At 43.4% G+C, this 231,510-nt stretch overlaps 1 protein-coding gene across 4 annotated transcripts; it reads right to left on the bottom strand.

Moving 5' to 3' along the window:
* Positions 1-62,290: 62,290 nt before the first annotated feature.
* Positions 62,291-200,355, bottom strand: SYT6 (synaptotagmin 6). 4 transcript variants are annotated; one of them, XM_083444442.1, is made up of 8 exons: positions 199,725-200,355; positions 140,189-140,525; positions 127,225-127,783; positions 82,528-82,648; positions 78,048-78,219; positions 77,359-77,509; positions 71,597-71,701; positions 62,291-65,772 (listed from the first exon to the last, which is right to left on the bottom strand). In XM_083444442.1, exons 1-8 carry the CDS (start codon positions 199,867-199,869, stop codon positions 65,701-65,703), a joined length of 1,662 nt encoding a protein of 553 aa, XP_083300568.1. In that variant the 5' UTR covers positions 199,870-200,355; the 3' UTR covers positions 62,291-65,700. The 4 variants fall into 4 exon arrangements, with proteins under 4 accessions (XP_083300568.1, XP_083300570.1, XP_083300571.1 ...); XM_083444444.1 differs by lacking the exon at positions 199,725-200,355 and adding an exon at positions 181,172-181,403; XM_083444445.1 differs by lacking the exon at positions 199,725-200,355 and adding an exon at positions 181,172-181,403 and having other exon boundaries at positions 140,189-140,442.
* Between the last annotated feature and the right edge of the window lie 31,155 nt (positions 200,356-231,510).

Here is a 231,510-nt window from a genome sequence, read left to right as displayed (position 1 = left end):
AACTACCTGTTCCGGAATTGGAATTATACTGCTGGGTAGACGTGGTAATGCTCATTTACATAAGCATTATGCAGGTGATCTACTCAAAAGACATTTGAAATAAATGACAAGTTGAACTTCAAAATAATAAACAAATGAGAATATAAGAGCCCTGCTGGATCAGACCATAGGTTCATTGAGTCCACCATCCTGCTTTGCAGAGTGGCCAAGCAAATACCTCAGGGAAATCCATATGCAGGGCAAGGAGGTATTTCCCCTCTCCTACTGTTGTTCTCCAGGGGCTGGTATACAGTGGCCTACTATCTCTAAACCTGGAGATTTATGCAATAAAGTTGTGTAAACTTCCAGAGTATCCAAGCCACAACCATCTCACTGACTGGGTGAAAGAGGACAAGAGGCCAACCTCAGCCCATAGCGATCTTCAGCTCCTTTTATGCCAATTGCTATCTGTTATGCTCACAAACAGTGTTGAGCATCCCACCTAGAACGGAACCAGCAGGTAGCAGTAACCAGGACATATTGATGTAGCCTGCAGCCTGGCTAGGCTGGTCTGTTTCATCATTAGCAAGGCTAGGGACTTCCCCACTGCTTCCCCCAGATTTTCATTGAAAGATCCTCAGTGACAATGGCCCTTGGAGTTATGTCTTCTCCTATTTACAGCAGGATCCTAGGAAGCAGGACTTCGGGGTGCTATTGTCGGCTTGGATAAGAATGACCAGGGCTTGAACAGTTAATGCTAGTAAATTTGGGAAAGCTCAGCAAAACCCTTCTGCTTGAGGGCTGAAAACCAGTCTCTCTCTATTAAGGGCAACAGACGTTTCCCTATGGAAATGGATTATTCTGCATCTGTCTAGTGTAGGGTCCAAGTACTGTTCTCTGAAGCCTCATAATGCTCCCTGCTGCCTCTGTGTGAGGCAGGACAGCAGGTTAAGTGGGTCAACTAGGGTGTGTTTGCATGCAGAATGCCAAGGAGCCATTGTTGGCTCGAGTTTGAAGGAGGTCCCTGGTGGTTTACTTGGCAGGAATGGATTATGATTATTATTATACCTACGCACACCTGAAGATCAGAGGCAGTTTACAGTATAAAAATACAAAAAAACCATACCAAAATAACAAAAAAAAACTCCAACCCAACCCCACCCACAGTTTAAAAGGCCATGGTTTAATTAGCCAAAGACATGGGAGAAGAGGAATATATTTTGTACATTTATAAGAAAATACAGGAAATGTATGCATTTTGGATAACATGTGAACATCAATTAAAAACTGGTAAGTGCAACGTACGCAGGGGTGCCAGCACAGCCTGCATTATCTGCTTTTTATCTGTGCCTTGGGTAGGCTGGAAAAGAACCCAGACTATACAGTGATTGAACTAGCTGCAGTAATTTGTTTTATTCTAGCACAAAGTGTCTCAGTTTGACAGAAAACTAGAAGGGTTGGGAGATCATAGATCAACTCACTGAATTATCGTCTTGGAGAGAACAACACAAATGTAAGCCAAGTTTCCTAAGAAGCAAAACCAAGAGCAGGTGATTATTCCATTGACATGTTCCTCTCCAATACAGGCTACAGACACAGGCTAGTTTTTAGTATTAGCATTCACTTCCCTAACAGGCCTCTCAATAACTCTAATATTTCCTTTGATATACCTTCACATCTTCTGGTTTTTCATCAACAGAAATACAATGCCTTCCTGTCACTCTTAGTAAACTCTCCACAGAAAAACAGACCTCCCATCTTTCTGACATTTAACCACCACAACGGTGCAAGCCTATACATGCCTACTCAGAAGTAAGTCATGCTGAGTTCAATAAGGTTTAATCCCATGTATTTCCATTGAGATCAGTGGGGTTTACTTCTGTGTAAACATGCACAGGATTGTGCTGTCAATCTGTTCATCTTTAAAGTACCACAGGCATCGTTGTGGTTTTTTTTTTCTATTATAGATTAACACGGCTACCTGTCTGGAATTTTAAAACCTCACATTATCTCTCCCTCTTTGTTCCCCATGCTTTCAATATTTATAAGGGTCACAGAGAGGAAAAATAAAAAAATGAACTGAGTCTTAGAATTAATTAAACTTGGTACATTTCTCACTCTGGAGAAGAAAATGGAGAGCTGGAAACAATAATTGAAATGTACCAAATCCATCAGAATGTAGGAACAATTGATTTGCATCAGAAATTCAGTTGCTTCAGCTGACAGTTCTGTATAAACAGATAGCTTCCTTCCCATCTTCAAATTGTATTGCTATGCATGTACATGCACCCTGCTTTTCCAAGCTGAAAGAAGTTCTAGGGCACACTACTTAGCCAGGTTTAATTTCATTTGGAAGGCCAGGAGTAGGCTGTTTGCCTGAGCCCCCTTCTAATTCCTGGATCCAGCACAGATTCAAATCCTGGAATAGCCACGCCAGCTTCCTGGTGAAGTAATGGCCCTCTAAGTATGGGCCATTAAGGTAACACAGGAAGTGGTTTTGTGCCAGGGGGCAAAAAATGGGTGGGCCCCCCTCCTTCAACTCACTGGCGGTTAGAAACGCAAGGGCCAGAGTTGAGGTGTGTGAGCTAGAAGTTAATGTTAATGCTGTGAATCACTCCATCATAGTCTCAGGTTGTATACATGTGCAAATAAACCAGTTATCACAAAGACACCACAGTGTCTGCTGTACCTAATTTTGAAGGAAACCAAACCCTGGGTGAGTGCCTGGAACCCCTAGAATCTTGAGGTGGCATGCAACAATATGCTGTTATGTAATATTTGTGTTTAGTGACAAATACTCAGTTTGTACATAGAGAAACAGCTTAAACAACAGACAGCCAAATCCACTGCTTCATAGAGACAAGTTGGGACATATTCTGGTGGGTAGGAAGTGATGTGAGAGTTTTGCAAGGAGTCAAGAGAGAGTGCCTGGGAATCAATGTCAAAAACTGATTTGAACTGACCAAGACAAATCTTTGAATACAGACCTTCTAGATTGTTTTGGACCACTGGTCTGTTGCAAAAGAAGCAACACAACCTTCTTGTTCTATTCAGGTTCCATTTGGATGTCACACGTAGAAAGGCTTCTACAGGGATTATTATTACTCTGTTCTGAGGGATACAAACCAAGGGCTCAGTGAGGGCCTCAATCTATCTCATGGGCATATAAAGTCATTAGCTTCCTGGGCACTGGAAAAAGAACTGGATTTGCAAAGCACCGCACTTGGATGCGATATCATCACTTACAGTAATGAAAGGTTAGCGGAAAATATGTTCTGTGGCAGCCCTGTTGGATCACTTCTTTCCTTGTGGGGTTGTAGCTGCTACTAGTTTAATTGCCAAATATTTTATTGCTTTAATAGAAGTTAGCTAAGTAATAACATTCCCTCCCATTCCCGGTTCTCTGTAAAACGCTTCCCTTTTGGAAAGCAAACTCAAATCGGGAGGTTTTATATTGTTGTAAATTTGGCTGCCTTGATTACTGTGATCAAGCAACTCATGGGTGGTCAGAGACGTAACAAAAGGGAACATTTAATGCTCCTTCATGACTGGAAATCTCTCTCGCTCTCCTTTGGAAGGTAACACTTTTCAGCTAGTGGGAGGGACAGAAGAACTAGCTTGTAGCTGTTTGAGTTTGGACACAGATGGAGAGAATACTGTAATATGTTTAGCTGGACTGGAAGCAGCCTGAGGGACTGAGCCACACTGTTGGTTTGGGACTCTGATTCAAGATCAAAATTGCTGCTTTATTATCTATTTGGAGCTGGGGATCTGTTTATGGGCTGTCCGTTCTGGAGCAAAATGTGGCACATCAGGGCCTTCTTACCCTTAGGCACTAGGGGTGTGGGGCACCTGGGCGCTGGGCTCTCAGGGGCACCAGGCTGAGAGTCTGGGGCCTGAGAGTTGAATCCGGAGAAGAGCTTGCCCGTCGGTCAGAGTGTCACGGTGGGCTCTTCTGCTGCGGACAGCTCTGCGCTGCAAGTTCGGGGGTGACTGAGCCATGAAGACGCCTAGGCGGCCAACAGGCTCCGCCCTCCTGTGTGCCTGGGACTGGGCAACCTGCATGGGGGGGGCGCCGGGTGGATCTTTGCACCCCGGTGCTGCATATGCTTAAGATAGCCCTGCTCCCCATTAATGTAGGGGCATCCACAGAATGTCCTCTCTATCCTCGTATTGTCCCAGACCTTTCCCCACTTCAAATATGATCCTGGCTGGTAATTTCAGACTTTCCAAGGATTAGAAAACCTGACTTTAACAGGGGAAGGGTCCAGAACAACACTGTGAAGAGGAGAACATCACGTGAAGGTCCCTTCATTAATAGGTGCAAATCGACATTTTGCTCCAGTATAGGGAAGCCCTGAGATAAGTAAAGCAGAAAATTGCAGGCAACTTTTCAGTGAAAGATTCAAAAAGTAGTTTACAACAGTGAATACTAACAAATAAAGCAGGAAGACTTTGTCAGCATTTCACTCCTCCGTTGCTGGATGTGTGATTGCTCTATCATATATCTGTGTTTACTTTCCAGGCTTGGAAAGTGTGAGAATGGAAGCCAGCCTTCTCTCTCTTCTGCTTGTACTGTACTTTTGTACTTTCTCTCTCTCTCTCTCTCTCTCTTGGAGAAGAAGTGAGAAGACGCCATGATTGCTTTGTCCTGTATACCAGTATATTGCTTAATATATCACTTAGAATGCTACACTCATGGTCCACAATTGTTTCTGCTATACAGTGGTACCTTGGGTTACAGACGCTTCAGGTTACAGACTCTGCTAACCCAGAAATAGTATCTCAACTTAAGAACTTTGCTTCAGGATGAGAACAGAAATCGTGTGGCGGCGCAGTAGCAGTAGCGGGAGGCCCCATTAGCTAAAGTGGTACATCAGGTTAAGAACAGTTTCATGTTAAGAACGGACCTCCAGAACGAATTAAGTTCTTAACACTGTACTCTGCTGATTGAGCGTGCACATGTTTTTTGATATGTGTTGCTGGTGCGCACCGGGACTGATTTGTGAATGTCCCGGGCTGCGCTTCATCAGGAAGACACCCGGAGAGGTCTGTCTCATTCCGGGGACTGCGTGTGCCTCCCCAGGCTTGTTCCGGCAACCTGACCATTACAAAAGCCAGGATATACCCACAAGTTACCCACTAAATCAACAGCTTAATAAGTAGGTCTTTGAGACCTTTTTAAAGGTGTCAGGTTTACAACTTTCTGTAAACTTTACCTCTGGATCTGTCAAAGTAGGTTTCTCCTGCTCTCTCTCATCCAAAAGAAACTAATTCCTGGAGCTTTGCCTGTGGAATTCTCACCAATTGGGAAAGAGTTAGCAATATGCATATGCATTTCAGAAGCAGGAAAAATGAGGACATGCTCTTCTTTGTTTGCTCAGGTCTTGTTTTGTTTTCTTGCCTTTGCCTGCTTGGCTTTTCTCCTGACAGCTCTGAAGGTCTTCTTGATGGAGCAAACTGGTCTTGTGCGTTGTGTTAGGAGCAAGAGAAGCAAAATTAAATCCAGGCAATTTAAACAAGCGTATTACAAAGCTGCTATTGTAATGGAACAAGAATGGGGGATAATTTCTTCGTTTAATTCTTTCTTAATGGCTGGTTGGCAAGTATAATCACAGGCTTTTAAGCTTCAGATAGGTATTTCTGCCCACATAACATCTGGATGAGCTCTTAACTCATCTCCCTTGAATTACAAAGCAACAACAGAGCCTCTCAGGGGATTTGTACAACAGGGGTAGGAGGGACGCTTCAGTTCTAGAGGGGGGGGGGGGTAGGTGTCAGAAAGAAAGCATGCGTCAATGGGGTGTGCGCGCGTGAGAGAGCATGAATTTCTTGTGTCCTTTCTGGATATCACCATAGTTTATCACAGGAATCCAATTCTCTAGGAAAATATTGCTGTTGTAGAACTTTATTTACTCAAAGCCTCTCTCCCCACAGTCCATGACTGTAAAACACTGTCTGCAACACATATGAGCACATGATGTTTTGTGACCATGTATTGTCAAAGGATGGGATTGTGTGTGTGACATCCCTGGAACCTGTGACATTATTAGTGGTCACTTTTTACGCCATGGGAAAAGAGTTTTGTGCATTTTTTTCTAATCTTTAGAGCTTTGAGAGGCCTCCGCTGTACTGCAGCACCAGACTATAATTCCCATCATCACTGACTATTGTCCAGGTACGCTAGGGTTTATGGAAGCCCAGCCCTTTTTGGGGGGTCTAACTCTGAAGGACAGCTCTGGGACACTGCCCTGACTCCTCTTGTACAACCAGAAGCTTCTTAATTCACTTTGCAGCTGTGTCAAAGCTTGCTAAACCACTGCTTAGCATTACTTCGGAACCTGCTCTCTGTCTTCTACCTTTCTGAGTCTTTCCACTCTGCCTTATTCTCCCTTATTCCTCTTTCTTCTGTTCATTCTTATCCTTTATTGTTACCTTTCCCCTAATGTGTTTATGGAGCAATATGATGTGTTTTTGCAACTTTAACAAAACTGTAATTTATTTTTACAATTCACTTGAGAATCTGGTGTGGTGTTCCAAGAACATGCCCTATTTTGCTTTGCAAAAGTTCAACCATAAATAAGAAAAGAAACCAATGTTGGTGGTTCAGGCAACAGAGAATTAATCATTCTCACTGTGAAGAATTTCCCCTTTATGCTAGTTTTAAATCTTGCAGATACTACACACACCTCAGAGTTTGTTCTTCAAGGAGACTAACACCTTGGGCCAATTAGTAAAAGTTTCACTTGGAAATCACTCCATTTCACTGGATTCTTGCTTAAATCCTCAGGTGGTTTTTTTTGTTTTTTTATAAAGGCCCATTGTATACTGGTTCTACAAAGAACAAGTTTTTGTCATGGCTTTCCGTTAGTGGAGCAGCAGCAACCAAGACCGAAAACGTTTTTAAAATTCTGTTCAGATTTGCTGACAGAAAAGACAGTTAGAGGCTAAACCAGGAGTGGGGAACTTTTTTCAAACCTGAGAGTGGCATTCTCTTCTGTACAACTTTAGGGGGGAGGGAATCAAAAGTGAATTTTGCTTTTATACACACACACACCACCCATCTGTAGCAAAGCAAGATGTACAATCAGAGTTACAGGAAACCTACTAGCCAGGCAAAAGTGCTCAAGGAGGTGTGATTCAGAACCATTAGGGGTGTACAGCTGGGAATGGGGTGTCGTTTGGGAAGAGTCCTCCTGAGGGCCAGATAGAGAGGTTTGGAGAGCCACATTTGGCCCCTGGGGTCCAACCTCTGTGCAAAACCCTCTCAAACATAGCCCATTATCCAACTTCATTGCTTATTGTCCCTAGTTCTTTTTCTGGAGCTGGACTTACAAATCCCTCTGTGGTCTGTGGTCCCAGGTTCAGTTTGGGCACCTCCAAAGCACCCTGCTTGAAATCTAGGGGAGCTGTTGCCCATTAACTTAGATCAGAAGTGGTTAACTTGGAGCCTGCATATGCCATCCTGATGTTTTTTTGCAGCCCTCCAAACCCAAAATTTTCATTTTAAAAAACATTTCGTACTTCTTCCATAGATGCCACGATGGCAAAAGCTTTCTTGTGCCCCCACAATTCCCCTCTTTTTAAACCCACAACTGCTTCTGTGTTTTGATTCCACTGTGATGCCAAGACACCACCCCTGAGAAGCCACCCCAGTTTTACCACTGAAAAAGGATTCTTTAAATTATTTTAAAAATTATGGGAAAATTTCCATGTGCTTCCATGAGCTCATTCTGGGAATCCTAGTGTGATAAAGTCTAGGCATCTTCAAGCAGCATGGGAAAGAGAGAGCTGTCAGTAGAGCAGACTGCTGCAGAATCTTTGCCAGACCATTGACTTCACTTTCTGGTTATTTCACAGAATCACAGAGCTGGAAGGGTCTTAAAGTCTCATTAACCCCCTGCCTTGAAGCAGGGCCTCCTTAAAGTACTCCTGTCAATGCCTACCCAACCATGCTTGAAAACTTTGAAGAGGAGGAATTCCCACAGCCTTCCTAGGCTGCTTGCTCTTAATAATGAAACAAATGATTGGCGATGAGCTAAACTGCAAAAACTGGTTTTCAAGCTGGGTCCATCCCACTCTAGCACTGTTTCTTGGTGTTTTAACTGCCTCTCTCAGCATCCCTGTGTGTTACAGATAGAGAACCTATGGCTTGCAAGAAGTTGTTGAATTACAATTCCCATCATTCCTGGCTTTTGGGCATGCTGGGAGGAGCTGCGGCTGATGGGAATTGGAGTCTGACAACATCTGGAGGGCCTAAGGCAAGGATGATACCTAAGGCAAGGATGGAGAACCTTTGGCCCTCCAGATGTTGTTGACTTACAACTCCCATCATTCCTGCTAATATCCATGATGGCTGGGGATGATGGAGTCTGGAGTCTGACAACATCTGGAGGTTTCCCATCTCTGTGTTACTTACAGGTCATTTTTTAAGCACTCAGGCCTATGGGATTCTGTGATTATTTCACTGAAACCATGAATTATTATTATTAATCATAATTTCATAAAATTTTACTGCTGCTTTATATATTATTTAACTCAAGGCTATCAGTTTGATTGAGATCCCCTCCAGAAGGAGTGCTTTTTTCCTTTTTTCTTGCAGGTGTATTCTGCAACATGTTCTTGACACAATTGACACAATTATAGTGCATTGGTGGTAGATTTATACTGGACTGTCCATACATCATTCTGCTTTATTAGTTGTTCTGAGATGCTTTGTCAATTTCACCATATCATTACTGTCTGGATGAGCTATAGTGAAACAATTGTGGAACACCCAGCCAATCACTAGAAGAACATCTGTGTTATTGGGGTGGTCATACGGCTTCATTTCCAATCAGAGCATAGCCTGTCCTTTCCTGCTGAAATCCTTTACCTTTTGAGGGGCTCTTAAACAAACAACAGATATTGTATTGGTGCAAAATACTTGACTAGAAGATCTTCCAATAACTCCACAATCCTGTGATTATTTAAATGACCTTTCCATAGCAAAGACCTACTACTACTGCCAGTCCACTCCAGTATCATTTCTGCAAGGTCTCACAGCTCCAGTTTATCTCCACATCCAGCCCACAAAAGCTACCTTTGACCAAGCCATGTCCTGACCTGGCAGATTCCTGGGATGAACTCAATCATGTTGGACAACTGTAGTCTTAAGGGATGCATCCTAAGCATGACACAGCTTGTATCAGCAGTGGCTTCCCTGCTGGGGAGAAGGGACCTCGCTTTGGCATAGCAGACCTTTCATGGAGTAAACACTGCATTTGTTCATTGCATCATGAGTTCTCATTAAAAATATTTTGGAATGAGTGTTTCAGTGAGAATAAACAAGAGAGGGCCATTTCTTGCCCAGCTGAAAAATGTGTCCATATTTGGGGGTATTTTCTATAGTTTGCTATAAAATTCAGATGTCTGTATGACCTCTCCTTCACCTTGGGCATAAGGAGCTAAGCTGAATCTTTAAAGACTGTAATCCTATACTAACTTACATGAAAGTAAGCTTCATTGAATTCAAGGGAACTTAATTCTGTATAGGATTGCAAAATCAAGCTGTCCCTCTGGTTTGTTCAGAAAGTGGAAAAACATGATGAAATAACAGAAACTGAAGGTAGCACAAAGAAGATAAGAGGTTCTCTACCACCTAGTATAAGCCACCCTGATTTACTAGGCTACTAACTTATTTCCTTGTTGGCCAGTCTCTTGTCTCAACCTGGGTGAGATAATGCCAATTGCAACCTATCTCTTGTAACACAAGGCATTCATGGTTCCTGCTCTAAAGAGCTTGTAATGTTACCTCTAAAAATAGACCTTCCATCAGAGGTCTTTCCCAGTCCTGCTACTTGAAATCTTTCATGGGGGACTGGTCTTTTAACTGCAATAGCTAAATGGAACCTCCTTAAGAAGAGGAAGTGTTCCAAGGATTTCCGGGTATTGGAGACGGACAACAAGGAAGGGCTATCCACATGCTTGGCATTTGGGCTTCTCAGTGGCACCAACTGGCCAGAGTTGGAAACAGAAAGCTAGACTAGTTGGACCCTTCAGCAAGGCAATTCTATCCATTTGCATTTCCTGTCCAGGATTATGCAGAGCAGCTGCTACAAAACTGACGAGTTAGAAATGTGCTTTTATAACTGAATGGCAGTTTAGATTGAGCAGAAAAGAATATTTTCCCCAAGGAACATTGTGTCAACAGTCTGCTGCAAATGACAGGGCTTTGACTTACCCACTGGTGTGCTAGGTCTTCATATATATATATATATATATATATATATATATATATATATATATACAGAGAGAGAGAGAGCATACAAGAATTCCAAAACCACAATCTTTACATCCTGACCATATAACCTATTAAAACAAAAAACAACCAAACTTGGTAGTGCACTGAATGAAACAATGTTTCATCACTTTTCCGGACAGTTTCAATTACTGACTTGGAATCTGCAATTATTTCCATGCTTTGATCAAGATGGATGGTGTTGTTGCATGAACTCATTTCAATTTGCAATAACATAATTGCATCTTGAGCCAGCAAGGATCTCATGGATACTTGGCCGCATACATGCTACTGGCTTAAAACTCAGCAAGGTCGTTGTTCTTCTTCTCAGTTTGGATAGAAACTGGTCTGGGAGGGAACGTTATCAGGATGCAGTATTTCAAAAGAAACAGCATGGTAGATACAGGGCAGTTCTAGACTCCAGCTAATGTCATCTGTACACTGCTTTCCAAACCAGCGGTGAGAGTGCACAGGCCACAGAGGAAATGGTAGTGTGTACACAGCCAAAGAGAATTTTTTTGTCACACAGATTGAATTTGATGCTGGGGGCTATGTGAGTTTCATGCAGTTAGCTTCTACTCCTCAGGATAGGACAGAGCTTTACAATGCAGCTAAAAAAGAGGTTTTTGCAGACACAAATATTAAGCTTATTCTGAGCAGTTTCTTTCTTTTTTAAAAATTATCCTTCCTACCAGAGGCATTGCTGTCTCTCAGGGCCCATGGCGCAAATTTGATTCTGGGCAAATTACAATGGTATGTGATTGGGACTTTGCCCACACTGTGATTTGTTACCCTGAAAACCAGGGTTGAAAAACTTTCCCAGCCTGAGGGCTGCATGGGGGGGGGGGTCACCTCCCAGTGGTGGGGAGGGCAGGAGGCAAACATGGTTGAGCAACGAAGTTAAATGTTACCTTTGCAGACTGTGCCAGATTTACATATAAGTTAAACAAGCTATAGCTTAGGGTCCCACTCTCTACATACAGCAACAGTGTTTTGTGTTGTGTAGGCTCCTATGATGTACATATTTTGTTGTTATGTGCAAATGGCTTTAGATACCTATTAGGTCCATAAATTACCATATATTCAACTCCAAAAACTGTGACCATTTGTTGTTGACAAAGGACAGCTGGACATATAAAGGGCCCTATTACCTTCAGTAGCTCAAACCTAAATCTGGCCCTGTTTGCAGAGTAGGCTGGTTTCTACACACGCTTTTAATCATCTGCATGGACAAACAAGAGGCACTGTCAGAGTTCAAAGACAAAGGCAAATAAACCTGGGATGCAAATAGAAAAGTCTTGTCAATTTCAATTCTCTGATTTTGAAGAAGTCATAACTTCATCGCAAACCATCCTTCCCTCCCATCTATTGCCTGCAATGTGTACTGGAAGGAGAATAAAAGAATGTACATAAGAGGCTGCTGTATGCTTTGGTGAATCATGTGGATAAGTCCAGCTTCTTATCGTGCTCGTAGAGATGCCATATAAATTCTACAGAGGTATTGGGCTCCCTCCAATATCTTTTACTCACAGAACAACGCAACAACATCCAATGAGGAAGCCTCCTTTTTGTCCAGGTCATATGTTGAAAAATTGTGAGAGCATTCTCCTTCACAGTGGCAGTTTCAGAAGAATTTCTTGCAGGATGGATCACCAAGACCATGCAGATTTGCATGCTGAAGAAGGCTGATGTGCACATAGCTGGTAATAATGCATAATGTGAAGAGATGCTGATGATGCTGATAATAATAATGCATAATTTGATACAGATATGAATTTGCATTCCCACCCAGCACAATTCCTAGTGGTACACAATTTAACATTGCAACTCCAAACATGCCTACTCAGAAATAAATCTTGCTAAGTTTAAAAGGACTTAACCCCAGGTAAAGTGTGCATTTAGGATTGCTTGCAATGGAGCAAATGAATCCTATGCATATTTTCACTCCCTGGGAAGTGTTATTAGAACTGCAGCCCAAAAAAACCTAAGCATGTTGCAGAATGTAAAAAAGCTATGCTTGCAGACTTGCACTGTAAAATGCAGAAAGCAGAAAAAGGAATGACATGCAGTAGGGCAGGGAAGAGACAATGGAGGAGTGATGTTCAGGGGTCAAATGTCTGATAAACAAAAGGGCTCTTTAACCATTGCTTGATTATAATAATGGTCAGGGCAATGAAAGTACAGCAGGTTTATCTTGGGAGAATGAAAGGGATTTTAGATGTAATCAGAGATATAAAAATTATTAATTTGATTTTAGATGGCACTTAATTATCAGATTATTGGTTTGATTAGTGAAGGGCAAAACTTGGAACTGGCAGAACTATATCTAGGTGGCATGGCTTCCTTCCATTTGTATAATCCCACGAGTGCAGAAATTGGGTGCATTCAAGTAAATCTGCTCTTATCTCCATGACAGGTACCTAGTGACCTGGAATTAGATGCTATAACCATGGCAACAAATAGGTGATGGAAGAAAATTACTGCTATTAACTCAAAGATAGGGGTCAAAATAAATAGAAATTACCAATTATTATCTTTTCTGATGAAACAGAGAAGCCTATTATTAACTCCCTTAATTGGTCACTTAAACAGATTACATGCTTAATAGCCAGTTAAGTTTTCACAATGCAAATGAGCCGCTTTTGAGTCACAATCTCCCCTGAATAGCTCAATTGAAGACGAAGAAATGTGAGGCTGACTGAATACCTAACAGAATGGACAAATCCATTAAACAATCTATGAACTAGGGTAGGAAGCAGGGAAGGGAGATTAGAGTTCCTTACTTGCATGCAGCAAAGCCAATTACTCACATTTCGCTTTTAGCATAACCTAGGTAATACTGGCTAGGTAAATGTATGCTTAGGTCATTGACACAGAGACAAAATTTCTAGCGATTGTGCAATAATTCCTAGTGACTGTCACTTATGGCAACTGTGCCTTAGGACAGTTTGCCATGGCAAAATATTAGACTTTCCAATCTGAAAACTTTCACATCCGTTAGTCACTTCTGAATAATCTGAATTCCTCAAAGTTCAGTCTTGGGAGAGCTTCTGGACAAAGTCTTGATCCTGGATGCTGAGGTGGCTGCTGTGGCCAGCAGAGTGTTTGCCCAGCTTTGTTTGGGGTGCAAGTTGCTCCCCTTCCAGGATAAGGCGGGTCTAGCTACTCTCATGCATACTCTGGTCACATCAATCACAAATCAATTTACGTGGTACTGCCACTGAGATATGCTTGGAAGCTTCGGGTGGTACAAAAGCTGGCAAGATTCCCGGAGCCTGACCAAGATTCACTGACCATATGCTGGTTTTGTTTAGTTCCCAGTTCAGTTCAGCTCAGTTCAAAGTGCTGGGTGCTACTGAGTGGTAAGATGTTTGGGAGAGGATATTTGAAGCACTGCCTGCCTATTGCGTTCAGCATCAGAGTATCCCTCTGCTTTCAGAAGCATGACTATTTGGGATGTGAGACAAACCTTTTCTACTATGGCTCTTAGGTTGTGGAATTCTCTTCCAAGAGAGGTTTGACTGATTTCCTCCTCCTTCTCCTTTTTTTATTATACACTTTTGGGAACTCTCAAAGCTTTCTTTTCACGTAGCTTTTGGGTTTGGGTTAAAGTTATTTCTCTCCTGTTTTTATGGCTGAATTGTTTTTATATTGCTGTTGGTTTTGCTGCATGGAATTGATTTTAGTTGATGTAGGTTGGATTCTCTTAAAAATATTTTATGTGCTTTATATAGAAAAAGAATATAACCACTTTCCAGCTTATTTTATAAGAAAAAGTAGCACACACATTTCCAAACACACACACACACACACACACACACACGTGTCTTGCTGGACTTCTCCCCTCTCTCCTAATTATATTCGTGAGTTAATTTTACACCAGCAATGATTTAATAATAATAATAATAATAATTATTATTATTATTTATTATTTGTACCCCGCCCATCTGGCTGGGTTTCCCCAGCCACTCTGGGCGGCTTCCAACAAAGATGAAAAATACACTAAAATGTCACATATTAAAAACTTTCCTGAACAGGGCTGCCTTCAGATGTTTTCTGAATGTCAGGTAGTTGTTTTCTCCAATTAAAAAAAATTGGATTTAATTGGATTTTCTCCAATTAAAAAAAAAAAAAGAATATGCAATTTAAAACATTTCTTTGAAACTTGTTTTACTTTAAAGTTAGTTAATATAATTCTGTGTTCCCACTCCATAGATTAGTTGAAGAGTTTGCAAAATCATATATGCAATTCTATATATAAACACGGCATGTTCCTATTCTCAGAGCTTTTCTTCCCATTGGACCCTTAAATTACATCTCCTTTCTCCTGCTGTGTAATTCTACAATTCTTTCTCTCTATCTGTGGCCTGGGAGTTTGCTGTGTTTAGCACACGCCATGCAGGTCTGATTGCTATTATCCAACTAGAAACAGAAGGAGCAAATATATATTTATTGCTAACTGAAAACAAGCAGCTTACGAAACCTTTGACATTCCCTTTTGCATTCGCTGAGGACAATGAAGGAGACACAGTTCACAAACATGCTGCATTGAGCAATACTGCAGGGAGTAATTTTAACTTTGGTTATGTGTTTAAAGATGTCATAACAAAAGGCTCCCTTGTATTATGGGGGAGAGGGGAAAAATGCCCTAAATACAGCAATCCCATTCAACGGAAGCTTTCTCTGTATTTAGCGGAAAAGCTCTTTGGAATAAACAGGACAGCCCACATCAGAACCAGCATGTATGCTGCTGTCTCCATGCAGTGATCCCACATTGCCTCTGTAATTATGGTCATATGGTTGTTTATCATTAGCATAGTCCACTGGTGAGAACTCTAGCCGTTTGAAAGTTCATGTGCGCTGCAGCCTTGGAGGGGAGGGAAAAGGGGGTGGGGTACTCAGCAAAACTTAACTGTCATTAGAGCTTGGTGCTTGGTAGAAATTTAGGCTGTCTAAGCAGAGCTCTGGCCCTAGTGCATTCCCACCTCTAGCATTTGAAGCCATGCATGGATGATGTTAGCCACAACCCACAGGCATCCTGTAGTTTCTTGATAAATATTGCTGTTTGGTGCACTTTCTCTCAAACCACCCAATTTGAGAAAGTAAGCCACATTCCCTTTGCAGTTAAGATGCGGTGTGTCCACTTGAGACAGCCATTGTGGGTGCTCAGATGACAGCTTCGTGAACAGGAGTTCAGGGTGTTGGGAAACAAAACAGGGAATGAGCATTGGGTGAAGATATCCACACACCCCTCTCTGTGGTGTGGACAGCACATGTGACTTGAAATCTAGTGTGGGGGTGTTTGTGTGTTGTTAAACTGCATTTGTACGCAATTGTTTTAGCCTTTGCATCTTTCTCCAGGTGAGTTCAGCAACACGTTTCTCACAATGACTTGTTTTGCTGAAAAGAATATGGCAAATGATCGCTCGACGTCTCTCTTGTAACTTGCTGTTGACCACTGGCCTCCTCAACTGGAACAGCTGATGTCAGGGCCTGGACTGAGGAATGGTGGGTACTGCCTCCCCTTCTCCTGAACCTTCCTGAGAACAGGAGGACAGTATAGATTTAGAACAGTGGTTTGCAGAAGGGCCTAGTTCAGAGGCTGCAGAGGGCAGAAGCTGGGAACTATTGGAAGAGGAACAGCAGGAAGAAGAAGAAGCACCAGGGGAGAGACAGCTGACAGACTCAGTGTCCTTGGAAAGCATTCCTGACCACCACCCCTCTCCTAGGACTGGGAGGGCATTGAGGATATTAGAACAGATTGCTCAGAGGCAGAAAGCTCAGATTAACTGACGCAGAAGTGACGTTGAATAGGGGAGACATAGTGGGGTGGGACTTCGCTTGGAGCGACACCATTATTAGGGAAGGCTGCATTCCTTCATCATGAATTAGTAAATAAATTGCTTAGTAAGAACTTTTATCATTTTACTGATTATGGACTGCCACCGTTGAAGGGATCTGATTCCCCAAAGCCTGACAGCTGCTGTCTGAACATGTGCATAGCTATTTTTGGCGGGCATGGATGTTCCAGTACTGCCCAATGAAATGTGACTCATCTGCTTTGTCAGTGGACCTATCACTGGTGCAGGCTATGTGGTAATAAGATAAGGAGTGAGGCCGCTCTTGGTACCTTTAGGACAGAATGTCTCCTGATACAATGCGGCAACTCTTTGGTGCAAGATTAGCTGCAGGTCTCTAATTGCCACATTCCCCCCTTTTCAAGAAGCTTAGGAGCTGGTTTACCTGTTCCTCTAGCTTAAACACCTGTTCGTTGAACTGGAGACCTGCCAACACTATATCTGGGTCCTTTGAGTAACCCTGGAATAAAAGACATGTCCGCTACCTGACGTTGGTGTACATAATAGAAAGAAACTTTGGTTCCGTGTGCACCAATCATTTGTTTTGTATGTTCTACGAAGACATTTCCATACACCTGGAGGGAAAGATTCAAAAACATGCATGATTATAATAAGCATCATTCTTGGAGTCTATGGACACCTAGGAGTTGATTCAATCCTATTGGACGATCAGGGGCCCTTAGCTTAGTAAATATGCAATCTGTCAGTTGCTTGCTGAGTGGGGTGACTAAATGACAGTAACAGGCACATTGGTATAATACACATGCACAATAAGCATTGCTCACTAAGCTTTGATTCTCTCTGTGTTCAGTTACATTGTTTTAGCATGCATGTTGGGAACCTGTGTTACGTGTCGCCATTTGCACCATGTATCTTTGCAATTTACGTATTAGCTGTCCTTCTGTCCCAGTGAGGGACGGCGTCTTGCAAAATAATCAGTTTCTTAAAGCAACAGGTTACCGTAATTTCTCTATTAGAAGCATATTCAAGGGTTTATTTACAGATTGTCACCTGAAGTTGGTACAGGGTTGATACCATTCCATTTAGCCAATAAGACCAGAGCCATTCCCCCTACCAACATCCAAAAATCTACATAATTGCCATTGCCCTATTTGGATGGGGTCGCTGTTAATAGGGGAGTCTTTTTAGATTTGGATGTTAGGGTCGAGGAATCCTCAAGATTCCCCATCTGCGTAGAGCAAACCAGCTGCCAGAGTGTGGTTGCAGCAGAGGGCCATTGTCTCGTTGCCTGTGGCCAGGTTCTGTTTCCACGTAGAGCCTGACGCAGGGGTCCTGTGTTCCTTTGTTCTTCTCATGCAACAGCGTGGTATTTTCCTTTCAGCATTTGCAACAGCTACAGTGACATGGTGTTGTCCATGGAAGGAGTTAGTGCAGTATCAGGATGTCGATTTTATATGGTTGAGGCTGCATATTTGTACATAGCTGGCATTTGTACATAGCTTTAGTGGCACACATTCCAGCGAAGCTGCAGCAGGGAGTTTGCTTAAGGGATAGTGCTATCCCTTGGGGGGGGGGGAATTCAAAGGTTTTATGCCACTTCAGTGAGTTGACTGGAGAAGCCCATTATCTCTGTGGGTCTGGATTCTAGATTTTTTCTGTACCATATTTTGTCTCTAGCCTCGGAGCAAGAGGATTTTGCTCTGATCTGAAAATACATCATTCAAAAGCTTGAGAGCACATCAGTATGTGTGGCGATGCAGAAAGGAAGTTAGCAAGTCACTCCACAAAAATATTGGATCATTTTAGCGTGTGGCTAAAATCACCAGAGCCCCAGGAGTATAACTACTCATTCTGGAAGCAAGAGATGAGACCAACTCCTAATGCAAGAATTAATGTTGCCTTTCGGTGTACTTTTACAATGAGAAAAATTTCATCTAATCAAGTATAATTTGGCAGGTGTTTGGACCATGTCATTGCCTAACTCAGTAGAGCATAGTAAAGGGTTGGAGATTCTCTAAGCTGCCACACATACACACAACACAATTATGTATTTCAAGAAAGACTGAGGGTGGCTTAGAGTCAAAATAAAAATAAATGGTAGGAAGACATTGAGGGAAACATCACATTCTAGAGCAGTGATGACACAACCTCATGGGTACAAGTACAGTAAGTTACAGAAATTGACTTACACAAAATCTTTTTCCAAAACTGTCCTGCACAGTCATTTCTGAGCAGTATGGCGGTGGTGAAATTCCCTTTAATGTAGTTTAGTTGGGAACATTTAGGCAAAAAATAAAGGCATTATACAGTGGTCAATAGGTCAGAAATACATCACCCAGATCAGGTATTCAAGAGTTCATGAAGTCAACCCTCAGACAGTCCTAAGAAAGAAAGAAAAGTCCCATCTCAGAACCTGACATTTCCAAGGGTGAACCTAAATGAGATGATAGGAGATTCATGAGTGGGCCTCCCACAGTATTAAAAAAAAAAAAGTTTAAAAGCAGGTGTGGAGGATCCAGACATCCCACTCTGTGGCCACTAGTCATTGTGTATATTCTACCTCCAGGATCAGAGCAATGTGCCTCTGAATCCCAGTACTAGGCAACAACAGTGGGAGAGAGGTTTTGCCATCATGTCTTGATTGTGGGCTTCCCCTAGGCATCTGGTTGGCCACTGTGGGAGACAGGAAGTTGGACTATAAGCCTTTGGTGTGATCCAACAGGAGTTTTTTTCTGTACTTAAGCGGGGAGGTTAACCCCATGCTGCTTTCTAAATCAAGAATCCCCTTCCTCCATACTCTGGTTTCTCTTCAGATCATATAAATCTTTCACCTTTTACTAAAGAATCCCTTTCCTCCAAAGCAGATATTTGTCCTGTAGCTGAACATGCATTATATCTGTGTATTTTCTCCTGTGAGGCAGGGAAAATTTGAGGGGACCTGGAGAAAATTTCAACATCCCATCCCTCCCCACACCTCACAGCACTGTGGCCCTGACTCAGATCTGGGATGAATCACAGACTTTTTAAAACAAACAATGGTGGGAGATCTGGTCATTGATCTGACATCTTGTCTAGTTTTACATGTCTGGATAGCAGCTTGTGCAGCCAGAAATTGGTTGAAGACCCAACTTTCCCCTTGAAATACATCACCAAAGGGACCATGCCAAATACATTTTAAAAAGTAAAAGACAAAGTAAAATAACAAAGTATCCATTAATGGAGTGAAATATTTTGTCATTGTCTGCTACTGAAAATGATGGTCAATGCTAAGTTTTCTCCATGGAAAAAAGCATCTTTGTCCTTGCAGCCTGATCTGCCTTTCCAGTCACAAAGCTCACCCACTCATGCATGATTCCTCTTGGATTGGCATTAAGACAAATGTCACTGCTTTTCTTTATTTGTTTCCTTCTAGGAATTGTTGGCATTTGTAGCAGTGAATGCCATTCTTCTCACTAATCACAAGGAAATGGAGAGGTGGGCTGATTTATTGATCTGAGCATCAACATTCAGATGGACAAAGTGGATCTAAGATGCACAAGTCCCTTGCAATTGAGCTGCCTCGCAGGCCAAATTGAATTCACAAACATGATTAAACAAAGCTGTTGCGACCTGAAAACCTTGTTGCCAATTTTCTCCATGACAAACAGGGAAGGTTGCAGAGAGATGCTTCCTGGGTATCGCTGGGAATAGAAAATGGCTCATTCATTCTACACAGAGAAGCTGAACTGGAAGGCAAAAGACCCTGAATATTAGCTCTGCTACACAATGGAAAGAGGAAAGCATGGTTGGGAGATTGTGTCAACCATGAAGCTGATGATCTTCTATGGTTGCCCTTGGGTGTTTTTGGTTGATGCCTAAGCAATATTTGTACAAAGATGAGAACCTTTCTGCCGGTCCTTTCCACACTGGCGTTATTTACCGTAATTAAAAAGCAACAATACCCAACTTTTAGCAGTTTTGGAAGCAGTCAGCCGCAAAGAGTAAAATATCAATTAATACAAAAACAGTACAATAACAGTAAAAGAGAAGCAAACAAAGAACATGATAAAAATCAAGAACAGCACACGCAAGCATATAAATGAAATGGGAATAGCCACTCTGGGGAAGTTTCTGAAGGGCAGGGAGTAACTCATTAAAACAAAAGAGGAGCAAGATGTCGATAAAAGCACAAAAACCAGAGCAAGCAATAAAAATAATTAGTCAGAAACCAGAGAGAAAAGTAACAAAAGGTAAATGTTAATCCTTACAATAACAGTGCCAGTAAAGCATAGGAACCAGCTGCTATGGGATGAGGTCCATTCACCCCCCCGAAAAATATTTGAGGCTACCCCCCCCCCAGTTGATGAGCATTGCCATTTAAATGGTGTGCGTGTGATCAATTATGTGGGGTAGGGCTTACCTGCTCCCCCCAATATTTCCTTCAAGTTGGCACCCCTGCAGTAAAGTGAGAAGGGTGTTCTGCCCTCTGGGGTCTCACTGTGAAAGTGGATCTACCACTGGTCACCATCCACCTCACTTCAGATGGGTGGAGCACCTGGAACAGAGCTGCCAACAAAGATCTCACTGCTCAGGAATCTTCATGAGGCAATATCCTCTAGCAGTCAAAAGGAATCACCGTATTGGCCCTGCTCTGAAGTGTTGAGACAGAGAGTTAACACTGGAGTTTTACTGATCAGCCCAGATCCTTCTCCCAATGCAATTTTATCGAGGCTCAGATAGCCCGAGCACATTTTAATAAAGAATTGGTAGGAACGTTTGTTCACAATTTCCTTTCCTCCTTCATTCCTTTATATATAGGATTTATAATCTGCCTTTTGAGAACCATGCCTCACAAAGCAGTTCACAACATATATAACATCTAATCCAAGTCCAAATCCGAGGCAATATAAAAAGCATTTTAAATATCCATTTCATAACTCTAAAAGCCTAACAACAAGCAGACACCATTGGAAAGTGGGGAAAATGCTAACTATGCTTTTTCTTGCAATTTTACCTGCAAAAAATAGTAATAAATAAAGAAATCATTTTTTAAAATGCCTCCCCCTCCTAGTGGCTACAGGCCTAAGTTAACTCCTTAGGAATCAATCCCTTGTGTGCATGCTGACCTGGGAGAAAGCTCAGTTGAACATAAATGGGATTTATGGAATAATCATAAAAAGAAAGAAAGAAAGAAAGAAAGAAAGAAAGAAAGAAAGAAAGAGAGGTGGAAAGGTGGAAATGTGGAGAACTGAATTTAAGATTGGAAAAATGAGGAAAACCGAGAAAAACCAAATTATCCAGATTCATCCATCCCTACTGCCTACAGGATTCACCCAGCAGCTGTGGAAATGGTTTGGATTAGCACAGGGGTCAGCAACCTTTTTCAGCAGGGGGCCAGTCCACTGTCCCTCAGACCATGTGGTGGGCCGGACTATATTCTGGAAAAAAAAACACACGAAATAAATCCTATGCCCCACAAATAATTCAGAGATGCATTTTAAATAAAAGCACACATTCTACACAAGCACACAAAAACATGCCGATTCCTGGACTGTCCATGGGCCGGATTTAGAAGGCAATTGGGCTGCATCCAGCCCATGGGCCTTACATTGCCTATCCCTGGATTAGCATGATAGCAACAACATCTTCCTCCAGCTGTTGCTCACATGCACTGGCGGAGCAGGGGGGGTGCAGTGGGTGCGGCTCGCCCTGGGTGTCATCCTGTGTGTGTGTGTGTGACATTGCTGCCCCGCCCCAGGATGCTCATCGTGGGTGATGCCCCCTAGGACTCTTGTCCCACCCCCACGGGTGGCTAGCCCCACTCCTAGGTACACAGCATGTGCACCACTCTGGGTGCCAGAGCACCTAGCTCCGCCTCTGCTCACATGCTCCCACTCAGGATCATGTGAGAGGGGGAAATCCCAAGATGCTGTTTGTCCTCCAGCATTAGTGACCCCCCCCCCCATGCCCCCAAGTCAAAGCACCCTCAGCCCCACTGTAGATATCTCACATTACTAGTCCCTGAGCGTTCTGGTCCACCATTTGAAAATCTATGACTTATTTCATCAGTATGCTCAATGAATAGAGAAGTGAAAAGTGTTAAGTTGTGATAGACTCTTAACTGTTCAGGCTTCCCGCGCACAGCATTCTCTTCGCCTTCATGTAGGCAGCAGTCAAATGATTACTATTCATTACATGATTACAGATGTGCCTAAACAGCACTTGGTCTGAATTCATGTTTCTGTCTGAAAAAAGAGCTCCATGGAACACGGCAGGTTACAATTCACAATTCATTAAAACCCAGGCTGGATAACTTTGTACTCTTGAAATATCATCATCCTCATCCTCATCCTCATCATCTTCCTGAAATATTATTGACAGAACCAGAGAGGTCAACCCAGGCCTGATGATCACTAAATGGCCAAAGCTGCTCACTATACCATAGGGACAGGTAGTTGAAATAGGATTTTAATTGCTAGTACTGCAGTTATGGTGAAATTACTTCTTCTTAAAAAAATATTTCTCAGGAATATGCCCTTGGGTCCTGTTGGTCCTGCTGATAAGTTTTCTTGAACAGACAAGATACATTACTTCACCCTCTGGCTCCAGAAGTATATATAACTATGTGTTTGGGATTCTGTTTGTGAATATTTTTCTTTGTTTTAGTACCAGGAAAGTTTCAAATTAAATTGTGAGCAGAGAAACCCCTTGGCGCAGGGAGTTAAAGGCTGGGAAGAGTTTTCTAAGAATAACAGTAATATTACACCTATATTATGCATATATGACAAACAGTAACACCACCAGAAAACTCCCTGAGGAACGTTCCTTCTCTTAGCAAAGAGCAATAGAGATCACCCTTACACAGAACATTACTGGAGAATTGTGAAAGTACACAACATGATGAAAGGGTGGCTGTCTAAACTAGTTTCATTAAGATGGCATGCACAAGGCATAAAGACTTCAGCGTATTTTAAGGGCCTTTTATACATGATGGAGGTGTATAACATTGTGCATGGCGCTTAGAAAATGGCTAGGCCTCTCTCATAATACTAGAACGGGGCAATCCCATGAGGCTCAATGTTGGAAGGTTCAGGACAAAAGAAAGTACTTCTTCACACAACACAAAGTTAAACTTTGGAACCTGCTCCTACAAGATGATGTGATGGCCGCTGGGTTGGATGGTTTGAAAAGAAGATTAGACAATTTCAGCAAAGATAAGGCCAAAGAGGTGCTGGAACTCACCATGAACACTGCTCTCATTCTCTTAGAATGGCAATGGTGGCCAATGGCTCCTGAGAGGGGAAGTTAAAATGCATTAAACTGCTCTTGCATAGGAACCCCACTCCCACCAATCAGATTTTTTTGTGGAAAGGAAAAAAATGTTTAAAAAAGGGTAAAGGATGATTAAGTGCAGTCAAAGGCGACTATGGGGTTGCGGCGCTCATCTTGTTTTCAGGCCGAGGGAGCTGGTGTTTGTCCACAGACAACTTTCTGGGTCATGTGGCCAGCATAACTAAACTGCTTCTGGTGCAACGGAACACCGTGACAGAAATCAGAGTGCACGGAAACACCATTTACCTTCCCGCTGCAGCAGTACTTATTTATCTACTTGCACTGACGTGCTTTCGAACTGCTAGGTTGGCAGGAGCTGGGACAGAACAACGGGAGCTCACCCTGTCACAGGGATTCGAACCGCCAACCTTTCTGATCAGCAAGCCCAAGAGGCTCAGTGGTTTAGACCACAGCACCACCCACACTGTATAAAGTATGGACTATTGGGAAGTGATGCATCTTCCACACAAATCAGAACTGAAGACTCAATAAACAGCAGATGTCACATAACTTCCATGCAAACAAATCAGAGTGAATACTCAATAAACTGCAGACATTACCACAACACAAGCTTTGTGCAAACATCAGTGGAAGCTTTGTGCAAACAACTCAGGATGAATGCTCAAAAACCAGTTCGTCTGGCGGTATCCCAGGGTATCTACATAAAATCAGCATGGAATAATAATCACCCTACATTTTCAATGTGTTTCTTCCATCCTTTATCACACTACAGAAAATCTGGCTTTTTGTTAAAACTGGAAGAGCAGTGCAATCACCATAGGTTATTTGTGGGTAGCCTTTCACATTGCTCTTCAGTCTTCTTTAAGTGGCCTGCTTCAGCTATGTACTGTGGTGTGTCAGAGTATGGGCCATATGGCCACACCTGTTTAGGGAAGCCAAGATGGGAAGAAAGGACTGCTTAGATTCCTGTATTGCTGGGGGGTTGGACTAGGTGACTCTTGGGCCCCTTCCAAGTCTATGATTAACTAAAGCAGTGGCTTCCAAATTAAACTCACCATGAATGGTGGTGGAAAAGAGAGGGGACAAACTCTGCCCACATGGCTAGCCCCCTGCTTTAGTTAATTCTTCAAAAGGATGCAAACATCAATCAATCAATCAATCAATCAATCAATCATGGTACATCCCCTGAATTATTGGATTTCTACTTGTACTTAATTGCAGAAGAACCATGATTGGCTAACAGCAGGAGTTGTCTATCTGGAAGCACCTTTGAAAGAGGGTGAAAAATCAGAGCCCATAGACCAATATCCAAAGAGCTATTTGTGGACTTGGGCACTTTTGTGACAATTTTGAATGAAGGTCCTCATGCCGTATCACAAAAAAAAAGAAAAAAAGATTGACTGTGCAGCACAGAGAAGTAAAACATTTAATAAACACAATGTGTCCTGTTCTCACAATCCATACACCTGGCCGAGGGTAGTTTATTAAATACTTCAAGGCACATCATTATGCTACAGACCATAAAATTCATGTCTCTAAGAAACTGTGTTTGGACAAAGAATATTTGGAGTTAAGGTGAGGGCAATGGTATATCTGTATTTCCAGTAATAACAGTAAGAATTCCAGCGTAACTCGACAGCACCCCACATTAAGCCACTACAGGTCCTCTTCACTGGTGTCTCTTAAGCCAGGAGCACACATGCTCCATGTTGTTGTTGTTTAGTCGTTCAGTCGTGTCCGACTCTTCGTGACCCCCTGGACCAGAGCACGCCAGGCACTCCTGTCTTCCACTGCCTCCCGCAGTTTGGTCAGACTCATGCTGGTAGCTTCGAGAACACTTTCCAACAATCTTGTCTGTTGTCCCCTTCTGCCCTCCATCTTTCCCAACATCAGGGTCTTTTCCAGGGAGTCTTGTCTTCTCATGAGGTGGCATTTCCCATCTGGATCTAATATCACTTTGAGCTGCAGAGTTTGGAAGCAACTGTCTTTAAAGGCAAAGAAGCCACATCAAGGGCTGAGATCTCTGGGAAGTTACAGAAAGATGGGGGAATCTCAGTACACAAAACATAAAAGATTACAAAATCATTGTGCATTACAAAAGTGGGTGTGTGGAAAGAGATGAGTTTGAAAGCTTTTGGCCTTGTACATTTGGATAATTCAGATTCAACATTTGTAAGTGAAGTGCTGCTATACTCAAAGGATCTCATCTTACAGCTGCAAAACACTCCCCCCCCCAAGTGTGTGTAGGAGGTTCTGTAGCTCTCCTCTCCTCATAATCCAGCCCGCTACACTTCTGGTCCGACAAACCTTTCTCACAGTTTGTTTTCTGGGAACAAATTGTCCTCAGCACAAACTTAGCTATCATCTTACACATATCTGCCATGCACATGAGAAGCTACACAAAACTCCCCACAGACCACTGTAAAAACGTTCTTAGGTTTGGAGGAAAAGAGATGTTGGTGATGATTAATTGCATCTACACCCACCTTCTTCTCCAAAGGGGTTCAAGGTGGCATACATGGTTATTTTACACACACACACACACACACACACACACACACACACACACTTTAAAATATATTATTCCTTTCTACAACAAACTGTTGCTCATCACAAGTAAATGTGCTTAGCATCTGGGCAGCAGAAGCAAACTCCATTTTATTCTTGTAGGTCATGATGATGCTATGATTTAAGTAAGCTTAAAATCTCAAACTGCACATACTCAAGAGTATTTTTCTTCCATTTCAAAACTTGGCAGACTGTTCTTGCTGGTTTTTTGTTTAGCTCTAGTATAACAGGAATGTAGAAACAGCTGTAAAGCAGCTGGGGTGATGGTGGGGAAAAGAAGAGATATTTCAATTGTGTCCTTCACAACACAAGTGATGCATACAACCATCTAAAGGCTCCATAAAATCATTAAGTCCAGGGTCTAAAATGGCCTAACTGCAGCATTAGGGACAAGGGAAACATGGGGTTTAAGTATCTTCCTTAATACTGTTTACTGGAACGTGCTAATCATTAAAATATACCAATCTGGTGGCAGCAGATCCAGCAGATATAAAACTAAGATTGCCAGCCTTACAGCTGACCTCTGTGATTGTGCTTTTACCAGCAACTGGATGTGCAGATACTACAAGGCAGCAGTGGGCTGGGTGGGGTTCTATGCCTGCCTTCCAAACACCAAGTGTTGCTTCCACTTACTAAGAGATTTAATAAGGATTTGGTTAATCAAAGCAGCCAAAGTTCTTGTGCCTGAACTGACTAGCAAGTCATATTTTTTAAAGCGATATTACAGCATAACTCTCAGAACAAGGACACTGGAAACAAAACAGGGAAACAGCGTTAGAGAGAAGGTCGCTGGACATGCTCTGCTCTCATCCCTCAGCCCCGTGGGGATAAAGCACTTTCACACTGCCTTGTAAAATTCCTGCAAGAACTCTGGCACCTGGCTGCAGCACAGGCCATTTCCCCTCCGTAACGACCCAGCGTTCTCTTGCATTGCAAGAGAAGATTAGAAGTTATCATTCTTGGAAGCTTAACAAATTTAAATAGAACAAGAATTCATTTTCAAATCTAAGCCTGGGAACACTTACAGATAATTAATGAGCTATAGCAAACATAAGGAAAATATTAATTATATCTGTCTACTGTGTTCCATGAAGGAGGTGATTTAATTTGGAGACATTCTCGGCTTTCATTTCAAGTCTTACATATTTCTAGACCCAATTGCTACACCAGGAAAGCACCTTGTTTTATTCCCTGTGGCCTTATATCCAGGTGCGACTAAACCAAGCACTTCCCTAAGTGATTTCCATGGGGAATCAGCACCATTTGTTTAAAGAGCTTCATTCTAAGAGGCATCCATCTATAGCTATAGCTATATGAAAAGTATTCACGGAGGACTCAGAAAGCTTTTTATGCACAATTAGGCCCTCCCCCAAGGAAGGGTTAAAGGATTGTGCCTAGGACACACCTGTGGCCCTCCAGATATTGTTGGAATCCAACTCCCATCAGCTCCAGAAAGCATGGCCAAGGGTGAGGGATGACGGGAGTTGGAGCCCAGCAACATCTGAAGGGTTATGGGTTGCCAATATTCCATTGCCCCTGCCCCATTTATAGCAGCCGGGTGCACAGGGTCTTTCCCAGGGAGTCTTCTCTTCTCATGAGGTGGCCGAAGTATTGGAGCCTCAGCTTCACGATCTGTCCTTCCAGGGAGCACTCAGGGCTGATTTCCTTAAGAATGGATAGGTTTGATCTTCTTGCAGTCCATGGGACTCTCAAGAGTCTCCTCCAGACCATATTTCAAAAGCACCAGTTCTTCGCCAATCAGCCTTCTTTATGGTCTTGCTCTCACTTCCATACATCACTACTGGGAAAACCATAGCTTTAACTATACGGACCTTTGTTGGCAAGGTGATGTCTCTGCTTTTTAAGATGCTGTCTAGGTTTGTCATTGCTTTTCTCCCAGCTCAGATTAGAAGTTATTTTATTTCTTGTAAGGTGCTGAGCCTGTGCCGGATATGCACAAGATATTGTATGGAATTATTAGGACGTATCTTTGATGTGTTTGTTCTGTCTTGAAGAAAGTTCTGCAAGTAAAGCTTGGATTATATCTAATGGGTCTGGGCAATGTTTTATTAAAAAGGAGTCCCCTTCTTATGCATCCAGTTGCTTCAATATTAATATTTGCAATAAGTCTACCTGGAGATGTTATCAGGGATTGAACCTGGGACCTTCTGCATGCAAAGCAGATGTTCTCCCACTGAGCTTCCCCATCACATTGCTCAGCGTGCAAGCTTGAGCAATTCTGGAAATGCCATAATGCACCACTGAATTCCACATGTACATAGGGGCCAAGCAGGGATATTTTTTACCATGCCTTAGAAGAAGAAGGAACAGTCTGTCCACAAAGGGTTTTGTCTGTGCTGATATAACTGCTGATTTGCAACATCTACACTAGAAACCTCTTACAACTGACATAGATGGCAATCAAAATTGAGCTTGCCTCTGCTGGCATTCTGAAGTACTGGCAAAACATGATGAAGTTTTGGAAAAAAACAACATTTAACTCACATTCACCCCTAAATTTACAGTTCAGCTCCAGTGTAAGTTTGAGAAGAGGGGAAAAACATTTTCAAGTTGCACATTTTGACCAGCAGAATATTCCTGCCAAAACATGACAAGGTGTAAAAATGTGTTGAAATAGAAATGGTGAGTTAATGCTATACTTGACTGCCAGGGCCAGCTCCAGGTTTGAGTGGACTCTTCATAGTGTCATCCTGTGAAGAGCGATTGACTGTTACGTAGGGTTGCCATATTTTTAAAAGTGAAAATCTGGACAGAAAAGTTGTTTGGCAAAATTGCAAAAAAAATTTTTTTATGGAAAATCAGCAAAAATGACACTGTCAACATGGGTTGCCATGTGTCCAGATTTCCCTGGACAATTTACCAATTTCTGCCCAGACACTGCTTCTGACCACAGTATTCCAGATATATCTGGGAAATTCCAGACATATGACAACACACTTTGATAATCGCAGCTCTGTGAGGGGAATACAGGTCTCCTAATACAGTCAAACCTCGGTTGTCGAACGTAATCCATTCCGGAAGACCGTTCAAAATGTTTAACATTCCGAAATGTTAAACAACTGAGCATCAAAGGGTGGTCGGCAAAGTCAATGAAGAAAAAACAAACACCCCCTGGAAGCTGTTTGGCTTCTGAAAAACCAAAAACCGAAGCATTTACTTCCAGGGTTTCAGCGTTCGGGAGCTGAAACATTCCAAAACGGAGGCGTTCGGGAACCGGGGTTTGACTGTAACTCTCAGTACCCTTAACAAACTACAAATCCCGGAATTCTTTGGGGAAGCCATGACTGTTTAAAGTGGTATACAAATGTCTTTTGACAGCCTGGCCACTATTTGGCATCCTCCACAATGCCTTAGATTTACCATCGTTCCAGGGTGCCACCAAGAGAGAGACAGAGACAGACAAACAGAGGGAATATTTAGATAAAATTCTGCAAAGTGGACTTTTTCCATGAGACTGAAAAAGAGAGAGAAACATTCTTAGAAAAATGTGCTCAGAGAAACTTCAGCTCGTCTCTAATGGAAACCTCATCAAGGCTTAAATCCTCCACAGCATACAAGGCATAGCTACTCTTACATTTCTTGCTGCCGATTTGATAGCTGACTGAGACCTAATCACCAACAAGAAAAACAGTTTGTTCCCTCTTGGGAAAACCAGAGATGCAGCCAGTTAATTTTTCAGCTGGGGACACAATAATGCCTGTTATTTGCAGCCGGTATGGACCGCTTTGCCTCCATCTCTTCCCTGTGTTTGCGACGGCATTCTTGACATGGTCTTGAATGAAATTGCTTAGCTGTAATGTTTTATTTAAATTATCTCATGGAAGATTTCCTTATTTCCCCCTTGAGAGGACCAGAAGCAATTGAGCTTTGGCTGTATGATTTAAAATGGATTTCTGTAGCAAGGCACCTAGAGAGAGAGAGAGGTTTGAGTTTAGGAGGATGGCAAAAAGAGCCCTGGGAATGGGAGCTTCTGGTTCACTGTAATGATTTGTTAGATTTTGACGAATTAACCCAGCTTTCAAATGACAGCATTCACATTACAATGCTCTGCGAAACAATACTGTGCCTATAGGGAGGATGGATTATGGGCACTTGGCTGCCCAATGAATGATTAAAAAAAAACCAAACATGCAGGAGAAAGGAAACTTGCATTTCGTTAGGTTGGTTGGGTTATTGAAATGAAAGGTTGTTGTCTTGTAATATGAGAAGTTTTTCTTCTCATAATTCTAACTATGCTGGAGAAACTATGGAGCATGCTCCTGAAATGGGGGTGAATCAGGGAGAAGCTGTTCCACATTCATCTGGGAGGAATTTGCTGTGGCATGCAAGCAAGCCAACTGGTATTGAATCCAGAGATTCCAGACAAATCTAAAGCCATTATGTGGGGACTAATTTAATAAATAGTCCATCTCTGTGAGAATGTCAGGTTTGGAAGAGGTCAGGGCTCCTGCACCTTTAGTAGCGATGTAGAAGAGAGAATTTGAGCAGGTGTAGTAAGTTACACAGCTGCTAAAGATACAGGAGACCCACCTTCTTTTTAGTTTATTTTTTTTCATTTTTTTATTGATTTGCCAAAATTTTTAAACAAACATACATCTTGACTGTACTTAATCCAATCTTAGTTACATTGTTAAGTGACTTCCTCAAATCCCCCTGGCTGAGTTTTAGTGTATATCATTGTAACAGTTTTCCAAAACCAAATTTCTCATAAAATTAACTTAACATCTTTCTTCCATTTCATTTTAACTTTAAACATATTATTCTCTAACATCACATATTTAAATCCTAAGCCTATCTGGTATTTGCAAGTTTTTCCAATTAAGTTATCTTAGCATATTTAACTAAATAGTCTTTAAATTTCATCCAATCCTTCTGGTACTCCTCCTCCTTCTGGTCGCAGACTCTTCCAGTCAGGTCGGCTGGCTCCAAAAAGTCCATCATCTTCATCTGCCATTCCTCCACTATTGGGACTTCTTGTGTTTTCCAATTCTTAGCTAACAAAATTCTAGCCACAGTTGTGGCATACAAAAACAATCTAACATCTTTCTTGGGCAATTCCAGACCTATTATTCCAAGAGGAAAGTCCTCTGGTTTCTTAATAACCCCACCTTCTTTTTAATTTGGCAACTTTATTTCCATGTCAATCTCTGCCATTTCCAAATATGTTGTTGCTTAGCATTGCAATTCTATGCATGCGTACTCTAAAATAAGTCCCACTGAGTTCCGTGGGAATTCTTAATGTAAGTGTGCATAAGATAGCATCCTAAATCTATTTTTGTTTCTTAGAGGCAAGAAACATGCATGCATCGTGGTATGTCTCTGAATACCAGTTGCTGGGGGGAAAGTGAGAGAGGGCTATCGATCTCATGCCCTGTTGAAATCTCAGAAAAGTTCACATAGTATATAGGGATGATCTGCTGCAATCTGTTTGCTTTGCTGATGCTCTGGGTATGTTGCTCAAAAACCGTGGTCAAAAACAGTTTTCTTAGCGTTCAGATGTGTTCCTACTTTGGAACAACTTAAGTATGACAGCTAAGTGTGTGTTTTGTTTGACGAATTTACTCAAATTTGTATAATCTGTGTAATCTACTCAAAGGCCTTAGTAATGGCTTTGATGTCTCTTTTCCCTGGACAATGAATACACTCTTTCTGTGTGCCTTTAATAAGATATTGCTTGAAGCATCTCATTATCTGGTCTTTGAATCTCACAATTACACTGGAGTCAGTTGTGATTTGCTGTTGTTCCAAATATTACAATTGGCAGCTGGAGCAAAGACATACTGAGTACTGTGTTTATCCCTCTAAAATGAACAGCTTTTCTCATGGCGCTAGAAAATGTCATGGCCAAGGCTGCCAAAGGCTATAGAGAGAAACGGCTATTCTGCTATATAGTGCTTGGTTATGGACTAATCTTTCCTTCTTTGTCACTCTGCTGTGAGATTTACTTCTGAACATGCACAGGACTGGGATGTTTGAGTTATTTTTCAACATTTAGAATTTTCGAAGGGGAAGAATGCCCACATTTTGGAAAACCGGAGGTCTTCTTACATATTTGTTTCCAGCGATTTTGAAACCTTTCCGGGATGAGTGAAAACCAATTCTAGGGATTCGATACTGTAACATTTCCAGGAGCCCAACTTTTCTCCATAGTGTCTGGATCTCAGATATTTGATGCCTGTGTCTGAGGATGGTTTAAGTATCCAATGTTTATTTGCAAGGGAGGAGGATGGGGGGAGGAAACCGGACTGAGATGACTCCACCTCCTGTGACCTCCTGACTCCTCGGACTCAGCTAGACCTGCTACAGGAAAAGCGATTTATATGTGTTGTATATGCGATATAACATTGTGCCACCAGAGGGCGATGTGGAGTCCCATTTTTGTCTACCTGTTTTCCCTGTTTAAATTTACAACACTTTAAATTGAAACGCTTCTTTGATGTGTCTAGATTCAGCCCTCCTCTCATTAACTGCCTTGCCCATTGCCCCAACAGCTCTGCTGGGCTGTGTACACACTTTACCAGGCATCCCCAAACTTGGCCCTCCAGATGTTTTGGGACTACAACTCCCATGAACCCTAGCTAGCAGGACCAGTGGTCAAGGATGATGGGAATTTTAGTCCCAAAACTTCTGGAGGACCGAGTTTGGGGATGCCTGCACTATACCTTTAAAGCACAAAGCACATTCTTTCCCTCAAGGAATTCTGGGCACTGTAATTTACCCCTCACAGAGTTCTAATTCCTATCAACCCTTAACAAACTACAGTGCCCATAATTCTTTGAGCAGGGTGTTTGCAATGTACTTTAAAGGTACAGTGCGGACACTGCCCAGTGGGGAAACAGCCACCCCTGTTTCTGAGATTGTAAAACAATAAGGTATCATTATGGTTATTTCCATGGGTGTAGCCAAGCGGGGGCGGGGGGCAGTTGTCCTCACCAAATCAATGAAAATCTGAGGTCCTGCCCTCCCCAACAAAAATCCTGGCTACGCCCATGGTTATTTCTTCATTAATGATTGCCCAGTGAGATGGTACATACTGAAATCAGCATGCAGCCTGCCCCATGAAACAACAACCATATATATATAAAGGTAAAGGTACCCCTGCCCGTACGGGCCAGTCTTGACAGACTCTGGGGTTGTGCGCTCATCTCACTCTAGAGGCCGGGAGCCAGCGCTGTCCGCAGACACTTCCGGGTCACGTGGCCAGCGTGACGAAGCTGCTCTGGTGAGCCAGCGCAGCACACGGAAACACCGTTTACCTTCCCGTTAGTAAGCGGTCCCTATTTATCTACTTGCACCTGGGAGTGCTTTCGAACTGCTAGGTTGGCAGGCGCTGGGACCGAGCAGCGGGAGCACACCCCGCCGCAGGGATTTGAACCGCTGACCATGCGATCGGCAAGTCCTAGGCGCTGAGGTTTAACCCACAGCGCCACCTGCGTCCCCTATATATATATATATATATGCTTTCGTAGATTTTCACGGGTACAGGAATGCAGGTTTTGGTGTCCTCGGGTGTCTTCCCGTGTAAAAGTTGGGGTGTCTAGGCGACGTTTCGACGAGGTCTCACTCGTCATCTTCAGGCTGGTGCTTTCGGCTTCTTGTTACTGGAACAGAGCAGGATCTCAGTGTTTGAGTTCCTATAAATACTGTTGAGGAGGTGTGGTGTATAGCCTCCAATGTTCTGGGCAGAGAGGAGGTTCCCAGGCTAGTGTGCCTTTTCTTCTTTTGTTCCTTAATTACTTGAGGGATATCTTGAGTGATTTCTTGAGTGATTTCCTGAATCCCACTTAGGTGGGTCATTAGGTGTGGATTAGTTGCTAAAGCCTTCGTGTCTTGAACTCTTGAACTTTGTGAAGAGTTTTTCTGAGAAGATGGCTGTACTGCACTTGGTTGTGCTCTGGCTTGGCTTCGTGTATAGGGGCGAGCTGTGGTTTTGTGGCCTGTGCCAGCCAGATCTGTGTAGGGATTGCAGGGGGGTGCAGCATCCGGAGGTGCCACCCTGGTTTGGCTACTGGATGGTGTCTGTAATTTATCTGTGGAGAGGGTCTGGGTTTGGGTCTGGTGTGGTTGATTGGTGATGGCGTTCTGTGTGCCTCTGGATCTGGTGTCAGATTTTGTGGGGAGGGCTAATTTCCAGATGTCTGGCAAGCGGGATGTGTCGTCACGCTTGTTCATGTTGTGAGGGTGTTTCTCTATCTCGATGGCTTCCATGATTATTCTCTTGTGGTGATGTTCCATGTTAAAGAGCAATTTGGAATCTGCAAAATTAATTTCGTGTCCTGTTTCTTTCATGTGTTGGAAAAGAGAGGAAGTTTTTTCTTCTTTTTTGACGGCATTCTTGTGTTCTGCGATCCGTGCATTTATTCGTCTGTTTGTTTGTCCAATGTACGTGGCTGGGCAGACTTTGCAGGGTATTTCATAGACCCCTTGGTTTTCCAACTGAATTTTATCCTTGGGGTTTCTGAGGATATTGGCTATTTTTTGGTTGGTGCAAAAGGCTGTTTTGATATTGTGTTTATGGAGGATTTTGCTAATTTTATCTGTAGTGCCCTTGATATAAGGAAGGAGGGCTATGCCATTGTTTTCTTCTGTGTCTTGGTTTTTGGGGGGTGTTTCTTTTTGGATTAGCTTCGTAACCCTGTTTTGCTGGTATCCATTGGCAATTAACACATTTGAGAGATTCTGTAACTCAGTTGTCAAGTGGTCTTCGTCAGCCAGGCGTTTGGTTCTGGAGATGAGAGTCTTGGCTACGGAGTTTATTTGTGCAGGGTGGTGGTGTGATTGTGCATGTAAGTAGCGGTTGGTGTGTGTTTTTTTCCGGTAGATAGTGTGTCCTAGGGAGCCATCAGGTTTTTTGTAGATTAGGACGTCAAGGAAGGGAAGTTGGTTGTTGGCTTCTATTTCCATAGTGAATTGTATTTTGGGGTGTAGGCTGTTGAGATGTGTGAGGAAGCTATCCAGTTTTTCCTTCCCGTGTGGCCAAATTACAAAGGTGTCGTCAACATATCTGAGCCAAAGTTTGGGTTTGTGTTCTGACTTGTCTAAAGCATTGGTTTCAAAGTGTTCCATGTACAGGTTAGCGATGACCGGTGAGAGGGGTGATCCCATAGGTGCTCCTTCTATCTGTTTGTATCTTTGTCCATTGTGGATGAAGTACGTGTTGGTTAGGCAGTGGTTGGTCAGGTCCAAGATGTATTCGGGGGGATTGTATTTGTTTTGAATGGCTGTCAAGGCTTCATTAATGGGCACTTGTGTGAAGAGAGATACAACATCGAAGCTCACAAGTAGGTCATTGGGTTGTAGGTTTTGCTTCTTTATTGTTTCTATGAACTGGAAGGAGTTTGGAACGTGTGAAGAGATGGATTCTGCATAGGGCTGAAGTTGCTTGGCGAGAAATTTAGCGAGATTTTGTAGAGGTGAGCCTATGGAGCTGACTATTGGTCTGAGTGGTGTTCCTTCTTTGTGTATCTTGGGGAGGCCGTAGAGTTTGGGGCATCTGGATGATTTTTCTCTGGGGATGATTCTTAGCTGGATTTCTTCACTGATAGGAGAGGCTTTTATTTTGGATTTGGTGGTTTTTTCCAGATAGGTGGTGGGATCTGTTTTTATAGGTTGGTAGGTAGGGTCTTGGAGTAGATTTGATAGTTTTGCTTGGTAGTCCGATGTGTTCATCACAACAGTGGCATTACCTTTGTCTGCTGGGAGAATGATTATGTTGTTGTCTTTCCTCAGGTTGGTGAGTGCTTTCTGTTCTTCTTTGTGTAAATTGCTTCTGGGTGGTTTGCTGGAGCAGAGGATGTTGGTGACTTCAAGTCTGATTTTATTGGCTTCATCTGGATTGATTTTGGTTAGGCTAGCTTCGACTCCGCATATGATGTTTTCCGTGGGGATGCGTCTCGGGGCGACTGCAAAGTTGAAACCTTTGGAGAGTACTTTGGTTTCAGTTGAGGTGAGGATCCTGTCTGATATGTTATGTACTGTTTGTTTCATGGGTTGTTGTGGAGGGTGGCTGGGCTTCTGGCGTTTCTCTAGTTTGTGGAGTTTGTTGGTGTGTGTGTCTGTCTTGTGTGAGGTCTCCGTTTCAGCTCTCCAGACGGCTAGTTGTTTGCATTTGTCCCAGAGTGCAGGGTGGATTTTGTTACAGAGTTTGAGGTGAAGAGTGAGTAGATCTTTGTTGGTTTGGTTTAGTAGGTATCTTTTCTTGTGTAGTTCGTTTCTGATTAGAGATAGTTCAGTTCGTTTCAGGATCCTTTCGGTAGCTGGGGTTTTAGAGTGGAATTTAAGTTGGAAGCATGTGGGAATTAAGTTGTTGTCTCGGCAGTTGCGTAGGAACAAGAGATCACATAAGATGGTGGCTCTTCGGATTTCTAGTTTCTCGTAGGTTCTTGTCAGCTGGAAGGTTTCCTCCCCGTAGAGGTGAGATATTTGCTTTCGTAGATTTTCACGGGTACAGGAATGCAGGTTTTGGTGTCCTCGGGTGTCTTCCCGTGTAAAAGTTGGGGTGTCTAGGCGACGTTTCGACGAGGTCTCACTCGTCATCTTCAGGCTGGTGCTTTCGGCTTCTTGTTACTGGAACAGAGCAGGATCTCAGTGTTTGAGTTCCTATAAATACTGTTGAGGAGGTGTGGTGTATAGCCTCCAATGTTCTGGGCAGAGAGGAGGTTCCCAGGCTAGTGTGCCTTTTCTTCTTTTGTTCCTTAATTACTTGAGGGATATCTTGAGTGATTTCTTGAGTGATTTCCTGAATCCCACTTAGGTGGGTCATTAGGTGTGGATTAGTTGCTAAAGCCTTCGTGTCTTGAACTCTTGAACTTTGTGAAGAGTTTTTCTGAGAAGATGGCTGTACTGCACTTGGTTGTGCTCTGGCTTGGCTTCGTGTATAGGGGCGAGCTGTGGTTTTGTGGCCTGTGCCAGCCAGATCTGTGTAGGGATTGCAGGGGGGTGCAGCATCCGGAGGTGCCACCCTGGTTTGGCTACTGGATGGTGTCTGTAATTTATCTGTGGAGAGGGTCTGGGTTTGGGTCTGGTGTGGTTGATTGGTGATGGCGTTCTGTGTGCCTCTGGATCTGGTGTCAGATTTTGTGGGGAGGGCTAATTTCCAGATGTCTGGCAAGCGGGATGTGTCGTCACGCTTGTTCATGTTGTGAGGGTGTTTCTCTATCTCGATGGCTTCCATGATTATTCTCTTGTGGTGATGTTCCATGTTAAAGAGCAATTTGGAATCTGCAAAATTAATTTCGTGTCCTGTTTCTTTCATGTGTTGGAAAAGAGAGGAAGTTTTTTCTTCTTTTTTGACGGCATTCTTGTGTTCTGCGATCCGTGCATTTATTCGTCTGTTTGTTTGTCCAATGTACGTGGCTGGGCAGACTTTGCAGGGTATTTCATAGACCCCTTGGTTTTCCAACTGAATTTTATCCTTGGGGTTTCTGAGGATATTGGCTATTTTTTGGTTGGTGCAAAAGGCTGTTTTGATATTGTGTTTATGGAGGATTTTGCTAATTTTATCTGTAGTGCCCTTGATATAAGGAAGGAGGGCTATGCCATTGTTTTCTTCTGTGTCTTGGTTTTTGGGGGGTGTTTCTTTTTGGATTAGCTTCGTAACCCTGTTTTGCTGGTATCCATTGGCAATTAACACATTTGAGAGATTCTGTAACTCAGTTGTCAAGTGGTCTTCGTCAGCCAGGCGTTTGGTTCTGGAGATGAGAGTCTTGGCTACGGAGTTTATTTGTGCAGGGTGGTGGTGTGATTGTGCATGTAAGTAGCGGTTGGTGTGTGTTTTTTTCCGGTAGATAGTGTGTCCTAGGGAGCCATCAGGTTTTTTGTAGATTAGGACGTCAAGGAAGGGAAGTTGGTTGTTGGCTTCTATTTCCATAGTGAATTGTATTTTGGGGTGTAGGCTGTTGAGATGTGTGAGGAAGCTATCCAGTTTTTCCTTCCCGTGTGGCCAAATTACAAAGGTGTCGTCAACATATCTGAGCCAAAGTTTGGGTTTGTGTTCTGACTTGTCTAAAGCATTGGTTTCAAAGTGTTCCATGTACAGGTTAGCGATGACCGGTGAGAGGGGTGATCCCATAGGTGCTCCTTCTATCTGTTTGTATCTTTGTCCATTGTGGATGAAGTACGTGTTGGTTAGGCAGTGGTTGGTCAGGTCCAAGATGTATTCGGGGGGATTGTATTTGTTTTGAATGGCTGTCAAGGCTTCATTAATGGGCACTTGTGTGAAGAGAGATACAACATCGAAGCTCACAAGTAGGTCATTGGGTTGTAGGTTTTGCTTCTTTATTGTTTCTATGAACTGGAAGGAGTTTGGAACGTGTGAAGAGATGGATTCTGCATAGGGCTGAAGTTGCTTGGCGAGAAATTTAGCGAGATTTTGTAGAGGTGAGCCTATGGAGCTGACTATTGGTCTGAGTGGTGTTCCTTCTTTGTGTATCTTGGGGAGGCCGTAGAGTTTGGGGCATCTGGATGATTTTTCTCTGGGGATGATTCTTAGCTGGATTTCTTCACTGATAGGAGAGGCTTTTATTTTGGATTTGGTGGTTTTTTCCAGATAGGTGGTGGGATCTGTTTTTATAGGTTGGTAGGTAGGGTCTTGGAGTAGATTTGATAGTTTTGCTTGGTAGTCCGATGTGTTCATCACAACAGTGGCATTACCTTTGTCTGCTGGGAGAATGATTATGTTGTTGTCTTTCCTCAGGTTGGTGAGTGCTTTCTGTTCTTCTTTGTGTAAATTGCTTCTGGGTGGTTTGCTGGAGCAGAGGATGTTGGTGACTTCAAGTCTGATTTTATTGGCTTCATCTGGATTGATTTTGGTTAGGCTAGCTTCGACTCCGCATATGATGTTTTCCGTGGGGATGCGTCTCGGGGCGACTGCAAAGTTGAAACCTTTGGAGAGTACTTTGGTTTCAGTTGAGGTGAGGATCCTGTCTGATATGTTATGTACTGTTTGTTTCATGGGTTGTTGTGGAGGGTGGCTGGGCTTCTGGCGTTTCTCTAGTTTGTGGAGTTTGTTGGTGTGTGTGTCTGTCTTGTGTGAGGTCTCCGTTTCAGCTCTCCAGACGGCTAGTTGTTTGCATTTGTCCCAGAGTGCAGGGTGGATTTTGTTACAGAGTTTGAGGTGAAGAGTGAGTAGATCTTTGTTGGTTTGGTTTAGTAGGTATCTTTTCTTGTGTAGTTCGTTTCTGATTAGAGATAGTTCAGTTCGTTTCAGGATCCTTTCGGTAGCTGGGGTTTTAGAGTGGAATTTAAGTTGGAAGCATGTGGGAATTAAGTTGTTGTCTCGGCAGTTGCGTAGGAACAAGAGATCACATAAGATGGTGGCTCTTCGGATTTCTAGTTTCTCGTAGGTTCTTGTCAGCTGGAAGGTTTCCTCCCCGTAGAGGTGAGATATTTGCTTTCGTAGATTTTCACGGGTACAGGAATGCAGGTTGGCTATACACCACACCTCCTCAACAGTATTTATAGGAACTCAAACACTGAGATCCTGCTCTGTTCCAGTAACAAGAAGCCGAAAGCACCAGCCTGAAGATGACGAGTGAGACCTCGTCGAAACGTCGCCTAGACACCCCAACTTTTACACGGGAAGACACCCGAGGACACCAAAACCTGCATTCCTGTACCCGTGAAAATCTACGAAAGCAAATATCTCACCTCTACGGGGAGGAAACCTTCCAGCTGACAAGAACCTACGAGAAACTAGAAATCCGAAGAGCCACCATCTTATGTGATCTCTTGTTCCTACGCAACTGCCGAGACAACAACTTAATTCCCACATGCTTCCAACTTAAATTCCACTCTAAAACCCCAGCTACCGAAAGGATCCTGAAACGAACTGAACTATCTCTAATCAGAAACGAACTACACAAGAAAAGATACCTACTAAACCAAACCAACAAAGATCTACTCACTCTTCACCTCAAACTCTGTAACAAAATCCACCCTGCACTCTGGGACAAATGCAAACAACTAGCCGTCTGGAGAGCTGAAACGGAGACCTCACACAAGACAGACACACACACCAACAAACTCCACAAACTAGAGAAACGCCAGAAGCCCAGCCACCCTCCACAACAACCCATGAAACAAACAGTACATAACATATCAGACAGGATCCTCACCTCAACTGAAACCAAAGTACTCTCCAAAGGTTTCAACTTTGCAGTCGCCCCGAGACGCATCCCCACGGAAAACATCATATGCGGAGTCGAAGCTAGCCTAACCAAAATCAATCCAGATGAAGCCAATAAAATCAGACTTGAAGTCACCAACATCCTCTGCTCCAGCAAACCACCCAGAAGCAATTTACACAAAGAAGAACAGAAAGCACTCACCAACCTGAGGAAAGACAACAACATAATCATTCTCCCAGCAGACAAAGGTAATGCCACTGTTGTGATGAACACATCGGACTACCAAGCAAAACTATCAAATCTACTCCAAGACCCTACCTACCAACCTATAAAAACAGATCCCACCACCTATCTGGAAAAAACCACCAAATCCAAAATAAAAGCCTCTCCTATCAGTGAAGAAATCCAGCTAAGAATCATCCCCAGAGAAAAATCATCCAGATGCCCCAAACTCTACGGCCTCCCCAAGATACACAAAGAAGGAACACCACTCAGACCAATAGTCAGCTCCATAGGCTCACCTCTACAAAATCTCGCTAAATTTCTCGCCAAGCAACTTCAGCCCTATGCAGAATCCATCTCTTCACACGTTCCAAACTCCTTCCAGTTCATAGAAACAATAAAGAAGCAAAACCTACAACCCAATGACCTACTTGTGAGCTTCGATGTTGTATCTCTCTTCACACAAGTGCCCATTAATGAAGCCTTGACAGCCATTCAAAACAAATACAATCCCCCCGAATACATCTTGGACCTGACCAACCACTGCCTAACCAACACGTACTTCATCCACAATGGACAAAGATACAAACAGATAGAAGGAGCACCTATGGGATCACCCCTCTCACCGGTCATCGCTAACCTGTACATGGAACACTTTGAAACCAATGCTTTAGACAAGTCAGAACACAAACCCAAACTTTGGCTCAGATATGTTGACGACACCTTTGTAATTTGGCCACACGGGAAGGAAAAACTGGATAGCTTCCTCACACATCTCAACAGCCTACACCCCAAAATACAATTCACTATGGAAATAGAAGCCAACAACCAACTTCCCTTCCTTGACGTCCTAATCTACAAAAAACCTGATGGCTCCCTAGGACACACTATCTACCGGAAAAAAACACACACCAACCGCTACTTACATGCACAATCACACCACCACCCTGCACAAATAAACTCCGTAGCCAAGACTCTCATCTCCAGAACCAAACGCCTGGCTGACGAAGACCACTTGACAACTGAGTTACAGAATCTCTCAAATGTGTTAATTGCCAATGGATACCAGCAAAACAGGGTTACGAAGCTAATCCAAAAAGAAACACCCCCCAAAAACCAAGACACAGAAGAAAACAATGGCATAGCCCTCCTTCCTTATATCAAGGGCACTACAGATAAAATTAGCAAAATCCTCCATAAACACAATATCAAAACAGCCTTTTGCACCAACCAAAAAATAGCCAATATCCTCAGAAACCCCAAGGATAAAATTCAGTTGGAAAACCAAGGGGTCTATGAAATACCCTGCAAAGTCTGCCCAGCCACGTACATTGGACAAACAAACAGACGAATAAATGCACGGATCGCAGAACACAAGAATGCCGTCAAAAAAGAAGAAAAAACTTCCTCTCTTTTCCAACACATGAAAGAAACAGGACACGAAATTAATTTTGCAGATTCCAAATTGCTCTTTAACATGGAACATCACCACAAGAGAATAATCATGGAAGCCATCGAGATAGAGAAACACCCTCACAACATGAACAAGCGTGACGACACATCCCGCTTGCCAGACATCTGGAAATTAGCCCTCCCCACAAAATCTGACACCAGATCCAGAGGCACACAGAACGCCATCACCAATCAACCACACCAGACCCAAACCCAGACCCTCTCCACAGATAAATTACAGACACCATCCAGTAGCCAAACCAGGGTGGCACCTCCGGATGCTGCACCCCCCTGCAATCCCTACACAGATCTGGCTGGCACAGGCCACAAAACCACAGCTCGCCCCTATACACGAAGCCAAGCCAGAGCACAACCAAGTGCAGTACAGCCATCTTCTCAGAAAAACTCTTCACAAAGTTCAAGAGTTCAAGACACGAAGGCTTTAGCAACTAATCCACACCTAATGACCCACCTAAGTGGGATTCAGGAAATCACTCAAGAAATCACTCAAGATATCCCTCAAGTAATTAAGGAACAAAAGAAGAAAAGGCACACTAGCCTGGGAACCTCCTCTCTGCCCAGAACATTGGAGGCTATACACCACACCTCCTCAACAGTATTTATAGGAACTCAAACACTGAGATCCTGCTCTGTTCCAGTAACAAGAAGCCGAAAGCACCAGCCTGAAGATGACGAGTGAGACCTCGTCGAAACGTCGCCTAGACACCCCAACTTTTACACGGGAAGACACCCGAGGACACCAAAACCTGCATATATATATATATATATATATATATATAGTATTTCTTTGAAGATACTCTAATGATTATGTTAGCTTTCAGCAAACTCCAGGAAGCTCTTATGAGCCCTTTTATGGCTGCGGATGCCATTAAAATGTTCTCATTCCATTGATTTAGAGCCTGTCTTTTAATGAAAAATGCCATCTTTAACTGTCTTCTCTCTCTATATATATACATCCACGTACATATATATCATTATCATTGAAAAGAAAACTATGGACATATTAATGACTTATTTCCATCCTACACTGCCATCTGAAGATTAACTCTGTGAGAAACTATCATTTGTAACCATGTGCCAATGCCTGATTTAATCTTTCATGATGTCTTTTCACCTCCGCCAGGCACCTGTCGGGTCCTTATGACTGCTGGGGATGATGATTCAATAGCTCTGGATGAAGCAAGGAGCGATAACAAAGCGACTGGATATTCTGGCACTGAGGTTTGGGGATCCTATTGCAGATCATAAAACTAAGATGTGAGTAATTAAAAAATTGGGAAGGAGTGGGGAACAAGATGCGAATATTTAAAAGATTTGGGGGGGGGGATGGAAGCTGAATTTTCAGGAGACCTATGAGATAACCCCATATAAAATCAGTTTCACGTTGTTGTTGTTTAGACGTTTAGTCGTGTCCGACTCTTCGTGACCCCATGGACCAGAGCACGCCAGGCACTTCTGTCTTCCACTGCCTCCTGCAGTTTAATCAAACACATGCTGGTAGCTTCTGGTAGAACACTATCCAACACTATCCCCTTCATGGATCACTGCCTTGCCATGGCGAAGGGGCTTGAATAACTCAGAGAAGCTATGAACTATGCCGAGCAGGGCATCCAAGATGGACAAGTCATAGTGGAGAGTTTTGACCAAACGTGATCTACCTGGAGGAGGAACCGGCAAGCCACTCCAGTATCCCTGCCAAGAAAACTCCATGGACAAAGACAACAGGCACATCAGTTTCACACCCTGCTACTAATAGTGCCATTTCTGACACTGACTTCTAGTGCTTTCGTTTCAGCATTCAGCTAGAGCTATATTCCCCTCCACCTCACTCCACATGTCTGTGACATTTTTGCATGTCCTTTTGACATCTGATTCACAGGATATGCTGGAATACTTTTCTCACTCTTGAGAATTATCTGCATGATCCACTGTTAATCTGGAACTAAGTACCACTGTACTCCATTGGGCTTACTCCTAGGTGAGTGTGCATAGGATTGCAGCGTACATGGAATACTGTGTACAGTTCTGGTCATCTCAACTCCAAAAGGCATCTGTTTGACCACTGTCAGAAGAAGATGCTGGATTAGATGGGCATTCGCCTCACCTAGCAAGCGCTTCTAATGTGCTTGTAACTTATATTGGCCACAGCAACTTCCATGATCTCCAGTGTTTCAATCTCTGCTGCACTGAGAGAAATACTGCAGCAACTCATCTATGACACCAAGAATGCCCCAGACAGTTTCACTGGCTATTTGTTTGAGTCCATGCCAAGCAGCTGACCTTTAAAGCCAAGAGAATACATCTCTCCATATAGTTCCACCTGCCCTTTAAAATCTATGTAAAATCCATGAGAATGAGCATGAAGGCCTTTTCAGTGATGGCTCTGACATGTAAAGTGCCACGTGAAGAAAATCTAGTCTGAGGCCAAGCCTAGAAACCATCACTGCAAACATTTGCATTGTGTTCAGTGGGATTGTCGGATTTTGTTGTAGGCATGACCTGGCTCTGATAAATTCATTTGACTGTTCTTGGTTTCTATGAACTTCATTGTTTGCATTTTGCTTTTGTGCAACGTGAGCTTGATTATGTAACTGATTAGCATGTAAATGTACTAAACGAAATAACATCTTGAACTGTGAACATTGCATTGCTTTCGGAGTTACATTTGCAATAGCCGCTGAAAAGAAATCCACATAAAGATTCATGGCACATAAGTGTAAAAATATGCATTTGTAGACATTAAGAAAATGCACATCTTTCCCCCCAGTCCTTCACTGGGAGACACTAACTCCCATAAAAGAGTACTGCTCTAGTCATGGTTGTTTTCTAGCCCAAATAAACAGGCTGGCTATTATATTTATATAATATAAGTCCTGGGTTCCTATTTTCACTTTTGATTAATGTTGAAGGATATGCTTGGTTTCCACATATCCTTGCAAAACAAAGCATTATCTTACTGAGATGGAAAATTATAGGGCTCTCATTGGCCTCCTTTACCAGGTCCAGGAATGGACATAATTACTTTGCCACCTACAGCCAGTCAGCAGGAACGCAATTATCCCAACTCCAGATGCAGAGCAGTTCCAGAAACCCTGCTGAGAAAAGGCAAAGAGCCTAGTAATTAAAGTCATCATTAGATAAAGCAGAGATTACACAGCAGCTATCAAAAACTCCCAGCTCCCACAACTATCTCAGTCCCATTCAGGCGCTGGTTTCACTCCAAACTCTGCTGGATTTCACCACCTTGATGGCTGCTACCCCCAGGAGCCCTCTCTGTCTGCTTATAGTTGGATTCAGCTTTGGCACTAAATTACATTGATCCTGATCAGGCACAGGCCATGCTTCCACAGATGTACAATAAAAGTTAAAAAGTTATAGGTGGAATGGGTTTTTTGTTTTTTTGTTTTTTAAAAAGAAGGGCTAGCCATCAATAAGGTGAGGACAGAAGAACAGGTATGAAGAACAGCAGCAGAGATGCTGTGGTACTAATGGAGCCTGGGACTACCTGAACTTGATGCTGATTTTTTATTATTATTATTATTATTATTATTATTATTATTATTATTATTATCATCATTAATTTATTATTTATACCCTGCCCATCTGGCTGGGTTTCCCCAGCCGCTCTGGGCGGCTTCCAACAGGATATTTAAAAAAAATGAAACTTCAAACATTAAAGACTTCCCTAAACAGTGTTGCCTTCAGATGTCTTCTAAAAGTCAAATAGTTATTTCCTTGACATCTGATGGGAGGACGTTCCACAGGGCAGGTGCCACTACCAAGAAGGCCCTCTGCCTGGAAAGGAAGTTTCAAATTTTGTAGAGGGCAGAATATATTCAGGTATTTGACCAAGGAATACAGTCTGCCCAGCATATATCCCTCTTGCAGCACAGTGGCAAGGCCTTTCCACAACACAACCTCTGGCTCCTCTTGCTTCAGATGCCTCCATCATCTGCAGCATGCAAGTAAGTACTGTAATCACACCAAATCAATCAATAAATGTGAAAGGGTAGACACTTGTGTTTGTAGTCCCATTTGTAACATTTTTTAAAAATAAAAAACCCGAATTTCAATTTGCTAAAATTGCCCGAATAAACTGTACTTTTAAAATACCAGACATTATAAGTCTACAGCAAACCAAGTTATACATGATGCATTTTATGTCCCTAAAGTGATTTTTGATATGTAGAGTGCTAAAAATTGCATTTTTTTTTTCAATTTTTCTGGAAAATTAATTTTTTTCTGGTAAATCTCTGCAGTCCCATGACAACTAGCAGTTAGAGCAGAGTACTCTTCATAACACAGTTGGGTGGAGTGGAGCAAATTCCCTATACTTCCATCTCTGGCTGATGGAACCATGATTGGGGCTCCTAATATTTGTACAATGGAACATAGGAAGGTACCCTATACCGTGTCAGACCATTAGTCCATCTAGTTCGGTATTGTCTACACTGACTGGCAGCAGGGCTGTCTTAAGCATATGTGGCACCGGGGTGCAAAGATCTGCCCAGTGCTCCCCCCCCCCAGTTGCCCAGTCCCAGGCATGTAGGAGGGCGGAGCCGCCTGCTGCCTCAGTGCCTCATTGGCTCAGTTGCGCCCGAACTCGCAGCACAGAGCCGCCCGCAGCAGAAGAGCCCGTTGCAGTGCTCCGACTGACGGACAAGCTCTTCCCTGGACTCAACTCTCAGGCCCCGGACTCTCGGCCTGGTGCTTCTGAGAGCCCGGCGCCTGAGTGCCCCACACCCCTAGCACCTATGGGTAAGACGGCCCTGACTGGCAGCAGCTCTCCAAGATTTCAGGCAGGAGTATCTCCCAACCCTACCTGGAGATACTAGGAATTTAACTCAGGACATTCTGCTTGCAAGGCAGACACTCAACCACCGACCTATCAGTAAACAATGATGTGAAAATAACTGGAAAATACAGAATGAGCCTGTCATACAGATTACATTCCAGGGCGCAGCTCTCTTAAGCAGCATAAAAATGATGCTCTAGTTAGTTAAAGCGATCAGTAGTAGAATAAATTGATTTAGCTCATTTATGAAAAGGAGATGCCTTGTATCTGAGCAAAACCTTCCCTGCTCCACAACCACTGATTTAATTAAAAAATCAAGAGTCATTTGGGATCTCCTCCTCTCTCTTATTCCTTTCCCATCCCTGATGGCAGTAGAATTTATTTATTTTAATGGAAAAACGTGAGAGCACTAATAGAACATTTAAAAAATATTTTTCACCTCAGTAGCAATTAACAATCTAGAAAGTGTTTACACCTGTGAACTTGATTTGTAAGCTGTTCCCTTTGCAGAGGTTTCCTGCAGCAAGTATCTTGAACCTTTTCATGCCCAGGACCCACCTTTAACCCAAACATAAATTTGGGGACCTAGTTCTCAAACAGTTATGGTATATTTGCATGGCGGTAGTGCTCCTTTAGCAACCATCCCCACTAGTGGGTCCCAACCCACCTGTTGAAGACCAGTACCCTATAGTATATGTTTGTGTGTGCTTGTGTGCATACATACTCACATCATATCATGTGATCTACCATTCGTTCCCATCAACCACTAGGTAATACTATACAATCCAGCTTTACTTAGCACCCCATCGAAGATTAATCCCTGGTTTTGCAAAGCTGAAAGACTGCAATGTTCCATAACAACAACAACAACTTTTTTGTACCCTGCCCATTTGATTGGGTTGCCCCCGCCACTCTGGGTGGCTTCCAGCTTATGTAACAACATAGTAAAACATTAGACCTTAAAAAGCTTCCCTATACAGTGGAACCTCGGTTTTTGAACATCGCAGAAGCCGAACAATTCAAAATCCAAATGCCAAAAACCCGGAAGTAATTGCTTCCATTTTTGAATGCGCCTCAGAAGTCAAACGGTTTCTGAGGCACGTTTCTCCATTTTTTCAATGGATTTTGTCAACTGCCCATTGATCCTTGGTTTTCAAATGTTTCAGAAGTTTAACAGCCTTCCGGAACATATTACACATTCGAAAACCAAGGTTCCACTGTACAGGGCTGCCTTCAGATGTTTCCTAAATTTTATATAATTACACATCTCCTTAACGTCTGATGGGAGGGCATTCCACAGGGTGGGTGCCACTACTAAGAAGGCCCTCTGCTTCATTCCCTGTAGTTTCACTTCTCTCCGTGTGGGAACCACCAGAAGGCCCTCAGTGCTGGATCTCAGTGTTTGGGCTGAATGATAGGGTGGAGATGCTCCTTCAGGTTTACAGGTAAAGGTAAAAAAGGTATACAGGTATACAGAGTCAAGATCATTTCAGGCTTTGAAGGTCAGCACCAGCATTTCAAATTGTGCTCAGAAACGTACTGGGAGCCAATGTGGCTCCTAGTCACCAGTCTAGCTGGTGCATTCTGGATTAATTGTAGTTTCTGAGCTCTCTGCCTACCCCTGGAATCTGTGTCTTTTGTTTAAGGAATGGGATAGATCTGGGTTACAAAGCCACAGAAGCTTACATTTCTTCTTTAATTCAGAAACTCAGATATGTTGCATGCTATCTGTAGTACAGACTGCAATTTCCAACATGGAACTGTGGCTACTTCCAGATTGTCACTATTCTGGGATCACAAACTAGCAAATTCAGGTTGCAATGTTAAAGTTGGCTTAAGCTCTTGCACGACAAACCTGCTTGCCTCCCAAACTGGACTAGTGGGACTCGGGAGTAGGCAGGTGGAGTGGTAGTATTGCAAATCACATAGTGCTCTGGAGCATTTAAAACAGTGTTGGGGAAACACATCAGATGTTGTTTGATTGCACCTTCCATCATTCCTGGAGCTCTGGCTGTGCTAGCTCAGCCTGGTGAGAGTTGCTGAAAGGAATCCCCTAATTTAATAGCACTGGCACCAAAGACCTGAAAAGTCTGCCCTGAGAAGTAATGTGTATTTTTGGTGTGCTGTTGCTATAATCATAGGGGCCATAGGCTGGTCATAGTAGGTTCAATATTAGAGGCAGTATGCCTTTGAATAGAGTTGCTGGAAATCATGAGTGGGAGAGGCTATTGCACCCATGCCCTGCTTTGAGCTTTCCATGGGCATCTGGTTGACTACGGTGGGAGACAGGATGCTGGGCTAAATGGCCGGATCCTGCAGGGTTCTTAATCTCAATCCAGTTCAGCATGCTGGCACCCTAATTGGTTTGGGACCAGGATTACATCCGCGTTCATAATCTTGTCCATCCAAATGATCCAAGGGGAGGTTCTCGTTCCTGTTTCACCACCACCAGTGAAGCGGAATGCATTTGGTAGCACTTTCTCTGCCATGATGCCCAGGCTACCTGGAACTCCTTGACAGAAGATGTCCAGAGAGTCTGTTTTGTCGCCAGTCATGAAAACACAATACTATTTAGCTGAAGTTGGAAAACTAAATAATTCAATTGCTTGTTACTATACTGTTATGTCCTGCTGTGCTACTTGATGCTGTTTTGAAAATGTAGATATTTTTATTATGCTGTATGTGTGTTTTTAATTAAAAATGGATTTTTTAAAGAAAAATAAGAATTGTTGTCAGCCACCTTGTAATTTCTTTGGAGCTGAAAGTGCAGAATCGAAAAGTTCTAAGTAGACTACTTATGCTAGGTATGCTTCCAAGGTGGAAGATGAAAAGCCAGCTGTAAAGGTTACTAGTGTAGCAGTCCTTGAAAAATGGCACCTGGCAACAGAATACTACTCAGGGGGTGGGAAGAACTGGAGTCAGATGACTAAGAGCAGCTACCACTGATTGGAAGGCTTTTGACACAACAATTTCTGAGTCAACTGAAGAGCAAGAAGCACCAGGAGCAGCCTATCAGGCAAGAAAAATGGATAGTTACAGCCGGGTGTGCCAACTTGAATAAAATATTTGGGAGGCCCAGGTAAGCCCAGTCACATGACACAGTGCACACACGCCATTTGAATTGCAATGCCCATCAACTGGGGGGGGGAAACAACCCCCTCAAATATTTTGTTGGGGGATAAAGCTCCCTCAGCCCCCAGGAGCTGGCTCCTATGATTATAGCTGCTCCCCAGAGCCATCCTCCAACTGACCAAAAGCCATCTACTTATCTGGATTATGTCTCTGTGAAAAGTTCAAAAAACAGGCAGAGAAAAGGCAAGTATTTCCATATCCATTCACAACAAATGCTATTAGGATTTGGATGGCTCCCCCTTCCCCTCCCACCACCACCACAGGTTTGACAGGCAAGGTAGTTCTAAAGTTCATGTATACTATAGCCATAATTTTATAATTATGTAAGAAAACTGTTACATAAGCCGAATCACTTATTGACATAGCTTCTAAAGAGGGAATAAATTACTTTAACCTTCACAGTTACTCTTACAAATTTGAATCTAGCACTTCAGCAGATGAGCAGATGGAAGGAACTGATGTTTTGGGCATGAATTCCCATAAACTGAGTTAGAATTGCTTCCACTGCTCACATTTCTTTAACACATAGCAACTAGCTTAGGTGGCGTTTAATAAAGGACCCAACAAATTCACAGGACGTAAAGCTATCCATTGCTATTAGACATGAACCTCCATAGTTAGCAGAGGAAGATGACGGAGCCAAAACATGGTGGAGGGCTGTTGCCTTCATGTCCACTCCTCGTTGTGGGCCTCCTGGGACTGATCTGGCTGGCCACTGTGGAAAACATCAAGTTGCTCCTGTAGACGGATCCTTGACCTCAAACGAAAGCTTATCACACCGTCAGACATTGCACAAAAGCAGAGGAAATGCTTTTCCTGCTTCCCAAGAGCTCATGTTCCCCATGCAACGTGCTATCATAAAGCAAGCAGATGCCATTGCAATTTCAGACTCTTCACATGTGGCAACATAGGACATGTGTGTGTGTATAAAGTTTTTCTTCTCTACATGCATATTATGAAAATGCTGTGATGTGTGAAGTGGACCTGAACAATCTTCTGTAGTTGCATGACTTTGTGCCTTTTCATATTGCAACCACAACAGAGCGGTGGATATCGTTTCAACCTCAAGCACTTATTCCGGTAAATAACTCTGTTCCTTTTAGCACTATTTCATGCATTTGTTCAGCACGCAACTCAAAGGTCGATGTAGATCTGCTACAGTGGATCTTCCCACTAAAGGGAAGTGTCCTCTTGGTGACAGATCTCACCCAGCAGAGCCAGGGGGTGGCTTTGTTTTGCCTCAGTTAGTCAGATTTTAAAATAGATTTCTCTGCAGAAGTAGATAGGAAAGGGCAAATGAGGACTCCACATTATTACCACATAGGAGGAAAAGATAGCTGAATACAGTCTCTGCCGTGCAAGTTTCCCCCCAAAATTACACCATTAAGAGTTATCTTAATTATTGTGTTGTCCAGTCAGTTCGGTTCTTGTTTTCCTATGAGTGAGCTGTTGTCACTGACAAATGTTAAATAAAGGTAGATGAGGAATTTATACTGCCTTGGGCTTCTGACTTTTTCCAAACATTTAACACTCTTCAGCATACCTTTTGGGTGGTTTACCCTTTGTGGTCCTTTCAGATCTGCATAGTATACACCAGTCTTCCATGCTAGGCTTCTCCTCTATAGGAGGAGGTGGAGGCCTGGGCAGGGTCGTCCTCTTATATACCTGCTGGGATTGACAAGGCATCTGACCCTCACCTGAATCTCATAGCTCTCCTGTAGCTGCCTCTGATTAGTTATCATTTAACTCTCGGGGGAAATAATTAGCATCACACATCATGTGCATGGAAGTTGCCAAACCAATTAACCAACTAGAAGGATTACTGTTAATAGCACCAGTTTTCCTATAACTTGATATTGCTGGATAGTTTTGATGAAAAGCATTTTTAGTTTGCTTTCTGTTACCACCCTTGAACTTTACTCTATTAGTGCCACTTTCTTTTGTATGATTCCTTGCAAACGAAGGAAAACAACTTTTCTGTTTGTATATGTTGATAATATAATTTTGGTTACTGAGGACAAACAAGATTGTACAAAAACAAGATTGGGTGCAGGCCTGGCCAGGACATAGGTGTCCTGACTGTGACAAAGGTTGCTTGCTTGATTAACAGCTGTTGGGAACTTCAAGGTCCCGGCTCTCCCTTATTATGGTCTTTGTACTGGACCTGGAGACTCCAATAGAGAGCATTCCATGTCAAGAAGGAGGGCAAGTGGGCACTCTATCAAATGACAGGACAGGAATTACATGGAGCAGGGCGTTTTCACTGGTGGTGCTCTTTGTATGCCTCGCTTTTTCCAGACCTGCTCTCTTTTGGCCTGTATTTTGGAGCTTTATAATTTAGGAAGACTTTGGAAGAACTGGTTGACAAGTCTTATCAGTTGCTGACATATGAGCGGATTTTATTTGCTGCTATTCTGTGCTTCTGGTGCACCAGGGTTTACACCAGCGTAATAAAGATGGCCAGGATGCCAGAAGGGATACAATTTATGAGATTTCCCCATTATCTGCACAGCAGGAGGTGTTCAGTCAACAGTACAAAGGCTGAGCTGAAGCACTCCCTGCTGGTTACCTGCTTTCAGCAATAGGGGTCGCTGTTTGGTAGTAGTACCCAATTGGTTAGCTGCCAGATTCTAGAGCTCCCTATTGGTGGCTCTTAGGTAATTCACAAAAGACAGAGTCCATTCATAAAACACAGTGTACATTCATTTTTATTTTTTTTAAATAATATTTTATTTTTTACTAACCACCAAAACACAAATTATTTGTGCTTCCTAATTTCTTTACAGTTTTGTTTTTCTCTTGATATATGATGCCTTTTCTGTTCTGACCAGAAACTTAATTTTAAGGGTCTTTTTACAGACAAGGTTGGACCCTACTTTTCCATTCAAGGCAAACAATATACAGTGGTGCCTCGCAAGACGAAAAGAATCCGTTCCGTGAGTCTCTTCGTCTAGCGGTTTTTTCGTCTTGCGAAGCAAGCCCATTAGCGGATTAGCGGATTAGCGCTATTAGCGGGTTAGCGGCTATTAGCGGCTATTAAAGGTTTAAGGGATTAGCGGATTAGCTGCTAAAAGGCTATTAGCAGCTTAGTGCCTTAGAAAAAGGGGGTGGGGGAGCGGAAAAAACCCCCAGGAATCGCAACACATTTTTGTCTTGCAAAGCAAGCCCATAGAGAAATTCGTCCTGCGAAGCACCTCCAGAACGGAAAACCCTTTCGTCTAGTGGGTTTTCCGTCTTGCGAGGCATTCGTCTTGCGGGGCACTACTGTATATATATTGTAATGCGGTGTGGCCAGAGATTATCCTATATATTAATAGTGAACTCATTCTCTCTGTGGGGTCCTCCTTATCTAGCCAAAATGGAACCATTCATTCACAAAAGAGAGGTATGGGGGAAATCTTATGAGTATGGAAGCCTCCATGAATACAAAGGAAGGCTGAGCATGCTCAATAGTCGTGTTTCTGCACACATTCCCTTTAATCATATACTGTCAGGGACTGGACTGAAGGGGACGAGATTTAGGAGGAATGGTGGAAGGCAATGGTTTGAGGAATTACAGCAGTGGTTTGAGGAAGGTCACACCTCAGAGAAAGGTGAACAGAAGAGTTGGGAGGTGTTGGGAAAAGAGAAAGCAGAGACAGCGACAGAGCAGCCAGCTGACACGTTATCACTGGAGAGTATTTCTGACCCCCTTTCTCCCACAACCCAGCGTTCATTGAGAGTGCAAGAGCAAAGGACTCAGAGACAATTAGCTCATGGCAGCCACTGTAAGGGGAAGTGCTGTTGCTAGAAAGGAAGGGGAAGGAGCTCAGTTGGAGCAACGCCATTAACGGGAGACAGACTGCATTCCTTTGTTTTTCGCTGTGATGATTGAATAAACTGATTAGTAAGAATTCTTCTTTGTTTTTCTCTGTTTTTTGCTGCTACCGGGGGAGGGATAGAATTCCCCGAAGCTTGACATATACTCAGTTCTGGAGAGATCTTAATGTATAGGTTTTTACCAGCAACTTTACCTGATATTGAGGATACAACCACATGGTCTCTGGTCTCAGAAAGTTTATTCAGGCCTCAGGTGAACATAGGATGCCCTGATAAATCTATAAACAAAATATTAACTGGTGGGCTCCACTACTTGCAAATTTTTAAAAATGATTTTCGTAAGATCATATCTGATTGGGAATCTAGTATTGTTATTGCACCCATTCTTTAGAAAGTTGCCAAGAGTGATCCCAATAATTATTGCCCTATACAAATTTTGGTTGTGCAGACCTGGGCAGACCACTCAAATATTACTGTGGATTTTGCAAGCTGGATTTTGTAAAGGGAAGCTTCAATTGTAGGGTTGCCATGTGTCCTCTTTTTCCAGGACACGTCCTCTTTTTCAGGGATAAAATGTGAGACAAATTGCATTTATTTGCTTTGAACGGCTGTCATAGCATCACAGCGTCCTCTTCAAAACATGGCAACCCTATATTTTTCTGCCCTTGTAAGAGAGTTTCATACCATTGGTATTTAGAAAACAGTAGGCTACCTGCTAACTAGGCAATTTAAAATCTGCAGTGAAAGAGGCATACCTATTTTATTTTTATTATAGATTTTAGCAGATGTCAGATTGACAAAAATATTTAAGGAAAAGGGACTTGAGAAAAGGTCATCAAAATAACAAACAATATTTACTGGCTAGCAAGATATGGCATGAAAGCGTAGAACATGCATACAGAAACAAGCACAAAATTGGTCACTGTAATAAACAAAACTACATTTCAACAGCTTTCTAAGAATTCTGACATTTCCAGCCTTTCATTGAAAGAAATAACTCCAATGATCTCTCTGGGAGAAGAGAGAAAGCTATAAGGAATTAAGACATCAAAAGCCTCCTGAAATTTTCTCTGAACTGGGCTCTAATAGATGTATACTTAAAACGCATGAGCTTTGCTTGTAACATCCAACTTGAAAAGGTATATGATAAGCATCTTTAACATGCAATTATTTAATACATGTCATTAAATTATATTTGATTCATTTTCATGTCTCTTCCCTGATTATGTTAACCTGCTTGAACTTTAGAAATATTTCAGTTTTTATTTCTCGAAGTTACTCTTAAACAACGAACTCTCTGAAGTTCACATAACCACACACCAACATTTCCAGACGATAAGTTTCTACAGGGTGAATCTTCTAAAAGAGGCCATGTGGAACATGTGTACTCTGTATCCAATGGGCCTCTTTTAAAGGACTCACCCTGTAATAACTAAATACTTGACTTCAAATCATGTTTGACTTCCCTACCTGTGACTCTCAATATAACTGTTTAGATGATCCAGAAAATATTCCCGCTATAAGTTCATTCCATGTTGGCAAACAATATTAACAATACTAAATGTAAATTTGCCTTAATTATATTTTTGGCTCTTAACATATTCATTTTCTCAGTAAAAAACAACCCCTATTATTTTAAAATACTAAAAACAATCTAACTGGTGTGGTTTTTTTGTTTGAAAAGGATAAAAATTTATTAGGGGTACTAAAGCTGTCATAGTTTCATAAGGGGGAGGTTAAAGGTGCAGAATCATTTAACATTTATCTTTCTCTGCTGGTGGCTTTGGTTAGTTGTGAGGAAAAAGGAACAGAAAGGGAAAACAAAGAAAATCCTTCTCATGGATATCAGGATTTCAACCTATCTGAAATATCTCTTGCCTGGTAGAAGCAGATGTATGCAACTTGTATTCCCCACACAAGCCCTATTTAAAACAGTCTAAATGTGAGTAGCAGAGTAAATAAATGTGTGGAGTGGAGATCAGAACTCCAACAGCAGATCCACCCCTCACGTCCAATCTCCCAGTCTCCATATTTGATTGGTTCTGCATACAGTGATATCTCGGGTTACAAATTTAATTCGTTCCAGAGGTCTGTTCTTAACCTGAAACCATTCTTAACCTGAGGCGCACTTTCGCTAATGGGGCCTCCAGCTGCTGCCACACTGCCGCCGTGCGATTTCTGTTATCATGGGGCAAAGATCGCAACCCAGAGCAACTAATTCTGGGTTAGCGGAGTTCGTAACCTGAAGCGTTTGTAACCCGAAGCGTTTGTAACCCGAGATACTACGGTACAGTATACCAGCTGGAACTTAGTGTGAGTACCCAGTGGTGTAGCGTGGGTCACCAGTGCCTGGGGCCATGCCGGGGACGGGGGACGGGGATGGAGATGGATGGATGGAGTACACATGTGTATTCAACTGCCTAATGTTGTCCATGTCACCCAGAAGATCTCAGCTGCAGATATAAGTAAAGAAGAGTCATTCCGTTGTCTGGAGAGATCACTTCCTGGTTTGCATGGAGAAGCTGTTTTCTAAGGATCCCAGTGACGGAAGAGTGCAGCTTTATTGAGGCACCCCTGGTGCTGAAATTTTGTGTCCCTAACAATTTTGCTCCCAGGGCAACCACCCCTGTGGCCTTCCCCCATGATATACCACTGTGAACACCATATTGCATGTACAGAACCTATTCGTGCACAGAATGATTGTGCAGATGCTCAGCTGCCAAGATGTTGGCCTTGTTTCCGCCCCAGAACATCTGAATAGTACTATGAATGTTGCCACAGTTTTCAAGGTAGAGTCTTGCAATACTGTTAGCACTCTTGTTTAGGCTTACTATACAAAGTATAACTCCTTATGGGTCATTTGCATTCCCCAAAGAGATCTACCCTTTCCTCTTCCTCCAATTTCTCAGAACACAGCAGAGGCTGTCCTTGCCCTCTGGGTGGTTTTATTCAGCTTTCCAAAGTCTAGCGGACTGTTTCATATGAGTGGATACCATTTGCTTCTTAACCCAATTCTCTTTGCCTTACCCAGAAAGGTCTCCCATCCACCTCATTAACACAACGAAAAGGCTCCCTGCTCTGGCTTTAATAATCAACTTTAGATCCCCAATTAAACAGAATAGTCCTGCTTATAGCTGCCCTTGTAGGAACTGAATCAGCAGAGATTTCAACCGCTTCATCCTAACTGCTGCTTAAATATTTGCTTCTTTGATAACAAGGCTTCTTGTAGAAGCTGTGCCAGCCATTAGATTAGCTTAAGAGTATCCATGTGAAATGCCTTTTAAGAGGGCAGTGAGGTTAACATCTTTCTCCTGACAGAAATCCTGTGCCTTTAATGTCTGCAAGGCAAGCAATAATGTAACAGATCCAAGAAAGCTGAACCTGTTGGATTTATGCCTAGACAGCAGCTGCCAAGAAAGCACAGAGACACAGTTGTGATCATAAGCAGTGGCAGCTCAAGAGTGTATGAAAGTTGTGACATGCAGCAGATTTGAAACAAAAAGATTGTTTTCCATTTCTGGTCTGTAGGAACCGCAGTGTTTGCTGCTGTTATAATAATGTCAACAAAATGTTGGATAAGTTATTGCTGAGGCTGCAGGCAGGGCTGGCCCAGGATGTTTCACGAGTTGAGAGAAACAGAGAATGCCACCTTCATCTTCATCTCTACAGCTCTGCCTCCTCCTCCTCCTCCTCCTCCTCCTCCTCCTCTTCTGCAGCTGCTGCCACCTGAGGTGACTGGACGTTGCCTGGGGAAGCCCCAGTGCAACGAAGGTGGCTGGGGAATAAAAGAAGACCAGACAGGAACTGGCAGTGGCAGGTGGCACTGGTGGCCAACAAGCACAGAAGATGGCAAGCAGTATGCTCCTCGGATTCTGTATCTGCCATCTGAGGCAATGGCCTCATCATGTATCTTGGCTAGGCTGGCCCTGGCTGCAGGCAGCTGTATACATAATATCAGATGACTTAAGGGGGGAAATGTTTTGGAGTGGAATGGAGGCCAGCTTGGCTCTGTGACTGTGGGTGCTCAGGGTTGTGGGCGTTATGCAGCATACATGGCATTGGCACCGAAATTTGTGGATGCCCAGCTCCTTCATGGGGAATTTAGTGGGTGTTCGGGAACCCGGGGCTCCAGAGAATTGGCACCTATGCAGCCTTCAGAGAACACCATAAGCTGTTTTTAAATGTATTTTTGCAATGTGTGTTCCTGGGTGGATTTGTACGCCTGTCCCCTTAAAAATCTGTCTGGAAATGGAATGGGGTGGACTTAGTCCCATCCCCTCTGAGCATTTCAGTGGGTTTATCCATCCCTACCTGGGACATGGGCTGACACCCTTAAGGCTCTTCCATAGAGCTGAACAGAGGGTACCTATCTCCACTACCTAGGACCCATTTAAATAGACCTTGAGTGGTGAAGAAGAGTGAAACAAACATCAGAGTATATATTACGCAGGAGAGATTATACAGCAGAAATGAGATTAGTCTCTTCTTATGTCTTTGGCAGCTAAGTGCTGACCTATATGTGGTCCCTTGTGATGCTTGTGGAGAGTTGTTTCTGTCTCTTTGTGTTTAATTCTCCTGCATTATGAAGCTTTCCGCTCTTTTTGTGGTCATTAGTATATTTTGCGTGTCTTGGAGGTGACCTGAAGCATGTCCTTCGAATGTCTTACAGCACTGTTTGTTCTTGCTGATGTGAGATGAAAGCCACTCTGGAATTTCTAATTTCTGCTTTTGGGATTAAAATGCATCGTGACAAGGCACTACAATGGTGTTAGACATTGTAGTAATGGCTGAATAGAATTCACTTCAACACTCTTATTCTTCCCACTTCATTTAGAACCACAGAATTGGCTGCTATAGAGCATGGGTGCTTTTCAACGGAGGTTTCCTCAGAGCAGGCCCATTGCAATTAGTGAACATGACTAAGTTAGGTACATTAATTTCTACAGGTTTTCTCTGAGTAAAACTTAGTTGAATACCACTGCATGCCAGCATCAAGTTAGTACTATATATTAGCTCAACTCTTAGTATGGCTGTTAATATTCCATGAATTTTTCTAGTCCTAATTCTGAATTGATTTCTTTATTTCTTTAGTTGTCATTTATTTGATAGTCACTATTGGTACATATAGTTAATTTACCAAGTCAAATTAAAAAACATCACCCTATTATGGATACCATGAGCTAAAAAGTAGCTGGCACATGGATTTAATAGAGCAGATAGCATTTCACCAATGAGAGGCAAGGGTGCTTCTACTAGGTCACTATTTTTAGGTGGGATTCAAGCACAAACCGGAAAATTCAGATTGCACAGTTATAGTCAAATGGAAGTTCTTGCACAACAAATCCACTTCCTTTCTTGGTTTATTTCTTGGATGTATTGTTGCTTTTTGTTGTTAATTGTTGGTGCCTTAGAGATTCGGTGCATCAAAAAGCCAGGTGCAAATATTTCAACAAATAATTAATGTATAACTGTTACAGTTCAGCTGCAAACATCTCTCTTCTTGTTCCATCTGAAATTTGCTCCATGGCTGCCCCCCCCCCCAAACAAGGACCAAAGCTAAAACTATGCTCAAAACAGCTTACAACATATACAAAATGGCATACCTACAAACATAAAAAGTAGGCATAAACAATAAACAAAACATCAAAAAGTACACAACCTAGTTGAACAATTTCCACATAAATCATAAGATCCGAAATAAAGATGTAAAAAATTAGCAGCAGCAACAGCAACAACACCACACCACAAACAACCCCCCCAAACAATACCCTAGCTTAATATTCTGTTCACAGCCTCATCTTTTGCAGCTGGAGTCAGTCAGGGACCTGCTTTCCCAGGCCAGGTAGAAAAAGGTTTCCAAGGCAGGGAGCAGGTCTTCCAGGACTCACAGCAAAGATGCCCTACCATAGAAGGAAAAGGCAGAAACCAATATATGGACTCTGCTTGTAGTTTCTAAGAGAGAGACTAAGGGCCTTGCTGCGAACTTTCATGTGGAACTGGGAAGAAGATGCTTATAGCTGTCTGCTGAGAGGAAGTTCATTCCTGTGAAGTGGAGATTAAAAACTGAAGCTTTCTACTGAACGCCATGTTTGTTTCAACTAAATCCCAGATTACAAGAGAAATGGCAAAAAGGCAGAGATTTCGCAGAGAACAGATCCAGTAACCTTGCAGCCCATCAAGGAAAGGGGAGGATATAAAATGATATAATTAATCATTTTAGCTGGCAGCATCTAGACAGACTGCTAAGATTAGACATGAAGCTTCTGTGGGGGCTGGAACACCCTGAGCGGCCTCATCTGCCAAGCACTTTGCTTTTACTAAATAATCAGAGATGTTAGATCAGTCGATCTTGGACTCTTTGATGCCTTGGGTGGGAGAGCCATCCAAGGACATGACGCCTTTCAGAAAACTCTTCAGAGGAACTGGGATGTGTGCATCAGCCACCTCGGCTGGTGAAAGCCCAAGAGGCAGCACCCATGTGGGTGCCCAGCCCACCTTGGCACCTCTGCTGCTAGCAGAGAAGCAGCAGCAGCACTGGCTTCCTGAGATCTCATGAAAACTTGTCAAAATCTCACCAGAACCTGTTGTTGTCGTCGTTGCTTTGCAGGTGCCACTGCACAATCCAGGTAAGAGAAGTCTCAGCAGGGGGCAGTGGGGCAAGGGGGGGGAAGGGCAAGGTGGCACCTTCCCATTTTGTTTCAGGCAACGAACAGGACACACTGCCTCCAGATGCATGACCACCCCCTGGGATGTACCTGTCATTCAGGAGTTGGCAAACTATGGTCCCTGGGCCGGATCAGGCCCACGTGGGTCCTAAATCTGGTCTGCGCCATGAAGCTGGAACCTGCCACGAAGCCAAGACTCCCAGCAATGGCGACGGAAGAGGCCGAACAGTGGCGGCGGCTCTGCCAATCAAACACTGCACCTGATTTACCTCAGTGCGGTGTGGGGACATCTCTGCCAATCAAATGCTGTGCCTGGTTTACCTCAGCGGTGTTTGATTGTCAGAGATGTCATCGCGCCACTCTGAGGAAAACCAGGCATGGTGTTTGATTGGCAGAGATGCCGCCACCATTCGGCCTCGGCCTCCTGCCACTGCCCTGTGCTCCTGTGGGCCAGAGAGCAGAGCGGATAAGCTCACTCTCCCTACCCGCTTCACAAGAAGCAGCAGCAGCAGAGGTGGTGGTGGTGGCGGCAGCCCCTGGGAAGGTAAGCACAGCGCCTTCTTTCTCTAGGCGGAGAGGAAGTCCGTTTCACACCACCACTGCCAGCTCTTTGGTGAGCTCCTCCTCGCAGTGTGCATAGGAATTCATTTTTTTAAAAAAATAAAAATAAAAAATAGTTTGGCCCTCCACAAGGTCTGAGGGACTGTGGACTGGCCACCTGTGGAAAAAGTTTGCTGACTGCTGCTGTTATTCATGGCCCAGTCAAATTCAGTGTTTGTATCTTCACCGCAGACATACTAGCAAATCACAGGCTCCCACATGGATGGCAAAAACTTTAACTATTAATGATGCTTCTTCCACCACGCCCTGTGGCAAGATCCATCTGCTCTACTGTCCTGGAACCAGAGTATCCAGTTCTTTGAGGTGTCCCCTGCATTGATCTCAACCAGACCTTTAGCAAGGGAAATTTTCCCCACGAGTTTATCTCCATTCCAGGAGATGCCTAACTTAATTGATTCATAAATTAACCACCTCCCTCATATGTCCCAAGGTGATGTACAAAATATAATAAAAGCAACTAAAAATCAGTTACAAAACAGCACAAAAATAACAAAGGATAAGTTCTGAAAGTGTACAAAATGGACACCTATGGAAGAGACCTATCATTCCAGCTGAGATGGGTATATATATTCAATTGTTTATGGAAAGTACAGTGGGCACCTGTTGTACCTCAACAGGCATGCTGTTCTACAGAACAGGTGCAGCCACAATGAAAGCCCTGTTCTGAGTTACTGTGGAGCATAAATTTATGCATTTCATGCAGCTTTAAAAGGCATAGGAGCTCTGGTCTGTTAGAAAATACGGATGTGTAGGATGAAGGAACCGTTGAAAGCAATATCTCAAAATTCTCCTTGTAGAGCTCATGGTTGGTATTTACGTTTTCCTAAGATCTACACCAGGCATAGGCAAGCTCGGCCCTCCAAATGTTTTGGGACTACAACTCCCATCATCCCTAGCTAACAGGACCAGTGGTCAGGGATGATGGGAGTTGTAATCCCAAAACATCTGGAGGGCCGAGTTTGCCTATGCCTGATCTGCACTCAAGTAGGATTGAATTGAAATGCCAAGATCATTCATTACACGAATGATCAGCCTTTCAGGCATTTTCTGGCCTCTGTTACTCAGTCACAGCTATTTCTCTGCTGACTGTATTTTGTACATTGTGTATCCTTTTAATGTAGTCTTATTGTATTGTTCTTCTATTAATATGAGAAACCTCTGTGGACTTTTGTTTTGAATGAAGGGTGGTATTTAAATATTTTTAAATTAAAAATAAAAATGGAGTTGGGAAGTGGTTCAGAAATGCTTTTGAGACACTTCTTAAAATACAGTGGTTGTTCCTTTTCTCTTCGTGACAGTCTAGACCGCTACAGAGGAGCAACACCACATCACTGCTGACAGCTCCTGATTATACATAGCATACATGGTGCAATCTCAACTGTAGCTTTCATCTTGCTTTCAGCCTGGCCTTTATTCAGCAGGCATAATGCTTCCTTTAGCAACAGATGGCTATATCACTGATTCTATAAAAAATATACACAACTGCTGAAGACAAGCGATTCAAAAAAGTCATTTTATTAGATTGATGCTCCTGTTGCATGTGGCACATACAGAGAAAATTAAGACACAAGGTGTGGTGAGGAGCAAGAACAAATTAGTCTATCACTGAACAAAATTTCCCTGCAAAGTTATATACACGCTTGGAAAGTTTAGATCAGTGAATCAGAACATTAAGTTTGAAGTAAAGGGTGTTATTGTTGTTCAGTTGCTGAGCTTTGTTCTCAGTCTAGCTGAACAAAAATGTACAATGGCAATTTATGGACACTTCGGCCACTTGAGGCAATATTGTTTCAAGTCAAAAAGCAAAACGAATCCAAATTATTACTTGAAAGAAACAGCATTGTTTGAGGTGCTAAATGTGAGGTGAAAAGCATTTAAAAATCCTTTAAGCAAGAAGCTCGGCTGCAATCTATGTAATAGTTAGGTCCCATTGAAATCAATAAGCACAAACATGGATGACAATGTGGTTAATTTTCTTGATCCCAATACACTCACTTTGATGGCAACTGAATTTGGCCAGTAATCACTAGACAAGTAACCAGTGTTTTCAAGTCTGGTCACATTGATCATCTACTCGCGCATGAGCAACTGAGTGCTGGATACCAAACACACACACACACCACCACCCCGGAAGCACAAGGGCTGGCCCAAGACATTTTGCTGCCTGGTGGAACAGCAAATGGTGCCTCCATTATACCTCAGTCAAGGTACACAGTACCCAAGGCTAGCCAACTTAAGCTGCTACCTGAGGCAGAAAATCCCACAAAGTAAAATTACAATAACCATACATTAAATAACAAAGAATTTGCTGCCCTTCTGTGACACCTAATGCCAACTGCCTGAGGCAACTAAAACCTAATGTGAGGGCCAGTACCTTTCTTGTCTTTGACAGATCAGATCCAAAATGGTGATTCTTGCATAGAACTTTGCTTCCAAGCATGGATCACATTTGCTGGATTATATCAGTGTGTGGAAATTCAGAGAAAGCATGCACACCTTAATTTCTGTTGAAATCAGCGGGATAGTAAAATTTACCAGGGCCATTCAGTTCCACTGATTGCAATTAACGCTAAGTGCACCCAACTTTCTCTAGCTAGTGCTCCCGTCTTAAAAAATTGCTATTGACCTGGATATTAATTCTGTGCAATGAAAAACTGATGAGAAATTGCAAACCTTTTTTTTGGGAATCAGCTGTATTGGAATATTTGAAAAAATTAGGGTGGGATTCACCTAACCAGCCCTGTCAGCCAAAGCCCTGTGTAAGGACTTCTGTTTGCACTTTGGGGATTTCCCCCATCTCCCCATACACCCACAAAATTGGCTCGGGGGGGGGGGGGTTAGGAGAACCCCCACTACAGCACATAGGAGCCATTCCACCTGCCAAGCTGAAATGCTTGTGCAGTTCAAATAACTGGAAGAGTGCAAAGTTGAATTTCACCCTTAGTTGTTATTTTCCCCACCAACAGAACAAAAAGGCTACATCTAAGCCAGATCCTTTCATGCTCTTTCAACCCTGTTGTTGTCCACATTGGCTGTTTGTCACTGGCCAGTGCTGCAGAATATGTTACCTGCAGACTGATAATGCTAGGCTTGGGAATATTGTCACCACTACCCTGCCTATTTAATTATTAATGCTTTTCTGATGTTACCAGCAATGGCTGTTACCAGAAGCTATGCCGCAGAGGTTGAAGGTAACGAATGTGCCAGTCTTTTGCTGAAGTAGATTGAATATCATCCGACTTTCAGTATTTGCACTGAAAAAAGCACTTGCTAACACTTCTTGCAATCATGCTGTTTGACTATGGGAAGGACTATGCAGGTCTGCAGGTCTCCTGAGAAATGGAAACATAGGAAGCTGACTTATCAGTATAAGACTGAGTCAGACCAATAGTTCTTCTAGTTCAGAACTGGCAGCTGACTGGCATTGGCTCTCCAGGGACATTCCCCGCCTTATCTGGAGATGACTGCGATTGAGTCTGGGACCTTCTGCATGCAAGAGACATGCTCTACCTCTGAGCTATGGCCCCAGAATATAAAAAGGCAATTGAGGAGGAGGACAAGGAAGTTCCCAGAGATGCCCATGTTAGTCTTGAATAATCCATATGGATACTGCAGGTGGACAATAAGAAATAAGAACGCAAGAACTAGAGGAAGTAGCAGAAGAGGAGAAAACTGTCAAAGGCAAACACTTTATAAGCTATGCAAGTCAAAATGGCACTGGATTGAGATTGCCTGCAATGCAGACATGCCATTATTAGCACCCTCCATATCAGCCCATGACACAATCTTGTGATTTTACAAATAAAGGAATTAGCATTGGAAGGAACTATTTATTTTTGAAACATTGTCAGAAAATACGTAACAACTTTCAACATTTCCCCCCAACAGGGGATTTCCCCCCCATCCCCCAAATTCAAGCAATAAGTTAATTTTAAAAATACTCAAAATGTTGCAGCTTTCAGTAATTTTGGCAAATGATTCATCTTTTTTAAGTACTGTATATGACAGACAAAATCAAAATGCTTCTAGAAAAACCTGCTAGACAAAATAGTTTTGCAAATCACAGACTCCCAACAAATATAGCTGTTTTCACTACTCTCAAGAAGAAGAAATATGGGTGTGAAATAGATCTAAATAGATCTTTAAAAAAAAAGAGAGAGGGGAAGAGATAGAGATTTTATTGAAAATTGCAAAGCTGGGACCAGCTCTAAACTGCAGCAAGAATGAGCTGCACCTTAAGCAACTGAGCTCATGCAAAAGGTTCTCCAGAGAACATAAATACAGAAAAAGTGTTATTTTTTTCCCTGAGGAATTCGTAACTCTGTAAAACACACCAAAGGGCAGGCTGGGTTACACACAGCACAGACTCCATGAACATCACAGTATGAGTAAGAATTTTTTTTTGTAATGTATCGCTGATCACAATAACAAGGGTTGTTCACATGTCACGAGGAGTCTAATCAAGGCCTTTTCACTTGTCAGTCTCATCCCCCTCCAATTTCTTTTCTTAAATCTGCATGGCTATCTGCAGAATGTCAGTGCTTCTCTACTATTTGTCCACCTCCAGACACGGACGAATATCTATTTTACAGGTTATTTTACAGGCCAGTATTCCGGCCTATGTCACACTCCTCCAACTTTTCCCCCATCCCAGGCAGCCATGTCCAAAAAGTGAAAACCACACAGAACATCACCTTGAGAGACATAAATAACTAAGACAAATATGACCACAGAACAGTTTTGCTGCCTTTGTCATTGTGGGAACAAGTGGCCTCACTGTCTAACGTCCACTTCTTCTTCCATTCAGCCATAGAATTGCTGTGGAATTCCAGACAAGTGGCAAAGAATCAAACGGAAATGAATCGAAAAAGAACTTGGTTGAGTCCCATTGAATTCACCACTCGATGCATCATGGTGTTGGAGGCGGTTTGGGGGAGGGACAGGAGCCCTGGCTGTCAAAGCTGGCTGCTCGGCCATGCCACTGAGGAAAAGAAAAAGGCAGCAAGTTAGTGAACGAAGTCATAAACAAGCAGGGCATAAAAATGTACTAGCACCACTAATCCAGAGGTCTATGTCAGCTCAGGCAGAGATGGAACTCCATCATTAGTGGGATGTCCCAGTCATTTAAATGGAGAGATGCACCATTGTGCTCTCCATTTAGATGAATGAATATGTCCTTCACGTGCACACATGAGCTTTCACAAAAGAGTCTTAGAGCTGGGCCAACTGTGCATGCGAACAAATCTCTTCATCACCATCAGCTTTATCCTCAGCACCATGAGATATAAATCAGTGTCCTCTGAAAAACTCAAGCATTGATTACAAAATGGAAGGGGAAGACTTCCAAGGCACTCAGATGGGGTAACAAAATGGAATAGATAAGAAACTGAGCTTGAGCAATCAAAAGGGCAATTTTGGATGTTAGTACCACTCTACATGATACCACATTTGTTCAGCATGGTTGTTCATCATGTTTACAATGATTACGCACATCTAGAAGTATTCCTGCCATATGCTTGAAATCTAGTGAGATGGATGAAGACAAAAGGAACAGCAAGAGGCAAGAGGAATCGGGGGGGGGGGTCTATGTTAATGGAAAGAAGACAAACAGAAAGAAACAGAAGCTGAAATGCACAAAACTATCAGAAATCAATCATACTGCAAAAAGAGAGAAAGGACATTAGCCGTTGAGAGGATGAGCACATGAATTAGGAGGTTAAACATGTCTAGTCAGAAGTAAATGCCATTGAGTTCAATGTGGCAAACTCCTCCTAGAGATGAAAGGACCTTTCAATTTTGGTTCTCTCAGTTTCTCATTTTTCCAATCTTAAATTTGATTCTCAACATTTCTACAGCGATTTGCAGAAAATTCTTTTCAAAAACCCTCCTGAAAATTCTTTAATGCAAATTTCTCCTAATAAACATATTTTTGTATGCAGCTTTGGCTAACGTATACTTTTTTTTCAAGCAATTTGTCCTAATATAATGCAGCTTTGTATGTTATTTTCACTAATATATTCATCATTAGGCTCACTGTGACCTAATATAATGCATATTTGTAAACACTGTAAGCACTGCAAAATTCAGATAAGTGTAAATTTCAAAGGATGTCTATGTTTTGGTTCTTACATTGTTTCAGAAAGTGCAGATTTGATCAATTCAGCAAATTGAATTCTTCCCTAATTCCTATTTCTACCATCTAGGTATGTGGGTCTCAGATTCCAGCTTAAGTTAGTATTAGAAGAACAAAGGACAAAAGGAGGCCAATAGAAAGAAATCAAGAATAATAACATAACCTATTCATTTTTTGAACACTGCAATTCAAAGGGGGGTTGGTGCATTGGGAAGGATTCAAGTCAAAGGCAGAAATGGATAAAAAGTAATTGTAAACAGTTTCAAAATATGCCAAAATGAATTTTTTACTCCGGATGTTCACCTCATAAGTGGAAAAGTAACCTAAATTGAGCCTAGAAGAAGAAAGTCTGTCAGATGTTAAATGCCAAATACCAATCTCAAATATTGACAGATTTCCAACAAATGTTTTAAATTCATTATGTTACCATTTTCTTCCACTATTTCATTGTCAAATATGAAAAGCCATTAACATTGCATATCACTTACCAAATGCTAAATACAATTGCATACCTGCCAGTTATCAATCAGTAATATGAAATACTGACATTAAATAAATAGCGCTGGTTGTCAGATACTGAGGAGGAATAGCAATAGAAGATGGTTTTGTGAAATAATGCTGGCCTACCACAAAGGGTTATCGTAGGAACTACTGAGATAGTGTCTGTAGAACACTTACAATGTTGGCCTGTGTGTTTTTTTAAAGTTTGTGTTTATAAGCTGCTTTAGGAGGCCTTTGCCTTGAAATGTGGTATAGTGGCAGAGTGCTGGACTGTGGCCTAGAAGACCAGGATTCAAATCCCTACTCAGTCAGGAAGTGCACTGGGTGACCTTGGGGCCAGTCACTGTATCTTAAACTAACATACCTCACAGGGTTTTTGTGAGGATCAAATGGGGACAGGGAGACCTGTGTTCACCTTGCTAAGCTCCTTGAAGGGAATGCTGGATGTAACAATAGCAATAATGATAAGGACATTTGCTACGCAGGTACTAGTTTTTAAAATAGTTTTAATTGCAGTTATTTTTTAAAAGTACAATGCGATTTCAGGTAAAGATTAGAAGGATTGCACTCATCATGTCATTTATTTAAATAATATGAGAAAAATATATAAAATAACAGCCCTGGCATCAGTGAAGGCTGGCCTATGAGGGTGAATGGGGCAATGCCCCACCAACCTCAGTTTGCCCTCAGCCCGACCCCACCTGCCTGCCTTCTTTCTTACAAAGAGTAAAACTCTGTCTGTGATTGACTCTGGCTCCACCTACTGTTGACCTCCCATGTTCCACCCTACCACTTCCAATGGCCACGAATCACCGCACCCTGCCATAGCATAGATTGCTATGTCTTCCTCATCATGTCTTCCTCATTATGTCTTCCTCATATTAATCATGATTGCTAATGCAATTTTTGTTTGTTTTGTAAACCAGCACTCTGCTGTCAAGCCTTTGATCACCAAACGCATCATGAAAAATAAGTACAGCCAGCCACAGTCAAGTTCCTTATCTTATCTATGATAAAAGGCTGCTCTTACTTTGGCTTCAGTGTTGCTTCGCATTATATCATGCAACTATTAAAAAACAAACAAATAAAACCCCCCTCAAACGACTTCAAAACTTAATCCAATAATTCTGTCAAAATTTAGCTAATGAAGTTTAGCAGGATCCACTTCCTAGTCATGAGGTCATTGTTTAAATTGGAAGACCAGAACAAGCTAGAAGTAAATGAAAGCCCCAGCATGCAGGATAAGCACATTTTTAGGCACTTTAGATTATAAATTATTGGCAACGTGTCTTCAGGCTATGAAGTGCAATTTTAAGCATGCTACTCTCAGTTCTAAATTCTAGCCTTCTGACCTCTGGTGTTGTGTTAGCATTCAGGCAAGGGTCAAGCTTGTTCTATGAACACACAGCTTGTTCTTGATGTAGAACTAGGTACTTCAAAGATGTCTTTGGTATACTGTCCAGAGCCCTGTGTCTGAATGCATTAACAGCACTGTTCTCTCACATTTCATGCAAACCCATGAAAGAATCCTAGAATTGTAGAGATAGAAGGGAGTCCAGGGGTCCTCTAGTTTAATCCCCCACAATGCAGGAATCACAGCTAAAGAATCCCTGACACATGGCCATCAAACCTCTGCTTAACAACCTCCAATGAAGGAGAGTCCATCACCTTCTGATGGAGTCTGTTCCATGGTTGAACAACTCTTACCACCAGAAGGTTCTTCCTAATGTTGAGTCAGAATCTCCTTTGCGTTTCGAGACCCCCAACCACCCCCCAAAAATGAAGACACAGTGACATGGGATTTTAGTTTAAGTTACTGGGCAAAATTTAGGCCACAACTTTATTGAATACAGAATGTGAGTGGTATTGGCTTAGGCATTGGAATCATCCAAACTATATCAGACTCCCACCCGCATTGTGGGGAATCTGATAAAAGGGTGAAACACCGCCAGAGGGAGCCCTGCTGATGCAAACCGACTCAAGCTCACCCCCAGTGCCCCTGTGGGGTCCTGGTATGGCCCTAGCCCATACCGTGGGTTTCAGACAAGACCCAAGCCAACCCCTGATTCCTTTAATGGAATACCCTTCAGCTTGGAGGGGCAGGTGATGGCCGCACCTCCCCTCCCCACACATTGCTGATCCAAAGCCTAACCGCCAAACCTTACAAAGTTGTGACGATTGCTACGTGGTAGGCGGAAACCAAATGGCTCTGCCAGTCTGCCAGATGGAAAAAATTCCTACCAGGCAAAACAGACGACTAACAACATCCATAGCAAGGCCAACACACCAGATAAAGGGGGGTGGGTGGGTGATCCGCTGTGTGGAGGCAAAGAGGTCCAGCAAACATCACACAAGGGTTAAATAATGTTTTGCGGCCACCCCCCAAGCCAAGCCATTGGCTTTAGGGACCAAGTGATTGCGAAATGACCAACTGGAGTGGAGCAGGGCATAGCTCTGCCCACACCCAGGAGGTGGGAGATGCCTGGAGTGCAACGTGGTACCCTCCTTGAAGAGGATCCGATTTCTTCTAACTTGAATCCATTGGTTTGGGTCCTATACTCTGCCCTAGGAGAAAACAAGCTTGCTCTGTCATCCATGTGGCAACCCTTCAGATATTTGAATATGGCGATATATCACCTCTCAGTCTTCTCTTCTCCAGGCTAAACATATATAACTCTTTCAATTTTCCCCCCAAGGCTTGGTTTCCAGACCTTTGATCATCTTGGTCACTCTCCGGTGCACATGTCTCAGCTTGTCAATATCCTTCTTAAACTGTAGTGCCCAGAACTGGATACAGTACTCCTTGCCTTTCTGGGGCTTAAAGTTTTATTCATACATTATGTGGCGGCAAAACCAGGTTCTTGTACCCGCAATATATTTCCTAAAGCATATGTTCCCCTACAAGCACAATATGTAAAATAGATTGTACAGAAAGGCACTAGCATCACAGCCCTCTGTTTTGTATCTCTGTCTCTATTAATGGCAGACTTCTACATAAAGGAACATGAATTTCCAAAGGACATTTCTAAACTCCCCCCCCCAAAAAAAACCCCCTCCAGTAACAAAATCAACCTCTCTTATCTATTATTCATCACTGAAACAGGATATTTGAATTGTGGCCTGTTTTTAAACAGCGATTCAGTTTTTCTCACCAAGTTGCAAGTCTAAAGAGAAACATTGGTCTCTTATTATCTTCCTTAGACCTGGCTTTAAAGAAGGCCCAAATAACCCTAGGACTGCATAAATAAATCCAGAGTGCATTCTGGAAACTTCATAGATCCATGTGGTTAGGTTCCAAACCATAGATAAAGGTTGGGCAACCTCAGGGCCTAGGGACCAAATATGGGCCTCTGGGCCTCTCTATGTCACCCCTGGGACTCTTCCTAAGCCATGACCCTTCCTAGGGCAATCCTGTTCCATGCTCTTCTCAGGGTCTTTTGCCTGGCTGGAATGTGTCCTTGAATTCTGATGATGCCTCTTCCTTGCCTGGATAGAGAGAGATGCGTGTATAAATGTCTAAGTTACAGCCATTTGCTCCACATGCTTTTGTTTCTGGCCCCACTGGCAGCTGGCAGCTGGCCCCTGGAAAGTCTCCTTGGGCTGACAAAGTTCCCCAACTCTTGCCATGCAGAATCAATTTTCCAAGACAGGGAAAAGCTGCAAATATGGAACCTGAACATCTGATACCTCGATGCTGGCAGATTATAGAACAAATAAAGCCCTTTAAAAACATCTAAAAACCAATTTTAAGCTCTTTGTGTTTAAAGGGAGCTTGAGACGCTGACAAAATATTGATTCCAACTGTGACAGATTCTCCGGAGAAGTTTCATTGCTCTAAATACACAGATGGAATTGCTTTTGAACAAGCCCTCTAGGGTGTCACCTACACTCATTAAGTACCTGATGTATTATTTTAAACAAATAAATGTCACGGTCCCCAAAGACTGAAATGGCCTTATTAAATTTTAGATCTATTTTATTGTAACGAGCTGATGATAATATGAGTTTGCAATACCAGATACAACCAAACTCATCCTCCGGAAATCTCTGCTAAGCCCTTTCCCCATCAGTGTCTGCAAAAACAAAAAAACAAAAAACAGGCCGCTGTTGTTGTTGTTTTTCTCTCTTTGTTTAATATTTTCTTGTAAAATGATCCTTGTCTGATGGATACCTTGGAATATTTGGAGTGAGACAGCATCACAGGAGAAAAGGAGTGGGATGACTCTGCTACAGGGATCACTGCCTTGGGAGCGCTCAATCCAGGTGCTGGATTTTGCTGTTGGCAGAAATAGATAAAGGGTCATTGGCGGATGAATTATAGGGTACGTTTGTGCTAAAACAAATTAGCACTAAGGGGCTGTTTCAGTTTGTGTATTTAAAGGGCATACCTAAATAGCAGTCTTGAAGAGTGTCAGACATGAAGTCATTGTACATCCAGCCCACATAAACCAGCAGTAGCACTCTCACCAGCTCTACACTGGAGAAACCCAGCCAGATGGGCGGGATACAAATAATAAATTATTATTATTATTATTACCATGCAAAATGATGGTGAGAGCAGTGCAGGGTCATGCAGCCCGCCACCCAAGTTACTGATGCATGCATATTTTCTACGCTTAACACCACATGCACGACAAATAGAAAGCACAAGCAGTTGCAACCCGAATATCGCCTGAGGAATTATATTTTGGTTTCTCTCCTGGGTAAGGAGTGCAATTTGGCAAAGGTTGTGGCTCAGTGCTACATGCATGCAAAAGGTTCAGTCCCCAGCAACTCTAGGTAGGGCTGAAAGAGATTGCTCTTTGAAAACCCGGAAAGCTGCTGCCACTCAACATGGAGACCACCATCATGTTTGGCAGGTGGGTGGGGCCATCTAGCTTTCAGTCGCCTGATGTCACAATGATGTCAGGTGGTGATTGTTGGGGCTTCAAAACACCATTCACTGCCCTCTGCAAGCAGGGGGAACAGCCATAGCTCAGCGGAAGAGCATCTGGTTGGCATGCAAAAGGTCCCAGGTTCAGTCCCCAGTATCTCCAGGTAAGGTTGGGAATGAAACCTTGGAGAACTGCTGCCAGTATTGAGCTAGATGGACCAAAGGTGCAACACAACTTCCTTTGTTCCTGTGATGATCAACTGATATCAGGTGTAGGGCAGGTAAGTTGTGGATTGTACAAATAGCCTGGCAGGTCAGATGGGGAGGCCCGAGGAGGCTAATTGGGATTATGGGCTGGAGATTTCCCATCACTGGTGTACGCAACAGATAGACCAGGGGTCTGACGTGGTATAAAGTAGCTTCTGCAGATAAAGGGCAGGTGAAAGACCACAGAAGGAAGACACTCAGGGTTTTCCCTGCCAATCATAAGAAAATAAGAAAATCCCTGCTGGATCAGACTAACAAGCCCATCTAGTCCAGCATCCTGCTCTCAGGTGTCTATGGGAGCATATAAGGAGGACCTGAATGCAACAGCACTTTCCCCAAATGTACTTGCAAGCAACTGGTATTCAATAGCATGCTGCCTCTGAGAGAGGAAGAAAAACATAGTTATAATGGCTAGTAACCCCTCCTAGCTTTATTCTCCATGAATTTGTCTAATCTTCTTGATTAGGCAAGGATTGAACCACCTCCAATGAGTAAAAGAAACTAGGCTTTCAGAAATCCAGAATTCTCTTTCTGCACCACTTACTGAAAATAATGGTGAGATTTAACAACAGCTGCCTCGTACATGCTCATATAAGTGGCCAGATGTTTAGCAATGCCGCACGTGTCAGATGCATGTATAGTTTTATTTTCGGCAAAATTGGAGCTTGCCGTTTTCTGAACAAAATAATGACATATGCTGAACTCAAGGGAACGCTGTTTTCTAGAGATTCATAATTGGTGCCCATCAGTGCTGTAACTGAGCAACCACCAATTGTGCATGAGGGTGTAATGGCCAACGTCTGTAACATCTGGTTCGTATTCTTCTTCATATTCTCAAAGGATCTGTAAGCTCTGCAGTGTTTGGTTTAGTGGTTCAAGGCTTTCACTTATTCATTTATTCACGAATGCTTCCTCACCCAGCATGATGCCCAGAGTTTGCCTTAGCAAAAGCAGATCAAAGAAGTACATTTTGTACTTGAACCTAAAGGTGGAGGCTTGTGATGGTTATTAACACCTGTGAAAGCTCACATTTAAATGAAGTCAGACCCTGCTTTGAGCCAGACTAGGCTCTATGATGGTTGTTGCTCCTCTCCAGGTGGTCTCACAGCATCATGGGCAGCCTGGTGAAAGAGGACTCCCTGGTTCTGGTTCCCAAACCATACTTTAAAAAAATGGTTTAGATTCTGGGATATCCTTCCCTCTCCTATATGTGAAGCAGCAGCCATGAGCTGCTTCAGACATATTCTAAAAACTGATCACTTTGACTTGGCCCTCCCTGACCATAAGACTGGACCCAGTTTTATGTACTTGAGTCGCCTGAATTCCTGTTTTTATAGGCTTTTATGGGTTTGTCTTTTTCTTTGCTTTTTGCTTATAATTTTGTTTTAATGATATTGTTTGTTTTTATATTTCACACTGCTTGGAGATTTTGAGAACATTAACTGGTTTATGTATATGCTTTGTAATAACCAAATCCACCCATACTACATGGAACTTTAATGTGCTGAGATTGAAAACTGGGGAAGCATATTGGAGCTGGAAATGCGTTGAGTGTGGGTAGGGGGAAAACCTGCCTACCTCTTTACCTTGGAGTCTTGCTAATAGCAGTACAATACACAGACCCAGACAGCCATAGATTATATTTACAGAAAATGCCAGAGCAGGGTGCTGTGAAAGGGTGTGTGTGTAATATTCTAGAGCTGTTTTTGGTTGTACTGAATAATCCTGTCAGCGTTGCAGAGCCTACTGATTTAATGCATCCTTACAAAAGTGGATTAGAGATCACATAAAAATTATTTAGTAGCATCAGAGGAGTGAAGGCTATCGGATGCCATGAATTATCAAACAACGCCCCCTGATCTTCACTGTAACAAATTATCAGTTCCAGAGCATACTCTCCACCTTTGCCTGGCCATGTCTATACTTGCTTTTCATGGGCTCAGTCTTCCAGTTAACAAACTTTTCCTGAGCTAACATTAGAAATTTTTGTAATTCGTACATTCTGTCTATTTTTAGCCTCTGAGTGGAATCCAAGGCTATGGCTTTGGGGATCCCACTAGACCCCTAATGGGGAATCAAGATTTGTTGGGAGTGCTAATGGCACGAGTCTTTCCATCTGGTGCACAGGTTGCATATATGTGCAAATAAAACCATACATCTTAAAGAAAAGTCTCCATTAACTTTCATGCGTTGGGACCTGCTGGGCGACTGGCTGCACACAACAATACCTTGGACTGTGCCACTGCCTAAGCTTACAGCAAGATGTGCTATGGCTATTGAAATAAGTACCTGCTGGTGACCCCATGCTCCTATCCCAAAGAACCCACAGGACATCTGGGTGCACTAGAGAACCATGGTTGAAGCTTTGGAAATGTTGCTTACAGTCTACTGAGAAGCTCAAAGAGATCTGAGCTTAAAAGCAAAAAACAATCTGTGGAAACATATCCAAAATACTCTCTCTCTCTGTCTCTCTCTGTCTCTCTCTCTCTGTGTGTGTCCCCACCCCCCCACACTCACTCTCATCTGGAGAAAATATTTGGTTCTCTGGGACAACAAGGTAACTTGGTATCTGTGCATCTTGTTTAATGGGAGTTTTTGCTCTTGTTCTAAATAACCTTCTGCTTCAGTTAAGGGTTTCCTTTCCCCTTCGGAATATGTTCCAAGCAGTTTCTTGTTTGCTTTGTTTACTCTCCTACCAAAACAAAACAACAGGGAACAAAACTTATTGGTGGATGCATAGCATACAGGTACTTGGAAGTACTTGTTCTAGGATCACAGCAGCTTCTTGTCCCTGATGGGATTGCTCCACTTCAGATCAACAAATAACAAGGGGAGAGAGAGAGCGTGGGAGGGAGATGAGAAGGAACATTGGTGTGTTTTCTGCTGAATCTTTTTTTTTAAGAGTTAACATTAAATTGATAGTGGCAGAGCTAGTGTATCAACCAAATAGACATCTAGATACTGGCATCCTTCTTTGCATCTGTATCTGGCTGTACTTTACAACTACCAAACACAACGACCCCATATCGTAGTAGTCTAGCTGATTACAGGTGAAGTTAGCCAAGTGCTGTGAATTTTCTTGTGTTTTGTCTCAAGGAGACAGTTTACAGGGGGTTCAGTGTCAATCTGGGGTTTCATTGGGTCCTAGATGGATGGTAACCCAGACTTCATTGCTCTTCCTGTATTCCCTTGCATTGCAGCTAGGAACGTTACTGAGTCATAATTGTGGACTTTTTTGTGCATGCATCCTGCAACTGACTGAGCAACCCCAGATGCCCTATCTATTGATCATTCACCCTAGTTTGCTGACACAAAACTTACATAGACGTTAGATTGTATCCAGTCTTTACTGAGTCTTCATTTTAATATATTTAATATATGCATATAGTTTTACTTTTAACAATGTCTGCTTGCTTTTTATGATTGTTCTAAAAATGTTTTAGCAGTTCTCATTTTTATATGTAAACCACCTTGAGTCCTGTCAGAAAAAAGGTGGGGTATAAATAAACAGTATAATAAACATAATAATTCATTCTGATTTGCTCGCTTGGTGGTTATATGACTTTCTATTAACCAATTCTTTATGTCACGCATTTTCTCATCACTTTTCAAACCACAAAATGCCAGGGTGGGCTTTTGTGTGTGCGTGTTTTTAAAGCAGATTTGTTGCGCTGGTGCTTTAATTTTGCAAAGCTACATTTCCTGGTATGCACCTGAATCCCTCCCACAAAATACGGTCAGTTGGAGGTGTACCTCCTGCTTCCTTTGCTTCTTTCCCCATTTGGGGCAATACAATGATTGCTTTGCTTTGTTGCTTAATCTGTTGATGGAAGCCCTTGAAGATGGTATGGAAACGGCAGCTGGTGCAGAATTCAGGGGCCAGGTTGCTGACTGGGTCAAGAGATGGTCTGAACACACAACACCACTCCTGGCACAACTGCACTGGGTACTAATCAATTAGGATAGGAGGGTGGTGCCATAAGAAAGGGCCTGCTCAGTGGAATGCTCTCCCCAGAGATGCATGCCTCGTGCCATCTCTATCTGTTTTTAGGCACCAAGCAAAACTGTTCTCATTCATCCTGCCTTTGGATCTTAATTTCTATTTCTCTTTTAGTAGGTGAGGTTGAATTGGCTCTGCTTTATACACAGTATAGGTGTGTTTTAGTATCCTTTACACTTGCTTTTAATGTTCATTTTGTAAGCTGCTTTGAGTTCACCTTTCTGAAAAAAGTGATTAAGTAATAATAGTAGGGTATTTCTCCTAGAAACTGGCCACTAGAGCATCGTGTTCTGCAGATGTTACTGTAGATATCATATTAGATTTTGAACAGTTCTGGAGGCTGCAGATGACTTATGTACTTCTGCTTCAGCAAAGATCAGCTCCATTAACTCCTTCCATTTTACTCAGTTCTCTGCTTTATTCCCAGCTTCAAAGTCCATGGAAGTAGGCACGTTTTGTGCATTGCTCTGAAATTAAAAAGGATTAAAGCTGCACATTTGAGCTGGTTAAAATAAATTGGTCTATTAACAAGGTTCTGTGCAAGTTGAAACCGGGCCAAAATGCTTAAGGACTGCTGCAGGTTTCCGGAGCCAAAACATGGGTAGGGAGGTGTGCATGAATACAACACAACCACACCAACAGTATCTGTAAACTTAACTCTTACTTTTATAGTATAGCTATCATTGGGTAAGGTGTTCTTCAAAATTCGCAAGATACAAATGCAAGCTTCTCCAAAAATAATTTTGGCCTACAAAACATACATTCAAATGAAGTTATTAAATACTTTACATACCTCCTTGAAGGATTTCTTCACCTCTACTAGTGGGTGCCAGTGTGCAATTGGTTTCCGTGGGTAAGCCAGCATTTCATTCCAGTGGTCTCGGCCTAGTCCCTCTGCATTGTTTGCTACACGGCAAACCCCAATAATCTCATTATGGCCGACCCTGAAAGGGGTAACCACACACGGAACATGTTTTAGACATGCTTTCTTTTGCCACAGTGACACATTTAAACCCGTCCCTTCTGCTTCTTCCACCCTTCTTGCTGAAGCTACAAATGAGAACAGAATTTTAATACAGCATGCCTTACAGGCAAATCAGAGACATGTCTGCAAATGGGATAAGGACTGTCCCTGGTAAATAGGGAGTGTATGCTGTCATTATCAAGACTGATCTCCATGTGAATCTTCAAGCATGAACATGAGCCTGTGATTAATGCTCCTGTCCTCATCACCAATGGATTTCACGACTTCAGAGGAAGCCAGAGTCATGCTCTTTCCAGAGCCAATTAAATCCTAGGAACATGCCCTGCTGACCCAAAGGGGAAATACTCAAGAAGCAAGAAGTGCAACTTGATATTTCTAATAACATGACTTGTCTCTTGCACAACCCAGTCACGTAATCAAGTGAGTCACACCATGGAAACTCAAGAACGAGGAAATGGCTCGAATGGGATTTAAGCATTACAGAGATTCCCTCCTACCGGTCGTAATCCATAACAGAGATAAGCAGGCTGACTTGGTCCATGTTCTCTGGAGGGATATCAAAGATTATTGCCTCATTGTAGTTAGGATTAAGTGTGTTTCTTTTAATGGTGGTTTTCTTCTTCTTTAGCCTCCTTCCATCACAGAGCAAGGACACCTTGACGTAAGGATCTGGAGAGCAGGAGAAAGGGAAAATGACAGCACTGATGAAAGGCCTTTTCTCTTCCTCCCAGTATCCATGGGATCCCTGCTGCTCACATGACCAAATGGGATATGGAACATGTGGAAGCAGGAGTGGAAGAGAAGAAAGTCTCTTGGTTTGCATGCACCTAGGCTCTGGGCAAAAAAACCACATGGGATCATGGATTGCCATCACAATCTCACTCCTTCTTCCACATCTTCAGTAGTATCATGTTTGATCATTCAAACCCAACTATGGTTAGTTAACAATGAAAACTGTGTGCAAAAAAGTGGGGTCAGTGTTGGGATACTGCCAGGGAGACAGAGGCATCAGGCAGCCTACGTCGTCTCCGGACGATCACCGGTCTCCCGTTGGAACAGCATCAGTGAATTAGCGACACAAGCCTCAGACACATTCCAAGACTCGTGCACACCCTTTTCAGCAGTCTCCACAATGGAAGATTCAAACAGAAGAGCATATTTACAGCTTTATTCAGCGCTGGTCAGAACAAAGGAAAAACATGACTGCTTGCATCCGTGTCGAGGAAACAGCCAGAACAAAAGTCATATACAAAACAGAAGTTCCCAGCGAGAACAGTGCTGGGAGTAAACAGGCATGTGACACACAACAATCATGCCTGACTCTTTTAAGGAGGAACGGAAACTATATCCTAACATCCTCCCCCTTTCCATGTAACCTGTAGTACCTGGTTCAACCCAATTGCAACCTCTGTACATAAACCTTAAGCTGTTCTCTGTTAACAACCTTAGACAACAGATCAGCAGGAATTTCATTTCCTGGCATGTAGGACACCTGAATGAGTCCTTTCTGAATAAACGCTCATGCACGATGTAACTATATCCTAACACTCAGAACATAACATTACCTTTATGTCATATTATAAACTAATATCCTATAAACTAACAGCAAGCTCATGTTCTGAGTGTGGACCCACATCGAGACAAAGCATGCACAATATTAGGCTTGGGAAAATGTACAGATATTTTGCAGGGGAGAAGAGGGGCTCACCAAAATAGCCCAATGAGGGGCTGAGCATGCTCAGTGGCCATAGAATGCTGGGTGGCCATTGGAGAGGATGTGAGGAGAATGGCATAGAATATTTGCGGAAAGGACGCAGCTGGTTGGCTGGTTGGAACCTGGAAGCTGAGGACTCCAAACCGCAGCACTTTGCTACAGGTCCAACGTGTAACAGTCTAGTGATGAACACTTCCTCAGGTGTGCCAGATTTCTTAATTTGTCAGTTTTAGAATTGTCATAACTATTGCTCCCATGCTTTGCAGCAGGGAAGTGTTTACGGGGTAGGGTTGTTTTTTTATTGTCAAACTCTTCTTTCTACAAAATTCAACGGACCTCATTGAATTACATGGAAGACTAGAAAAGTATGGGTTGGAACATACATATTTTATTTTACTTTGGGGACATTAAATCAGCTGTCTGTCAATCCAGAGACCATTGGTGGTATTCAAGTAAGTTGTACTCAGAGTAGACCTATTGGAACTGATGGATCTAACAGTGGTGTCCATTAACTTCAGTGGGTCTGCTCTTGAGTAAAACTTAATTGAATACCATGCCATGTATGTATGTATATGTGGGCCTGCTTTTCTGTAGGGAGGTAGTGATTTTGTAATTATGCAGCTCTCCACCAGTCCATTTACTATTCTTTAATATGAGACAGGTGTTGGTCATGCATGAGCATCCCTCCAGCTCTTTGGTTGCACACTTTCCTTGTGCACCGTGTCTGGTAAGCTATATGTCTGTGAACTATTTTCAAGAAATGAATTCATGTAAGGGGTTTTAGCAGTGCTTTTGTCAATGGAAACAGAGGGGAAAGAGAAGGGAAAATAAGGCAGCAATACCTCCCTAGCTGCCCCGGAGATTTACTTCGGCAAATTGCTTCTGAGTTTCCAACATAGTTCAAATTCTATGTAGGCTGCTGGAGAAAATCGCTGCGTATTTAGAAGTTCCAGTAACTATATAGGGCATCACTGCTGAGCTACTGAGCTGTTTTCCCTCTGAACCATGGATTTGCAGTGATTCAACCTGCATCAAATGCCATCTGAGCAGAAATGTTTGTCTGCCCAAACAGTCTCTGCCGTTGCTGCTGTAGATTAAAATGTTTGCCAGCAATACTCAAGACACTGATATGTGGAAATCTGGGCCATTAAAAATAGTTGTTATGGCAGAAACTCAACTATCTGCACAATGAAAGTTCTCAAAAAGAATTATATATGTGTGTGTTTTTATATCAGCTCTATCATTTTCCAAATAACCCATGTGGCAAATCTACAGGGAACAGAATTTGTGGAGAAGTTGCAGTGTTAATCCAAAACAGCAAAAAAACAAAACAGAACAAAAGAGTCTTGTAGCACCTGAAAGATTAAGCCCATGAAATCTTAGGAATTAGAAGATGTGATTAGTAAACCCAACTGATGCAATCTCTGTTTGGGGTTAGCTGAGCTTCAATCAGATCTGCAATCAGATCAATTGGATTGACCATTGGCCCACTATTGGTTTGCTCCACAGCTGACTGGGAAAGTGGTGGAGGGTATAGGAACACACGGTGCGATCCTGCAAAAATTAGCCACACCATAAATCTATGGAAACCAGTGTGAAATTATTGTTTTATCCTTTTTGTTTTTGTAATTGTTGTTGTATTAATTCATAGAGTGCTACCAACGTACACAAGGCAGGGCTCTGCCCCGAGGGCTTTCTGGCTAAAATCTGACACTGTGGAAACAACAAGAAATAGGGAGGGAGGTGGAGTGAAGGGGAAGAACAAGATATTTCAGTTACACATCGTTAGGTCTGGTTACAGTAGAGCAGCCATTGCCAACCTGATGCTTTCCCCATGTTTTGGACTCCCATCAGCCCCATCTTTAAAGCTTGCCTAATGCTCCCTCTTTCTCTACTTAGTTCTTGGATTCTGACCTAGCTCTAGTGATGCAGTCTCAGGCTTGCCAGAGCAACAATGCTTTCAAGAACTTCCTCTGACCTGCTCTAGCCAAAATCTTCAATGCATCATACTATTGTTTGTGTATGGATGGGAAGGAAATACTTCTGTTTTGTTGATGGCTAGTTTGAATGAATGGTATCCATATAACAAAGGAATTCATTGTCTGATTATTAAATCAAGACAGTGGCACCATTCATACCTTGGAACTCCCTGCCTATTGACTGTACTCTTTTCTGTGCCTGCTAAAAGCATTTTTGTTTCGGCAGAATGTTGACCTGTGTTTTAATTTGGTGTTCAGCTTACTGATGATTTTATGGTTTTATGCTTTTTGTAAATTGGGGTGTTAGATGGGGGACACGTTGTGCTCCTTCTAGGGTAGTTTGCCCACCTTTGGTCCCCACCCTGTGCTCAGCTCCACCTGTGGCTCCTAGAGGTTGTAAACATACAACAGCAGCCGCAGCCTGGGAAAGGGCTTCGACTGGCAGGTTGAACCAGGTTACATATCCTTCAGGTTACAGACTCCACTAACCCAGAAATAGTGCTTCAGGTTAAGAACTTTGCTTCAGGATGAGAACAGAAATCGGGTTCCAGCGGCGCGGCGGCAGCAGGAGGCCCCATTAGCTAAAGTGGTGCTTCAGGTTAAGAACAGTTTCAGGTTAAGTACAGACCTCCGGCACAAATTAAGTACTTAACCTGAGGTACCACTGTACTGCACATACTGTAGAGGGAAATGAGGGGTAGATGGAGCTTGTCAACCTGAGAAAGTAGCCCATCTAGGAGAGGGAAAATTCTGATCCTAAACCTCTGCTGCCTTGCGGGATATCTTCAGGAGAAGAAAAAACTAAGAAGTGAATCCTAAACAAATCCAGAGAAGAGTCCCTAAGACAGTTGGATGGTGCCTTGTATGCCTCCTTCTGGCAACTCCTGCAGCTAAGCTGGTGCCTAATGTATTTCTCTGCTTTCGTTAGAACCACATCAGGGTGGCTGAGGGGGGGGGGTGTCATCTGGGCAGTGTAGGACCTCCATACACACTGCCCAGGCTTGCACCCTAGGGAGGTCACTTCGGTGCTGCTAATTCAGCAAAAACAACGTGGGAGGCAGCAGTTACTGGTCTCTGCAGCCACTGTGATTCTCCAGCAGTTTCACTTCACCCCCAGAGGTGCACTCCATTGTCTCTTGAGACAGATGGAGGCAAACAACAACAACTTTTTGTTACACACTTTGAGGTTTTGTTACACTCTTGTGAAATAAATGAAATAAATGTATTATCACAGGAGCAAGATCACATATAGAAATTCCTTGCTCTGAGCAAGGGAACACTCACCTGAGTAACCAGTTATGTCCATCGCTTTGAGATTCCTGCATTTAATGACTGTTAAAGTGAGGCGACCTGCAGTTGGCAGATAACAAAGGGAAAACATGATCTCCCCCAGGTCCACACTTTCCTTTAATGAAAGAGAAAACAAAGAGCATTAGAAATGCGTAAGAAGCAAATGTAGCCAGGGCCGGCCCATCCATGAGGCAAGCTGAGGTAACCACCTCAGGCTGCAGGATCCACAGCAGCAGCTGATCCTGATGTAGATCTTTATTTTCCCCTCCCCTTGTTCCAGATATAGATATTCACTCACCCCTTCTTCCCTGGTGGGGAGGGGAGTGCCATTTTGTGGTTTGCCTCAGGTGCCAAAATGTCTTGGGCCGGCCCTGAACACAATAATAAATTATTATTTGTACCCCGCCCATCTGGCTAGGTTTTCCCAGCCACTCTGGGCGGCTTCCAACAAAATATTAAAATACAATAGTCTGTTAAACATTAAAAGCTTCCCTAAACAGCGCTGCCTTCAGATGTCTTCTAAATGTCTGGTAGACCAATATTTTTCTCCTTTGCATTTTCTCTCTATCTTTTCTAGATCCTTTTAACTCCCACCTCCCCCAAGGCAAGGCAAGGCAAGAGGAAGCAAAGTGCTCATCACTAATACCACTCTGAAAATGGTGACAGGTTGAGAAACTATGCATTAGGCTTCTATAACTGTGGGAAAAAATGTGGTGTGAATGGAGTGGATGCCAAGTCACTGTTGGCAGACATGTAGTCATAATTTTGACTATATTTAAATCATCTTCTGGAAGTAAGTTCTGATATCTGCAGTGTAGGCTGCATGGCCATCTGTCAGGAACTCTAGCTCTGATTCCTGAAATGCAGAGGGTTGGACTAGATGACCCCTGGATAGATCTGTAGCTAGGTGATCTTGCGCCCCTGGCAGAACTGTCCAGATTGCGCTCCTTAGCAAAGGACAAATTAGCTCTTCTTTCTGCTTCTCCTCCATGGGAGGGGGCCACCTGTTCAATTCCTCACACACTAATCAATATTTTTATTTATAAACATATTTATGGACATATAAGCCGATTTTGCGCACCCCCTTACCTGCACCCCTGGTGGGGGCCTTCCTCGCCACCCCCTAGCTACTAACCCTACAATTCTATGAATCTTCTCATTAACTTAGAACAACTATTCTGAAACAGGAGGAGGAAGGCAAGGTAAGTAGGACCATGCTATAGGCCAAGCATGTCGAAAGTCCATTTCAGGGGCCTTATCCGGTGGCCCGCTGGTCGATTTAATCCTGCCCCCAAAACACTATATGTCCTGGGGTAAAATTGTAAAAAAAGCTCAGCAACTTTGGTCGGCCCTTACGCATGTTCACTTCATCAAATCTGGCCCTCTTTGAAAAAAGTTTGGGCACCCCTGCTATAGGCCCTGCTGAAAGACCAGCAACTTTTGTCTCCTCTTCTCCTGGAATGGTCTTTCCATTTCCACTGGCTCATATAAAAACTTTGTAACTAGTACCTCCCCATCATCCCTTCCCATCCCCTTACCTTTTGTGTGATGTCTTTTAAGCCTGAAGGCAGGCTTATCACTAATCTTGGTAAGTCACTTTTTTTGGGGGGGGGAGGTTCTTTACTGGGGTAAAAATCCTCCAGATAAATAATTATGGGAGAAAAATAATTGTTCTAAAAAGCAAACAATACTTTATTCATTTTCACGAGATGCACATGTGCTGTAACCGGCATTATCTGATGTGAGGCTTTCAGAGCAGGGACTGGTCCGCAGTGGTGTTGGTAGGGCAGAAAGCAGGAAGGCGAACAATATGTGGAGTCATAGCAAATGGCATGTGGAGCCTCTTTTCCTTCTCCAGTTCTACAGAAGCAATGCTGAGTCTAAGGGGGAGGAAGCTGCCAGGCAGTGCCACCCGCTGCCCTGGTTTTAAGAAGTTGGGTAGGTGGGCACTTGATGGAGGCAGTGCTACATTCGCCCTAATGGACTGGCCTCCAGGGTGCTTTTAGCTCTCCTTTCTACACACAACAAGGAATATTTCTTTTAAAATGGGACTAGTCATCTGCAGCTTTTACAAACATTTATAAATGATTAATTTTTTTTTAAAAAAAAACATTTAAACTTCTGCTGCCCAATTAACTGGAGGAGAAACATTTTTGGTCTGTCAAAAAGTTTTAAGAGTGATTAATCTATTCAATTAAAACACTAAATGATGCAGCCCTAAGAAACGTTACATAAATAATCTGTTTATAAAAAGGACAGCTTCCAGAGTTCCATCACTGGCTAGGGCAAGGGTGGAGGATATTTTTGGCCCAGCAAGCCAGATCCCAGTGCTATCATCAGCACTGATTTTGGGCAACATCGTGCTGATTTTGGGTGAGATCTTGCCTCAAATAGTTTGAGATCTTGTACCCAATTCCAGGTGAGCTCTCACCCAAAATGGACACGGTCCATTTTGGTGCTTCTCCACCACTGGTGGAGGCAGCAGGGCATCTGTAAGTGTGCTGCCTGCAGGGCTTCTGCCGCCTGAAGCAGTGGCCTCACCCTGCCTAATGGTTGGGCCGGTTCTGGCTCATGTCCTCTTTGTCAGCTTCATTGACATCTGATTGGCCACTGTCAGAACAGGATGCTAGACTGGATCCAGAAGGCCTCTTCTATGTTCTTATCTCAAACAAACTGAACTATCATAGAAAATGCAAACTTTAAGCCAACAAACCACCCCACCTTGCCGTATCATTGTTGCTCCTTCTACAACCTGGCACCATGAAATATATGATTAGAGGATGTACCACAGGTATATTTTCCAACCCACAATGGGCAGTTTCAGTTCTAAAATAATCTCCTTTGTCCTCTGCTTGCTCACCTATCTATTTACTTGTGACACCTCTACCAAGTAGGAATGTGCTGTAAAAATCACCTTTGCAGGTGTTCTGGCACCTTCAACCCATCATTGTACCTCTGCTAAACACCAGAAAATGCCTGCTGCATGTCAAATGCGGCTTAAAATAACTAGGATTAATTAGGGGTTTTCATTATATCTGCATGAAAATTTGAAGCAGGTCAATATTTAGCCTTTGCTTCCTAAGGAAACATTTGCAGATTACTGACAAGGTCAGAAGTGCTAAGTGATGAGTGACCTATGTTAACAAACTCTCTCTGAGATGGCAGAAACTGGGTTTTGCTGCAACTTCCTGCAAAAACTACCTGCATTACACCTTTAAAGAGTACTTTGAAAATGGAACTTTATTCAATGTTTCCACATAAGAAAGATGTTATGCCTCCTCCTTGAGAGGTGCGGAGGGTGGCAATGCGAGAACGGGCCTTCTCTGCAGTGGCTCCCCGTCTGTGGAATGCTCTCCCCAGGGAAGTTTGCCTGGTGTCTTCATTACTCACACTTAGGCGCCAGGCAAAAATGTTCCTTTTTAACCAGGCCTTTGGTCGATCTGTTTGATATCCTATACCCTTTTATAATGTGGCTCTTTTCTGGGTGTGGGTGGGTGGGTGTTATTGGGTTGTTGTTTTTATTTTGATTACATATGTTGTGATCTTTTCCGTGAGACCTCCAGGTATAGGTTGGTATATAAACTCAATAAATGATGATGATGATGATGATGATGATGTATTTCAGGAATAAGAAAAGGCATGGGGCATCCCTTTGGAATGCTGAGGAAGAGATCTGGGCAAGATTGTGTTCTTCTAAGCTTCCTCTATCCCTAAAAGCTTTTTCATTTTTGTTTTCTTCACAATTGGAATGGGATGGTTCATTGTGTCCTTACAATAGTATGATAGGTTATGCTATGACTGCTGTGGAGAACCATTTAAGTGAGGTCTTCTCTATACCTCTAGGTGGCACCATAGAACTTTTCTCATATGCGCTGTCTCTTTCTCCTGCAAACTCAAGAGTGAGACTGGGACCTCCTGGATGGCTATCTCATGAGATATTAAAGCATCATCTTTACCACCACTATTCCTCATAAAGATTGCTTCACAAACAAGATTTCTCATAAGTCATCAATTCAGAAATTTCAACCAGATGCTACTATCACACCAGCGTGATAAACAAACCTTGAAGATGACCAATCAAGAATAAAATAGTGATTCCATAGACATTTTCCCTTCTCCTCTTGGGGGTGAATATTAGGAGCAAATGTCTAGTAAAAGGAACATGGAAACTGATACAGCAGCTTTATTGTCCAGACTCTTCACACTCATCTCATTAACTTCACAACTCCTTAAATGTTTCTGCATGTGTGACTCAAAATTGCCTTTGGCCTAAATGGGTTTTGTAATGCAAATGGACAACCTATGCTGGGGCTAATGTACATTTTATTTCTCTTCTGTGTGCTATACCATATTAACCAGATGCACATGTAACACACAAAATGCAAGAGAGACTCAAAGGCACATTTAACTTCCATTTGTGATAACTTATTGAGAAGAGTGATGTTTACTGTGCTTGGCTGCCAGATTGAGACGTGCTAGATCTCAGATCTTCCCCACCCCTTGTCTCTAACCTTGGAACCCATCCCTGGTTTATGGAGGCAAGTTTTGAAAATTCAGGGATAAAGAAAATGGGGCTTTGGACACATTCATTATTTTCAGTCTTCCAAGCATGGTGTTGAAACCAAGTTAGAGTTCCAGAAACACATACTCTATAAAGGCAGACCTGAAGCATTTTGATCATAAAAATTATCCCAAGCAGTAGCCATTGGACTGCATCAACTCTGGGGGTTTGGTTATCCAACTTTTCTAGGATGCGAGAGTGGTTGTATGAATGTGCAGACAAACAACAACAACATTATTTACTTGCATTATGTATGATCATGTTCAGACTGCAATCTGACTGTACTATGCGAATAAGGTAAGAGGCAAAGTTTTCCACAAGCAGCTTAAAATTTCATTAAATACACATAGAAAGGGGAGAGAAAACAGACTGGGGTGATGCAACACACATCAGTGTCAGGGAACCCCTGACCTGAACCCTGATTTCTCAGTATTCAGTATTTGCAAAACATTGTGACTGACTTGCAGTCACCCTTGTGGTCCCTTCCAATTCTACAATTCTACGAAATCATTCTCTTTGATAAGAAGCTAGACCTGTCAGTCACAAAAGAGCTCTCCCTCCCCCCTCTTCCCACCCTTGTGTTTCAATTTTTGCAGACACACTGCACAACTTTTTTTTTAACCCTGTATTGCTCCAAATCATTTCAGGGCACTTTGGAGAGGCCCCACAGTGGCTTGGACAAGCCCCCAAATCTGTGCAAAGTGGTCCAGCTTTATTCTTGATTTGGGAGACATCAAAATCTGATGCACACTCATCATACTGGAGGCTGAAAATTCTAATTTCTTTACAGGATAACTGGATTGCTCTGGTATACAGTATTTGTTAGCGCATACCCAGATGGTTCAAATTTAGGGGACTGAATGTAATAGCTAGGCTTCTCGGTGTGTGCTGCTGGGCAGAGCCATCCACTACTGAATTCCATCAAATCCTGATGAGAAATACTTGAGCTTAATTGGGATGAGCATGTTAAAGGTTCTGTCTAAGAGATAGCATTCCTGAAATGCATCTCATAGCCCAGTGGTGATAGCTGCCAGAGCAGTTCATACCTAATCACTGCTGCAATCAGGCTGTATTATTAATGCCTGGTTATTTCCAGATAACCCTTTGGAAGTGCTGCCAACATGGCATAAGCATAATCTGAGCAACGTTCACCCCTGCCTTCTCCTTCATTTATTGTATGCTACATTTCCTCCCAGAACTAAGGCCAGGAGGGTCTCGACTAATTTAACCAGAGACCTAGGAAAGCATATACCAAGCAGAGAATTGCAAAGGGAGCACACTGTTAGCACTCGCTTTATTTCGATGCCTAGGCCCTAGTCATTTCTATATAGTCTTTTCAAACACTCAGCCAATTAGGAGGGGGTGTTATTTTACCAGCTTTCACATAAATTGCAGTTGGTTTGCCACTCAACTGCGTGACAAACATCTAGCCACTTTAATCCAAACCACTTGCTTGTTACAGGCCATGTGAACATGAAACAGAAGACTGGATTTGGAAGTGGGAGACCAAGATTCATTTCTTTGCACAACCACAAAATTGCATTGGTCTGGTTTGGACATAATGCTGAATGATGGTTTAGTGTTATGTGCATGGATTCATGCGCCTGCACTCCCCTGGTGTGGCTGTTAAGATGAAGATTGGAAGCTTTTTGCTTCTGTGTTCAGTTAACCACAGTTTATCAATACATGGGAGCCCTAATCTTAACAATGGTTTCGGGAAACGAGCCAACTTCACAAAGCACCATCTGAAGTTGGATTGTTTCCCTAAGCCATAATTAAGAGTAAGCAAAGTTTTTCCAGGTTTTGACAGAATGATAAACTGTCATTATGTCAAAAATAGAAGTGAAATCTTCCAATTTCCTCCTTGCAGCTGTACCTGATGACAGAGCAGATAGGATTAACCCAAGGCTTGTTTACATACTGCTAAACCATAGCAGGAGACATGGGTGGCACTATGGTCTAAACCACTAAGCCTCTCGGGCTTGCCAATCAGGAGGTCGGCGGTTTGAATCCCCACAACAGGGTGAGCTCCCATTGCTCGGTCCCTGCTCCTGCCAACCTAGCAGTTCGAAAACACCCCCAAAAGTGCAAGTAGATAAATAGGTACTGCTCCGGTGGGAAAGTAGATGGTGATTCCATGTGCTGCTCTGGTTTCAGTGTTCTGTTGCGCCAGAAGCAGCTTAGTCATGCAGGCCACATGACCCAGAAAAACTGTCTGCAGAGATGACAAACGCCGGCTCCCTTGGCCTGTAAAGTTAGATGAGTGCCGCAACCCAAGAGTCATTTGCGACTGGACTTAACTGTCAGGGGTCCTTTACCTTTACCTTTAAACTATAGTTTAGCATTACACCCAAATGCAGCTATGGTGTGGCCTTGGACAAGCCACAGTTTCTCTCCTGAACTTACCAAGTTTGTTATGAGGCTGAAATGCCTTTAAGATGTACTGTAACCTGTTCTGAGTGGCCCCTGAGATATGGTGAGAAAGAAATTAAAAGATGCCTCAAGTCCTAAAATACCTATTGTAGTTCAGTTTCATTTATGCTGCCCTGGGAGTTACATATATAGAGGATAATAAGTTTGAGAAGGGGGAGGGGAGAACTATTTAATCTTTCAGTTATAGTAGCATATACAGTACATGCAGGGATACAAATAGCAAAAATTCAAAACCAGAGTTTTCTGTTGAGTTTCTGAGTTATAATCTATCCAGACGTATTTGTACTATGGGGGTGGGAATCATTCCCCCGATGTTTCCAAATATAGGGAAGCTGAGGTTTAGCTCACAAAGGATGAAATATTGCAAAAATCCATATACAGCAGGAGTACACAGTCCCCATTCGTACAAGCATAAGCTGGATGCTGGTTCATTGAAAACAAATTTTGAAAGGGCTGCCTGGGTTTTCAGATCAGTGTATGGAAGTGATGAAACGGCAACATTCAACAATAATTGAGATTTAGCGATAAGCATAGATGGAATTATCACCACATTCCAGAGTTATGTGAGCTGGAACCATGCTGCATGAACAGCATATTGCAGATAGCTCACACTTTTCAACACTTGTTATCAATCCACACCTGCATAACACACCTTGCATCAATAGCTTCTGTTTGTCGTTTAAGCCATTGGCTTCCTGTACTATAGAAATTCCAGAATGGCAATCCCAGCCATCACTTGTTAGTATAATTACCTTGGCTCCTTGCTGTTTCTGAAGCCCACAAACCTTAATTTCTTATTTTCAATGGGATCGGGGGGGAGGGGGGGAGTAAACCCTGCCCAACATAATTCATCATAAGACGTAGTACATGCATATCATTTGGATGGCAATGCCTAACTTGGGGGAGGGGGCTGGCTCCCTCAAATATTTAATGGGGTGTGTGTTAATGGACCTTGGCCCCTAGGAGTTGGCTTTTATGAATGGGATGGAAGCATCCGCTTAGAGAGTTTGCATAGTGGCAATAATGCAATATCCACAGGCCTTTATTTATCTGCACTGATAGCCAGTAAACTGGGGTACGTGACACAGAGGGAGGTTCATATGGTAACAAAGAGAAACACATGTTCCAACAGCAGTTCAACGTTTTTGACAAGACTTCTGAAGAACTGCCTATTTGGAGCTTCCAGAAGATAATTCCCTTTTAAAAGACTGTCGCTCCTTTCTAACGATGAGAAGAAAAACCGGTTCCAGGACAGTGTTGGAAAGCAGTTTGCTTATTTGGCACCAGCGTTTAATTTCTAAGATGAGAAGATCCAGGAATTAGAAGTCTGCTTGGCAGCCACGTCATCTGCCTCTTGAAGACCTTTACTGTAATCTTGAGTTTAGAGGGTCGGGCAGCGGTCATCTCGTGATGCGGGAAGCGAGTTCCACACATGCTCAAGAAACACTTTTTGTTATGATTTCTCCACGTAGCCTGGGATACAGACCCTGGATAGAGACCTTGGTGCTGAGTCCTGGCACCAAGTTCCGTTGGGCATCGTTTAGCTGTTTTTACTTGGCATTGGAGGGTAAAAAGAATAACCCTGCAAAAACATGCAGCCATAGTTTTGCCTGTATAATGTCTTACTGGGGATACCGTATAGGAAAGAAACATGGCTGACCACAAGGGTCCATGGAGACAGCCATGTTTCCCACCCCTGCTATATAAGCCAGTTGTGGCATGTGAGATGAGCTGCCACCTCTGCACCACCCTCCTGGCTGCAGTGGCATTTGCCACGACTGGGTAGGGTGGGGCAGTGGCAAGGGCAGGGGAAACACCAGGTTGGCAGCAGTGGAGGGTGGGGGGAAGAAAAGAAAGCAGACCTTGGAAGTCCAGAACTGGCAGGAATTCCAAAGCAAGCCTACATCTGACCCACACATTAGTCCATCAGGTGGCCACTTAGCTGAGCCTGCTTTGTGATTCAGATTCTTCAGGGTCCTCCCCTATCCAAAAGGGCTTTCCTTCATAAGTCTCTCTCCCTTCCAATCTCCCCCTTACCATTTGACCTTCACTTATTGCATCTCCTGCAAATAAATTTGATGGTTGCCTGCTTGTTTGCTTGTTTACAATCAAGTGGTGTATAAATTTTATGAAATAATAAATGAACATGACTCCCCCCCCCAAGTCATTTAGCCAGCAAATGGGACAACTGGGGTCATTTAACAAGCCAGTCCAACTTTTTGGGTGTCTGGACAATTGGGTCTCTCTCTCCACCCCCCCCCCATCAACAGACTGGTAGGGTGGGGGATCAAGGCAAAAGAAAGCTGCCAGCACAATAAGGGGGGTGGGGTACTCCCATTCAAGGGACGCGGGTGGCGCTGTGGGTTAAACCACAGAGCTTAGGACTTGCCGCTCAGAAGGTGGGTGGTTACAATCCCCGCGATGGGGTGAGCTCCCATTGTTCAGTCCCTGCTCCTAGCAGTTCGAAAGCACGTCAAAGGTACCGCTCCGGCGGGAAGGTAAACGGCATGTCCGTGCGCTGCTCTGGTTTGCCATAAGCAGCTTAGTCATGCTGGCCACATGACCCGGAAGCTGTACACCAGCTCCCTCAGCCAATAAAGCTAGATGAGCACTGCAACCCTAGAGTCGTCTGCGACTGGACCTAATGGTCAAGGGTCCCTTTACCTTAATCCCATTCAGTCAACTCCCCATTTACACAGGTGTTGCATTCCAAGGCACCGCACAGGTCAGTAGGACCTGTGCAAGCCTCCCCTCGTGGTGCCAAAAACCATGTGCGCATCAGCGGACGTATACATGCTAGTCACGTGTAAATGGGGGGTTGCCTGTGCTTCTCTCCTGTCTCTTTCGCTTTCAATAGCCCCTGTAACAGGGAAGATAAAAACTGGGGAAGGGGGAATGTGATGGAGTGGTTGGAACCCTGAATGGAAGCATTGCACACTGCAACATTTTGATGCAGGGTCTCACTTGTTTATGGCAGTATTTTTACTTCTAGGGTGAAGAGCGCATGAAATGTCTGCTGGAGTGCAAGAATAATGTGAGCAGCCTTGGGGCACCATGGAGCTTGACTTGGCTGTGGAAGGAGTACAGTTTGCTGTTCCACGACAGGCATGAGAATGTCTTGCTATGGTGAGTGTGTCTCTACAGCCAGGGCACTGCTGAAGAAGATATGTTCATCTGTATGCAGCCTCAGCTACTGGTTAACAGAGCTGCCTCTACTGCTCAGGAGAAGTGTGCTGAAGAATGAAGACCGTTTTTGCTCTCAAAACACAGTTACAGCATATAAGGAACAGAGCATTACCAGAGGAAAAGCTGAACTGGAATATGAATTGTAGCAGATATGGGTATGACCTAGCCAAGGTTAATTGCTTTGAAGTCGCCCTGATACAAACGGGAAAGAGAGCTAAGCATGTGCTTAACTCTCCCAGCAAAATTTTATAACCTGATCATGAACAATCAGAAGTCTAGCAAAGCCCAATTGGAATTCCTTTCTACTTGAAGATGGCAGCCTTAGAAATTATTAACTCAGGTTAGATCCTGCCCCTTATTACCCTTACCATGAAAAAGAATAGGAAACACTGCTGACCTAAGTTCAGTGTGGTTCATTTCAGAACAATCCCCAGAGTCATCATGCATCAAAAATATATAGTTAAATCTCTCCTGTATGGATTTCTCTGCATGTGGGTTGCCACTTGGAGTCTTCTATTATTTAGACCCATGATTTTCAATCTTCCTACCGCCAAGGAACCATTTCCACATTGTTTATTCTTATAGTAGCTATGCCTCTGGAACCATGTGGTGGCAGGGAAGCAGTTTTTGGTGGTTGCAGTTGAGCAGCAGTACGTTGGGAAGGGCAAGTACTGTTTTCTGTCATTGCATGCATCTGCTCTGAAAATCTGGTTCAGCTTTTCACTGAAAGAATAGGCCAACAGGATTGTTGATGGGCTGAGGGTTTTTTAAATATATATATAATATGGGTGCACAATGCAGTGGTCCCATATGATATAAGGACACACTCTAGAGTACATCCAGCACTGTCCAACAGCTGCAGATTGAAGGAGAACTTCAGTAATGATGAGCACTGATCAAGAGTACAGTGGTACCTCTAGATGCAAACGGGATCCGTTCTGGAGCCCCATTTGCATCTAGAAGCAAACGTAACTAGTGACGGCATGTCTGCGCACACGCACGTCACTTTTTGCTGCTTCTGCACATGTGCATGATGTCATTTTGAGCACCTGCGCATGCGCAAAGGTGAAACCTGGAAGTAACACGCTCTGCTACTTCCGAGTTGACGCGGAGCGCAACTTGAATGCGCTCATCCCGAAACACATTCAACCCAAGGTATGACTGTACTTTATTCATCTTGTCCTTGAGAAACCCCTGAAAAGCTTCCAAGGAACATAAGAACATAGGAAGAGCCTGCTGGATGAGGCCAACAGACCATCTAGTCCAGCATCCTGTTCTCACAGTGGCAATCAGATTCCTGTGGGAAACCGACAAAAGCAGGATTCGAGAAGAAGAGGACTTTCCTCTCCTGTGGTTTCCATCAATTGGTATTTGCAGCCCCAGATGTCCCAGGGATATAGTTTGAAAGTTACTGATTTAAACAGTTGCCTCTTAGTGGTTTTTGTATGTTTTGTTAGGAACACAAGAAGAATCCTGCTGGATCAGAGGAAAGGTGTATCTATTCCAGCAGTCTCCTCTCAGAGTGGCCATCCAGGTGCCTATTGCATGTCCACAAGCAGGATATGTGTGAAATAACATTCTTTGTGAGGAAAAAACATGGTGGCTATTTTAAATGTGTCCGTGTTTAAATGAACGAATGTACAGAAATGGAACACCCAGGATTCTGCATGTGAAGACAGAAAGGGGAAATCACATAACTCTTAACTCTTGACAGTGTCAAGACTGCATCCCAGCCAAGGAATGCACACAGCAGGGAGTCAACTCTTTATTGTCCAAGAGAACACAGCTCTGGAGAACTACACAAACCAATCTAGTGTCTAGGCAGCTGTTCCCAGGTCTGTGTTCTATGGAGCAGCTGCAGCAAGTGGGAGACAACCCTCCCTCCACCAGTTTATGTACCTTCCCTCAATGAGCTGCGCATGTAGCCAGAGTCTAGGCTTGCATGGAAGCTGCTTCTGCTCTTCCTGCTTCAGTTCTATGTTCTGGGAGACAGTGGTGCAGGGGAGGATGGGGGAAGCAATTGAACTTTCATTTGGCTCCAAAATTGGGACAAAGGCAGCACTGAAGCCCTTGGACCAACTCTCTCTCTCTCTCTCTCTCTCTCTCTCTCTCTCTCTCTCTCCCCCCCACACACACACACACACTTTCCCCTTTGAAACCTGCCTGTAAACATGATATGACAGACTTAACTTCATACCCCACATGTAGACCAGATTTTAATGGCTCTATCCATTCCTTTCTGTAAGTAGACATTTATAGGCCTGAGGGCACAATGGCTGCATAGTTTAAACCAGAGTAGTACAATATATGCTGCAAATGCAATCATAGCCAAAGTAGGAAGGATTAATACATGCAGCAAATATCCTTGTTTTGCTTCTAATAAACCTGCTCAGTGTAGAAAAAGGAGCTGTGTTTATAAGGCAGCTGGCTGCAAATCGAGCTGTTGGGAGCTGTTGCCAAACCTGTGTTATTTGCAGCTCCACCAGATAAATCTCTTTGCCGTTTCCCTAAGAATAATAATTGAGCCAACAGGCTAAGAAGAGGACTGCTGTGAGTAATATTCCTTCTCAGTGACCATCTGGCTCCCAGGGGCTTTCAAATTGGTATTAAGAAGAATTGCAGAAACCTGGGCAAGATTTAGACATGAACTTTTAAAGAAACGTGGTCAGTAAATCACAGAATTCACAGAATGCCCTTTAAAGGCCCGTAGGGGCAAATCCCACACTCACCCACTCCCATTCCCAAATGGGCAAGTGCCATCCATTTTCTCCTTTACAAGACTAGTCAGCACAGGAAGTTACTGCTGTTGGATTCTGTTCCTTACTTTTCCACCATTTCTCTAGTCAGGCCTCTTGTTTGTCTACAGCTTTTAGAAGCCCATAATACTGCCCACCTCAAAAGATTGTGGAGAGTGATTGGGTACTCTTTGCAGAATGCTTTGAAAGGCTATAAGATATGTGTGAAATGGTGAGGCATTTGGGAATCTCTAACAGAAAGTTATGATTAAATGTTTTGCAGGGTTGGATTCTATTCAGTTTTCCTGAAATGGGCCTGCGTCATTTGTTGCAGTTTCTTCAAGCAGAGGTGGAGGATTTTTTTCAGCCCAAGGACTGCATTCCATTCTGGGTAACCTTCGGGGGGGGGGGGTCCACATGTCAGTGGTAGCAGGGCCAAGGGCTAAGCAATGAATATCAATTTTCCATTTACACAGTAGGCTAGTTTCTGCACATATTTGCAGGCAAGTAAGAAGCGGATGGCGCTGTGGGTTAAACCACGGAGCCTAGGGCTTGCCGATCAGAAGGTCGGTGGTTCGTATCCCCGCTATTGGGTGACCTCCCCTTGCTTGGTCCCTGCTCCTGCCAACCTAGCAGTTCGAAAGCACGCCAAAAAGTGCAAGTAGATAAATAGGTACCGCTCTGGCAAGAAGGTAAATGGCATTTCTGTGCGTTCCTCTGGTTTGCCAGAAGTGGTTTAGTCATGCTGGCCACATGACCCGGAAGCTGTCTGCGGACAAACGCCGGCTCCCTCAGCCTATAGAGCGAGATAAGCGCGCAACCCCAGAGTCGTCCGCAACTGGACCTAACGGTCAGGGGTACCTTTACCTTTACATTTAAGAAAAAATTTAAGCCAGGCCAAAACACTTAAGGTGTCAGTGTGTGCAAAGTAGAGCTGGTGAAGGATGCAATTATGAGAGAAGGTGTATGACCTTGAGAAAATCCTGAGAACCAGACAGAGATGCCTAGAGGGTCACTTTTGGTCCACTGACTTGATGTTTACCTTGACAGCCAGGTCCTTTAGACTGCCTGGCATGAGATGTCTCTAGGGAGGGAATACCTGGGGCACTTGGAGAGCTGGAGTAGTCCAATAGGTAGAGAATTGAACTTAGTTCTGTGTTATGGCCGCGAATCAGAACTCCATGGAGGCAAAGTGCTCTGGCAACTGCAGCTCTACAGAAGAGATGGATACATACCCTGGTCCATCCCATGTGGACCCTCTTCCTAGAGCCTAAGACAGAGCTTTCCAAAGTGTGTAGTGACATGTTAGTGTGTCGGCTGCAGTGTGTAGGTGTGTCACATGAACACTCCCTGAGCTCTTTCTGGGGCTGGAAAGGGGCTAGTTTTAACTCCAGTTTGCTAGTAAAACTGAATTACTGTATCACGAAATGATGCACCTCTAAAAAGTGTGCCGCCAACATGAAAAGTCTGGAAAGCTTTGGCCTAAGGAGACACCTCTGCTGCCAGAATCTGATGATCATGAGAACCCTGGGGAGAGATCCTCACAGTTGAAACCCATTACTTTGAAGGAGTCAACAGCTGCAGAAGGAGGCATTGGCCTTCTGGAGGTGGGGATTCTCGTCAATAGCTACATAGCCCTCCTATAGAATTCAGTCATTGCTCCTTGCTGAGACAACTTGGATGTTTAGCTCATATTTGGAGCACTATCCATGGTGCTGAACATGCACCTTGATCTCCAGGGTGCCAGCTTTTGGATTGCCCTGCCTTACCACCTTGCTGTACTGCCTGTTTGTGGAACCAGGAACTATTGACCACCCATTGCTTCGACTATCACCCCATGGATCTCCATGGATCCTGATATTCTGGAAGACCTTGTGTCAAGCCCTGCCCTTGCAATTAATCCATTCTGCAGCGTTGGGGAAATCATTAGGACTGTGCAGATGTTATTTCTGAAGAGACTGAATGTGCAGACATAGAAATGTAAGAGGCTGCCTTATAAAGAGTCAGACCATCAGTTCATCTAATTCAGTACAATTCTACACTGACTTGGGGAGGGCTGTTGCATGCAGAAGGTCCTGGGTTCAATCCCTAACAAGCTAGAAGTAGTTTATGAAACATATAACATCACTCTTTTTGAACCTTTTGGCAACCGTGACCTGCTATATCTAGCAAGTACCTAAACACTCCAAAATCAATGTTAAGTTGTACTCTATTATATATTTTTTCCATGCTGCTAAGCAATTAAGAAAACATCCTTCTATAATAGTTGATGACCTCTGATTTTACATTTTAATGTGGTTTTAAATGTACTGTATATATGTATGGATGTTGTAAACTTCTTTAACCTTTTTATGAAATAGTGATATGCAAATATTTTACATATATACATGTTTGTTCATATAATTGGAGAAACTCAGGACCAAACTAGATGTTACATGCTGCTTCCCTAAGCCCAATCATTACAAGCATGCATGAAAGGACTAAGATATTACATGCATCTTTGTATACTGCGTAAACTTGCCCACAGCCGTGTCATTTTCAGCCTGGCTGAGGAGTGCCTTTCTTGCTCCAGAAAGCAAAACTGTCTCCATAGGCAGAATGTGCACTGGCAATGCTCATATCCATTTATTTGGAAATTGCAATACTTTTCAAAGATACAGATTGGCTTTATTTATTCTGAAAGTGCATCCCAGCAACATGAATTAGAAAGGGAAAAGAGAACCACGCTGTCACCAGAAAAGGGGATAAAAAGACGAATTGAATCAAATGCATTCTGAAAAGTGTAATCTAATAATACCTAGATAGAATTCGGTGATCTGGGCTATAAGGGGAAGAACAGAATACATTATTTCATAGGATCACTTTTTGACCTTCTGATTTGTGAATATATGAATCTTAGAAGCTCAATCTAATGGGCACAGCCAAAAGTCTTTGGATGGGAAGATGAGCAATGCTTTTTAGGCACCACACACTTGAAAGTGTCAATCACTTCTCCTACCTGAGTAGTTATCTTTCCACAAGGGCTGACATTGGTGCCAAAATCCAGCATTGCCTGAGCTCTGAGAGGGCAGCTTTCTCCTGATTGAAGTGCAGAGTGTTTGAGGATCGGGACATTCGCAGGGAAACCAAAATGCTTGTTTACAAAGGTATTGTACTACCAACCTTACTGTATGCTTGTGAAACATGGACCACTTACAAATACCATAGCCAACTCCTCGAAAGATTCCATTAACGGTGTCTCTGAAAATTTTTACGTCTCACTTGGGTAGACAGGTGAACTATTAGGTGAACTAATTCCAGTGTACTGGAAAAAGCAAAGATCGCTAGTGTCAAAGCAATGATTCTTCAACATCAAATTTGTTGGACTGGTCATGTTGTGTGGATGCCTGACTATTGTCTTCCAAAGCAACTACTCTACTCCGAACTTTAAAATGGTAAGCGAAATGCTGGCGGGTCAACAAAAGAGGTTTAAAGACTCTCTGTCTAACAAAATGTAGTATAAACACTGGCAATTGGGAAACACTGGTCTGCCAGTGCTCCAATCGGAGAACAGCCTTTACCAAAGGTGTCATGGACTTTGAAGACACTCAAACACAGGACGAAAGGGAGAAACACGCTAAGAGGAAGGCACATTTGACAAACTCTCACCATGATCAACTCCTGCCCGGAAACCTATGTCCCCACCATGGAAGGACGTGTGGATCCAGAATTGGCCTCCATAGTCATTTATGGACTCACTGTTAAGACTGTGTTCTGCTATGTGTGATCATAGAAGGAGGAGGAGGAGGAGGAGGAGGAGGAGGAGGAGGAGGAGAAGAAGGAGAAGAAGAAGAAGAAGAAGAAGAAGAAGAAGAAGAAGAAGAAGAACTTCAATCACATAGTTATTCTAATGAGGTGTGCCCTCCTCTCCTTTAAGTGGCAGATACACACTGCTGCTTTTTTCCATGTACATGAATTGCTGGTGCATAAGGAGAATCTTATCACTATTGAATAAGGTAAAGATCTGAATTCAGTTATACTACTGGACTGGGAAGAAAATCTATCCACAGCCCCTCTTCAACCATGTTAGGGTTGGCAGCAAGATGTGCCCTGATCCTAACAGTGTCACCAAGTCTGCCACTCAAATCTCTCCTGCAAAAGCTAGTGTTGGCCATTCTCAGTACAACAGTTTTGCAATACCTGAAAGCTTGAATATTCATTATCCAAAGCAGGTTAATGACAAGCTACTGTGTGTGTAAGTAAGTAAGTAAGTAAGTAAGTAAATAAATAAAATACTCAACCTTTACAATATATGTAGTAACTCCTTTTGTCTGACCTAACACACACACACACACACACACACACTGTAGGCAATCCCACATACACTGTGAGATTGATTACCTATCACAGCATCAGGTCATGTTATCATACTGCCTCATTTGTTCCCTTTAAATGTTTGCACAGAAGTAGGAAGGTGAGGTGTGATTTCCATAGAAAACATATTTTGAAATATGTTTTCTGCTTGATGAGGTTTCAGGCCTCCTAAATACCTGTTCTTTCACGATTCTCAAAGCAGTGATTGCACATGAAATTGAGTCTTTATAGACTGGAGGGGAAAATATATATTTGTGTTTTTTGAACAGAGCATACAATGGGAAGAGTATTGATATGCAAGGCAGCTGGCAACAGAATTTTTTGTAAGCAGCCATCAGAGATTCAATCTTCCCAGTCTCATTCAGGCTAGCTCAGCAAAGAGCATATGTTTCATTGTAGTTTTCAGGCAACCTTCTTTCCATGCTGCACATCCATATTTATGGTCCCCCAAATTCATTTAATTTAATTTAATTTAATTTAATTTAATGAGAATTTATCACCTCAGTTAAGGCATATGTTTTCAGTACAGCTGGATATGCTTTATGCAAATCTGATATTTTATGAAAGAGATGAAGAAAACAGAAAGACAGGCAGCACATTTTACACTGTTATGCATGTATTTCCATTACTGCAGTGCTGGGGAGCCTCTGGCCCACCTCAGATATTGTTGGGCTGTAACTCCCATCAGTCCCAGTCATTGTGTCAGGCATAATAGGAGTTGAACAAACATCTAGAATGGGGTAGACAATGTGGTGCCCTCCAGATGTTGCTGGATGGATGAACACCCATCATCCCTAATCACTCGGCAAACTGGCTGGGATGGATGGGAGTTGGAGGCCAACAAGATCTTGGAAGCCCACCAGTTCCTTAGCCTAGTATTCCTGAATTGTTTATGATAATACAAGCTCAGCTTGGTAGCTGCCCCTCAAGGTACCACTAATATATTGGCTGCAGAGAGATGACTGATCGTGATCACAAAATGGCACCTCTCTGTTTGCAGATCATCTTCCCTCTCATTCTTTACCCAATACAGCTTTTTCTGCTTGGATATCAGATCATTATTGAAACTCAACATGTCACAGGCAGACAGAATTTGCTGTATGTCTTCCATTACCTTTGCCTTCTTTTCCTTTCTCAACATCACCCCCCAGTCTTAGCAAGTGGGCATTATCTCTGATCGCTTTTTGTGAGTTCTCTCTTTAATATTTTTAAACTTACAGTGCAATCCTATGCATGCCTCCTTAGAAAAAAGTCCCCATAAAGTTCAGTGGGGTTTACAGTGCAATTCCAACCATTCCTCATTTGGATGGTTGAGGGGTTAGGATACTGTGTAGTCCCCTCTCTGCTGGCCTCTCTTGGTAGGGAGGCATGCCACTTACTGGGTGGGGAGCAGGCTGCATTGCAGTAGAGGCACCACCTTTGCTTATTGTTTTACCACTAAACCACCTGGAGCTGGAGTAGCAAAACATCAGGGAAAGGACACCCACACCCTGCATCTTCCTGCATTCTGGCCAGAGGGAGCTGGCAGGGTTTGGGGATGCAGCACTCCACTCTGCCAGGATTAGGATTGTTCTGCCTGTCCCAGGGAAATGTGTACAAAATTGCAATCTGAGTTCTGTCTTGTCTACCGATTGCACTAAAACCCTTATTCAGACCCTAATGCTATATTTTCTACACTACATTATTAAAATGTATTTCACCTTAAACCTATTATCTCTGCTCTCAACTCTCCTGCTTGCTTCATTTTTCTCTTCCCACTTTAATTATCTTATAATTCTTCACTGTTATGTTATCTGATATCTTCCTCTTCACTGCTTTCCTCTAGTATTTCATATTATATAGCAGCTTCTTCTAACCTTTATGTCTCGTCTTCATCATATTTTCTGTTCTTATGTGTCTTCATAGCTTCTCTCTGTTCTCTTTGGTCCTGCTGTTAATTGCCTTTTAGTAAGGCACACCCTTGTGCTTGTTTCTCATCGATGTGCTTTTGCTCTCGCAACTCATCATGCATGGAATGCTTTTCCTTCAGATATTTGTCTACAGCAGCAGTGATGTGCTGGGGTAGCGACATAGGGTTATCCTCCCAACACAACTTACCAAGACAGGGCTGGGCTAGGGTAACAGTAAGCTGAGAGCTGCACAGATGCACTAGCAGAGTCAATCTGATGCTCCCGCCAGTGCATCTTTGCAGGCCAAAATTACCACCACCATGCCTCACCCCGGCCCCATCCAGGGAATACACAGGTACAGCTGAAGGGATGTATACAGTGTTCTCTGTCTGCTTCATGATTGTTTGGGTTATACCTTCTGGGAAGCTGGTTTGAACTGGTTCTCTTATCTCAGGATGGTTCAGGTTTTACTTTCTTTTTCTATCTCTCTTCCTTTTGGTGTGGTGTTCTGTACATAGTATCCTTAGTGTTAAGGTGTAGTCTTGTTATAAGTTTATAAGTTTTGTATGTGCTGCAACAGGATTTTTTATGGACTGTGCCAATCCTGAATGTACTAGATTTGTGACCATTATTGGTTTTTTTTTGTTTTGTTTTGTTTGGTTTGGTTTGGTTTGGTTTTTTTTTTTGCCTTCAGTAGCATGTAAAGCTCTGCTGGATGAAGTACAATTGCCTCTGGTCTATTTTTTGGGAATCTCTGCTAAGTGTTTCAGTTTTTCTCTCCACATGCACGACAAATTTATCACTATATTGGACACAATCTGAATGAAGAAGAAAATTGTTAAAAAACAAACTGTTCTTAAGAGTATAACGCCATAGATTGCAACCCTATGGACACTTATATGGGCGTGAGCCCCATTGAATGCAATGAGATATACAGTGGTGCCTCGCAAGACGAAATTAATTCGTTCCGCGAGTTTTTTCGTTGTGCGAGTCTTTTCGTCTTGCGAAGCACCACTGCATTTAAACACTAACAACGGCGGGGAGGGGCAGGGAGAAGCAGGACAGCTGCCACAGCCGGTACCTCAGACTCACCCGCGCGTTGTGGCCACCACGCGACGCGGCTTCTGGAGGGCGGCGGGGCTCAGGAGCGCAACTCTGGCTGCAACGCTGGCTGCTGGTGGCAACGGCTCTCTGAGGGGAGCATGCGAGGGGGGTGGGCAGCGGCGCGAGGCAGCCGGAAGGTCGGCCGTCAGTCGGAAGGTTGGAGGGAGCCGGAGGAGCGGGGAAGCGAGCTTGCATGCGTGCAGTGACCGTCGCCATGACATGAGAGGCAGGGCCGTTTCGTCTAGCGAAGCAAGCCCTTAGGAAAATCCATCTTGCGAAGCACCTCAGAAAACGAAAAACCCTTTCGTCTAGTGAGTTTTTCGTCTTCCGAGGCATTCGTCTTGTGGGGTACCACTGTACATGCATCGGACCACACTGTTCATTAGCTAATTCACATTAACTTGAACAGTTGTCTTCAATTCAATATAGTAAACGTGAATTGCCATTAAGGCTACCTTTATGCCTGAGAATATAAGACACTTCACCATGGGATTTCATATTAAGGCCTTTCATATCACTGAAGGAGAAAACCTTGTTCAGTGAAGAAACTTGAAATGAGACAAATTGATTCTGCCAGATTGTGAAAGCATCACTTTGCCATTTGTTCTGAATGCCTGACACCAGAATGCTGCCCCCAATGTGCCATTCTTTGCAAAGCTCAGAGAGCATTGCCATGTGCTAAATTGTTCAATAAAACCCGGCACCCCTGCAGGATCTTTGGAAGGAACGGCGGTAGAATACAATTTTGCTTTCTCATGCCCAGTATTCCTTAAAATACTGGAATTGTAAAGCCCTGTATTGACTGTAGGAAATACCATCTAGTCTTCAGTTTCTCTTGTAGGAAGCAAAAACTTTTTGCAGGGGCAGAAATAAGATTTCTTTTTTTTAATCAGCCTGTCCAATTCATTAATTAGGTGGAGAGGGCAGTGAGAATTGTCACTTGCCATCAAGGCGAGCCTACCAATCAGGCAAGGTGAGCATCTTGCTTTAGGCAACCAACTGAGACAGGTGGCAGATCAGTGCCGGACCCCCAGGCCCGCTCACCACTCTTTCGAGCCTATAGCCCTCATGCACTGCAGCATTGCCTGCCACCCACTGCCATTTTGCTGCTGCTGTGGTGGTTGCCACCAGCCCTTTCCAAGCCCAGCAACCACTCCTATAGGACTACAGGAGCACTGCTGCCACTGCATAGCACACAGCATAGGGAGAGGAGCAGCAGTTCAGTGGTAGAAGCAAATGCTTTGCATGCAAGACAAGAGTCCCAAGTTCAATCCCTTGTCTCTCCAGTAAAAAGAACCAGCAGGTGATGGGGAAAGGCCTCTGTGAGCTGCTACCAGTCAGAGGAAACAGTGCCTGAAAAGTAACTGCAGGGAACTGCAGTGCTATTGCAGTTACTTTTCAGGTGAACCACCTGAACCATGTGATTTTTTTCCGATTAATATTGCAAAAACCACATTACTCCCGTAGTGCATGAGTCTGGACAGCGATGCCTCTGAAAGACAAAGACCAAAAGGAAAAGGAAAATAACAACAAAGGTATAGAGCTCTAGCTACGGAATAAATCATCCTGAGACTCCAACTGAATGAGAATCCCTTGTGGGCAAAACACTCACTTATTATGGTTACATTAAAGATATAAGAAGACCCTTGCTGGATCAGACCAAAGGCCCAGCTAGTCTAGTATTCTGTTCTCACAGTGACCAAGCACTGCAAATACCTTCCTTTTTCAATTTTCTCTCTCCCCCCCCCCCCCATGCATTCTTTTCAGCTCGTGCACTTGTCTTTTTCCACTCTGCTGCTTTCTCAGGAATGAATGGAAGTAATGGCAAATGCTAAATGAAAGTGATTATGGAAATCATACACCGCCCGCCTATGCAGGGGGCAGTTAGCTTCCTTTGCTAAGCACATGCCAAAATGCATTATCCACTTTACGCCAAGAATGGAGCGCAGGGAGAAATGCAATATACCACAAGGAACAGGATGTTATGCAGTTCATGTGGGAATTGTGTCCCATAAATCATATAACTTCTGGGCAATTTGCAGATTTTCTTAATTAAAAAACCTCATTGAATCGTGGAAAGTAAACAAGCTTCGGACAGGTGCGAAAGTTGTTCACTTATTTTGTTAAGACGATTAATGTGTTTTCAAATTCCTTTAGCGATATAAATGACCCTAGGGACAAGCTTAAATCTGTGTACTGTTTTCAATACTGGGATTGAGTTATGGTATACGTGAAGTAATAAAGAAAAGTGCCTCTGAACATGTGCAATGTGCTTTCCTCCATACACTGAGCCACTCTAGCCTCTCTCCAAATGCTTAGGATTAAGGAACAGGACTCACACAGTATTCAGCCCTTGTTGGCAGTTAATACTGTAAGGGATGAAGCTGCTGCGGGCAGCTGGAGCTGTGCATCAGGCTTCACAAAAATATGCTGCACAAAGCATCAGCAGCAGGGGAGATCTCTCTAGCATTGAGCTACACAGACTCCTTGTTAAGACAGAGCAAAAAAACTGCAGTGGCAAAGCAAAGCTAGAGATAAACTTTAGAAAGAAAACCAAAAAGAAAGACAGTAGATGGTAAACATCAATAAGTCCTAATATGAAAAATACCTTATGATTTATTTAAAAAACAAAAACAACCCTCATGGGAATAGGTTATAACTTGCATAGTTTGAAAACATTGTGCATTGGCTGCTCAAATTTGCAAATCTGAACTGTTGATCGCACACTAGTTGAGAAAGATAAAGATTCACCTGTTCGAATTCCACGGCGATAGGCTCAAGGGACACGAGCCATCGGCATCCAATCTGGCAGGTACCCCCAAACTCTTTCTGATCTGACCTCTTGGGCAACTGACATCTGCTCCAAACAGGAGCAACACTTTCATCCACTCTAGCCTCATGTGGCTTTACCTGAATGTTTTTGCAAAGCTCAAAAGCGAGAGAGAAATGGTGGCTTTTTTTAAAGTGACTTTCCCAACTGGAAAAGAAAATCAAAATGCATGACTCTTTATGCAAAATATTAATTTAACAAATTCACTGCAGTGAATGAATTAGTCACAAAGGGTCTCTAATATGTGGATATGGCTTTTGTGGAGAGCTGGACCTCACCTGGTCCCTGCTGGCTCACCTCTCTTTGTGCATTCTCGAGGCCAAGCAGTGAAGCCAGCCGGCGTGACAGCAGGCAGCTGCCTTTGTAAGCAGGCAAACAGAAAGTCAATAGACAAAGCCCTTAATAGAAATGAAACTGCCTGTTTACCTAGGAATAGTAAACATCCAGATTTCCCCTCTGGTTACAGCATTGAATTCAATCAACTTTTTAGTTCTTAATACAGTTCAGCAGGGGAATAGAGAAGAGGGTGGGAGCCTAGGAATACTCGTGGCAATCTAAATAAGGAATAGCTCTCAAAATGACAGCAGAACATGGATTAAAGTGGCAGAAAGCACAGCTGGAGGCTTGAGGGCCTTGCGCCTTGCTTCTGTCCACGCTGTAAAGGCAGTCTCTGATGCCTGGAAGAAAGCTGCCTACATCTTACGAAATGGGAAAGGAACCTAAGGGAACCCGCCTTCAAGAAAGAGTTTGCCTGAAGGGTTGCTATGAAAAACTGCAATGAATCTCTCTCTCTCTCTCTCTCTCTCTCTCTCTCTCTCTCTCTCGGGATTTATCTCAGGGAGACAGTTACATTCAAGAGCACCATGACTAGCAGAATTTACTATAGCAAACAAAGCATCACTTTCAGATGCTGCAGTACAATTCACGTAACTGAGTTCAAACACCCAGGATGCCACATACAGTATCCGAATAAAACAACTGACCTATGCACACATTTTAAGAACAATAAATCCTAAACCTGCAATCTTTATTTTAAAAAGTGGAACAGCCAATCACAAAGCACTTCAGTTCAGATAGTCACAGCTTCTCCAACACAATCTATTATTGCAATAGGGATGCCATCTGATTGAAGAACTTTGGAAACGCAAGAAAAGTTCTGGATACCATAACACCAAATAGCCTCAGTCTGGAAGATAATATCTGATATCACTCAACGTCAGCAAATGCAACACTTCTGAATATTCCATCCTCAGCACTCTAGAAATGCCACCTGGGCTACAGAATCATTTTATCAACATTAGAGCAGCTGAAGGAGGAGGAAACTCAAACTTTAATCTCTGTGTTTTGTTAATCGCTGTATATGTGTATATATATAACTGTATCTAGATATATAAGGTTCATCCAGACGACCTGTTGAGTATTCATCACAATTTGCATTCACAGAAGTTAAACATATTTATTGAGTATTCATCCTGATTTGTTTGCATAGTGTTTATACATCATTTGTGCACCCTTCACACTTCAGTGTTTTCCCCCATCACTTTCCTAACTGCAAAAAGTAATTTGTGTGTGTGTTAGGGTTGTTGTGCTAGGGTGACAGAGCACTTTAATCTACTTTAATTGCACAAAGCATGTTTGAGCCACTCCTTTAAAATAGCAGAAAGGATGATGAACAATTCACCTTAGTGTTCTGTGCTGAAGGGAAGGAATTAAAGAGAGTGGGGTGTGTGTGTGGAACAGTATCACAAAGTGTAACAAAGTAAGTCTTAAAATGCTAGAGAGCTGGCGGTCTAAGTTGAACATACATGGTGCACCCCATTTTAGAATATAATTTTCAGTGCACAAAGCCAAGTATGGCCACAGGTTTCTTCAGCAAACATTGATGATACATGTGAACAATGTTTGCACTCCTTTCTAATAGGGAATGTCTTCCTTGCAATTCAGGTGAACCCCCTCCAGTCATTTTAATCCTCTGAAAACAGCTCCCAGTGCTACTTCCCTCACATTGTTTTCCCCTAGTTACAAATGAAATCAAGCAATTTCATTTGTCACAACAGAAGGCAGAAGTACAGAGATCAGCCACCCAGCTGATGGCTCCTTCTCTGCAACACTAGTAATTACACAGTTCAGAAATAGCAGCTATCTGTTCCACAAGGTACTTCATAAAGGTGCTGAGAAAATGCTAGCAAGGATCCGCAAGACAGGGAAGTTAATCAGCTGCTAATGAAATGTGTGCACTTCTAGAGCAAAGCACAGCACCAGTACAACAGTGACAAGAATAAGAATGAAATCACACGTGCATTTTAAAGTGCTTGAATGAACTTCCTCCACTTCAGTTAATGTGTATTATTATTACTATTCAAAAGTTTCCAGCTTTAAATCTCAACACATCCTCTACACTGCTGGTAGGGCTTCTAGATGCATACCCTACAACATTTCTCTGATGAAAATAGGGATGCTAATAATAATAATAATAATAATAATAATAATAATAATAATAATAATAATAATAAATACCCCACTCATCTGACTGGGTTGTCCCAGCCACTCTGGATGGCTTCCAACATAATAAAACATTAAACAATAAAAAACTTCCCTCTAGAGGACTACCTTCAAATGTCTTCTAAAGGTTATATAGTAACTTTTCTCCTTTGTCGCATAACTCCATACCCTCCAACATCTCTCTGATGAAAATAGGGACGTCCTAAGGAAAAGAGGGACATTCCAGGATCAGATCAGAAACCAGGATGGCTTCTGTAAATCTGGGACTGTCACTGGAAAATAGGGACACTTGGAAGGTCTGATCCTGTTGGATTCCAATTCCTACCAGTCCCAGATAGGTCAATGATCAGGGATGATGGAAGCTGTAATCCAACAACATCTGAAAGGCCACAGATCCCCCACCTAAGGAATGGGTGAATTCGTCAAATTTGGTTTCTCTTCTCAAATTTAAGTTCAGCTCTCTTCAGTTCTACACCAGTTTACAATTTGAAAAAAAGAATAAGTCTTCATGAACACCCACCAGCTTTTTAGTGTGAATTGCTCCTAATATTGTAGAAATTTGTGTGTGTGCATTTCCCCCTAATATAATGCATTCTGTATCTTATTGTCACTAATATATGCATTCTTAGACACACATTAGCTTATGCATTTTTGTACACATTATGTGGTTGGAGAACTGTAAAATCTAGACAAATGCAAATTTCAAAGGATGGCTATGTTTTGGTTTGAATATTGATTCAGTTGCATATTGCTTTGGAAAATACAGATTGGGTAGGTCCACCTTCAAACTGAATAGAATTCCTCCCCCAAGCCTCCTCTGTAGGAGAAAACACCCCATTTTTTGGCTTCGCTTGGACTTCCCTATAACAAGCTTTCATTGGGGGCCCACGCCTCTACTCTCCAGTGAAACCAGTAGCTTAAAACCTTTACAGTGTCACAAAGGCCCATTCCAGTTCTTTTAAATTAATTCTGTGCATACCAATATTGGCAGACATACATTTCATCTTGTGTTTTTAAATTGAAAACCCCTTTTAAGCAGAACACAATTTTAAATTATAATCAACAATAATAAAACACATCAAACAGCACATTTAAATCCAATGAATCTTAATTAATGACCAAAACATCAGTACATCGCCATGTCTATCCAAGCATAGTCTGCTTCTATTTTTTACTCCTATCTATGTATACATGCACTTCTAAATGTCCATTATTATTCCTATTCTAAATTAAACTAGCTTTGTTCATCCCAGGAAAACCTCCACTTTTAAAATAACCCATCAAGCTCCCCCATCCCTTCTTCAAAGCAGCAGCAGGAGCATTTGAGAAAATATGTAGATAGTTGAAACTGACAAGGCTTTCTCCCCTGACCAGAAGCAAAGTACAGTGTTGAGGGAAATCTGTATTGGTGAAGACAACAAGGCTCTCCCCGCCCCTGTTTCCTTCCAGGTATGAAAGGCTGAAATATGAGGAAAAGCTATTCTCAAATATGTGCAGCTCCCTCACACTCTAGATATAAAACCGTGCCACTGGAGGACTAGAAAATAGCCTTCAAGCAGGAAACATCTATCTGTTCATAGTTGTGGCAGAAAAAACCCCAACCAGAAAGTATGAAATGATATTGTAAATTCCTTGGTGGCTCACAATTGATTAAAAAACCCCAACTGAAGTGCATTTAAAGCTACATTTCCATCTTCCACACATTCAGATCAACAGTGGGAGAGAAGCTTAAAAGCACTTTAAATGGCATGTGTGAAATGTTGCTAATGTTCCTATAAGAAGCACATTCTGTCATTTTTATTTTCCAGCACATCCCAGCCCAGGATGGGTTAGCTAGGAAGCTGAGTGTCCTCAGTATTGTTTTAGATTAAAATAAAAGATGCACTGCTAACCACATATATCAGACTTTATCTACCCTACACTGGGGGAATGAGGAAATTGTTCACAGTCACATTCCTCTCTCCTCTCACTCTACACATTGTTATATCATCAGCACAGACTTACTGGTAGCATCCTCAATTTTTCTTTTTGAATTAGGAGTGCACTGCATTCACAAAGTGATTATGTACCATTCTGGCATATGCAAAAGCCTCAAGCAAAGGAACTTTCCCTCCTCACTCTATTTCTCTGGGCCTTAATATTGTGAATCACATATTCCCTGGGCCCCACCTTTGTGCACATCAAATATCTACTTAAAATTCAGGGCTTTTCTTCTTCTTGCACCCACTTTTTATTCCATTTGCTGTGAAAGTACAGACACTGCCAATGGCAGCAGCACAATTCCATAGAGAGAAAGCCCAAGAAACTGAACATATGTGAGTCAACACCAATGAATGCAAAAGTCAAAGCCATTCACATTTCAAAGTTTCAGCTGCAGCAAACATTTATTAAGACCAGGAAATTGGGCAGCAACACCTGCCCACCTCCCAGCTCCAAAGTGAGAATGAAGGCTGGGGTTCAGGTTTCCTGGAGAGTCTCACCAGCCTATCCTGCTCTGGATCAGGAATAGAGAGCAGGCTAAGGAGGGTTGGAAGCTGCTACCTGAAGTGACTCCAAGCATCTTCAGGCAGCAGCATCCAACCAATCACTCGGTTGCTCTTCCAACCTCCCATTGTTGGAAGGTTTTTGGGTTCCTCCAAGCAGTGGTACCCAACTGGCCACTCTTCTTGAGGTAAGGGGAAAGGTTTTGTGTGTCGTTGCCTGAAGGCACAGTGGTATCCAACTGACTGCTGTCACCACCAGTATTTTCTGTGGTTGTGGAGGCTTGTATTCTAGGAATGTGGATGCTTGTATTCTAGGGCTAGTTTCGCACAGTTCCTCCCCACATGTTATCACCACCCACCCACACTTTCCCTTTCATTCCAAGCTAGTCATCTTGTATTATTATTGTAATCATCATAAACTTAATCCTATCTTTCTCTATATATACATTGACACACACACACACACAGAGAGAGAGACACCCCAATCGCAGCTTGCAAGAACAACATGCAATTGTAAAGCAAATAAAACAAAACTGTACTTTTAAAACAGAAGGAAAATACTACAATATAAAAAATATACAGTATAAGCAGCAGGAACCATTTGACAACCCACTCAACCCACTAAAAATACCCTTAAAAAATAAAATGAAGCAGCTTCAAAGTTAAAGAACAACTAGAAATATTTTAAACCATTAAAAACATGGCAGGACAGAAATGTCTTGATGTCATTCCCTCAACCATGGATGGCAACTTGGTGACAGAGCAAAAGAAGAAAGGCAGGTGAAAGAGGTCCAGTGGTGGACTGCACAGGACCTGGGCCCCTACTGCTCATTCCACCACAGGAGGAAAGTGCCAGTCTTCAGGCTGGATACTCCTGGAGGACAAGCATCCTTGCCACCAAGGGTCTCACATTCCCAAGCAATACTGGCAAGAAGTGCATATGGTGGAGACAGAGTGCTGGGCCCTAAGGTATTTACAGAGGATTTATATATTCTGTGCACACACACACACACACACACACACACCCCACACAGGTACCATTCAGGAAAGCAAGTAAAAGTGTAACATATCAGAAACCTGTCAGTTTGTCCTTAGACAGTCATCAGCACAACCAGGAATTTAAAAACAACAGTCCAACCTCATCACTTTTTATATTTTTTCAATAAGGTACAGTGTTTCCCAGTTTTTCTGAAACTACACAGAAAGAGACAGTTATAAAAACTCCCATACCTTAAACTCTCATGCCTCAAACACAGTTAAACATAAAAAAACCCCCATGCTTCTCAGTGACACATTTGGCATCACACCTAGTTTGGCCCTTCATGTGAGAAAAGAAGAAGAAGAAGAAGAAGAAGAAGAAGAAGAAGAAGAAGAAGAAGAAGAAGAAGAAGGTCAATGCCAGCCCCACAACTGTGGAGAGTGGGACAGCTAAATCATGACACCAGTGCTGGGAAGTGGCAGGGAGCCAAGGTGTGTGGGTCACGTGGCCTGTCTTGCACTGACCAAGCTAGTGTGTTGCCCCTCGAGAGAACATTATCCCATTGCCAGTGCTGAAATAAGATACATTGTCAGTCCAATCGTTTTCTATATGTGGAAATGGGTAGCAAAATGACCTGGGCAGGGCTTGCAGATGGTGTTGATTTGAGATTAATTAACTCTAAATGGTACGAGTGTGTGATCACAATCCAGAATGAAGAGAAACCTAAATTGAAGTTTGCTTATTTAATGTCGGAGACTCATTTCCACAGTTTTGCAATCCATATGGAGAAAGGCTCTTTGATTCCTTCAAGTGAGATGAAACACTTCCTTGAAGAGTAAATGTAGCTGTTAGTAATCAAGCAGTGGAGCCAGCAAGACACGTAGAGACATTAAGGGAGTTTAAAGCATCACTGGCATAGATCTTGTTGATGCATGAGAATTTTGCCCAATGATCTCCTATTCAGCTCTCAGTAAAACAAAGTATTACACATTTATACCACAGAGTTGTCCAGAATACTAATGCGCAAGGTATTAAAGGTGTGCTTCCACACAGAAACTTCACTTGCTGGCAAATAAATTCAGAAGGCTTTCCAAAGAGACGGGGAACAAAGCAGTGGATGACATAGCATGAATCAATCAGTGCTAAGTCAAAACTCATAAGTGTGTGTGTGTGTGTGTGTGTGTGTGTGTGTAACTTACTTGCTCTCATGAAAATTGCCCCGTTTTCAGCAACTTTCTGAACAGGGATGAAAATGTACCCCCTTTGAACTGTAGTACTTTCACCTGCACATGTATTTGGATGTGCACCTTGATGCAACATCAGAATATAGTATAGGAAGCTGCCTTATACAGAGTCAGACCACTGGCCTATCTAGCTTATTGTCTACACTTACCAGCAGCGGTGCTGTCTTTCAGACAGGGGTCTTTTCCAGCCCTATCTGGAGTTCCTGGGGAGTTGAACCTGGGACCTTCTGCATGCAAAATAGATGCTCTACCACTGAGCTACAGCACTGATAAGGTGTGCCAAGGAATGTAACTTCCCTTCCTCAGGCAGCAGACCATAATGGTGGTGACCAGAATGCCTCCCTTGCAGTTTGTCTGGCTGGGGGAGACAAGGATGAGGTTCGGGGGGAGGCACCCCATGATACTGCTTTGTGTCTGTGGAAGCAGATGTCCTGCTGTCAGACAGCTTCCCATTTAGTGTGATGGCACCCAGGCTAGCAGCAACAGCAGGGTGGTGTGAGGAGCCCATGTCTGCCACTCATGTTGCCACTCCTTCTACAGTCTGGCCTGTGAAGGGCTCAGGCCACACCTGTAGCTGTGGCTCCTGATGGCATGCTGCTGCCATATCTCCTTGTCCAATGGGCATGGCACAGGTCACACCATGTTGCCCCTTGTCATCCTACCTCTGAGAACTCACCCCAAACAACCCCATGCTCCAGAAGGTGCTCCTGGGGTTGCATCACCTGGCCATGGGGACTTCCAGCAGGACATGGACGGGGGGGGGGGTTCCCTCATCTCCCAGTCCTCTACCAGCAGGAGCCTGCCAGCCTTCCTGGGTGACATTGGGGACCCAACGAAAAGAGTTCAACCAGTTCCCACAGCAGGCTTCAATGTCATTCTGGGGGCCCTGAGTTGCACATTTGTCCTAGTCTTTGCACCTTCAAAACAGCCTCATGTGCATCCCACAAAAAAACTGCCTTTTGCCTTGAAACTCGGGCATTGTGAAAATTCGTAGTAGCACCACCCTAAGTCTAAAGAGACATGTTTACAGAAATCACTGTAAAAGAGTTCATCAGACAACTCTAAATTCTCTGTCCTCATGAATTACATTCCAGATCATAACAAACTCCCCCCACCCCACGTGGATCTAGGACACCTTGGCCTAACAGCCGCAATCTCCCTGCCAATGTTTTGTGATGAGAACAGCAGTGTTACCGTTACTCAGTATTTTTCAGTGCCCCATCCCAAGTACACACTGATGAGTCTCTGAGGAACTATGCTGCCTAGCTCCAATGAATATTAATGAGAGACCACATTAAAGTATCTGAAAAACTCTGTGCGTACCATACAGAGCCGTTGCCGTTTCTGAGTCCTGGGTGAATTCCAGCTAATCCTATTTGGCGAGATGAAGCCGTCAGATAGCTTAGAAATAATAGTTGCTTTTGAGTCGGGCTGCTGGTCCCAGAGATCAAATTTGAATGAACAATATTGCAGCATAAGCGCTTAGGAACGCAAAGGCATGTCGATCATTCCCATCCCAGATACTTTGTGCGATGGAATCATCTGCATTCAAGCAGCTGGGGCGGCATTTGACTTAAGCTCTCCTCTTCCTTCCATTCAGTCAGTGTTTATATCATTACCATATAATGGCCCCGGGCTGCATTCTACTAGCTAGGCTGATCTGTGGTTACACTTGTGCATTAGTCATACTTTGGAAGAATCACTCATTACTGTAACATCCACAGATTCACAAGGAGATAAAAATCTGATGATTGCTCCACAATTTATTTTGTTGTTCCTTTTTCATTATTAACTAGATGCAGAAACTTTGGAAGCAAATCAGAATACTGATGCTGGCTTTCCTCGAGGCCCTTTGCCCAGAGCCTCAGAGCAAAAAATGTAGAAAGAGGGGAGGGGCATTCTTAACCCTTTGTGCAGATGAACACTGCCTCAGTTTATTTGCAAGTAAACTGATGCATAACGGAACTACAGGGCACTGTATGGTCTCTGACCAGATGGGGCAAAGGGAAGTCAGTGCCAGTCTCATCCTTTACTTAACAGGCATAAAGTGGAGTCACAGGGCAGAACTGGACACTACAACAAATATGAAACTGATGTTGTCCTGTGACTGCTTCTTTGCTCTTCCTGTTAACATCTACAGATGCAGAATTCCAGTTGTGCCCAGTGTTTCTCTGCCCTTGTTAGGCTAGGGAAGGAAAACACATGGTGCAATGATGCCACGGTAGTTGTTGTGCTGTGCGACACATTATTGGAAAGAGGGTAAGAAAAAAGCTGTGGAGCCATGGCAGCTCCAACATTGCCCCAAGACATTTTTCTTCCAAGAAGCTGATAGTGAGCTAGTGTGGTGCTGTGAATAGGCTGTTGGAATGAGACTTGGGAGACCAGGGTTCAAATTTCTACTCAGCCATGAAGCTCACTGGGTGACCTGGAGCCAATCACCGTCTCTCAGCCTTCCTACCATGCCTACCACGCCTTGAGCTCCTTGGAGGATTGGTAGGAGAGAAATTTAATATTAAATAAACATAAGCCTTCATCTGCAAGACTTCTTCTCTATTCAGCAAGCATATTTGTGCTTGCATGATGAATATCCTACGTTAACTTCCACACCAGAGAAATTCTTCTTGAATTCTTTAAACAAGGCCTGCTGAGGTTTGAACTTTCAGAGCAACAATTTTGAAGTCAGTGTGATGTTAAAACCATATGGCTATGGTTTTAAATTTCAGCCGTCCAAAACTTACTAGGTTGCCAAAGTAATTGATTTCCTAGTTTGAACTCATTTTTACTCTTATTGTACCCTGTCTCCCAGACAGCACTTAGAGATGACTGTGATTAAGCAGTATACAAATCATTGAAACAACCAGTGATTTTTTCCTGGGGGTACACAGGGGTACGCACACCCCTAAACATTTTCTGAATCTTTGTACTTTTGTCCATTTCGTGTATTTATTTTCCCCAATTTGAACTATAAAATGGTATTTTCTTGAGTCAAAATGAGAGCACCCCTAAACATTTTTTAAAGAAAAAAAAGCACTGAAAATAACTAACTAACTAACTAACTAACTAACTAACTATTATTTCCTCATGTTAAATGTTGAGGAGAAGTGAGTTAAACACTGCAAAACACTTAGAACTATTTAAAACATAAAGCCTGCTCCTGAGGTTTTCTACATGTAATGGGTCACCAAGAAATGAGAGGCAACCAGGAAAGAGAGAGAGAGAGCATACTACCTAGAGGTAACATTTAAAGGTAAAGGGACCCCTGACCATTAGGTCCAGTCGTGGCCGACTCTGGGGTTGCGGCGCTCATCTCGCTTTATTGGCTGAGGGAGCCGGCGTACAGCTTCCGGGTCATGTGGCCAGCAAGACTAAGCCTCTTCTGGCGAACCAGAGCAGCGCACGGAAACGCTGTTTACCTTCCCTATTTATCTACTTGCACTTTGATGTGCTTTCGAACTGCTAGGTTGGCAGGAGCAGGGACCAAGCAACGGGAGCTCACCCCATTGCGGGGATTCAAACCGCCGACCTTCTGATCGGCAAGTCCTAGGCTCTGTGGTTTAACCCACAGCGCCATCTGCGTCCCAGAGGTAACATTTGGGAGAGGGCAAAACTTGTTTTCTACCTCCCATGACTGGGTAGATGGCTTGGTTCACACGGACAGAGCTCATGCAGGAGAATACAGTGTATATTTGCATGCAGAGATTATTTCACTTCTTTGTGGGTCCCATCAGTACACCTGTTCTCTCTTCACCTACCACCACTCATCAGGATGATAAATTCTTTTGCCAGTGATAAACGATAATAGGAACTCACAGAAGAGGAAACCAATGGCACTGATGCTTTAAAGTTCTGTAGAGAGCTGCAATGACAGGATGATTTAAGCAAGATGGATATGGTGTTCCATCTCTTTGACTAATAATGCCCAACTTTCATTTTTGCTCTGGTAGATAAAAAATAAAATAAAAATATGAGTGGCTCTGTTTGCCTGGCATTGCCTGGCACTGCAGAAATCTTATTCCCCATTTAAATATTTGCTTCCATGAAGGCAGCTGCTCCCTAAAAAAGTCAAGATTGTAATAAACACACCACTGAACAACAGAAAGTGATGCTACTTTGTAAAGAAACAAGTCATTAACACTCTAAAGAGAGACCGTAAAGATGCCTGGATGTTCACTTGCTACTAGTAAGATTAACTAAAGCTAGATACCAGAATCTTTTGGAAAACATAAAAGTTGGCATTAGAATAGTACCCTGACTATGAGCTGCCAGGGTAAGAGTTGTCAGAGTAATCCTCTTAGTTTTTACAGCCCGCAATAACTCTTCCTTGGGTGTATGGTCCACAAACCACATTCCTCTTTTTACTAGGCTTGTCAAAAATGCAGAGCTAAAATTCTGTTTTCCCAGCCTCAAGCTGTGGATTTCTGTAGAACATTCATCTGTATCTCTGAATCCCAGCCAATTCCATTTGTGTTGCCATTCCTTCAGATGTGATCAATTTCTCATTTCCATGCAAGGCCCGAAATGAACATGTGTGATTTGCTTCATGCTTGCCCTGCTCCTCTTATGCAGGAGGGTTTTACTTACGTTGTCAGACTGAAAATGCTTTGATTTCTGCCAGCTTCAATATGATATTAAAACGTTCAATACTGAATGTTTTACAGAAAAGTTAAAATGGAAAGTATGCAGAGATTACATAAATGAGCATCACATATTCTCACAAGCATGACTCATAAGCACATTAAACAAAAGCAATGACAGGTTTAGGAACGTCTGCCAGAAATTGCAGATCAGAAGTAATTGCTGAATATCCAAACTGAATTCTGCTTTCAGTACTGGTAGTGCCTTAACAATTCACTTCATTACTTTGGAGGGGAGGCACAATCAGACACGTGCCTCTGAGCATATAGAAAGTGTTGCTCTCTCATCCCTGAGCAATTGCATCCTCCACACAGGTAACACAAAAATGTGTTCCTCTCCATATAACTGTCTCCTCATTTTCCATTCATCTTCATTTGAAGAACAAAACTAATTATTGTTTGTTTCTTATAATTCACCCTTGCACCCTTGTTGTGGGCAAGAAGGTCTCTTTGTCTCTTCATCCCCATTACTTAATTTATGCCAAGGTTTCTGCCGAAAAGTTTGTTTTCAATACTAAGTCCTATAATATGGGGAAAGTACCTCTGAGCATGAACACCACTGAATAGCTGCAGTCTCCATACGTACCAGTGGAATGTTTTTAAACACGTTCTTTTTCTCCCACAAAAAAACCCCACTCCTGCTTTTGCAGCATCTCCTTCTCTAATCAGCCCAAAATATGCCTGTTTAAATTACCAGCCAAGTAGCAATTTTCATTTATTAACATATGTATCCTGGTGTTCACAGATGGTTACAAAAAGCTGAAACAATTCTCTTTACTCTGAAGCTCTTCCTGTTTGTGGGTTTCTCACACACATCTGGTTGGTTAATGTGAGAACAGGATGCTGGATTTAGAAGGGCCAAAGGTCAGATCCAGCAGACTCTTATTCTGTTCTTATAGGATTCAATCACATACTGGCAAATTTCAGTTGTGCAGTTAAATTGATTAGTGTTCTTGGGCAATGAATCCTCTTCCCTCCAGAACTGAACTTCTTGCAATAAGGAAAGTGACAGGGAAATGCAGGGTATTCCTATTAAATTTATTTATATCCCAGACACAATGTCACAGAACTTCTCCGTAAGCCAATCATAATAAAGGTTCACTGAAAGTCAATGTTGTTTAAAATCCCTGCAAACTTTGTGCAAACAAATCAGGATGAATGCTCAAAAACATTCAGAAGGCTGGTGGCTTGAGCCCACCCAGGGATGGCTCTGGGCAGGATTCCTGCATTTCAAATGGTTGGACTAATGTCTCTTGGGGTCCCTTCCAACTCTACAGTTCTATGATTCTATATAACAGATCACACGGAAGTGACCACAGAGGCTATTTGGGATTCTGTTCACATACAATCCCTTCTGGAAATATGGACAACAAATCAATGAAAATCTAGATGGACAAAAAATTTGTTGCCATGACTAGCAGAGCCACGGCCCTTTTTTTGCCTTTGCCTTTGAGATTGGAGATGAAGTGAACCATTTGGTGCCTCACTAAAAAAGTGGGGGTAGATGACCCCACAATATCTAGAACTGAAGATGATCATAAATACATGCAGCTAAAACTCTCTTGCCTGCAGAAATAGGAAACATATTGCCAGTCTTGCAACTAAAGGGCAGCTGTCCGTTCTCAAAATTTAAGCCCAACGTGTGGGAGAAAAAACTGCTGGGAATCAAAACCCACCAGAATCTGATTGGCAATTGAATTAGTTCTTAAGCAAGTTGTGTAATATATTCTGTGCAGCTTCCCATGCTGAGGGCAGTGAAGAGGCCCTCTGCTGCAATTTCCTCTTTTTTACACAGTATTCATACCACCATCAATTAATCCCAAGTTATCTAAGTGACTCACCATGTCACAGCGCGGTTGACTATGAAGAAACATGAAAATGTGTCTTATTAAATTGGCCACCATGCTGGGCAGGCTTCAGGGAAGGCCCTGTTTGACAAAATCTGTGAGACTTTATTAGGGATGGAGAAGAAATTCAGTTCAGTCTGCATTTAAAAGTGAGCCTACCTAATTCACACTCCCCAAAACAATGTGCAAATCAAACAGAACCATTATGCTAATTCACAGTTCTCCAAATTTTGCAGTGTAGCTCTCCAAGCAAGTGATGTGTACTAAAATGCACATGCTAGGGCAGAGGTGGGGAACTTCAGGCACAGAGACCAAATTCAGCCTCTCTACCTGACCCTCAGAACTCTTTCCAAGACACCCCCTCACTGCTCTCGCTTCTCACACCAAGTGCTTTTGCTGAATATCCCTATTTTCTGAGGAAAGTTGGAGGGTATGTGTGGCTGGAATGAGTCTTTGAACTCTGATAATGCCTCTTGCTTGTCTGGATGAAGGATAGCGAGGAGTGTTTATAAGAAACAAACCTACTGTAAAGAGGTAAATTTTACATTTGTTTCTCCATCCTCTTTTGCCTCAGGCCGTGCCAACCACTGGATTATGGCCCTTGGGAGGTTGCCCAAATGGGAACATGATCCTCAGGCTAAAAAGGGTTCTTCACCCCTGCACTATGTAAATTCTGCACATGTCAATATAAAATAATATACCAAAAATGCAGTACATTAGTGAAAACTGCCTGCAGAACCATATACGTTGGGCAAATATGTAAACAAAAATGTGCATGTTAGAAGTAAGTTACCTTAAAATGCTGATGAATTTTTCACAAGGACTTAAAAAAAATCATAACCTGATGTGGAGCACTGGAGACTGGAAAAATGAGAACCCAAAACGGGCAAATTTGCCTATCCCTATGGACTTATGATTGGGACACGGGTGGCGCTGTGGGTAAAACCTCAGTGCCTAGGGCTTGCCGATCGTATGGTCGGTGGTTTGAATCCCCACGGCGGGGTGAGCTCCCGTCCTTCGGTCCCAGCTCCTGCCCACCTAGCAGTTCGAAAGCACCCCTAAGTGCAAGTAGATAAATAGGTACCGCTTTATAGCGGGAAGGTAAACGGCGTTTCCGTGTGCTGCGCTGGTGCTGGCTCGCCAGAGAAGCTTCGGCACGCTGGCCACGTGACCCGGAAGTGTCTCCGGACAGCGCTGGCCCCTGGCCTCTTAAGTGAGATGGGCCCACAACCCTAGAGTCGGACACGACTAGCCCGTACGGGCAGGGGTACCTATGGACTTATGATAGTATGTAAAGGCATAACTATTTATTTCAAAAGAGAAAGCTTGAGCACAGCAGCTGGTTATCCAATAGCAGCAGTATTATACTGTGACAGAGAAAACAGTCTAACATGTAAATGTTCATCACCAGCCAGATAGAGGACCAACAAAGAAAGGTTTATTTATACTTCTTTGTTCTGCTTCATTAGGTGCTAAATTAATAACAGGCATTCATTCTTTTTTTCTCATTTATTTTATCTTTTCTTTTCTTGTTCTGGACAAGACATCACTAACAATACGAGTGGAAGGTTTTGCTTCTGAAAAAAAATGTTCAGGTGTGAAATCTGGCAGTCTTTCAGGTTGTTTCTTTGCTATGGAACAAAGACTAAGGATGCTCAGGCTCAGGGATTTTGTCCGGTCTGCCTCTGCAGGTAAACCGACCATGTTTGCATTTCCCAGACTAAGACGTGGATCAGGATGCAGTAACCCTTCAGTTTTCATATTTCTGCAGATTTTATGATGCACTTCTGAGAGTAAAATATGCACAGTGTGTAAAATGTGCAAAAAATGTATACCTTAGCATAAACATTTAGAAAAAACTTCAGTTCAGTGGTAGAGTATTTGGAAGAGTGTGATGCTAACGTCCAATACCAAGATGAAGGTCTACCAGGCTTGTGTGTTGAGCATGCTGCTTTGTGGAAGTGAGATGTGGGAAACTTCACAACCATCAGGAGTGACGCCTCAATGCCTTTCACATGATGAGGATTCTGGGTATCAAATGGTAGGACAGAATTCCAAACAAAGATGTGTTCTCCCATGCCAAAAGTTCCAGCATGTTTGCACTCCTGTCTCAGTGACGTCTACACTGGCTTGGCCATGTCCACAGAATGGAAGATGGCAGGATTCCCAAGGACGTGCTCTTCCAGCACCAGGCCAGTTGGCAGACCAACTCTGTGTTACAAAGATGTCTGCAAACGCAACATGAAGGCTGCCGACATCAATCCTGCCATGTGGGAATTCCTTGCAGATGACTGCAGTGCCTGGGGACAGTCAGGTCATGCATCCATAGCAGTGACCAGGGAAGGAATGACTGCTGGGAGAAGTACAGAGAGAAGAAACACCATGGCGTATCTGCAGCAGAACAACTGCATGCCGTCGTCTGCCCCAGCTGCAACGAAACATATCTCTCCTACATCAGTTTCCACAGCAGGCTCTGCAACCTTCCAACAGTTTGACTTCACCCACAAAGGTGCACTCCTCCATTGTTTCCCAAGAGAGATGGATGCCGGCAGCTTTTGTGCATAACTCCATGCAGCCAATTGAGAGGTGAGGTTTTGTACAGTGTAAAAGCACCAGTCACTTCACTGTACATATCTGAAGCAGATAAAACTATGTGGAATAATTAAAAAAAACATTTCTAAAACTTCCAGAGCACGACAGAGATTCCCTGTGTTGTGTTGTGCTATGGTTTCACTTAGAGCAGGGGCCTGCAACCCGCGGCTCTGGAGCCGCATGTGGCTCTTTTACGCCTTTGCCGTGGCTCTGGGGTGGATACTAGCGAGGGGAGGCGGTGCATTGTGTGCCCCGACACTCCCCACTGTGGTGGGTGTTGTACTGGCTGTGACGTCGCATCGGGGCGGTGCGTGCGTTAGTCACGCACCGTCCCGACGTCACCTTCCCGCCCGCTGTCAGATCGGACATTAAGGTAAGAAACAATATATGCAGTGTTATATTTGTTTTAAATGTCGCAATGGTTTTGCGGCTCCCAGGTTTTTTTTCTTCGGAAACGGGTCCAAGTGGCTCTTTTTGTCTTAAAGGTTGCAGACCCCTGACTTAGAGGATCCTTATTCAAGGCCACAAGTACCATGAGTGGCTAGTTCTTTCTTTTTACAGAAGCGTTTCAGTTTTCCGGCTTTTTCAATTAACCCAGCAGCCCATGTCATTACGTAATCCATATACATAAAGATGATGTGAGCACACTTTAATCTGCATGCACACTACAGTAATCAAGGAGTTGAAACAGCCTATGGGGAGCCCCATGCCAAGTATGAAGAAATTGCCTAATAGTCAATAGCTTCTAAGAGAACTGAAAGCTGCTTGAGAGACATTTGATTTCCCATGGTGTATATAAATAATTATTTTGTTCCTCTGTCACCTTAGCTCAAACAGGTTTTGAGGGCTTTTGAAACAATGCACCCCCCAAAAAAAACCCCTGTTTCTCAGAGGAGGAGAGAGGTTGAGCAGACACATCACAATTGGTGGTCCCTCTTGGAAATCGACCCCAACTCTCTCTTTTGTGTGCGAGAGTTTTGGTTGATGCTGGAAGCTGGTGACACAGAGGCATGTCTTGCTCTGTGCTGGTCCCAAGAGCTGTGGTTTGGGGGCTTCCTTGAAAGCCTCATGAGGAAGCAAGACCTGTGGAGCTTTAATGCTGTGAACCCCTCCATCTTTTGCTCAGGTTGTGTATATGTGTAAATAGAACCTTATATGTTAAAGACCCCACAGTCTCCGTGGACTTTCATTTCAAGGAAACCAAACCCCAGGAAAAGCATTTGGAACCACTGTAGTCTCTCACCACTTTGAGACTGTGTTACATGCGACAGTGCCTTCCCTGCCATACCAAATGCCACCTGAAACCTAACAGACCCATATTTCAGTGCCTGCTAATTCTTCCCACATTCCTCCTCCTGAGTATGGGCAGACTCCATGGCTCCAACTTCCCCCCAGGCCCAATTTTGTTTACCACCTCATCTAGTCCAATGAAAAGTCCTGGTGGACTCAAATGCTCACACCCTATTTGGGGACATTTTGGCTAGTCTAATCAAGGCATTGCCCTAGTGTAGATTTTGGAAGAAAAACTAGGTTTGACTTTCTTGTCTGCAGCATTCCGAGGAGGCGTGATGAAGAACTTCATTAGGGCCAAGCATTAGCATCCTTGGGTGAGGTCTGGCTAAGCCTTAATGCATATTTATGACGCCGATTAGGAGGGCTACTGCTTGAAACAAATTAGCAGCATCTGCTAAGGATCTTACTGTTTTCCTGGGCTGTTGGCAATCACAACAACATTGCAGAAGTGTTTGCAAACCTGTGAGACAGTTACGCTATTAGAATGATAAATGGGGAGCTTTGCATGGGAATAATGAGACTGCGCTCCTGAAGCATAGCAACAACAGTGCTGCTTCTGGGGTAAGTACAGCACCGAGGGCTTAGAGGGCAAGGATGCAAGAAAGGCCTTCAGGCAATGGCACTTCTGGGACTAATTACATGCTCAGTACCAGGCCATATACCCCACTGCACCATCATCATTTCCTTCTGCCCAAAATATTAAAACTTTCCCCAGGCAGCTAGCAGCCTTAAAGCTCCAGTCCCATGCTCCATTCCCCAGGTTCGGCACTTCCAAGAGGAAAAATCAATTTGTCGGATTCTGTAACTTCTCATTTAAAGCAAATTTGTTCAAACTCTTCTGAAGAAGATTTGATTGGAAAGATCTATTAAAAAGGAAAAAAAGGAAAATCTATAGAGATGATTCTCAAAGTTGGGCTATATAAAGCAAGCTGATCAACTTCCTTCTAGGACAGTATCTTGGACAGATTAGATAGAAAAATCTAGGTGAGGGCATGGGGAAATCAAACAGCTGTATTAAGGTCTGGAAAGCAATCTATTTCACAGTAAGAACATAATTTTGGAGCAGAGAGTAATTCCTCGGAGTAATAGAATGGTAGGAAACATGAAAGGAACAGGAGAACATTTGATTGTCCCAAGACCAGAGCACAGTAGCCATGCTAGTCTGAGCCAATGCACTAGAGTTCCTCACACAAACCTTTCAACTCAACCAGTCCATATAGGTCTCTAAATCAGCTACCTTCTATCGATGCAAAGCTATTGCTGGCCAATACGAGAGCTAAACTAGAGATGACCCTGGACACATCCTTTGTTTTGACATTAATTTTAACTGTCAGTAGCTGCTCCTTCAAAATAAGTGCAATAAGACCTGCACCAGCAGCTGGAACTGCCAGGGGTCCTCAGTATTTTCCTTTTGCTGTTGTTGGCCTCCCCTGGCCTCCCCTGCTCCTCCAACTTGGAACACCATTTTGGGAGGTTACTGAAACCTGCACAGAACTACAAGACCTTTTTTGTTCATGCTTCTGGTTTTCAAAACAAGTTGCCAGGAGGAAAAGCTTTGCCAAGTCCCTCTTGGTAATCGGCAGGAGCTCTTGGCTTGCCAAAGGTATTTCCATGCAGAAGAAGTCCCTAATAGCTCTATCCTATCACCTTTGTCTGGGTGTTCAAGACTAAGTTGCCTTATCTAAATATTAAATCTGCAAGAGTTGGAACAATGAAAGGACAATGTTTTGACACCACCTTCAACTTGCTGGCTTCAGCAAGCTGGCTGTACCCAAGTAGTTGTCATCATTTTTCCTCCCATTTTACAAGGACACAGACTTTCAGCCTCCCTGTTGAGGTGTTGAATAACCTACCTCTATAACAGTGGTAGGGGGGGGGTCAAAATCTCTCTTTAGCAATCTTCTAGGGCAATCATTCAAGGGGTGGGTGGGACCAGAGGCAAAAGTAGGCAGAGGAACATATGTGCCTCATACCTTTTGTACAGTAGGTTGAATTTCAGTCACACAAATGCCAGAGGTTTCTATTCCCACCTGTGCTCCTCTGCCTGTGCTGTATCCAGGCAAACAAGAGGAATTATCACAGTTCAGGGACACATTCCAGCCAGGAAAAAAGCACTCAAGGAAAACATGGAGCAGAGCCTTAGGAAATGGGATGTGGCACTGGAAGAGTCCTTCGGACCAAACAGAAAAGTCTGGATGGCCACATTTGCCCCCCAGCAAAATCAGTCCTCAGGCTTTAATCATGGATATGCTCAGTACTGTCCTCAAATACCTAGAAACTGCCATCTGTTCCTGTTACCTTTTCTTCCACCTTATTCAACTGGCAGAGAGATATGGGAGCTTATGGGTATAGACTCCCTCTCAACAAGGAGCTCTGACCTGGTATGGCATTAAAATGGGAATAATGATGCATCCATGGTCTGATGGAGATCATTCATTTTGGACCCTATCTGGTCTCAGTGCAGAATATGACTCTAGAGTAATGCACTGTTATGCGGGGGTGGGGGAAGATGCTTAAAAGGAGAGACAAAGAAACTTGAATAACTGATTCAGCAAATCAGACTTAAAATGTATGGGAGGAACATTCTCTGTTGAGATTTGTCTGCTTCAATTGCCACTCACTAACCCTTATTAACAACTGAGAATTCAAATAGTAATGAAAAGCTCAAAATATGGCATGTAATAATATAGTTTGGCAGCTTCAGCATTTTTTAAAATAAAGCAAATGTCTAGATTTCACGGGTTGTAATACTGAATATGAGTTGGCAGTTTTGCTTAAAATGCAAGTCAGTGAAAGTCTGAGGCTGGACCCCAGTCCTTGCGGCAATATTCTCTTCCACGTACAACTTTCCCTGTATTTCTAGCCCTTCCCGTATAATTAAAGTGCAATATCCCAAGGACAAAGAAAGACACTTAAAAACAATTTATAGACTATGCAAATTGCAATGGTGATGTATAGTGAGCAGTCCCCCACCTTTTACCGCCAAAGCTGTCAGAATTTAAAGCACAGAACAGATCCTACAACCAGGAACCAGTGCACTAGTTCCAAACTGTGGCTCATGGAGAGTCCTGCCCTTGACCTTGCCTAGTTTTGGAACAACAAGGAAGTTCTCATATTTTGATTCCCTGAAACAGACATAAATCTACCCTGATATGGCCAACCCTACCATTAGATTGCATGAGATGGAGCTATCTCCAGCAAGAGATGCTGAGGAGGGGTAGCAAGATATTTGGAGGACAGAGCAGTGTGTGCTACACAACCTGCGCCACACTCTCTAACATAGCCTATTGCCCTCAGGTGTGGCGGGGAAAGCTGTGCCGTCACTGGTGTGAAAGTAATCTACCAGCATCTGTATGTGGCATTGTGGGGGGAGGGGGGCACCATATTTTCCTTTGCCTTGAGTAGCAAAATGTCTTGGCCCATCCCTATGCCATCATCTTGCTTCCTTGCCACAATTTGACAAAACCTGGGTGTAAGTACATCTCACCCAGGATTATCAACATTGACCTAGAAAGACCTGTAAAGGAAGTGTGAACTGTGGTACCTTCACAATATTACTATTTTTAATGTAATCACCCATAACCTAGATGAATGACTGGATGTTTGAATGGATGTTAGCTCTGCTTAAACTGTTGGCAGCTATTGATGGCTATCTCAAGTAACCAGGACTTTGCTGCATGAAACCCATTGTCCACTTCTGCTCCTTCCCTTCCTGCTCAACTTCTTCTCTGTGTATGCATGCACAATGAACAGAAAGGGGAGCAGCATTCCAAAGAACAGGGTAAGTGAGGGGGCAGAAGGAAGGAGAAGCCAGGAGAAGAAGGGACCCACGAGGGCCCAAGGACCATTTAATACCCGAAACTGACACTGTATCATCCACACCTTCAAAAGAAGAACACTTGATGGTCTGTCTGTGCCAAAGCTCTCATTTTAAAGTGCAGCTTAGCCTATGGAGCTACGGCAAACTCATCCAAGCATTGGTGTGCTATTGTCTCTCCACACTAATGGCAAAAGCCGCCTACTCACCGTTGTGGCATACTGAATATCCTTCCAGATGGAGGTCTCCCGAGAAAGATCCGAAGCCTCAAAGAGGTTCTCCAAGATCACCTCACCAATCATGTCATGCCGAGAAAACCTGTCGAAGTCAAAGACGCTAAGATGAAGCTTCCTATTGGTCAGCTCCTCATAGGGCACAGGAAACTGAAAGCTCTCGTCAAAGGTGGGGTTGAGCGTTTTCCTGTGCACACGGGTTTGGAACTTGCACTTCCTGTCAGGCAAGAGGTAGATCTTGACGTAGGGGTCGGAACTGCCACAGAGGTCCTTGGCAGGCAAGTCAAAGGCCTTGAGAATCCGCACAATCAGGGTCTCGTTCTCATAGTCATATTTCAAAGCGAAATTTATTTTCCCACAGTTTTTTTCTGCTTCTTTTTTAGGGTCCTCAGAGTCCACGGATTTCTGCTTGTACAGCTCTGGCTTGATCCGGCCAATGCAAGTTGGCTGCTCTGCCGCAAGTGGTAGTTCTGTACCATAGTCCACACTGGAAACATGCATCTGCCTGGGCAGGTGCCTCTTGAAGGAAATGTGCCTGCAAGAGATAAGAAAAGGCCAGTGTGTTGTATGCTGGGAGAAGATTGTCCTGGGTATCTGGCCCCACTTAAGAGATAGGATGCAAAATGGGGAAGGGCAGGGAGAACATAGGAAATATAGTACTCTCCTGGGCCCAACTACACTATAAAGTTCCACCATACCACTTTAAACAGTCATGGCCATGATTTCATGCAAAGAATCCTGGGAACTGTAGTTTGTTAAGGGTGCCAAGAGTTATTAGGAGACCCCCATTCCCCTTGTAAAGCTATAATTCCCAGAGTTCCCTGGGAAGAGGGTGTGATTGGGAATTTCAGTTCTCTGAGGGGGAAAAGGGTCTCACAACTCTCACACAGTATTTTTTAAAGAAGCCAGTTGAGAGGGAGTAGGATGTTTTCACAACAGTGATGTTACAGGCAGTAGGCACCCCTGACTAAGCGGGTGAAACACGAGACTCCTAACATGAGTCCCCACATTGGGCTAAAGATTCCAGCATTGCAGGGGGTTGGAGTAGATGACCCTTGTGGTCTCTTCCAACTCAACAATTATATGATTACTCTACGACTATAGTGCTGACCCTTGTAGAACTTCTGAAGGCTTTGTCATAAATGAACTGTGTAAGCGCAAGGGAAACTGGTTTCTCGATACCTATCATGCAATGGAAAATAAAGAAGTGCATCTCATGCTGATCTGTGGAAAACTTTGAAAAGAACAATGTTATGGTCTTCCAGTTCTAGGAATTAAGATCCATACCAAACAGAACGCAAGGAGCAAGTCGCTGTTCAGAAGCAAAATATTTGGAACAAGTGGTATCTTTGGCCTTGGAGACAACATAAAAGAATGTAATTATAGTTTGTGGGAATAGGAAACACAGCTACAAGGGGCTGGTTATACTAGCCAGAAAGGAATAGCAGCACCCCTGAGAGTTCTGAGGTCTGTTTAATAAGCCCCACGGCTTGCTGTTTATGACTTACAGGAGAGGAGAAAGGAACTGCTGACCAGTGATCCAGAGTTATATGCTGCCAGCTGGGATTGCCACATATTCCAAAACCATAAAGCATTACTGCCTTGGGGAAATACTGTGTTTAAGGACTATGGGTCAATAGGAGTTTGGGGGCCTGTTGTAAGCTACATTTTTGTGCTATGAGCCCTTAGAAACGGTTACCAAAGAATCCCTGCTATCGCTGAAAGCTTCCTATCTACTGGATTTTTTCCTGTTGCTGATACATTTACACTGAAATAAGTAGAAAAGGGAAAGGAAAGGAAAAAAGAAAGACAAGGAGAGGGAGAGAGAGAGAGAGAGAGAGAGAGAGACAAGGTTGGCACACACTGTCTAAGACTCAACTCAATTTCAGTTTCCCTCATTTTTCCAATTTCAAGTTCAGTTCTTCACATTTCCACTTCAATTTTCAACAACAACTGAGCACTTTTTTGCAAAGCAATTCCCCTAAATATAATGCAGTTTTGTATGTTGCTTCCATTAGTATATGCATTTTTATGCACAGTTTACCACGACACATGAAATTTTTTTTTGTACAGATTCCTTGGCTGGAGAACTGCATTGCAAAATTTAGAGAAGTGCCAATTTTGAAGGATGGCTGTGCTTTTAGTTCACACGTTGTTTTCAAAAGTCCAAATTAGATAGGTACGCCTTTATATGTGAATGGAGCAAAAAATCTCTCCCATCCCTAGACCAGGAACCCTTCTCAGCTGCGGGAAGGGGAGTGCTTTTATATCCCCCATATCAGAGAAGAAAGAAAAGAAAAGGCAATGACACAAAGCCAACCACATACTTATTTTGCTAGTGCACCATCTTCCCCGAGATATAGCTACCTGATTGAGGGAGGATGTATTTTGATCACACCTCTGCATAGTTCTCGTAACAGCAGAACTTCTTTTCTATAATTCATATGTTCCAGCTGAACTTTTCTAATTGAGTTTGCCCAAATTACGCTTATCTTCTTTCCCTCCTTCATAATGTCTTCTGTGAGTGAGCTTAATGGATATGAATGACTAAGGAGGTTTGAAACAAAGAGTGGCAGGCATACATCTGCCAATGGCACAAAACATCAACTCGATTGCTCAGTCTCTCTCACAACTTTTATGACAGGACAGTTTTATTTTTTTTTTTTTAAATAATATTTTATTGAGTTTTACAACAGAAACTTGAAACAACATTAAACAAACAACCTCAGAAGAACAACATAAAGAAAAAGAAAAGGAAAAAACAGAAAAGATAAGTACTACAACACACAAACACAAAACAGCAAAATACAACATAGAAAATAAAACATATTTAAAACAATTTTTGTCTCCTTGTATTCTTTACATTAACTTATTTCTCCGACTTCCCCAGGCCTTCCTTCTCTGTATTCCAAATCATATATTCTGTCTGCAAATTCTTGTCCTCTATCGTACTTTGATTTTCTAATACTCTTAAAGACTAATAGATAATTGCATTTCCTTAGTCTGACAAAATATTAAATCTTTCTCTGATCACTTTTTCCCAAATACCCATTCATCCTCAATCCGATGTCATCAAATGTTCGTTATCTTATAATGTTTCTGTAAATAATCCTTGAATTTCCTCCAATCTTCCTTCACCGTCTCTTCTCCCTGGTCTCTGATTCTGCCGGTCATTTCTGCCAATTCCATATAGTCAATAACTTTCATCTGCCATTCTTCCAGTGTGGGTAGCTGTTGAGTCTTCCAATACTGTGCGATGAGTATCCTTGCTGCTGCTGTAGCATACATGAAAAATGTCCTATCCTTCTTATGCACCTGTTGGCTAACCATACCCAGGAGAAAGGCCTCTGGTTTCTTCAAGAATGTGTATTTAAAAACTTTTTTCAACTCGTTATAAATCATCTCCCAAAATGCCTTTATCCTTGGGCATGTCCACCAAAGGTGAAAGAATGTACCTTCAACCTCTTGACATTTCCAACACTTATTGTCAGGTAAGTGGTAGATTTTTGCAAGCTTGACTGGTGTCATGTACCACCTGTATATCATTTTCATAATATTCTCTCTTAAGGCATTAGATGCTGTAAATTTCATACCAGTGGTCCATAACTTTTCCCAGTCAGCAAACATTATGTTATGACCCAAATCTTGGGCCCACTTAACCATCACTGATTTCACTTCCTCATCTTGTGTATTCCATTTCAACAGCAAGTTATACATTCTTGACAGAATCTTAGTTTTGGGTTCTAACAATTCTGTTTCCAATTTTGATTTTTCCACCTGGAAACCAATTTTTCTATCCATTTTGAAAGCCTCCATTATTTGATGATAATGAAGCCAATCTCGAACTTTACTTTTTAATTTATCGTAACTCTGTAATTTCACTCGATCACCATCTTGCTCTAAAATCTCCCAATATTTTGGCCAATTGGCCTCCATATTGAGTTTTTTTAGTGCTTTTGCTTCCATTGGGGACAACCACCTTGGAGTCTTATTTTCAAGCAAGTCTTTGTACCTCATCCAAACTTTAAACAATGCATTTCTGACAATGTGAATTTTAAACATTTTATGCACTTTAACCTTGTCATACCATAAGTATGCATGCCAACCAAAAGCATTATTAAATCCTTCTAAGTCCAACATGTCAGTGTTTTCAAGAAGTAGCCATTCTTTTAGCCAGCAAAAAGCTGCTGCTTCATAATAAAGTTTCAAATCTGGCAGGGCAAAGCCCCCTCTTTCCTTAACATCAGTTAATATTTTAAATTTTATCCTTGGCTTTTTGCCCTGCCAGACAAATCTAGATATATCCTTTTGCCACTTCCTGAAACAGTCAGTTTTGTCTATAATTTGCAACGTCTGAAATAGAAACAACATTCTTGGCAGTACATTCATCTTTATCACGGCAATACGACCCATTAACGAGAGTTTCAAATTAGACCATATTTCTAGATCTTTCTTTATCTCCGACCAACATTTATCATAGTTATCTTTATATAAGTTCCCATTTTTAGCAGACATGATAATTCCCAAATATTTCACTTTTTTCACTACTGTCAATCCTGTCTCATTCTGAAACCTTTCTTTCTCAATTTCTGTTAAGTTCTTTGTCAAAACCTTGGTTTTAACTTTGTTTAATTTAAACCCTGCCAATCGACCAAACTCTTGAATCAATTCTAAGACTCTTTTTACACTGGATTCTGGCTCCTGCAGTGTCAAAACTAAATCGTCTGCAAATGCTCTTAATTTATATTGTTTAGATCCGACCTGTATCCCTCTGATCAGTTGGTCCTTTCTAATCATATTCAGCAGCACCTCCAGGACTGATATAAAAAGTAAAGGGGAAATTGGGCACCCTTGTCTTGTACCTTTCTCTATTCTGAACTCCTCAGTTATTACATTATTTACAATTAATTTAGCTTTTTGTTCAGAATAGATTGCACTTATACCATTCTCAAATTCTTGGCCTACCCCCATACCTTGGAGATTCTTCTTCAAAAAGCTCCAAGAAATATTGTCGAAGGCCTTCTCCGCATCCACAAATATCAAAACTGCTTTTGTATTTATTTTTTCCTCCAAAAATTCCAATATATCAATTATATTCCTCACATTGTCAGATAGATGTCTTCCTGGGAGAAAACCTGCTTGATCTTTATGAATCTCCTTTATTAATACTTTCTTAAATCTTCTAGCCAAAATGTCTGCAAAGATTTTGTAATCCACATTCAGTAGCGATATTGGGCGGTAGTTTTTAAGTTGATGTTTTTCAGTCTCTATCTTCGGTATAAGCGTGACAAAAGCTTCCTTCCACGTTTCTGGTGCTTTTTTCCCCTGAAGTATTTCATTACAGACATCTTTCAACGGCTGAATTAACCAGTCCTTCAATACTTTGTAGTATTTAGCAGTCAGTCCGTCCGGTCCTGGGGACTTGCCTAGTTGCATATTCTGAATGGCACTCTGAATTTCTTGATCTGTTATCCTATCACTCAGATTCAATCTGCTTTCTTGAGATATTTTCGATAGCCCATTCTCTTTCAAAAATTCCTCTATATCTACTTCATTCTGGGGTTGCTGAAAGTAAAGCTGTTTGAAGTATTTTTGAAAGGCAGTCCTTATTTCCACTGGGTTCTGTATATTTCTTCCTTCCACTTCCAAATTTGTTATCGTGTTCTGTTTTTGTCTCTTCTTTATTTGCCATGCCAATAACTTTCCACATTTGTTTGCTGACTCAAATGTCCGTTGTCTCATTTGCCTTATTTTCCATTCAATTTCTTGATTAATCATTTGCATATATTCAACTTGATATAACTTAATTTCTCTTAAAATTTCCTGTGATTTTGGTTTTACTCTTAGTCTCTTTTCTCCCTCATTGATTTTCTCAAGGATCTTTTCTCTTTTTTCCTTTTGTAGTCTCTTCTTGACCGTGTTCTGTTGAATCAGAAACCCCCTCATAACAGCTTTACTTGCGTCCCATACCGTTCTTTTCTCCACCGTAGTGTTTAGATTTATCTCAAAATAGTCCTTCAGGGTTTTCTGGGCCTTCTTAGTTATTTCCTCGTCTCTAAACAGAGCGTCATTCATCCTCCATCTAAAGGAACCAGTTGGTATTAAGTTCATTACCATCTTAACAGCATTATGGTCGGAACAAGTCTTTGGGCAGATTACCGCTTTTTTTGTCTTCGGTGCCAGTCCTCTCGTGATCCATATCTGGTCGATTCTTGTCCAGGTCATTTTGGCTTCAGAGAAAAAAGTACCCTCTTTTCCTAGAGGGTTTTTAGTTCTCCAAATGTCCACCAAATCCAGGTTATCAGTCAATTCAAAAAAGGTTTTTGGTAGTCTCCCATCTTTGGTGACTACCTGTCGTTGTGCCTTGTCCATATTTGTCGAAACTACTCCATTCATGTCACCCATCAACATCACATTGTATTCCAAATAATCCATCAATGTCTCATGCAACTTCTTGAAAAACTCGGATTTTCCATCATTAGGTGCGTACACACCTACTATCAGATATTTTTGTCCATGGTATTGGATTTCAATTGCCAAATATCTCCCTTGTTCATCTTTGAACATAAACTTTGGTGAGAGGCTCTCTTTAGCATATATTACAACCCCTCTTTTTTTTACTTTATCAGATGAGATAAATTCTTGGCCCAATCTTTTATTAATTAAAATTTTCCTATGGAGCCTTGTCACATGTGTTTCTTGTAAGCAAATTAAGTCCAATTGTTCCTTTTTTAAAATATGAAAGATCGATTTCCTCCGTCGAATCGAGTTAAGACCATTGCAGTTCCAACTTAAAATTTGCAGAGACATGGTGAATTTATTCTATTATGTTCCTCCAGTTGCTCCCAATGTCTTATCCTTATCTGTCGAATCCGGTGGTGTCTTTTTCTTCCGAGTCCTCTTTGGTTTTGCTCCTGTCACGCCTTCACTCCCTTCCTCTGATGATTCCGATGGGTCTGTTACTTTTAAAGTTCCCTTCTGTAGGTCCTCCTCGTAGGTTTCTAGGAATATATTCTTATCCTCCACTGATTTTATCTTTATCTTTCTTCCCTTGATACTGAAAGAAATTCCTTCCGGGAATTCCCACCTGAAGATGATGTTGTTTTTTCTTAGTTGGGTAACCAGATCCTTGTAGTTTGACCTCAGGTCCAAAAGAAATTTTGGAATATCTTTAAAGATCTCAGCTTTAGATTGATTAATTACCAAGGGTTTTTGAAAATGTAGTCCAAGAACCTTGTCTCTTTCTTCTTTGGTTCGAAACGTAATCAAGCAGTCTCTAATTTTGATCCTTTTGCTTATTCTTCCCAATCGAAAGGCACTCAAGATCTTGAATTCCTCTTTCTCGGATTCCAAGTTCCAAAATTTCTCAAATTCTTGTGTAAGAAGGTCCCGCAGGCTTCCTTCCTCAATTTCTGGTATATTTCTAATTCTCAAATTCGTTTGTCTCTCTTTCAGGTCCAGCATAGAAAATTTTGCTCTATATTCCTCTAGTTGTTTGTTCATCGGTGGTAATTTCTCCTCAGTGGCAACTGCAACTTCCTTTGCCTCCTCAGCAATTTTTCTTGTCTCGGCCGATATTTCCAGTAATTCCTTAATTGAAGCTGTATTTTGCTTTATATTTGCAGAATTTTGTTCTATTTTTTGGAAGGCCTCTGTTACTCCTTTATTTGTTTCAGTAACCTGGCTTTTTAATTCCGTAACTTGTCTTTTAGTGTCTGCCAGTTCTTCTGTCAGTTTGTCTAAGGATCCCTGTACCCTTGCAAATCCTGCCGTAATAAGGTCTTCTGCCCCCGACATTACTTTAACTTTAGGTGTAACAGAGGTACTTCCTGTAGGTTCTGGGAAGGATCCCCTCCTTCCCGTGTGAAAAGATTTGCCAGATCGTGTTGTTTTGTCTTGGAATTGCTGTACTTTCCCTCTTTCCTCTGCCATAAGCCGACTGTTTCAAGGTTATTCTGCAGCTGAAACTTGTTATCTACTCCAAAATAAACAGTGGAAGTTTTTCTCAGTTATTTTGTAGCTCTGTAACAATTCCAGTAACCACCAGGGGGACCTAGCAGATGTTGCAGCTGAAGGGATAATATGTCTCCCACTCTCCTTTCACAGCAAACTTGTATCAGTAATGTTCCCTCTCAATATCCACAACTCACAACTCCATATCCATTACTCCAGTCCTTATAAAAAGTCCTTTTGAGCACTTCCACAGTCCATATGGCTTAACTTTCAAATTTGACAGATCAGGACCAGGAGTCCAGGCAGTGAGCTTTATAGTAAACTTCTTTCAATGCAGGCAAAAAAAAAGTTTTTTAAACTCCCCCCCTCTTTCCCTGCTTCCCGAGGGGGGGGGATTTCTCTCCAAAGACTTCAGATTTCAACCCTTTCGAACTTTATTTTATAGGGTTTTTAGTCCTCACGTCTTTGCTTTCCAATGTTTACAGGCGGAAGGCTGGCTCCCTGTTTAAACCTTTCCGCTTCGGTGTCATATTACGTTGTTAATTTAAGTCCGATTTAAGTCCAATTACTTCTCAATTCTTGCTTAATTTCATCAGATCCTTTAAAATATTTGTATTTTTCCTACTCACGGATCCTTCTTTTTAGTCCCGATTGCACAGGGAAAAGTTGAGCGCTGCTCCGATCACAGCTGCGCGACGTCACTCCGAAAAAGAAGCGATTGACTCTCAGCACCGCTTCAACCCCCGCCACACTCCGGAGCTCTTACTGAGCCCCGGAGACGTTTTGGGAGAGCGCTGTTGGTGCCCGCCGAGTCCCACGGACGTAGACCTCCTCCGTCCACGTTTCCAAGGGTCCCCCGCGTCGCCGTAGCGGTAGAACCCTGTTTTTTTCGGAGCTTCCCCCTCCGGTGCTCAGCAGGGGGCCGCCATGATCGATGGCGCTCAACCAGGAAGTCCTATGACAGGACAGTTTTAGACATGATTTGCAGCCTTCATGGCTATGCATGAGCAGAAACTGAGAACAGACCATGGGCCAGCCTGAGCTCAGTGACATCCTTATACTTCTCATAAAGGTATTTTGGGGTCTTTGTATGACCACCAGACCATATCTTTCTCATTGCTACTTGGGCTTGCCCATCTTCATTAAAGCCACCCTGCTTTCTTTGGCAAGTTGTACCAGATACTTTTGTAGCAGGTTGCAATTCGTTTGTTGTTGCATTTATCTCTCTCTTGGCCCAAGGAGATCAGAGCATCATCAGGATCATTGCTGTCCTACCGTTATCTCACCATCAGTGCAAAAAGCTCCCTGCCTCAAGGAGCTTACGATCTAACACTCAACACAGAAGGAAGAAGAGAAGAAGGAGATGGTTGTAGAGTCCAGGGGTAAAATAGCCTTGTCATGACTCAGCTGAGAGGCAGCAGCTTGACCAAGGACATCTGGTGAGCTTTAAAGCAAGAGCAAGGATTTGAGCTGGGGTTCCCCAAAAGTCAGTCCTCACACACTCTAGCCACTATAATACCACTGTACTCAGCAGGCTAGAGGATATGCAAGGTACTCAATTTACATTGCATATATTCTTACTATCAGAACTCCATTGCAGTGAGTGAAAATGGCTACCCATTTGTCATTGTGTAGTTAATGGTTCATATTCAGTGGGGAAACACTTCATTAAAACACTCATTAACACAGATAAGGCACACAATTAGTTTAAGTGCAATGAGCACCCAGGAAGCAAACATGTTCTCTTGAGACTAAGGTGGTTGACATGGAGAGGCTGAGAAAGGCAGAAGACACTGTAGAGATCTCCAGTTCTTATGACAGCAAGGAAAGGTCTTCTGGCAGGAGGGCATCATACCAAGGCAATTAGATCACAGTTACTTGGGAAAACTCATCTCCTGAGAGATGCATCTCTGGGGCCTTGCTGTAGTGATTCAGGTATTTGTAACATTTTAGCTGGACTAATACTGATATTGCCTAATGTGGATTTTGGATTTGGCAGGTGAGTTTGTGGCTTTCTTCTTCAGAATAAATATTTTTAAGGGGAGGGGAACAAGAGAGACATTTCAAAATTACGAATGGCCAGGAAAGAGTAAATGGCTTGATTTTTCTCTTTCTCTCATAATGTTATAAGCTGGGCATTATCCAGTAACATTGGTTGGCCATAGTTTCAGAACAGACAAATGAAACATTTGTTTCATACAATACATAATTAATTATGCCATTTACTACCATGAGATCAGGTTGTTCTATCATGATGGCAAAATTGAACTTTCGCATTCAGAAGCAATGTATCTCCAAAGCCCATTTGTTAGAGGGCTGGCAGGAGAAAAGGACTGTTGCCTTCACACTTCCTTATAGGCTTCCCAGAAGCTAAATGCTGAACTAGCAGTGGTCTTGCGGAAGGAGAAGGCAGGGGAGCACAGTTCTGGGACCTTTTATAGAGCAGGAGGAACGGTATCATCTGAGATGGTATGATCAGGAGAAACTAAATTTGTTTGTGACACATTAGAAACATAATCATAGAACTGTAGAGTTGGAAGGGACCACAAGGGTCATCTAGTCCAACCCCCTGCAATGCAAGGATCTTTTGCTCAACATGGGTCTCGAACTCATGATCCTGAGATTAAGAGTCTCATGCTGAGCTATCCCAGTCAAAGAATAAGAAAAATAAGCAGAGGATGGGTACTTCTTTTCCTTTTTTTGAAGGCATTCCTACTTCATGCCAGCAGTTTAATGGTAACACTTCTTCGCAAGATTGCTTGAACTAATTAAAAGCTTAAATGTTGCATTTCAGCTGACTGAAAATCTTGTGAAAGCTCAGTGTGTTTAAAAATCTATACAGTCACAAGCACCACTAAGTTCAATGGAGCTTACTCCCAGATATGTATATCCATATCCTATTATGCCAAAGATATACCTTTGGGATGGTACATTTTGAGATGGTGGGTAGCAGGGTCCCCACAGTGATATATTCAGGCATTTGGAACATATGTTCAGTATTTATAACATGCTGGTCCTAATAAATTGGACAATATGCTATGTGCTGCTGCTGCTGCTCCGTGTGTGTGTGTGTGTGTGTGTGTGTTTCAGTAGATGAAAAGAGTTACTTGCATTTTTTACTCCTTTAGCAATGGGGCCTGTCACAATGAGTTCCTGCACTTTTGTATAGTTGTGAATTTTCTTGATTTTACTGCTTTATCTTTTGTAACCCACTCTGAAGGTTTTTGCAATCCAGGGGTGTATAAATGTTATAAATAAGTAAATAAAATGTGCCATCACGCTACTGTAGGACTAGACAGACTCTTGCTCTGAATCTAGAAGGCTCTTATGTTCCTGTGCCTGAAAGCAAAGGAACTGAGCAAAATTGAGCAACTCCTGCCCTCTACGGCATGGTAGACCTTGTTCTGATCAACCATGATACATGGTAAAACATGGATAAAGTCACCCACATCTTAGCTGAAAAGACTGCCTGTATTAGAAGACATTCAGGTCAGTGGCCCATGGGTTACCAGGCTGTCTTCCACCTCCAGATCCTTGCAGACCCTGCCTTCCTTTGTCATGGATCCTCATGCACGGTCAGCCTTCCATCTGAGGCTACAGTGGCCCTGAGGCAGCGGCTGATCTTGAACACTGAGATGCAGCTCCCTCGAAGCCAGTGCAGTGAGTGATATGTCAATTCCGTTTATCTAATTATTCCTGCTTTGAGCCACATAAGCAAGAAAGAGAGGAAAAGGCTGTAATTCTATCTGACAGTGCGCCATGTCACTGATATGTCTCCCTGCCTCCCTGAGTCCTAACAAAATTAAAGTGGCCACAAGCATATTGACAGCTTGACACAATGAGGTCAAGTCACCGTAACAGGGTTTGAATCTTTTGGCTAAGATCAAGGGCCCACAGGGAGACTGGGGAAATATGTCAGCTGGTTCACTTTCAACTCAACCTTCGGCAGAGACCAGCATGTAGTCGGGGGAGTATCCTGCAGCTCCAGGAGGTGTATGCCAGCCAAAGGTTTAGCGTAATATCCCTTTAGTGCAATTGCTCAATGATGTACAAGTGTCAAGAACATATTTAGAAAGAAGGGAATTGCTGCCGACATCTTGAGGAGTGGCGGCCCATTGCATCAAACATAAACGAGAGCCATCTTCAGATGTGGGTGGGCTTGAAGAGAGGAGGGGTCAGGGTGCACATGCAAGTCCTGCCCCACAAATCTTCATGTAATCAAGTTTAACCCCACGTAATAGGGTTCCTGGTCACGAGGAGGATTCTGACTGCATTTCGAATCCATCTTCAAATCTAGTCCACAGTCCAAGGGCCTGAAGCAATGTTGCCCCACCTCCCAAAATATTTCTGCTTCTCTTCAAGTGCACCAATTTTGTGAATGGCAACAAAAAGGAAGAAATTCAGGGGTGGGCATTGATGTTACCAGTGGGAAGAAAGATATGAGTGCAATAGCACGCTATCGTTCATAATCCTCCGCAAGTGGTATTCAGAGGTATTCTGCCTCTGGGTTGTATCTGGGTGGTGCCCCAGATTTTTGTTGTTCTTCTGTTCTTGTTTAACACAGACAATAAAGTTTGTCTCCAGTTTGCACACCATTGTGTCCTCTAAGCCATGACATGACAATTACTCAAACAAATCTAATTACTCTAGAACACCTTGATCAATATACACTCCTTGATGGAAACAAAAAAGGATGGGGGAGGGAGAGAACAAACAAACCCAAAACATAAACTTTCTTTTGAGCATTCACAGCGAGCAATGAGGAAGCTCTTCACTTCATTGCAGGGGATACGCCTCTGGTTTGAGGCTGTGGGAACTGATTTGAGTGGACAAGTAATAGCAGGAGAAAACTGGGCATGGTGTGGTGGTGACCTTCATCAGCACTCCCTTCTACTCATGGAGAGTTTTCCCATCTTCAGCACCTCTGTAAAATGACCCATATTGTCTGATCCAACAGATGGCAATTCAAGGGATGCTCTGTACTCACCTGGTGGATGATGCAGGCTCTGTTGTCTGCCTCTGCATCCGTGTGCGTCTCATAAGGTGATCCTTCATGGACATCTGGACTTCTGCGGGAATATCCGGTGACGTGTGACTGATTTTCACAGCTGCCTCCAAGAAGCCCAGAGTCCCTGTGTCCTTTAGCTTGTCAGCCATGTTCTCTTTGTCGTGTTCCACTGAGTTCTGGGAGGCGGGGGTGTTAGTCGAAATGGCCTTGTTCCTCCAGGGCACCCAGCACAGCTTCCAAAAGAGAAAGAGAAAAACTGCCACCAGGGCCAGTCCACATACAATAACTATCACGGCAAGGAGGCTGATGGAGAGCTCTAGAGGTTGGGAAAAGGCAACAGTGACAAACAGGGGCAGAAAGGATCAGAGAAGAGATGTGGAAGAATGGGTGGGAAAGCAGGAGAGGAGGGAGGTGAGGGAGAAAAGAAAAGAAAAGTCTGTGAGACACCTGAAAGAACAAGGACAGATACATTCTGAAATAGCATCTGTTCCCTTTCATATGCTCTGCTCATGAAAAGAAAGTGTAACAAGGTACCTCAGTGAAACACTTCTCCAGAATAGACATTCTTACCTATCCACACATCCCAAACCCTTCTGTTTCTGTTGGAATGTTGTGATTTCCTAAAACTATTTCATTACAGTTCTTGTGATGGTCTTATTTGATATAAGCATTATTATTTCGGGAGGCTCAACTGAAATGGCCTCTCAAATCACACACCAACATCGTTTCTCCTCTGATCAACAACTTCTGGCAATTCTTAAAATGTTAAGTGATCTGACTATAGGACAGACAGCACTAATGATTAGGTTTTCAAAATGTCTGGTGCCAGTGGGGCATCCTATTGGGAATGGATACTTCCTCACAGACCTATTGACTATTCATTCCCAGTCAGGGTCTGATAATGTGAGCTGGTGCCCTGGAAAGGATTCATGTCCGCTGCTGACTGTATTGGGAGTTTGTTGGCAGAAGTAGTTGGTTAGTTGTTTGGTTGGGTGGCCCAGAAAGGAACAGATCCCAACTCTACTTATTGTGGTCCCAGTCACAGTGCTGCCCTCCCCCAGGCCATGGTTAAATAAGGGGTGGTAAGATGGATTCCGGCAAACAACCATCTGGATTAAAAATGGCCATAGCTTTATTGATTACAAATACAGGTGGAACTTCGGCTCAGGCATTGGGTGTAAATGCATTCCACCCTTCTTCCAGAGGGCAGGAACAATTTCAGGGTCATGTCAAGGATTATGCCCCCCCCCCGAGTTGGGTCCATATCAGGGGAAGGAAACATGTGACACATAAGGCAAGTTAGACCAGACTAATTAGATCAGTGCAGTCATTTTTAGCTGGCCATGCCCACCTGTCTGCCACTTGACATTAGAAAAAAATACCAAGATTCCTAGAAAGCTGATTTCAGTAGCCACCACTACACTCTTCAGCTTCTGAGGCAACATAGCATTCACTTGGCCATAGCTGATTAAAAATAGCACCTGGAACTTCTTAATCCTAGAAAACATGTCACTTGACACAGCCCGTAAGCAGATGCCTTTGTACTGCTCTGAAACAGGGAAGGCTTGTAATATTGCAAAAGCAAATATTAATACAGTTCTGTACAGCTCTGTCAGGTACAAAGAGTATAGCACTGTTAGGCAATCTTTGGAAAACACACAGCCATTGTGCTTACACTAACATAACTGAAACAGAGGGGGTAAGTAGAGTTTAGGTCTCTATCTCTTAGCTGTCTCTTGTAATCCACCTTGGTCCTATAAGAAAGGGCAGGATGAAAATTTTAATCATAGAATTCTGAACAAAACAACAAAATCGACATGTCAAATAGATCCTGGAAACAACATGCCTCCATATGGATTTTTTTTTAAAAAAATTAATTGCTGAAGTACCTCTTGGAAAAGAAATAATGAGGGGAAGATTGTCATTGAAAGATTAGCACTTTGACATCAAATAGTGTTTTCTATCTTCTAAAAAGTAGTGATGATGATGATAAAACTGAAGTAAAGTGGATTTTTCTGTGTTAGAAAATGTTGGTGCAATCTGGAAAAAAACCATTCCTCTATGCAAAAAAGCAAATATACTGTTGGAAGTGGCTGGCTTCCTCCCAAGAGAACACATGATTTGCAGGTCCCGGGTCCCAGGTCCCAGGTCCAATCCCTGGCGTCTCAAGATAGGGTTGAAAAAGCTCCGGTCTGAAGCCCCAGTGCACAGCTTTCAAGATGGTGTAAACGATTCTAAGTTAGATCCAAAGTGTAGGTCAGGTTCCTCTGTGCACAAGTTTCCTAAATTCCTATGCAATCTGAAGTTACCTGGCATGCAGCAACATCAAGGAAATGGATTGGGGCAATAATACAGGGAAATAAAGCTATAATAGCTGACAACAGCCAGTTCTCTGGGCCAATCCCACTACTGGACAATGCAAAGCAGTTGTTTCAAATGGAAATTGTTTGGTATCATTAAGGGTAGGCAAATGTCAGTTATTTAAGTTATGATACTTTCCCTCTCAGGAGGCACCATTTTGCATTTCCACTGGATGAGCCAAAATATATTGGGCCAGTTCTGAGGTCTGGGCCACACATACCACCGAATGAAGCACAAATGGAATTGTGGATGGAATTGAATTCCCGCTCCATCCATAGGTAAATTCAGACGGCAGGTGGGGAACACCACTTCTTTAAAACAAGACATGGAGGAATATTCCCCCATGGAGCTTTCATTTTTTAAACAAAAGCTCTCTGCAAATAGATAAAACTACCACACCAGGGAAAAAGGTCCTGAGCCATTTGCTCAGAATTTTCCATCTTCTTTCTTTATTTCGGAAGGTATTCTAACTATAACTGTCGAAAAATCACAACCTTCTCTTGTCAGCTGAGTGCAATACCACAGCTATTTTCTAACCTACTGCTGATGCTTGGTTCCTGGTAAATGTGGCTTTTAATTAATTACCAACCTTCCTTCTGCAGGAGACTCAGTCAACCAGCATGAATCTTACCACACCTATGTTTTATTTGTTTTGGGATATTTATAAACAACCCTGGGGAGGCTGATTACCCAATGAAGGGTAAGATACCCATTTCAGAAATTGATTCATTAACTAGAAGCCAATGCACAGTGCGACCCTTACAAACCCTCTACACCCAGGGTTAATCAATTTATGACTCTAGGCAGATTCCCCCGAAGGACTCTGAGCTATCTGTTCACACATAGCCATATGGTAATGGTAGTAAAGAAGCACTTTTAGGACTATAATGATCTGCTGTATGAGGAAGATATTTTTCCTTAATTTACTTATGTCTCGAACTATAAATATGGATGATCTTACATCTGTTTGCAAGGTGCATGGGTCTTATTCTTTTCAACAGCTTCCTTGTGCACTGAAAAGTGCTCCATCCTCCTCAGAACAGCAATTTAAAAAGGAACCACTCCAAATCTATCCTTATTAGATAGCTGAGCCTGTATCAGACTCTCTAGGCAGCTCACATCTGTTCTTCATTAGAGCTGTTATGAAAATAACCCTTGAAATATGCTTTTCTTTTCAATGCAAGTATTCCCTACCAGGACTGCTCCATTTGATCACAGGTTTCATTTAGGAACTAGCTATAATTAAAATATTAGCACTGAGTATTGAAGAAAGCAATAGAAGACATGACATGAACTTAAATTGTCATCTTAATGAACATAAAAGCCAAATTTCTTCATTACCGTAAAGAAGTGACAATAGATCTGGTTGGATTGCTTGGTTTTGATCTGAGATCTGGCAGGATCAGTAACACAATCCATGTGTTACAAGCCAGCTTGGAGAGGGCTTGTTTTTCAGTTCTGGCTCAGAGCACAGTCTTGGCATAATCCAGTCTTATGAACAATTTACCATTAGCAGAAGCTAGATAGAGAAATGTCAGATTACACTTTGCACCAGTCCTTTTAGTTCATCTACTGGAGAAGAACATGCATCCCCATTGTTGAGTTAAACACTCAGGGTGCCAGCTGTTTTCTAAGTATTTTCGTGACTAGCTAGAAATCAGAAGATGGAAGTTGATGGGTACTTTTGTGGCTGAAGACTTGCACCAGCTGTTGCTTTCTTCCGTTAGACCCATATAAATGCCCCTATTTGCATACAAGCCCCTTCATCTGCACCACAGCCTGGGGCCACCTCAATGAGAGGATGTCTTTTTGTTGCCTCATTTAATAATGAATAAGACTGCATAAGATAAACAGTGGAGGTTCCCCAAGAGACTTGGCTAATTGCATTCTCGGCATAGCACAGGCACCACTTTCTGCTGCATGGAGAGCTAAGCCCTGGAAGGGTTCCCAATGTTCTCAGTTATCAAATACAGCTTCAGTAGAACTTGGATGACTTGAAAGAGCAGCCTGATCCTCCCTGTGTTTTGCTCTGCAAAAAAGTTACTGGGAAGGGGGAAATGTTTTCCTCTGCCAGAAGTCTATGGCTCTGAGATCTAATGCCAGAGGAAAAAATTATACATATGCACATTAATATTAGTGTCAACCAAGGAGTTTTCCCTCTCCCCATCCCCTCAATGTGTGTCCCCAGAAAGCATCTATATTCTTATTACAATTAGTCATGTAAATAGTGACACACAAAAACAACCCCAGAAGTCTGAAGGGGTAAACAATGCTAGGCATTTGCTGCTGATGCAGACATCAGCACCTGGGGCTGAGCAACTATTTCAGCCTATAAGGGAACATGTAGGGTTTACTGACTGTGTCTTCCCAAGGCTCATCCCTATGGGCTGGATTCCTGACAGGAGTTCTCTTTTCATCATTTACACAAAACTCAATAGGCCAGGAGCAAGCCAGACAGCACTGCATCAAATTGGCAACTTAACTGAAAGCGAAAAATGGCCATCTTAATGGCATTTGTTGTGCAAGAGATGATTACTAACACAGGTCAATGCTGGTTAGCACTCCCTTATGTGCAATCTAATGTGGAACAGATTATCTGCCTTGCAACATATGGGAATGTGCTGCGATACCGTAGAAGTGTGTCAGCAGAGGGGGCACTCATGTTACAGATCAGCTCTCAATTAGGAACTAGGGCAAAAGCAGGTAAGTCTATGAGCCTTCTTCCACATGAACACCGATGGCAGACCCTGGACTGTTGGTGCACCTTCTACAATTGTCCCCATCCACCATGTAGTAAGGGAGAGAGGCTAGCCCTTGCACAGATGGACACTGTTTCATAGCCACCAAACCCCCAAATAAACCATGTGCTGGTGTGCCCAGAGGACCCCATCATGAAAACTGCACCACTCTTTCTGCGCCTCTCAAGCATGTTACTTTCTCAGCAACCAGTCAATGCTTCACCCCATCCAAGTGCTCCTGCTTTAAAGCTAGATGGTGCTGACTTTATTACAGAGCTGGACCATCCATGGAGGGGTCACATCAGCCTCTGAGTGTGCAAAATCCTCACAACCCCTGCTCTAGAGGTTTCTTTGCCTTTTCCTGCAGCATGTGGAACAGCCCCCTTTCCTGAATTACCTTGATGCATCTCACCAGACACCCTTCTTGTCCCCTAGACGTACTGATGTTCACGACCCCCATTCCCTCCTGGCAGCACACTATAATTTTAGATGACTGCAGGCTGCAATTCTGTGAGTTTTAAATTTGTACACACAGTAATTGCACTTGATCACATTCATGCTCTCTCTTTACTACCAGTCCCTTTCATTTGTTTAGCTGTTGCGCTGCATCACATGTTTTCAGCGGGGATCTTCTGTTTTAATGCAATCTCATAAAATGACATAGACACTGATGATGCTATTTGAATAATTAATAGTAATTTGATCACATTACCCATTCTAGCTGCAATCATTCTATCTAGTTATACATTCTTGATCTTGCTGAATTCATGGTCTTGGCCAGTGTTCTATAGCATCAAACTACAAGCAATTCACAACAAATGATTTAATGTGCCTCTTGTCTCTTTGGTCAATTAAACCTGAAGTGCAACTGATCTGAGGGCCCCTACAAAATATGTGAGATAGGGATTCTCTAGGTCTATGAAGATTTGAAAAAAGAGATACCCACTTGTGCTTATATTAACATGTTAACTTGCTTGCAGACATTATCTAACATTTCCTTAAATGCCTCTTCCTTTCCTTGTTTCGACTTCTTTTTCTCCTAGTCACCACCTTTTGGGATGCAGATTACTCTAGTTGTCCATTGGATCTCCAGCCTTTATAAAGTTTGGTAGATAGAGCTTCCTGGGAGAAGATTTGGATCAGACTATGGTGTTGGGAGTTGGGTAACTGCCCCCCCCCCGTTTTCTCAGTGAAAATCACCTCTCCTCTTTAAATTGCTATTTGCTCCATTATAGGAAATATATGTGTAATGTACATAGTTGTGCATGTAATTTTTTTTTAATGGGACACATAGCAAATGGGAGGGCGTTTACTGTACTAAGAAATCGGGGGGGGGGGGCGTTAAAGGATTAATCTCCCACCCCAGCACTGCAGTCCTAGTCCACATCAAGCTCTAAAATTGCTGTTTGTCAAAAGACAAGAAACTGGTTATTTGCTCACAGATGTTCATTGTATCGTTTACTTTGTTCCTGGCATGTACCGTAATAGGCATTTTGACCCTCACTAGTGTGGTTGTGGTGGTGGGGGAGTCATTGATAAGTGAGTATCCAAATACTCTGCAGTTTCAGAATGAGGAACAAGGTACAGATTGTTTCCATTGCAGAAAATGGAAAGTAGACGTTCTGAGCACTCGCTCAGAATACATCACTCCAAAAGAAGTTGCTGCGTTGCATGAAACATTTTGCTAAGCCTTTTCTATTTATGCCATAGAATTACGTAGCATGTTGAAAGGTGCTAGCTTGCACATTATACCTTTAATGAAAAACCTTCAGAAATGATCCATTGAAGCCTCAGCGAACCGCGGTGCTGATAAGAGATGGATCTCAGCCTCTGCTGCCCATTTATGTACCAGCATTGGCAGCAGTCTGGACAGGATTTAGGGGCCCTCTTATGCATGAACTCCTGATTTCCATCTGGCACTCCTCATAAAACATGAGAAGATCGGGAGTTAACAGAAAAAGTGCCTGCCTCAGAAGAACGCTCATTTATAACAAGATGATATTAAATTATCTGGCACTTAACTTGTCTTTTCAAACTTATGGCTGCTTTCAAATGTCCTCCTAAAGAAGGAGGCAACTGGATGTAGAAGACCCAGCGTCCTGCCCGATACCCTACATGTTGAGGAAAGCTATCTCTTTCACTTTCTCCAAGTAGGAGTCCTTATAGCAGACAGAGCAAACAAATTATCTAAGGTTTCCATATTGAAATGGAAGTATTATCGTAATTATTAATAAATCCTCCTCCCCCATCCATTTTAGCTTGATTGTAAGCCTGAGATCAGAGAGTGACTTACTAGTGAGTCTTTTCGATGAATGAGGGGGGGAAATAAAAAATAAAAAATGCAATACATACATAGGTAAAGGGACCCCTGACCATTAGGTCCAGTCGTGACCGACTCTGGGGTTGCAGTGCTCATCTCGCTTTATTGGCTGAGGGAGCCGGCGTACAGCTTCTGGGTCAGGTGGCCAGCATGGCTAAGCCACTTCTGGCGAACCAGAGTAGCACACGGAAACACAGTTTACCCTCCCACCGGAGCGGTACCTATTTATCTACTTGCACCTTGATGTGCTTTCGAACTGCTAGGTTGGCAGGATCAGGGACCGAGCAACAGGAGCTCACCCCATCGCGGGATTCAAACCGCCAACCTTCTGATCGGCAAGTCCTAGGCTCTGTGGTTTAACCCACAGCGCCACCCGCGTCCCATATACATACATACATACATACATACATAATCATTAAACACCTAAATAAAAACTAGAAGCCGTTAAGTACATACATTTTAATATTAAACTTGTAGAGTTATTACTCATCTTTAGGCACATCTGTATGTGAGTAGGCACATGGTAGGGGGACGGTGAAGGCAAGCATGCTGAACTTTATACCCTGTTCTGTTCTGATTACCCTCCAAAAGCTGGAAGGAGATCTTCTGCAATGGGATGGTTTCTGCAATCATAGAGACTCCCTGCAGGATTTTAGAATCCTGAAAAAAATCATAGGTGTGCAGGAGTTTCCCTGCTTCACAAGTTTCCCCTTGTCCCACCTTGGAGGTGCAGAGTTCTCGTCCCTGCCCAGCCACTGACACCTGTTTATTCACAAACTGCATGCCTGAAAGTGGCTAAAATGCATCTGAGTAAACACATATAGGATCATACTTTAAGAATAGTTCTAAGTGAGTTAAGAATCAGATGGAGCAGTAGAGCAGGACTGTTCCCACTGCCCCCACTGTTGGACATGGGCTGTGATGCCTGCATTGCAGAGGGTTGGATCCATAACTGTCAATTTTCCCTTTTCTTGTGAGGAATCCTATTTGGAATAAGGGAATTTCCCTTAAAAAAATGGAAATGTTGACAGCTATGGTTGGATCAGATGACCCTTTAGGTCCCTTCCAATTCTATAATTCTCTGTTTCTATTATTCACTCCTGTCCCTACATTCGGGGTGAATGTCTGTAGAGGGGAGCTTGCTGTACATACATAGGTTCCTCCGCCCCCTTACTGCGGAACCCCCAATAGCAAGTCTTAATTGTGTGAACACACAAATCAGGCTAAAACTGAATTTCAGATGTCCCCTTCCCCACATTTATTGCAGCCAAATTAGTGAAACATGGGAATCTTGTCTTATACCTACTCATATCATTGGTCTATCTACCTCAGTATTCCCTACACTGACTGGCAGCGGCAGTCCAAGATTTCAGGCGTGGTTCTTGACCAGTCCTACTTGGAAGATGCAGGGAACCTTCGACATGCACAGGAAATGCTCTAGCACTGAGCTATGGTCCCTCCCTAAGTGAAGAACTTAAAAAAAACATTTCTAGAACAATATAAACCATGAGCAGTAGCAGACAAAATGCTAACTGTTAGGGGTACGGTTCATTTTCACTGGTTTGAGTTATTGCACCATTTCTGTGCAAGCCATGGCAAAGAAGACCTCTGTTCTACAGCAAGGATGTTCACTGCCTGCTTTGGATCACACTCACAAGCGTCTCTCTCTATTATTAAACTAGCTGGTTCTACGTTTTTGTCCCTCAAAGAGCACAGAGAGATGTGCCAATGGTTTAATTCTTAAAATCCAGAAAGCACAATGATATTGAATGAATGGCTGAATACATGGTGAAGCAATCACCATGCACCAAAATATCTTGCTCCATACAGTTTGTCACATTACCAGACTACTGCAAAAGCTTCCGAGAGTTGAACATGGTAAAATATCAGCCTACAAATTATACACACATATACATGTTAGAATTCCTGCTCCATAATTGCAGTCATGGGATTGTCGTCTTTCACATGACGGTATATGATTTGACTCCACAGCCTGGGACAGGATGTTTGTGTTACTGTGTTCCGTGAAGTGGGACTATTGTCCTTTGTTCTTTCTTTCTTTGCTGTCTGATGCTAGAGAGAGAGGGAGCCATGTTGCAATGCTCCGTGTGTGTTTATATGTAAATAAAGTAGATTAGCCAAAATGCTGAGTTGCTGAGGTCTGTCACACGAACTGCACAGACTCTGCGGATCCCTAAGTGTGCCAGTGTCTGTTGGTATCGGCCGCTGTGATGTTCTGGCAGAAGAAAGCTTTCGAAGCTTTCGACCAGGAGGGAGAGAACATGCCAGGGTCATACTCGAGTGTAGGACGAGCTCCTAACAATACAGAGTTCCCATTTTTCTTTTCCAGCTGCCCCACTTCAGTCCTCATTCAGTCCTCATTGGGCTGGGGTGGGGGGTGGATTTTCATACATCTGCAAACCCTGGGGTTCTCCCAACCTTCCAGATACTCCCCTCTTCTTCCTCAGTGGCTTCGTTTTGACTCTAATCCCTGTCAGCACTTGCCACCTGAGCTGGCTATTCAGCACGATTGATACAACTGGATCATTGCTTTGCAGCTCAGCCCACATTTGTTCAAGTCCCATGCTGTTTCAGGGCTGTGTGCTCAGCGCACAAGAAGGACATGACCAGGATCATGACAGTGCATTGATGTTACAGAACTTCCATTAAGTGGGACCTGCGCATGGCTAGGAAACGGTGCTTGGTAGATCAGCTTACAGAGTGGCAATTTGCAAACACCCCATGCTAAGCTGGTTTCATTGACCTTGCTGGGAGTGTAGAGTTGTAGTCTAATGCAACTCACAAGCGCTTTCAGAAACTGAACTGCAGGATAATGCAATTAAAAATTGGCACTAATGAGGCAAGACTCCTCCTGGCAGAGCATATGCTAATTATGGAGATGCAGAAACCATTCAAGCAATGTGATCTGAATCTATCACTTCCTGATTCTCAGCAAGCTCCCTTATGTCATCACTTCCTGGGGAGGAGACAGGTGGGAGTATTTCTACACGAAAATTCACAGCTTCCTTCATATTCCCCCCCCCCCCCTCTTTGCAATGACAGTAAATTATTAATTAAAAGCAAATGTCTTATCTGCCTCATTGGCATTTAATAACCAAGGAAGCAGGAATGTGCAAACTCCAGGGCTGTCTCAGCAATTCATCATCAGAACGTTATCTCATTTGGTTAGCACTATGTCTTTTTTCAGGCAGCTGGGAGGAGGGAAAACAATGCATCTATTTTATAAATAGAGAAAATTATTTTACCAACTCTCAATTAAAAAAAGATAAACAGTGAAAAGACAGAAGCTGTAAATGCAAATTCTATTTGTTCCTATGTAGGCAAAACACAATACAATACACCAGGAACCCAAGGATACTCAGGAAATCCTGTATGTATATATACACAAACACAAACACATATGTACACAAACACAGCAAACACAATTTGCTGTCCCTTATAGCTGAATTGTTAAGAAAAGGCTTGGGGGGAAACACAAATAAGTTACACAATCCTGATATCTGGAACATTCCCCATTCCTTACCTGCTCCCAGGACTCCACATTTGCATTTATTTTGCTTCTCCACTATATACAACAGATTTGTTTTAGGTTTTCCTTCCGTGGAAAGTATCTTCTGACAGTGTGGTTATTCCTTCTTGACTAAGCATACTGAAAGTACCTTACAGTTTGTCCACACCCCCCCCACCCCGCTTCATGCAATTATCCTAAAATGGACACAGAAGGAACTAGACTCTGATTTAGAGCCATCTGCATGACTATGCAAGTGTGGGAGAAAACTGAGGAGATATTAATTAATTAGTGTTTTATTTAGAATGACTGTCGCATGCATTTAGAATAAGACACATGTAAACTCTCCGGGACTATGAGGACTTCCTGGCCCCATCTGTACAATATATTTAAAGCAGTATAACACCACTTTAAAGGCTTCCCCACAAAATCCAGGGAACTGTAGTTTGTGAAAGGTGCTGAGAGTTGTTGGAATACCCCGTTTCCCTCACAGAGCTGCAATTTCCAGAGTTTCCTGGGAAGAAGGTTTGATTGTCACACTCTTTTCCCCACCCAAAACAGACCCAGCAATGATAGAAGGTTTTAGCTCTAGATGGGGAACAGCAGCCACATAATGGGGTTTGCAAATAACTTAATGTGAAATGATGCTTGTCTTGTAACGCAAGTGTTAAGAGCATTTGCAGATGACACCAAGCTGGGAGGGGTAACTAATGCTGCAGCAGAAAGAATCAGAATTCAATATGACCTTAAGAGATTGGAGAAGTTGGATGGCTAAATAACCTCCAAATGTTGCAACCCCTTGATCATTTCAGTTATGTGTTTCACAACCTGTTTCAACTCTACAATATCCTTTTGGAGGTGAGTTAACTTGAGCTGTTCTTCACCTCAGGCAGTAAATGTCTTGGGTCTCTCTCTCACACACACACCCAGCACAGTTGGTTTGGTCTTCACCAACTACCTTTGAGCAAGTAGGCAAGCTAGCATCCCTCACAGGACATGGTAAGGAGAATAATGAGATGAACTCAGGTATGCTGTCCTGAGCTCTGGGGAGGGGAGGAGGATGCAAACCTCATTATAAATATTATTCCAACAACAACAACAGTGCACAGTCAGTTCATGTGAAGCAACTCCCAAGATGACTGGCAGCCCCTGTTTAGAATTAGATTTATTCCCCTGCTTTAGAGATGGGCCATTTAGCTTATGCAGCAGAAGTTCGCTGTGCGGTAATTAAAGTGTGAAAGCTTCAAGTTTTAATCCTCTCCTGTCGATTGTGCAACCAGAGTTTATAAAAGTTACATGAGAACCAAAGAAACCTAGAAACAGGCAAGAAATAACAACAGCATACAAAATGAGGGAGGGGGGGTTTCTGTTACTTCTCTGCACTGCCACCCCCACTCCACCCCCGTGCCTTTATTCACACAGAAAGGAGGAGAAAGAATCCACGCCCTTGGCAGAGTCAGGTAACATCCTGAGGCTTCTGCTAAATGAGTCTTCTGCACTCTCGTGCAGCAGGAAGTTGAGTTATATTGTTATCAAAACAATGAGGAGGAATCCTCTGGACCACTTGTATGAATGAAGTCAGGCAGGTGGAGGCTCTCTAAGGGCAGACTGAGGTTGTTGGGGCAGAGCCTCATTTGCACAAACAGAACAGCCTCAAACTGGTTCTAAAGCAGTTCATAAGTTTTCAGTGTGGTTCAGTTCTAAGCAGGGAAAACCTGGCAATTGAAGGAACCTTGAAGGACCCTCTTGACATTACTAGTGTGTTTTCACATTTTTAACAGGTCTGAGAAGCTGGGATCATGTTACAAGTGAAGAATCCATTGTGGCCATCTAAAATTGTTAAGGTGGTATCTAGTGTTCCTGTCCCTCTAACAAAGCTTTTATCAGTCTTGGATCCTGAGATATTGTTGGACCCAGTGCTATTTTTCTAGAAAAAGAGGTGCCGGGACTCACCATGAAGGCCTCCCTTGTTCTCATAATGTCAATGGTGCCCACCTGAGAGGTCAACTGAGTTCCAGTAAGTTCTGGCAAAAAAAAGCCCTGGTTGGACCACAACTCCTATCGTCCTTGACCACTGATCCTGCTAGCTAGTAATGATGGGAGTTGTAGTCTAACAACATATGAGGACTCAAGGTTGAGAAAGGCTGCTGTAGCAAAAGAGACTTCTGCTTACAGAACAAAGCTTTCTTTTCCTGCAGCCCCCTGCACACCCTCAAAATCTGCTCTGGGGGATTGGAGGACCCTCTAGAGTAGATCTGGGGGGGGGGGGAGAGAAAAGTCCTGTTGGGCAAGTGGCATTCTTCTCATGGAACATTGGGTGCAACCCAATGTATGGTTTTGCCCTGAATGACAGTCTACAAAATGAAGCTCCTAAGACTGTGTTTGGGTCTAATAGTTACTACAAAAGTCTGTTCCCTTCACATTTAAATTGCAAGGGATTTTCTTTGAAAGCTCTGCAGTGAAACTACTGAAGCAAAAGACACACACACACACAAAGCAAAAGGAGGGGGACAAAGAACAGTTTGGAGGCGTAGTGCTCTAAAACAAGAAGCAATTTGATACTGTGCTCAGGGAAAAGAACCGCCTTTGTTCGGTCTGTCAAGATGTCCTCTCTTATCATGGAGTGTTCCAAGGTTTGTGAGAGCAGCTCATTAATGAAAGGCTCCATTTTGTTTCATCTTGGATGGAAATGCATGAGGAGAATATGGTGTAATTAAAATTCAGTTTCTCCCTCCCTTGGCGATTTGAGGCAGCTACCCGAATCTGAGTTACCAATAGAGATAATTAGCAGAACCCAAACACAGAACGAATAAATGCCATGGACAAAGCTGTATTTTTGATGGGCTATTTGCCACTAGACAATACCATGCTAATTATGGCAACATTGACTTTTATTACTCAGTAGCAGTGTTCTCAGCCATTAAGAAGATTCATGGATAACTCTGACCCCACTGTGGACAGTTCTGTTTTAATATATCAAAAGGTTCTTTCCCTCCAGAGATAAATTGGGCAGTTCTTACAATATTGTAGTAACTGGAGGTCACTCCAGTCATATATTGGATTTAAAGCAAGGACACAGTGAGCCCTTCAAGGAAATAGGCAGAAAGCAAAAGTCTACACCCTGTCCTTCTGACTTGTTCTGTAGAAAGGAGAGAGAGAGAATGGAAGGGGGAATCTTTTAGACCAAGGAAATCATTACTAACCTTGCAAGTGGCCTAATGAACAACTAAAACAACAAGGCAATAGCTGGGGAAGGGCCATAACTCAGTGGCAGAGCATCTGTTTTGCATACAGAAGGTCCTTGGTTTGTTGTTTAGTCATTTAGTCATGTCCGACTCCTCATGACCCCATGGACCAGAGCACGCCAGGCACTCCTGTCTTCCAGTGCCTCCCACAGTTTGGTCAAACTCATGCTGGTAGCTTCGAGAACACTATCCAACCATCTCGTCCTCTGTCGTCCCCTTCTCCTTGTGCCCTCAATCTTTCCCAACATCAGGGTCTTTTCCAGGGAGTCTTCTCTTCTCATGAGGTGGCCAAAGTATTGGAGCCTCAGCTTCACGATCTGTCCTTCCAGTGAGCACTCAGGGCTGATTTCCTTAAGAATGAAGAGGTTTGATCTTCTTGCAGTCCATGGGACTCTCAAGAGTCTCCTCCAGCACCATAATTCAAAAGCATCAATTCTTCGGCGATCAGCCTTCTTTATGGTCCAGCTCTCACTTCCATACATCACTACTAGGAAAACCATAGCTTTAACTATACGGACCTTTGTTGGCAAGATGATGTCTCTACTTTTTAAGATGCTTACTTGTCTTGCAAGTGGCCTAATGAACAACTGAAACAACAATAGGGCAATACCTGGGGAAGGGCCATAGCCCAGTGTTTTTGCATACAGAAGGTCCTTGGTTTAATCCCCAGCATCTCCAGGAAGGGTTGGGAATGATCTCAGTCTGAAAGCCCAGAGAGTTGCTGCTAAGTCGGTGTAGACAATACTGAGTTGGATGAACCAATGTTCTGACCCGTAAGGCAGCTTCCTTTGTTCCTACCATTAGGGTGGCCATGGAACTTACTTTGCAGAGGAAAGTACTCCGTATGAAATACTGTCCAGGACAAGTCCCTATTAAAGGTAAAGAACCATAAGAAGTGAGATCAGGGTCGTTGAAGTTGCACACAAATGGTTAGCATTTGGGCGGCTGATTGAGGCACTCCTCGCCACTGCAGACACCCGAGTTTCCAGTGTCAGCTTTAAATGGAGTGCCACCCCGAAGCTATATGCCTGTTCCTTCAGAGGGAGAGCCATTCTTTCCAGAACAGGCTGTCTCCCTAATTACTGGACCAAAGAACCACAGCTCAATGGTACTTCCGCCTTATTGGGATTTATTTTCCCTTCATTTTCTCTCATGCAGCCCATCATTGGATCCAGGCACCAGTCCAGCACCAATGCGGCCTCTTCGGGTTCAGATAGACTGGTACAACTGAGTGTACCAGCATATTGATGACACCATGCTCCAAATCTGTGCATGGCACCTCCCAACGTTTTAATATAGATGTCATAGGAACAAGATGGAACCCAGCAGGACCACACAGCAGAAGTGTCATGGGGCCAAGCAGAAGACCCCAATGATATTTCCTGGCAGTCACTCTGCAGATAGATGATATGTATTGTATTTCAGTCTTAAGTAATTATTTCTAAATTTGTGTCTATACATATGTATCGGCATATGCAGATTTTATGCAAATTGGTGCCTTCTTTGGGAGGGGTGTGTGTGCATAAGTGGCCACACCAGATGTACTTGGCAACTTCATTTAACATCCACATTCATGTGGAGAACTAGATCAAAACCACTTTAGATCAAGGGGGAGACCAATAGATTTTGCCCTTTTTATTGCAATCAATCAATCAATCAATCAATCAATGCCAAAGGAACATGACAGACATTTGCTTTGAAAATCCCTCTATCTGTTAGCAAATCTGAAACATCCCAAAACTTGCTGATCAACTGCAAACTTGACAGGTTGATTTTAGCACTTGGCCAAAGTATTTGATCCAGCAATTTGTGTTAAAAAACACAAAACAGTTGGGAAATGGCCCCTAATGATTAGATTCTTCTTCAGGGAGGTGGTAAATTACAAGATCTTTTATAGTACCTTTAACAGGAGTGGCTGACATTCTTTTCTTCTTGTTCTCTCTCTCTTTTTTACAGACAAAAAGCCTTCTTGCTGCTCATTTCGGTGATGTCTAAAACTTCAATGTTGCCTCTGATTCTAATAACATTGTCTAGTTTTTTCAGTGGCTTTCTCAGACAAGCCTAAAATATAAAAGTCACTTCTTGGAAGAGATCACAGCTCATAGGTGCAGTAAATGTCTATGCTTCCTGTCCTGGCCATAGGAGACAGTACTGGGCTAGACTTGATAAAATGCAGTTTCATATATGCTAGGGTTGCCATATTTCAAAAAGGGAAATTCCAGACAAAAAAAGTTGTTGAGGTGGTTTTTTTGTGTGAAATCTCATATAGTATATATTATCTCATTAGTATATATTAATTTAAAATGAAATTCACCAAAATCTACATTTCCAACACGGGCTGCCATGCATCCGGATTTTCCCGGACATTTCAGCAATTTTTGCCCAGACACTGTTTCAAATCCTGGGTATGCCCAGGAAATTCTGGACGGATGGCAACCCTAATGTTGTTGCTTCAATGTGGCCGTTTTGCACGGTATACCAAACTCCAGAGTTCTTTGTTTCATTTAGCAAAGAGCCTGAACCACATTAGAAAAATAATAATGTCAGATGTGGACAGAGATTGCAGACAGCGAAAAGGCATATATATTTCACTCACAGTTCCTGGCAATTTTTAAAAAGGAAATAGGTCAGGAAGCAAATTGGGAAAGGGCTGTCGCTTCCTCAGTGAGACATTATGTCATTTTGTGTGCACTAATGGACGAATACAGAATAGCAGCTCAGCTTTTTGTAGCTACTGTGCAGCATAAATTTGCCCAACGTGCATATATTTCATTCTTATGGGTCAAACTAGATATGACGTAAATTCCATGCATGCAGTAAACATACACATTTTTAAAAATTATGCAAATAGCAGCCTAGTAAAAGTGGGTGGTAGGGAGTTTAACTCTCTCCCCCCCACACACACACACCATAGTAAATACCTCCCTGAAGCTGCTATTTGCATTTCATGGGAAACTCCCATTGATACCAATAGAAACTTGCTTTGAGATGCAACTGCAAAGAGTCCAATTTCCCCTTCTCTTCAGCCCTATGGTTCAGAGACTTCGGAGGTTTCCCATGATAGCTGTTTACAAAATAACCTGGCCTAAAATGCAAATTGATACATGGCTTTCATTCTTCTCCTCTTCCATGTCAAGGAAGAAAAGTGGAATCATATCATAGAATCATAGACCCATAGAATTGTAGAGCCATCTAGTCCAACCCCCTGCAATGCAGGAATCTCAGCTAAAGCATCCATGACAGATGACCATCCAATCTCTGCTTAAAAACCTCCAACAAAGGAGACTCCATCACCTTCAAGGGGAATCCATTCTAATGTCAAACAGCTCTTACCAGCAGAAAGTTCTTCCTCATGTTTAGTAGGAATCTCCTGTCTTGTAACTTGAAGTCATTGATTCAGGTCCTACCCTCTGGAGCAGGGGAAAACAAGTTTGCTCTATCTTCCATGGTACAGCCCTTGAGATATTTGAAGATGGCTATAATATCTCCTCTCATTTTCCTCTTTTCCAGACTAAACAAGCCCAGTTCCCTTAACCATTCCTCATAAGGCATGGTTTCCAGACCCTTGGTCATCTTGGTTGCCCTCTGCACACATTCCAGCATGTCAATAAATTGTGGCATCCAGAACTGAACACATTACTCCAGATGGGGTCTGACCAAGGCAGAAAGAGAATGGTACTATTACTTCCTGAGACACTATACTTCCGATGATGAAGCCTAGAATAGCATTAGTCTTTCTTTCTTTCTTTCTTTCTTTCTTTCTTTCTTTCTTTCTTTCTTTCTTTCTTTGCTTTAGAATCATACTATAAACTCATGTCAAGCTAGATCCTTTTTACATGTGCTACTGGTAAGCCAGTATTTGTGCAGCTGGTTATTCCTGCCTAAGTATAGAAGCTTACATGCTGTGATCCATTCACAATACAGTAGTACCTCGGTTTTCGAATGCCTCCGTAGTTGAATGTTTCAGAACTCAAACACCCAAAACCCGGAAGTAAGTGCCTCGGTTTTCAAACGCACCTCGAAAGTCAAACAGGAAACACGGCTTCCATTTTGAGGCTTGCATTTTGAGGCTTCTGCTTTCGGTTTTTGGTTTTTGAATGTTTTGGAACTCGAACGGACTTCCGTAATGGATTATCTTCGAAAACCGAGGTACCACTGTAATCTATACTATGGTTTAGTACTGATTGTACTGAACCTGGCCACAGTGACTAATAGAAAATAACTTCAAGGACTGCTTGTATTGCTACTCAGCTCTTAGTAGACAAATTGTAGATAACAACAAATTTTCAGTTGTAGAATAGGTAAGGAAAATCTGATATGTAGTGCTTATTTGAACATCACTCTTTCTACTTCTGGATACATTTATGACAGGGTTCTATGGGACCTGGATTAGTACATAGCAGCAGCAGCAACGCCATCATTTTACTACATGGTTGGTTACTCAAGATACACAGCACAAAATCAGAATGCAACATATCAGTTCCATTCCAGACGTTTTTTGTTGTATGTGGATGTGCCATTTATGATGTCTTGATGTAGTTAGGGAGAGATTTCCCCTATTTCCAGAGGCATTACTATCAGCCTCACTGGGTGCAGTAATGAACCCAAAATTGCCAGGCCAAGGGCTTAATTAAAAAGCCACCTCTTAAAAGTTTAATTTGCCGGTAAAGCAGGAATCCATCGATGGCAGTGTTTCCCAGAATACAAAGCTTCTACTTCAAAGGCAGGGATGAATTGGAGGATATTTTTGAGAGTAATTATATAAGATTAGGGAATCAAAAACATCTCATTATTGCAGTCTGAGCAGGGAAGGCTGGCTGCTTGCTACAAAGAACTCCATGGGAGTCAGCAGCAGGCTCTCCCCAGCCTTGTCCCACTGCCCAGAAGCATGGGAAAGTTCACCCATAAATGCAAATTAGCCCCCAGCTCTGTCATTACAAGGGATGCTTTCATATGATGCATGATTCATGGAATCTCTCTTGAAGTCCTCCACATATGGCAGCACTGAAATAAACTTCACGAGAAGTTTCAGAACTTTCCTTTGGTGTACAAAAGGGTATCCATTATTCATTGCTCCCAGCTAAGGCTGAATGTTAATTGATTCATTCTACTGGCTATTTGTCCAGGTGCACAATTTATTATTTGCAATTATTCTACTTAATTAACTCCATTCTTCCAATCTCCAGGCATACATCTTGTAACCCAATTGAACTGGCACCCCACAAAAAAGCAAATAGTGAAAGTAAACACTCATTAAAAACAGAAGAGGAAAAAGACCTGTGATCAAAAGCTTTAGTGCGAGCACCACATCATTGTACCAGCAATAGTACATCATTGCACCAGCAATAGGGTATGCGTGTGTATATACATGCTACACACTCCATAAAAGTGAACAATCCCTTGTACCGGGGGCGGGGACTTTCTCAGCCTGAGGTCTGCATTGCTTCATGTACAACCTTCCAGGGACCTCCTGCCAGCAGCAGGTACAATTTGTGTCAAAATCAGGCAGAGGTATGGATACAACTCTTCCCTTTGCACAGCAGATTGTGTTCCGCCCATGAAAAACTGAGAGGTTTCTACACCCCACCCCACGTCTCTCTTTCCTCCATCCAAGCAAGAAAGAGGCATGACCACCCAGTTGAAAGACACATTCTAGACAGGCAAAAGCACTTGAGGGGTATGCAGAGGGGGGTGGGTGAAGGGGGTGGTCTGAGGAGATGGCGTCGTCTGGTGAGGGGCAGAATCTAAAGAGAATCCTGAAGGCTGGATAGAGACACCTGAAGAGCTGCATGTGCAGGCCTGTGGTTTCTCTCTCCTGCCTTACAACAGGCACTGACTCCAGGGAGCTGAGCCATTTGGGCCCCCTCAATCATTTATTTTTTTTAGGAGGCCACTCCCTCAATTGTTGAGGCCAAACATGGAACCAGGTGTGGAGCACAGCTAGGACATTATGCAACATTGTGTGAACAATGTCAGGACGTTGTGTTGGGCCTCCTCAATGTTCTTCAGAAGATGGTGTCTCTGGGCCTTAAATAGATTGGGGAAGAAGGGGAGACTCCTCTCTCCATATATCACACCATATATCCCTTTGCCTTTCTGTGATGGGACAGTCCTAAAATGATAAACATTATTTATTAGCTACTCCCCTATGTCACTGGGTGATTTTCAACAAAAGCAAATAGATTAAAAATACATAAAATCAGTAAAAAAAAAACCCACACACAACGCTTTAAAGCACACACAACAATTATGAGCAAGAAATACCAGTAGTCCACCTTTTCTTTGCTGATGGCATCAGAGAAGCAGGGAAGACTAATGTCTCAGTGACAGTTCTGTGTTTATTAGGAAAGCTCCATGTTCTATTCCTATTGTCTCTGACCATTGGCCATGGTGGCTGGGCTTGATGGGAGTTGGAGAGCAACAGTAACTGAAGTGTCACAGGTTCCCTATTCCAAAGGATTGTCTCAAATAACAGGGCTGGGAAAGGTCTTTGCCATTGCCTAACAGAATTACAGGATATACATTGTCTCCATTCCTGTTCTGGCAGTGAACTGGCCAACGCTGGCCCTTTGTAGGAAATTAAGCTGAACATTGTAACTTAGCTTTGCCATATGGCACTTGTCCCCAGTCACTTGCAAGCAGTACAGCAATTCATTACTTTATACTAAATACAAGCCAAGAAGCAAAACTGGCATATTTGTACAGTTAGGAATGTAAACACAGAATGAATGGAGACTCCCATTTGTTTACATTAAGCAATAAACTGTGGCAATAAAAGCATCTTATCAGTCCTGGTAAAAACCAGAGTTTGAAGGCAGGGATAGCTAACATAAGCTCTCTGTGTCTTCCCAGGAAAGTTGGACACACCACAAAGTTGAGAAGCTGCAACCTCTCAGATGGCAGAGCATGAGGAGCTTGTGTAAGCAGCTTCAAGCTTTCTCAAGGAAGAGTGGGACAGAAATGTTGCTCTCATCTATGCACAATCTTAAGGTATATCAAGGGCAGCCTTCGCCATCCTGGTGGCCTCCTGATGTTGTTGGACTACAAATCCTATAATCCAAGGCCAGCTGGCTAGGGCTGATGGGAGTTGTAGTCCAACAACATTTGGATGGCATGATCTAGTGACGGCAGATTTAGGGAATATGCCAGAAAACCATCACATGCAAACCATCACATGGGAATCAAAGATGGAGAATGCACCCAGCTTAGAGGTATATCCTGCTGCATTTTATGCAACTTCCACTTGCAAAGAACCAGCAATAAAACAACTTGCACACCTAAACATACTGATTACCACATTCCCAAAATATAGAGAGCCCTGCCAGGAGAGATTTAGCAGACAAACTGAGGGCTAGAATCCACTGTTCTACCTTCACTGTTGGTGGTAGTATGATACTAATACAGTCGTACCTTGGTTTTCAAACACCTTAATTCTCGTACATTTTGGCTCCCGAATGCCGCAAACCCGGAAGTGACTGTTCCGGTTTGCGAACTATTTTTGGAAGCCAAATGTCTGATGGGGCTTCCGCAGTTTCTGATTGGCTGCAAGAGCTTCCTACAGCCAATCGGAAGCCACGCTTTGGTTTCCGAACAGGCTTTCGGAACAGATTCCATTTGACTTCCAAGGGACGAACTGTACCTATTTCTGGAGACTGCAGGAGGGAAGAGTGCTGTTGCCCTCAGGTTCTGCTTGCTGGCTTCCCATTGACATATTGTTGACCATTCTGAGAACAGGATGCTGGACCAGATGAGTCACTGGCCTGATCCAGCAGACTCTTCTTATGTTCTTAAACTAGGCATGACATTATATCCATCATTTCATTGAATGTGCATGGTTTTGTTTTGTTTTTTGCTTTTTAAAAATCCAAATAGCATCAGCAGGGGAGGCTGACAATAATTGTTAGGATCATAGCAGGTGTGGAAGGGGGAGTTTAACCTCATTTCTGGGGGGGGGGGGAATCCCTCCTCTGAAGGTGCTCCTTGTCCTGGGGGTGTAATTCCAATTGGCAGCAATGCAGGATTCCTCACCCGAAAGAAATACCAGCATTTTCCCTGAGGACCGCAGTAGAGGAGGAAAGAGTTACATCTCCATTCCATATCTTCTGTGATTCCAGTAATTATTCTTCCCCACCCCCACAATATACACATACCAACCATGGTGTTTACATTTAAAACAACAACACTACACTGTAAATGCAAAGATGCATTTATAATGTCATTTCTAGTTTGGCCCTTTAAAGTACTCAAAAAGTCCCTCATAATAGGAAAGAGGGTGCAGATTCTCAGCAATGTGTTAGTCACTAAAGAATAGCTTTAAGGAGCTTTTGAAATTGTCTCCTGTCACCCAACAAACCCTTGCTTATTGTGCTGTGTTGTTTCCAAAAATGGCTGTACTCGGAAAGGTTAATGCAGCTTTCCTAATAGTGCATTACTAATAGAGTGAATTAAAAAGCAATAAACAGTGCTGTTCTTAGGAAAATCCTTGGAGCCTGGATAAATTCATATATGTATATGGATGGATGGGTTTATATAACCGCGTTCCCACAGAAAAGGAAATGCAGTAACGGAGAAAGCAAACATTTGTCATGCCTTTAACAGTGACCAAGCCTAAGGAAACGGCTTGCATCAGATAACAATTCAGCAGTTACATCAGGTGGCGAGAGGAATGATGGACCCACAAGAACAGCCTTCCCCCCAGCCTGGGTGCCCTCCAGTTGTTCCAGCTCCCATCAGCGAGGTCTGAAATATATGGAGGGCACCAGGTTGGGGAAAGCGATACCATGGATTCAAAGGGCTGGAAATCAGAGAGGAATCTGGTAGACATGAGGCCAAATGTGACCACTAGAATGAGGAACCAGTCAGAATTTGGGGACCTGGTCACTGGTGGATTGGAAGGGGAAGGGCAGCCAGCTGATGCAGAGGGCAATGGCCAAACTGAGTGAGACAAGCTGTGGTGCATGGTGGGCTGTCAGGTTCAGGTGGATTTTAAAGTGCCCAAATGCCTAACAGCGACTCTGTTTGTAAAGCCGCTTCTGAAAGCTCAGGTTTTTATCATAGCTGCTGCTTCATCCCAACACATGCTGATGTCATCCTTGAAGACACACAATTAAAGGCACACCCTGTACTCTTAATGCAGCAAGCAGGACAAAAAGGGCAATGCAAGGAGATGGATGAGGCACTTTTATTTTATTTTTCTGCAGCACTGCTTTTGTCTGGCCCATCCATGGGGCACAATTTGTCCGAGCTAGGACCTTCTTCTCATAAAGCCCCTCATGTCATTAAGACACGGCACACGATGGATTTACGAGTCTGTGTGTCTGCCTCTAAATTACAGAAGCAAAGTATGTGTGTATCTTTGTGATGCCCTTAAGGAAGACACTGTTCTTGAATCAGTATCATCTCCACTACAAGACTGTATCTGCAAAGGGCTTTTTCTTCTTCTTTGTCGTCTGCTTAAACATAGAACAAAGGCAGTTTTGAGACCAGCAGTCTCACTCTTTTGAAACATAGTCTGGCTAATTAACATTCTATGGCTTTTTTTAATGTGTTGGCGGGAGGGGGCATTATTGGTTTGCTTTTGCTTTATGATGTATCTTGTATTCTCATTTTGGATTTTTCTGTTGTGAACCGTTCTGGGATCTTCAGATTAAGGGCAGTATACAAATTAATAATAATAAGGGACGCAGGTGGCACTGTGGGTTAAACCACAGAGCCTAGGGCTTGCCGATCAGAAGGTTGGCGGTTTGAATCCCTGCAACAGGGTGAGCTCCCATTGCTTAGTCCCTGCTTCTGCCAACCTAGCAGTTCGAAAGCACATCAAAGTGCAAGTAGATAAATAGGTACCGCTCCAGTGGGAAGGTAAACGGCGTTTCCGTGCGCTGCTCTGGTTCGCCAGAAGCAGCTTAGTCATGCTGGCCACATGACCTGGAAGCTATACGCTGGCTCCCTTGGCCAATAAAGCGAGATGAGCGCTGCAACCCCAGAGTCGTCCACGACTGGACCTATGGTCAGGGGTCCCTTTACCTTTTAAAAATAATAATAGTTTTCAAATGAGAGGAGGCAGGAACACAGACTCCTTATATGGAGTCAGACATTGGCACCTCTGGCTCAGTTTTGCATGCCCTTATTTTGCATACCCTTTCCAGAGTTTCAGTCAAGGCAACAGCCCTACATGCAGATCCTGGGGCTTGAACTTGGGACCATCTGCATGCAAAGGTGATGAGCTGTGGCCCTGCCCTAAACAAGTCAAGTGCTTTTTGGCTTGCTTGAGTCCCCTACAATCTACATTTCCTGCCATGTACCTGCTTATTGCTGGTGTGACAATTGGGGCTGTATGGCAGGATCTGTGTGGGCATGGGACAGATTCACAGCAAGGGGCTGGATGGGGTTAAAGGCCTTCTCATTCCCTTCAATGACTGTGATTCTATCCCCTCCGCTGGCGACTAGATTTACTAGGAGGACAGATTCACCTTCCTCATATAGTGTTAGGCCTTTGGCCCAGCACCTTGCAGAAGTGTCACATTGACGTGTTCAGTGATCACAGATGCTGCTGCCTTCACATCTCTCTGGTTTCTGAGCTGATAACTATGGGACCAGATTGCTCTCTGAGTTGGGGAGGGGAAAGATTTGGCCCATGGGCAAACAGTTCTTGATTCCTGCTCTGTGTCTCTAAAAAGGACGGGACTATTGCTTGCCTTTACATGAAATTAAGAGTTGTACATTCAGGGAGGAGTCAAAAGGAGGCAACATGTGTGGAACATGAAGATGCATACAGACACTTAGCAGCTGGAGGAGATGCGGTGAAGCATCTGTCTTCTCTTCACTCAAGTAACTCTTGGCAAGAGAGAGATTTGGAGGAACAGATGGAAATTCTGGATTGTTGGAGAAAAGATGTGCACTGGGGAAATTAGCAAACAGGTGGCATTTGGAGGACTCTTCTAGTCCAACATATGGAGACTATCACAGTCTATTAGCATCCCAGCCAACATCATCCATAGATCAGCAAAGATCCAAGAGACATCTCCTGGCACATCCTAGGCAGCACTGTGACGGACAGACCTTGGGTCATCCCCCTAGAGACCCTGCAGCCAATCAGGACTGGGCGGAATGTCAAGTAACCCAGAGGGAACAGAGAGTTAAATAAGGAACCTGACAGTTTGGGCTTGGAAAGGGCTTGGAAGGGGGATTAGCTGTGTGGTTAGGGAGCTGCTAGAAAGGGCAAACTAGATTATTTCCTTCAGGGGAAGGGAAAGATCCTTGAAATGGGGTGGAAGTCTTCTACTGGCTTATTAGCACGAATAGCCGTTCTTGGAGGAAACAGTTTACAGTATTTAGAAACAGGTTTAAAGCGAAAGTGATAATTAATTACTTTTGTAGAAGCTATTTTGATTGCATCAAAATGTTGTGACTTATCGGAGTAACCAGTAAGCTTTAACCCTCTTTGAGTGTGTATTACTAAAACTTTGTTTTTGTTTCCAATTCAATGTGCCTTATTTTTACTTTGTATTTAAAGGGCTAAGCAGTCACAGTTAACATGAGTAAACACTCCCACAAGCAGAGAACTCGGACCTCTCAAGTCAGGTTGGGTGTTAAAGCAGCCCAAACCTGCTCACATTACTATCACAGCCACCTTGATTGAGGGCATTTGCCACAAGCACAAGCCATGCATGCAAAGGGAACTTCAAGGAAATGGAGCACAGATTTTTCTTCCTAACGAACTTTGCAAAAATGAAAGAATCAAACAAAGAAAGCACCAAGCTTAAAGTAATAACAGAAGTAGTCATAAAAGCAGGAAGAATAAAATTACAAGATAATAGAAAGCTTTCAAAATACAGTGGTACCTCTAGTTACGAACTTAATTTGTTCATTCTTAACCTGAAACTGTTATTAACTAGAGGCACACTTTCGCTGATGGGGCCTCTTGCTGCCGCTGCGCCGCTGGCACACAATTTCCGTTCTCATCTCGAGGTAACTCTTCCAGGTTAGTGGAGTTTGTAACCTGAAGCGTTTGTAACCTGAGGCATTTGTAACTCGATGTACCACTCTACAGCTTTCAAAAGAAAGAGTGAGGTTCCAACTCACAAAGCAACTCCCAAGCCTAGCCCTGCTTGCTGCCCTTTTCATTCTTTCTCACCTAGATGCAGCTATTGCAACCAGCTCATCCCTGTGAAGTGCTCAGCAGAGCACTAAAGTGGCCACCTGGTTTTCATCTTCAAAGGAACTTACCTGACCAGTTCCCCAACCTCCCCCAAACTCATATCAACACAAAATGCTTATATTGGGAGTACTGTACACTAAAATGTGGGCCAATTTTAATGATTACTTGAATAAAAAAGATTCAAACTGATGCAGAAATGAGGTAAACTGAACATAAGATCAGAAAAATGAGAAGCCTGAATTGAAAGATCCATACATCTCTAACCTGCCTTTGCACAAGCATAAGGGTTGTTACGAGCTTTCTTTTCTCCCGTCCTGATAGCTCCTCCCCAACATTATTATAGGAAGCATGTCTGTTCTGTTCAGAAGGCCATCCAGGCTACAAATGTTTCAACTTTAAACTTTATGTAAGTCCAGCAAAAGGCCATCTGGCATGGCAAATCTGACATGGTGGCAACTTGGTAGAACCACTAGCACTGACTTGTTATATAGCTCTGGGAAATGTTGAGAACCGGGATCAATATATTCCTACTTAACTTTCATGGTGGTTTATCAAGTATGTGATTAAACATTATCTAAGAGCTGAGCCAAAAATACTAAGTTTTTCATTGCTCTTTTTAGTGGTGCTGAAAAATACCTCCCCTTTACAGCACTCATTGAAAAAACATTTCCTTGTTTGTATTTCTCTCACTCGCCATTACCTTCGATTGCTTTCACTTGGCATTGTTTGCTTGGGATGCTATCACATGGCCAAATCTGACTATATAGCACTGTGGTGGGCTACCATCAGGGCCAGTTCACCTAGGAAGCTGGGTAAGGAAGCTTCATCAGGCAGCAGATCGGGACGGCCAAGAGGGGTGGCAAATCTGCCACCTGCTGCCTCTGCTGTCCCTTCCTCCTATACTGACGCCATCTCCTCTCATTCCAAAGCTGATCTCCACTTTCCCCTTTTGTTCCTAGGCTGATCTTCACTCTCCCCCTTGATTTCCAGGCTCTGATCTTCACTTTCCCCTTTCATGCTGATGCTGATCTTCATTCACCTCTCTCATCTCAACTGGCAGCAGGGATGCCATTTTCTGCTTTGCTGCCTCAGGTGCCAAAATTTCTTTGACCAGCACTGCATACCATTCACAGAGATCAACTACAAAGCTAATCCAGGAAGAATGAAGAAGAAGCCTGAGTAGCTTGAGGTGGGATTTTTTTTTTTTTAAAAAAAGATACATACTAGCATGATCTGTGTCCTTTTAAAAGCTCCACTGGCTGTGAACTTTGTGGCTGTGGACTGTTTCTGAACAGTTTCTTTAGTTCTCATTATTTGCTGACTTATTTTATCCCAAGACCATGTCACACTTCCATCTTATTATGAGATTAATACCTTTATTGGAAAGCATCATGTACAAAAGCCCACCTAAAAATCTCCATCCACCTATGTCAGCACAGCCATGCTGCTATGCTCTGCAAAGAATCTATGACTCTGGGACTGGAATACATTTTATGAAAGACTGAATATGGCTTTACTCCTGCAGTCTGTAGGTGGAGAATCTTGAATTTAGCATGTGAGTCACATGCCTAAAGCACTGAGGAGAAAGTGTGTGAACCACTGGAAAAGCCACAGTTTGCAAATTCATAGCTTAATGAGTATTAAGGTCAGGGCATTTAGAAAATTTCATTAGTCTAGCTTTCTGCCTAGCAAAGGCTGGCAGAATCCCCCCAGAAAGCCCTGCGCCAGGTTCCAACATATTCTTAAGAAGTCCTGGGTGGCTTTTAAATAGGAGACTTAAAATGTACTTTTAATTCCCATTTGGATTTCACAGCGTTATAGCAGAGTATCATTACCATCATCATTGTTACTAAGAATTTATGTAGCATCTACAACTAGCACAAAAAAGAGCAAAAGGAACAGGACACTCTTTACTGTTCAGCCTTGAAAAAAATAAAGGAAGGAACTGCTAGGGAGTTGGAACTGGCAAGGCAGGTGAGGCAGAACCAGACCAGCCAATGGTCTCCCAGCAGGAGCATCACTGCCACGTACTTGGACAAGGAGGGATGGGAGGGCAGCAAGGTCAGAGTTGCACAGGTGCATCAGCGGAACCAATGTAGTTTCTAATAGTGCTTCTTTTATTTGGTATCATTCTAATACAAGAATTAGGTCACTGAAGAAATGTAATAAACTCAGGAAGCAAAGCAAACAAAAGGGATTATAATGCAGCACATCCGTGAAACTCAATGTCACAAGATGGTGGCATTTAATGTATTCTACTGCTGTGCCAAACATTTCTCCTATTATCATCATCATTTTTATTTTACCATTCTCCATCAATTAATAAGTAAGAAATTGCATTTGAAATTATCAAAAAAGAAGGATTTGGGGGGTGAAATTCTTATGGATGAAATGAAGGGTGTGGGTGGGTGGGTGGGTGGGTGTGGGTGTGTGTACACCTTACTTTCAAGGTGGCTGAGGGGTTTTCGTCATTGTTCTTTCATTCTAGACACATTGTCTCTCTGCTGATCTGTGCTCCACAGCTTTTGTGGGTATCCACACTTCAGTTGAAGCCCAGGGGAAGACATCATGAGATAAGTCTTCGCATGGGCTCTTTTTCAGATCAGGAGGTGCAGACATCCAGGGAGGCTACAGAGTGCAGGGAAAACGTTTAATGGAAAGAAAAACATGCATGCTACCCTCAGCCATCTCACAACCACTGTAAGGCAAGCTCAAAACTCCACACACACTGAAACAATAAAGAAATCCTGAAGCACCTTGATCATGAAGTAGAAAAATAGAGGCCATTTTTACCAGGGATGGAAACATTCAAGAAACTGAAGGCAGGATCTGTGCAGCATTAATATATTTTTGTTCAAAATTCATGGAGAATGGGAACAACGGTGACTTTTGACCAAACAAGCAGGAAAACATATACATTATCATGATTATGATACAGCCAGTATTTTTTTAAAAAATGCATACTCTATCATTGTGACATCCTCTTACAGATTTTCCTCTTGCATCATCCATAACTGAATGCACTCCCCCCCCCCAAAGGCAAAGGGCACAGTTTGGGGGTTCTTCTGGCTTTAAGAAGGTGCCTTTAATCAGCTTCATTGCCAGGACTGCCTTTTATTAGCTTCTGCTTATTCATCAGGTGCTTCCCTAAGTAGGGGGAAAAGACCCTGCTACAGGTATTCATGCCCTGGGCACATCCAGACTGGACTACCATAATATGTTATATGCAAGGCTGCCTTCCAAGATGGTTTGAACCTCTGGTTGGTGCAAAATGCAGCTGCTTCATTGCTTGTGGAGTCTAAGTGACCAGAATACATAACGACAATTCTGAGTGGTTGGTGATTACCTTTTGAAGCCCTAAACAAGATATTTCAAAGACTACCTGCAACTACCTCCTTGGGCCCTAAGAGATGATAGATAGATAGATAGATAGATAGATAGATAGATAGATAGATAGATAGATATCTTACTATATAATATTGTTATAAGGAAACAAGTTTGCATGACCTTTGCTACAAAGCCACAGGAACTGCAGCGTGACACAGCAGGTGGAGCTACTAAGCAGGCAGACTAGCAGTGCCAGTGAGCAAGCCTTCCCCTTTTCCCCATGTCACCCCCCCCCCACACACACACCTGCATGCAGACACAAAAGGGAAAAGGAAGCCCAGAGTCCAAACGGGCAGGCGTCCTAGTGGTTCAGTGGCCTGCAGGCTTTAATTTACTCCCCATGACTATCATTGTCACTGCTGCCCACAGTGTGCCATGAACTCCCCCCTCCACACTCCCAATCACAATATCCCACTCGTGGAGGAGAGGGGACTGATGAGGAGCAAGTGATTTTCCTTTGCCCCATGCCACTACCCATATCCTTCTGTTAGCAGCATGGAGAGGAGAAAAAATGAGTGGCAGTGGCTGTGCAAACTCAGGACGGATCTGTGAGGGTTGTGGGTGAGGGAGTTTGGAGCAAACTGGGGGGGGTGAAGGTTGGCAATGGGGTGGGGGTAGCAGGGGTTGAAGGAGCTATGAAGGGATGTGGAGGCTTAGATGAGATATAAAGGATATAAAGGGTTTGCAAGTGGTTTAGGGGTTGGCAATAATGTGGGAGGTTTGGCAGGCTTGTTGAGCAACATGAGCAGGGGTGGCAGCCGTGTGTGTGTGTGCTTGCATGTGTGTAGATATATGCAGATAGATATAGGTATATAGATACAGATGAAAAATGTGGATTGAAGGGGCTATTTGTCTTGCAAGGTGGCACAAAAACATTTTAAATAAATAATGGAAAGAAATAAAATAAGAACAGTCTTAGTCAGAGGCAGGAGCCCCTGTTAATTGCATCTGTCTGAAAAGTGCACTAGATGTGCTTATTGATCTAACCCAGTAAAGCTGTTCTTATGTGTCATATGACCTTATGCAACTGTTATGCAACAGAAGATGAGTATGCGTGTGAGTAAGTTAGGGACAGCATCCAAAAGAATATCTCTGTGTGTATGTGAAAATCTCTGCATGATTCTCTTGGTAAGTAGAGGGGTAAGAGTTTCACAGCCTATTGGAAGGAACACACTCTCAAATGTTTTAGTTATACAGCTTCGAATTAAGCACGTAATTTGCCCTGGGAAATAAAAAACTGCAGCTCAGTTATATGCCAAACACCAATAAATGTGAAGTGGGAAGAGGGGAATTATGGAAGGCAACAAAGCAATTTGCAAAAAGGGGCAATTAGATTATTTCTTCAATAGATTCAGTGTGCTACCGCTACAGCCTTTCACACAAACTTCCCTGCTCAATAATATTCCCCTCTAGTCTTCGCATTATTCTAGCTAAAGACCTGAACCACAACACCTTTCCAATAACCACACTGGGCCAATGCCTCCTTCCAGTGTTCTTCCCATCTCATTCCTGCCTTATGAATGTCCCTGCTTTGTGGCTCCCTCCCCACCTCCAGAGCAAAAGAAAAAAGGGTCTTTCCCCCCCTGTGTATCACACACCTGCTTTCTTTTCAGTCTGGATTTCTACTATTGTAACGAGAAGAATAGAGCAGCAAGCCCGCTAAACTGTCTGCCTGCTCCTATTTAGACACCATAAACACACCAGCACCTGAGGGGGCTTCTTGCCAACCAGCCTTTTGTATCGAAGCTTTTTTTAAAAGAAGCAGCAGCAGTAGCAAATAACAAATTCTCTGTAGGACAGTTGAAAAGGAAACACCTCAAGAAGGCTTGAAGATACTGTAGGGACAGTGGTTGACTAACTCATTATGATTAATAAAGAACTGAACTAAGGGACAGGATAGTCAAGAAGAAGTATCCACTCTGGCACCTTCTGCAAGCGAGCTGTTTACTGAGCATTCATCCTGATTTGCGTGCACAAAACCTAGACAAAGGCTAATCCACATCAACCATTTGTTCTGATTTGTTTGAGGCAAAGACCATTCATCCTGATTGCTTATATGTCTTCCCATTAATCATTTTTCATCCCATATTTTCAGTGCCTTTCCCATCATTTCCCCAACTGCAAAAAGTCATTTTTAAAAGGATTTGTTGCCCTTTAATCCATTCTAATTGCAAAAACCTAAATTTCTGATTTGTGCTTGAATCCCTCCTGGAGGCAACCTGGAGTCTGTCCCTAACAGAAAGGATTTTACTGCAAGGTGGTCTGTTTCAAGGCACCTGTAACATCTTTGGAACCCAACTCCTGCTCAGACATTCTGCTTGTGTGCAAAAACAGCAGGCTGAGCTCTGCTCCCATTGTTGTCCCTGTCGCCCTCCATGAGCTGGATGGTGAACTTCTGAAGTGGGGACCCTCTTGTATTTGTGCAGAGGCCCCCATCTGATTTACTAGGATGGGAGATAAATTCAAATCAGTTCACATCTACAGGCAAACCTACCTAATTCATACTTTCTGAAACTATGTGTGAGTTGAAACACTGCCATCCTTTGAAATTCACAGTTCTCCAAACTTTACAGTGTAGTTCTCCAGTCAAGCAATGTGTACAAAAATGTACATGCTGGGATGAAGTGTGCAGATAAATGCATGTATTAGTGAAAATGGCATACAAAAAATGCATTATGTTAGGGGAAATGGCTTGCAAAAAAAAATGTATGCATTAGTAAAAACTGCATACTAGAATGTGTATATTGGGGGGGAGCACATATGAGGACTTTTTTTAAAAAAAAGGTCACACTGATGTGGAAATATGGAGAACTGAACTCAAGATTGGGGAAATGATAAACTGGGAGAAACAGAAATCGGCAGATTTGCCCATCACAATTTAGAACCCTCATCTTAACTGCAAAGGAGCTTCCATGAGTCCAGGAGGTTCCCTGCTTCAGAAATTCACTCTGCAACTCATGGAAGGCTTGAAGTTCCTCTTGCACGCATCTGGAATGCCTGAAGAGAACTGCCGTTTCCTTAAAGGGTTCCCCACAGGCAAACCACAGCTGAAGAATCCTGAATGCCTAATCAGGGATCCAGCAAAGCAATATTAGCTCAGAGTTGCCACTGTAATTATGCAGCAGAGTTAAGATGCATGAGGTAATAGATTACTCTGTACAGTGTTGTATTTTTGTGCTCCTCATCTCTCACAGAACCTTCAGACTGGATGTGGCTGGCAGCTGAGAAAAACGGCATTAGAAAGTTAGGCTTTTCCTCCCCAGGAGGGCTCATCCAATTTGGCTTTTAACCACCACCATGAGAGTCAATCTGAACTCTTCCCTTCCAAGGCAAATCATTAATGTCGTTACACATTTCATCCCTGAAGTGGGAAGCAAGAAGACCCTTGATAAATTCCTTATTCTCTCCACTTTCACTTAGGAATCTCCCACAGACAGGGGGTAACATTGATTGTCCTCTATCTTCCCAGTGATAAGTGTGATGTACTTAATCATATGCCTACATTACTCCCAGGGGGAGACAACTCTGACTGTCTATGACTAACTCTTTAATTGGACCCCTGCGTCTGTAAGAAACAATATTGGGGTTGGAATTATGACATCTGTGGTTCCTGATGCAGATAGCCCTATGCAGATGTGGGTGTTTCCTTCAAGCACAGGGCCTCTTCCTTTGCCTTGGCTTTGGGATCAGCACTGATTGAATGTATTCTAACTAAAGATGATATCTTACAGGGGACTTTCTACATGGGAGGTGGCTGCAAAAAAGTCATTTATTCCCCTCCCACATACACCTTACCTGTAACTTCCTCCATCAGCAGCCTCTGGTGGAGCTCAGTCCCTTCCATGAATGGAATGGGCACTCTAATTAACCTTAGATTGTAAGCATACTGTATTCATTTCCCCCCAATCATGTTCAGCAACATTGTTTCTCTTGGCTGCTGCTTCAGATCCCTAAATTAGTCATAAGGGTGACTCTGTCCAGTCGTGTGAGTTAAGGGGACAATATCATGATGCCGTGCCTGATGTGATGCTGCTGCTAAATAAAAGGGGGCCCAGACATTCAAAACAGGTCACGTGTTCAAGTCATTAGGCACTGCCCAGCCCACCCCAACCCCTGTTGCAGCAGCAGTGGACAGGGATAGCTCACATTGCCCCACAACTCCCCTACCTATTCTTGGAACATGTGATGAACTCCCCCTGAGATCACAGCCAATCGGATTTTGCATGTCAGTGAGATCAAATGAGGGCAAGTGCCAGTGATTTTGCTGGAAAAGGCTTATTCAGTTAAATTACTGTCAGTTGCCCTTGCTCTTATTCAACAAGCAACCATTTTCATAAGGCATGGCCAATATTGCTTTCATGTTTACAAAAAAATAGTGTGGGACTCCAGTTTTAAACATAATGTAGAGTAAACAATTACGTCAAAGTGCAAGTAGATAAATAGGTACCACTCCGGCGGGAAGGCAAACGGCATTTCCGTGCACTGCTCTGGTTCGCCAGAAGCGGCTTAGTCATGCTGGCCACATGACCCGGAAAAACTGTCTGCGGACAAATGCCGGCTCCCTCGGCCAATAAAGCGAGATGAGCGCCGCAACCCCAGAGTCGGCCACGACTGGACCTAATGGTCAGGGGTCCCTTTACCTTTAGAGTAAACAGTTACCTATTTTTTTAAAAAAAGATAAAATAACTCTGCCCTTATTCTCAAGGATCTTCACTAACCAGTTTGAAACTCGTTTAATATATACTGTATGTGTATGGTTGGAAGGGTGTTTAGGAATGCAATCCATTCCTAAAGGATGTTTCGCCTTATATTGTCCATATGGCACAGTTGTTGAATTGCTCTCTGTCACACAGAAGTTCCCATCATAGGAATTTCTGTCAGGAAAGAGCTCAAGTGTGCTCAGGTTCCAGAGATAATCATCCCAATAGATACAGTTGACTGATAGTCTCACTCATTGTTGTGCCTAGTGAAAGGCACTGTTGTGCTGTGTTCTCTTTCTATAGATCACTACACTATGACCGGTAGGCAGCACATCTTAATGTGTTCATATAAATTCTATATCACATCATGAGTGAGGTGGAAAGAAAAAGAAAGAAGAAAATACTCTCAGATTTACTGGAGAAAGAAACCCCAGGCTAAAAAAAATAAAATCCTCCTAGCCAAATACAAAGTGTAAAAACAGGCAGTAGGATGCAAAATAAACCATTTATCAACTCAGCAGAATATACATTTGTAGGGGGGTGGGGGTTAGAAATGGGAAATAGTCAAGATTCATAAGCCTATTGTACTTTGCATCCAATTAAATCCCAAAGAGATCTAGAGTTGTTCTTGGTATGAGGGATAGGAAATATGATGGTTCTCAGCCTTTTCCTTAGCCTTTTGGCTCTGTTAATATACGTATAGGTTCTGTAAGGACTGGAAAACAAATACTTTCCGCATGCAGATATGGATATTGAGCCAGAAATTTAAATTTAAGCAAGTCAACAGCCATGCTATAACACAGTGAATAGCGCCATGAACACCTGGCGCTTCTTTTAGCATCGTTCAAAATGTGGTGGAGACCTTCCTTCTCAGAGAATGGAAGCATCATTCTCTATAGAAGAACAGTATATCTATCTATCTATCTATCTATCTATCTATCTATCTATCTATCTATCTATGAAAGCCAGCTGTCAACGTTCCATCCCTTTCATCTAACATTCTGTCTGACTTTACAGAACCCAGGATGGGACTGTGCAGACGGAAGGAGGTAGAAGCTGAGGTCACCTGGGTAGAAAAGAGCTTTGTTCCTTCTCCCCAGTGTTGTCCCAATGGTACCCCTTTATTTTATTCTACAAACATGAACACTTGCCATTCACACTTACAGGAAAAGTAAAGCACTTGGGGACAGTGTGACGGTGAAGGCAAAGCCTACCTTTCATTCCTGATCCTGCAAGGCCTGACTCTCCCTCACAGAGATCCCTCCACAGGGTGCAATGTGTCTCTGTGCACCTAGAGGCTGGTAGACTGAAGCGCACAAGTCTTCCTTTCATGCACACTTATATGCTCCCATTTCACCCATCGTAATGAAGGGCATTTTGCTACTAATAAATAATATATAGTGTAGCTAAAAAAATCAATCTCATTATGGCAAGGCTGAAGGCCAATTTTCACTTGATTTTTTGATGAGGTAAAGATCTGATCCAGTGCCTTGGCTATGTCACATTGTGTTTGTGAACGTCTGTTTTCGTTGGTATGCTGCTATTTTGAGTGTTTCTCTCTCTCTCTCTCTCTCTCTCTCTCTCTCTTCTCTCTCTCTCACACACACACACACACACACACACAGAGAGAGAGAGAGAGAGAGAGAGAGAGAGATGATCAGTGCTAGGGTGCAATGAACTTGGATCAAAGACATTTGCTTCCTATCCTTGAGCCAGGCCTCTATAGCCTCTGACCATTCCCTGCCCTGGGCAAAAGGGTATTTGCCTTTTGCCGCACACCAAACAACAAGCTCTCTATAAAAAGCAGGATGGCAGAAATCAGTTTCCCCCATGAGAACCCAAATTCCCTTCATGATAATCAGGATGCTTTGTGCCTTAATCAGTAGCTCTCTGGGGCATTATAAATGTGGTAGTAACAGTTGTCAATGCTTTACGCTTAACAGATGACAATCTAATAAGCTATTATAAGCCATGCTGAGCATAATTATAGTTTGTGGCTGTGTGCTAACCTCCCGACATTTTGCCATAATGCATTGTAGCAACATCTGTAAATGACTCAATAATGATGAATACACATGGCTCAATCCCTGCCGGAGTTAGACAGCTGCTTCCAAATTGTCCACAGATTGCCAGCACCTAGCCAGCTTAGTCTGGTAAACTTCTAAGAGGCTGACTAACTTTGAATGCGGATGTTTAACTCTGACTCCCCCTCCCACCTGCCTCTTCATGGCAAACAGGCCTGCATGTAGCTGCGTCCTCTGGGACCAGGCTGACATCAAGAGCATTCAGAAGAAAGCGACCCAGGCTGATGGAAGCAAAGAGAGATTTCCCATTTCTTGTGCTGATCTGTCTAATGTTTTATTTCAAGAAAAGACTCAAAAGAGCTCTGTGCAAATTGGAGAACAGCAGTGTTGCCTGCATTTCCCCCCCATTGGGGGATTCCCATCGTCATCTGGTTGGTGGTAGTGGGTAACAAGGATGCTGGATTAGAAATGGCTGTTCTTATGGCAGTGAATGAGGACAATTGCAGTGGCTCCCAACTGGTGCAGCACCAGTGGAGGTTTTCAGCTCCCCGCCTTGTGCTGTAGCAAAGAGGTGCAGCTAGTTGTGTAGTCAGCCCTGAATCTGGGCACTCAAGTGCCATGCATCAGACAGGATGCCAGGATCCTTGCAAACCTGCACAGTACAGTTATGTGGGGTGGCCACCTCCTTCCAGTGCTATTGGGTAGAGTTCTTATTTCCCCCTCCACTTGCTGTAATTTATTTATTGTTACATTTCTATCCCACCTTTCCTTTCCCAAGGAGCCTGAGGTGGTGTGCATGGTTCTCCTCCTGCCCATTTCATCCTCCCGACAATGTTGTGAGGTATGTTAGGCTGAGAGAAACTGACTGACCCAAGAGCTTCATGGGTGAGTGAAGATTTGAACCCATGTCTTCCAGACCCTAATCCAGCACTCTGCCCACTGCATTGACACCATTTCTCTCTTTTGTCATTGACTCTAACCAGTTCTGCTCCAACAGGTGGACTTTCTCCATGCACTAGTCTTGTTGGGGGAGCTTTTAGGCTCTTAAAGAAGCCAAATACTGTCTGCCTTCTTGGGGAATCTCCATCTATGCGGACACCCTTATCTTGTCCATGAGTGGCTTTGTTTCACTGCCCTAAACCTTGTGGGGGTTGCCTGTCTCTCCTTCTCCTTCCTGACTCCTACAGCTGCCTGACTGCCCTACCTCCTGACAGCTCCGCATCACTTTGGATGAGCTGAGCTGAGCTGAGATGACCTGGGTTGATCCAGGGCAGTCAACTCAATCCAGCCTGAGCCTGAAGCTGCCTATTTCAGTCTGGGATCCAGGTTTGGGCCAAAGCTAGGATACAGCCCTATTGCTGGTCTGTACAGATTTACTGTCTTTGCAATTGGAGGGAATTATTACTATGAATTCATTAATGCCTCAGTACTGTATGATTTGTGACTCAGGATCAGTCATTTTAGTTCTTTCCAGTACTGTACCTCAATACAAGATCTAATGGGGTTCACCCACCAAAGCTCGCTCTTTCTTTCTTTCTTTCTTTCTTTCTTTCTTTCTTACATTCCCAGCACCAAGCCTGGGAACCTAACCCCAATCCTACACTGCATAGTTATATGAAAGCTGGAAAGAACTTTTGGTTGTCCAGAGTTAGTTGTTCTTGAAGGGCTTTTTTGTGCCTTTAACAGGTGTGTGGCAAGTTGAAATCCCAAGTAAAGCTTTTCCTGGCCTGGCAATGAGGTGAATTATGTGGAAAGCTGTCATGTTGCTATGAAAGGCACCAAACCATTGCTAAGAAAGAAGAGACAGGAAAGATGATGAGCCTCAAAGGTGTAATTTAGGAAAGACAGGGGGCAGCCCTCACACCACCTGTGATTACTCCTCAAGAGCACTTGTCTTTCTGGTTCAAAACTCTATTATAAAAAATGCCTTCGGGGTGTATGCCAAATGCATAAGTTCCTGTTGTTTCTAAACAGAGAGTACCCATTTATCCTGCATTGCTAGCATTGCTATAGCTCTTACACTGATTTTTCTTTTGGTACTATATTGAAGAAACCTTTTTTAAAACACACTGGGGGTTTTTTAAAAATGGCCTAACTGAAGACCTATCAGTATGACTGCAGTGTGGGAGAAAAGGTCAACCAACCAGGCCATGTTGAGCAGCCCAGTACAATGCCCATAGTGATAAGGCATCCTAGGGGTAAGGCATTCAGAGTATGCCTTCATCAGATTTAACCGATCCTTCATCCTGTCTGTCAAATTCAAGAATCTCCAAGGTCCTAAGAAGTCAGGGTTGGCCCAAGACATTTTGGTGTTTGAGGTGGAGCAGCAAATGGTGTCGGCCTCTCCAAAGTAAGGTGTAACATCAGCTAAATTGTTTTGTCACCTGAGACAGAAAATTCTACAAGTGTTTTGTAATAACACTACTGACAACTTGTCCATTTACTGTCTTTTCATGTCTCCCATAATCAGCTATCTGATGTGACTTCTTCCCTTTGCCTAACTGTAGGGCCAGCACCGTGAAAAGTACTCACTGGGTCAGTAGAGTGATCAGGTGTCTAGAGAAAAACAGCACATCAGTTCCTTTAGAAAGAGTGCAGAAGAAGACGTGTCAGCAAGTGAAGTTTTTCTTACCACTGACTGTTAAAATCCCATCTTCTGCACAACTAATAAAAGGTGCAGGAGCCTTGCCCTCCTCTGCTACTGTTCTCTCTAGGGAACAGCATCATCATTATTTAAACTGGCTTTTTGCCATCCATTGATGGGGGAAAGGCTCCACCCTCCATGGGAACTGGGGGTGGCACTTTCCTTAATCCCTTGTTGCATCTCAAGCCCTTAAGTGAAGAATCATCATTGCGTGCCCTGGTAATGCTCTTTGTCTGTGAAGCAGAGCTGGAGCTGTCACTTGAGCTCAGCTGGATGAGCGAGGAGGAGGCTCTGTTCCTGTGTTGTTTGTTATGCCTTTTGTCTCCATTAGCTTGCAAAAAAAGGAGAGGTCTCACCCTTAGAATGTAATGCACAGCAACCATTTTCACAGGCATGCATAAGTCTCTGATCCCAGAGATTTTGCAGGCAAATGGCAAGCACCTTCTCCCCCACCCCACCCCCCGCTGCCTCTCCACCAGTGACCCAAGTCACAGAATGCCATGCACCATAAAATCCCATTAAACCAAACAGCTACAGTGATCAGGTTCAACGCTCGGGTCAGGTAATTCTGGGTCATGCATCTGACAAAAGAGCTGCACCACTTGATGGGGGAGGAGGAGGGGGGAGGAAATTTAAGAAAGCAATTGATGGACTGGTCTATTGATTCAATTTAAAGTGCAGATCTGCATCTCCTTCCAAGTTTACGAAGAATGGGTGGGGGGGTTTTACATGGCCAGATTCCTAAGCACTTAGAACAGCGTAGAATTTTTGCACTTCACCTGGGGGAACAAACACCCTGGATTCCGTCCAGAGCAATATCCTGAAGACCACTTGTGCTAAGAGCTGGGCTCCTGGCACCCAGCCTGCCGTGCTGGCTGCTCAGTTTTCTACAATGTTGTCAAACACTAACATGCTGTAGCATAACAAATGGAACTCAATTTCAAGGTAGCACCAATTAGCATCCGCTGGCTTCCATGCGCTTACCACTCCCGAGAGAGTTATCTCCAGCCCATGTGAAATCTCTTCCACAATAGCTCCCCCCTTCCTCCCCGCTTCTCAGTCCCAACAGGATATGATTTTGCAGTGTTTAAGTATAATTAAGCAGAGAGCGTGCAACAGACAAAGCCCTATCTTTCCCCAACCCAGATTACGATTATTATTGTTGGCGATTAAATCCATGAGTTCAACAAAGCAAAAGGATTAGATCTCTTAAATAAGCAAGTTGGGGGCTTCCACAATTCCCAGATAGAAATTACACTGATCTCAGGGTCTGATATGGAATTGCGGCGGGGGTGGGAGGTGGGGTGGGGGGAGCAGAAACATCAGAGCTTGGCAGTGCGAGAAGGCACACAAAGAAGGCAAAAAGAGAAGTAGTATAGGATAACACCCAGAAATGTAAACAGTGAAAACATTAAAGCGGAGGGGGGGTATATTAAAGGAAGCATGGACTCAAACAGAAAGTTAAATGAGCAATCATATGGGGAAATGAGATTAACAGGCTCACATGTGCACATCAATCTATCTGTGATGAGAATTACACACACGCTGCTCCAGCAGTAGTTTTGCGAAGCAAAAAAAGATGCTAAAGAGCAAACATCTGCAAAGAGGGGAAATCAGCAGCTTGTCAGTTGCATTCTGCAAAACAATGGAGAAAGCCTTTGCTCTGGTTCGAAGTAGGCATAAGCACATGCTGGGTGTCTCTGCCTCGGCGAAAAATATCTGAAAGCAAAAATCCACGTCTCAGCCCCAAAGCTGCACCAGCTTCTGAGGCACAGTCAGCAAAGGGAAGGAGAGGATTCTTATCAGCATGAAAGGGAAACAGAAATAAAGAAAGCAACTTTGTGAGCTTTCACTTACCAGGCAGGCTTCTGTTCCCGAGCCCAGCTCTCTGGCACCTTCCTCAGTCTGCTCCACATATGCAATTAGCAGCAGAGATAGGGACTGTGTGTTTCTATGGAGTTTGAGATTCTGTTCCTCGACTAGGCATGAGGTGACTGCAGCTACACTGGAGTCGGCTCAGAGGTCCACATGCACAAAAAGTCTACAAATCTGATCAGCCTCTCTGCACACTGCCTAGGGAGTGATGCAGCCAGCCAGCTTTCAGCTCACATCTGGGCATAAACGCGCATGCACACACATTTCTGTGTGTGCAAATCATTTACACAAGCTCACTACCTGTTTTCAGCCCAGTACTTCTATTTTGCCTTGATACCCACACAGATATTTCTGTAAGTTAGGCAATAAAAGAACTGCTGCATTTAGAAGCATAATGTTGGGTACTGGAATTGTGCATTTATACCATTCTTTGAGAGGACTTGATTGATAGCTTTTACACACAGCCAGTTTTCGAAGACACCTTCAGACACGTGCTGATTATATCAGAAGCCGCATTATTGGCTCTAAATATTGTTTAACACGTTTAACATGTTTATACTGCATACCTCTCCTGGTTACTCACTTGTCATAAGTCATCATTTTATACACTTATTTCTAAAAATATAATTCCCTACAACTAACCCTACAGGTCCCATTAGTGGCTTCATTCTACTAACGTATTACAGTGGTACCTCAGTTTATGAACTTAATCCGTTCCGGAAGTCCGTTCTTAAACCGAAACCGTTCTTAAACCAAGGCGTGCTTTCCCTAATGAGGCCTCCCGCTGCCAGTGCCCTTCCACCGTTTGGATTCTGTTCTTAGACTGAAGTAAAGTTCTCAAACCGGGACACTATTTCGGGTTTTGAGGAGTTCGTAAACCGAATCAGGAAAGTTCTTAAACCTAGCAACCACTGTACTCCTTTTGTGGTCTTACAAATAAGTTCTTTTAATGGTATGACTTGCAAGTACGTAACTAATTTCCATCCAAGACAGTCCACAAAATTTGAACCTGAACAGCAAAAAGGAAAGTCATGTATATTAGCCAAATCATTTTTTGGCTCTATTGCATCCCCTGACCTCAATTTTATGCGACTTGTGAGGGCTGCCAAAGCTCCCTCCTTTTCGTATCCCATCCATTTCCTCCTTATTTCTCCTGGCTTTTAAAAGTGTGCCTTCCTTCTATGTAGTATCAGAAATTGAAGGGTTCCCCGCCCCATTGTATGATTTCTAGAAAAGAAGCTGTCTGAGAGCAAATTGTTGGCCTTGGGGGAGGTGTGTGTAAACTCAGAAAGGAATTCTTGTCACATGTTTTCCTGAGCAGTAGCTGTATTGGTCTTTTGTGCTAAAATGAACCTCCATACATTTACTTGACAGAAACCCCAACAAACCTAGTGAGGCTGACTTCTGAGTAGCTGTTCATAGCTGCTGTTCCATTACAGGTGTATGTAGCAACATGTTGTTGACTCATTAATAGTGAATCTCTATTTATATTTGTATTTATATTGGACTTTATCAGTAGTTCTGTGGTGTTGCCCCCAAGGCTCTCACATTATTGCATCCACACTATCCATTCCATTGGCCACGTTCCAGCCATCCCCAATTCCCCTCCCTTGCCCCACCTCCCAGTGTAAGTTAGTTGTGCTAAAATTCACTATTTTAGCTTTTATGTTCAGACTGTGATTACTGTGCTATTCCAGTGGGAATTTGAACCCTGGCTTCTCAAATCCTAGTCTAACCACTGTAGAGTGTGTTCAACTGATGAAACCACAGCATTGGCTCCTATATATGATTGCAGACCAATAATCATGGGTGTCAATTTAAACCTCAAGTGGGAAAGTGCAATGTTCAGAAAAAAGACTTTTGGGAGCCTTTATGAACCTTGCAGCTGCAATGCCACAGGGCATAAGGAATGTGCTTGCAGAGGATATTAGCAGAAAGTCATTAACTCAGCTCAGTCCACCCAGAAATGACTGTCTTGTTCTGCAAACAAGCTGATTCACTTTTAATACTGCAAAAATCAACTTCCCTCCACTGGTCAGAACAAACCTTAATATAGCTCTTGAAAATAGCGCCTAGCTGGCATTTCAGGGTGATCCCTAAAAGGAAATTCCAGCATTCGGTCCTGGAAGAGTGAAACGGAAACACACCATAAGTAGAGTGAATGGTAATGAGGCAACACCTTTGGGCATGCCGGTGCTTTGGGGGAGCAACTCACAAGACCAAACTATCACGTTGAGATTATGGGACAATCCATGCAACATTTGGTGTGTGTAAACTTAAGCATGTTTGTTACATGTGGCTGGTTACCCCACAAAAATTAAGCAGGTTCACATTAAAATGCAAGCCAAAGCAAATTTCTCCCCTTCTTTCTCTTGCAGCAACACAGCCACAAATCCCTGGGAAAGGGCTTACCAAAAAAAGCACTGGTTTTTACACATTGAAGACCTATGGAGGGGGTGAAGAGCTTTTCGTAGCTTCAGTAATCATGCAAGCCAATTTCACCTGAGGACATTTTTGGCTGGGCACTGGGCACCTTCATCCCTTTGGGAATCCTTCATCCCTTTGGGAATCCTTCATCCCTTTGTCTAATTTTATGCGGCTTTTGGCTTGAGATGGGTAATTATGTCAATTTCACTTTCTCTCAGTTTCTCACTTTTCCAGTCTTAAATTTGGTCCATATGTTCACATCACTTTGCAAACTTTCTTTTTTTTTAGTCCTTGTGAAACTTCAGCATTTTAGTGCAAATTTCTCCAAATATAAGTTTGTTTGTAATGCGTCTTAAGTATACATATATTTGCAAAGCAATGTTTCCTAAATACGTTATTTTCACTAGTATATGCACTATTTACCCAAGTATATGCGTTTTGTACTTATTACCTGGTGACAGAGCTGCATTGCAAAATTCAGAAAAGTGTGAATTTCGGAAAATGGCTGTTTCAGTTTGTGTACTGTTTCAGAAAGTGTGATTTGGGTAGTTTCACTTTTGAATACAAACTGAATTGAATTTCCCACACATCCTAACTCTCGGCCTACTTTGGCCCTCTGCAAGTGAGCAGTCTGGACCTTTGGCAGTACTGTTCTGTCCCTTTCCTAGCAGCCCACTGGTGGTCAGGAAAAGAGAGACAGAAGAGATTTTAAGAGAAAGGAGGGGGTGGACCTCCCACTGTTTGCTCTGAGCCCTCCTACTCCTGGTTGGAGCTCTGTTCACAGCCAAAATGCAGCCCCTGGCAGATCTCTCCTCCCCCCCCCCTTTCACACACACACACACACACACAGAGAGAGAGAGAGAGAGAGAGAGAAACACCAGGGAATGCAAGCCTTGACAGAACAAATGTTGCCAGCCCCTGTTGTAGAGCCTTTCTTGTAAGGTAAAGCTCTGAGTCTAGCAGTGTGCCTAGCATTGCACGAGGCATCCAAACTGCAACAGGAGATGCAGCAATAAAGTGTGAAATCAATAGACAATTATTGTCGGTACAGAAGCCGCCTATCAATCCAGAGCATCACTTTGGCCACTGAAGAGAGCAATAGGAGTATAAAAGAAACTTAAATGACCACAGAACAGCTCCATTCTGGGTAGTTTTATAGCAGGACCACGTCTGCACATATCAGACCCCCAGAGAGTAGCTCATTATCTGGAATGGAAGCAGGTACCTAATCAGAATGTAAAAGCTGGTGCTCAGATCAATCAGCATTTCCCATCAGTGCTCTTGGCAATGCCTCAGGAAATGGGCCTCACACACCGTGGCAGCTACATACCAAATGCTACATGTGTGACTGATGACAAAGGAAACAGGCTGGCTTTTTGAACCATCCTTCAGAGACATCGTGGAATGGAGACAGGGCAAGGAACAAGCATCCCTGAGGTCTCCTTTACATACCAAGTACACTTCCATGTTTGAAATATCAGAATGAATTTCCCTTTACATTTTTCTGGAGGTAATTTGTAAGTATACTCTGCAGCCACAATTATCCATTCATGTTACCTGCTATGTCTTGGATGCTTCTGATATTAGATTTAACAACACACACATCACATCCACAGTATGCCTACAGTGGAGGTTTATAAAATTATGAATGCAGTGAAGAAAAAGAATAAAGAGAAGTTCTCTCTCACACACACCCCTCAAATAATACTAGAACTCAGGGTCACCCAGTGAAACTGAATGGCAGAGGATTCAGGAATGACAAAAGGGTGTACTTTTTTGCACGAAATGTAAGTAATTTATGGAACTCGCTGGTGCAAGATGTGCTAAGGACATGGTAATTTAGATACTTGTGAAAGGGGGTTCATGGAGGGTAAGTCTAGCAATGGCAATCAGGCAAGATATGCAACCTCAATGTTCAAAAGCAGGATGCTGAATATATCAGTTGCTAGCTAGCAACAAAGGAGAGCATTATTGTCTTCATGCTCTGCTTGTGGGTTCCCTGGCGGCATGTGATGGCCACTCTGGGAAGCAGCATCCCCACCTAATCATCTGATTGGCCACCATGGGAACAGAAGGGCTCTTCTTTGGGAAGCCTCATTTCTACAGCTTTGTCCCATGCAAAGAGTAGTGTTTAGAAGTGGGACCCATGAGCGCAGGACCAATTGCAGGGGTCCCACCCACCAGTGCTTGAATTAGAGAGCTGGAGGTCCAGTCACCTATACTTTGTGATGCCCCAGCTACTGTTTTAGAAGGCTCTGGGGACATGATTTGTCACTACACACTGTTGGAATAAGTAACAACACCAACTGTGCAGAGAGAGAAACTGCCACTAAATAGTCCCCCCCCCACACACACATACACTTTCTGTATAACAATCCTGAGCTGTTTATCGTAGTTTCTCTTTCATTTTCCTCACTGGTTTGAGCTGTATTCAGAAACACCTGGTGCTATTAAGTAGAAGATTCAGTTTAACATTTACAGCCTTGTCTCTCTTCAGCGTGGTGAGCCAAAATGTACTCTGCAATGCACACAGTATGGCTACGCTATAGTCAAGGGATGATATCCAAATTGCTATACAGAAGACGCAAAGTGGACTATAGTCCACGTCAAGAGTTTCTGCTGTAATAAACTTGCCAGTCTTTAGGGTTCCACAAGATCCTTTGGCTTGGACCCAGAGCTGCACTCAGTGTTCTTTCACTGGTGCTGGGTGAAGAGGGCAGGGAAGCAATCCTTTCCCTCACGTCTCCTGAAGTTCTACTCTAGATAGTTGAGGGACCTTCCAGAGCAGCATGAAGTGATACAGTGTGGGAAGCGGGAATCTGAGACGTTCTCCTCATCCCCACCACCTTATCTCCAACAGAAAGGTCCACTGCATCTCAGTGAAGGGAAGAAGCTTTTCCATTTGTGGAACAAGCAGTCTGGATTCCATCACACAATATAGCTCCATCACAGTTTTTTTGCCTGGGGAACATCATCTCCTCTTGAAATGCTGAGCCTAAGGCTAAAATGAATCAGAATGATTCACTTTGATGGTCTAATGCCATTCATCCCAGGCCTGCTGCTTCGCTTGTCAAAACTAAATCCTCAAAGATAGGGCATATCATGCGCTGTGCCAGTACATCTGGCCCTACAGGATATGGTGAAATCTGGCTAGACATAAGACTGTAATACTACAGAGAAAGTAGTATATGGTGCTTTGAGGAGGGGGTTGAGGGTTCAGATTGTTGCTTGACATGCTATTTTACATCACAGCTTCGGAAGGTTTGCAATTGTATGCCTGTAATGGGAAATTATGGCTGGATCCTTGCCACCAGGAGTCTGCAATCTAGGCTGAGAAAAGGCTGCTCACTTGGCCTTTGCTGATCATTAGTGGCCTTCAGTCAACCTTGATCACCTGGACTTTTCAGAAAAGAAATTTAATCTACTCGTGCTTTTTATTTTAAAAAACAACAACCAGCTTTACCCCCTGAAGATGGATGGAAGAAAGCTGCATGAAAGTGAAATTAATTTCTGCCTCTGGCATAAATTACACCATCTAGACATTTGGAAGAGCCAGCTTCTGAGCTACCCTCTGGCATTATGTCTTTAGGTCCACATGGCATGACTCAACTAGACAGATCACTACTAGGCTACTTGTATTCAAGGTTCATGCAAGTTAGAGAAGACAGCACTAGAGGAGGCACAACTTTAACCAGGAAGCATTGTGTGGTCAAGATGGTAGAGAGCAGCTATTCCTGTTTTGCAGTGTGCTGGAAATGTTGATGTTCTGCAGGCATTGTATGTTGACAATAGAATAATATATTGTGCTATAAAGCAGGGTGGGGCACCATTCCTGGTCTAAGCAGAGCCACCATTGTCATAGATGAAATAGTGACATTATAAGACATGAATGGGACATAAAGGAGGATTTGAAGGTCAAATTGGGGATGATTTTCTTGTAAGCAATCTAAAGGCTTTCTATCCAGACATCACATAGCAGATGTGTCCACACAAAACAAAAACTGAAGCATTTGAAAAAGAAAAGGTGGTCAGCAAGGGGAATGACAGAAGCCCTAAGGAAGGGGGGGGAGGTAACCCAAGGCATCGGGGCAGTCACCAGGGAAGTAGCAGAAACAACATTCTTTGCCCGATTGTATAACTCCAATTCTGGCACGACTGCCCTGGCTACCAATTAGTTTCAGGGCTCAATTCAGGTTTTGACCTCCAAAGCTTTCTGAGGTTCAGAAGCTCAATACTTCAAGGATCACCTCTTTCAACATGAACCAACCCAGACCCTGCAATCATCATCTGAGGCCCTTCTCTGTGTGTCTCCTCCATGGGAGGTCCAGAGGGTGGCAACATGAGAATGGGGCTTCTTGGTGATGCCTCTCCACTTGTGGAATGCTCCCCTTCAGGGAAGCCCACCTGGCACCATCTTCATCCATTGTTAGACACTAGGCAAAAAATAAAAAAATAAAATTAACTCATTTTTAAAATATTTGTGGCCTCTTTTGTGGGGCAAGATCTGAAAGTCTTTTATTTTGTAAAGATGTGGGGTTTCTAAGGTTTTTATTGACTATTTGTTTTTAGTATTTTTATGGTGTCTGTAATTTGATTCAAGTCATTTTCATGATTCAAGCAACTTAATAATAGTAGGTAAAGGACCCCTGGACAGTTAAGTCCAGTCAAAGGCGACTCTGGGGTTGCGGCGCTCATCTCGCTTTCAGGCCGAAGGAGCCGGCGTTTGTCCACAGACAGCTTTCTGGGTCATGTGGCCAGCATGACTAAACTGCCTCTGGCGCAACGGGTCACCGTGACGGAAACCAGAGTGCATGGAAACGGCATTTACCTTCCCACCACAGTGGTACCTACTTATCTACTTGCACTGGCATGTTTTCGAACTGCTAGGTTGGCAGGAGCTGGGGACAGAGCAACGGGAGCTCACCCCATCATGGGGATTCAAACCGCCAACCTTCTGATCAGCAAGCCCAAGAGGCTCAGTGGTTTAGACCACAGCGCCACCCCCGTCCCATTTATAATAGTAATAATAAAAACATTAACTAACAGTAGAGTAGTTTAACAAGAATGACAATTAAAAGTCTCTGTCTCTCTTTCTGAAATGAATACTAATAGACATAAACAAGAAGTGGGTTTGTGCTTGAAAAGGTGCTAGTGACGAAAACAAATTCCTGGGCCAAGTGCCCTTTTCTTTAATTTTAAGTGTAGGTCTTCTCCACTAGGGCATCATGCCAAACACTTGGCTGTACTTGGTGGATATTGGGGATCTAGTCAAAACACACACACAGCAGCCCCCATAAGGCTATAAAATGGTGTCTGTAGAGTCATGTCAGGAATTTACAAGCTCTCACAGATGTAACTGAAACAGATACCTTTTTTATTACTGCAGAGAACATTATTCCATGACTCTGATCCATTGATTTGTGTATGATACTACAACACAAGGAATCGCTGAATCAGCACGCAAGCCTACAAATTTAACACAGGAATAATTGACCCTAGTTCCAAGCTAGTAATTGGGGCCACATTGTATTAAGTGGTTCATGAAATACAGCTTTAGCATTAGTTAATTCCCTCTGCAACATGCTTGCCGAAATGTTTATATCAATAACTTTCTCCCATTAAGTGCCTTATTTTGCTAATTGACTTAATTATCTGTTTAGAGTAACTAGCAACAGCTTGACACTTACCTAATCTAAACATCGCTGCTGTAGAATCCACTAGAAAAATACCGCAGCAAAATTAAGGTGTCATAGGCAACAAATCTGGAATCTGCAGTAGCACTTTCCATAATATTGTAAATTCCTTTTGGCCTGTTTTCTTCTGGTTGTTGTTGTTCTATGCTAAGAAAGCTCATGAAGTTGAGCCTTACAAAGAAATAAGGTTCTTATAACACTTAATTTTTGCCCCATAGTCCACACAGTGGTTTTTCAAATTAGTTTCACACCCCAAATTTCACGTGTAGGCAGAAGTAACATCATGAGATCAGGACTGCAGGACCACTGTCTGCTTAAAGACTCTCCTCCCTGGAAGAGAGGGGAGTGGTTGTGGGTGGGAGCCCGAGCACCGCCCCTAGCAGGGGGCGTTAGCCCCCTGCCTTTCCCACTCACCTGGCTGGCACCCACGCCCATCGGCGGGCATCCAACCAGGTGCTGCCGAGGGGGCGTGTTCTACAGGCCCATATGCTGCGCGCCAGCCCCTCCTCGGCCTCATTCCTGCTTAATATTCTTTTCTAAATATTTTTATTGGTTGTTTGGAAGTATCCATCCACAGCAAAGTCCTCTCCTCCAATTGCAGTATCAAGAAGTATACATGGTCACAACATCCAGATTTGTAGCGATGCTGCTGGTAACATATTCAGCTTTATTTTGATAATTTGCACAACCCAGTCCTGAACGTATCACACGGAACTGAGTCCTATTTCACAATATCAGTGGGACTGATGCCCAAGTAATTTATTTAGACTGGGCATGAACCCATACCACTGCTTCAGGGCAATCCAAAGGTATTAGCAAATGCTGCATCCAAGCTACCCTAATTTTGGTACCTTATGCTCAATTTAGTCTTCATACAGGACTGCCAGTTCAGCACTTAAAATTGCAGTGATGAGTCTGGTGAGGCTTGTAAGCATCTAAAACAGATCAATAAATTCAGAAACTGAAAACACCTTTTGATTTATTCCTTGGTTAATAGATTTGCCCCAAATATATCAAACTCCACTGAGTGAAATGGCTCAATACCTATTGTTATTAGAGACACAGTCAATCTTATCTCCACAACAACAGGTAGCCCATTAGACATAGACCTGCCAGCTGCTGTTGCTCCATTATGGCACCAACCATTTTTTTAATTACAGTCTGGAGTTTATCATCTTTGCTGTGTGTGCTGCAACCTTTCATGCAGCAGTGAGGTCTGACTCACTTTACACACAGAGTTGCCTCTCGCTCAGTTGCCTGCTTCAGAGAATCAATGACAAATTGCTATGCATGGGCTTAAGTAAGCAGCAGGGGCTACTATTTCCATAGCAAATGGTAAGCTGCACAGCCATTCAATAAGGCAACAACGTATATAACAAGCTGATGCAAAATGCTGCAAGCAAGAGAGGTTAGTCTGAAATCCTGGCCAGTGCCACAGGTTTCCACTGAAGGTGTAAATAAGAGAGCCCTTTTTAATAGAATAGGTGGCTTATAAAGACAAAGGCACACTCCCACATACACCCAAGGCTCCCGGAATTTCTAGCTTTGGGCTTAATGATTAACCTTTGGTAAGTCACTTGCCCATCTGTAAAATGGGAATGATGTCAGCTACTTTACATGAGGTCTGGGAGGATAAAGGTAATTAAGCTTTTGATGCCAGTTCTGTTCTCCAAAGTTCTTTAAATGCTGATGCTTTTTGTCTTCAGGGCTTATGCACAATTACTTTTCCTCTGCATTTGCCAGGTAGAGGTCTGCACTTTAACACTCTTGTGTCTTTTTTGTGTTTTTTGCTCTGAGCTTTCTCTGTGAAAACCCACTCTTTAAAGCTGAACCGGAGCAAATGTCAATTTGGGTTTTATGCGGATTGATGTTTGCTCTAAGCAAAAAGACAAATAAAAATCACAGATTGCGACTGGGAAGAGTGGAGGAAAGGTAAGTGTGTATATTTAATTTTATTGTGTACTATCATATTTGAATGGATTATTGAATACTACTTTATTTGATATAAGTTGTTTATGTTTTTATTATGACATTTTTGTATTGGACCAGATTGCTATAAGGTTGTGATCTTTGTTGTTTCTTCAGTTTGTAAGCCGCCTTGTGTATAGTAATATAGAAAGGTGGTGTACAAATTGAAAGTATAATGATGATGATGATGATCCCTCAGTTGTGCTTACCTGGTTTGGTGCTGAATATTTTAGACCATTTGGTGCTTTCTTTTTAATGGAAAGATACTAACACATTTAACATATAAAAATAACAGCAACAACAACATTTCACATTAATATGAGAAGAATATGCCCACCGATCAGCCAGTGCTTAGCACATCCTGAAAAGGACAGCTTTCACATTGCTGCTGCTTCTGTTTTAAAAAGTACCCTGTGTTATACATCATATTGTATTTCAAAAATCTGCTACAGGTGAATTGGAACTTGCACTGATGACCAAGCTGTGTTTTCTTTCCCTTTGTTCCACAATATGCATTAGAAAGCATCTTCCAGCCCAAAGTGCATTGATGTGCACATCCAGTTGCATCACTGATAGCATACATCTGATAACAGACCACTGATGTAAGCCTCACTTGTCTTTCTTGCAGCCTGTTATCAGAGGCATCTTATTCTTGCTGCAATAAGCAGCTTGGATGTGACAAGTCCATATTCAATCCCACCCAACATTCTTGGCCTCCCTGATGTTCTGGCAGTGAGTGTCACAAGCAAACAGCATGTATTTTGCTCAAAACCTGTTACCTCGCCATTTCACCGGGTGTCGTTTGCTTTTGTGTTTTGACAAAGAGCAGACTGAGTGTTCACTTTGCCTGCATTGCACCAACTGCTATTTTAACATACCTCGGTTTTCCTTTCATCTTTCCCCTGAAAAGTGGCTCAAGCTCTCAGAATTTCCTTCTGCTCAACTCCACCCTAGCCTGCAACACATGATCACTTGCTCTTTCCTGATTTCATTGACTCCCATCTCTCAGAAGCCCCTGGAGAAGGAAACACTAAAGGGCTGTTAAGGCTGCTCAAAAGCTAGTGTTTGGACATTTTTGGTTCTGCCGCTTCCTGTCCATGCACCCCATAATTAGCCTGTCTCTCCCACCACTCCTCCCCCACCTCCTCCTTCCCTTTGCCTTGGGCAAGTTCAGCTTCCAGTGAACTCCTTTTCCAAGTCTCTTTTTTCCCTTGAAGGCTATTCAGTCTTTCTTCCTATTCCCTGCCATGTTTGCATGATCACAGTTCTTCCCAGACGTAACGCCACCTATGCCAGTTATATCCCCAATACCAGCATTTTCAAAAGTTGCCTATGGTGCAGTTCATCAAAGCTTAAACTTGCCTAGAGTTGGTTTTCTAAGCTAGCACCAGCTTTGTATTTGATGATCTAGTTCTTCACGTTTGTATCAAAAACAAACCCTTAATTAGGCATATCAGTGGGTTATCAAGTGCCAAATAGTCTGTCTCAGTGGTGTTCTCTTCTTGCAATTGCTATGTGTTTTTAAAATGTACTTCATTATGCAGAGAGATGTAGATCAGTGCACAAAACCCATGCTACCAGATACCCCAAATTAATGACAGAAAGTGAACCGCTAAGAAAACAGGCACAACTGAATAGGCTGTTACTTAAAAAAACTAAAAAAAACCACAACTAATGTATAAAGGCAGATATGGGAAAAGCAATGTGACAGCAGCTGCCAACAGCTGAATATGGAGTAGGGATGCTTGAGGAATTTAATCTTTTCAAATTCCTATATGAAATTACCTGATCCACACACCTCAGACTAATTTACAAATTGGAACTTCGCTACCTCCCAATTTTGCACTTCTCTGGATATTGTGACCCAGTATGAATGCATCAAATACACTTTTTTACATTTTAAAAATTGTGGATTAAATACAGAATTGTGGGTAAAGACAAGTGAAAGTGGCATGGACCAGAAACTAACAGATGCATGGAGTTTACTCAGAAGTTGTTTTCAGTGTATTGGTTTGTGCTGCACTGAATTGATTTCATGAGGTTACCTGCTGGTGTACCACATTGTTATGTTATTGGTGGGTGGGTGTGTTTAAAATCAGTGTAGGCCAAAATAGCCAACCAGTAAACGTGCAGGCATCATGAGATTATACAATCGAATATCATGTGTTTTCACTATCAAGCCTCATCAAACGTGTTTAATTGAAGTCAGTGAAAATGAGTAAATAGTTTGCCTCTCCTCTAACCATGTTGTATTATAGTGGGGAACACTTGCTCCTTTTTTAAAAAAAGATATGACTACTCCATTTCAAGCACAGGCTTGGATCCAGAACTATGTGAGTGAAAGTCCAGTTGGACAATCTGACATTTTTTCTGCCTCTTCCTTCCTGACTCCCCCCTCAATTTTTCTACTGGCATAGTGGCCTATTTCTGCTGAAATTCACCCCCTTCCAGTACAGTCCGGGTGCCACAATCTGAAGCATTCCAGAGCATCCCTTGACTCTTCAGATCAGCTTCTCAGTGTTTGCAGGAAGCTGCAGTGGGGGGGGGGGGGCAGGGTGGGAATGCCACACTATGAGTGCACTTCCATGGGGAGACCTCTGGCTCCAACCCACAGTTTAAGAACATAGGAACCTGTATTACACCAGGTCAGACTGTTGATCTATCTAGTGCGGTGCAGATTCTTATACTGTTTGGCAGCAGCATCCCAAGTTTCAGCCATACAAGGAGATTTTAGGAATGGAACCTGGGATCTTCTGCATGCAAAGCAGATGCTTCATCACTGAGCTATGGCCCTTTCCAATAGTCCTAAGCCAACTCTGAGATTCCAAGTCTAATTGCTATTGGCCAGTGATGGGATGACCAACTTCTGCTTGGCAACCACTGAAACTTTGAGTGTAGACTAACTTTTGGTTCTTGCTTGAGTTATACAGAATATTTTTCCAGACCTCAGAATTCCTTGGTTTCCTCTACTGTGGTCCACTTCACCTTCTGCTCTGTCTGATTGGCAAAAAATACAAATTTACAAGTGATTGCCTGCAGGTTGTAACACATGGGAAATTACCAGTGCGGAAATATGCTGCATGCAGGCTCAGATAACACAGGGAGACATTAAGGCATCCCGGAAGGAAACCTCTGATTATCATAGCAAAAGTGCCAGGCATATGTTGGCTGGTTGCACTCAGCCCATTATACAAATGTTCTCATTCTGCCCTCCTGCCTCAGTTGTGCAGTCAGGCATTCTGGAGTCATCAATATTGGCCTATGGGAGTCTTTCCTGGGAGCATTGCCTCAGGGCTGATTATCAGGGACCACGGAGAAGAAAGTAGGCTAGCATGGCATGGAGCTCTCCAATAGTTCCAAGAGAATTTCACTGCTGTTCAAAGCGGCAGGAGGGTTTTGTAACTCTGTGTACTAGAAAGCCATGTTTTCCTCTTTCATCCTCCCAATTTGTCCTATCATCAGCTTGTGTTTTATACAATATATGGGCATAAGAATTATGTGTAAAGTATAAAAACTTGATTTTTCAGGTCATCACAAGCCTAAATTGTTTGACAACATACAAATTCATGTATGTGCTCATATAGAACATGTATGAATGGCCTATTCTCAATGCACACTGCGGAGTGGGGAGCAGTATTGGGTGATGAAACAAAGAATGGTCATCTAAAGTCATTCATAAGTCATGGAGTTTGAAGCTACTAGCCCAGCCTTCTCTAACCTGATGTCTTCCAATCATATCTGACTGTTGACCATGCTGGCTGGAGTTAATTTTGGATTTGCTTCTTTTTATGATTTTCTAGATCCATTTCAATCAGTGTTTAGGCCTGGTTTTGGCACCGAAGCTGCCTTTTCATAAAAAAATTATACACCACTTCATTGTAACCCCACCTCATTGTAACCCCACCTCAAAGCAGTTTACAAAAAAACACACAAAAAAAACCAGATTACAATTACCTCAACTATCTAAGCATCTTTCTTTCAACTGTGCTGTTTTGAATCATCTAACAGAGGGCGTTCTCGGTAGTGGCACCTGCCCTGTGGAATACCCTCCCATCAGATGTCAAGGAAATAAGCAACTGTCTGACTTTTAGAAGACATCTGAAGGCAGTCCTGTTTAGGGAAGTTTTTAATGTTTGATGTTCTATTGTGCTATTAATTCTGTTGGGAGCAGCCCAGAGGGGCTGGGGAAACCCAGCCAGATAGGCAGGTTATAAATAAGAAATTATTATTATTATTATTATTATTATTATTATTATTATTATTATTATTATTATTTCAGCTTCCTAGAATGTCCCTGAGTTCTGGTAATATGAGGGAGGGGGAAATTATCTGTCCATTTCCTCCTCACTATGCACAATATTATACTCTTCTTACTTACAAGAGAAAAAAACACCAATATTCAGAGGCTAGGTTGGGTTATTCACTGATAAAATAGGAGCAATGATGTTATCAAAGTACAAATTTCACTGTTTCAGTATATGAATATTTCCAGATTGTAATGCTTGATTGCATTATACATTAAGCACTATTCCCCTAAGAAATACTTATATAGCTCACATTGTAAATTAAGCTTCTGGACACATGCATATACTGGGCACCAGGGGGAAATGGAGTTCTTTCGAAGTGTCCTCCTGGTAACAGCTACTGCCACTGACCTCCTGAGAAGTACGATGGGAAGAGAAGAGGGCACAACTCATGAGGGTGAGGACTTCAGGCATGTGAGGGTGGGAGAGGCATTTGGGCCATATCATACTGCCAATATGTGCAGTAGGATTTCTGAACTGGGCTCAGAACATACGAGTCATTTGCTGAGCCAAATTCCAGACACCCTTACCTTTTGCCCTGTGCTTTCTAGACAGAGGTCTGTGCTTTCTCAGTCTGTGTCTGAGTGCCTTCTCTTTTTGTGCCTTGCCACTTTCCAAGGAAAACTCACTTAATGCTGAACTGGAACAAATAGCAATTTGGTTTTTTCCCACAGACTTGTTGTCAGTAGCAAAGAGTGGGTTTTTGCAGGGAAGGCTCTGAGGCAAGCAAAACAAAAAACACCACTCAGACACAGAGCTTTAAAGTACAGGCTTGTGCTACAAACACAGCGCAAAAGGAAGTCTGGATGAGCCCTGAGCCAAAGGGAGTCCATCCATTACTACCAAGAAGAGCTCAGCGCAAATCTCTACATCAGTCATCCTCCACAAGTTCCATGTTTCCCGTTCCTTGCTCAGATTGTGCTGTGACATCTACAGATCTTTTTTCTTTTCTTTTTAATGGATTTATTTGGTTTTTCAAATTAAAATTTTACAGAGATATATCAAACATAAATCATAAAAACAAGATTCCAAGGAATCCCCTGGACTTCCATCCTTCCCTTTGTTGGTCCTATTATTAACCATTTCCTCCTGCATCTTTTATGATGGTCCAAATCTTTAACATCTCCATTGCGTCCAGAATTCACCCTTAAACTACGAGTGATATTCCAATCCTACTCAAGATTTTAACTGTTTACGGTTGTCTTTAAGATAAGTTATAAATTCCCCCCATGCCTTATTAAAATTTTGGTCTTCCTAATTTCTTATTCTTCCCGTCATTTTAGCCATTTCAGCATAGTCCATCAACTTCACCTGCCATTCTTCTATACAGTTCTTTTCATGGCAGACCTGATAGCTCTCTAACACAAAGACTCATATCTTATGTCTACTGGGATCTAGGGTCAATCCATGGGAGCATAGAAAGATGCCTTACAGTGAGTCAGGTCATTGGTGCATCTAACTCATCATTGCCTACACTGAACTGGCAGTAGGTCTCCAGGGTTTCAGGCAGGGAATGTTTCCAGTCCCATCTGGAAATGCAGGGAATTGAACCTGGGGTGTTCTGCATGCAAAGCAGATCATGTCTTGCAATACACTGCAAGTCTTGAGAGATCATATGAATTCTAGCAAGTAGCAAATACTTCTGATTTGTCAGAGAAACACAGTATGGACTCAGGCACCCTAAATATCTGCACCTCCCTGGTGCCTTGGAAACTATTATGGCAGCATTCAAAGCATCAGAACTGGATGGAGATGTGCCAACTTGGATTAAGACCCAAGCCGGAGAAGAACTTTTAAAGAAAACAGCATTTGCTTCATAATGCCACCAAATCTTCTAAGCAAGATATTCCAAGACAGGCAGTTTATGAATTTCAGCACCATCTCTAGTAAACGACACGAGGTTGCTTGTCGAAATCAGGGCATTGTTTGCACTCTGCTGCGAACAGCAGGTCGATGGGCTGCTTTAAAGCAATAGTGAAGCTACCTCAGCAATCAGGTAATCCCCGCTGAAATCACAGCATCCATCCCGATAGTCAGCCGTTTGCAGGGATATAGAGCAATCAACCAGAGATGGGTTCAGGTGAGCAACTCTGAAATGTAAAGTTTTTGTGAACCGCTTCAGAGAAGCAGTTTATTATTTCAGAAATGTTGCTTGCCGGGTCCCCTCTTGGTGCCTCGTGAACAGGGTTTATTTTGTGCCAGGGTTCAGCTCTGGGTCCTAATTTGAATGCCAAACGGCTGTTCAGTTATCCTTCCACATTCCAAAGGAAAGAATGAGAGGCAAGTAAAGTGCAAATCCCATAGCAAGGAGAAACAGTCAGAAGAAAACACACACACACCTGGGACCAGGGACAGGGCTACCAGTCTGTGGCAGATGTGAGTCCAGCTCTCTCTCTCTTGCTTTAGAAACTCATCTGCACTCATGAAATTGCAAGGACTCAACTTTCCATTTGGAGCTTATTTGTTGTCACACAAGGAAAGCTGCAGCAAATATCCAACCTGCTGCCCTCCAGATGTTTTGCCAACCAGGTGCTCTCCAGCACGCTGGCTGGGGCTGATGGGAGTTGTCGTCCAAAACATCTGGAGGGCACCAGGTTGACAAAGGATTCCATCAAGCAACAAGCAAAGACGTTCATGAAGGCGTCCTGTTGGCTTTCCACAGTCAGGAAAGTCTGGCCTAGGATAGTTGATTTTAAAGCAAACCTTCCCTAAGGGCATGTCAAAGGCAATTCTAGGAAGCAGCTATGATTCAGACCAGTGTTCAAGCCCTGTGGTGACGAATGTTTCAACAGGCATAAATTGGCTCTACTTGTGGCTGGAGATGGCACAGAACTCTCCCGGGTCCTGTGGGGCACATGGGTGTTGCTGTGCATCTTAATATAAAAATGGCAAGGCAGTATAAGGAAGTAAAGAACACAAAAGCAGACCTATTGCATGAGACCTGCTGGATCAGACAGTCAGATTCCTCTGAGAAACTCACAGACAGGCCATAGAAGTCAATGCCCTCTGTTGTGGTTTACCCACGGCATTCAATAAAGGGCAATATTCAGGGCTGTCTTAAGCATATGCGGCACTGGGGTGCAAAGATCCACCCACCCCCACCCCCAGTGGCCCAGTCCCAGGCATGCAGGAGGGTGGAGCTGGCCGGCCAGCTCAGCATCTTGCTGGCTCAGTCACCCCCAAACTCGCGGCACAGAGCAGAGCCACCCGCAGCAGAAGAGCCTACCACAGTGCTCCAACCGATGGGTGGGCTCTTCCCTGGACTCAACTCTCAGGCTCTGGACTCTCATCCTGGTGCCCCTGAGAGCCTGGCGCCCAGGTGCCCCACACCCCTGGCGCCTATGGGTAAGACAGCCCTGGCAATATTGCTTCTAGTCTGAATGTCCATTTAGGTATCACAGCTAATAGACTCATCCTCCTATGTCTACTACTGCAGGATTTAAAGCAATATTTTAAACAGGTTTTGACCCCGGGTGTGGGGGGGGGAGCATAATATCAACCCTAAGAATACTCCTACCATCTAGCATGGGGTTAAAATGAGATTCCTTGATGGCTTTTACTGCCACTGGAAAGTCAAGTTTAACTCAAGTCTCTGAGCTTTTCAATGTAGCACTGCACCCCGTTTACTTCTTTGATAGAAGCTGCACTCAGTTAATGAGTAAAATGTACTTTCCCCCCTCTTTTACTGCTAACCACAGAGCTGTCAAAATGCAAGGGTATCCAGCACCTTGTGCTAACTAACAGGTGAAACTCTGAGAACTCAAAGTACACAGGTACACAGACTGAGCTTGATTTCGCTAAAAGACTTCCTAAAAATGGATGCCCCCCGCCCTTACACTCTTTGAACAGGGAGGAGGTGTTTCTACACATTTTCCCCTGCTTCCTTCCAGTTATTTTGAATATTCTTTCACTTTGAGTATTCTCTCACTTAGCAAACATTACAAGAACTTGCTGTTTCAACAGGTTTCTTCGGGCTCCCCCAACAACACACATCTGCAGAGGATTTAAAATGAGATAGAGGGAACTGCCTGGCATAAAGTGGGCATTTGTACAAGCTTCACCTCCATGGTGACCTTCTTCTCCCATAGCATCATGTGAATAGGAGTCAAGGAGCAGTTAACAGGGGAACAGAGGTCACTGTACCTGGCTCAGGGCTGCTCAGGTCTTGAAAGAGGAGGAACTCCTTGCAGGTGTCCAAGTCCAACTGGGGCAGGCTCTTCTTACGGCAAAGATCGGTGACAATCCGAGCTGCCGTCTGACACTGGCTTTCCTCCTTAGCGACGCTCATTTCCCAAGCTGCATCTCCCTTTGCCTCCTACCTGGCTGATTTGGAAAGATCAAAGTAGGAGGGCAGAGTCCCAGTCCCAGTGCCACACAACCCGGGACTCAGGACTCCACTAGCGCCTGCATGCCATCGCAGTTCCTCTCTGCCTAGAGACAAACCGTGTGGCACAGGCTGAGGTCAAGGCTGAGGCTTGACCACTTGAGGTCACTTTTGGCACACCACGGCTCGCTGCAAACCAGCCCGTGCCTTCTGATGCTCTTGTTGCGTTCGATAACAGAGAGCTGCATTTACTGCCAAGGCGTGTTCTGCACAGGGATCCTCCTCCTCCTCCTCCTCCCCAGTTCAGTTTGATTCCCTCCTTGCACACTTTCAAAGCCTCCTTCCAGAGAAGCTATTTAACCCCTCGGTGGGTGTACCTTCTGTATCAGGTGGTGGAGGAGACATTGCAGCTACACGTACAAAGGAGAGAACAGGAGCGCTGAGATCTTACAGCACGGAACAGCTTGTCACAACACAGAGCTGAAGCTGAGCAGCACCATTGGTTGCTACAGACGCAGCTTCCAGCACAAGGGAGGGAACAGGTTTTATTTACTGGCTTAGCCCAGCCCTAAGATGCTAAGCTGCAAATTGCTAATAGGGGGCCAGCCCTGTTTTGTGTACGGTAATTAGATCACTGTTTTAATTTACAGTACCACTTCTGGGTTCCCACTGTCAGACCAGACTGTGCAACCAATCCGCACATAGAGAAAGCGCCAATTGTCAGGCATGAGCAACGATCGCATAATGGGCAATTAATACAATACCCTGTAGAAACGAACTCAGGAGTGGAAGAGGAGGAGGAAGAGAATCTAACAAAAGAAAAGAAAAAAACCACGCACAAAAGATGTGCCAAGGAGTTTGCAGCCCCAGTCTCGTGGATCATAAGAAAGTGGGTGTCTGGAACAATTCCACTACTCTTACAGTGTCAGATAATTACCTGTTAACACAACTTTGTATAGCTGCGAGACAAATCTCTACAAATGATTATGGAGGTTTGGCATGCTATGCCCTCAAAACATAGTCCTCTCTAATTCCAGGTAGGTGGGAATCAAGTCTCCACGATGCCAAAGAAGAGTCGTGTATAAAGGAAGAGAGTTCAGTTGGGGGTTTCAGTTGCATGTGGGTGTGCTGTTTTCTACTCCTGGCATTAATATTACAATTCTACAGCCATTGTAAAATCATTGTTAGGATATGTTGTTTATATAGAATTCCACTATGATTTAACTTCTTCAGCTTTCACCTCTCGCCTCATTTGCGTGCTTCTGATGAGAATGCCTTGGTAAGGAGAAATATGGCAGCTGTCCCATACAGGTGGCAACCATTTCGTATGGGGCATCCGTTCCCGGTCCCCATGCACATCAGCAGAGCATGTATATAGGTGTTATGCCCCGCCCCCATTCTACCCTCTTCCAGGTCCAAAAGGACCTGACTGATGGTATTGATGTGCCTAAAATGGTTGCCACCTGTATTAAAGACATGGGGAACCTGTGGAAAGATCAAAGTAGGAGGGCAGAGTCCCAGTCCCAGTGCCACACACCCCGGGACTCAGGACTCCAGTAGTGCCTGCATGCCATTGCAGTTCCTCTCTGTCAATATACAACTATGCACCACAGGCTGAGGTCAAGGCCACTTGGCCACTTGAGGTCACTTTTGGCACACTACGGCTCGCTGCAAACCAGCCTGTGCCTTCTGATGCTCTTGTTGCATCCAACAACAGATGTGGCCCTCCAGATGTTGCTAGATGACTACTCCCATCATCTCTGACCACTGGCCACACTGACTAGCTTGAAGAGATTTGCCATCCAATATCTGGAGAGCCACCTATTCTCATCCTTGCCATATTGTTTTCCATTAGTTTCACCTAGCTCATATAGGTGGCAATGCTACCATTTAATTGAGAGTAAACCCCATTGAACTGAAAAGGACTTACTTCTGATAAGGTATGTATACAATTGCATCATAAAATGATGGACCAAAATTTTTCAGTTGTGTTGTTCCTAGACTAATTTATTCATACTGTTCTGGTTGCCTCATCAGGTTGCCTCATAAAGCTGGAGAAGGTGCAGAAAATTGGAACCAGAATGGCCAAGGAGAAAGCATGTTTTTCCTGTGAGGAAATGGAGCAGCATTTCTGCTTTTTCAGTTCAGAATAAAGATGACTGTAAGGCAGGACCTGCTAGAGGCATATAAACTTATGCATGGAGGAAGGTTTTGTTTTTTTCTGCCTCCATTATATTAGAACTCAGGGCCACCCGATTAAATTGATTGGCTGAAGATTTCTCACACTGTTCAGAACATAGGAAGTTGACTTATGCAGAGTCAACCCATTTGTTTCATCTAGTTCAGTATTGTCTACATTGACTGGTGGCAGCTCTCCTGGGATTAAGAAGGAGTCTCTTCCCAGCCCTACCTGATGATGGTAGGACTTCAAAGAAGTAAAAGCCCATGGAAAAGCCTACATGTGCTTTTTCTGATACGCAATGCCAAACACAGGTTGCTCCTTAATTTCAGTGGGCAGTCCTATGGTTTCAGCCTCAAATATGCTGGACACAATAAGAAAATATTAAAAGAAAACAAAGATGTGAGCTAGGGATTGGCTCAAGTTATTTGGTTTTGAGGGGAAAGGCAATATTGGCAAATATTCAGTGTTCCTAAGAGGAGAAAAGAGGAGTTTCAAGTCAGTCCTGGCACAAATTAAGCCTCCATTCACACACCAGAAGCAATCCCCTTGTACAAATCTTCCACCCATCACACACTAAACCCAAATATATTTCATTTTTTCCTCTGATTGCTTGTTTGGTTTTCTCCAAGTCTCTCTGATTTCTGAATATTGTACAGCTGTTCTGGGATTTACAGGAAAAATTAATGATGGGTATCTTTTTAATGACAATATATATGGTATCTGGTTACTTGGGTGTGGGTGACTAAATGCTGTGTGGTTAGGAGCTTACAATGTTTATAGCTGCAGAAACTAAGTGGAGGAAGATAGTTTGGAGACAAATCATTGAACACTTTTAAAGCATCCTCTTCACACTGAGAACAGCTCACACTTCCCAGAATAAAGAATGACTCACACCACAGCATATATCCCGTCACAGGTTAGGAAGTAAAGCGACAACTTTTTCCATTCCATCCTATGTCCCTTGCATGCAGTCCTGTTTCTCTTCTGCTGCAATTCTTCTTCCCTCTACATTATTTGACTCACTGCCTGCTGTGGTGAAATTGTGTAATTTACATAATTTATGTAATTAAGTATGAAATTATGTAAATTACCTTGCCACTATGTTGCTGCTTTTTATTTATTTCAACCAAGTTCAAAGAGAGATAAATGCAACCACACCATCACCTACCACCACAAAATGATATTGTTTATTTTATTATATTGAAAACTTATATACCCCACTTTTCACATGTGTCTCAAAGACATTGCAGAATATGGAGGTGGAAGGCCTAAAGGTTACTCATCTGCGCATCAGCTTTAAGCAGTAAGATTGCAAAGTTGCAACTGACAAGCGATGTAATAAATCAATTAACACTACTTTCCGAACGTTAGATGCCACTATAGCTATATTGATACAAACCACTCTATGCATTCATCAGAGTGTGAGACAGGAATGGCAAAATGATATGTGCCAGGATTGCACCTACCTTAGGAATTCAGTCTAGGGCTTCAGTCCTAAACACATTTGTGGCGCTGTGGGTTAAACCACAGAGCCTAGGACTTTCCAGTCAGAAGGTTGGCGGTTTGAATCCCCGCAACGGGGTGAGCTTCCGTTGCTCGGTCCCTGCTCCTGCCAACCTAGCAGCTCAAAAGCACGTCAAAGTGCAAGTAGATAAATAGGTACCGCTCCAGCGGGAAGGTAAACGGCGTTTCCATGCGCTGCTCTGGTTCGCCAGAAGCAGCTTAGTCATGCTGGCCACATGACCCAGAAGCTGTACGACAGCTCCCTCGGCCAATAAAGCGAGATGAGGGCCGCAACCCCAGAGTCAGCCACGACTGGACCTAATGGTCAGGGGTCCCTTTACCTTTACCTTTAAGCCCTATTGAACACACTGGGCCTTCCTTCTGAGAAATCATGCATAAGGGTGTGCTATAATTGCCTATCACAGATGTGACTGTTGACAGTGACTGCACTATAACAACACGGTTTCCTTGTTATTCTGAAAAAAGAACAGCATCAAGTTGAGGCCATCACCTTGTTGAAGCTGAACAGTTCTGGGTCTAGTCAGTGCCTGAATGGGAACCCCATGTACAGCACCCTGGCTTTCATGATGGAAGGAAAGGTGGGCTATAAAAGTAAGAAAATATTTCTTAAAAATTTGTTTCAACTGCAGAGTCTGCAAGCCTATGCGATGCCCATTGCTTCTCACCATTTCTCTTGGTCTGAAGATCAGTTTAGAAAGCGGGGTACAGGAAAAAAATAATTCATCTGGATTGAACATCAGAAATGACATCGACGAATCAACTTGTCATTCTGAGTGAAAGGTTATAAAGGAAGAAAAAAATTCAATCAGCCACAAAACATAACCAAGACTAGAATAAAATGCACAATAATATCCCAGAATGTCAACTTAATGAATCGCTTCAGAGCACAGGGAGAAAGTTCTGCCTAGTGGAAGAGGCAGCCACACCAGGCAAAATGTGCCTTTGTCATTCAGCTGCATTCAGTGGCCCTGGTGAAGGTACCTCCATGTTAGTCTACACATAGCCTCCAAGAAGTAGAAACATAAGACATGGTCACATATGCATTGCATATGTTTGGTACACTATATGTAGTTACATATATGTTTTGTTATTGTATTGTATATTGTTTTATTATGTTTGAAGGTATTCTTGTTTTTATATGTGTATGGGTCTTATGTTTCTGGTGTTTCTCCTGTAGGAGAAGACCTCTAATGCAGGCATAGGCAAACTCAGCCCTCCAGATGTTTTGGGACTACAATTCCCATCATCCCTGACCACTGGTCCTGTTAGCTAGGGATCATGGGAGTTGTAGTCCCAAAACATCTGGAGGGCTGAGTTTGCCTATGCCTGCTCTAATGTGTATATATTTACACATGACCAAAACAAAACTCATTTTAGATCTTGTATTAGAGCCACCAATTCTAGCGACTGAGAGATTTCTCTAGTTCAATTCTCTGAGGATGCATACATTTAAAGCACACAACTTCCCCCAAAGAATCTTGGGAACTGTAGTTTCTTATGGTGGTTTGCTGGGAACGAGTCATGTGTACCTGTTTCCGATGTAAAAGAAATAAAACCCCACCAAGTGGCATATCATTTTTCTGGTTTCTCTCTTCAATTTATTCATTCAGAATAAATTTATTCAGAAATGGACAGAGTCTGCAGATTAGTCTCTTTTATCAGAAGGGTGTCTGGAGATTGTAATATTTTCAACTTCCGAGCCACAGAGATCCTGGCTGCTGCCAGCACCCAAGTCAAAAGCCCCTTGGAATGAAAAATAATTCATTTGATCACCCCCATAAATTAAAATGTGGTGTCAGGGAACTGCCATCAGTGCCGGAGGGAGAGAGCAAAATCCAGAGGGATTCCGGAGAGCGTCCCGGGATTGGGAGAGGCAGCCCATCTTCTGGGGAAGAGAATCAGTGTAGCACCAGTGGAGAAGGGGGGCAGATGGGGGAAGCGGCAAGGCGGTCCCATGACTCCTTGCCGGGGAGAAGTGGGGAGAGTAAGGGTCCTCCGCTGCCTCCGCCCTCCTTGCGCAGAAGGCTTTCGCGCAGAGAGAGTAGGAGAAGACTAGGCGTCAAAGAGCTTCTTTGCTGGAAGAAGTTTAAGAAACTCCCACTGATGGATTCTGCCAGCGATTGAGACAGCCACGGGTGAGTGGCTGTCCGGACAGAAAAGGTTCACTCAGGCAATCCAGCTTACGCACGAGCAACCCCTAGAACCATTACATGTGGGGAAGGCTGCACAATACACTTAAATATATTATATATGTCTTGATACACTTCAGTCCATATTTCTTTCTTATATACCTTCATTGGTTTAACAAGGTATTTTGCTAGAATTTCTCACTAAAAATTTCCCCATGTGCCAGAATGCACAGCCAGTAAGCTACTTCTTAGTTTTAAGGATAGTTTCACAAGGTTCTGTTAATTTTGCATCCTCTGGGATTTGGGTATGTAGATCTAAAGTTCCTTTTTTTTCTCTCTTACAGGTTTTCTATACAGATTTTCTATCAGTTAATCCCCATATTGAGTTTAAGCAAAAGATGCATCAGTATACTTCAAAATAAGCAAAAGGTGCATCAGTATACTTCAAAATAAGCAAGAAGGCTTTCCTTTTGATTACACTCACCACCCTGCACTATAAATCAAAATCACCACCCCATTTCTTCCAAAATTAAAGTCCACGCACAATGTCCTCTGGGCAGCATAGAACTTATGGTGCACTGCTATGTTGAGATGTTGCCTTTCTGATAGGCTACAAATTGAAACCAGAGGCAGCAGAACTATTTCCTCAAATTCTTCTCTTCATGCGTGCCACCATAATAGGTTGTAAAAGAGCTACCCAGCAGATTTGCAGTGGTATGGAGCAAATGCCTTACTAAGCATTTCACTTTCCAAAATTTCAGTTGTCATGACAACATGATTGAATTCTTTTTTAAAGAAGGCAATGCTCTGTGATTAGGTCCCAGCAACTCTACTTTTTAATTAGCTGTAGACCCCATAGCCCATGCAATATAAGCCGCCGTTGCAAATGCTTAAGGATAAGTTTGGGATCACAGCAGTAATAGTTTGCCAGGCACAAAAGTAATATTATTGGCCTTGACAGCCTGCTAGGGTACAGCCCAAAAGGCTTTGCAGCTACAGCAAGTGAAAAAGTCAAATTTCACAACGTGAGAGGCCACAACAATTTATGGACATTCAACACATTACTAAATACTAGTAATAAGACCCTGGTCATGTAATAGATTTAGCTGTTGCACATCCCCTAAATCCAGGATGGCCAATAGCCAGGGGTGCCACTGACCTGGTATCATTTTGATACTGTTAGACTACAACTCCCATCATCCCTGACCATTGGCTATTCTGGCTGGGACTGATGGGTGTTGTACTAGTAGCATTTGGAGGGAACCAGGATGTGGAAGGCTGTCCTATTGAATCTCCCAAAGCCAGAGACTACTCTTCATCTTTTACCGAAGTTTAAATCCGCTCAAAGGGATGCTGTGCCTCCCTTCAGCAAAATGCCTCTCCTCTCCTATTTAAGTGAAATGCTTTCCAGGAGGTCTTCTACCAACTGGTCCATCTTTGGGGATTGTTTGGCCTTCTAGTGCTGCAGCACCAGCTGTTTCATCAAGAAAACTGCAAGCAAATAACTTATGATCAAGTTTGCAAAAATACAAATTAATAATGTGGCCAGATTCAGATTTAGGCTGCTGTTCTAGCTCCTTTTAGGCATTCAAGACCATTGGACAGGTAAAAAAAATATAAAGTGACCCATGTTTTATTTGGCTGCCTATGTCTCCAACTCCATTGTCCTCCTGTGTTAGACTCAGTTCATAGAAATGCTGGGCATGATAAAAGGCTTGCAGTAGAATGAATCAGATTTAATCTGAAATTCGGCACAGAAATCTTAATTGCCTACAGAACTCCTTTCTGTCCATTCACCAGTATCTCTCTGCTTTTCAACATCATTAAACTTTTTCTTTGCTGAGTTTACAAGTCTTTTGAGAACTGATTATGCATTACTATCAGGCAGTGCTTTTTTCCCTTAAAAAAATGTTTAGGGGTACTCTCATTTTCCTACTCATATTGAAATACTGCCCCTCAGTGAGGCCAAACTTAGATTCCCAAAATGTTTAGGATATGCGTGCACCTGCGTCCCCCCAGGAAAAAAAAAAGCACTGGTATCAGGCTGATCATAAGGTTGGCGGTTCGAATCCCCGCGGTGGGGTGAGCTCCCGTCGTTCGGTCCCAGCTCCTGCCCACCTAGCAGTTCGAAAGCACCCCTAAGTGCAAGTAGATAAATAGGTACCGCTTTATAGCGGGAAGGTAAACGGTGTTTCCGTGTGTGGCGCTGGTGCTGGCTCACCAGTGCAGCCTCATCACGCTGGCCACGTGACCCGGAAGTGTCTTCGGACGGCGCCAGCTCCCGGCCTCTTGAGATGAGCGCACAACCCTAGAGTCAGTCATGACTGGCCCGTACGGGCAGGGGTACCTTTACCTTTATCAGGTAAAATATGCTTGTTCTCCAATCCCAATCTTTGGGAAGTGGCAGTATTGAAACAAAAAGAAGAGGAGCAGGATTCACGGAACAAGATCTGCCAGTGGAAGCCATGTACAATGACTTCTGGTGGCACAACAAGGCTTTCCACCCCCTCTACTCCCCTTCCCCCCATGTGCCCCCTGAAACTGACTCTGGGGACCAGGAGAAACTCCAGAACAGCACATAAGGGGGATCATTCCACCTGGCAAGCTGGAATGGGATGTTGGGACAGTATATTGTATCTGATGTGGTGAAGCCAACATAAACTGACTAGGATGAGCTACTATAACAGAGAAATAAATGTTCACTCAACTTCTCATAACAAGTGCTGGGCAATTTGTTGGTATGGCAGCTGTAGCTATATGTATGTACCTTCTTGTCAACTTGTCATACAATTATACAATAATTTCCTGTGCTCTTTGTCTTCCTCATGCATATTCTGGGACCCAGAAAGTCTCCAAAGTCAGCTCAGATAATGACAGCATGCAAGGAAGAATATATCAATCAAGCATTGTTGTTTCAACATCCATTATGACAGGTTTACACATCAATGAAAATCAGACATTTCCATCCCAAGGTTAATTTAAACAAAAGCAATTTGTGTCTCATGTACGATGCTACCAGAATGGTAGGGCTTAAGCTACAAATGGTTCTGTGTATGCCACAAGGGGGCCTTATAAAACTACAACCAGCATTTTATCCACACAAACAGTTAAATGTCATCTTATAAACTCATAAGAGGCCATAGATCAATGGTAGAACAATACATTGTATACACAAGGTCCCTAGATTAATCCACAACATCTCCAGATAAAAATAATGGACCATCACTGGAAATGACCACTACTGAAGACACTAGAGAGCTGCTGTTAGTTAGAGTGGGCAGTGCTGGGCTAGGAGGAAAAATGGTTTTGTGCTATATAGCACCGCCTCTTATATTTATATGCATTTTTAAAATCCAATAGTAATTAGGTTGCTTGTGAAAGGTAATCATATCTTCAATCTGTCTATTGTTTTAAGACACTGGTTTAGGAACTGGAAAAGATAAGCTCAATGGTTTCCAATTGCCTCCCCTTTCCCTAGAAAGCATTGTCCTGTAGGAACAGAAATGTGAACCATTTGGGATAACAACACATTTTACTTGTTTTAATGGTTTACTGTACACTTCCAGGACCTGAACAGGACATCTCCACATCCTAAGGCACTCACAACTCATACACATGTTGTTTGCATCTTGCAGTCTCTCAGTGGAGCCATGCAGGATATTGCTGAGAGCAGCCAAACAGGTGGTGGTGGCCACATGCCGTTCGACAGGATGACACAAAATGTACAGTCTAGATGAGGGATGGGGAACCTGTGGCCCTTTAGATGCTGTAGGACTACAACTCTTGTCTTCTCTGACCATTGGCCATGCTGGCTGGGACTCATGGGAGTTTGAGTCCAGCAACATCTGGAGGTTTACAGTCATCCCATCCCTGGTCTAGATAATATTTTACTTGATGGCAAGGGACTTACTCCCTAGTAAGTGTGTTTAGGGTTGCAGGACCATGAAAGCCCTAACAAGAAGCTGCAATAAGGTATCTGAGATTGTCTACATAAATGTATCACATACATCAGCTCAACTGCTTCTGTCCTAAGAACCAGCAAGAACCGATGTATCTTCAAAGCGAGTCCAATGAAAAGCCTTGCAAAAAGCTGACCTAGCCTGTAACTGAAGAAAGATCAACAGCCAAGTTTGTTCTTTGGGAAATTTGAGAAGGTAATTTGACTTCATCAAGGGTGATATCAAGAATTCAAAAAGTCACCTTGGGTTAATTAGTCCCCTTCATTTCCATATCACAGAAGCTTCAGAGCTTTTCAGGTCACAAGAAGAAGGAGATAGTAGCATAAGAATTATTAGGCACCAGGATTTATTTCTTTGGCTACAAAGAGAAAAAGAGGGTGGGGGAAGAGATAGGGAAGTTACTCTTCTCTTGACTTAGTACCTGTGCTATGTCCTGATATAAAAAAAGAACTTAAAACACAGATCAACATTTCTATAATGCAGCTAAACCATCTGCCTTTCTCAGTGCCAAAGATATGTATACAGTACTTTGTCTTGACTTTTAAAATTCAAGGCGGGGGGCGGGGGGGAATGATCAGGATTAAGACAGCAGTGCCTGGGGAGGGGGTAAACCCTGCTCTCTCTGCAGTACGGTCCCAGTGAAAATGACTCCCCTGGAGTTGCTGTTTCTCAGGAGTGAAGTTCCATTGTATTGGCACAAATTGCAGCCTCCCTCTCAGGGCAAATATTGTGTCTGTGTGTGTGTGTGTGTTGGAGGGCGGGAAATATTTTTATCAAGACCACTGTACAGGGAGGAGGGAGGTATTTTTTAAAAAAGCACCTTCCTACACAGTGCTGTTTCAGCCCCGATTTTGAAAGGAAAGACAAGACACATTAAACACACACTGACATTCAGCCATACTGTATATAGAAAACATCAGTACAACAGGTGATGGTGGTGTCTTGCAAACACTGCATATGCCTGTGTGCTTATGGGAATCACATAGTTCTCACAATGGCCATGAGAAGCCAGTAAGCAGAAATTGGAGCTACAGCACTCTCTCAATTTGTGATTCCCAGGCTTACTGCTTCCAACAGTGGGTGTAGAGTATAGCTATTGTGGCTCGTGGCCACTGATAGACTTTATCCTCCACTAATCTGTCTATGAATCCCAAACTGGAATTAAGATTGCCGGAAGAAATATCAACAACCTCAGATATGCAGATGACACAACCTTGATGGCAGAAAGTGAGGAGGAATTAAAGAACCTTTTAATGAGGGTGAAAAATATGGTCTGAAGCTCAACATCAAAAAAATGAAGATCAAGACCACTGGGCCCATCACCTCCTGGCAAATAGAAGGGGAAGAAATGGAGGCAGTGAGAGATTTTACTTTCTTGGGCTCCATGATCACTGCAGATGGTGACAGCAGACACGAAATTAAAAGATGCCTGCTTCTTGGGAGAAAAGCAATGACAAACCTATTCAGCATGTTAAAAAGCAGAGACATCACCTTGCCAACAAAGGTCTGTATAGTTAAAGCTATGGTTTTCCCAGTAGTGATGTATATCACCATAAAGAAGGCTGATCACTGAAGAATTGATGCTTTTGAATTATGGTGCTGGAGGAGACTCTTGAGAGTCCCACGGACTGCAAGAAGATCAAACCTATCCATTCTTAGGGAAATCAGCCCTGAGTGCTCACTGGAAGGACAGATCCTGAAGCTGAGGCTCAAATACTTTGGCCACCTCATGAGAAGAGAAGACTCCCTGGAAAAGACACTGATGTTGGGAAAGATGGAGGGCACAAGGAGAAGGGGACGACAGAGGACGAGATGGTTGGACAGTGTTCTCGAAGCTACTAGCATGAGTTTGACCAAACTGCAGGAGACAGTGGAAGACAGGAGTGCCTGGAGGGCTCTGGTCCATGGGGTCACGAAGAGTCGGACACGACTAAACGACTAAACAACAACAACAATCTGTCTAATTCTCATTTAAAGTAATCCAGGGTGGCTTTTAAAGCTGTTCAAGCCATCCAAGTCAGGGCAGGCACCCAGCCCCACTCCCCTTTGATTGTATTGACCCCATCTTGGAAGTAATGTGTGAAGAGGAGCCGCTCCCAATTCTGAATCATCTCTTGTAACCCTTATTATTATTACCAGAGGACACTTTTAGCCAGTGTGTTTTGGCGGCTGTCACTCTTAATTGGCAGATATGTATGTCTGGTGTTTATCCAGAACATTGTATGATGCATTATTGTCTAACCCTGGAAATTTGTGTCCTTGAAGAATTATCTTTGGCAAACAATATATATTTTTCTCCCCGCAGGCTTCGAATAGGCATTTGGCAGTGGATCTTAAAAGTGAAAGTCAAAGGTGCAAGTCAAAGTAATGGGCAAATGACTCATGATGACACCACAGAAAGAGAATTAGCCACACTGGGCAAAGGACAAACCAAAAAGTCAAAAATTGCTTCTTAGCGATGCTGCTTTTACTTAGTTCAATGTGTAAATATTAAGAGGCCATCAACCAAGCAAATGTCTGAAGAACGGGGCACATGTCCATGTGATATAATCCACACCCACCTAAATATGCTCATATATGCCTGAGGGAGTTCATCTGAAGGTCCCTACTGTCATTTCAGATCAGACACATTTTACAGGTTCTTGAACCCTACTGTCATACATGGGAGAAGAACTACAGAGTGTTGTGTGTGCAACCATCATGGCCAGCTCCTGGCAGGGTGGGGGTCCCTGTCGCTTGACTCACACTTGTGTGGACAAACTCTCTGTTCTCTGTCTTGCCACTGGAGCATGGGGCATGCATGTGAAATCTTAGAGAATTTGCAAATGTTGTCTACATTGATGCCTATTTGGTCTTTCATACATTCCCCTTGCTCTGCCTCGGAACACGACTCCTGCCTAACCCACACACTAATGTCCTGATTTACGAGGCATTCAAACTTTTGACAGTGCTGAGACAAACTAGTCATCCCTAGGATCTTGTCAGACTGACACATTTTCATTAATTCCTAAGCAGTACAGCATACATATAATGCCTCATCTCCACTGCACCTGTCCATGCTTGCATTGAGCTCAGAATATTTACCTGCGCTGAGAAGCATCTCTTTTCAAAAGACATATCTGAAACTAGAATTCAGTTCTCCCGCACAGAAGATGCATATTAATGTCTGCATCACAAAAATCAGTGAAATGGCAACAGCATATGTATAAAACCATGCTGGGTAGATTTTTCAACATTGCTTGAATTAAAATGCAGTATGGTTGATTTATTTTTATTTTTACTGAATGTATATCCCAACTTTCTGTACCTTCCAGCATGCTAATGCAATGACAATAAATAAAAGGCATAGGCGCAATGACAGCAAAACATTAAAAAGAAACCTATAAAATAAATAGCAACAATTAAATATGAAATAAGCAAAAAAGAAAAGAAAAAGCATTTCAGCAAGGATGCAACCCAGATGCTTTAGACTAGAACGTCCATCATCCCTGACCTTGGTTATGCTTCCCAGGGCTGATGGGAATTGGATTCCAAACATTGCAAGTGCACTGCGTTGCTAGCCTTGCATAATAGTAACTTTGACTAGATGAGCGAACAAACCAACCAAATTCCAGCTTAACTCATTGCTTTCTCATCCTCCAACATGCCCCCAACACCAGGAGAAATTTGCACCAAGTCAAGGGATGGCATAAATCAACCCCTGCTTGAAAAGGATGACTGGCTACAAGAGCATTCCTCCACTCTCACATCCATCCTGCAGGCAACAGGCTGCATAACCACCTTGAGATTTGCCCCCACGCCATCCTGGCCATAGGATTGCACAGCTAAATGACAACTGATGCTGTGTGGCATATTTTTACACATTCACATTTGCTGCTGAGCTGCTTATGAATGCATAACCAGGTATGTTTTCGCTGTAACACTTTTGGTCACGTATAATTGTATTACCCATCTGGTGAAAGCCTAACCTTTTAAGAAAAACACTCTATTTTGTATGGTTCGGAGAGGAGGTCTCTTTGATACTCCATACTTAATGTCTGAAGAGGGGCTGGCAGAATTTGTTTATGCCTATTCGAAAAAGAAGTATCACATTGTTTATTCCCTCAATTAATATGGTAATTGGAAATGGCTCAAAATATTCATAGCTTCTTGTGGAGGAAAAATCACTATGATCTGGGGTTTTTGGCAACATCAATGTGGCAGCTGTGTATATATTTAATATGAAATTTTGTGCACCTGCAGATACTACTTTGATGTGCAAATGTCCTTTGATGGACACTGACCATGCAGAAAGACAGCAGAAAAGTATCTTCATTCCTAGGTTTGTATTATCTATTAGATCATCATTATAACCATACCATCCTGGATATCTCTGCAAAAACTATGCCCCATTTGTGATGCAAAACTAGATTTGCATTGTAAATCTACCTATATTTTATTACAGTTGCTCTGAATAGCTTCAGTTTCTGATTTCCAAGCCAAATATAGTGGTGAGGTACAAATATGTCCCGGAAAAAACAATTTAGTTGTATGAATATTCACCCTTTTCCTGTCTTCTTTGGTGGGATTTAGATTAAATTATTTTACATTAGACTTTAATTTATATGCTGCCTTTCCACAAAGGAAATTGTGTTCCAACTAGCTAAAATATACAAAGAAATTAAACTGTGGGTGAGATCCATTGTTAGTCCTACTCAGAGTAGGCCTGTGATACCAATGGCCCTACCTGAGAATGTCTTGGCTGGATATCATGCAATAATGGTAGTACATAAAAATAATAAATAAGCATTTAAATAACACTGCCTGCAAGAAAACCTTTAATACATAGTATCAGCGTTTCAGTAATGTCTTAATAGTAATTCATTAAGTATCCCTCTGTAGGCAAAGACTTTCAGAAAGAAAACTTCCTTTACCTATTTTCTAACACCAGATAGAGCAGATAGTAAACACCTCTTTCATCAGAGACTTCCAAAACTTGGCAACGTGGACTCTGACATCTAAGTGATTTCCAGTTCTATGAGTCTATATGCTTCCTTGAATGCAAGGGATCCAGGGCTATGAAGTCCAGGTCTATGAGGTCCTCACTATATCTTCTCCACAATGTGGAAGAAATAGTTTGATCTCCTGGATCCTTTGGGCCAATGGATTTATACTTATTTGGTTAACACCTCCTACACTGTTTAGGATGAGGGAAATTATCAACAATCTATTATGTGGGTGTATTCCTTTCATTTACCTGTTTGATAGTCACTACAGTTGCCTTTCTGCACAGACCATAGGCTGGGCCAGGAATTCAGGCAAGGAAAATACCATGGACAGCTCTGCCGTAAACAGATTTCAGTCTGGATGCAGGCACTGAAGGGCAGCAGACCAGTTTGTGGCTCCAGTGAAGATTTGGAACCAAGTAATGTTTTCAACAGTACAGAGACAATTGAGAGCTCCCAAGCCCACACCCACTTAGGGTGCCCACCATGTTTTAAAGGGTCCATGTTTGATCCTTCAGGTGGTGCTTTGGGGAAAATCTGCTGAGGCTTTAGGGAGTCTAAGGACTGTATAGATGGTAGCAGCACTGCCTCCTTTTGTTCTTCCTGTACTGAAGATTCTGGGAGAGTGGCATCTTTTGCAGGTAATTCCTGTGTGCAATCTTTCTCCTATTTCTAGCCTTCCCCAATCCAACCTGAAGGTCTAGCCCCCAGGTCATCACAAATGGCCTGATTTGCACAATCGCCACCAAGATTCCAAATTTTCTGGGAAACCACTTATGTGACTCGGCTCCACTTGTGCCATTGGGTTTCTTGACCTATACTGATTTGGAGGTATAAGCTAGGGAAGCTTGGAAGTAATACAGGCTATATAGAAGAAGCGCCCAAATTTCCTTACTCTCTGAATTAGATCCCATGAGTTTTGGTTATAAATAAATCTGTTGGTGTTGGCATCCCTTGACATAGGGCTCCCTCGCTCGTTTGCGGTCAGATCTACACACATCAGGGAGATGTACATTCACATCCCCGCAAACAGGCAGAGAAAGAGGGAGGTACTGTTATGATGAGTAGAAAGTGACATGCAACACCTTCTCTCTTTTCCTCAACCTTCCAGTGACAGCTCAGTCCACCATGCTCCACATCCTTTGGTGAAGTGAAGGGGAAGAAATTGCCCACTTTCAGAATCCAGCCATTTTCTCTTTGGTGACTTTATTTAGAGCCAATTCCACCCTATATGCAACTGTCGAAACACAATGGCTTGGCCTGGCATTGAAATAAACAGTGACAAAAAGGGGATTTTCATGAAAGCTGTACCCTGAAGCTACAGCATCTGGAGTATGCTGGGAGCAAACTGTTGGATGTGAAATTTATAGATAAATATATCATTCATCTCCTTGGCATAGCACAAGGGAACCCTGCTGCAGACATAAAGGCCAGGATTATGAGCTAGCAACATGGAGTCCTTACCGCAGAGATTTGCCTTTAACATCAATGGGAAAGAATTGCTACGGCTTTCATTTATGAACCATAAATAGAAACTGGGGGTGATAACAAGAAAGAACTAAGGTTTCACATGAACTAAGGTTGACCAGAATTTAGCTCCACCTGTTGTCTTAATAAAGTTTTAAATTTGGAATTCAGGATCTAGCTGCAACATTTTGATCAGCAAGAAATGCACACTGGTCTAAGGGGAGGTAATCAGGCTGAAACTTGCTCAGAGATGTTAATGTTTAGCTGGCAGCAGATCCCCCAGCCAACTAAACTCACAGCTTTCTGTCTTCCTGCCTACCCAAAGCCAAAATAGACAGGAAGGTGGTGGCAGTGCTCCTTTTTTAAAAAAGGGTTCATATCCCACTTCCTGCTTTGCAGAACTGTCAAACATATCCCTTCACATCTTCCCACACTTGCCAGTGGTCATTTGCCATTGTTTTACTTAGATCACATAATCCTTATGCAGGGCTTAATCTGGACTCAACCCATGAACTTGTTCCAGGTGCCAGAACTCAATGAAATAGTAAGATGAGAGTACCTCTGAGCACCTGCAGAATATGATTTTATCACAAGAGGTATGCCCTCATGCATGCGTGATCAGGAAAGTGGGATCCAAGGTAAGCTTGAGTTTCACTGCCTCTTTAAATACATCTAGCATCAAGCAAGGAAAACAAACAAATTTGATTGTGATTTTTCTCACCCTTCGCTACAGTACATTGCACAGACCCTGCGGTTGTGGCAGACAAGTTAGGATGTGAGCCAAGATGACTGCTTGCTGTGCCTAAAGTGCTCATTTTCCTGCGCTGCCATCCTGCCTTATCGGATTGTTCCATCCAACTGCAGTGTCTCAGGGAGATTATAAGCTTTCTGGCACGGGAAAGAGCTTTCATAGACTAAAGGGTTGGTCCTGGATATTATAATGCTCACCCCTATCTGTAAGAGCAAAATTGGCACCCACGCATCCTCAGACAGCATGGGCAAGGTCTGCTTCTGCTGGAGCAATGCAAAATCAGGAGGCCTCGGTGCTCTTCTCCCTGCCTCCAAATAAGTGGTGGCATGGTGTGCCAGAGGTGTGTTAAGAAGATGAGACATAAGAAGAGCCTGCTGGATGAGGCCAATGGCCCATCTAGTCCGGCAACATGTCCTCACTGAAGCCATCCAAATGCCTGGGGGAAATGCACAAGCAGGACCCAAGCACAAAAGCACCCTCCCTTTCTTGTGGTTTCCAGCAGCTGGCATTCAGAAGCATCCTGCCTCTGATTGTGGAGGTAGGAGAAAGCCATCATGACTAGTAGCATGGATAGCTTTATCCTCCATGAATTTATCCATTCTCTTTTAAAGCCATCCAGGTTGGTGGCCAGCACTGGCTCCTGTGGAAACTATAAGATGTGACGAGAAAATTTGGTGAATGGTGATAGAAATCAGACAGCAAAAAATATTCAAACATACATACCGGTACCTTACAGGCCTTCAAAGTAGCCCCCCTCTGATACAATGCATTGTTGACAATGTTCGTGGAACTGGATAAGTCCTCTTTTTGTACTGCTTTCAGTTCCTTTGTCACAGCGGCTTGGACATGTGAAATGTTGGAAAATCTGTGCCCTTTCAGTTCAGATTTCAGTTTTGGAAAAAGAAAGAAATCCGATGGGGATAGATCAGGAGAATATGGAGAGTGGGACAACTCAGTAACCCGAGTAAGGATTTCACGTGGAATATGCCATTCTTCCTCCATCATTCAGATGGACAAACATCAATCCCACATCAATAACTCACAAATTCTGTCAACATTTACCACCATTCTGCTCATCTACCAGACCAAGGGTCATCTTCAATGGTTTGCCACCCTTCACGGAAATGCGTAACACTTTCGAGTTACAGCTTCATTTCTGTGCACAATTGTGATTATTTTGTGTGTTTCTGATGCCGATTGTATGTTCAAATATTTCTCGCTGTCCGATTTCTGTGACCATTCACTGAACTTTCCAGTCACACCTTGTACATTTCATAGTTTAACTATGCAATGTTCAACCAGGGTACTTAGTGGGAAACCTCCACCAACATCTTATCTCCTACATCCCAAAGCACTCAGATCCCTCCACCAGCCAGCTAGGCCAGGGGTCTGCAACCTTTAAGACAAAAGGAGCCACTTGGACCCGTTTCCGAAGGAAAAAAAACTGGGAGCCGCAAAACCATTGCAACATTTAAAACAAATATATCTCTGGAGCCGCAATCTGACAGTAGGCGGGAAGGTGGTGTCGGGGCGGTGCGTGACTAACACACGCACCGCCCCCATGCGACGTCACAGCCAGTACAGCGCCCGCCACAGTGGGGAGTATCGGGGCGCACAATGCGCCTCCTCCCCTCGCTAGTATCCGCCCCGGAGCCGCGGCAAAGGTGTAAAAGAGCCACATGCAGCTCCGGAGCCGCAGGTTGCAGACCCCTGAGCTAGGCTGTATCAATCTAGGGTTACCCACTAAGCTACAGTGCTGCCTGGAGATGGTTAGCTGACCTCAAAAGCAAATGGAGACACCAGTTTCATAGAGCCTCTTTTTCCAAGTCAAAGCCTCAGGCTGAGTGACTAAGTAGAAATTCAGTTTCTCTGGTCCAGCTCTACATAATCTTACCTGCCAATCTGGGACCTGACCTCCAGCCCATTCACGACCCACTTGACCCTTACCCATCTGTACTGGAATCAGGTGCCAGCCACAGTTTTTGCAAAACTATGTCCCAAGCCTGGCAGCTTGTGCAAGTTCAACTTCATTACAGTCTTCATCTGGAGTCAATGAACCAATAATTGTGACAAGCCTATCGTTAACAGGATTTCTAAAAGATTATCAGCCATGACCTCACAGAAGTATGATTATGACAACTGAAGATGACAACCGTTAATATACGCGCAATCATATTTCCACAGAACTGTTTCTCAGCAGTGTTGATGTCAGAAAATAAAATGAACAATATTATATTGCCTTTATACACATCAATTGTGCATTCACATTTGAAAGATTGTATGCAGTCTGTGTGAGGCACCTTAAATATTTCATAGAGCTGGAAAAAATATAGAAAAGGCAATCAAAATGTTCCACGGCCAGGAGCATGTCCCCATTGCATAAAGGTTACCCCATTTGGTGCATAATAGAAGTCTATAAAACTATGTACAGCAGGGGCACCATCTCCTAGGAGCCGAGCCCTTTTGCCTCCCCCCCCCCATATATTTTTGGGAGAGGGCTGGGGGCCCCCAATGTTCAAAAGCAGTGGAGGAGGCAAGTGCAGAGCCGAGCATGGTGCAGTTTCAGTGGCTGGCTCCTTCTCCTCCTGCTGCTGCTGCAGATGAGAAGGAGGAGGTTAAGCAGTCCCTGGCCACTGCCGCCAGCAGCAGCAGGAGGAGCAGCTGCGGTTATTGAAGCCACACTGCCAACATGCTGCCATGTTTGGCTCTGCCCCTGGCTCCTCCGACATCCTGACATCACGCGCACAAGATCGGAATGTTGTTTGTGCAATGCAGATGTGCTTCATCTACCTGGGTGAGTGGAACCACATCAAAACAGGGTGGGTTCCATCACCCAGGTAGATGAACCACTTGCCAACAGGACCTCCATCTTGTCTGGATTAAGCTTGAGTTTGTTGGATCCCATCATTAGTTTGTTGGTACCTGCTTAGCCTAGGAAACAAGAATGCAGGATCCTACAGTTGAAATGGAATCATAATCCACATAGATATGTGTACATTTTACTAATGGAAGAATATAGTAGAAAGGAAGATGGTGAGGCAAAAGGAAGTTTGCTGGCTGTCTGCCTTGAGAACCCTGAGAAAATGTTGCTTGATTCAGGAAGCTGTTTGAGTCTCATTCTCTTTGTCACGCACACTGGCACAGATCATTTGCTACCTCCCTTTCCAAGAATTGCTCAGTGACCTGCTTTAGCTGCCAGACTCCTTTGATGGGACAATAAAGAATATCCTCCTACACTTCTAATGTTCACTATATGAGATAGACCTCTGTTTAGAAGTACACACAACTGCTGAGAGCGGTATGGCTTTCCAGTAGCAACTTCTTCTAAGCTCCATTCAGTGGTTGGTTGGTTGGTTGGTTGGTTGGTTTGATTGTTTGTTTGTTTTGGTAGAAGCATCATACTGTTTTGCTGCAATGGGTCCCATCTGTTGGGAACCATAAAGCATGCTGCTGTATATTCACTGACTTTTACACCAACATACCTGCTTCTGGTATCTGGAACAGAAGTGAGTGTCTGCTGGATGCCTGACTAGCTTTTGACCAGCTAAGACAAATACAGTTTTTTGATGTCTTGGCAGCCAATACTGGTTTTCTGCAATCCCAGGAAAGTAGCAAAAGCAGGAGGTTAACCGAGATCTTGGTGGGTCACTGCACTTAGGTGGATTGAATCACATGTTGTGCACTTGGCCTGACTGAGTGTTCTTAGTGTGGCGGTTAGGCATTGGATTATGGTGTTGTGGTGTGTTGGAAGGCTAGGTGTGGCCATCGCCTACGCCTTCAATTTTGGGTATTCCGTTAAAGGAATCCGGCGGTCGTGTATTCTGTCCGATGCCTGCTTGGCAGGAGGCCATGGCACGACCCCCGGTGGCATCAGGGGAGAGCCTATAGTTGAATTAGCATCAACAGGCTCCGCCTACTGGTGATTCAACCCCTGTGGTGGACATCCAATGCCTAAGCCAATACCTTCTCACTGCTGTAATCAATAAAGTTGTGGCCTTTTCATGCCCATAAACCATATATCGCGTGTCCTGGTCTATTCATTTTTTTCCCGCGGGGGTCGGGTCCTCGAACCACAAAGACTCTCCTCCCTGGAAGGGAGGGGAGTGGTTGTGGGCGGGAGCCCGAGCACCGCCTCCTTGCAGGGGGCAGCCGCCCCCTGCTTTCCAGTCTACTGGGCTGGCGCCCCGCCTCCACTGGCCGGCACCCAATCAGGAGCCGGCAGGGGGCGTGCCCCAGGTAACTTTAAGTTGTGGTTCGAGGACCCGACCCCCGCGCGGTGGAAATGAACACACAGGGACACGTGATTATGGTTTATGGGCATGGAAAAGGCCACAACTTTATTGGTTACAGCAGTGAAAAGGTATTGGCTTAGGCATTGGATGTCTACCACAGGGGTTGAATCACCAGAGGGCGGAGCCTGTTGATGATAATACAACTATAGGCCCCCCACTGACGTCACCGGGGGTCGTGCCATGGCCTCCCGCCAAGCAGGCATCGGACGGAATACACGACCGCCGGATTCCTTTAACGGAATACCCAAAATTGAAGGCTTAGGCGATGGCCAAACCTAGCCTTCCAACACACCATACCGCAATAATCCAATGCCTAACCTACCCACCAATACCACGAAAGTTGTGACGATTGCTACGAGGTAGGCGAAAAAACCCCATGGCCTAATGCCATGTGGAAAAACTCCTACCAGGCCCCCCGCCTAACCAGGGCGACCAACCTAAGGTCCATAGCAAGGCCAAGAACCTAAGCTAAAGGGAGTGGCGGGTGGGTGATCGCGGTGAGTCGAGGAGGCAGGACGAAGCAGGAAAGAGGCCGGGAGAGGGCTGGCGCCCGAATTTAAAGTCCCTGGTTACGCCCCCAGCGGCACCTGATTGGGTGCCGGCTGGTGGGCGGGCGCCAGCCAGGCGAGCCAGGTGAGCAGGGGGCGGAGGCCCCCTGCCAGGGGCGGTGCTCGGGCTCCCGCCCACAACCACTCCCCTCTCTTTCAGGAGGAGAGTCTTTGTGGTTCGAGGACCCGACCCCCGCGCGGTGGAAATGAACACACAGGGACACGTGATTATGGTTTATGGGCATGGAAAAGGCCACAACTTTATTGGTTACAGCAGTGAAAAGGTATTGGCTTAGGCATTGGATGTCTACCACAGGGGTTGAATCACCAGAGGGCGGAGCCTGTTGATGATAATACAACTATAGGCCCCCCACTGACGTCACCGGGGGTCGTGCCATGGCCTCCCGCCAAGCAGGCATCGGACGGAATACACGACCGCCGGATTCCTTTAACGGAATACCCAAAATTGAAGGCTTAGGCGATGGCCAAACCTAGCCTTCCAACACACCATACCGCAATAATCCAATGCCTAACCGCCACCCGAGCCGAAGGCTCGCCGCCAATACCCTCACAGCTGCAACCAATCCCTAATACTACCGATAACGCTGTCAAGCCACAAGTCATTTCCTTGGTCAGATAGATGAACCCCATCATTCCGGTACAAGGCCTCGTTGCCAATCCGGATACGGTCATGCTTGATGACCTGGCCATTCAAGTATCGCACCCGACGGGACACGGCCCGGTTCAATGTCTTTCTGGTTCTCTCAACAGCCATACAACTCTGTGCCCCACGCCAAACAATTCTTTTAAGGAGGGAAGACCAAAACACAGTAGTTCCGGGGCACAAAAGCGCAATCTCGCCCAGGTCAGTCCTTATGTTCCATGACAAGTCCGCTGTTCCTCTGGTAACGAGGTCGTTTTCCCCAAGCTGGATAACAAGGATGTCTGGGGGGCCAAAAGAGGCCACTTTATCGCGTAACAAAGGCATAAGTTCCTGCCAGCGCATGCCTCTTCTGGAGAACCAGAAACAACGGATTCCCGGGTGCAAGCCAAGGTTGGAGGTGAGGCCGGAACTGCACGCCCTTGCACGGGCCCAATGGACAATGCTATGTCCGCAAATCCACACGATCTTTCTGGTAGCGGCTGAGGATGAAAAGAAAGAGAGGCCAGGGTAAGTCGGGGTCATGAGGGTAACGCCATCTAACGGATATAAGCCTTATATGCATCTGATTTCCAACGACCCATTTCCTTAATCCTGTCAGCCGGCAGGCCCAAATGAGCAGCTGTTGTGGCGGCGCCAATACGGAAGGAATGCGCGGCATAATCCTGGGAGGGCAACCCGCACGCGTCAATGGCCTTCCGGAGCACCCTGGTAAATTGATGTCTTAGCAAGGGAGCCCCGTCTTTATGTACCAGAAGTGGGCCCGGGCCGGTAGGCCGAAGGTAAAGGAACCGCCCGGTGTCCTTTACCGGGCATGGCCCAGACTCCTTTGAGGCCTCTAGTTTGATGAAAGTTCCCCTACCCGCCTGATCAGTTTTTGACTGGCGTATCCGGATTGTTATGGACGCCTCGGCTAGCTGCACGTCCTCCAATAAGAGGCCGCGTGTTGAACCGTTAGCACAAACTTCAGCCACCACCTCACCCACGCGCAGGGCGCCGAAAAATGCTATTGCATAGGCGGCGGAGAACATGCGGGCCTCATACTTGGACCAACAGATGGACCTCAACTTTGTGCGTATCCTAGCCAGTAACCCATACGAGATCGGCTTACGACCCTCGACCCTCGGGGGTTGCATCCTACGCCAACCCTCAATAGCCCTGCGTACTAAAAAGTCACTACATGGGTCGGATGAGAAGGTGGCCTTGCAGAAGAAACTAATGGCGGCCACGTGTATCTTCAAGGTTTTGGTAGCCCGACCCAAGTCATCAAGATGTGATAGGTAACTTAAAACGTCATCAGTGGACGGTGGCGTACTAGGGGCAAGTCCCGAACACCCGGACCTGAAACTCAAAAAATCACACCAGGCCTTCTTATACGATCTGAGTGTGGATGGCGCGACGGAGGCCAATACTCCCTGTATCACTTTGCGTCTCCAGCGCTCCACAGGTGCTCCGGAAAGGGTTCGGGCAATGGTTGCGCTCCAGGTGCCAGCGACCGGAAGCGTGATGTCTGAAAACGAGACAAGGCATCCGCGATGTTATTATCGATTCCAGGTACAAATTTGGCGGAAAAGATTATATTAAACTCGAGGCACCGGAGGACGAATGACCGCAGGAGGGCCGCAACCCTTGAAGATCGGGAAGACTGCCTTTCCAGAATTTTCACCACTGCCTGGTTATCGGTTTTGAAGCACACCCGACGGTTTTGAAATTCCTTCGTCCAAATATGCACAGCTACTACAATTGGGAAGAACTCGAGAAAGGTCAGATCCCGCGTGATGCCCTCCTCCTTCCAACCCCCTGGCCAGTGCTGGGCGCACCAGCGCCCTCTGAAGTACACCCCAAAACCTAGCGACCCGGAAGCATCCGATTGGACCTGGAAGTCCGAAGTTAGATTCAGTACATCCTGCCATAGCGAGACTCCGTTATAGTTGGTTAAAAAACTCGCCCAAACTTCCAAATCAGCCTTGACAGATTTAGGAATTCTAACCCTATGATGCGGATGTTTGAGGCCTGCCGAAAGTCTGGCCAGGCGGGCGCAGAAGGGGCGCCCTGGGGAGACCACCCTGCAAGCAAAGTTAAAATGTCCTAACAAGGCCTGAATCTGTCTGAGGGTGATCTTTCTCAGCATAAGGGTGGCCTGAATTAAATCCTTAAGGACGTCTATCTTTTCCTTGGGCAAGCGGGAGGACTGGGCCTCTGTGTCTAGTTCTATCCCCAAGTATGTGAGGCAAGTGGCGGGGCCCTCGGTTTTCTCTGCCGCTAGGGGAACACCCAGGTCCTTTGCTAAGGCCGAAAAGGCCTCCAGTAACGAAACGCACTCCGTGGAACCGGACCTCCCCACAAAAAGAAAGTCGTCTAAATAGTGCGTCACCCCCTTGGTATTTGTCTTAAATCTTATGGCCCAATCCAGAAATGTGCTGAATGTTTCAAAAGCCGAACAGGCTACCGAGCAGCCCATTGGCATAGCCTTATCCACATAGTATTTCCCCTGAAATTTGAAACCCAAGAGCCAAAAATCCTCGGGATGGACCGGCAACAGGCGGAAAGCGGATTCGATATCACACTTTGCCAGAAGCGCCCCTGGACCAAAGCCCCTAATCAATTTAACCGCTTGGTCAAAGGTGGCATACTTGACTGAGCATAATTCCGGAGGAATGGCGTCATTTACTGAGCCCCCCCTCGGATAAGAGAGGTTATGAATGAGCCTGAATTCCCCTGGAGTCTTTTTTGGTACTATACCCAATGGTGAGATATGAAGGTTCGGAAGGGGGGGTTTTGCGAAGGGACCCGCGACCCGGCCTGCGCGTACCTCTTTGCCAATTTTCTTCTCTGCAACCTCTGGTCTTTCCCTAACGGATTTTTGGTTGGGGGACTCCTTAGCTATTAAAGGACCAGCTACCGGGATGCGAAAACCATTCGAGAAACCCTCCCTAAGATATGATGCTGCCTTCTTGTCAGGATAAAGGGACAATAACTCGCAGAGAGGGATTAATTTGATTGGCGTGGTAGCCATCGGCAAATGTATTTCACCTCCTGTTGGCGGCTCCGGGGGCTCCCCTGGGACTAGTATGGTGGAACCCCCGGCCCCCTCGAAAGGGCTGTTTAGTTCCTTTGAAGCATGTAGCTACCGGATGGGCCCCAGCACACCTCTCACACTCATGAGAGTACTTACACACTGCCCTCATGCAAGTGCCCTTATTGTACTCCCAGCATACTCTGCGCTTGAAATCCCTCCTCGGGTCCAACCTGGCTGCGCGGTAGGGATCCCCTTGCTTCTTCTCTACATAGGGGCCCACAGCAACCGACCAGATGCCATTCTCAATCTGGTCCCAGCGTGCTGACGGTATCCTAGAGGCCTTTCGCCGGAACTTCTTATCGTAATCTATGGCGGCAAATTCTCCCGCGAGGGCATGAGCAGTCCTAATGTGTGATAGGTAGGCAACTAGGTGGACTGCCCTCTTAGGATAAGCAGCCACTATCGTCCCCATAAAGGCCTGGAAGCCGTCCAGCCACTTTTCAAATGTCCTAGGAACCTGTGGATATTTGCTCTTTCGTTTACCGTGGGATGATCTCCTTTCCCCCCGGCCTAGCTCCTCCGCTGGAGGAACTAGCTTAAACATGTCAACGAATTCCCCATTCAAGATTTTGGAGCGTAACTTGGGCGAGAGGTGATCCCCTGGAATCACATCAGAGGTTGAGTAGGAGGATACGGTAGGCTCCTTAACCAGAGCCCCATCCTTCCACTCCTGGGTCCCGCCAAACTTCTCACGATGTCCAAAAGCCCTCCTATTTAGAGCCCAATCTGGGAGACCAGAAATCTCCTCCCCCTTACCCCAATATGACCCCAGGGACGCATCGCTATCATATTCCGATGAAGAGCTACCTGTGTCATCTGAATCGCTCTTCTTTGATTTGCTCCTCCTGCAAGTATGCTTCCTCTTTTCGCGCCTCTTCCCTGAAGGTTTATCTTGTGGCGCCACGGTGGGAGATTCCTCTGAATCAAGCTCCTCCGCTTCATCCGCCGACGATGGAGACGACTCCGGAAGCTGCACCCGCTTGTCCTGCGTGCGTTTGGAAGAACTGGGTGCGACAGTGTTATTAGACCGGGCTGACTTAGAAGTAGCCTTACCCCCCTTTTCGCGAGAGGTAGATGCGGCAGATCGGGACCTAGTGCGCACCGGCTCCACTCTACCGCTAGACCCTGACCCCCCGCCCCCGGACGGCCTACCCGACTGGGAAGTTTCAAAGAAAGCGGCGGATGTACTGGGAATTTCATCGAGTTGGGACGACCGCGGGCTCTCCGGGACCACCTGTGTGTCCGGAATGGCGTCAGGTGATGAGGGAGGGCTAAGGTTATCATCAGGATAGCGTTGCTCGTACTCATCAATAAAAGACCTAAATGCATTTAAGAAATGAGAGACTGGCTTTCGTGCGTTACCTTTCGCCTGCGGCCCCCGGGATGATTGACTGGCCGCACTGCGAGCTTCCGATGCGCGCTTCCTCTTGGGGGCCATGATACAGTTCTGGACGGTTCCTTTTACTGGTTTGTTTCCTTATTTATTATTATTATTATTATTATTATTATTATTATTTTTTTTTTTTTTAAATTGCTTTATTTATTTAATATTATTATTATATCTATCTATTTATTTACTTTATTTATTTTAGTATTTACCCTTTCTAGGGAATGTATGTATGTATGTGATCGTATGTATGTAACTGTTAAAGTGTATGTATGTCTTGTATTGTAACTGTTAAAGTGTATGTATGTCTTGTATTCGAAATGTGAGAGGAAAGAGAGGAGGGGGGTGGGAAAAAGGGAAAAAAAAAAAATTAAAAATTAAAATTAAAATTAAAATTAAAATTAAAATTAAAATTAAAAATTAAAATTAATATTAAAATTAACTTATTTAGTGCATGTATATTGCTGCTATTGTAATGAAATCACTTATGTACTATATCACTATTACTTATTCGGTATTAAACCGATAAAATAAAATGAGAGGAGTAAAGTAAAATTTAAATAAACAGTACTATTATTACAATACTTCCACTAAATAAATTATGTATTACCAATTATTGTTTAATATAGACTGTCTACTTGTATATATGCTTGTTTATTAGAGTAGCTATGTAAGACTCAATGTGTGTGTATGTTAGTATTGTAATGGAATCCCCTATTTATTATATCCTCCTGTTATTAACTCACTCTAGTTGCTTCACCAACAAACAATACCAACTATGCTGGAAAGAGTTGCTTCTTTATGATTCAAATTTAGTCAGATTGCACTACTACAAGATTGTCAGCAGGCGGCAGTAATGCTCTGACTGAAAGTTAGATAGTAAGCTGGAGGCTGCGAAGCAGTTGTGTCCCAAACAATAGGTGGCTGAAAGCTGCTGATCACCCGGCTATTGTATCACTCACAACAATAAGCCAGGGGAAGCAGGAACAATGACCAGGATTAAGGGTCGTTGGCCACTTAATGGTCGCAATTGAGATTTGCTGGACCCTTGGAGATTACCTGGTCCCACCACAGCTGGTGCTCGAAAGAGAATTAAGGCAGAGTAGCTGGGGGATGGGATGCTGTACGAATAATGAGGTAACCCGCTGAGAGCCCAAGGACAATGAGAAGTTGGGCTATGGCGAAGATACAAGGCAATGACAAGAAAGGGAACAACGAAAGGAAGGCAATGGCGGATAGGTAAGGAAATAAACAGCCTAGGATGCGAAGAATGAGGCTGAGCGCTACCCAAAGCCACACGGCCAAATTTCTCACTGCTCAAAATCGATTTACAAGAGAGATCGAATGCGCTGCTTAACGCAAGGAAGCCCCCCCCGCAGGGATGCACGCCAGAAATACGCGGAAGAAAGAAAAGAAGGGGGCAAGCTGTTCCCCTCCCCAGGTGCTGGTTATAACAGTTCCGCAAACCCACTCGAAAATATGGCCGATTATTATTATCCACAAGCCAAATTAACTAGAGGCGCTGCAAGAAATGAGCTTGCCGACGAGAGAGAGAGAAAACCCCCGGGAGATTTCGGTGCTGAGGAGGGGGGGGATGGCGGCGGCTATCAAATCAGAGTATCGTGGCTCGAAACAGCGAAGGCCGTGATAGCGCAGAAGATCGGGGGGAAACAGCTGGCTGGCGTCGGAGAAAAACGGGAGGAGGGCGGGGATGATCGCTACCGGGTGCGCGAGAGGCGCAGAAGATCGGGGAGGCGCAGCGATGCGGGGGGAATCAGCTGGCTGGCGGCGCGAGGAGAATCAGCTGGCTGGCGGAAATACGGAAGGGGGGCGGGGGATGCTCGCTACCGGGTGCACGAGAGGCGCTGTGAAGCGGGGGGGATCAGCTGGCTGCCGGCGCGGGGGAATCAGCTGGCTGGCGGCGCTATTTAAAGGGCGGCTGAGCTAAGGAGGGGACGGGCCGGCGGGCGCTGTAAAGAACGCGAAAAGCTGAAAAGAGCGGGGGAATCAGCTGGCTGGCGGCGGTGTTAAGCGGTGGGGCAAGTTGCGCCCTGCTCCGCTATTGATTTCAGCAGAAATCGAAGCACGGGCTCCTTGCGGCTCACAACTGGAGAGGGAACTGTGCGCACACGGACAAAGCCAAGCCAGCAAACCCACAAAACAAGCGAACCAACCAAGAACCCTGCAACACACAAACGAACGACAGACACGCAATCGCAGCGAATACTTCCCTGTCTTCAGCTGATCTGCGGCGAAAGAGGAGGCAGGACGAAGCAGGATGATCGCGGTGAGTCGAGGAGGCAGGACGAAGCAGGAAAGAGGCCGGGAGAGGGCTGGCGCCCGAATTTAAAGTCCCTGGTTACGCCCCCAGCGGCACCTGATTGGGTGCCGGCTGGTGGGCGGGCGCCAGCCAGGCGAGCCAGGTGAGCAGGGGGCGGAGGCCCCCTGCCAGGGGCGGTGCTCGGGCTCCCGCCCACAACCACTCCCCTCTCTTTCAGGAGGAGAGTCTTTACTGTGCCAGCCCTCTCCCCGGCCTCACTTCGCTTCGTCCCGCCGAGAGTCACCCACCCTCCACTCCCTTTAGCTTAGGGTCTCGACCTTGCTATGGACCTTAGGTTGGTCGCCCTGGTTAGGCGGGGGGCCTGGTAGGAGTTTTTCCACATGGCATTAGGCCATTTGGTTTTTTCGCCTGCCTCGTAGCAATCGTCACAACTTTCATGGTATTGGTGGGTATGTTAGGCATTGGATTATGGTGTTGTGGTGTGTTGGAAGGCTAGGTGTGGCCATCGCCTACGCCTTCAATTTTGGGTATTCTGTTAAAGGAATCCGGCGGTCATGTATTCTGTCCGATGCCTGCTTGGCGGGAGGCCATGGCACAACCCCCGGTGGCATCAGGGGAGAGCCTATAGTTGAATTAGCATCAACAGGCTCCGCCTACTGGTGATTCAACCCCTGTGGTGGACATCCAATGCCTAAGCCAATACCTTCTCACTGCTGTAATCAATAAAGTTGTGGCCTTTTCATGCCCATAAACCATATATCGCGTGTCCTGGTCTATTCATTTCTTTCCCGCGGGGGTCAGGTCCTCGAACCACAATCTGGGAAACCAGGTTCGCGTCTCTGCTCCTCCACATGCAGCTGCTGGGTGACCTTGGGCCAGTCACACTTCTTTGAAGTCTCTCAGCCCCACTCACCTCACAGAGTGTTTGTTGTGGGGGAGGGAAGGGAAAGGAGAATGTTAGCCGCTTTGAGACTCCTTAAAGGGAGTGAAAGGCGGGATATCAAATCCAAACTCTTCTTCTTCTTAGTTTGGTCTTTGTATGATTTAGTTCAGGGTGGCTAGCCTTTTTGGCTCAAAGACCATATTCATCCTTGGCCAACCCTCCGGAAGCTGTATGCAGGGGGGTGGGTACACAGTGGGTACATTCTCACATACTCACACACAGCCCCCTTCCTAAGCTGATCAGAATTTGCATGGGAGATCCAGCAGCCCCTGGGCTGGGGGTTGGCCACCATTGATTTGAATATAGCATCGGACACATGCAAGGAATGTAACAAAGGCAGATTATTTGGAAATAATCCTATCAAATATTATAATTTCACTAGATCTAACATATACCAGCTAGGGTCAGTGAATACAAGGAGGTATGAGAAAAGTAAACTGTTCTTCTTCCCACTACATCATTTATCATTGTAAAAATCATGCTGAAATTACTGTTAGCTGAGAGCTATTTTGTATCGTGAACTGAATTAATGAAATTAATTGCTGTCATTCCTTGCTTGTCAACAGCATGCTTTTTTATGACAAAAAAAGTTTGAAATGTGGCTGCAGGTTGATGGTTACCTTGAGCAAAGTTTAGCATACACACACACACACACACACACACACCAAGATGTAAATGGATCCCTTCCTAAATAAACAAATAAACACAACTTTACGAGCTCACTCCAATTCTCCATCCTGCATACACCACACAATGTTCTAGCATTATGGCATCATTTGTTTAAACAAGGTAACATTTTCCCTAAAGCTGACAAATGCTGGTGTCAGAGCATGGAAGATGGATTGTGGGTTTTATTACTGAGTAGAATTTTTAAACGTTTACTGGTAAAAACTGCTTTTAAGCTTTCCTTATTCAGTATTGCCCAGCAAGAAAAGAGCATAGCACATTCATAAGACCATAAGAAGAGCCTGTACGAGAGAGATCTGTAGTTCAACTATGTGCCATGTGAAGAAGTGATTTTTTAAATCTGTCATGAATCTTCCAACACTCACCTTCGTTGGATGGCCATGAGTTCTAGTGTTATGAGAGGGAGAGAAAAACTTTTCTCTATCCACTTTCACCATGCCATGTCAAATACCAATGCAGAGATCCTCCTCTACTTCCAGAAATCCATCAAAAAGCTCAATCCTTAAGTTTCACACTATTGACTTGACTTCCTTCCTTTCTTCTTTTTGGGGTACACTCATATGCATGTGCTTTGTTCAATCTTCAGAACTATAAGCTATCTCATGCAAAGCTCTCGTCAATGAAAGCTCTGCAGTAGACAAATAAACTAGATCTTCACTGGTTATGTCATAAAAGAATAGGATAAGATAACTACATGCATATAACAGAAAGCTATTATCAACAGACCATC

This window comes from Podarcis tiliguerta (genome assembly GCF_965153285.1).
Source record: "Podarcis tiliguerta genome assembly, chromosome: 6".
Lineage (NCBI taxonomy): Eukaryota > Metazoa > Chordata > Lepidosauria > Squamata > Lacertidae > Podarcis > Podarcis tiliguerta.
This window is presented reverse-complemented; position numbering and strand designations above follow the sequence as displayed.

Bases quoted from the DNA above. Each gene is read 5' to 3' on its own strand.
- SYT6 (XM_083444442.1), bottom strand. From the start codon at position 199,869: ATGAGCGTCGCTAAGGAGGAAAGCCAGTGTCAGACGGCAGCTCGGATT. The intron at 82,649-127,224 runs GTGAGTAGGCGG...CTTTCATTAAAG, and splicing joins ATATTCAGTATGCCACAACG to GAAAGTGTGGACCTGGGGGA. The intron at 71,702-77,358 runs GTATGTAAAGTA...TTCTGCCAACAG, and splicing joins TGAAGAAATCCTTCAAGGAG to CAAAATCCAGCACCTGGATT.